The sequence below is a fragment of the Nyctibius grandis genome, chromosome 8, assembly GCF_013368605.1.
Source record: "Nyctibius grandis isolate bNycGra1 chromosome 8, bNycGra1.pri, whole genome shotgun sequence".
NCBI lineage: Eukaryota > Metazoa > Chordata > Aves > Nyctibiiformes > Nyctibiidae > Nyctibius > Nyctibius grandis.
In genome coordinates, this window is record NC_090665.1 from 37,084,013 (window position 1) to 37,351,358 (window position 267,346).

At 38.2% G+C, this 267,346-nt stretch overlaps 1 protein-coding gene across 2 annotated transcripts; it reads right to left on the minus strand.

Moving 5' to 3' along the window:
* Positions 1-67,007: 67,007 nt before the first annotated feature.
* Positions 67,008-188,420, minus strand: ST6GALNAC3 (ST6 N-acetylgalactosaminide alpha-2,6-sialyltransferase 3). 2 transcript variants are annotated; one of them, XM_068406893.1, is made up of 5 exons: positions 188,401-188,420; positions 182,439-182,631; positions 137,710-138,119; positions 68,830-68,937; positions 67,008-67,194 (listed from the first exon to the last, which is right to left on the minus strand). In XM_068406893.1, exons 1-5 carry the CDS (start codon positions 188,418-188,420, stop codon positions 67,008-67,010), a joined length of 918 nt encoding a protein of 305 aa, XP_068262994.1. The 2 variants fall into 2 exon arrangements, with proteins under 2 accessions (XP_068262994.1, XP_068262995.1); XM_068406894.1 differs by lacking the exon at positions 68,830-68,937.
* Between the last annotated feature and the right edge of the window lie 78,926 nt (positions 188,421-267,346).

Consider the following 267,346-nt stretch of genomic DNA (forward strand, 5'->3'; position numbering starts at 1 on the left):
CGTTAACTATATTTTTCCCAGCAGAAAATCCATCGTTCCCCCCCGCTAGCCGGGTTTCCTGGAGCTGGCAGCGTTCAGGCAATACTTTAAATTCACGTTAGTAAAAAAAAATCGACGCTCTCAACTCCTTGTGCGGCGCTAACACCACCCTCTCTTTCCCAAGCCCCCAAAACCAATTTCAAAACCTTTTGACAGAAGCTTTCTTCATTGTTTAAAGTAAACCTCACAGGCTTGCTCCTCATGCCGTCTTCATGGTTTCTGAAGACGAACATTTTCCCACTCTCCTTTCATAAGCAGCCTTCTAAAGTTTTTTTTTAAAAAATTTCTTTTTCTTTTTATGTGTTAATGGTGTAGGGTTGTGAAAACTTTGTTAACACACCCCAAATTACACAGATTTCTTGCTCTGTGAATTCCACGGTTATAAATGTGCCCCTTCAAAACATGCCATTTTAAGGTTGATTTCTTACGAAGTTATTAAACTGACAGCATAGCATTTAAAAAAAAAGTCTATCTATCTATTTCCTAATCATGAAGACATTCCTCCTGAAATTACTCATGGAAATAATAGTTCTAATATATGGCTTCACATCTAACCTATAGCTATATAACATTAAAGATTACATTAAGGAGAAAACGATCAGCAGGCTAACTCAACCATGGTCACAATAGCAGCTTTCTCAAGGCTGGAATTGTCATTGAAATCCATTTTTTATCTTTACTAATTCATTGGAGGACTAGCAGTGAAAGAAATGCCATCTCTAGCATTGGCACAGCATGCAGCATTTAGTGCCTTTTAAGAAAGTAAAAAAGAAACAAGAATGTATGGTACATCAGCGGATAGCACAGTAAACATGCTTTATCATTTCAAAGAAGAATGCTGTACTGCACGCATGCTTGCTATTTATTCAGTTTGTGGGTTTGGTTTCAACAGTACCAGTTGTTAAGACAAACGAAGCAATATAAGAAGAATCTTATCAGGTTTTGGCAATTCTTTATTATGTGGTTGCACTTGACATTCAAATTAGTGAAACAAAGGGCCAACTTGATGAATCATTGAAAGCAAATTATCTGTGGGTCTCCAAGGCTTCCTGCAAGAGACTACAACAGGCAGCTCATGAATTTTACAGTGCTGTTCCTCAACTATCAGCAAGCAGGTTGCTGGTGACTGACCTTTCTAAGCCTTTCTAATATATTTTGGCATGCCAAACTGAAGCATCTTTTTTATGATTTAGGCTCATGGCTGTATGTTAGACATCTGTTACACAGTATGTCTGACCAAATTCATTAAAATTACGGGTTTTGGTAGAATAGGCTAATTTAAAAATCTACTGATAAAGGAGACAAACTGAATTTTCTAATTTAATGCTGAGCTTGACTTGAATAATGTCCAGCTTTCTGCTCGTCAAATATTTAATCAGATTGCCATGATGGTCATAGACAGTATTTTTGGCAGTCAAATGCTCACTGAAACAAATACAGTAGTGTAATGTAAATCCTACGAAGGTTTTTATGTGTAAGCATGGGAACTTTAGAAATCATCTGGAAAACAGCCCAGCTATTTAATTTAATTTTAAATTCCTATGAATTAATAGTTCTAGCTATCTGGAGGTTTGGTTTTTAACACTATTGGAATCTGCATACTTGTAGATATGCATCTGTATACCCAATAGTTAGACTTGGAAAGAGGAGAAGAGCATAGGCTGAACTCATAAGCTTTTAAGCAACTTGGAAACAATACAGAGAACATCTTAAGGTCCATCTGACTTCCTGCTTCAACCAATTTATTTTCAATATGCAAGGCATACTAATCTGTCCATGCATTTCTATTCCTCCTTAGAACTAGGGGTAAAGATAGATTAAAACATAAACAGCTGCTTTCCCTAGCCCAGGAGAAAAAGTGGCAGAGCCATGGTTAGGTTTTTCAACAGTGTCTGACTGAGGAGAGCCTTTCATCTGCACGGAAGGGAGTGGGTTGTCCCCTCTTCCAATTTACCCTTCTCACTTTCACCTGTCCCGTAGCTACAGGCTGACAAAACAGTCACATGAAACAAATATCTTCTTGTGGCATCTTCGGGAGTACTTAAGACACAAATTAAAAATCCATGTAGAGTGAGAAATTCATGTAAGAAGTGGTGATGCAGATAGCGACAGACTTCTCAAAACTGACAATGGACTTGCACTGACAGAGCTCTTTCACTGATTCCTGAATAAAACTGCTCAAACAGCAATTTTCCCTGAGCTGTCTGGATGAATGAAATAACTATCTTTTTATAATGCATTTTAACCCAGGTTGTCTGAGAGATTTCCTTGTATAGATATAAAAAACCCTTTCAAACTATGGCTGATTTCTCATGAAGGTCATATAGAGACAACATAGCATAATCTACACCTTAATATAATGAACAATTATAAACATACTTTCCACGTTGTGGTTGGCCTGGAATGAGTACTCAAGTGGAGGAGCCTCTTACTCTCCATCTATGCCAGTGCATCTTAGCAAGTGGTAGCCAAAATATTCAGTGCAAGTTAGGATGAGGGCGATGGCTAATATTCCTGCTGATGACCCAGAGGTTGTTCACCAGGACGTTTTCCCTAAGCGCACTGGCTACTACCTGTGTGACTCCAGCAAACCCTGCTCTTGACCTGCTGTACCTCTCTCCTTTCCACCGTAACCGGAGGTAGGGTGTTTGTGCGTGCAGTCAGTACACAGAATGCCTCCAAACTGGAAGCTGCAGCTGCTCTTCAGCCCTATCACCTCCTCAGAATGAAAGCCCAGACAGTCTTAAATGTTTAATTATTTTGTGACTCATTGATCGCTGTGGGGCTCCTTTGCTGCAAAAAAAAAAGAGAATCTTTTACAGAACTGATTTAGATCTGTGCCCAGTTTTAAAGAGAGTAAGAAAATGAAGTTTTTGTTTATCTACTCCTCTTCACAAAAGAGTGAGAAGAAAAGAGATCTGGTGTGATATAAGTAGTTAAGCTCTAGGTGAGTTCTGCATGTTACTCTGAAGGAGTGCTGAAAGCGCTTAAATGCATTCCCATCACGCTATGTGTACGAAGATGTTTTTCAGAAAAATATCGGTGATAAAAGTGCTTAAAATAGATTGGAGGGGGAGGTTAATTGTATCAGGACCACTTTGATATCCTTATGCCTTTGAAATGAAGAATCTGAGTTACTAAGATTCTATATGTGGCTAAGCATGAGAAAATATTTGTTAAAAATATAAAAGTGACTCCTGTTAAAGTTGCATCATTTTGTCATTTCCATTATATTCTGTGGTCTGTGAAGCCTTGGATCTGTTTCCTCAAAAGTAAAATCCTGGCCCCACAGAAATTATCTCCTATACATCTTTTATCCCTCTTTTCTTGCTGGGGCAAGGAGCTCACTAGCAAGTATAGAGCTCCCACTTCTAGCTCTGCAGCGTCATGAGGTATGAGCTTAAACCATGATCACTAGTGTAGAACAGAATATTGCTTGTCCTGGGCCTCTAGCCAGTGACATTTGGGAGGATGGCTGGGAGTGCCACATTTCAGGGGGGAGAAGTAAGCATTTTTTGACTGACTAGGTAGAAAAATGAGACTAAAGGTGCTAAGGAGGTTGGAATATGATGAAAGTTTGTGTGGATTAATGGATAGAGAGGCAGTCAAAGATATATAGGAAATGAAATACATCACACTGATACCACCTCCATGTGTTGTTTTATTATTTATGCATACATGAAATTTTAACCTCTTTTTCCTGAGAGAAAGGGCTGCATTTTTGCATCGCAAACACAACCAATGGAAAACATTCAGCAGCCAGCAAAGTAATGAGCTTACACTATAGATTTTTCAAACTGCCTACTGATTCATGAAATGCTTTTCAAAACTGGAAATATGCACTGAGGATTGGTCAAAAAAGGTAGAAACAATATTATAATCAGTCAATACTGTCTCTCCTTTATGAAAGCAGCCTGCCTTTGAACTTCTGACAGAAGCAAACAGTGATAGACGCATTAAAACAATGAAATATTGCATGGAAATACAAGTGCAAATGAAAACAGAAGGGGGAAAATAGTGAGATAAGATCTGCTGAATCTGCTGGTTTTTTTCTGTTCTATTTCTTAGTTTTTTCCCCAATCTAGGAAGCATAAATAAAGGTATTGGATGTTTCAGAAACAATCTGTCTAGCTCAGCTGAACGGACTCATCTGCTTTAAGACCACATGTGGTTCATTCTGATCATTTTATGCGGGGGGAAGTTAAACAAGGCACGTCCTGGAATATACATCATACTCAAAATTCCATGTCTAAAGGCAGAAGCTTTGAAGGTTAAGAGAAGTTAGCACAGGAGGCTGCAGATGGAGGGTACCCAGTACCACTTGTGGAAGCCAACAGGCATGACCAGAAACTGTTCTTCATGCCTTTTGTTTTACTGTCCACCACCAAAAGAAGGAAGACATACCTAATCTCCAGAGCACAGATTTAACATGTGGACTAAAGCAACTGAGGACGTAATTACTCTAATTTGGTAAGAGATTGGATATATTTGAATATTCTGTATGTACCTTTGCTGTAATGTGAGAGATCTCAACAGGATCCCAAATGGCTCTGCTTTCAGTGTACGTGTGTCTGTTCTTTTGCAGAGAAAAACTACACTAACAGGAAGTCAAAGTGTTAACTGAAACAGAATTTCTAAACTTTTTAAAAAATTACCAAGCAAATATCAGACATGAAGCATTAGAGCAAAAAAAGGAAGCAAAGAAGGATAAGTGCTCATTATGGATTGGTTTGCAGTTCTTTATGTATTATTAGAGAGTCGATAGAAAACTCACCTGCTATTACTAACACAAACATCACTTATGATGACAGGCTGAACAACAGCTATGGCAACAAGGGGATCCATTACCATCAAACTGCAAAGGCACAATCACAGCATCAAGTCAAGTCCTCCAGTGGCCAAGCTATATATATCTTATTTTGGTAATACATACTGTTCTTATCTACAGCTTTATAGAAACCATCTTTGCTATTCACATAGTATATCACTATATAAGCATATATGCAAATTCAGAGCAATAAATCAGTTAATGTACAGTGTGAGAATAGCTGTCAGTGACTCCTGTCATAACTCAGCAATTTCATGCTCGTGTCCCGTGTGCTCCTGAAATTACGTAGTGGCCACCTTTGTTATGTACCAATTTCTTCCATTTACCCAGCATACTCCAGACACAGTTACTTAATGAAGTCCTGGGGATTTGAGCTCGCTGCTGAGAGGTCCTGAGCGCTCTCACATCACAGGAAAGAGGGTCTCTGCATTGAAGTGAGCTGCCTGTTAAAGATAGTGTTGATTCTAGCCATTTGCAGATTCAGATGGGGATAGATTTCTACTAGGAGATATCAGAGATCATGGGCCCAGGGTGCAGTCATTTTAAAGGTATGGAGATAGTGCCATGTTTATATAGCTCGCTTAGTTCATTGCAACTACATATGGAATCTGGACCTACAAGAAAGTACAGAATGGCTCTAAAATAATTTCCTGTGTCCAAATCTGGTACTGCAAACCACCCTAGACAACTCTGGGATGCAAGCAAGGATGGATAAGTGTTGTAGGAACTAGTGTGAAACAGTGGGAGAGTTTCTTCACTGCAATAGATACCTAACTGAATGCTTCAAACCAGCTGCTAAAACAGATGGATAGTCTTCCTTTGCGAAGTGCTGTGTCCTTGTTTAAACATTTCTGCCATATTAGTGATATTTGTCACTCTTAAACAAATACAGAAAACAAGTCTTCTCTGTTTCATACAGGATAGATACCTTGGGTGTCTACTGGCATCCTCAAATCACAGATTAGAGCAAATCCATGGCTATATACACTCATTTTTCTTTCATACACTTCAGGGCAGAGGACCAAGTTCAGCTCAGCTGCAGAGCTGGATCCAACATTTCCTGCAGCAGCTGTACCCTCCTTTCTTTGAACTGCTATTAGTACTTGTTATCACATTCGCTAGCCTTTGTCACCACCACCTGCTTTATGCTTTTGATTCAAGTGACAGAACTTTAAAAAATCCTGTACTTTTCCCAGTAATGGTAAATATTTTATTAAAGGTGATGATTATATATCTATTCTCTCCCATAAACTACAGTGCCAGAAACATACTGATTTGTGTTTTGCCACAGTAATTTTACTGCCTTCTGATTATTTCCTTGGTGGGAATTGCATTTGGCCTTTTGTTTTGCTGAATTTCTCCAGAGACCAAAGCATTCTAATCAAGCACTCATATTTATCTAATTGCTTTATTTGTCCTTTTTGTTTATGATTTATTTCAGTTTAGAAGAGCTTATTTTGATGCCTTCGTTCTCTGTAACAGTTTTTGTTTGTATGGTATCTAATTTTATTTGTTACCAAAAGCCCTCAGATTCTGTAAGGTTTGTTCAATTTTTTTTGTGATCAGTACTTGAAATGTGAAGCTAAGCTCTGTAGGGCATGTGCTGTTTCTGTCCTAAGTTCAAATAAATGAGGCCTTAGGCCATTTATGGTTTAGACCATAAATTCAGATGTCAAAGGAACAGGTGGTAACGTGACACAAGCTGTGCTTGCTCATTGTATCAGTTTCCTCTGCTCAGTCTCCTGCTGCTTCATCTCTGTCACAATCTCAAATCACTCTCCAACAATGGTTACTCCATTTTGGTGGGTTCAGTTTTTGTCCATTGATAAATGAGAGCTTCTCTGCTTCTGAGCACTATCGGTCTGGAAAATGTGGAGCTTGGAATCCAAAAGCGTGTCTATACTGGCATATTAACTCGGGCACAGAACCTCATTACTGTGACTAAAGCCTTCTGGGATGAAGCTGGCTCACATCGCCCAGCTTGGAGCCTGTGCAGGGGAGCTCAGGTCCATCTGCACATCAGCTCTGACTCACTAGCAGTCTGCTAGGTTGAAACACTGTGGGTTGTGGTTCAAGAACTTGCAAACAGTAAGGAAGAACAAAAGCTTACCAGAGAAGTGAAAACAATGGGCGTGATGCATTAGTATAAAATAATATAGTAGTTGTTCAGTGTTTGCTTAGTTACTGATTTGAGAGGGGTTTTTTTGTATATAATTTGATATCCCACTGGTGAGCAAGTGTGGACAGTGTCAGACTTTCTTCCTAAGTCAGAAGAGAAAGAATTATCTGTCAGTCTTGTTTGTGCAGCTGGCTCTATCATTTTAATCAAAGGAACTACTGATTTTGTCAATTTCTTTAGGATCCTAAAACAAATTTATCCTAAGCACTACTCATCTTCAAGCATTGTCTACACACTAACTAGTCCTCACAAAATCCATGTGGCTTCATCCCTATTTACAGAAGATAGTTATATAGTGAAGGTAAGGAACACTGCTCACAACTCCAGCTGTCACCTTATAGCTATGAATATTTAGTACCTTGGGTATTGAAGCCCACAAAGCCTAAAGTTGGGCCTTGAAAATTAGAAGCCTCTTTTGGAAGTCTGAACCTTCTTGTCTTCTCAAAACCAAGAGTTCTTATTTCTCACCATCACTTGAAGATTGCAGCAACAGCAACTTCTTCCATCTCAGTTAAAAATTTTCAGGCAGAATTGGGTGGAAAGTGACCTCATACAAACACTGGCTTGGAACATTATTTTACTCTCTGATTCTGCACATTTCTAGCTACCATAACTTACGAAACCTCATAATCTCTCCTGAATTACCATCAGCAGTTATCAAAAGCTGATGAGACACATTGGAGACTAATGGGTCATTGGAAAAAAATGTGTTTTCTTCGCTCTTGCCCAAAAGGCAAATTGGACTATGCACAGACTCATTTCATGAGAAACTGGGCCAGCCTCTATTAGCATATGTGCTAGACATATGGTCCAACTCTGGTTATCAGTTTCCTCTTCTCAGCTTCTGCAGGGGCTTTGCTCACCCCTTTTTGCTTTGCATCACCTCTCAGCCAGCAAGGCACAAGGACCTGTGAGAAACTATGCAGAGCTGAACCAGAAATTTCCAGGAGCCCATCATCACTGCAATACTTTCAAATTACTCTGTACTGATTGTCCCAACACATTACACCTGCAACTAACACCTGACACAAACCTTTTGAAATCCTCCCACCCTCATCTTCAATTAGAATCACCTGCACTAATTTTCTCTTTCGTTCTTTTCCTTCCTTCCTTCCTTCCTTTCTTCCTTCCTTTCTTTCTCTTCCTTCCTTTCTCTTCCTTCCTTGCTTGCTTGCTTCCTTCCTTTTCCTTTCTTTCTTGCTTTTCTTAGCTGTCTCTTGTCCAGTCATTGAGTAGCTGAACTGGGTCCTCCCTGGCTACTCTTTCCTACCACCTACTCCACCATGTACTTAGCCAATCCATGCAGAGCTCCAGGATGTAACTGGCTAATGATGGGTCTGCTTGGCAAGTCACTTTTCAACAGAGCACCGGGTGACTGCTAGCACAGCTACTTATCTGTAGCTATATTGTTACAGCATGTCTTTTTGATTAATTAGAAATGCAGCACTGTAAGTTTTAGTTTCACAGTCTGGGTATTATTAACTAACATGCAGAAGAAAGAGTGCCCTATTCACAACTTTACATATTTGAAGGTGAGAGAGGAAGGGGAAGGGATTAGAGTGGGGCAGAAAGAGTGTATACAGCAAATACAGATACAGTACAGGGTCGGAAGGACTTTAGGGGGTATGTCAGGGATAAACAAGGTCTTAGACCGTCACAGACAGTCAAGAAGTCAAAAGACATAGTAAGAAAAGTATTAAGTCTGATCTGCACAGTTTCACTCGCACAAATAGAAAGTAAGCTTTGGGGCCTAAAGGCCGCACTGGGCTGCTGACATTTCAAGCCAGCTAATGAGGATTTAGCAAAGGAAGTAGAAGACGGTACACAGAGAAAGCATAGTATGCAACGCTGCTCTCTGACCATACCAAATGTAAGGGAAATACAATTTCTAAATCTTTATAAAGAGGTGGTGTAAAGGGAAATAGTATCTCAGCCTCCTACTTGGAGCTCAAGATCCATGAAGAGGGAGACTATGTATTCAAATCTGGGTGATTAAAGTATATTCCTAAACCCAAACCTCAATATTTCTGTATAAGGATGTTACTTCTCAGCAGGCTGTGCTGTCTTGAAAATATAGCTCTAGATTTAAGCTGGATCTTCATCTTATCTTTCGTCTCACCCAAAGCTGCTTAGTCTTTGTGAACATGTGGGCTGACCTTTCACTTTTCTAGTCTATTGCTATTGAATTGTTCATATATCTTGTAATCATTAGACAAGGTTAGCCTTCACATTTCAAAAATGGAAGACATTTTTTTTTTTGCAAGCTGATGTTGGCTGGTTTTGCGTCTTTGTAACACTACATTATGCAAACCAGATGCTGACCAGCAGATACGCAGACTCCAGGGTGCTGATTGTGGCAACATTGAAACAGACTAAAACATATAGGAATATGGGTTACATATAGATCCATTTTATTCCTAAATGCAGGTATTAACAAATTGGCAAAGTTACTGGCCAATTGACTCAAAGTATAAGCATTAAAATAATTCATCCTGAACAATGCGTGGTTTTGTTTTACGTTTAGTACAGTAGATTCACCTGCACGAATTTGCTGTGCTTATTTAATATCCTCTTTAAGATGAAAAATGATGCCAGTCCTATAGTAATAGCATCTTTTGACGCTGAGAAAGCATTTCACTGGATTGAATGGCAGTAGTTTCTCTTTACTATGATGGAAGTTTTAAAATTTGCTGTAAATGTATTGCATCAGTTACACTGTTCTGAGCAAGGATGCATACTAATGTCACAATACTATCTCAATTTTGACTTTCGAGGGAGACTAGTCAAGGGTACCCACTTTCAATGCTATTTTTGCTAATGGAAGCAAACCAGTCTTTAAAAGACATGGGAGATTGGGTAGAGAGGCTAAAATATAATGCATTAGAGCTGAGAGCTTGTATTTGCAGAACTGCCCTTAAAATGGTGTCCCATTTTGTTATACATTAGTAATCCTTTGGAGACTCTAAAACAGAGTCCGCAGGGAGCTACAGTTCCTAAACAATTTCCCCAGATAGGCAGTGGATTAGGATTCAGCCAAAGATTTTGGAGCTGAAGTGATGATAGCTGTGAAACTGCTGTGATTCTCTTGCTACTCATTAAACTGAAAACTCACAAGTCTGAGTACCTTCACAGTGGCCTGCATGGGGTAGAGGGGAACTTCAAATGAAAAAAAAAACTTTACTCCAGGCTTGGATTGTCACATGATTTTGTGAAGGAAGAATTCTTTAGAAGCATTATGGACTGTTCTCCCATGCTGTGATCACTGTGGTGATGTAAGGAAGAAGTGTCTCCTCCCCTTGCAGTAAAGCATATCACCATGAAGAAAAAGGGAAAAGCCTTATGAATTTTCAAAAGGCTATACAATTTCTTTATTACTTTTCCTCAGTGTTCTGGAAGAGCCAGACAGAAGTTTGCCAGCAGTATAAGAATGAATAAGCTTTTGCCTCTACAAACTGAAAGTAAATACCTTCAGTCAAACCAGGCATCATGTGAGCAACTGTGGCACAAGCTCTTCCTCCATTTCCTGGCTTCCTGCTTCCCCCACGTTAAATGTCAGAACCCTCTTCTATGGTATTTTAGACTTTTCTTGTACTGCTTTCCTGCATTATGTTCACATTAATAATGCTGAGAGAACATCCTCCCACACTGGTGCTCTCCACTACACATCAACCCCTACTTGAGTCTTTCCCATCCCTAGTTTCTCATAATGTTCTCTCATGCACCAGATGAGCTTGGAGCTTCCTGCAGATAGGTGTTGGCAAACATCCTTCCACTGCCAGCTCACTTAGAGCTGTAATCTATAACCTCCACACCAGTCTCAATACTACAGATTTTGGAAGCTAGAATTAGTCCCTATGGCAACAGAGAAATCAGCAAAGTACAGTTGAAATGTTGAGAGGTACCTGATGAAACTAACTAAACAGCTGGTTCCAATTTATCACAGGCTTCTGCAATTAAGTGTAATCAGATCATCATTCCTAGTATGAAAAAGATTGCAGATAACACTGCATGGCCAAGGAAATACATTTCTTGGGTGGAACGTGATCCTTATGGTAGGACACAGGAGAATCAGAGAAAGTGACAGGGCATTTAATCGTCCCTGAAATCAGCAATGTCTAACTGCCACTAGTTCTTGGCAACCCTTGCCTTTCAGTAACATGATAAACTGAGGTATCTACAGAGAGAAAACCAGTCTAAAATCCTTAAATACTGATTTTCCATTCTCACACCAGGAAGAATGTTGCAACTGAAGGAACTTTTTGAAAATTCATTACTCTTCTTCTCCTCTTAAGTTATTTGTATTTATGGACTTGTAACAGGTTTAAATATATGGTGATGTAAATTAAACACACATGAATTCAAACATTTAGGAATAAAGCCCTCTAGTAGCAACAATTGAGATTTCACCAAGTGCTTAGAAGTTAAATACAAAATCAGTAAATAAAGTTTAACAAAGGTAAACTGAAAGGCAAAATGAACTCACTCTGATGAGTTAATGTAGTTCCCTTATGGAACGCTAGTTTCCCTACTATAATTAATTTTAAACACTAAACCAGTATGTCTGTTTTTGATAATTAGAAAAAAGCATTCATCCATGTCCTTGCAAATTATTAATATTTATCATAAGGAATATCCTGTAGACATTAAGAATCAAGGGAGACAGAATTTTCAGCAAATTCTTACACAGCTTTACTAGAACAATAATGGAGTTTTAAATACCTATGAGTCCAAACCAAAGAGACATATAGGGCTAAATCCTCAAGCCTCCTTCCTAGCATCTACCTCACAAATCACTCAGGCAAAACTTTCACTGAACCTCAAAGTCAAAGATTTCAGGACTGCAAGTGTGTGATCCTGCCAAGTATCCTACGTGCTCACTTCATTTGTGTTCCATTCCTGGGAGCCAAGAGTATCAAGTGTTCTAAAGGGGTGAGGCCATAATGATGTTATAAAAAGATTATGAAAGCCCCTGTCATTCTCTTCCATTTCAGGGATAACTTCAGTGATAAGGAAACTGCGTCATGGTACTTTTGAGTTACTTCTCTGACATTTCAGCAACACTGATTATCGGTAGTTCTATTCATGGATATTTTTAAGCCTCTCAGCACATTTGGACATAAAGCTTTGCACTTGTAGGAACTCAAACTCATCATCAGTAGCAATAAGAAGCTTCCCTTAAGTCAGCTGGAGTCAATGGGGGTTTTGCTAGCATAGAAGCTGCTGGATCAGGTGCATGTGATCTAGTTATATGTTGGCTTACCGGTTATGATAAACCTGAAAAGCAGAAACTGGAACCAAATATGAGGTATAGCATTTTGCAGTTTCAAAAACTTAGGTTCCATCTAACTTTCTTTTCCATTAAAAAAAACCCCAAACCCACATATCTCACTAACTTCTGAAATGAAATTTGACCAGAATGTTCTTTCCTTCAAAATAAACCCCAATCCAGATGCAGGAAACAGAGCATTTTCGTAGAATAACTGATTCTAACATACATGCTAACGTATGTGTGTATATATAGATATGTATACATATGTGAGAATACACATTCAAATTTCCTTAGTTGATAGGATAGCTCTTAAACTTTAGATAATTTATTTGAGTGAGGAAGCAGAAACTCACCCACAGTAGCAGCAAGGATTACAATAGCAATGATCAATAAAACCCATTGTCCCCTTCCAAAAGTATAGGCAAATGCCACTTTACATGTTCATGAATGAGCGGACAAGTGTCATCTCCACAGATTAGGAAAAGGGAGCTGAATATTGGTGGAAATATCAGGAAATCTTAGCAACCTTTTTGTGGCTAGTTCCTGCAACAGACTGAAGTAGCTGAGTTTTCAGAAGATACCCTGAGTTCTTCATTTTTCATTTTGCTGAAGCAGAGCAGCTCAGCTCTGTTTGTGATGGGGAGTGTGAAAGCACAAAGGAGCAGATGAGACAGAACTAGATAAGAAAAGGCAGAAGTGTATTCTTTGTCCTATCTCTACTGAATAACTGAAGGAGGCAGGAGCCACAGCAATGTCAGTAGAGGCAGATGTGCATTACTCCCTGCACAGAGTGATGATGCACCAACCTGCACTCCGACAATGCAAATTAACTTACTGCTGTTTCATGTACCAATGGAAAGACTTGAACTAGCAAGTTGGCTAACACGCTAAATATACCTGTAGGCTGAGAAAAGAAACTATTAGATTTAGACTAATCCAAAAGTATCAGAGGAATACAGGACAACCATCATGGTGTAAGACAAATGGAACAGTTAACGATGTGGTAAGGATGAACAGTTCTTGCCTCTGAAAGTGAAGAGTTTTAACTGGTTTGCGCTCTCTCGCTTGGATCTGACATTCCCAATTTTGTTCACCTTGCTGACCACCGAGAGAGCAGTGAAAAGACTTAGAGTGTGTGATTGTAGGGTGCTATTTTTTATGTCAGCATTCTTAATTATTGAGTTGGCTGTTTATGCTGCTGATGTGTAATGTTGTGAAGCAAATGAGCTGGTAAAGTATGAAGGGTATTCTATAACCTTTGCTGTACTTTCAATTACCTTACAGTAACTTAGAATTCAGAAAGGCTGCTCTGAGCAAAATCAAAATACAATAAGATAAACTCCATAAGGAACTGAAGCACTAGGGCTGTTGTTGAAGGAGGGCAAAACGGTCTAATTAATAGTTATTGCATCAAACTCACGCAGCAGTTGCAGTAATGACACTGGTGATACTGATGGCATTGAAGATGGAGTTTAGTTCAGAATGGAAATGAGCAGAGTATTCATCTTCAACTGCTTATTGCTGTAGGCAGTGGAAGGCCTTAGAGCTTCTTTGTTTTGTTTTTCTGTTGTTCAGCTGGTTCTCTTTGATAATGCAACTCCAAGTGATTAATACATGTATTTACACAAGACAGAGCACGTTCGTTTCACTGGAGCCCCATGGCTGACACTTGGCGATACTGAAGAATAGGCATTTATTGGTTTTTTATTCCTGCTGTTTGGTTTTTCAGTGACAGCTACATGTAGGTGGATAGCTATCTAAGGGGGTGTCCCAACTTCTTTATAATTTTTGTAAAACATTTCTCTCTCTTCTTTGGTTTGTGAAAGCTGTTGGCAGCAGGGAATGCCAACTCCTGCATCCTGAGATAACGTTTCATTCTCATCAGTATTTGGTTTCTGTTCAGACTCCTGTTGATATGTTTCCTTTCTTTCACTTTACTGATGTATCTGTTTGGCTTGTGTTATTGTTCAGAAATAAACACATCACAAAGTCTTCCAGTAACCAAGCTGATTTATGTAGGTAGATGAGGTCTTCATCAAATGTCAGGGTCAGTAAAGCTCCTACCCACTCTGATATTGATGCCCACTCTCTCACAAACACCATTTATTAATATGAAACGTCAAATCCCAGAACTGGAACAAAAACCATTGAATAGCACCAAAAGCCAAAAAGGGAATCCAGAGCTTGAAATATACCTCGGGAATTCATCACAATAACAGTAGCACTTTGGTTCTGAATGGGTCATGTCATATAACTAAGCTCAAGAGAGCTCTGTGATCAAAAGAAAAGAGCCAGAGTTACATATACTGGATAAAATCTTTTTTCCAGTACCATTGAATTTGATGGCAAAATTATTCCTGACTTCAGCAGAGAGAAAGATTTATTTCCTTGCCTCTGTCCAGAATTCACTCACCTGCCATGTAAACTTCAAGGTTGCAAGTGCAATCCCAAGTGGCACAGAGGTGCAACCAAGCATTCTAGGAGTTTACTCAGGTAAGCAACTCTCAAATACCCAGATGGACAAAAGTTTACCACACAAAGAGTGTGCCAGGCCTCCAGATACACTGTACAAAACAGTGATAGCACCTGTTTAGCCAGACACCTGCAGATTCTGCTAATTAAAGAATAGTCCTCCTATGAAGATCTGGTGCAACAGCTCTGAACCACACACTTTAGAAGAAGCTGTTAAGAAAATGGTATCCACTCTAAATACCTCCCTGGACTCAGGAATGGTCACTTGTGATAGAGACCAGCCTTTGGCTGTGTACCTTACTTTCTGCGTCTCTCAGCAACAGTAAAATGCTGGGTCACTTGGTGTTGAATCTTCTCCAGGTGAGTCTTACCTGTCACCTCAGGAGCAGAATTACTACTTGCTTTCTTTATGTTTTAATTTACTTTCACTAAAGATAACACTTCAAAGCAGCACTAATGTTCTGTAACCTCTTTATTGGTCCATCTTAACAACTGTTCATCCATTTACAAAGAAACTCTTTGTCTGTGCAAGAGGAAAAATGTAAATATAGGAAGTATTGTAGAGGCCTGGACGTGTTTCGAGGCTTTACCATTAATTTGTATGTTTAGGATTAGGAAAAACTGTAGGTTTCAGTCATTCTGAACTGTGAATTTGTACTATGCCTTAAACAAGTTATATAACTTGTTCTTGATGCTGCACATCATAAAAACTCCACTATCTTTTAGTCCAGGGTTGCTGATAGCACAGCTAACTGCTCCATTTCACCAGGTATACATGCCACAGAGACTGAAAATTCACCTTTGCCAGGACCCTCCTCTGCCATTCCCTGGCTTTTGTCATGTCCCTGGCTTTTGTCATGAAAAATTTTTCATGCATTTGCAAAGCTTGTCCAACCATTGGCATAGAACGAAAGCAGATATGATTGTTGCTGAGAACATAACACAGCAGTAGAAACAGAGACGCTGAAGCCTTTCATTTCCAAATAGCCATGATTTCCATGGTTGTCTTGGTTTGTAACCTCCAGTCCCAAATTACTGAGTACAGGAGAACCTCTACCCCAGCTTCTCAGCAAATGTCAATCCACATAAGGCCATCAACTCCAGAGCAGCTACCAAAACAAACCTTGGAGAGGATTCTGCTCTTTGCTTTCCCCAGAACAGCTTGTTTTTCATCAGCATTTGTGTCAGTACCTCATCTCACTGTATATAGTCTTACACTGATATGTTAGTATGTGGTCATTTGTTCATGATCTGAATTAGGAGTGTCTGGCAGGTGTTCAGTCTGGGTTCCTCCATTCCTTCTGAGCAAAAGTTATCAGCTTTGTTTTTCCACTAGATCTATATGATTCAGCTGAAATCAGACCTGGACCCAGGGAGTTTTGTTGTCTCTGATCACAGAATCAAATAACTAATGAACAGGGTAATATGGGTATAATATGTCCATGTGATATGGGAACAGCATTCAAACAAGGAGTCACAAACCTAGTTTGCTGGGAAATATCATTTACTAAGGGAAAACAAAACTAAGACTCAAGAGATTTCTGTTCAGTTCTTCAGCTCAACCAAACATTTAGTATCTGAGTGGGGACAAATCATCTCACCTGCCTTAAATAAATGGGAATGATATTTTGCTTGGTACAGGTTTTACAGAATAATAATACTTTATACTGACTAAGACAAAGTTTATGAAAGCCAAAGAAATATTTTATAGATAATGTTAGACCTTTAAAGATCTGTATTCTCCCTCAAGATCTGTGCAGAAGAGGTGCTGAAGTTTGGCTTCCTGCCCTGACATGCTATGACTGAAGTAACCTTCAAACTTTCCAAAGCTTCCTCTTGTGTGGGACTCAGCAGAGGGGAAATATTCTTGCCTTTTTAACAGAAAGCTTCATTACACTAATTTTGTTAATTGGTTACTAAATAGTTTACCCTAACCCTCCCTTTCAAGTTTACGTCTGCTCTCATTTATCACCATTTCTTAGTATTTTATACAGTATTTACTTTCTGTTATATGTTTAGAGGGTATCCAATGCACCTAAAGCTATTTTGCTGTACACACCCCTGCTTCAGTTTTTTTTACCTTTCTGTGAACTACAGAACATTTGTTTGCAGAATAAGCTTCATGGGCAAGTTGCTGCATTCAACAATATTTTTCCCCTCTCTTCTGCTACCACATGCGGCCAAAAGTAAAAGCAGCAAAGCCAAGGCTGCCAAGAAATTTGTGTTTCGTTTGGCATTGCTGGAGCAAGTGGTGATGTGGCAAGCAGTATGTGTGTTATTTACATATTAAGAGCATCCTTCAGAGTCAAAAACTGGCCGTTAGAAAGCAAGGATGAGTAAGAATGCACAAGTTATCCCGAAGTTAAATGCTTTCTGAAACTGCATCAGATTTAATAAGAAATGGCAGTCTCAGGCACCACACACATCTTTTTATACTGTCAAGCATAAATGCACAAGAATGTATAGTATATGATTAGCAAGTGGAACCACCAGATCTGCCAAGAAATTTGTGTACCTTGCCAAATAAATGCCAGTGAGGTTAGGCAGTACAGACACTGACTCTGGCCTTGGCACCTCTGAGCAGTAAACTTTTGGTCTGCTAATAAATGATAAAGCAAAATGGCATTTTGCTTTACCTACATATGGTCAGGAACAGCAATATCTCAGTCCTTGAAAAGAAGACTCACTCTTCTTTATACTTCTCCATTCTTCTTCCATATTTCCCTCCATTTTCAGAAAAATAATTTCATGTTCTTCTCACTATCAAGCTAGTAGTATGCTCCTCTGTTACCAGTCATGAGCGATACTCTGTGCACTGGAGTGCACAAACTGTTTTAATGAGCTTTGGCAGAACATCAGATTCATTCCCCCTCCCCCTGTCTAATTACAGTGTGCCATTTGTGTTATTCTGGTTCAGGATCTATCAGCAGATCTATTAGAAACACCTATTTCTAGGGATTTATAAATAAGCAATAATAATGAGGTTAAAAATGACTGAAGAACAGCATGCAGCTGCAATATTTTTGGATCCTTTTTATGCTGTTTACCCAGTTGGTTTAAAATGTTTTTGAGGTCTTACAGCCCTGTGTAAAGAGCAAAGTTTCCTGCAATTAACATATGCTGTAAATTAGTTCATTTTGGTACTTGAAGGTGTTTCATAAACTCTTGTAAAACAATTCAGTGACAAAATAATTTGCGAAGTTTCACCCATGGTTCAAAGCCCTCATCCTGCAAGGACAAATACACATATTTTACTTTCTGTAATTTAACAGACATGTTTGTATCTACAGAATAATTGATGTGCTTAGAGTCAAGGCTGGTGAAAGTCTTCAGTAGACCTAGATCTGCAGTAACAGGCTGAAGCTACGTTTGGCCCCTAAATACTTGTAAACTACTTTAAAATGAAGCATTTGAAAATTACTTTTAGTTTTACTCCTTTGCCAACCTTGGTTTTCCCAGGACTTGGACCCTGGCAGAAAGGTAAGGATATATATGAGTTTTGCACATGGACTAGCCGGGGACATAGATTGCTACAGTGGAAGGTATGCTATTCTGATGACTATGGACAGGACTTTGCCATCCTTTCCCAATTTTTTTGAGCCAAACACAAATTTTGCTTGAATAAAATCTGCATACAAGCTGATAAACATGGTGCTCAAGTTGCTTTTGAGTTTTCTTAAGTTTTATGGATTGAAATACATACACATACACATATATGTGTGTACAAAAAATTGCTGGTTTGATTTTCTAAGCTGTCAGTCATTCTCTAGTAACTGTTGACTGTAATCGAGGACAAAGTGAAAACTTAGCCTTCCTGCCTATAGAGATGGGTCCTAAAGTTTTTTAGAGTTAGAAAGCCATCAGCTTACACACTAATCAGATCTTACAGTATTTACTGTCTGCTTAGTAGGATTGATTTAGGGTCTACTCAAGAAATTTGGAAAATAAAGGTATCTATCCTCACAGTTGTTACCTTGCTTTAATACAGGAATGAGTACTCTCCTTTGCTTATTCCTGTAGCAGGACATATGTTCAACTTTCCTATAAATCACAGTCCCAACTTCACCTACTGACTAAGCAGTCAACTGCAGTGTCTTTTTTATTATCCCACTTCCTTGGCAATTCTGCAATCTGAGCCCCAATCTGGAGCTCCCATCAGGCCCCAGGAAGGAAACCCAGCTGTGAAGTATGACATCTAGCCTGGCTCCTTAGAAGCTAGTCACTAGTGATCTACAGAGTTCATGAGCTGTAGATCTGGAAAGAACAGGTCAAAGATAGCTGTGAGGACAGACAGAAAATTGTCCCTCCCCAATCAGCTCCTTCACCCAATTTCATGACCCAGCTAAATGTAAGTTAATGTTTTCACAAATAATTATTTTCTGTTTGGGATCTCCTTCCAGTGTGCTGAACAACATCAGGGTTGAGAATACGAAAAAAAAAGATAATAGCTAAAATGAATGGTGAAGACAGAGTGCTATAATAGGGACAGAGGCCTAAGCCTTGGGGAACAGTAAGACAGGAACAGGAAAAAGGGAACTTCTTAAACCCTGATGTATAGGATTCCCTGTGACCGTACTGAAACACTCTATGTTATGTGACTCCATGCTCCATCATTCCTGTGTAGCAGTCTGAGCATCTGAAAGACTCCATGGAAAGTGGCTCTATATCCCTTTACCCCTCCAATGCAGACCTCAGAGAGATCTCTGCACTAGCCCCCCATGTCACTGTACATGAAATAATTTTAATTTAAAAATAACAAGAACTCATGGGCTCTACATTTAGCCTTAGATTATTCTGACTTTGTAATATCCTAAGAATTAATTCTCACCTGCAAGCACCTGAAATTTCAGTCATATGTATGGCTGAACATATAAAACATGTAAGAGCTAATGCAGATCTACAATTCCCACTACCCACTCATGTCTGGCTTGACTGGGTGGTCTAAGTGTCATTGCAATGCAAAGAAAAATAAATACAAGAATTCATTCAAACATACCTATTATTTCCTTTCTGTTACACCAAGAGTATACAATAAAGACAGTAGTTTCTCTTCTTCTTTCTACATGGAGAATTATCAATACAGCAAAGTTGATAATCTGAAGAAGTGCTTTATAACAGGTCACAAATGCACAACAATCTTTATTATTGCAAGTCCACCTCACTCCATACGACTATTTAACATGCTTTTTGCTTTGTTGCTGTATTGCATTTTCCAGTCTCAGCTTTGTTCTCTGAACACTGAATGTCATGGCTCATGAGCTGACTTTGTCAGCCTTTGCCCACTATCTCCTGCTTTCATCTACATAGCTTTTTCTGGTTGCGTTATCATCTGTAACATGTTTCTCAAGAGCTAGTTTAAAAGTGGATGATGGGGTATTGTAGTCTTTGCTTCCCTTACCCAACACACATGGATCTTCCCACAAAACAATGAACAGGCAGTATCTGTCCTGTTTGCCAGTCTTCATTTTGCTTTTGTAAACCAAGAATGTAACACAAGAATGTTGGTAGTTTTCCCCTTGTATGCCTATTTATATTTCTACAGCTGAATAACTTCCATAAATCAAAAGATTCAAGGGGTATTTTCAAGGCTGACAAGTTCAAAATGTGGCTACTGTCCTACAAGTGAAGGCTAAAAAGCTGTAAAATCCCAATTTCTAGAAGTATTACATGTGTTAAGTTTGCAGACAATGGTATAATGTCTGCATGGTATAACACAAACATGGTAAGAAGTGCATAAAAAGCTCTATTATTAAATTATTCTAAATTAGAAGTAGAGGAGCTCCATTTACCTGCCATCTACCCATGACTGCATCAGTACCCGATGACATATACCTCTGCATCTTACTGTTTCACCTTTCTTGCTGCCTGTCTTTTCATGGATCCCCAGGGCAAGTAAAAACTTTACTCTCTAAACCACTCAGTCATGAACTTCTGTACCTACAGTCCCAACAAATTCCAGGTTTTATTAGCTAGGACTGCTATGTCCTGTTTTCTGCAGAACTGACTGACATTGTTTCATTAAAGGGACTACAGGTGCTAAAAGGTGATGTTTCAAAATAAAGTTGAGGATGACATTCAGAATCTGTTGGTTTTGTCAACCTTAATTTTTCAGTTTCATTACAATTATCAGTAGAAGCCACCTGCTGCTTCTTGTGGGGAAAGAAGTAGGACCCACAGTAGCCACATCCAATTAAAAATTTTTGTTGTATTTAAAAGTTATTTAATTTAATTCCATCTTCAAGTATTTCAACTCTCAATAATCTGAAGTAACATAAGACGTATTGGATATGTCATCGCTTTGTGACTGTCAATTAGGATTCCTATAGACCTGGGATTTGCTTCAAACCTTTATGACTTCAAGCATGACATTTACCTGGCACTCAATTTTCCTATTTAGAGAGCAATAACAGTGGCTTCATGGGAATGGTGTGTGGATAGACAAATTTAGTGGCTGTGGGACACTCCAGTGCTGTTGAGAGGCAGCCACAGAAGAATTCAGGTAAAATCTGCAATACTAATGGAGTGATCCAGTGAGGGTTATGGTAACAATATATGTAAACACTTCAAGCTGGCCAAACACTTCTGGATGACTAGTGCAAATTAATGACCAGCCTTGGTTCTCCATTTGGTTCTCTGATTTCTGTTTATTTGAGAAACAGAGTGCAAAAAATGCAAAGAGAGGTTCACAGTTTCCCTGTTTGATAGCTGGCTGTGGACTATTTCTTCATACTGCTTTAACTTGAATCCTATTATCCATGTCAACAAAATAGTGACAGCTAAAATGAGCTGCAGTGTGGTTTTGGAATATCTCTCTCCTGACCTTCGCTATATACAGGTAATATTTTCTAGGGCTTGGCTATAGTTCCTGAATATACATAGAAGGCTATATAGGTCCTGGATAAGCTCCTTTGTATTTGCAAGGTGGCAAAAATAATTAAGAAACTGGCCTCACGGAGTTTAACTCTGAATCTGAAAATTAAATGATACAAAAGACAATTTCATGAGTCATAAAGGCAAAGATTCTAGACAAAGAATGTTCATCATGGATCTAACTTTCATTACTACAATTTTTCATACTATGAACTGATTTTAAATAATAGGGATGCTCCCTGGTAATGCCCATTAGTCCTCTGGTGCATGCTAAAGAATGGATTCACAGAGCAGTAGATATTGAAGTTCAAGGATGCTTTCTGACACAAAAATGCAAGAAGCCCTCAGACTCCTGAAAGACATCAGAAACAATATAACCTTGCTGATAAAGAAAGGAAAATGCCAAGCAGCTTCCCAAACGTCTACTCCAAGAACGGAGGGCAGCAATAATGTTCTGGAAATGGAGGGAATTATATATAAATGAGCAGAGCTGGACAAAGATAAGAGCAACCGAATGTGCACTGAGGTAATTTTAGTTAAAGAAGAAACAGTGAATAAAAGAATATTTGAAGACATCAAGAAGAAAAAATACACTAACAAGAAATTAGACCAGGTAATAAATGATCAGGAGGATTACCTTACTAATGATTTAAAAAATGACTGAGCTGCCTGCACTGTGGGTTTGTTTTGTTTTAATTTCTTTGGTTTTTTTTTTTAAGTTTGGTCTGTAAAAAAAAGAGAAATAAGAAAAGGTGGTATGGACAGTTAAGTAGCAAAGAAAACTGTTCTCTCCATATGGCTGGCTCAGGAGCCCAAAGCTTTTACCACCCTTCCCTAGGGCAGACTCACCTGACCTGGAGGCAGGCAGGTTTCCCCAGATCTCTACCTTCACTTCAGGGAAAGTTTGCTGAACTCAAAAAGTTTCAACGAACTGTTGTTATCAATGAAATTTGACTTCATTGTATTTCTACAACAAACTACACTAACATTTGCAAGGGGGTCCTGAGCCTGGCTGGGGCATAAAATAAGGAGTTTATATCTAGTCAGACCTCTCTGACAGTTTGTATTGCTTTAATTCTGGGAGGTGGAAACTGCCACTGTGCATAGAGAAACATGAAGGTATGGAGCTAGACAAGGCCTTAGGAGGAGTTCTCCTTTCTCTGAGGCAGAATCAGGAATAGTCAGCCTATTTTCCTTTTCCCAAAATCCTCTGGGAAAACCTTGCAAAACTTCCAGAGGTAGCCTGCTCCCAACCTTCTGGTTATAAATCAAAAGGTTTTCCTAACATCAGAACAACACCATGTGTTTCAAACAGATGCATTTCTTCCTTTTTATTGTAAGTAGACACAGGGAAATAAAAACCCCATATCACTGTCCTCTTCATTACAACATTTCTCACAGGTGTTTACTACATTCAGCTGCCTTCTTTAGCAATCAATTTTACCAACCTTTTATTTCTGGACCTTGTCTTGTTCTTGCTGGCATTCTCTCAGCTTTCTCAGAATTGTCCACACGTTTAAGTGTGAGGCTGCAAATGGAGTACAGTGGTCCTGGAGAGCCCCAGCAGTACTAAAAATCATGACATAATTAGATCACACTCCTGTTCTACACTCTAGAATGAATGCTGACCAGCAAGGTGAGGAAGTTACCAAAGGAAAAAAGGAGTGTCCTGGTCACATGGGTGAAAAGATTAGATTAGATTCACTTAGATTAATGGGAATCATAGGAAGATGAGGGCCCCTCTTTTAGATGACTCCCACAATGGCGTTCATAGTAATGATCCTACTTTTTAGACTTCACTGAGAATTTCTCTGAACTCCATCCTTCTTTAGGAGATTTCCTATTTTCAAAATATCTTATTTATCTGGTTCTACAATTCATACTGTTAACAAGCATCCTGCACTAGTGGAACTAAAGCCTGCTGGAATTTCTACATACAGAATTATACATTTAGCTTGTGAAATATTCCACTTATTTGAGGGTGCAAATAGTACTTTCACTGGAAGACAACCAAGTTCATAATCATACCAGGTGAACTCACCAGCTTCAACTTGAAATAAAGAACATCCTACCAAATAAATGAAAAATGGAATTTTAAACCTATGCATTATACTCCTTTCCTTCCTTCATGAGTGATCCTGCCTTGTAAGTGAGATGGAGGTCAACTGGTGCACGCCATGTATTTTGATATCCATTATGTCTTTAATTATTGCACCCTAAGAGTGTCAGGTGCTTTGTAAACAAATATGGGGACAAGGCCTGAGGAACCCCCAGTCTGAAAAGGTTACAAGTATTAACATGATCCCTAGCAAAGCAGCCTGAGGTGCTAAGTAGAGAGATTGGCCACAGTTGATACAACACAACAGAGCCCATTTTCTGCCACAGTGATTTTCAGAAGAGAAAGAATGGACTGTACATGAGTATGCAAATATTTGGTATCACTGTCATTTTAGTCTGGGTAACAGGGTGCAGTCTGTGGGACCACTCTCACTGCGATTAAAAGATTTGCGAGTATTCCTTGCCTTCAAGATTTGGCCTTTTCTAAAAGAGGCAATGACTTAAGTAACCAATGCAGGACTTAAACGGAGGCTCAGAGAATGTATATAAAATGGTTAAACAAGAGAAAAGTACTACCCTTTTAAATAATGCACATTAATCCTTTTTTCTATGAAAGAAATCACTTCCCAGTATTTCCGCTGTTTCTACCACAATGTGTTGTTTAAAAAATACTGTCTGAATCTGTTTTTAAAACCTAAATCAGACTGAAAATGTGTATCTTTAAGTACTTTGCTGAACTGCAGTCCATATGTATTTATTCATTTTTTAAAAACTATCCTGTGATTTTTTTTTAAATAACCAGCTTCAGTCTTAGTTCTGTACAAGCTCACACAACTTACTGGTGGACATCCTCCTGAAAAACCTATACATAGACAAAGATTAGGTACATGTCTCTTTCTGGACTTCAACAACCACTGTTGATACAGAAAACAAGTGGAAACAAAACACAGATAAAGAACAGAAATTGTTTGTTTTGGCAGACAGATCTGCATTGCCTTATACATTATTATTAATATTCATATTGTTCCCTGGGGTAGTCATACAATGCATCAAGAAAAATTTAAAAGGCGTAACTTATCAGAGTCTTTTGATCTGTTTAAGAGATTTCATTAAGTTATACTAAATTGGCAATGTCAAAATCCAGAGACTGCTACCCGTCTCCGATGAAGTTATCAAAATCAGAGGAAAGAAAGCTGTGCTACAATTGTTAGGCAGGAAGCCTGGCCAGGTTTTCTGCCATACTTGCTGATGAAACAAAAGTTATAGCTTGTAGAGAACAACTGAATATTTTCATGTGTTATGCCAGTAATAGCTTTCCCTGTACAGAAGTGTCTCTTCCTTCCAGCTAACAGCAATGCTCACTACCTAAAATCTGACAAATGGACTGTGTTCAGCATTGGCTAATTGGAATCTCAGTAGTGTGGATGTGACTTTTGTCGCTTAAAACTATGACAGTTCATCTGTTCTCAATCGTAACTTAAATAGAAAGCACAGACTGTTCTTTTGTCATCCATTGCTATATAGTCACAAGTGCTTGCTGTCACAATTATCAATATACTCAAAACAATTATTGTGAAAATAGTTTCTATGCATTCTTGAAGAATTTGAGCTGATTCAAAAAAGCCTCTCAAACATGAAGATAAAATAGTACATTAAACCAGCTACTATAATATCATTCTTGAAGCCTATAAAAAAGATAAAATTGGACCCAATTTTGGAAAGTTTAGGATTTGGGATTGTCAGAAGTATGCAGTAATTTCATTTTATTTTTGTTTCTTAAAATAAATATCTTTCTGCAAAAGTACAAGTTGTGAGATATGGAGGAGCCACACTTAATTACTCCATTTAATACTATATTTACTCCTAAAATATGTGATAAATGTTGTCAATAACTGATTGTTTACATTGATTTTAGCCTAGGCTGAATGTTTACTCCCCTGACTGCTTTCAGATGGGAATGTATAATGGCAAATTAGCAGACAGCACACTCATCTGGATTATACCTGTTGCACATGACAAGGAATCCTCATTAACATTTGGGAAAAGCATATTCACAGTCTTTACAGACTAATAAACACTGAAAAAACACACAGTAAGGTTGATTCTGTTCTCACTATCATTTCAGTTAAGCAGCGTACTTAGATAGTACATCGTTTAAATAGGTAAGTAAGCAAAGCCTTTGAATTAAGGGCTCCATTTGAATGCCTGCAGTTTGTTCTTTACTTACAACAGACTTAAAGCAAGAAGATGTGGGAAACAGCTGTAGGAATCATACAGACAACATCTGGACTTCAGATAGTCTGATCAGTAATAAACTAATTATATGAGATCATGGGTATGTATGTTTTCAGGATCAGCATCTATTGGCTAACTCCATTGAAGTCTATAGAGTTGAAGGAACCAAAGTGAAAATGTGAACTGGTATTTTCTTCTTGTAGCTTAAATGGGTTTCTTTAGTAAATCTCAGATGTCAGCCTGTTAAATTTAGTTGTTTAGAAAATGAAAAAAACCCCTCCAACCGTTTTTTAAATATAATTTTTACAACCATTTTAAGTGTTCTACAAATTAGTTATAGCAAACTTCCTGAAACTTTGGAAGAAAAGATGGGATAAATGTGGCAAGAGACTCTTTACTATCTATTCAAACTGAGGTCCCACTCAGAGACCTTACAAATCTTTTCCATAAATACATTTTTATCCAATGCTGTGGCAAATCATTGCTGAATATATTAACAACTCCAGTAACCACTTACATATGTGAATTCTTCTCCATATGACTCATCACTATCAATATATCTCAAAAATGAAACACAGAATAAAAAAGACTGAGTTGATTTGTAATTCATAAGTCAGTCAGAAATAACTTTTTTAAAAGAGATTGTGAAACAGGAGAATTTGTCATCGTGTCAAACAAAAAGCCTTCACCTTGTTCTAAAAAGCATAAGTAAAATAAAAATAAAATTTTCATATTTTAAAGGAGTATCTTGGCAAGCGGTAACTGAATAAAATAACCTTATTTTACTAAGTCTTCACTGTTTCAAGGCAGTAATTTCCACTCCATGTTCAGCTTCCTCGGACTGCAGGAGTAGTCAGAAACAAATCAATCCAGGGATTTGACAAAAAGGGTACGACAGTATTTCCTCCAGTTTCTCTGAGCTGGCTTACAGTATTCTGAACTACTATTAGGTCTGAACGTGACCTAATACATGGCAAGGGAGATACCTTTTTATCATATGTCCTTACTGTCCTTGCACATCCAGATGAAATTAAGACTAAATACTCGATTCACTTCTAGAGTAGTCCAGCTTCCCTCAGCATCTCTCAAGAAGCCAAACCACTGGTGACAAAAAGGCCATGTGAGGCAAAGCACTATATCTAGGCTGTTTGTGAGTGTGTTTGAGTCATGTGCTGGAGGAGCATTCCAGAAGTAAGCTGGCAAAGCTGCTGAGGATTATCATAACCCTTGTGCATCTATGCTGATTAAATTCTGAAAGGCACTCATGTTTGCAGAAGGCTCAGTTCTGTATGTGTGTATGTATGTATGTACATACATAGGGATTCATTCCAGAGATCACTAGCATATAAAATATAAGTTTATATTAATTGTACACTCTCTTACAACATGCATACACATTTGCACCTGCTATGCCAGGATCTAAAATAAAGGTACGTGAAAGTACTGGGTGTGATTCTAATTTGCACTAAGGTAACTGTATCTGCTTTTGACCATGTTATGGGGCTGTAAATGGGGGGTAAATCTCAGCTAGGCAGGTCTTTTTAAAGACTCCTTTTCATTGCTCAACAGGTGTCCAAGACTTCCTGTAAATTAGAATCAGGCCCCACCAAAAAACAGGACAGTACATATTCAGATGACTAATAATCATGGTTGCAATACACGTCAACATCCATATGGAGATAAATTCGTGATGTAATTAAAACAGTTCAGAAACTCAGAAAGCAAAACACTGTATTTGCAGTTTGATTCACAGAAAGCCAGATTAAATAGTTATTTTTCTCATCTCATAGAAAACCTTATTTATATTTTTTGAAGAACTGTCTACATAAGCCTCTTTTTTGTATAGTTCATGAAAATAACAGAGGAGTAAGACCACTTATTAGCTGGAACTTGACAGCATGTACACATGTGGTCTCATTTGTATAATAATTCAATTTAACTTCTGTGGAACTACAGACATGAGCAAGCGGTTCATGTATTTAAAAGTTCATAAGATCAACCTGTGTCTGTTTTCCTCCTTCAGTATTTTTAAATTTGGCCCAGTGTAACCACATGTGAGTACTGGGCTGCATAAGTATAACTGAAGGGCTGATGCTCCTTCACATACTGGTTTATACTGTAAAATAATCTTTCCTAAGTTATAAAATTTCAAGAAAGAAAGACCGTAGGCATAATATTTTCATTACATTAAAAATCTAACAAAAAAGGAACAAATCCATTTTAAAAAGAAATAAGAATATATAAACACTCAGTTAAATGCCACTGTAGTGATTTGGCAAGGTAGTGGAAAAAACAGTGCTTCTGTTTGTATAAGTTACTATTCTGCAGCTAATTTTTGTTATTTTTGCTATTATTTTGCTATTTATTCTCTAGAATTTAGATTAGAAAATTTGCATTTTTATTCTTTTACATTGTCCTAAAGAAAATCAGATATATGTGTCTCCTGCAATGGACATATACACAATATACAGGACTTCCATTTTGCTTTTTTATTTAACTAATACTGTCACAGAACCTTTTTAGCTTTGGATGAAAAATCACATCTCAATGACTTTACAGAATGTCAAGAACTGTTAGGTTAATATAACAGGTTTTTAGCTGCTTGCTTTTATTCTCCTCTGTATAGCTCTCACTACCCCTATTTTCCTTCATTTGATCATAACACTAGTAATAAAACTTCACTTCACCTTAATAAAATGGAGTCAAAGCACCTCATTTCATATATTTCTCTTTTGTTTTAAATAGACACTGATTACTGATCTGAAAACATACCATCCTATGCTGTTGTACCTTTCTGCCTCATTTTTCCATTTATATCCATTGTTGACTGTGATGGAATTATACTAGCAAAACAATATGATCCCAGCCTTGAGAAGATGTCTTTCTGCTAGGTCAAACAATTTGCCATCATGAAAATTGCAAAAAGAAAATAAGTGCATCCACCAAACAGTCAAGAACACTGGCCTTTCTTCTCCATGCCTCGTGATAACAGATTGGCCTTGCCAACTTCCATCACAAAAACATTTTCATCTGTAGAAGATGTTATAATTCTTGTTTTGAGTGATTGTTTTTAGATGACACATAGCAATAAATATGAACTTTATTTTATTTAGTGACCAGTGCTTCTGAAAGACTGCAAGCCAACTAGAACAGCAGAATATGGAATACATAAAACTGCTATTAAAGAGGGTTAAGGCTGTGTCATAAACTATCTAAAATGTTATTATTATTTTGGGCTCAAGCTGCTATGTTGATGTACTCTTGGGAGAAAAGAAAAGGATACAATAGCAGGAGTGAAAGCACAGTCACAGTCAGAAAAAGTTACTGTAATGACGGCTTCGGGATGACTTCAATACAAACAAGAGCAGATCCACTGTGAGTTACGTAGTCTACACCAACAATACCATATAAAAGTCATTCAACTCCCAAGTCACAGGAGACTTTTTTTTCAACTAACAGTCTAGAAGACACAAGGATTGGCCTCATTTGCAAAGAATACAGTGTGAACAAGATCCATAATTCGGGAACTGAAAGTTAAACTACATTTGTTCTGTCATTTCTGTCTCCATTACTAATGATTTTACAGCTGGAATGAGGTTGATGGTGTTCATGCAGAACAGAAAGCAGAAACATCCTATTAAGTCCTCAGTAGGTACATAATTCAGTTGTATTAACAAGTACAACTTGTATTAACAAGTACAACTTGTTTTACATTTTTACCATTCAACTAACATAATGCCTATGTACACATACACTCCTCTCCCACTCCCAATAGCATGCTAAAGCACAGCCTTTTCAGGGTTACTTGGCTCTTAAAACCTTAAAAAAGTTGTTGGGCCACACCAGTGTCATAGAAGCGTGTTCCCAGACCACTGCTGTGTATCTTCATTTGCCCCCATGAAAGTAGGGTCATCTCTGCCTTTAAATACTGACTTCAACACTACCTGGTAGGAAAATATGCATTGTTTACCTCTTCCACAAAGTCGAGGAGAAGCCTTTTCCACAAACAGAAGCCTTCATACTTTCACAGAGTTTGGCCAGAATAGAGCCTACCCTAGATATTTTTTCTAGCACATTTTAAAGATCATGATATTCCAAATCCCCATTCAGGACTCAAACCCCAAAGTCACAGCACTCTGGTCCTCTCCTTAGGTAGCACTTTGCCTTCACATTTAGCTTGTGAATGGTCCTATTCTTTCAGTGAAATTTGACCTATGAACTGTACACTCGAGCCTTAAACAACAGGAACTTTTTAATTCATGTGTGAAAAAACAGTGCAAAAGCCTTGCCGTGCTCTTCAGATTATGCTACAAACTAATCCCCCAACCTCATAAGCCTACCTATCCCTTCTTATAGGTGTTACGAAAAGCCTAAAGAGCATGGGCAGATTTTTGGGCTGCACAGCCAGCCAAGAGGGGTTTCAGGGTGTGCAGCCTCTTCTTGCTAGCATTGGATACATCTGACTCTGTTGAGAGTTAAAGAAAACAAAGTAGGTAATTTCACACAGGTTCGGGAAAGTGCTATCCCTTTTTTAGAGCATTCATAGCCATTACCTGATGGATAACATGGGAAATTTGCTATTCTCAAAGGATATCAACAAGCCTTATACTTTTAACAGTTAGACAGCTTTCTGGGCTTTCAGCGAAAAGGAGGCACCATTCTGGGGCGGATATTTGGAGGAAAGCAGCCTCAAATTTTGATCTTTATGTAGAGTCAAATATGGCTGTACCCAGCTTTCTTGATCAGGAACCATATTCTCAGCTTGTTTTCTTTTCTGCTTTGCTCCAGCTTTTGATTTCTATTACATTCCCTGTCACTTGTGAGGATGTCTGACGGTGAAATGTAGCAAAAGAAAAGCCAGTATTCAAAGGCTGGGTTTTCCAGAATGGATTACACTTGTAAAAAATCCAAAGATATTGATCAGGTGACTGCAGATAATATTACACAATTAATGAACACAACAATGAAGGCCGCCTATACCATGTTATTTAATCTATATCTATTTTATGCAACCTTATAGCTCACAGGGAGAAAAAATGTCTCCTTTTCCTTAGCTAGCTTTGGTCATTAATGTAACTTAAAACAACCTCATGAGCTTTATTTAGTCACTTCATCAACCTGTGCAGTCCAAGCAGAGTGAAGGCGTTGCACTCAGAGTTCCCAGGTATACCCTGGTGAGGTAGCTACTATTTCTAGAAACCTCTCCAGTCCGCCAGAATACATAGCTGAACTCCTTGTCCACTGGACTTGGTAATGACCCTTCAGCAGCATTTGTGATTTAATCACCCTTTTCCGGAAATCTCCACTGGAAGGTGTCCGCTCATCCAGTTTACAGAAAATTTACATGGTAAATACAACTGACAAAGATTTTGTAAGACACTTGTGAAACCATTGTCTCTTTAATTTAACAGCATAAGAAATGTTCAGACTTGTGCTCAAAAATAATGTTCTATGCACTTCACTGTCGTCATTTTCTCACCACTGGCTGGGATAAAGCCCAATGGAGTAACCCATGGTCTTTCTGTGACCATGGAGCTTTTTCAGCCTATCTTGCTTAGTAGCCTTGGCTGGTCCTGCAGATAAATCAGATCCTACTGTGGCACCTCTGTTCTTCATCTCTCCAGACACCATTTCCTGGATCTTCTTTTTAGATGAGTCTCCAAATTAGTAATTTATCCAAATTTTCTGTTTGGCAAATTTCCATTGCACCAAACTCAAAATGCTTCCTTGCAATCTATCCCTATCAAACAACTTTGTCAGCTACCTTGTTCCCAACATCTTTCCACCTTAATAATATTCTTATTAAGCACTAACTAACATCAGCTACCTGTGTTAACAGAAAAATACACTAAAACCTATTTTAGCAATTGGTTTACTCATTCATACTGCCAAATAAAATATAGCAATTTTATACCTTCACTATATCTTTGAAACTACATAATTTTCCAACCAATCATAGATACAAGTTTCTCAGTTAATTTTGATGGGCATTGGCTCAAACATTGAAAGATCACTGAAAGAATCAATCAAACTACTAAACAGATGATTTCCGCACAATAGTGCTGTTGTAGCCATGATGGTTTGTGGGTACAAGAGAGAAGATGATGATACTTGTAACTACTGTAATGAAAAATGTAAACGGGAATTATTTCTAGCCTGTGTGAAATAGAAACTATATTTATTAACTAAGTTATATGGCTTGCAGAATGACTTACTATTTATATGCGAATAGTACATGTGGTTGAAATATCTGAAATTCACAATCTGATAATCTGCTGACTGTGAAACTGTTTTGGCTTGGACTGTGAATAAAGAATATGTGTCATTTTCCTTCCACCCAATGCCCCAAATTGCTGAAAACAGGGTAAAATTAATTAAATAAATAATTTTCTGATACCTATTTGCTTACATTAACACTAATCACATTGTAAATTTTTTTTCTTCCAGTTTACTAGCTGGTGGATTTTTTTTTCTCTGCTTTTGTATCTCCTTGAGTTTTGCAATCCAAGGATCCTGGAAAACGAAGCCTGTTCTGTAGCTGTAAAACTGACATTTACAGTAGAAATTTGCTACATCTACTTTGCTCAAAAAGAACTCCCCCACAAGAGAACAGAACATCTGAATGGCATCTTCAACACCTTGGCATATCTAGTATAACTGTAATCTAGTGCCAGACACTGAAAGAATTAATTACCCAGTACCTCAGTACTGAAAACATGATTATAACAAGCAGCTAAATGTCATGTACACAGACATGAAGTGGTAACAACATTCTACTTTGATAATGATGTAGATTTGAACTGCAATGTAGAAATCATGAGGGTTTTTCTTTGCCTTCCTCTGGGGAAAGTCTACCTCTATACAGAAAAAACAAGCTAAATTTTTTTTTGTGACCTCTTTTCTTTCTGGTTCTATTGTCAGTATAGGTTCTACAATATGGGAAGGAATTTGGATGAGAAAAATGTTTCTCTTTAAAAATACTTAAATAAAAATTTCTATTTTCTGTAAATCAAATACCTATATTATTTTTGTTATAACATATTTGGTAGAAGATATGAAATACTGCATATACTGATAAGAAATGCTGCAATTTTAGGTTAATCACTGAAAAAAATTATAGCTTGAAAATGAGGTTAAGAATGAAAATGTAGTATAAAAAAAACCTTGTGTGATATACATTTCAAATGCACTTTTAATCAACCCTTTATGGAGGAGTGTGAAATCTAAGTAATAAAAATGACATACTGCCTGTGAGAGTTTTAAGGTGACATGAGGTTATATCCTAAAAAAAGGCTGGATAACCTCACAGATAGGGTTATTGGGCATGGTGTATCAGCTTTCCCAGGGAATAGATTGGGGCTGACAATTGTTGGTACCAGCAATTTCCAAAACAGCTCCTCCATGCTTGTCAGCAACATAAACTAATGCAAATGTTAGTATAGGTGTCTCAAAACCATTTTTCAGTGTCACTATAAAAGGACTAATTGAGACCAGATAGCACACACAAACTATATAGATCATGAGTGTCTTATGAAAGGAAGAGGATTACTCATGATTATAGACAGAGCGATAATTGTAAGGGCTTTTACTTATTTTTAATAAAGCTTACATATCAAGTCCAAATGTAACATTTCAAATTAGCAAGTCCCTCTCACACAAATAAGAAGTAAACCCTAGCATACTTATTAACTTATCCAGAAATGTCAAGTAATGAATCAAGGGGCATTAAATAGATCATTTTATTACCATGACTGTAGCTAACACTAGGAGCTAGGTTTCTTTTACAACAAAGAAAAAGCCCAACAAATTTAACATGACAAAAGATAAATCAGAGCTCTTGAAAATCTATTAAGCAATAAGTGTTAATTTCCCTTAGTTAAATCTTTGCTCCATCACCTTGTTTTATATGAATCATTTCATAAAAATGAAAAAATGATGCTTTAGAAATATTAAAGTCACAGCTTTATGTCTTCCTGAATAGGTCAGGTTCTTAAACTTTCAGTAAAGGGTACCTAAACGCAGCTATCTTTGAAAAAGCTAAAAAAAGATGACACACACAGTGCAGTGGAGAGAATCTGTGAAAAATCAAGAATACAGACATCTCTCAAATAGATCTCATTGACTTTTAGAAACATTTTGAACAACAGCTGTAGCCACTGGGGTGCTGTAATGACATACCCCATTATAAAATGTAACACTAAGTAAATGTAGGAGTGGAAATTTAACAATTGGACATTTAATGGCTGCAATTATGGCAAAAGAATAATGAACCTATTAGACAGAAGAACTGGCAATTACTCTAAGGCTTATTGTAATACAGCTGTGAAAAAAGTAATACAGAAGCATGCTTAAAAATGGTTATTAAAGGGGGATAATGCATTCTGTTTACCTTGACAGAAACAATTTTTCTTCTGAAATGAAATGGAGCTTTTTGGCTATCAGACATGGGAGCTCAGATGTGATGGATCCCGCTACTTAAAGGTAATGTATTTTCAGATATGCTTTTCTAGGTATAAATGATGTCTACACTAAGACTATAACGGCTAGATTTATCAGCCAGCAAACAGACAGGGGAAGATGTTTAAGAACACACATAAATGAAAAATAAATAGCATGCAAAAATTTAAGGTATCTTCTAAGCAGTTTAAGTAGCTACTCTTCATGAATGGAAATGTTAAATGTTAGTTGTCTCCTATTGAGACAGATTAGGTGAGAGACCCATTAGGCATCTTACAAAATTCCCACGTCGGGATTCAGATATCATTTATCTGGCTTGCTTAATTTTCAGCTGTACACATCCCAGTGAGGGTATAAGTGAATGGAAAGAAGTAAAGTGTGGAACAGATGAAACAAGGAAGACTGTAGAAGAAAGCCTCAATTGTCCTGTATGGAAGCGTAATATTTGATTAAAGCAGTATATATTTTTTTAAATGTCAGTTTCCTTTAAATAGCCACAGTCAACAACTAAGGGTAGAAAGTCCATGAAAGTGTTAGTAAATGATACAGGATGTGTTGCTTGTCCACATAATTAGCAATCTGATTATCTATTCAGAGGATAGTCATATCAACCTTGCCCAGGTCAATGATTTAACTAGTGACTCTACGTTAAGCATTGTGGAAAGTTAAACGTTCCACACCAAGTCATGGCAGTGTTCCTAAAACACACGTCTCAAGCCCGACTGATAATAAATTTGTGTTTGTCAGCTTTCTACTTCATCCAGTGTTTCATAAGGGATTTATTAAATACACTGCAGCTCTCAGTCATACATTCCCACGAAAGAGCTCAAAACTTAAATAAGGATCTAAATTTGGACGGCAGTGAGTGCAACTAAAGAAAGGGCCTCAGGGGCCATATCTTATCATTTGGTGCAGACAGTTAGAAAGAAATGAAGACTTGCCCTTAAAAGGCAATGAAAATAGGATCAACTAATTGAGAAATAGTCTTAGAAGACACAAAACACAGTGCCTTATGAATGGCTTCATAAGGCCAGATACCAAAGTAATGAAAAAGTTATGCACTAGCAAAATTCTCATCAAGGGTTTTGCCCTAAGCTTGCTTACATCAGAGAAATTAATATGTACAAAAATGGGTTTACTCTTGGCTTAAACAGCACAACTAGCAATCTGTGTGTATTTGATTCAGGTTCTGGGACTGGCTTTGGCTGCTTTATACAGCTGTGGCTGCTCAAAGCAGCTGGAAAACTGCTATAAGGGGCCATAAAAATGTTCCAGTTTGCTCTAAATTATTCAATAGGTCATTTAGGCCCAAGGCCAGTACATGAACATGGGTATGGAAAAGTGGCTTAGAGCTATGGCTGTTAGTTTCCTGGTATGGGAATTAATTTTGAGAATGAAAGGGATGATGTTGAAATTTGACCTACTGACTTAAAAAGGTTTCTGTTTAAGAGCAACATGAAATGAAAATCAAGCTATTCATAATGTGTATCAAATATCCACCTCGCACTGTTGTACTTTTTTGTTACATACTTTGGCTACTCTATGGAATGAACTCATTAGTATACATATTCCTTGCACTTTCCTCTCAAAGTGTCAGTTCCTGAAAATAAATCCCCAGATCACTGTGAGGGCAGGAGGGCTATCGGTCTAAAAGAAACAGGCTTTTGAAGCTTAGCAGTGGGGACAAAATAGGCTACAGAGAGGCACATTACAGAGGCAGAAGCAGAGAAGACCACTAAAGGGTTCTGAGGTAGATAGAACCTTGTTTTACTTGTTCAGAATCAGAACTTCGTTACTTCTGAAATGCAGGCTGTTTATTTATTCTTAAAATATATAAATATATATATATATTTACAGATAACTTGTGAGTGCTATCCTGTGAAAATACAGTATAATAATTCCCCTGAAAAAGACACTCTTTTTACTTTAAAGTATACCCTGAAGTTAGTGACACTTACACCATCACTCCTTAAGCACACCTGCCAGACAAAATGTCGTGATACTATAAATGATGTCTCTTTTCCCACATATACTTCCTCCTTATTTCCCTCTTCTTTGCCCAAGACACTGCTGTAGAGGTTTTAGATCATACTTACACTAGCAGTGTATTGCATCAGCATGCAAATTATACTTACGTCTGTTGATGTGCAAGTGGCTGTTTTACCAGTGTCTAAACTATTGGACTTCTCTTTAGACTGCAAGGTATCAGAGGTGTCTCTGGCTGGAAAGATAGTGTTTTCACACATTCAACCCAAGCATGACTAGAGAATGTAACTTTAAAGGCATAGCCTGTTTGATTAGTGTTGAAGCATGCATCAGAAACTAGTAACAAACAGAAAATCCAAGGAGGCATGAAGGAAAGTGGAAAAAAAGATGCCATGAAAACCTGCCATTAAAGCAGGATGTCATCCTCAGTTGTCATCTGCTGAGAACATATTTGTTCACCAAGTAATAAATAAATATATCCTCAGGTTCTCTGCTTTGAAATGATGCTACAGAAAAGTGTATTACTACTATGATTAAGTTTAGGCTATCATTTGGTTTATGGCAAATAGATGGTATTAGTTAACTATCTCTGGAAGGAATGATTCACTGCAGAAGGAGAAGCAGTATTTTGAAGACCTTCCCTTCAAACTTCTCGGCTCCCCAGAGACGAAGCATATTACATGAGACTAGAGAAGAACAGAGACTGTATCTGAAGAAGCATTAACATGCAGTGCCATCTTTTAAATGTTTTAATTGCTGGTATTCAGCACTTGTATGAGTAAGACAGTCTGTTAATATCAAATTTCTTTCTTGTTAACTTTCTTGTTCCTCAGAAATTGCTGACGGGAGTTTGTGCTTTTTCTCTACAAGCTGTACATATTCATCTGGGTGCCCCTGTGCTCAGCTCCCTTCAGAGAGAAGGCCCTTGCTCTTAAACTTTCTGAAAGCTCTTACAATATGTGTACTTCTTGCAGCATGGTTATCTTTCAAATATTACAGAAAGTCAGTATTAAAATAATATAGGTACTATACAGAAGGATAAAGCCAGATTGGTTAATTTTGAATCTTCTTTAATGTGATGATATAATTGATTTCCTGAATTCTAAAAATCGCCGTTCACATAGTCAATACACTAGGACAGACAGTTGGGATAATGATTATCCTATAAAACTTCCCTTTTATATTTTCTTTTTTTTTTTTTTTGTTTAATTCTCATGCTACTTCAGAAGTTTTTAAATGAGTTGTAGGTTGTCCTGGTTCATTTAGCTCCATCTGTCTGCTTTAAATATGGTTTTATTATGCAGTAGACTGTCTACAAGTGTCTTCTTTCTACAGTAACCTTTTAAATTAAATATGTTAGCAGAGTATAAGAGCTTGCTAACCGATGATTTACCCTGTTTTCCAGAGACGTTCCTCTCAAAGAAAAATTCTCTTTTCACAAAAAATTGCAGAAATTCTGCTTACCATGTTGGGGTGCGTCAACTCTGTGCAGTGAAATACAGGACAGGTCTTCATATTGGTGGCAATTCAAGGCTGGTAGCAGCACTGTATAGATGTAGTACCTTGGATCTGGAAGCAGAATAGTGTTGATCAAGTGGCCCTGTGACCAAACGAAGAATCCCTGCTGTGATACTCAGGGGATGAGATGTTTTGGATCCACACTGCTTTGTGTACACCTGTGTAGGTGCTTCTAAGTTGTAAGACAGAAACTCTCCAATGTAAGATACATCTGTCAACGTGGCTAAAAATGTATCCAAAGGTGTATCTGTGAAGACTACAGTGCATAGTAAAGAAATGCTTTAAATGGGCTAAGTGGAATATCCACAGCATTCTTGCCATTAAATGCTCATCAAGATGAGTGGGAAACATCTGCTCAAATGGCTCTAACTGTGTGACAGACACTCTCAGGTCTGGTCCATAAGAAGTTAAACATTCCCTGACACCAGACTACGGCATCAAATTCCTAACTGGAATAACTTATAAACCCCTGAACTCTGACTATTTGGGGGAAATAAATATGAATAATTAGCTCACATATTTTTAATGATTGTCTGTTTTTTTGCAGACAGTAAAAGGTAACTATGCACTGTTACATTTCTTGAGAGTGCAACTAGGCTGTATTATTTATAAAACAAGGACATTACTTGCTTAGCTTTTGTAAGTCTTCTGTGCTTTAGAACTGGACTGGCACCTTCATAGTTAGCACCAAGATGTTGTTGTCTAAAACAAAAAAACAAATCATGCCTTCCAAAGACTCACAAACTTGAAGTACATCTGCAAACATCAGAAAATGTTTAGAAAGTTTGGGTAAACTCAAATTTCATGGGAATTGTTCATCTCTAATTTGTATGCATGAGTCATGTAATTGTCAGTGAGTGATGAAATAGGGAAGCAGGTGGTAATGTCTGCACACTGGGTTATGAGTGGAGTGTTCTGAGGCAGGATGTGTTTCAGTCTGTAGGAGAGTTACTGGAAAATGTGACAGACCGAGTTCCTTTGGTTACTGGACAAACAGAATAGATCTGAAAATGCAGTTTAACAGGCCAGGAAGATAAATGCTCTGGCTATGTTAGAAAGTCTGTTGTAAGAAAAGAAAGATGATTTCTCAGATGACAAATGTGAAAGTATTGCAGGCTCAAAAAATACAAAGCACTTTGAGGGCTCCTATTATAACTAGCTCATCCAAAGATAAGAGAATAAGGAAGATCAGAGAGATACATTTGCATTGAGGGGAAAAAAAAATGTCACACCCTTTTTATTCTGCTCAATGGCCTCGTTAAAAGAAAAAAAACCACTTTGTTAAAAAATTGGGATCCACTGTCTGTGTTCTTTTACTCTAGCACAGGCTGTCATATTGCATGACATTTTCATATTCCCATCGAGTTTATACTGTTTGCAGATCTTTCTAAGCAGCATCATACCACAAAAAGTAACGTACTAAATATCCAGTAATACAGCGTCCTTTGGACGAAAGACAAGAAAGGAAAGAAAACCAGGTATATATTCTTCCCAAATATTGTTTCAGAAGCTGTTAGACTACAGAAATATGTTGTACTTCAGGAATGTTTCTAACCACTAGTTTTTACGTGCTGCTATTTTGGCTGCTAAAAGAACAAAAAAAGCTGAGACCAATGAGGTGGAAGTTCAGCTTTTCCAGTTCAGCTCAGGATCAGTTCCGAAATTAACAGCAGCATGATAACTCGACATGGATACACAAGCGATGTAGCTGTAAATACTGGGAAACCACTGCACAGTATTTACAGTGTGAAATTCTCCACCTGTCATAAACTAAGTGATCCTGTAGGCTTGTTAACAGACATACCATGTTTCAGATTACAGTGGACAGAATTAAAGTTAATTGCTGGGTCACTAATGCAGACTAATGAAATTAAGTAGAAGCATTGCTAACTGCAAAAAGCATTCACAAGTACTCTGACATGGAAATCAGCATTTTTGACTTGTCCATTTTGAAAGATGATAGCTCTGTACAGAAAGCTAAAGGCAAATGTTTTGTCATTGGCTTGTTGCATTACAAGCTCCATTTAGGACTAAACCATCCGTACTGTGCCAGGAGATAGAAACCATGTAAACCACTAAAAACTTGAGAGTCATTGTGGGATCTCAACTGTATACATCTCTTCCTCGATGAAATAGAGTTTCCTAGTAGTAAAGCATTTGAATGGACTCTGGAAATAAACCTGCATGGGAAAGAAGTTAAATTCTCCAGTGGTTCGGCCTGAAAGCTGCAGTTTGTCTACCTGAACACTTAGCTTGAGGAGCTGTCTGAAAAGTGAAAGCCCTTTTATCGCAACTGGTAAGCAGAACTAGCTGGATAAAGAAAAGGCAGGAGGTATCTATTTGGACCAAGGGTTCTAAGCAGAATAAGAATCAAAGGTGAAGCACGATCTATCAAAGAGAATTTTCTTGTTTTCAGTGCTCTAAGCTTTTTGAGAGAAAATGTCCCTAGGATTAAGAAATGTTTTGCCAAGCATGGTTTTTGTCATTATTGCCAACCTATGAATGTACTGAAGTTGCCAGGCTCTCTGGTTCTGTCATGTCTTCCAGTGTATTATCAGATCAGTGAAAAGCAAATATAATTAAGTCCTGTTCTTTGCTTTATATGTTCTTATGTCTGTAAGTGAACAGGTTAACAAAGCCAATTCATATCCAACAAAGAACAGCCTAACAAATTCTAGCATTTGTGGAATGTCAAGTAAATTTGTGTGCTTACAGAATCCAGAGCGTGTTTCTAGACACTGTAATTCCTCCAGGCTTGGAAAATAAGTAGGATCAGAACAGCAATAGGCTCTAGGCAAACAGACAGAAAACCCACACTCCCATGGTGGTTATAAATCTCCAGTACCATACGTGCCAACCTAAGTAGCATTCTTCTGCCACCGTTTGCTTAATTTATGCATACGTTCATCTAAGAAATATAAGCCTGACCTACAAAATAATCTGGATGGAATAACAATTCACATAAACACCAATTTACTAATCACCAGTGTTCAATTGTCTGCTCTGATCCTTTATTTCTGATTTCTTCATGGATAGACTTTTCTGACCAACACACATAAGTAAAAGCTATTGCAACTGTGGCTGCAGGAAGAGCAGCACTTGGCAAGTAAAACATTCCTTGAGACAAGGTGGTTGTAAAATTGCATACAGGTCTATAGCTTTCTGCTTTTCACTGCTGTTTAGTTCTCTTTGGCTAAATTAATTTCTTAATGAGAATCAATTATGATACTTGTTGCTGGTTTATATTACATTTTGCAGATTTCCAGTTTTGTGCCACTGAGATGTAAAATTCCTGACCTTCAATACATTAAGCTAATGTACTCCCACATTAATGTAATCAGATGATTACAGCACTTCCCACCATCTACAGTTTACTTTTACAGCGATCGGTGCAGAAGCCATCACGTTTCAGTTGTGTTGTCCACTATAATAACCACTCCTTGCTGCGTAGTTTTTAGTTCCTTATTATAGTGCAGTCACACTTTCCACAAAAAAAGCTGGTGGCTATGAGAAAATTTAACCTGCTGAGTACAAAAGGAAAGTCAGCTTTTATGAAAAATGCAAATTTGACACATTAGGGAGAGGTGATATCTTTTGTTATATAAGCAAATACAGTAAGGACAAACAGACCAGCTTTGGGTGTGTAAGGCCTTCTTCAGGTGAGGGGTCTTTTCCCCCCTCAACAATTATAATAGCTGTTGTAATAATGTATGACTTTTTCTTGAAAACCTTGCCTTATCTGTATTCTTAGACCATCATAGCAACAATTTTTTTGCTAAATGCGTATACAAAACTGAAACCTTATGGATCTCAAAATTATTTCTATTTTTTCTTTATGTTGTAGTGTTTATGCACCTTTAAACCACAAACGGTCCCTGCATGGAGACATAAGCATGCAACACTGAAATTGCATCACAAATATTTGATACAGGAAATCAAGAAGTTTCCCTTGTTAGAACTAGCAGAAGGAATTAGGTTAGAATGCAATGATTACAAGAATTGGAAACTTCGTGATTTTCCAAAACTATGCATGAGGTCACATAGGAGAGGAAATTCTAAAGAGGGCTTGCTGCATGTCAGCAGCTTGTTCAGTAGTGTAGTAGAATCAAGGACTATCTCCAAGAGTCTTTAGGCATCTAGGCTTGATTTGGAAGCATGTACTTCCTCCAGTCATGGAGGTGACAGAGCAATACAAACAGGAAACGCACAATAAAGCTGCACACTTTGTAAAACTCATAAGCTTATCTTACAAGCTGGTTACATGATATATTCTCTTTGAAATTGTTATAGATAAACGTGTGCCAGCCAAAGTCCATCAATGTTATGAAATAATATTTAATGAACGCAGCAGAATCCCATAGCATAGGAATAACTACAGAACCATCAGGAATAATGAACATAATGAAAGAAATATACCTCTAATCACAGAACAAACTACAGACTGCATCATCAGATAAGAAAAAGAAGAGGGTGACTTAAATAGTTATTTGCAAATATCATTCTGTAAACAAATTTGAATATAAAAGCCACACAGAGTTTATTATTCTTCAAATTTGTATAAAGGATTTGTCACCTCTGAAATGATAATCCATTCAAAGTACAAAGGCAAATGTGCTGAAAGTGCCAGTTTGATTTACCAGAAATACCAGGAAATAGGGCAGAATACAGCTGAGCATAAATTCCTACAAAAGTTATCCTCAAGTGAGTGATCACCAGGGAGTAAAATGCTTGTGCCTCCACTTCATAGACACATCGAGGAATAACAGTGCACTTATCACTAATCAGTACCATTGCCACTGTACTCCAGAAAATTGTATTTATAGAGGTTTATTGCTTCCTTTATTTTATTGTCCCCAGATATAAGACGGACTTGAATCCAAAACGGCCCTCACCTTTCCCCAAGCATTAATAAAAAGACACAAAAAATCCCCAAAATCACTTGCCTCCCCATTCAGACAACAGTCTGAAAATAAAAATAAATTTATTTTCCTTTGTTTTCTAGTGTGTGGCATACCATATTCAGGCCAGTATCACATATTGAAAGATTAAATAGCTGATAGTGTGATCACCTGACAGAGTTGGCTCAAAGATAACAGTAAAGCCTGTATTTGCTACCCAGTTCAGGTTTCCCCCCTTTAGCTGTGTTCAAATTGAGCCTAAGAAAGGGAGGGTCTGAGATTGAACCTGCCCGTGTTAAACCTTCTTGCCAAAATGTAGGTTTCTTTATCATCTTGCTGCATTTGGCATCTCTCTGCCTGCCTGCATGGCTCCTCATTAAAGGGGAAAGTGAACTCACAGTAAGGAGGAGGGAGAAACAAACATCCCAAATGGGATGACAGCTTTCGAAATACTTTACAGATAGGGGAGAGGCAGCTCCCACAGCAGAGATGGGGTGAGAGTAACCCTGAAGCTCCGCTCTGAAAGTTAGCTGTATAGCCCCACCTTAGTGTCTATGTAAATAACAACCAGCGCAGACAGGTGAAAGGAATCTGGGTTTATCTCCTCCATTTTCTGAACTAAACACTAAGTTGTGCTTCAGTGGGAATCTGGGATAGGGAAGTTCCTCCCTCCTGTGTTACAGCACTGTAAACAGCCATTTTTGTTCTGTAAAAAATGGTAAACAAAACAGTAAAGATTTATCCTAAAAAATCTGAATCTAACTGTACTGCTATTCTTAAAGATAATTAGTAAAAACTTGGGAAAACAGAAAGGGCACATGTATGGTCCTGTGTCTGCTACGAAGTTTAGACATCCAGAATCCAGTAGTTTATAGAGGGTAGTTACATTTCAGTTAATGAGTCTCTTGACTCAACTGATGCATGTATGCTCCTTAGTGCCAGAAGTACACATACTCTGGACAGCGTAGTGTAACCTCCACTACAGACAGAAATGTTTTCAGTTGGTTATAGATACAGTAAGGGAAAAGAAACTGACTTTATTTATTTGGAAGCAACTGTCTCCTGTGCAAAAGAAGTATCAAGGAGAAGGTATGAACTTATGAGTGACACCGCAATAGAATGGAAAAATTGGCAGAGAAGTTGAAGGAATATAAAGAGGAAAGTAGGAGGCAAAGTACTACTAAATGAGTGATGTGGATGTTAATTTGAATACAGAAATGTTTATGTTTTTAGGGTAAGATGTGTTTAAAGGGATCTCGGAATTAATCAGAGGCTTATTCATGCAAAGCAGTGGTATGCATGGGGCCTAGTATCAGTAACTCTGCTCCTCACTGGCTTTTTTATAACGTTTCAGGAAGCCAATTAAAAAAACCACAATTATAAGCAATCTGGTTATGTCGTTGCATTTCCCGGATGGTAAGTCTGTAAAATGATGCTTGGACTTTTTATAATTGGGCCCACAGATGTCTCCTGGAGGAAATGAAATGTGTGTAGAAAAGATACATGGGTTTTTGTTTGGGTTCATTTGGAATGAAAAGGTACAGCCCTACTGCAAAGCACATTTGTGAAGCTGGGAAAAAAATGAATGTGGTTGTTGCCATCTGGCTCTTTCAAAATGATCCCTACAGAGATCTGTCTCTGTCTATTTATGCCATATCCATTGTCATCGTATCTGACCATCCTGTGAAACTGCACTCTGCGCAAGAAACATATAGGATGATACTCTGAAAATTATGGAGATGATTCTCAGTGAAAATCAGGATAGCAAGATTAATGAAGTACATAGCTTACACCAAATTAGAATCTGTCCTTATGAACGAATTGCTGGTTGTTAAAAGATTTTAGAAATACACTTGTCATGGCTGTTCTCAGTGTGCTCATCCTGCTTCAGAGACCAGGGATAAGGTAGAATGGCTTTTGGCTTTCCTCTTCTGATGAGCATTTCTATGTACGTACAAATGTAGTCTCTTTTACACTAGTATTCATGGACCCTCTCTAAGTGTATTCACACACAGATACATAATATGTTAGAAAAGCTTGTATATCCACCTATGACATTCTTTGTAAGAAGTAAGGCTAAGAGAACACTGAAGAGAGAACAATTAAAGATAAATAACTGTAAATTAAATACAACTATTATATAGCTAACAATGAGGGTAGGTAGGCAGTGTTCGTGATTTCATATCTAATATTCAGGGATACAAATAGAATATTGTGGTTCTCTGAAAGCTCTTCTATTTGTAGCTTTTGCCTGTGTATCTCCAGCTGCCATTCCCCTTTATACAGCTGCCTCTCCTTTTTTAAGGCAATAAACCCCCTGACAGGCGCTAGCAAGGCTCACTTTCTGATTAAAAGCATTGTGGGCATCCACTCAAGGAACAAGGACAATACATGTGATTTAGGCATCCATTCACACCATTCAAATGTTAATTATTCACAGTAAAAAGTCCATGACGAAGCCACAGGAAAATGCTTTAGCAATATATTAACAACAAAAGTACTAGCAAAAGATACTTACCTGATTTGTGGGAGGGAGCTGGTTTCAACAATTAAAAGGGGCCACATTCAGCCAATCAGTTTCTCCTTTCCTAATTTCATGTCCCACCCAAATGATAAAACTGTTCAAAATATTTGACCAGCCAAGGGGAAAAACCCCCATGAACTCCACTGAGTTTCTTGGTACAGCAGAAGAAATGCTCTGAACATCAAGTGTTTGTAAGTACTGTTCTATCAGTCTTTGTAAACTGTAGCACTAAGACTCTCAAAAAAACCCCAAACAGCCCAACCTCCAAAAAATCACCTGACGTAATCTTTAAAACTCAAAAAGGGTTGTGAACTTTTGTTCTTTCTTATCAAATCCTATTTAACCCTAGGCAGGGGGCACAGACTGTTGCATTACTCATGTACAGCATACTTCTCCAGATCCTACCCCCACAAAAAAGGGTCTCTCAGCTTTTAACTGTTTAATGGTTTCTGAAAGCTTTCAAAATGGTTTTCTGTCTAATATCACACATCTAGCATTACTGCTACTTAGGCATATAAAGACAGCATAAAAATTGCTAGGTGTTCAAATATGAAGGAGCATCTACAGCAATACAACACTGAATGGCTTAATTTGCTCCTATTTAACTCAACTGAGAGCAATTAGGGCTAGTTCAGTGCTGGTTGAAGTTCCACGACATGCCCTAACCCCCTGCTCACTGCTGGCCCAGCACCACTGCTACTTGTTTTGGCAAAACCCTGCTATGGAAATCCTTGCTAAGATACAGGAACTTGCATTAGGGAGAAAGACTGGTGGGAATGCAAACACCCTAACATAGTATTCTCACTGAGCCCTTCCTGGGCTTCACCTCACAGCAAACCACCTGATTTTGATGCACGACTTAGTGTAAAAGTATATGAAATTTAAATCAAAATCGTTCATAAGATTTTCTCCTAGTGGCAAAGCCACTCAACCTCATTTGAAGTAGGAGGTATTCCTCATTCATCCAACAGGATTTTCACCCTAACCACAGATGCCAATTTAAAAAAAGAAAACAACCTAGTTCAGGGAGTATGAAATAAGATAACAGTGATAGCTGATACAGCTGAACACCAGGTTAGTGTTAAAATCTTCACAGGACCTGCTCTTGGAAAGGCTGTGAAATGTGAATATTTATCTGCGCCTGAATACGTACTACATAGCAAGTCTCTAGTATATTCATTTTTCCTTCAGCATTTTGTTATGAGTAACTCCTCTAGAGAAGCCTAGTAGCTGATTCTTTGCCTACCTTTCAGCCACCTCTTAGAAGAGCTTCTTCTAATTTCCATTCTTTAGGGATCAGTTTTATATCTTCTCTTCTAATCACACCTAGCTCCTTTGCTGGTGGTTGATTTTTCTTTCACATTTTTTTCTTTGAGAGAAATGTCATTTTTCCAGCTACAACCTTTTGTTCCTTTTTTCTTCAAGTCACACAACTATCATTCTGCAGCTCCCTCTAAAAAACCTTCTATTTTATATAATTATTCATAGACCAAAATAACAGAGAATGTCTTTCTTACAGTAGTTTTCTAGGGTGTTTCTGGTAACAATATAATGGGAAAAGGCTTTGCACTATACTTCTCTTGTGTCCTAGTGGGGCATTACTTGTATGTAGATCTTGACATAACAAGAGCTGGACATTAATTTTCATGAATATTTGTTGTAAAAAGAGGACACATTTGAAATTATAATATTTAGATTCTATTAAGGTGCAGTCAACCAGCTTGCAGACAGCAGAACAGAAAGGCTCAGGAAGAAATTACCTAAGATCCCTGTAGGATTGAAGATTTAGGACCAGATCCTCTGTTTGGCTTCAATGGAGCAATGCTGATGTACTCCCACACACAATCTGGCCTTGTTCTCTGCGGTGCTATTGCACCCAATACTTTTTTTAACAGGTTTGCCTTTGTCTGAGTCAAACATTTTTTTTTTATATTCAAGCAACTTTTCTTTATTTAAGAAAAATTGTCTGTGTTTAAAAGGTCTACAATGCAACCAATGAACTCTGTGTCAGCCTCTTGGCTTGATAATTTCTGATTCAGTCTCCATGTGCAAACTCAAAGACCTTCAATATCCATTTCCTTTCTGATGCATCTCCCACATGTGCATAATATTCCCTGAAAACTCTTCCAGAGATGAATGTGCTGAAATTTCACTGTGCAGGAGTAAAATATCATATTATGTAATATCAAATTTTAGTCTCATATCAGAGATTTTCATCTGGAGATATTACAGCACCCAAAATGTAATATTCCAACTTTTGTATTCAAGTGTCAAGTATTTAACTGCCAAATAAATGCACTGTCAGCTGGACCCTTCGGGAACTCCAGTGATATCTGGAGCTCATCAGACAATTCTTAGAAATTTTTTTTCTCGGAATTTCTTGGGGAAGTATCTCAAAAGCTAGACTGCACCTTTATAAAAGCAGCAGTCCCCAAGTAAAACAGTGCTTGCATCCCACATGCCTAGATAAAACATCTTCACAGGTTTATTGTCCAATGTTCTGCTGTAACAGATATGAATGGCAGACAAACTCCAGAAATTAATAAGATCCTTTCATGCATGGGTCTACAGGGAGTCTTCATCAACATTAAAGTTGAACCTCTAAAGAGGTGGCTAAACATTTTGCATTGCACTCCTCCTAGCCGTTTACTTATGGTATTTTATTAGCATCGACACTGAGATATTACTTATGTAATAAGAGTTTATGACAGCACAAGTGCTTGTATAAGAGGACTGCACTTCATTAGAACATATTTTCTGACATCGTGTATTCTTCATTAACTTTTAAACACTTTACTAATTAGATTTCACTTTGTGAAATGGACACTAAGTAGGATGGCTTTTATCCTGGCTCCTACTCAGTGAAAAATTATGGGATTGTGAGCAGCAAATGTTAATTGAATATACAGCAGTAGCTGAGTTCTGCTACTGCCCTTCTCTTCCTGCTGCCCTTTTCAAGACTGAAGGCTGCCATTATTGTTTCATTCCTTTGACCTCTTATAAGGGCAGCACAGAAAGGTCAGGCTGCTCTTTTCTTTCCTCTCCTCCAGATCAGCCGGCAGTCCAGACCTCTCCAAATATCTTCCCATAGTATTCCATTACGCAATATCTCCCTGCACACCTTATTTCTATTCTTACGTCTGACTTATTGTTCTAGTACTAATACATCTAAAATTAGGCACCTCCATCTCTCCAGGCACCTAGATAACCTCTTAAAAAACAAAGGACTAACGCATGCCATATGATCAGATAGGAGCAAGAAAGACACCTAAAGCAAAATGTGATACAACCCTCCAACAGTTTCACCAAAATCCTCTTGCTGCCTCCTCTCAGCCCATCTATCTCTGTGACCAGAGGGGAAACAAGCAATCTGCCTCGCAACTGCTCCTGAAAGTTAGGAAGGATGTCCATAGGAACGGTGAGTCACTGCCTCTGCCTTCCCACTTATTTTTGTTGAACCCTAATGTCCCAATCTAATCAAAGCTTAGGTGATCACAGACACTCTGCTCATTTGCAAGTCTGGCTGGCTCTGCCTAGTAACTTTGGATTTCACTGGATAATTTAAAACTAATTTGACAGAAAAACAAAAGTCTCAAATATAGGCATGAATTTCATGAAGATCAGCAGCCAGCTAATAGGAGAGAGCCCCTGCTAGCACTTTGAATGAAGAAAAGGCAGGAGCGGTTTATATTGTCTCTCTTTTTTTCAGTTTGCGCAGAGGCTGGGAGGAAGCAGCAAACAGGTGAGTCAGTACACGTTTTAACTGGACCAGAAGTCTACACATAACTTTAAACCAGCCAAAGCATGTTTTCTTTTGACCACCAGACAGGGCAGAGGTTGGTAGAGAATATGGGAAGGAGCTCTCAAGCCAAGAAGGAAGTTCAGAAGTTACTGCAGTAGAAAGTGCATTTGGGGACATGAGAAAGGGATAGGGGTATTTTGGGAAAAGACAGAGGACATCATAGAGATATCACAGAGTATGAGGATTTGTAAGGGACTTGGGGAAATCTGGAGCTAAATCAATGGAGAAATGCAGACTATTAAGGACAAATCCATCACTAACCAGACTCCATTACTCCCAGAACTAGTAACAGCGCTATGGCTTATGTCCCTTCACCGGCTATAGGTACAGAAACCATATCAGACAGAGCTTCTTCTAAGGATTCAGTCAGATTATTTAGCTTTCTAGATCAAAGTCAACAGCTTCAAATGAATCTGGAAGACAATGGCATGAATGGCCTTATGGGGTAACAAGAAACTTCAGCTTTTATTGATATCAGTGAAATGAGATCAATAAATGCAGTCACATAACCTTCAAAAGCTCAGTCAAAGCTAGTTAATTCATTATAAATGAGTGTATCAGCACTTGCTCTGTTCAGGTGTCAACATTTTTAGGTTGAGATAATATACAGAATTTTTACTATGTTATCTTTCCAAATAGCCTGACTACAGTATTTGTGCTATTCCCTGAAAGTGTAGGGCTTACAAAGGACCCTTGCCCAGGCCTAATAAAGACATTTGTAAGACTGTGCATAGAAATCTCTGCATATGGAATCAGGCTGATCCTGGACAGCAATGGCAATGTCCTTATTAATTCAAACATTTTCTTATTAAGAGATTTTAGTACTCTCATTATCATTAATAGCATAAGAGCAATATCTTGTTAAGAGGAAATACAGTAGTGGAAGGAAGAATGCTCCAGAGACGAAGATTCCTACGAGGCTTAAAGATCCTTGGCACGGGATACAAATGAGAGTGACTTCTGTGTCTCAGAAAAGTTACCTTGCTTTGCCCACAGAAGAAACATGGCTGACTCTGAGTTCAATTAAATATTGCCCCTTGGCTTGATTCCTATAGCCAACGAGTTTGATGTTAACTATTTCTTACACATTACAAGTCATGAATGTACTGATTTTGCATAACTTGGATGTGGGTACCACTGCTTCGGAAAATCCAAAGCAAACATGTTATATGGATTTCTCAGGTATCTGAGTACGATTTGTGAACTTGCTCAATAGAAACAGATAAATCTGGAATAAAATTCAGGAAAAGTTATAGACTGCTTACTTGTTCATCTCCCAGTTCAACTGCATTTTCAGGCAAAATATTATTGAGTTAAATTATGCAAATAAATTTGGATCACCAAAGTAAGAAGATAAGCTTAATCTATCCTGAAACATCTTTTTGTTTCCATAAGTTTTAAACCTTTAATATTGGAAAAAAAAGTATATTCAGCAATTCATACTGGGGCCTGATGCCATCTAGTCTAGTGCCTGTTGTGCCCTTACTGGTAATGCTGCTATGAAATATGACTCTAGGCATACTCAAAGGTGTGGCATGGGAGGAATTAAACTGCTTCTTTCATATCTTTATAGCTAATGCATTTTATCTAGTTAGTATGTAGACTGATCAGAGGAAGAGAGTTCAAATACTTGGTGACTTATCACACTGGGGCCTTCAACTGTTTGAAATAGTAGATTATTTTCAGACAGTTGCTGCTGTTCAATTATGTATTTTTGGTTTGTGATGTATATAATCAGTCACCATACTCACAAATTCAAGATTTCCCAGTGGGAAAGTTTTAAAGATAGGACTTCTATTGTTTTCATGCCTTATCAAAATGGAGGTAAGCAACATATGTTTTCAGCAACAAATATCTTGGGAAATATACTAAGGGCTCAATCCTGCCATTCTCAGAAATTTTAGGATTTACTGCTACTGATAGAATGGTTAAGGCAGTATGCTAAGCCCAGATCTATTCTGCGTTTTAGATACAAAACTGTTTTGAGGGAAAAAACAGGGAGGCTATCAAATTCCAGACTGAAAGGGTAATACATGTGTCAAAAAATTTACTCAAAAGAATGAATGTTAGTTTCTTTGGTTTACACATTATCAACATTATCAACCATTTTTATGACCAAAACAGGAACCAAAACCTGTAACCAGTGCTAAAACTCTCTTCCCAAGAACTAAAAGAAGCTCCTCCCAGTCTGGAGGAACAGACAGTTTTGCAGCTGTCCTTTGCAGTATCTGCATATCCAAGCCTGTGACATAGCCCATCAGCACTAACTGCAGACACACAAAATGGTTGCAGCCTTCTCTGGGAAATAGCTGACCTTGGTGCCTGCACACACCTTCTTTTGCCCCTGACAAATCTTTCACATTTTATATGAAGTAAAAAGGAGACCATGTACAGGAAATGCACCTAGATTTACCCCATGCATTCCACCAGGAACTTAGGTTCTTTTGATATATTAAAAGCAGAAACACATTAAGTCAGTGACAGACTAAAACATAATTCTTGATATGGAGATGTACAGTGATGTAACATCACTGAGGCCCAGATAGTTTTGAAATGTGAGTGCAAATCATAGGCCTCTTAGCTCGCTAGATGCGGTCAAAACAGTATCTGAGATTTCAAGCCTTACAAAATTTAAGGGAGAGTAATACCAAAGTACAGATCCAAGCTTTGTCTGGTACATCCACCCATATTAATATTGTGGGGGAATACTCCCACAGGACAACGAACATGTCAAAGATAGGCCGGCTTTGCTTATGCATCGTTGCCCGGAAGACACAGATATCAACGTGGTTTTTACATTTCAAATCTTTGTTTTGTTTAACATCAAAGTTATTTCCAGAGCCCCTCTGTGAGAATCAAGACATCATTACTCTGGGTGCTGAACAGACAGTTGGTGTATAGCCTGATTCTGGCCTGAAGATTTTTCCCTTCCCAGACAAGATATATGTAGCCAACTTTGACAATAACATGTCACGCAATTCTTTTTGATTAGAAATGTGCTCAGAAAACAGTCCATTAAAACTGAATGAAAGGTCAAGTCGCCATTTGGGTAATTATGTTGTTTTCAAGAGTGATCAGAGAAAGCTATAGCAATATATTGTGGATTAGTATCTGCCACCATATGGCACTTCAAAATGACAAATAGAAACAATGCATATACTTCGTTAAAGAAGAAAATTGTAAGCAATTTTAAAAACTGTTTTATAAAATCAACCCTTGGTATTAAATACAGGAAATCTGTGGGATATTTTGTTGTGTGCATTGCATCTGCAGGTACAGAAATATCCAAGACCATCAAGTCCTGGGCAATTCTTTTTATACTTCTGATTATTTTATACTTTTTCATTTGTACTATCTAAGAAATCTGTATGCTATCTCTAGCCCTAAGGAAACATTTGAATTGCTTAAATACATGCTTAAAAGGTAAAGCTAAGATACCCAAGTACAAAGGTTGAGTACTTCGTCCTAATAAAATTAACAGAAAAAAAAATCCTAGAAATTTAAATGGGACAGTTTTCATATCGGTACTGCTGACACAAAAAAACCTCAAATTATTCCTCTTCCCCACTGCTTCCCCTTTCTGCAAATCACAAGATGGGCTTAAAAATCAAGAATACAAAAAGAAAAAAAGATATTTTTTTACCTCTTTCTCGCTTTCAAACTGCTGAAACATACACAGATCAGTTCTGAGGTTTTTTCCGCAAGATGAACTGCATTTTTTTTTCGTTTTGAAGAGCATTCTCATATGAACCAGGTCTTTAGAAAAAAAGTCACAAAATCTTGTGAAATATGACATTTTCAAGAGCTCAGAGCGATGTGCAACAGTGGGTGTTGGCAGGCCTGGACAGCACCCACCTGGAAACTTTGAGCTCCTGCTGCTGAGAGATGTTGAGCAGAGATGGCAGCACTTTAACACATGAGTTTGAAGAACAAGTTTTACAAGGGTGCCATGTCCCCAGCACCATCCTTCCCAGCTGTGCCCGGGCCAGGAATGCTCTCCCATGGCAACAGGGCAGCCCTTTGCCTGCAGCCACTCCACATGGAGCTCTGGGGTGGAAATGGCTGGCTACCACTCTCCAGAACAAGCCCTGCTGTCCCATGGGCCATAAATGCACCCATAGCAGATCCTGGGCACCACTCAGCACATGTTGGCTGCCAAAGCTGGGTCAGAGCTGCCGCTGCCCTCAACCACCACAGCCTCCATCTTGTCTGCCCTCCGCTGAGGGACCTGTCGTCCCCTTCAGAGCCGCTTCCTCCAATGAGAGGCTGGTGGCAGACAGCCAACCCTTTGCCTCTCTTGGAGAGTGGCACTCCTCTCCTCCAATGAAAGCCCACCTCTCTGTCAGGCGGGGAATGTCCCGCCCCAAAGCCGGCTGGCCAGGCGAGCTGAGGAGGCCGTCTCACGCCTCAGCCTTTTGGCGGGAATGCGCCTCCCTGCTGTTTTGATCAAAAACCTGCACGAGCAATCGCATGGAAATCGTGCAGTCTCTCTCCTACCTTATCATTCCAATTACATTCTCCTAATCTACAAAATTGAAAGGTAATGAGCAGTGTTTCCTTAAACCACATTAAATAATACTGTCAAAATGCAAATTTATTCATTAAGTATAAATGAGTGTGTTAAATATTCATGAATTGTTGCTTGCAGTATATAATTAATCCCATGGTCTGTGTGTCCAAAAGCATTTAGAAGATAAAGAGTTGAGAAAGCACTGCTGTAGAATGATAACATTTAAAGCATGTTTTTAAAAGCAAAGGTCGTCAGCCCTTTGGATCCTAAACTATTACCAGTGCTTATAATTCATTGTAATACCTCTTCAGCATGTACACGTGCTTTCATGATTCAAGGTTCGTATCCTCAGCCCTTGCTGTCTAATAATCTATTCAAGAAAGAAATACTTGAGAGCGGAAGGTGCTATTAAATTATCCCATTCAGTATCGATACACTCAAATTAATACGGTACTTTCCACATTTTAAAATTCCCAAGGATTGCAAAGCTGGCCTTGAAAAATGATGCAGTTCGACACCCTGTCCCTCCTTTTTCTGAAAAAAGTGCATTCTGACACTTACTTGAACTGTCATTAAGGCTGGTTGCCATTTCAAGTATGATGAAAGATTAAACAAAGGCTTCAGCACCAGAAAAAGACTAGCTTCTTTTTTTTTTCTGTGCTTTATACCCATTTGTGGATATGAAGAACAAACCCAAATCCTGTACTAAGCTTTTAAGTAGGTGCTCCCATTGATGCCAATGAGAAGTACAGCACACAAAGCACTGGGATGTTATGCCTAAATGTCCTTAGCTTATATATTCACTCTTTTCTCTGCCTTTCTTAAATTCCTGCTGCTTCCTTTCATGTAATCGAAACCGCTTTCAGAGACTCTGTATCAGTCTGCTTCATACTTTTTGGGGAAGAATCTTTGAGGGACTAATGAAAAGAACTGATTTTTTCAAGACAGCATGAAGAAATAACAAAAAATAAAATCATCACAGTGTTCATAGTAATTCCCTTCATCATCACTTGATGATCTCAAATTGCTTACTGTGTACAGCTTTCAGCTAGTTGTGCAAGTATAAACTCTGCAGTCTCCCCTTCCTTCCACAACACTTTTAGAAAAAAAGTACATGGCAGTGACTAGATCTATGATGTTTTAGTGTATGAGAGTTTTACCATGTCATTTTGTACATGTGTGTGAATTAACACAATACCAAAAGTGATTCACAATTCCAAGTAACTCAACCTGTTGTTCACAGCACAGGCCATAGATACTAGGTATTTAAGAAGAGCTGTGAGGCTGTGCTCTGTCAAATTTTTTTTGATGTTTTTCCTTGCAAAAATGTAACAAGTGGTATGTCATTTGCTTGCAGACGTGTTTTGTTCATTCAGAGCCAGCAAGAGTATCTCTGCATGGCATGGGTTTGTACTTTACCATGTGTACACATCCTGCAAAGTTAGGGGCTGGAGGAATTTCAGTTTCTGTACAATATCTTCAGGGGACACATTTGCATAGCTCTTTTCCTAGTTCTGTAGAACTAATACAGAGGACAAGGAAGCAATCAGACTTTTTGCTAGGTAACATCACCATACATCAAGTGTCTTTCATCAATCAAATCACTAAGATGATGAAGCAATGCAACTTGTAGTGCGTCAGGACAATGAACTGAACATCTTTTCTGAAGTGCTACCAAAAAAAGGCAATGTGAGATCAAAAGGATTTGATCAGCCTTATTTGAAGGCCTGACCAGTAGCGCTTGATGAACTATAGGCACTGTAAGAATAGGTTGAAGGCAAAGTCAGTCACAGAAAGCAGGATAATGTTTCACAGTATCTATTAAACAGGAAAAGTCATCAAACCCCACGGCCAGGCAGCTGCAATCCAAACACTGTTGACACTCAGTTTACAAGACATTTGTGATAAGTGCTTTTGTTGTAATTAAAAAGCTGTGCAAGTCTACACAGATGTGTTGTAACCAGTACCTTATCTTCTTTGTCAAGATGAGGACAGACCTCACCTGTCAAAGACAATTAATTTAGATAGCTCTCCTCTGGACAGGAGAAGAGTTAATTAGAAATTCTCTGCTAGAATGTTTTGCTTTTTCCAGTGAAAAATGCTAGTTGGTTGTCATTTAAATCTCCCATAGAAAGATGCAGATTTTGATCAATCTTCTGACAAAACAAGCCAGTTCTTAATCTGTTTCATTTTTTGACAGTTCCTCTGCTCACTTTACATACTGTCTCAGAACCTAGACTCTGTAGTTCCCAAATTCTGCCAACCCAGAGGAGAGATGGGAGATGCTAGCCCAGGGATTGGGCTGCCCACAGAGCTCTGGTTTCTCTGTGCAACAATAAAAAGAAGGGCCCAAGCAGATGTCTTAGAACAGCCTATATTTTCATTTGAAAACAGACAGCCTTCCCCATCTCCCACTCACCCTCACCCTCCTCTGGGCTCGCTCCAATGGGTCCATGTTCTTCTTATGTTGGGGGCCCCAGAGTAATTAAATTAATCAAGGATGTAAAAGTAGTAGATTTTCTATAAACCAATACTAAAGAGTCTGGGTAAAAAAGGAAAGGAATAAGAATTACCTATTTATAAATTCAGTTTAGCTGGTATTACTGACATTAGATGGGAAGAACTGCATAACTGAAACATTAAAATCAATGGTTATAAAATATTTTGGAAAGATCAAATAGAGGGAAGGGGAAGAAGAGTGCAACTCTACGGTAAAAAAAAGAGGTAGTCTGTTTTCAGGACACTGGCAGCTCAGAAGCAAATGATCTTGAAAGTAATGGATCAATACTCTAACAGATAAAACACTAGATGGGATAGTAGCTGCTGTCTGCAAATCACCAAATCATAGCAGTGAGCAGGATGACTGGATGCCTTTGCACCTTCTGTAATGTGTAGGAGCAAAAAAGCTGCTCCTTTCATCTGAGATTTCAGTCTGCCTGACATATATTTAAAGTTTCATGATGCTGGTACTAAAACCTCTGCAGAATTTTTGAACATTATATATGAACATTTCTTAAACCAAAAAAGGAAACTCTCCAAAAATGAGAATTTTATGTGAGATCTCATCTCATCTCACAAATAATGAAAAGAGATCAGAGGACTTGATAAGAGAACTAAATATTAGTGGTTATGGTGATAGCTTGGTTGCTCTATATGGGCATAGAGAAAATGAAGCCCAAACAGTAAGACGGATGGTGCAGTCTTTTTACCAAACTGAAAATTATTGTGAAGGAGAATCAGCTAGGAGAGAGAACTGATCAATAACTGGAAAATACAAATATTTTATTTAATAGCTGCAAAATTGGGAAAGCAAGCTGTATGTGTTTAAAAAATATCCAGCTCAAAGGGTTAATGAAAGCCTCTGCATATTTGTAAACCAATAAAATGAAGAAAGTTGATAACACTGAGTATAGAGTAGAAGTAAGGAATTACATAAATAATTCCTTCAATAAGTGTAGCCAAGTAGTAAGGAGAAATTTATGGCCAGAGAATTAAGGACAATATTTTTCAAATACATTAGAAATCCTGACAATGGTACCAGTTCTTTATCAGATTGAAGTGGAAGATTTGTTGAGAATAATGAAGAGAAGAAAGAAGTGTTCAATAAGTATTTGTGTTCAGTATTTAAGACAGACAATTGGTGCTGCTCTATGAGGGTGATGAACTATCAGACAACAAAAAATCCCAAAGAAAAACATTAAATGGAAGCTACTGAAGTAAGAAATATTTGCATAGGAAACTTCAGATAACTTGTATCCAAGAGCTGTTAAAAGAGCTGACAGAGGAATCTCTATTGTTATTACTGCTTTTTGCTAAGTCTTGGAACAATTGGGAAAGTTCCAGAAAGCTGGAAGAAAACTTATGTGGTGTTAATATTTAAGAAGGATAAACTTAATGACCTAGATAATTACAGTCCTGTCAGTCTGAAATTGATCTGGAGCAAAGTAATGGAATGGCTGACAAGGGACTCAATTACTAACTAATTAAAGAGGAGAAAGATGGTAAATGCCAATCTAACTGTAATATGGAAAGTAGATACCATCAAACACATTTGCTAGCTTTTTTTCCAATTGCGACTACAAGCAAAACACAACACTGTTGATACACTTTGATTCTGTATGACATTTGATGTGGTATTCATGACATTTGAGTTAAGAAACCATGATAATACAAAATTGACATGTCGCACATTAAATGAATTGAAAACTGGTTAACTGACATTTCAAAATGTGAATTTAAATGGGGAATGATCACAGAATAGGTATTCTGCTGGGATAGCTTCCTGGGCATACTCTAGTTAACATTTTTATCAACAATTTGGAAGAAAACCCAAAGGTTTGCAGAAAACTTGGTCATTAATGGAGAAGTCAGTAATAAGAAAAGATCACTGAGACTAGTCGACAAGGATTACTGGGTGATCTGGTGCAAACTAATAAAATGAGATCCAAATGTAAAGCCACAGGAACAAAAACTTCAGGGAGACAGGCTGGCTATTCTGTAAGGGTTTGAAAAGGTCTCAGGGGGATAATTCAATAATTAAACTATTTTTTTTTTTACCTGAGTATCTGGTTCTGTGACAAATAAATAAATTTGCATTCCCTTCCCGTGTCACTACTATTAAGTCTGAATGTACTTCAGGAGTAATACACAAACCCAACAGTCCTGCACGGAAGAAGGACAAAATGAATCCATATTAGATCATGCTATTAACAGGCATTCACTGCTCACGCTGTAATGGTTCTGAAGGGAACATTACGGTATATTCAGAGAGTATGTCTGGAACGTAACACACAAACTCTTAACAAGACCCTTGGCAGCATATCAAATTTGAAGGACCCTCAAAGCTGAGCATGTGAATGGCATTTCTTCCCTTTAGTTTTTGTCTTCCCACAGAAATTCTCCTTTTCCTCCCCCTCATTGCAGTGGCTGACAAAATAGCCCACTTTGTAAAGGAAACAAATTCCTGTGCTGTGAGTACCTGAGCACCAGAATCTGGCCCAAAATTAAATGGTAACCGTTGCTGCGTTACATATGCCAGTGCTGACAAACACATCTGGAATCTCCAGTCCTTTCACAAACCCAGTTAATCTGTGTGTGTTTAATTCAGCACATACAGACCAAGTTAAAATTTTCACATTGAAGCCTGTTGCTTTCTAATAATGTTCTTAGCTGGGCAATAAAGCAGGAAAATTAGAGGCTAGTTAGAGGCTAGAGGAGTTCTGGTTCCTTTCCTCTCTTAGCCCCATGGGGTCCATGCATGATGGAAGAGAAGTTATGTAGTTCCTCCTCATACTCTTACCAACATCACAGATGCAAGTAAAGGTTTGCACCTCTTCATGAGATGTGATCTCTCCCACAGTCCCACAGTCCCTCAGTCTTACACAGCTCTCTCAAGAACGTGTTGAATGTCCACTCCTAGGGGTTTCAGTGACTTGACTTCTGAGTGCTATGCTCTGACAGAGTGCTTGAAGGATGAACCCTTTATAGATAGGATCCAATGTACCTTTCCTACAAATCTCCATTTCTGTGTGCATGTGTGTGCACAACGTGTTTTAACACGCAGAAATAAACACAAGTTCTTGTAAGTGTAGGTTTTGTGGCTGAGTTTACCCAACATTACTGGATATGTTTAGGATAGATGCCTTAAATTGTCTTTAAAGTCAATTAAGAAATAATTTAGGCATAGTTCATGCTTGTGTGCAGCAGATTGTAATACTTTCTCAAACAGAGATCTTTGTTTCTTTGAGTTCAGTGAACTGTCAGGTATTATTATAGTGGCATATACATAAACAAGAATAAAAGTGTTTAGCACAAAATCATATATAAATTATGTCAGACAATTGGAAAATCATATACATTTATTCATATTTTAAAATAACCCAGGCACAATTCTGCAAGTACATAGAAGCACATTCTCCAAATGGGAGCAAAAACTAAGTAGCATATAGCAAGAAAACACATGGCAGAACATCTAAGATAAGTATAAATAGTATGAAAGTTTTCTAAGTCTACAGTGATATCTACTATGAATACACTTTTCAGCATTACAAAAAGGTAACCAAAGAATACATGTAATAAATAGCATAACATGGACTTTCTAAATAAGTTTATGTTAGCAGCATATAGTAGCAACTATCTAAGAACAGAAGAATGCTTGTGCACTGTATATACATGCACGTATGCACACATATACAGATACAACTAGAAGGCCACGAGAACAAAAATACCCTGGGAAACTGATGAAGGGAATTTTATGTGTGATGCAGTATATAAAAACAATGCATGCATTACCAAGCATCCAGCATGTTCATGATAAAAATCACATCCACAAGTGGAATCACAGTTGACTCTTCATCACACTAAGCACTTTCCATGCTGTACCCATACTGGATTACTCTGTTCTATACCACAGTCCTGACTTTTGGAGCACGTTTGGATGCTAATCTTAGAAGGAGTCAGGAGCCCTTGATTCCCATGATCTGACAGGAGGAATCAGAGCTCAGATTTGAAAGAAAAATACCTATGCAAAAAAAAAAACAAACAAAAAAACAAAAAAACCCCATGCAAAGCCCAAGGGGGGAAAAAAAACCAACAAAGGGCTTCTATTTAGCCAAAAGATGGGCTAACAGGAATTTCACTTTCTTGTGGGGCAGTCCAGTGTAGTGGCCTCACTTAAAAAGCTTTAGTTTGCATGATGGAGTGGTCCTGAGGATGTGAACTAGATTCCTTTTGGATGAAACTAAAGGATGTGCTCTAATCACTAGTGGCATTCAGTCTACGGGACCAAACTAGAGGCTGTGCATGGTGTGGAGATCAGGTCCTTAGCACCAACAGTTTCAGGCTACAGATCTGATCCAGCTGGGCTAATTCCTCACTAATGAATTAACACGAATCATCAAGTACTATAACCTATATTTACCATATAAGAGATTAATCTTATTTGTTCTTACTTGCCACTATCTGGGAAAAAAGCCTTTCCCTATAGACACTCTCTGAGATTGCAGATGTGTGTGCATGTCTCTGGTTATGAGGAGGGGGTAGATGAACAGCCAAAAGAGCAGTGAGCACACAGTATTTTTTTTCTCCAGTCATCCTCAGAAATACCATTTTCAGCAGCAACAATATGAAAAAACTACAGGCATCTTAGGCAATCTTCTACACGTGCAACTGCCATTGAAAAGATACTCCCATAAATGTCAAAAATTTGTGATCATTGCCCTGCCAACATCGTGACACTATCCATGTCAATAAAGTCATTCCCGATGTTACACTCAGATGTGAGATTTCCTTAGAACAGAACACAGAACTGTGACTGTGACTAGACTAGGTTCATAAAAGCAAATCTAACTATTTCTGATATTCCAGTGAAAAATGTCAAATTTAGTAAATATTTCCTGACTAGTTTCAACAATTTATTTGCTGCCAGCTGCTAATGGCACTTACAGAGCTCCAGCAAAGTGCTCTGGACAACGCATGATATGAGAGAAAGAAAAAGAACTACTTCCGCTGCTTAAACTAAGTTTACACACAACATACATTATTTATTATAGTGCGAGAATAAAATGTGTAACATGCTATCATGCATAATACATGATAAGTACATGCATTAGTTCAAGTTTACAGTCTCTTTATGGCCCATAAATCAGAACAGTAGTGGCAGATGCCGACAGCTGCATATCTTTAGGAATTCCCAGAAAGAGCAGCAAGCAATGCAAAAAAAGACATGACATCATCTGTTTAAGACCCCCATAAAATGGTGACTCTTTGTGAGTTAATCTTACAAGCAATAACAAAACCCAGTGATAACTTTCCCACCGCATTCAAAGAAACTGAGTTTGATGCCTGAGGTGAGACTGTGCCCCAAGCTAGATCATGCTGCTGGCCTGGGGGAGCGTCCCTGCTCTGACACCTATGACTCCTCACCCCCAAGTTAGCGTCACCACTCCCCTGGCCACACAGAAGGGGAGGACGGGGCAGACTTTGTGCAGCTCACAGGCTGCAGAAGTCAGCTGGAGAATGCACTTCATCCAATGAGGCTGGAAAGGGCCCAGAGCTGTGGCTGGGTGGGGAGCCTACGAAAGCTGGGGGAGCAAGCCCAGGGATGCCACACAGATTATCATGGCTTCCACAGAAGCCCTATCTTTCAATGTCGAGAGACCCTCTCTTTCTCCTTCAGCCCCTTTCTGGAGGGTTTGCCTAGGAGACTTCAATCCAGAACAGACACATGAGACTTCTGTAGATTATGCAATACAAGGTTTACAAAAATCTTGCTTTTCTCTGTGTCATTAGCTATACATCACTGCAATAGCCAGGAAAATATATATGAATCTGGTGGTTGGCTATTTACCATATCATTCTTCACTCCCCCATGATTAAGTCACATTCCTCTGCATCCTCTCAGGAAAGAAGGAACAGAATAAGACACATCTGCTGAAAATGAAACACTTTCTCCTCAAAAGAACTATGCCTAGTCAGGAAAAACAGGCCACTTTAACTAAATACATGACTCTGTTGTACGCAGTACATCACAATGCCCTCAGCTCCTGTGTGATCCTTTGGCACTAATACAGAGTTTCACTCTTGTGGGTATCCTAAGGTTTGTCATAAACAAACCCCAGAATTGCTTGAGCACAACTGAAGACATATACTATTTCTGAGATACATGCAGAAAAAAAAGGTCAGCAAAATATTAGCATCAGTATGTAAAATGCTTCTGATTTTCTACTTACTAAGGGCACCATCCAGTTACAATTCATGAGTGATTACTTATTTAATTCTTACTTACATGGACATGTCCTCTGGTTAAGCATCTGTGTTCTGCTGCCAGCAATCTTTGTGTGGGGTCCTACTTTTGTCCAGCCCACGAGCAGGTGAATAAAGATCATCTGCATCAGCCCTCCAAGTGTTGGATGGGCTTCCTACTATTAGCTATGCAACGCATTATGTGCACGTGGTACTTCTCAGACAAAACACTGCTTACCTTAGTACCCAGGAGTGCAAAGATTTTACTGGGATGGGTGCTGTATTCATGAACTTGCCAAAATTATTTCTGTTAGTTTTGAATTGAGTCCTCAGAGATTCCTAAATCAGTGAGTCTTCAGATAATTTAAGTTGTATCAGGCTGAATTCTTCATCCCTGGTGTTGTTTATGTAGAAATCTTTAACAACACATAATTTGGCTCTACTTTTTCCTGTAAATGGCTTGTTTTCCCACTGCTGGTAATTCCTACTGGAGAGAGTAGGACAATAGATCTACACAGGAGCTAAACGCATTTGAAGAAACAGAATACTTTGGAAAAGTATTTCCAGAAGAGATCACTGGGTCCTCCTCTCCTTTAGGGGCATTTTTTAGAAGTTGGAACACCATCTGCTCCTAAGTAGAACTCTCGCTCAGTCCCTTACTGATGTAACTGATACGAGCAGTCTGCAGATGGAGCCTCCCAGCCCAGATGGAAAGGGAATTTGGCAGGATACCTAGACTACTTTTTTCTTTCTGTGAAGAGGCCTTGGTATAAGCAGAGGGATGTGACCTGGGCATCTAGTGGGGATAAGAAGATTGGAATCATGTCTGCTGTGTCTGTTTGGAAAAACAAAAAACAGGTTTTTATGTTATTCAGTTAATTACCTGTGAACTAGTAATTAGCAAGTCAAAAAGATTTTTTTTCTAGGAAAATTTCTGCTCCTATTTAAAACTTCTTTTTCCTTGAAAAAAAAAGATCAGAAGGTAATGCAACATAAAAACCATAAAATGTATTAAAATTTAAATGTTCATTAAAACCAAGGCTACAGCAAGCCAAACAATAAATGCCTTTTTTTTTTCTTCAAAAAGTGTATTTTAGAAAACTAACTAAATTATAAAAGAAAACATTTGGTGACCACTTAGCTGACTGATGGCAAAAAGTTGCCAAATTATTTGTGAGTATTCCTCTATTAGCAGCAATGTGAAGATCTATTTTGAAAACCTCAGGTAAACTCCCTGCTTGTTTTATATACATGAGTAGTTGATTAAAATAGGACTGCTTGAATGAATAAGCAATTAGGTTCTGATTACATTCAGGTAAACTGTAGTAGGCTTTATTTTAAAGAATAAATAAATGATTTTCAGCTGATGTCTTAACTGCTCTCAGAAGGTGAATCATCAAGGTCTCTTACTACACAGCCAAGTACTGAGATTCTTTTTTCAGTACCACAGTGCTGATTTTTAACAGATTTCTGTGAAGTCATTTCTCTGTAGAATCAACTTTAACACAGCGGTCGCAGTTCCTTACTCATATAATAAAAATCATGCAAATATGTGTTTAGTTTATGCTAAAGACAGGCTCATTTAAATAAGGGAACTGATGTTCATTTACTCTCGTGTGAATGAAGCTTGCTGCAATGTTTCTAAAAGTGGATCTGCTCTTACTGCAAATCCAAGCAGAGAGCAACACTTTTACTTTGCTCTGTGACAACTGCACTCTAATGATCTCAATTTTGCTGTACATTTAGCTGTTTAGAGCTATATTTTTCTTAGCTAGCCTTTGCACGAGATATTGTTTCATACAGCACGCAAGCACTCTACAAAGAGCTTCAGTATGAAGCACATATTTCACAACAGATTTATGGTGATTTGTCAAGTCTTAATTATCTTAAAAACTTTATCAGGCTTAAAAACTGCCTTGCATGTGAACACAACTCAGGCAGAATCCTTATGCGGTGCTTGTTGGGGAGAAAGGCTATGCTTCGTGAGGACACTTCTCATGTAAACCTGTCCAGCCCAACTGCACTTCCATGTGCAGCATTTTCATAGTAACTTTCTATTAACCCAAAGACCTTCTAAATACAAGTTCAATTTGACCGATGTGCTCCTTTTCCACTGCTCTTCCCACAAGGGAGCTATAGGTTTTCCCAGGCTGCCCTGTACAATATGTGTGGAACACTGTCCCTAGTTCTGCATGTCCTGCATTCTTCAAATCCTGCATTACAATTTTTTTATTAGCTTTCCATCTTTCCAGCCATCCATCTGAACTGAAAAGATGCATATGCATATGGCGATAAATCTATCTCACTGTCTTCTGCTACTACAACTCTTCATCCATCCATGACCCTTTCCCCTCTTGATTTCATCTCATGCTATATTAGCCTACAATTGATTTTAAACTCCAGGGACAAGAAACAGCCACTTTAAATTATTTTTATATTATAACATTGCCTGTAGCCTTCAGACACTTTGGGCATCTCTTCTGCAAAGCATTACACAAATACATTGCAAATGAGAATATTCATCTCAAGAGCTTACAAGAAAGTCAGTCAAGATAGGGAGTATGAAAATATTATTGTTCTCCTTTTCCAAATGGAAAGGTGAGACATCAAGTCATGCAAGAAGTCTGAGACAGAGCCTGTATTTGAATATAGATGTTTATCCAGGATCATACGCATGGCCCCAGCCTTTGTCTGACAACCAGCGTAAACACATACAGCACTAAAGTAAGCAGTGAAATATGAGCTATATTAAAATTAAAATCAGAAAGCTGCATTTACAGTAGAAAATAGAAGGGGCAAGAGAGATGATACCCTGGCATCACCTATGAACAGGAACAAGAAAACAATGATCAGGAGAAGGAACACTGGTGAAGAGATTTCCTCCCCATCCTAAGAGTTGCAGCTGCTGATGAGAGAAAATATATGCTATGAACATATAAAATATAAATTTGTATATATAAATATACAATAGGAAAGAGTCAGTATACAAATACTTACATGTAAAAATAGCTGTTTACTTTCCCCTTTTCTTGATCTACAAAAGCATACAAAGTTTCCTGTTGGTTAATGTTTAAGTAGTGTGAGTAAACCCTGTGTGTCATGTTCCACATGTAATTCTTTCAAGTGTTCACAGTATTGGCTATTACAGTGTTGAATCTAACATTCCAGATGTTAAAATATTTGTAGGACACATTCTAAACTTAAAGCATTAATTTAAATACAGTTTAAATAAAACTCACATGTGTCATTGAATTACTGTCATATTACAAATTAGTCTGCTGCAGTTAAAAACATTCCATGAGAGTATGCTTGGAAATACATATTTCAACTAGAGATGAGTATATTTTTAAATTCTTGAACTGCCTTTTGATGTGCACTTAATAGTGCGAGGTGGTGAGTTCTTTCAACTCCATCTGCAGCAACGCAAGCTGAGAGAACTCAGTATTACAAATTATCCTCAGTAGGAAAGTGGATGCACAGACCAATTCACCATCAGATCCAGACATACTGTCACTTTCTTCAAATACCCAACACACAAGAATAAATGACAGATACCATTGTTTTTGTGTTAAGAATAAATGCTCTGTAGCATTCTTCATCAGGGAAGTGCTTTATGGACTTAAATTAATCCTCACAACTCCCTTGTGAGGTAGATAGATACTGTCCCCATTTTTTAAGATGGAGATACTGGAGATTTAAAATAAATTATGATGGCTGCATGGGAAATGCTGTCAAAATACTGGTATTTGGATGTTGGAGCAACTCAAAGGCACAACTGGAGTAAATGGAGATGTTCACGAGAAAACTTTACACTAACTAGCTTGAGCACTGACAGCAGGCTTGGTATAACAGCCAAAGGTTCATTATGGGCAGCAAAACACAGTTGTTGCTAAGTGCCACACTGCTGGAGCTAAACTGTGGGACAACAGCCTCAAAAAGTACAAAACACGTCATCCAAGATGGTGCAGCCTGACCAGGGTGGAAGGAAGCTGCGTTTCAGAAGTTATGAATTAATCAGGAGCCTTGAATAAATAACATCTTCTCATGTGAGAGTTGTGTGCAGTTCAAGAACCATGTTTAGCTCATCTCTAATTTTACCATATATGCAAGTGCTCACATATATCAATGTATTCAGGTGGGTTTTAAAATTTACTCACTCATAGACCTTGGAGGTCTATATTTTTCCACATATTTCTTTTGTGGAAAATGGCTACTAATACCACAAATGGAACTAGTGCTGCAGTACTGCAAATGAGCTACAAATACTAATTTTAATTAAGTAAGGTGATGGACAGGTTTTAAAGGACTACCATGTTCTCTGTGTGTGCCTGTATATACAGGAAATCTCATCTGTGTTTAACTACTGCTGCCTTGAAATAAAATCCAGTTAAAGTATAAAGTGCATCATGTGGAGTAAAACCCTAAGAAATAACAAACAATGTGTCTGCCTTCCACAGATTGATTAATTTTGCTTAACAGCTGAACCATCACCCTCTTTGTCTTCTGGTTTTTAGTTTAGTGTTACCTAGGCTGAGAAAGGCCAGCCAGATGTAAGCAAAATTATTGTAAACTGAGACATTTTTGTAATATGCTGTTAAGGGAGAGTTAAGAAAACCAGTATCAAGACACTGTCCAGTTGGGGTGTGTAAATATTATTGTGTGCTTCTTGGCCCATTTAGCAAATACTTTCTTTTCTGTGATAAACCTATGACCTCCATATGGAGCATTTTCATGCAGAAAGTATTCCTCACACTCATCTCTTCCTGGCTCGTAATAGTGGTAGGGAACTTTATGAAAGCCTTCTGACCTAGGGAAAAAAAAAGATACACTTAAGTATTATTTCCAAGAAAAACATTAATGTATACTGCACCTGAATTCACTGAAATCCTTTCCATGTGTCAGCACCTGAGCTCCTTTGCTAAATTGTATAAGGGCTTTCATAACAGCATGATTTGTATGAATTTTCCTATAGAAAATGATGCTATGTGTATCTCTCAAAATACACTGATCTTATCAGTCAGCAAGAAGCTGATGGGCTGGTTCTTATGAGTACTGCACATTTCGTTTAACCTGGGAGAACTCAGTCCATAAGGCTCCATATCCCTAAGCAAAGTCTTCTCATTGGATAGTCCCAGCTCTTGCAGCTGATTCTTGAACTGGCTGAATAAGGCAATTATAATAATAATATACATTATAAATAGGTAATGCAGTCAGAATTGCAGCTTTAAGGAAACCTATCCTTCTCTGCTGCCAACAGACTGAAATGCTATCATGCTGTTAATTGGTTTTACATCGGGGCTATGCAATGCCAGCTTGGCTGAACTCTGCGAGGACAACTTTAGTCCTGTAACCCCTCCTCTCAGGGCGTCTACTGTGTTTTCATAAACAAAAAACAACATATGTTCGTTCCATCTGGATGACTCACTCAATCAGTGAGATCTGCAAGTTCTAAAAAGTCAGTCTCTAATGTTAAGATACCCTAATTAAACAGCTGTGACTCAAATTCCGTTTTTTTTTTTTAGGGTCTGCCAGGAATGAGTCCCACTGTGGAGTAACACAGAATGTGGAGTGAGGGCACCCTGGAGTAACACAGAATGTGGAGTGAAGGTCTGCACAAAGACTTCACTCTAGGAGCTGAGGACCCACTGGACTGGTTACACGCAGGACTTGAACCAGCCTAGGTACAGAAGAATAGATTTGTACTAGTATCATACATTGTTTATGACATTTCCTGCTTTCCTGAATGAGGGATACTTTCATTTTATATTTTGCTACCATATACTGTAGATTAAAGCATTTAACTTGGACTTCTAAAAATTGTGTTTAGAGTTATACTTCTGAAAATAGGATTAATCCATTGTCACTGTAAGGCCATTAACAGTAGTTGATTGGAATTTATGTCAGTTTACTGTGATAAAGCTTACAGTACTTGCTTTATTATCTAATTAGAAACCCCCTACTACTCAAAACAAGCCATATATAACCTAGAAAGTTCAAGTAGGTTGCTCAATGGTGGTGAAATGTAATTTCAGGTAACTATCCTGGGCTAATCAGTTTCTTTCACTTCCAGGTGTATTTGGTATTCAGAGAACTAATATATTCATATTTCCTCTATAGATTTGTTTTAGCAGAAGAAGTAAGTACATTTTTTCAGAAGAGTATGAACATACTTTGTTTCCAGCTAATTCAGAAACTGCAAAAGATCTTTGATTAAAAATAGTTCCTTATGACATCTGATGTTAGATTTTGTAAATGTTTTTATTTTATCAACAGAAAATGCCATATCAGGACTAATATGCTGACAATAGTGTCACATCAATGCAAAACACTGGGAAATGACTGCCTGATCCATTTTTTGGATTTATGATATTAAAATCAGTTGTGAAATTTTGACAAGACATCAGAATTGTAGATGCATGAAAATAATTTCCTGTGATCTTACTTGCAGTAGGTGTCATTTATCATCCCATAGACGTGAATTCCATAGCAGGCATCCATAGCCAAAATTAAGGTAAACCAACCCGTACTGAGATATGAACCTGACTGGACTCTGTAAAAATACAACATACACAAAACAAATCCAATGAGAAATTATCAACAATTTATCAAAGAAATATAATCTATTACCTAGGACAAAAGGCATTAAGCAACTTGACAATCTGTCAAAACCATACAATTATTTTGAATTATTTATAGATATGCTCTCATTCTTGCCAGCTTGGGGCCTCAGGCTATTGTCCACAGAAAAAATACCATGTTAAATATCTGAAGTCAAACAATGCGTCTTCCATAAGACAGAAAATAAATTATTTTTACATCTGAAAGACAGCAATTAGAAGAGTGTGTAAAATGAGACAAAGTTCACCAAAAAGCAAAGTACTGGCAGAGTTTGTGCTGTGTGCGTGTGAGTATGCACCATCCTCTTCCACAAGCAAAATCTTCATCTGCAGTGTGCTATCCTCACCTTGAAAATTCACACAGTAATGAAACTTTTAAGGACATTTTGGTAGAAAACCATCTAATATAAGGCTTTGTAAAACAAAATTCTGTGCATATCCCTTTACATAAGTCTGTGTTACCACTCTTTAAGATAACATAGCAGAGAGAAAAACACAAAAGGTCAGTGCCCAGAGTGATAACCTTTGCTCAAATCACTAGTTGCATTAAATCAGTCCAGAGCTATTACCTGCATGACTAAGAACAAATGACATGTGTAAGGATTTGGCTCACACATTGGCTATGTGAGCAAATGTAGGCATTGTTAATTGCAGACCAAATCCTGTTCGCTCTACTCACACAAGTGTGACCAATGGGGGACTGGGAGTCAACAGAGCTTTCCATATAACCCAGGCAAGCAAGACATACTGCTTTAAAACCTCATAATTAATAACACAGCCCTCACTGCTTACAAACTGGTTGAAGTCCATCTTTGTGGAGGTGTTTTTTCAGTTTGACTGAAATCAATGAAAATAATTACCTTAAGACTATAAACAACTTGTCCTATTTCCAAAGAAAGATATCACAAAAGCCATAAAACCATCTTAATAGAGCCCCATCTTTGGCTGAGTTTGAGAGTTGGATGTGAGTGAGAGGAGGGGATAATTTAGCTTTATGCCACATCTTTTAGCTCTTAGCTTTTGGGTACAGCAGGGAGCAGTCTGTTCTCCATCATAAGTTAAAGTAGCCTGAGGTTTGCACACAATTAAGTTTTGCTGCAAAAGAAATCCCAAATAGGACTATGTGCGAATCAGATATCCCCATCAACAAAATCTTCTGAAAACATTTTCTTCCAGGGGTAGGAATAAATTTTTCATGTGGAAAAAAAAATATCATATAGCAACTTACCGAGCCTATAAAACCCAACTTCCCTGCGAGAGAGAAGAACCAACCTCAGGTGTTTCTTCCTGGTTCAGAGCAAGAACATACTATGGTCTCCTGCCTCCCAGGTAAATCTGCCAATCAGAGGCTTTTGGCTCAGATTCTATGTTACTTCCTTGCTCTTTCTTGTTGCAATTTGACTAAATAGCAATTAAGATGATGGGTGAAAAAGTAGTCGCACAACCTTTATGACATTTACCTGACAGACACAGGACTGAGATTCAAATTCCTTCTCTGATTAATATCTTTTATTATGGATAGTCGAAAAGCTCCAAGAGCTTTACATTCCTACAGAAACTCCAGTATACTCTAGTTTAAACAAATCTTATTTTGTTTTTAGTGAAAAACAATTACTTCAACTCCCAGAGAGTTTTATTGTACTCAAGAACACACCAAGTAGTTTGAACTACATCTTCTCTTCCTTGCCCACGTCTACCATCCTTCATGGGTTAGCTGGTGTGAACTTCCATCCCTACCTTTCCTGAAACATCCTTTTCCTTGCGGAAACTCCTAAGTATCTGTTTAGCTGCTTTTGTAAAGGACCATTCTGGAAACAATAAATAAAGGGTTAACTTAGCACTAAAGAATGACAAGTGGGAACAAAAGGCAGAGGGTCAAATACCCGTGTTTCATTAGGTGGACAGCAACTATAATTGTGCTTCTTTACTTGACAACTTACAGCCACAAAACTGCATATCTGTTTGTCCCGTTAGGATCATCATTTCTTCAAACAGAATGTTCTGCTACTGTCTAGCAAAGAGAATTCCCAATCTGATTCATGTTATTTCAGAGTAACATTCTGCCATGGTGAAAAGCTGCATTGCTTCTAACTTGCTTTCTGCTCTTGCGCCAGAAGAACACTAGCCTTGAGCTTTTAAAGGCATTTAGAATCATAATAACCATGTATAAGAACACTATGAAGATCAGAACCCTTCCAATAATGGAGGCTTATTGAAGACTACTATTGACAGTAGTATCTGAAATTTGCTATACTCAGGAGGAAAAAGGAATTTAAAAAAATAATTAATCAATATTTCTTGTCTTGACATGAGGTACACGACAGAATACAGATTATATACTTTAAAACAAAGCACTTAACATTCCTCACATTTTTTTCCTCTGAAGATACATAGGGATACAGGGGAATATACTTAAGCGGTAGGGATTCTGGATGATTTGGTAACATCTTAGAATTCAATCTGATACCATAAACATACTTTCAACATTTTAATGAAAGCAATATCAGAAACGTGAAAACAATTTTAGCTGTCTCTAAAAAGTCATAAATCTCTGAATACGTTTTAAAATATCATCCCATAAAACTGTAGTGCAAAGCAATGTCTCAGCCCTTGCTATTATGCTAACACAGTGCACTCGATTTCTTTCTCTACAGGAGAGTTTTACCTGTTGTTTTGGCCAGAGCTTTTTGAGACTCATTAGAAAGAGTTCCTCTTGTTACTGTAATTGCATTCAAATTTCAAATTTTACACACTGAAAAGAAAAGAATCCTCTGTTTATATGTAGCATAAGGCTATGTTACTGCACAAATCCGAGGGAAGGAGAACATTAATCTCAAAACAGGGAAAACAAGAGTTTGTTAAACATCATCTGTAGAACTACTGTAGGCAAATCTATTGTGATATATGTATGTGCTGCAAATCCAAAATTGTTCCCTATGGCTCACAGTGACTTTTTCTTATACTCTAAAATTAATGGGGCACCAGATCTAGGCAGGAAATTGTCTCAACAGCTCAGAAGAAAATAATGCACTATTTTTCAAAAAATGCATTTAAAAAGAAGATGGTTTTGCTTTCAAGACATGGTTTACAGCTGGATGCAGCAATAAAAAGACAATGCTCGCAAAAAGTTACTTTGTCTGTTTATCTTGAAAATGAAAGCTTATTTTGCATACTTTCTACATTATTAGGATTCTTACAGAAACGTTAGTTATTGGGATGTAATTCATTCTGCTAAACACCATCCAGCGTTTCAGAAAAGTACATAGGCATATGCTTAACATTAAATACACGAAAAGACCAATGGAAACAACTTAATTAAGATGCTTGCCTATCTTGCTCTCAGTGAAGGTTTAAGTGCTTAAAATGTCATTATTTCATCTCAGAATATAAAAGTAACTCCAAGATTAATAGTTATTTGCAAGTTTCAAACACAGAATTTGCATTTTTAGTAACGCTTTCCATAAACTCCAGTAGAAAGAACTGACTGTTGTTTCTCACAACACTTTAAAAAGGAGGCTTGCCTTCTATATTTTAGAAGGAAATGGTAAAAAAACACATTTAGGATTGATAGAATTGTAATGTGTGATACATAAAGCTTTAATTAAAAATTAATTAAAAATAAAAGCAATTAGACAGGGCTCTTTAGCCTTAGCTTTCCAATATTCTACAAAAAGCATAAGAAACTGATGTAAAGAAGAGGGAATAAAGAGTGCCCCATAAAAAAGCTAGCGACTGAAATTCATCTTCTTTGACATCTATAACTATGCTTTGATGTAGGCTAAATGAAGGAAAAAAATAGTTCCTTCTCTCATCAGGGAAAAATGGAAGAACATCAAATATTTTCTTAATGATCAAGGGCAGGTGAGTTCAAATCGGGTAAAAGTTTTGTTGTCACTTGAGTTCTAATTTACCATAGAATTCCAGGAAGTTCTTTTCTTTGTTCAGTTGCTCCAGGATTTTTTATGTGCACGATCAATTCTAGCTCTATGGTTCAATGGACTGTAATTTCCAGTGGGGACTTCAGTGGTAAAAAAATAAAAACGAAAAAAAAAAGTTTGTTAAGGCAGAGATGATCTGTAGACAAGCAATTTCATGTCAATCTCATTGCAGAAAAGAATTTAGAAGCTTATTTTTTAATTCTTTACTGGGAGAAATTAGAGAGCACAGAAGGTCAATTAAGTGTTAATTAAGATGAAAAACGAAGAAATTTAGGACTTCAAGAAGCTATTAAGTAATAGAGAGCTTGCCAAAAGCATTAACTAGACACTTTTCCTTTTTTTGCCTCATTTCAAAATATTGCAGTAAAATAAAATTCAACAATGACAGATTGAAATGACAAGATTCTTCAGGCCAATTAATTGACAAAAAAATTTGTCTTTTCATAAAGGCTGTTTATACACTCTAATCCTCAGATGACCCTCCTACCAAACTACTGAATCAGCAGCAGCTTTATTTGCAGCAGCTTGTCAGGCCCCTTGATTAAGAAATAAGTATAAATAAGTGTATTGGTCTAAACAAACTAAGAGAACTGTAATCCACAGAATGGCAGCTTCATAATGTGAGATGTCTTTCTGACATGCTAAAAGATTTGTAAAAATGATTCAAAATAAGTATTTTCAAGAACTGTTTCAAGATTAGCTTAGGCTGCGTTCAGGTAGACATGTCTCTGGTACTTGTATCCACAGCGCATCGAGATACCGTTAATGTTCTGGGAGAGGGTCAGTATACTCTGGTTTTGCCTGGCTCTCTGCCACTCGCCCTGTGTTGGCTTCATCTGTGACTGACCCTCAGGAATGAGGGGAGAAGGTACAAGTCCCCTCCCCACTCCCTTGTTAAAGACAACCTGCTCTTTTTCTCCCCAGGTTACTGTAGGTTTTTGCATTGCTGAATAATGATATGTTTCCTTAAAACTAAAAATATGGAAAATTTATCTACCAGCACAAACTGGTGATCCATTACATAACTCTATACTCACCAAATTAATGGTACCATTGTACTTATGTTGACTGAGATTTCTCTTTTTCTTCTGAGGAAGCATCACTGAATATAGCTGCTGAACAACTCTGCTTTGCCAAATTAAACACCCACATTCCCCAAGTCACAGGTTTGGTCTATGTCTTCCTCTTCATATCAAAAGCAGATTTGTAAATGACAGATTAGAACGAGCTGACAGATAAATGCCCCCACCTCTGAGAGAACAGCAAGGCTCATTTTCCTAGCACCTCTCCTTTAAGGAGCAGATACACTTCTCGTGCCAGAAAGCTGTTTTCTTAAGAGGAAAAAAGGAAGTACATTTGGTACAGGAGAAGGGTAAGGCTCTAAATGCTGAAAAGTATTGTCGCTAGCCTAGATTTAATTCTGTTTTCTGTAAGACTCGGTGCTTTGTGGCTAATAATTTCATTATATACTTTCTGTAGAAAAAAAACAGCACAAGAAGAGCAATGAAGACACAGGCACAGAGAAATGATTTCACCTGGTAAAAATGGTTGCTATTTCTGCGTTATAAAGATACCTGTTAGGCAGTTGTTTATCATAATTATTCATTCTTTTGTACGTGTGTGCACACACGCATGTGCTTGCTTTGCATTCCACAATGATGCAGGACATCTAATAATAAACACCCATGCCCCTCTAGCAGTGAGCAGACTGTCTCACACATTCAAAAGCCCACACGGTGCTTCAGGTCATTCTGAAAAGTGAAACATTTATATATGGGCAGATGTTTTATTATCCATCATGTATGGTTTTATGCAAAGCTTAAACAAGTGGAATGCATTATGAACAGCACAGACTACATTCCAGATTCAGATGGTGACTGTGCGCAGCAAGATGTATTTGGGAATGGAAAAGTGATGCACTCCTGCCAGCCCAGACTCTTGGTAGATCATCCTTACTGTGAATCCTGAAAATAAACTGCAGTCAGGTGACATACTGTCCAATTAATCTCCAGAAATATAAGTTTTCTATCTCTATTAATACTGCACCAATGGAACACAGAGGACAAGAGTCCATTTCAGTTGAATTTGCTACAAACCCACAGCAAAGGCTACTCTTAGATCACAAACTAGCCCATGAGAATCTCCCCTCACAATATGATTTTAAAAGAGATGTAACAATTAATAAATCCTACGTCAAAATGGCCTTGATAAAAAGATGGGAAGGACACTTCTGGATGATTACAAAAGGGAACAGAGAAATGATGGCTTTGTATTTAATTGCATCTAATTTTAAAAAATACAATTATTTGTCTTTCTATTTTCAATTTTTGGCAAGACAGGCAAAACCAATACTAGAAATAAGGAAGAATCTGTTACTGCCATTACTGAAATCCATGTGGCATCTGCTTGGGTATGTCATTTATGCATATAGTTCCAATCTTTGTGTTGCATACATATTTTTTTATTTCTTTCCTCTCTTTCTCTGCTCTATTCAATATACACATGGAAACCTGAAACAAAGGGAAAAAAAAAAACCAGCTTAAAGAAATTGACTTCTGCTGCCCAGGCTTCTGTAGTTTCCTTATTTCTGATTCCTTGACCTGACTTTGATGCATCTCAGCTTAGTCATGAACTCAGGCAACAAGAGAAGGAAGTTATTTCATCCAGGTAGAGAAGGCTCCTTCAGATACCTGTGCTGCTGAGCTCAGAGAAGGAGAATTCCTGTTTATCAAGAGTAATCATAGAGGTCCAACTTGCTGCAAAGCACACAGAAAAGAAACAAGACTCAGGAACTGTAATTGTAAACCTTGCCTTCTAGCCAAGACATATATATTTTGAGGTTTGAGACTCTTCTGGTCTATGCCAGCATAGCACTGGCTCAACAGTACAATTACTTGTGCTTGCAGTGGTTGAAGCAAATGGGAGGTAATGCCAAATCTGCTTTCCTTGGACAGTACTCATGCCTGCAAGTTAGTTGTGGCACCATGGTGTACTCCTATCCCGCCATTCTCCACTTTCCATTGGCCTATGCTAGGTCAAATGCTTCCTGCAGTCCCTGGTGGCAGTGACAAAGGGAGTGATGGCTGAAACCTTGACACAGACAGGTTTCACAACTTGTGCTGTGGGCATCTGTAGGGCAGTTTAAGTGCTCTTCTCTTCACCAGTAGCTACCATCCAGTTTGCTGAGCACTGGTTCAACATTTTCCCACAGCACGAAAGGGAGTAAAGAAGGATTTAGATTTTCATCCTTTGTAACCAAAAATGAATCAAACCTCAAAAGTGTGCCAAGTGGAAGAAAAAAAGACAGCAGTGACTTTTTTCTGCATCTACATTTAAATCAATACTTGCTGTCTTGGGTCTGCACATTTTCCTCCAGGGATGTAAACTAAACAGAGCTGCAGTTAATCCAGGATCCCTGAAGAGAATTAATTAAGCAGGCTTTCCCACCCTTTTCTTTTGGTATTAAAGGGCACTTACTACTTCTAGCTGCATATTTTAGTGAAATCTATTGTAGGTGAATACAGAAGAAATTTCTTGATTAGTTCTTACCTTGTCAAGACAAGACACTGAAGGGAGTTCATCTAACTCTGGCTGAAAACAGCTCAATAAAAACATTTTCTATTAGGGTGGGGTTTTTTTTTAATGTTTAAAGCAAAAAATATGGGACAACTTTCTAAAGGTGTACAGTGTATGTCTGTGACATCAGGATGTGGGCAGAGGCTTTGATAAAGGTATTTTGTTTTTTACTGCTATGGTGAAAATGAAAGAACAGCTAGCACGAGACTGTACCCTAACTTTGTTCATTTGAGTGGGGAGAACACCGGACCAGATACTGAGCTGATAGAAACCACACTGATGTACATCAGCTTATATCTTTTTAAATTTCCTACAATCTGCAGTCATTGTGTTAGTTCATTCACTACCTCTTTGCTGTTAACATGGAAGGGGAGGCAGTGGTACATTTTTCTCCCTACATTTCACATTTATCTGAGAACTTTGCTTTTCACCAGGACGGATGCTCATCCAACAAAAGCTTATGGAGGGCCAGCCATAATATTAGTGGGAAGTTTCATTTCTGAAAGGAAAATAGTCACTGAAAGAAGAAAACTCAAACCCCACAGATGAGGCCTTCATTGGTCCATATTCCTCTACCAACAACTTGTCTTTCCCCATCTATGGTATTCACAAGAGTGTTTCCACGTATTCTAAAACTAATTCCTAATTTGTTACTAAATTACTCACTGATTATTTACATTACAGTAGCACTGTGAATCCTCGCTGTGCAAGGCACTATACACACACATGACAGTCCTTGAGCCAAAGAGCTTAACTGTCAAATAGCCAAGAGAAACAGATTCTTTGGAGAACGTACGTATCCTTATCCCTAGTTCTCACATGGAGCTGATGCATACTGAGATTTTCTCCCTTACATTTAGGGCATGTATATAAGTAGTAGTTTAAGATACATGTGAAAGTCTCTCCACCAAGTATAACAGGTAGAATGGAATAAAATAAATGCAAGACCTTCTAGTACTGTTTCACAGAAAATTCCTACAATACTGCATTGTATTATAAAGCCTCATTCTCTGAAATTGAATCTGGAGCCACAGAGCTCTTCTCTACACTGCCTATTTGCACAAACCAAAAGTTCATTTTAGATTATGGAACATCAATATTTTTAGCAAAATGAAATCTTAAATCCAGACAAATTATTCTGATGTGGAAAAAAGGAGGTAAAAATAGAACTTGCGTGGGTCTGAATTTTAATTCAAATGCAAGAGGCCATAATGTAACCCATCAGTGAAGCTTTGAAGATGAACTGCTAATTAACACAGATGTTGCCTTCCCTTTTACTACTGTAACTTTCTCCAGATAGACTTTTCCTTAAAGTAAAAAAGGAACAAAATATTTCTCTTTTTTCTTTTTTTTTTTGACATACAATTTAATGAAACACACACACATATATAGGTATCATTTTACTGTTTAGTATCAATATTAGGGTCTTGCTTACTCTCTGTATTCCATCCAAATGTCTCTAGTCTTTCACTGCTTTCTTAATTAACTCACCTCTGTCCAACTATCTATAAGGAAGCAAATAATCCTAGCCTCTGAGCTATTGAAACTTCCCCTACCTTCTCCATTGCTCTGTTCACATAGTAGCTGGCTTTCTGATGGGCACCTCTCGCTGATGTACATTGTGGACAGAAGAGGTTAAGGTCTCATTAAAGCCCCACTTGAAATATAGCAATTTGTCGATCTGCTGGAGGGTAGGAAGGCCCTACAGAGGGATTTGGACAGGTTAGATAGATGGGCCGAGACCAGCGGCATGAGGTTCAACAAGAACAAGTGCCGGGTCTTACACTTCGGCCACAACAACCCCATGCAGCGCTACAGGCTGGGGGAAGAGTGGTTAGAAAGCGGCCCGGTGGAAAGAGACCTGGGGGTGCTGATCGACAGCCGGCTAAACATGAGCCAGCAGTGTGCCCAGGTGGCCAAGAAGGCCAATGGCATCCTGGCCTCTATTAGGAATAGTGTAGCCAGCCGGTCTAGGGAAGTGATCGTCCCTCTGTACTCGGCACTGGTGAGGCCGCATCTTGAGTACTGTGTTCAGTTCTGGGCCCCGCACTTCAAGAAAGATGTTGAGGCGTTGGAGCGAGTCCAGAGGAGGGCGACCAAGCTGGTGAAGGGTCTGGAGGGTCTGACCTATGAGGAACAGATGAGGGAGCTGTGGTTGTTTAGCCTGGAGAAGAGGAGGCTCCAAGGTGACCTTATTGAAGTCTACAACTACCTGAAGGGAGGTTGTAGTGAAGTGGGAGTTGGCCTCTTCTCCCGGGCAACTAGCGATAGGACAAGAGGGCACAGCCTCAAGCTTCGCCAGGGGAGGTTCAGGTTGGACATTAGGAAGAATTTCTTTACAGAAAGGGTTATTAGACATTGGAATGGGCTGCCCAGGGAGGTGGTGGAGTCACCATCTCTGGATGTGTTTAAGAAAAGACTGGACATGGCACTTAGTGCCATGGTCTAGTTGACAGGGTGGTGCAAGGGCAACGGTTGGACTCGATGATCCCTGAGGTCTCTTCCAACCTGGTTGATTCTGTGATTCTGTGATAGTGTCCCAAATCCTCAGGACATGCAAGATTAGCTTTTGTCTTTCCCCTTTTGTTCACCAAGAGCCACTACATTTATGCAGCAGGGTCTTCTGAAGGCCAGATGCCTGCAGCCACTGACAGAAATATTTACACTGAAGGCAGAACCTTGGTTGCAGACAGACATATTCAGCAGAACAGACAAAGAATGGTGCATTTTTTGTCTCAGATTGCAGCCTTTGGAAGAAAGTGCAATGCAGCAAACAATTCAGAAAAGCAGAAGACTGCCACAGAGAAGCTCATAGGAAGAGGAACTATGGATCAGAGTAGATTCCCTTCTAGCCCACTGCACAGTTCCTTCAACACTGGACAATTTCAGACTATTTTCTTCCCATATTCATTGAATAGACTGCAGGGTGATAATCGTACAAATCGAAGCTGGGAGAAAATTCTCCATACTTATTAGAATGGCAGTGAAATGTTGTAAAAGAGAATTTTTATGGCTTCCCTGCTATCAACTGACATAGCAAATTAGTTAATTTTCCAAGTCTTTCACAATCCAGCTTTTTGAGAATAGTAAACTCAAGAATTATTGGACTAATCATCTGGCCAGCTCACTGTCAGTGTAAGCTAATGCCTAGTTATCAAGTACGGTGAAGAATTCAGTTAGCTTCAGGGATTTGATATTTCCAGTGAACCAAAGTTATTAGAACACATTCATGCAGCAGGACAGTGGTCCTTTTCTTTATAAATAAATGCTCTGATTTCTCCTCCACATAGTATATTGCTCTTAGTGACATAATCTTTTCAGTGGTACCCAGTATCAGCTAGTTAAGACTTGGATGTGTTGCCAGTGAAGGTCTGCAGGCAAGCAGCTCTTTAGAAGGCCACATACCTGACAGCATACGTCAGAGGAGGCTGTTCCCGCTCCCTAGGCATCAAAGTTCAGGACATCACAGTTAACTGAATTCTTCTCTTTAAGATTTGCATAACAAACACTAAAACAAGCTAATTCATTATAACTAGAAACTACAGCCCACTTGTTACAATGAAGAAGACTCAAGACTACATTTTTTGGCACCAAACTGTAAAATTTAAAGCAGCCAAAAACCTGTTATATGGTTACGTTACAGAGTACCTCAGGTGACACTAGTAGCTACATTGCTGGAAGCAATACCGGATTAAAAATTAAGAGTTCAATCACACACAATACCAGAGATAGCGTCACAATTAGCTTTACAAAGTAACATTGTTCTTTATGAGGCTTTTTCTTTGCCTCTTCATGCTATTTTCCTGATAAGCCCTTGCCAACAACGACATTATACTAATTACAATTAGTTATATAAAGTGTGAGACAACTGAAATGATTTATTGATTTTTCCTCACAAAATAAACCTTATTTTGAATTCCAAGTATAGAGTAAGAAATATAAAGCAGAAGCCCCAGATGGCGTGTTTATTCCAGACATGTAAGATTGTGAATATACTTCTAGAGACACTCGATGCATTTAAAACTTTAATCTTACGGTAGTTGTTTGGAAAAATCAGTGCAGAGTAGGTTTTATGCAATTAAACTCCTTTTCCCCTGAGCAGACATTTAAGGTACAAAGCCAAGAGCTGAGCTGTTTTTAAAAAAAACTTAGAACTAAAAGGATCTTCCAACAATAGTTAAGGAAAAAAAAGTGTCCAGGGTGACAAATAGAAGTATGCACTTTTGTCATGAAATATTAATGTGGCACTGACTATGTTTGCATTTGATATAATCTATTATCTACATGCAATCTGAACAGATGAAAGAATGTGAAGCTGTGTTAAATATCTTTCTGTGTTAAATATCAATCTGTGGTAACTACCACTTCATAGCTAGGCATGGAAATAACAAAGGAATCTTTTTGCTTCAGTTCTTAGGGAACTCATTCTAAGCATTTCTACATGACCTTCCTTTGCCCTCCATCCTGCAACATCATGAATGCTCTTGAAATCATACTGAGAATTTGCTCATCCTGTGAATATCCCCAGTGTTCAAATGCATTTACATGAAGGATGTGCATGGACTGAGCAGAATACAGCACTTGTTCCTTCATGGGGACCCTCCTCACAAGTCTGTATCTTAAATTCCTCTGAAGTTCCAAAAAAATACCTAAACTTACTGAAAACTGAATAGCTGATCCAGTTTGATATTCTCACGTTCCTTTTTATTTATATCCCCCATCTCCAGATCTCCCACTCACTCAAGCACTTAGATATAAACTTTCCATAATAAAGATAATCAATATACACAAGTAAATAGGCTTACAAGCAATGGCTACACTCACAAACCAGCAGGTTTACTCCCTGATCTCTACAGTGCCTTTTGCCACTACACTAGCCGTTTTGTCCTCAGTCTTGACAAGAGAAGACATAGCACTTAGGCAAAATACATTTATTTCTTCTCTTTTTTCTGGTCTGCAAGTCAGCATTATCTGATTAGGTCTGCTTCCTACAACTAGTTCAGTCTCGCTTATCAAACACGCTGGAAAATATTTCCAATAATAAGCCACCAGAAATCTGCCTTCATATCTGGTGTCAGGTTACATATAACAGAAATTTTTCATTTTAGTTTTAAAGCATTGCTTCATTCAACAAGCTGACTGCTGGCTGACACACAATCTAACCTAAAGGCTATGGATCAGCAGGTAAATGCAGAAATTCTATTAGTTTTCAGACCTGAGGTTTACGCCTTTCATTTCAAATGAAATCAAAATCCTACACATGAATAGGTAAAGCACAGAGTAAAGATCCTTTCTTAAAACCATCCATTACCTATTACATGAGTGGAAGGAAGAAAGCAGTTTCTGCATCTTGAAGATACTGAATTTCTTGTGCTCAATGACTCTGGCAAGGATGGTAAATAGCAGACATAAAAGAGATCCATTTTGAGGAAAAATTAAAACCATGACAAACATTATATTAGGCAATGTGAAATCCTGCAAAGGTACAAAGACAGACATATTCAGATATGCTTGGCATTAACAAAACCTCTCCAAGCTTGTATAAATTGGACTTCCTTACCTAAATCTGAATTTAAAAGTCATAGACAAACTTGTCTATGCTTTAGAGGCTTCGGAAATGAGCATCCTCATTTAGCACCAGAGGAAGGAAGTAGTGCAAAAGTGCATATTACAAGGTATCCAGAATATTTATGAAAATATTTCTTTTTCCAAACTGAAAGAAAAAATATCAACAAAGAGAGATTTCATTCCTTTGTTCCTTCTATAGCTGTACGTACTTTTGATATGTAATCAGATTTCCTACCCAGCTGTACATATAAATACAAGAGATTTATGAATGATTGACAGCTGACTTCATTTTACCATTTGCTCTAAAGAGATATGTTCACTGGAAGTTCTTAGAACACGTGTGTCAGCATTTTGACACAGACTGAATCCCCAAATTAATATCAGTGAGTATAATTCACTTCTGGTGTGGTCAGGCAGAACTTCACTGAAGTCACTGGAACCACTTCTGCCAGAGTTGAATTTCTCTCTGAGACTGGTATATTGTCTGGTATACAGGCAGAGTACCTTTTGGAGATAAGGCCCCCTAATACGGGGCCCACCCTAAACCTGTGCGAAGAACACATCTAGATTCTAGCTTTGTGGCTTAGAGATTTCTCTATTATATACACCGTTCCTGTATAATTATGCCAGACACTGTTTTCCTTCAAAACGGTGGATGATGATTGTCTTAGAGCAAGAAAATCAATTGCGATTACCTAATCACAATTATGATCGCGCTAATAGTAGTTCTTTGCCGCATGTCTCGTTCTGTGCATTCAGTTAAGGAAATTGTTCCATGGTTTTGCTATTTATTCAGGAAAATTAGAAGAAAACCACAACTTTTTCTTCTTTGAAAAAATAGCTGTAATATTTGTCTTTGGAGTATGGCATTAAAGAGTAAAGCAGCTACTCAGCTTGTTGGGCTCCCCCTTTCTCATTATACAAGCCTACTCATATCTTTCATTTGAATTTTGTGTTTATTTGTATTTAATCTATATTTTCCTCTGGCAATAGTTTTGATAGCCTCTTGTTTCATTTTGCATTGATGCTATCTTATAGCTTGATGATTACAAGTGAGTTGGTATTCTTTATCATAGCTCTTAGCTATTTCAGTATTCAGTCCTAATGTATGGATTTCCCATACATTTTCTCCAAGAGAGGTAGAATTGTAGCTGTTACACAAAACTGAGAAGAAACAGAAGTCTACATGGTGTGAGAATTCACCTTACATGTTCAGTTGGATCAAGAATTATATGTTATCTGGCTTAGAGTAAAAGCAAACGGAAACCTCAAGATGCAATGTCCAGGACCAGCTCTCACTTAAGGTCAATAAGCCAATTAAATCACAGCTTACAAAGGAATGAAAAATATCCACAATCATTCTGTTTTAGCTCACAAAAGATGATAATAGAAATGCTGTGTGTTCTTGCCCTTCCAACAAGAATACACCAGCACCTCTGATTCTGATGAGAACTTTTGACAAGAAAACAGTGCTCTGTACTCTCCAGACAAAGGCTGACCTAAATGGTGCTTCAAAATTAACATTCTGTTGGCATATACTAGAATAAGGGCTGCAGAAAGCTAATATAAAATATAGTGTCTGAGCCAGCACCATTGCTTATGTAGTACTTTTCACCTCAAAAGGTTCTTGGTAGACTACTTACACACTGACAAAAGCAGCCACTTGTGAGGGAGTGTGGAAGGTGTTTAACAGCGTGGCAATGATAAAGGACAATTTAGGATGAGGAGAAGAACCATGTATCAAGTAGACTCCCCAACAGCATGGGAGATGCTTGTTCAATGCTGGCAAGAGAGGAATACTGATATGGAGCAGTTTCCTAATGCATTCTTGAATTACCTTGGAAATCGCTCATCTAAGTATTGACCAGATCTGATGACATTTAACTTGTTTTATCTGATGAGATCTGGTTGTATGGCTGCAAGTTTGTGATAAGAAGCCAGTGTTAGAAAGAAACTGCAGGTCTCAGAAAAGCAAAGCAAGAAAACCCACAACCCTAAACCATTCATATGGAAATTATTCAGTATAAACAGGTAATTTCTTCTTGAACTGCTCATGTAATAGTCTATATCCATCTATAGTCATGAAAATTACATGGATACACAGATTATTACCGTACGAAACAATGCAGACATCTTACATCTCCTCATAGGTTTACTAGCATTGCTCAGGGCTTTTCTATTTTAGAGTAATGTCATTATCCTTTATTTTTATGCTGTGTAGTATTGTCCTCCATTGTGCAGTATTCATTATTACACACTTTGTCATGCACTACCTCTGCAGATGTATATGATATGCCCAGATTAAGTTAACCGATTTACTGACACCATAGACATACATTGCACTTAGATCTATCACAGGTATTCCTTATGTTTACAAGACAAAGCAAATGAGTTATCTTCTCTATACTAGAGGATCACTCTTTGTAAATGTTGAATGATTTTAGCGGTAACATTACACCTTTGTTTTCCTTCAATTTGTTCCTAAGAGGATGTAAGAAATAAAAATTTACTGGTAGGAGGAAGGAATATAAATTAAACTATTTTATGAAGACCATTCCTTAAAATGACTCAGACAATAAATTTCAGCAATTGTTCAAGAGCAAAAGCTTTCGTAAGTACCTGAAAACAACAATACAGGTGGAGGAAGAAGATAGAACATCTTCAATTGAGATCATTCATGTTTTCCATTTACTTGTACAATCATAACCAGAGAACTGCTCTTCAAATAGGGAACCGTCACTTCTCCTCTCGGCCTTGAATGATGCTTTCCCCTTGTTTTACCTTTGCATTTGGATTCTTTAAGTGCATGCAAAGGATTAGTTTGAAATGATGCTTGTTTTCACATGCTGTGGAATGAGTTGCCCGTTTCTAACTTGCAAACTACAATGTAGACTAGACAGCCTCCATAACATTTAAATAGAGTTTATAGAGGCTGTAAGAAGCAGCTGGAGTGGAAGTGTTTTGCACAGAGCAGTGTTTGAAAAGATGCTAGATATTATCTCCCTCAGTCCCCAAATACCACAGTAAATGAACACATAAGACAAACCTCATTTCTCCCAGGAAAGTTTTAACTTGCTTTCCTAGAGATTTCTGGAATTTCCCTTTAAGAAGAGAGTCTGGGATGAGGCATACCAAATACAAGATTATTTCCTCTTGATAACTTATTTCACTAGTGCATAAATTGCATGAAATGCAATTCTGTAGTGCATGAATGTGTGAAAATTAACCATGGGAAAAGTGCATTTTACACTGCAACCCAGAACTGAAATATACTTTGCCAACATGTTCCCTTCTAAGCAGTTTAATACTGCAAGTAAATGAGAATCACACTTACACAAGGTATGCAAAGACAAATGCTACCCAATAAGCAGGAATGCTAAGATTTGGGTGGACAAAGCTGATCTATACAGCTCGGTTTATATCTATACTGAGCTTATGTACCATCCTCACTCATGCTCAGCAGCCTGTCAGACACCGCTTGAATCTAGCTGTGTGGTAGATGAAGTTACAGCCTGTCAGACACTGCCGGAGTCGAGCTGTGTGGTAGACAATGTTACTGCTCCAACTGTTTATCACCACCAAACAACTGGAGGTTACTGATCCCACAGTTCTGGCAGCACATGATACAGGTCATGTTTGCTTCCAGCAAAATAACCAGACTAGAACTCACGTACTTTGGAAGCACAAGAGCAAATAGCTGACTTTGCACCATGCAGTTAGGAATTGGCTGTATCTTAAAGCAGTCCAGCTAGGAATATGTATCCTGACTCTCCAGGAATGTGCATTCATGAGCCTTGATAGAGCAGCTTCCTAGAACTTTCTACTAATAGGAAACTGGGAAAATAAATGCATCTGAGGAGAGCAAACTATCTGATATTTTCATTACAGACAAGTAAAGAGCTTCAAAAAGACTTTGTGCCTATAGAGACAATTATTGGAACCACCTCTTTTTCAAGCCTGGATTGAAGCATGCCTAGTATCCACATACAAATATCATCATTGTGATGGTAATTGCTCCACTCCAGGAGCCTGAGTAACAGACATAGCTATGATTCAATATCATTCAGTTCACCTCTTTGTATCTGTTACCTGGCACGTTATTTACCTGAATAAACCCCCACAATTCAAATATTATACAGTGCAACAGAATGTTGCCAACTTGAGACAAGACCACTAGTAAAGCACTCCTCCCTAAGCAAATAATGGTGAGAACTTTTCAGTACTTTGCCTTAAGTGCTTAACTTTGCTCAAAAATAATCATGAGGAGAGGCAGAAAAGATATTTGACAGAGTGGTTAGGTGGAAGCTTACATTACTATGGATTTTCATTCAGTAGCAGCAGGTAGACGATGATCTGATACTCCCCTATTAGGAAAAACATATTACACAAATTATCATAAATACCAAAGTGGGATGTATGCTCAGTTTTTGCATGCAAATAAAAACCTTAATCCTGGCTTGAATGCATGGAGAACTTTTTAAAGTACAGAATTTCAAACAAGATTCAACCCCAGTAAATCCTCTTTCATTGTGCCTCACTGTGCAGACTGTTCTTTCACAGAACACAGGTTTGAAATATGGGGGAGTTGATTTCCCAGAGTGCCATCCTTCATTGTCTCAAATTCTCATAAAGGTTTGTTTTCTCAGCCAACCCTGCACATTCCTCCCACTAACGACTGCAACTGTACTACAAAACAGACATCAAAACGACTGCCATGCCCCAGAATCCAGGCTCCTCCAAACAAGAAATAGAGAAGAGCCAGATATTGTTCAACCCCATTTCCCAAAATGGTGCAGAATACCTGTCAATAAATTGACCTGATGTTCCTGGTGGTTTTGTATTTCTTGTTCTCCATCTTTTCCAAAATGTCCTTTCCAATAAAGTTTGAATAACGCTTCAAAAACTGAACTGCTCTGGAAAGGGAAAGCAATCAACTTTGAAGCCAAAGGAAAATAACCATTTTTCATTACAGAATTTATATATCATTCAGAAACAGTATCTTAATTTTAACCTATATGGCATCCACAAATGAGCTGCAGCCTCACCTGAAATAAACAAAATCTTGTTGAAAGAAAAAATGTGCCAATAGCCTTTTTCCAAGGTCTAACCAAAGACAGGAATTATTTAGAAGAAAAACAGTGCAAGTATTGTAAATATTGCAAATATTTCTTTGGTATGAAGCAGAAATTATTATATAGCTTTCCTGTGAGGAACTGTGAAACCCATTTCCTTTCCTGCAAAGCTAAGTAAAAATCTTCTGAAAGCCTATAACTATTACACTCCAAAATATGTATTAGGCACAGAGATAAACTCTCCTAAGAAAACAGTAAGGAAAAATCTAGTCAAAAGTTTCTAATCATGAAACTGTACATTACCCTTCTGTTTTCTTCTGGAATAAAAATGAGTATCACAGTGACTAAAAGGATGAAAACCAGCAATTAATTAATTAATTTGTAAGGGCAAAAAGAATAAAATCCCAGATGTATTCCCATGGGTTTGCTGGGCCATTTTTACACCTTCTGAGGCATCTGCCAAGAAAAGGTCGTTGAACTAATCCGTGCTTACACCTTGGCATCTCCATTGAAACATGTCATCTCTCCACTGTAGAGTTATTACTTGCTGCCTATGACACTAAGTCTCAGAAACAGGCTACACTTGATCCTGAATGGAGGTGTGACTGATGTGTCTTTCATAAGCGAAAGAAATCTATACACTGGGTGTCTCAGGAGACTAATGGTCCAACTTCCTTTGGAGTATTTCCTCTTCTGTCGGCTTTCTGAGCACTCCTTTTTTCCGATACACTAAGCACAGAGCAGAAAAGGAACCATCAACAAAAATTCAACATCAAACAATTAACTTTGTAGGACAAAACTCAAAGGAAAGTCCAATGTATTTGCTTATGTTCATCTACCCGAAAACCAGGGCTTAAACATTCACTACTAGCTGTGAATTCATCTTCTCTAACTGTGAAACAACAGCTTCCCTGGTTGGTCTCACAGGCTTTTCCCACACAAAGCCATCTCTTCATAAACTGGGAATCCTAAAATCTCACAGTGAATGCCTGGCAGAAAACAAACAAATGAAACAACACATCACAGAATAAAAGCAGCCATAAAAAAAACCCTCATGTATAAAAATTAGTTGTCAAATAGCTGACAACTCCTTTCTGTCTTCCTGTAGCTGTAATACCCAGGAAACCAACCCCTTCACATTTATCACTATTTACCAATACTACTCTCTCAGGTCTCAGAGCTTGGACCAGCTACAATTGCCACCCACTCCATACTCACGAAATCCATCTCCTTCTCATGCCATCTGTTCTTTGTCCTGGACTAATCATGATATATAGGGCAATATGATTGCTACCTGCTCTGAATACTGCTCCTAGCATCTTACCATAGGTTTCAAGCAGAATTACAACTGTGAGGCTATGTGTATCGTCTCTAAACCCTTGGTGTAAAACCACTGGAGCAGAGAGGCAAGTTTTAGGACTAGTACTATCTCTTGTGCTGTTGTCACTCCTTGTTCAGTGTCGGAAGAAAGATTCTCTCTGATTTCTTACCACTACTATTCTTCAAAGCTACATTTGGTGCAAACAAATCTACTTGATAATGGCCTTTGTTGGATAACACAGATCATGTTTTTGAAACTGGACTTCGAAAGGACTGTAAGATTTACCCCTGAAAATTAGGCTATTTAAAATTGGTCTATTGCGGAGTAAGGCTGGTTATCAGTGATAACACACGCATTTAGACTCTTAAAGAAACCTGACAGGTGCCAGACATAAGAAATTATCATTTTCCTCTGTGAGTCTGGCTCCATTACACACATGTTCAGATCACATTTTTTGTTAGTCAAAGCCCGGTTTAAAAAATAATTTTACAGGTTTTAAGAAGCCTGTAGTCATTTATTCAGAATTTTTCCTTTTTATTTCAGTCAGATATTAATAGAACAGCAAAGAAAAATGTTCCTGTGGTTTAAAGAAGGCATTTTTCTCTACATCTGCCTCTGCTTACACGTGAGGGGGAAAAGACTCTGATAATCTACAGTACAAGGAGGAAAGGTGACAAGGGAAAACTTATCTTTTAAAATGCTCTCCTGTTTTACTTCAGGTGAAACAGGGAGTTAATATGCTAAAGGCTGTTTTCTGTGTAGCCTGGAACACTAAAAAGAAGCAGCATGCTAAATATCCTATATAGAGCCTGCATCATAACACAGCAGGTTAGTTACTACAGGAAAATCTGTGACAACTTGAGACGGAGGGACAGGAATAAAAGTTTAACCAGTTTTGAAGTAAAAAGTTAAATAAATGTTTCTTACTATCTGCCCAATATTAAGAACACTAAATAATTAAAAAAACTACAGTGAAGGTAATATATGCAGCAAACCACACAAGACTTTACCCTTGCAAACAAAGTTCGGGAGCATTTTTGCTCACAGGAAAAAGCATCTTAGTTTTGAATTTGTATGATAAGTAAATATTCCCACTTCTCTGCTGGTTTGGAAGGAGAGGTTAATAGAGGTGAAACATTCAAACCAACATCTCTAACATACACTTTTTTCTGTGCAAGAAATTGTTGTTATTCCCACTTCATGATTTTATCAGCCTGGATGTAAGATGTGCAAAATGGAGAAAGGTTTACAAAATGTAAAAATGACTTTTAGAGCAAAATAGAATTATATATTTATGTTTCTGGTCAGAGAGTAAGCTAGGGTAGTCATTTCATTGAATAAACAAAAACCAAGTCATCACCTCTCTCTTTGCTGTGGTCAAAGTTGGGATTTTCAGATCTCATCCACTGAGACTTGGATCTTCAAAACCTATCCAGGCTGGTAAGATTCAGTCCAAGCAGTAAGTAGTAACATTTATGTGGATTCTATTTCTGTTCTGCTTGAGTTAACTGTCTGAAAGATTCATTACTTACATAATTCAAGGCTCTGAACAAATCTGAATTATCTTCCGTCGTTCATTTTCATAGGATAGAGTTAGTTTGTACACAAGTGCAATCTGAATTTTATCAGTGACTTAGGTTGGTTTGATATGCATGGGACAAAAAAACCCCTAAGGTACTTGAGTATGTTAGAACCTGATTTCCTTAATTCACTTCAAAACCAAATGTATAGAGTATTGCAGTTTAAAAAAATTTTGATGTTAACAGCACAAGTGATAAAATATGGGTCTAATCAAACTGACTCAGTATTGCATATTAAACTCTGCAGTACCAATTACTCATTGCTGTTTCTGGTGAGAAATGTTATATTCAAGGGTATAACTTAACCTGCAGCCATAAATAACACATATATTAAAAAGAACAGGTTGATAGCAGGGCTACTAAATGCTGTTCTTTTACTGCGTGATCTTAGCTTTGAATCCATTGGTAGTAGCAGTGGTACAGTAGTTACATGGTACAGTTTTATTTAAAAGCAATCAAGGTCCACAGACTCAGCAAAATCATAAAGTGGTTGTGCTTGTCAGAAAGCAACAACAATAAGCTTGGGCTTGATATGGGGCTGATCTTCCTTTAAAAAAAGGACTCACATGTTTTGTTTTGAACTTGCCATTTTGATTTGTCTGGGAATCTCTTCTTGGATTGCCTTAAAAAACCTTACGAGGGACAAAGAGAGACCTTTTGGGGATGCCTTGTCACATGAAAAGGCTTTATTTACTGCCCACCCAGTTTGCTAAATAAGCAACCTGTCATGCGTGTATTAATTCACTCAGGCTGAAGCTGAAATTCATTTAGAAGCTCGTATTTCAGCATTTTTCTTCTTGAATCAATTGAGCTTATTGTGTACAAACACAAAGCTATCTGTCATAGAAAGGGAAAACAACTGAAAAAAAAAAGAAGAAAAACCCCTGTCATGTGCTTTGGGTTGTTTTTCCCCCCCCCCTTTCAGTTCAAACAAGTGTCTGTTTTGTGCTGTGGAGATTGGTACAACACCTCATCCATTTCAAAAGAGAGACTGCTTTATGAACTCATGGAAAATGGTTATTTTATACAGCAACTTGCAGATATGATCCGCTGACAAGGAGCGCTCATTAAAAGAGCATCAGCTGGCTCAAGCCGTAGTCTTGGTTGTCACTGAAGTAAGTCAGACCCTTGGGGATTTTAACACCATTTGTTCAACAAACAGTCTCATTCTGTCCAGCTGTAAAAAAAAAAAAAATTCCAATTTAAAAATAAATCTTTGTTAATGGGCTGGAGGAAATGTACAGTATGGAAGGATTGAGAAGCTATCTATTATACAGGCATTCTGTTCACATCCAGGATGATTCTGCCTTGATAAACGAACAGTGACACTATTGGCAAACCTGGGATTTGAAGTAATGGTTCATTAATGCAACTGCACACTAAGTAATGTACTTGGATGTCAGCATTCTGCTGGGTTTTCTTCCTCATTGTAATGCTCTTTTTCCTCCTGGATATGCTTAAAAAATATCCTGGTACTCCTGTCAATATATTAGTTTGAAAAATGTCACCATGGGCCTGGAACTCTTGTGTGTATATGTAACTGTGCATTGACACATGCATTGGCTTGATGCATTCTAGTGATGTGAGTTCAGTCTCCTGTAGAGATCCAAATTATGATACAATTGCACTGAGCTTACAGACTTCTCTCATGCTGGGATGGAGATGGTGTGAGGAACTAAATTCACAAAACAGAGCAACGTGCTCATACTGCATGGTTTGAATAGCTCTTCCAGCTGCACGCAGTGCACATCTTGGTTTTCTTCGGAGGAGTGCGGAGATTAGATACGGCTGAGCTGGGGATGCGAAGTATTCAGTTCTTCCCCTTCACTAACACAATCCTTCTCTTTCTGATCTGAGCTTCCACCATTCCTTCCTTCCCTCTTCTTTTTTTTAATCATATTCAACAGTTCCCACATCTACCTGTCAGGGACCAAATGTCTAATACAACTGTTTGTATAGCCCATGGCTCTGTTCCAACAGGGCGAGTGCTCAAAAGTCCAGGCAAGAATATTTCAATGTGTCATTTAGGATCTATTTGAAAAAGACAATTGGATCGGTACTGTTGGTAAGGCAAGGTTTTAAAGTGCACATGGAGTAGAGCGGATTCAGTATCAAGGGGAATAACATCCAAAAGGGACAGACTTAGTAATTCCTTCCATCTGTTACCTATAGATGACAGAAAGTTGATTAAGCCATCTTTGTGCAATCAGGGGGGGAAAACACATTTTCAGCACAATTATGTAGCATCATGTTTAACTAGTATCATATTTGTCAGCAAGAATTGCTAGTCATGGGATGACTTATGTAAACTTATTGTTTGAAGAACTCAGAAAAGGTGTGTGTACGTGTTTCAAACATGTTTCATTAGATTTTAATTTGTAGACTGATGTGACTAGTGCAGAATAAAGCGACCTCATGCTTCCTGCCCCAGGCAATTCTTGGAAATTAGATATTTCAACTCAGTGGGATTCACATTGCAATGTATTTTAAATTACAAGAACTGAGTCTTTTACTTGCTGTTGTCCATCTGTGTTATACTCTTTGATTTACTCCTACACACAGAATGTATAGATTGCTTCTTATCTACATAGCTTAGTGCATCTTACACAGAAAAATCAGGAAGGAAATCTCAAAGGCAATTATGTTGGAATTAAACAGCTGCAAGGAATTGCCAAATGCGTTCTGGCCCGACCCAGTGGGAGTGTTTGAAATAGTTTGCGTTCATGTGAAAGCTCACCTCACACGGGCTTTTTGAAGGAAGACACAAGTTCCTGGTCAGGATTTTTTGAAATTTTACAGAATTGGTCAGTTTTCTGTAGTCCTATGAAGACATTGCTAACAGTCAGCAGAGTTCTCCTTTGCTAGCGCCTACTGATTGTAATCCTTTTCCCCTGCCCCCACAGGTAGGGAATGTGAACAAATATCCACTGCAGTTAACGTAATCACCTTAAATCCTTCAGAGGCAACCATCCTACTCCATTAACCCACTGGAAACTGGTTGTAACAGAGGCCAGAGTGTGGTTCAATTCCGAACCTGTCTCAATTGCCACAGTATTTCTTAGGGCGTCATTTACCAATGCATCTTCACACACAAATGAGGCCGAATGCACTGAACCAATGATGATTACCTCCTGTTCAAGCGGTAAAGCACATCAAGGAGCATGCCTAACTAATTCCACCACTGGACTAAGATCATTCTGTATATTTGACAGCAAGCACAGTCTTTCCTGTTTGCCCAGGGGAATCTCCACTTATCATTTTGGCTTTTGATGTGCAGCACCTACGGAACAAAAATACTTAGCAAGTTGCAAACATTAGGGGTGCACTTGAAAACTTCTTGTTCCAAGCCCAGATATCCGATATTGAACGTGCCTGTTGGCACATTCCAAGCAAGAGCAGTTTTAAAAACTAAACCTAACATCCTGTTATTGATCTGGTTTTGTCTGCTGTGCAAGGTGCAGCCTTTCCCCCTGAGGTACCTGTGCAGTTCATACGGCTGAAGGCCACTGAACTAGAGAACAAGCTGATTGATTTCCTATTTGTGCCCAACAGCACTTTAGTGGCATTAAATATTGTTTAATGGCACTGATTACATTTTAATGAAATTAACAAAAAAACCTCAACCCAAAATAACAAGAACCACCTCTCCCCTAACCGGTAGCACTGTTCTATCTCTGAAGCAAGCACGCTGTCTGGTTGCATTGGAGGGTCACATCTTGATTAAGCAGAGTGTCAAGAGTATTGATAGCATCTTTTCAGTATTCTGGGGAGCAGCCATCAATAAAACCCTAACAGAGTACAATGACTTCTACTCTCTTTTTATTAATCATGAAAATATATTTACAGTTGGAGCAGAAGTGCATTGTACAGAAGCATCAGTCCTCTCTGCTCACATCCACACTGCAATCCCCTTTCATTTTATAGGAATTGAAGTCTAAAATGGAAGTCAGTTCACATGAATCTTCCTGTTGCAAACAATTATTGTTACCAAAAGTCTTCAAGGAAAATCAAAACAAAGCTCAGAGGCAAATCAAAATGACAAGTTCAAAACAAAAGCACATTAAAGCTTAAAGAAAAAAAATAGATCTATTTCCTTTACCAACTCCAACTTAATAAAGAAGATTCCGACAAGCACAGTCCTGTTATATATACAGCTGCCTGAGTCCACATCCCTGGTTGTTTTATATGAAACGGTGTCAAGAAACTACCCTTTCAATAGTACTAAATGGGAGACACCACAAGTGTATTTACTTTAAAAATCAAATGCAGGTGAGCAGGACACCAGTTTAATTTCTTTTTTATGGTAAAATTCCTTGCTCATTTCTGGGCTGCAGATGTCGGTTTGTTTGCAGATTGTTTGACTTGTCCAGAGGATGCAGAATGTGGACAGAATCTCAAATTTTCAGATGAGAGCAGAGGAAAGAAGTTTTCTGCTGCAAATTAGCAGTATGTGGTGTGGGTCAGACAGGCAAGTTTGCCTGTTCATGAAAACCATGCAAATAAAAATCTTTTCCCTCACTATATGGAAAAAATCTTTCTGTCAAGAATTCATTGCGACCACTCACTGCCTGATCTCCGAGTTACTTGTTTTATCAATCCCAAGAGGTGCAAATCATCTCCTGGGATATGTCAAACTGGTCACATCCTGATAGGGTATGCATCTCCTCATGGAGATATTCAGCATCCCCCATGATTTGGCCCTTAACACACAAAGGCAAAAAAAGAAGAATAAAACTAAAATAAAATACTTGCATGGTTCATGTGCGTGAAACAAGGAATCCTCCTGAACACATACTGCAGAGGGTGAGCAGCTAGTGAAGTGGAGCTCCCTCCTAGAAAGGGAAAAATCGTTCTATTTCCTATGACAATCCCATTGCAAATATTTGCAAGGACTAAGCAAGCATACTTAATTGGCTACTCTTTTTGTAAGCAGAAGCCACAGAAGATGCTTATCTTCAAATCTGATTTCATACCTTAGGAAATTAAACATTCAGCAAGTCACTCTCTCTGTCAAATATGGAGACATTTGGCAAATGTAGGCCATAAAGGTAGAGATTAATTACTGGCTGTATGAATTGTTGCTGTTTTCCTCTGTCAATTACGTCATGGTTAATCATGGAGTGAACTCCTGAGAGATTTGTATCATTCCTCCCTACATGTTTCACAAATAAAAATTAAACAAATGTAACCAGAGGTCATTCTAAGCTCTCTCTATCCACTGGTAGGAAGAAGTTCTGGGAGCTGCAGCATATCTCTCCATGAAGATGAGTTTAAATGTTTTAATTTCACAAGATAATTTAAAACTAAGAGATCAATGCATGTCATGATTTATTTTATGAATTTGAATAATATTTATGCACATGTTTACTTCTGATAAAAGTTTTTCTGGTTACTGTTGTAGGCAATTCTTGCTCTTTTGGGCTCAGAATCATTTACATTGGGCTAAATGAGACTTGTCATAAATGGTCCAGAGCAAAGAGTGAAGTAAAAGAGAAGAACAGAATGAATATATATATTTTAGGTCAGTCTTCTCAGTCATAATTACTGAGCTAAGTATTTCTCCCTATGAGGCTACACTGGACTGGATTTCCACCAGAAGGATCAGCTGTATCAGATAAAAGCTAAAATTTCATAAAAAGGTAGAAATATTGTTTAGCACTTCAGAAAAGACAAGGATACCAGTTTGCTCCACAGGTTTTTTTTTTTAGAAAATGTGTTATTACAGTTGAATTCATTAAATAAACCTAGGCATCAACTTTAGCCAATATCTACACAGAATTTCCCACAGGAGACTAGATGAAAAGAATATTGTAAAAATGTCATTAAGGTACATGGATAGGTGAGGGAATGACATCTTCACAAATACTAATGTAGGACACTAGAAGCACAGTTTGAGGTAAGTTTGCGTTGGATCACAAGGACAGTCTAATCCAATTGCCGTATGAGTTAAGGAGTTTCCTTCCACCAACTTTGACACATAGGACTAAATCCACCATAAGCAGATAGAGAAAACTGTAATTAGCACAATGTCTATCAATACTCCTGAAAGGACTCTGCAAGAGCAAGCATTATTCTCACTTCTACCTTACAGATCCATAAATACCTTCACAGGAGTATTGTATTCCTTTCATCTGACACTAAGGAATAGTAGGTTAAAAAAACCTGCTCTGGATCCAGTGACAACTCTTGCCGACAGAACTGAAGAAAGACCTCAATAATTTTGATTTCAAATACAGGAAAGCCCTATGTACTACACTTCACTTTAAATATTGTTAAGACTGTGCATAAGAAAAAAACATATGAACAATTGCATCTAATTACATGACCAAAATTATCTTTAAATGGGGTAGTTGGTTATGGTTTGCACTTTGCACTACTCAGTGATATAGCATGGGTATAAGACAGCAGTCTTCACACAGTCCTGTGTGAGAACAAGCCATTTGTATAATTTGAATCATTTGAATTGACTAAGATAACAGCGTCTCAGTCTTACACTGGAAAGACTTGCAATGTGTGAGATAAGACATGCTGCTCAGATAAAGAATAAAAACTAGCAATTATTGAGGGGTTGTCACTTGAATTTGCTAGGCATAAAACTGATTAAGATCATCACCGTCTTTCTTTTCTGCATCGTAGAAGCTGGCTGGTGTAAGGTCTCTGTTGTTTCTTGCTTGCTGATCCAGGGATATTGTATTTCCAAACAGTTGTCAGAATAGAGGCCAGCAAATACATTTGCCTTCGTCTGGAAGGTGAATGTGCTGGAATATGTTAAACATCTAAGGCTGTTATAGAGGTAATGGCAGTTCTGCTGCGGAGGGGAAGAGGTTGTGGGAAAGAGTGGACTTTCTTTGTGTAAACATATAGAAGAAAGAGGCTCAATAAGTAACAAAATATTTGCTAAATTTAGACACAGATTTACTGTAATACACAAAAAACGTGTTTTGCTACCTATGTTTCAGTTCAGCTCCTTATCATCTGGCTAGCAAGCTCCACTGTCCTGTGTGGGATTCAACAAGATTACAGTTCTGGCACTTGTTTTCACTGAAGGGAACCGTGATCTGACATGAACCTCCTCTTCATACCTACTTTATGTGATTACAATTAGATCTAAACCTCCCTGCAGCTGTTTTAGAAATCCAAACCTTAACACAGGTGTTCAAAACTTATACATAATCTTTTGCTAATGACTGTAATTTTGCCTACATATAGATTGATAACCTCAATATATAGATACATACATTTTAAAGAACATAATTCATTCAATTCTTCACAAGAGTTACTGATAACTAAAAAAAATAATGGGTCATAGTGCATTTGGAGTAAAGAGGCTGTATTCCGGGCTGTGAGTGATATAATGAAACCCATCCACTCCTGTGAACTGCATATCCCCAATTTGGCATGGCAGGAAGAATGTGTCATTCAGGCTACAACCAAATGAAGACTGGAGTACTCCTGTGAGTGCTGTTATGATGGTAAAAATAATTAATTGCTTATTAACCTACAAAGGATTATCTTGAACCAATAAGATTCTGCTAGTTGGACTTGAGCCATTTGATTACTTACTACTTCTGTTTACAGGGAATTGGGGACTACCGCTACTTACTCTATCAGTCATTATGAGAAAATTACTTTTGCCAATCAAGTTGTTATGGTTACATGGTTTTACCTTTTTCTATTTCCTGATAGTATGAATTACTATAATATTGACACAAATAGAATGTATCTCTTTTTTTGTCTTATTTTAATAATTGGGTGGCTTTCAGGTTTAGCCATAGGGCTGTTAAAATTAACTGCACTATGACAATAGATGTCATGGAATGGCATGACAAGATCAAAAGCAAAACACGGTAATATCGGGTAATAAGGCTGAATTATTGTAGTGGTAAATTTGTATCATATACAATATGAAAGTGATACCTGGCTGGTTACATTCCTGACAGGCTTATGCATAACAAATCTTCAATCCATGGTGGAGAGACGTACACTTCTTATTTCTAATTCATTTCTAATTCCGAACTAGATCCATGAAATTATTTGAAAACTGTATCTGCAATAAGCTGATTGTTTCAGCACTTATACAGCAAAAAAAGGTGTATAAAAAAAAACAAACAACACAGAATTGACCATTTGATGGGATTGCAAGCTTACTCAGCCATCACTGGGATGCCTGAAAGGCCAGGCACTTAGCTTTCCTTGGTACAGATTACTTAGCTAGCTGTGACTCCTAGATCTCTATTTTTAAATAACGACCTGTATAAATCTCTGAAAATAAGAATTTACCACTTCTACATTACATACAACCATGTCTGCAAGATATTACTACCAGTGGAAATTCAAGTTTGTGGGAAACTGATGTAAGGTTTTTCTATGAAGAGTAAGAAAATTAACCCTGACACCTACATAATTCCACTTGTGCTCACCTCCATTTCTGATACAACACTACATCAAATTACATCATCATACTTCTCATACAACCATGGAATTGACAATATTAAAAAATCTAGCAAGGTACCTGTGTTTTAGCTAGAATTAATACTTGTGAAAAGGGAAAAGCTTGGGAAATGTTGCAGTAAGCAATGGCAGGTGAATTTGTCCCAAGGCTCATGAAAACTACATTACACACATTCATACACGGATTCTTATACCTTCAGTGAAGGTAAACACAAGTATTTTGCCATTTTTCAGATTGTTTTTGTATACTTGTGCTTATTACCATTGGGCTCACAACTCTCTCTCATTCTGAGCAGATGCACTGAAGTAGGTTTAACTACCTGCAGGTTTCAGATAAGAGTTGTTCCTTTTTCCAACTCAGGTTTGAATTCCCTCAATTCACGTAAAATTTTAGTCTGCAGTCATGGTAAAGACAAAGTGCAGGATGAAAGGAATAGCTGCCTGCAGAGTGATCCTCAGTAACTGCATACCACAGGATATGTCACCAGCTGGAATAGCATTCAGCATTCAGGTGTCATTCAGAAACGTGATTTTGAACAAAATGATAGTCAATAAAATTGCCATAACATTACAGTGGGGAGAAGGAGAAAATATGAAACACTCCAGAGCTGATCTATGCTGCAATATTAAGTGATTTACCAACATTTTGCAGTAGGTTTGTCTCGAGGAATACAAAAATAACTCAGCTTTGAAACATCCCAGTAGTTTTTTAGTAGGCGCAGAAGATCAACAGATAATTACAGTGTGTTTTGGTAATTACAGTGGATATGATTTATGGTATATTTTAATTACCACAGAGAGCCTAGCATGAAGGATGAACACTTAAAAGTCAAGATAAATATATGAATACATCGCCTATAAAAATAAATCCATTAAGTAACATGTACTTCACCGATACTTGCAAGAAACTACAAAGCTATAAGAATAGCCCTTTTCCATTTGTTATTTAAATGGCTGATGAGTTACAGGACCATCTCTCACTATTTGCCAGATTCAGTAAGACAAGTTATGTTCCCCACAATGAGCATATACCTTTAAGAACTCCAAAGGAAAGAAAAACACCTAGTGTTTCAGTTTAAATAGGTAACACCAAATGCTATTTTCTTAGCATTATTTCAGCCTTATGCTAATGAATTCCAACACCGTTGTAGGTAAGTCTCTCCTCAATTATGCAAACTTTGGTCTTTAGTATAGAGGTCATTATATGACACACAAAAATTGTACAGTAATGAGGTTATTCACATTCTGTTACAGTGCATAAGAATTGAAAACCAAAAGTGAAATTAACTTTCTTCCTGGTCTTTTTTGTCTTCATAGATTTAGGCTAATAACACAGTGTCACGGTATGACTGGGATATGAATATTTTAGAACACAGCATCATACCAATATCACAAAGCAAACATCATAGTGGGGAGTATTGCATTAACACCCCACTTCCGAGCTCTACGAGATGAATTGCATGTATAATACAGTGTGATGTTTACCAATTCATTACAGTGACCTGGCTTGCTACTTCCTCAGAGAACTGCAAAAATGAAAATGTCACACATATTTGCATTCAGGAGGTTACTGTGTATCACTGCCCAATTTTCATGCTGTCTAAACAAAAGTCTGTTTTCTGCTGTCAGTCTAATGGCTCAGCTGCTAACCCAATCTGAACTGCCTTTGGGAGGCATCAGGGGACGCTAGATACTGCTAGCTTGAGGCATGAAGATGGGGCACCCATTCCCTAAAGAAAGAGAAAAGCTACTGTCAGGACAGCCTGTATCCCACAGGATCTTCTGGAAGTTATTGGAATAGGCTGGAAGTGTGACTACAAGCAAGGAGAGGTGGCAGGGAATGGCTGGCGTGGGAAGCTGGAACTAGCTTGGGCATAGGGAAGGGGTTTGAATTGATGAGAACAGCATTTCAGATTAGGAAGTTGCCTTTGCTCAAGCTGATGCAGAATGCGTATTCAAGGACAAAAAACCATACTTGGTACATGAATGGATAAGGACATCCACATGCTGGTATCTCAGCTTAAACTCTCTCTGTTTCAACTCACTATTTTTTTGGATCTTTTTATATCTAAAAGAATAACTTTACAAAATGTCTGTATAACATACGGCCCTGGTGTCTTTAAAACCCATCTGACTCTAGCTACCAGAGTAGCTGGATTAAGACAAAAATCGGTTTGGGTTTTTTTCTCCCTAAATTTTCATTAAAAATCTGCTGAAATCTACAAAGCCAAGCAAAGATTGTCACTCTACTTCAGAGTGACATTCCAGTCTGGACAAGGCAAACTGCCCAGCACCCTAATTTTGTGGAATATGAACAGTGATGAACTTAGTTCCCAGAAGAAAGACAGGCCAGCTCGTATCCCACAAGGTGTCTTTCTGGGAGTGATGAAGATGTGCTGGAACAAAAAGATAGGGCTAGAACTTGATTTCCATTTCATGGGAATTTTTGACAGTCCAAAATTCAATTGCACTGCAAACTAATAAAGATAATTTTCAAAGCAGAACACTACAAGCTGTGTCATCAGCCATTTTTTATCCTTAATTTCCATTTAAAAATTAGTTTTGAATTTTCATTTATTATTTTTCCAGTAAAACAGCTGTAATCTCTGCTATGTACTATTTTGAGTGTACTACAAATATGACCTATAAGAATCATGCTATATTCAGAAAATGGATACAGCTGATTAATACTCAGTGTTCCTCTGCTTTTCTGAATGAAGGATACACCTGTGTAGCACAAAGCAGCGCAATGCAAAATATAGATATTCAACTTTAGCTAGAGGAGTGAAGTGCAAACAAGTTCCATGTCTCCTGTCTGCACAGTAATAAAACAGTGCAAGAAATGTCTATCCAAGTGGCCTGACCTTCTAAAGTAATGAATACCCAGCAGCCACCAGTGAAGTTGCTGTACCTCAGAATTCATTTAAACTAAAGCTATTTATTAAGGGGAAGATTTTCACAGGGAAAACTTGCAGTTATGGAACAGAAATGTCAGGTGTACCTTGGGAAATCTCATCACTGTCAAACTCTGGAGTGAACATCTAACTTTTAGTACCTAAGTGTGTAAATCTTAGTTATATTTTCACTGTGTTTTATACACAATGACTGACAAATGAAAAGTAATTATTAATTTGTGGTGACACTTCGTAGTAACACTTTTGGGCAATGCTGAAGTCAGAACTCCTAATCCAGCATTTATCCCCTCCCAAGTTCTCCCCCTTTTCCAGGAGATCTGTGGCCCTGCCAGTATATGCAAAAAACATCATGACATAATCCTGTTATATAAAGTGTTCTTTAAAAATTAGTTCTTTCAAAACAATCTCTTTTGTGACTTTCCATGGAGTCACAAGGGGAAGAATCCTATCATGTCTTAATGCACCTTCCAGAATTTCTCAGTTTTGGGGAGATAATAGATGTTCTCTGACTCCTTTGTGTGAAACGCCAGCATATTTAAGTTGAGATCCAGGGTCTGAGGCTGAAGCATTATTACAAAAGCAGCAAAGTAGCAACAAGTTCTAAATGCAATTTTCTGTGAGACAGAAGTACATTCTGTTCCACGTTTACATTCAATGGTCTTTACATGCTGAATGCAATACCATTATCACACCTATTTGAATTCTTTTTCTGTTATGGCACAAAAGAAATAATTCTTAATCACACAGCCAACTTAGACTTGCAAGTCGTTAGGAGACCAAAGTTTCCTTCTGAGCTGAAAGGGCTGCATCATGAGAGACGCGTCTATTGTTTAGCTGCAGGACAAATTCTGTACTCTACACACTGCAGATTGGCAGAGTGCCCAGCACTGGGCTGCCATGCTCATGCGATCGGTTCAATACAGCTTCAGCCTGAAAGAATTAATCTGGATCCAGAAAAAGAAACTCCTTATTAAGACTGTGCCACTGTTTAGCATCTTGCCAATGGTGCTGAATGTGCCATTAGTGAGCACTTGAGGTCTGGAGTAACAGGGTATGCATGAGGATACAAAATTAGTTGTCTCACTTGACTGCATTTTTTGCCTTTACTTGGCCCAGGCAGGTTAGAGTCGTCGTCTACCTGTTGTATTTGCAAGAAAGGATCCGTTTCCATTAAGAAATAGTGTGTCGGATCGGCAAGCCTGTTTACTCAAGTGCAGGTGCAGCTGAAATTTGGAAACGAGAGAATGCGTTGTAATTGCATCCAACACTGAGGGAGGGTCTTCCCCTCTGCCTGTGCTCCTCCTTCCAGGGTGGGAAGCAGCCAGTCATTCTCATTGCTTTCATCCCTGAGTTTTTTTGTGCAGGAGTCTGAGAAGGGATAGGGTCTCTGTTCTGCCCAGAGAAGCAAACATAGCTTCACTAGGACAAAATCCTGGTATAAACATGCTCTGCTGTAAAAAGTAACTGGAATCAATATGGCTTTCTGTACTTTCAAATACCAGCAGTACTGCATTGCACCATTTTCTCCAGGTGATCCAGCACAGGCCAGATGCTATTTCAATAGTACTAGAGGTAGAACTAAAGCTAATGGGCCATACTGGTATTGTGGAGGGAGGTGAAACAGTGGGGACAGGGAGGTCCCATAATGAGTGGCTTCAGAGCTTCTGGACCTAAATGACCCTTTCCCTGAATCCATGGGACTGGGACATGTAAAACTCATCTATTCAGAAATTAAGGTACCTTCCTCATCACAGAACTGAGATATATATTATCTGTTTAGTGACTTCTCGGCTGCCTTCCATCAAAGATACTTCCCATTCCCTTCCTGTACCTAGTGCTAAAGCTTCAACCTTATGTTTTGCTTAATGACTTTAATTACAGTTTTTGGATGAATGGGCTTAGTAGCTCCTGAGCCTAAAAAATTCTTAGTTCAAACTATGTCCCAAACTTTCCTAATCATTCACTTTGTCATTCAAATATGTATAACCATATATATGTTTATGTAATCTGAAACTTTTCTTCTGCAAATGACTGTGATGACATTTCCAGTATCTTCATTGCAATCAAAGAAGCTTTAATTTATTCCATCACACAAGAAGGGAAAGACTCTACGCTCCAAATGTACACCTTCTTTTTTCAAGATCATACTTGTGGGGCAATTTCACTACATGGTTATAATGTAGTGCAATCTTGAAACCTCTGAGATGAACTCTTTCCCATCAGTTCTGAATTCTACCCCACTAGTGGCATTAACATGCAAAAAATCTGCTGGAACATGCAATTTTTATCACAGCTATTAATGAAATGCAACATCATAAACAATAAAGTTTAATTAGTAACTAAAATGTCTATGGCAATTAAATAAGAAGGAAGTGTTCCAGAACACAGCAGGATGGATTATACTTTGAGTCATTTACATTGCAAATGGATTTTAAGGATGTTATTGATGGAAGTTTGGGGGAATTAAGATTTTTAGAAAATAAGACATTGACTCTATGACACTCAAATGCGTAACTTAGCTCACCATGAACTTGGTAACTGGAACTGCAAGTGGAACTAATGGGAGTAGCTAATAATATGAAGTGCACTGAAGAAACGTTTAAAAAAAAAGCTTGAGAGAATCTAGTGCAATGACATGACTCATTAGTGTCAGGCCAAAATAACACTTAAAATCAAAGAATACATGTTCAGTTACACAGTAAGGGAAAAATGTCAATGTATTTCATGCCTGAGTATTTGAAACTGAACATAGCTGCTTACTATATAGTCATAACTATCTGAAACACTGTAATCATTTAAGATTCAGAGCAAAGGTCCTATTTCAAGACAATTTGTGAATAACTTAAGTGGACAAGCGGAGGAACACTGTCTACTTGTTCAACTCACAGTTCATTCCACCTGAGTTATTCAACCTACAACAGCAAAGCTGGATAATTGTCAGGAGAAGGCTGGATAAGAACAAAAATAAAGAGGACAAGAGCCAGGTGGCTGTGACTTGAGGCCAAAATTTCTCCTCTGTGACAGGAAGGTAAAGAAAGCATTAGTGTTTGCTCTTTTGCAGAAAAAGTCAGTGAAAGCTAGATGGGGAAAGAATTATCGCTGGCTGATTCGCTAGGAAAGTGAGTTTTCAGTTTTGCACAGGCTGCCCTGAAAGCAAGCGAATCCTCCTGGGTTTGCAAGAGGACAGGTCACCTCCAAACCACGCTCGTCTTCATGCACCTCGCTACCCAGTCTGCATCAAGACTCAGTAACTCTGTGATCCCCCTGGGAATGGGCGCTCAAGCATGCTGAAACATTGCTGGTCCTAGTACAGTGACGGTGACCGCGCAAACTGCACCTGCGAGCCTCGCGGAGGCTATCAAGGTTTTGAGTTATCCACGAGGGTTTAGGAAGAGGCAATTTTGGGTTCTTCATCTGCAGGGTACAGGAATTTGAATTGTTCCCACTGACAGTAGCTATAATATAGGCAGTTGAAGATTCATTTTTATAATAGTAAAAACAGAAAAATAATTGGCTTTTGATTCTTTCATTTCACATGTTTCCATGAACTTGAAGTGTTTTACTTTTCAGACCAATCTAGTCTTTAAAACACTGTCTGCCATCTCTAATTGCCCTTGTGTTCAGGGCTCTTTTTTTCTGTTGTTTTCTCATGTCTCCTCCACTATCTCATGCTCAGCATATCAATTTTAGTGAAATTTAAGGGACAAAATTCCAAGCTTTGGTGCTATATTAGAATTTCAGTTGGTTGCATAAAGATCCCTGGCATTATCTGCTTTCTCCTTAAGGGAAGAGGTGGGTAAATAGAGCAAAGGGTATTTGTCAATAGCTTCACAAATAAAATCCCTTGACACTTCTGCTCCTACTCTCATCCCTCTTTGTTTGCATATTCACAAACATTCCAGCATCAAAAGACAGGATTTTCAAAAGCATTCAGGTGATTGTTTCCTTTGCTTCTAGTGTAACAGGAGGTAAAAGTGCCCCTTACCTAAAGGAAGACCTGATAAGCCTTTGCAGATAGTAAATCCCATCTCCAAGGTTTTTCTTCCCAAGAAGGTTTGCAGAATAAGCAGCTCATATCTTAGACACAGCAATGTCTGCTCTACAGGATAGATTGTCCCTGGAATAACTGCTCTCTCCCGTGAACCACAGAGAGGGTCGTTTCTGCTACACAGCCTTGGCAGGTGACAAACCTCTCTCTCTCTTGCTCCTCAGTATTACAAGGAGACACTGTCAGTAGCTTGCTTCTGTTCTGAGGCAAAGTGAACAGCCACATTTCCTTCTGAGAACTGCTTTGCACTCTTAACACATCTGTGCAACATGAAAACAATGCAAAGGCATAAAAACAGTGAAAGCAAAGAAACCAGATGTGTTATTCAAAGGCTTGAAGTTTTTGCTTTATGCTCTTCTAATAGCTCTGAAATGAAATGACACTAGATCTTTTTAACTGTGTGCAAACAATCTGATCTTGCAAGTGCTGGCTGCTCCCCTCCTGGTGCTGAGCGCTTCTCCTATTGCTTTAGAACTCCAGTGCTCAATGCACGTGCTTCGTACCTGCGGGACCAATCTCATCATTTATATTTTTACTATTGCAAGGTGAAAGAAAAAATGGAACTCTCAGAGTTTGTATTGTTAATGCGTGGAGTGGCCATGGAGCTGACTTTTGGAGCAAAGCTTAGCAACTAGAGGGCACATGCAAACATCTGCATACTAAGTGGCTGAGAGCTTGTTTTTCCTTGACCTCAAACTTCAGTCAAATGACGTGACATATGGAAATGACTCCTTCAGGACTGGCTCATTAGTGCTCTTAAGACCTCCAATTCACCTGCCATTTTAAATGCAAAAACTTCCACAAGTTTTGCAAATATTAAACAAAATAATGGTATGCGCACAAATGTATCTACGGGTATGTTTTCAGACAGCTTGGGAAAAAAGCACTCTGTGTTTGTTGACACAAAAAAAGCACTTTTTTTTCTCTGTGAATGTCAACTTGTTATGGGTGATGGTGAATTCTGACACCCAGAGACCATTACGTGCTTATTCATCCCTCTGTGGACAAGGAAAGACAGCAACATGAGAGATCTAAACCAGGAGACGTTCACATTGAGCAAAGGGTCTTGGATCTTTAAAATGAGCCAAATCTAAATCCCAACTCTGAAATACATTTACCTTTGAGATATTTGTTAACAGGTAGGCTCAGATCAGAGGGCTAGAGTTTGAGGTTTTTTGTTCCCTGATACCTGTGTTTCTTCCCTAGGCACAGCAACGTAACAAACAGGGAAGAAAGGCTGCCTTATAATGAGAGCACATGACACAGCATGGGGAGAGAGGATATTCACACAGCTTAATTGAGACACTTTTCCCCAGGCTTTCTACAGCCATTGAAGAGAGACAACTTCACAAGGCAACTCAGGGTCCCTAAGTAAGCCTCTATTTTTAATCACCTCCCTCCCTGATGACTCTAGAAAGGACTCCAATAGCTATGAAAAGAGGCTTTCTCTCCAATGAATACAGAAGGAGCAAGAAAGCCAAATCTCCTAATGTAGGTTTCTGAGTAGGAGTTTAAATCTCTTCAGTTCTGTTTTTGCTTATTCCACAAGACTCTGTGCCCGACAAAAAGGAGATGCCTCAGTTTTCTCACCTGCACAATGGGAGAGCTGGTGCCCCTTCCATCCACCGGCTCCAGGGCTGTTGAAGCCTGTAAAGTACTGCAGCTGTGCAATGGGAGTACAAAAGGCAGAACAGACAGGATGTGATGCTTCACGTCGCAGCACACTGAATTCCGTCCCTAACAGCAGATCTCCACAGATAATCTAACTAGAAGGAAGGCGGCACTACCAGTCCTTAACTGCTACGTACAGAGATTGGAATATGAAGGGAGGTGCTGATATAAACACTGTGCATTGTATTGAGAGGCTGTTTTCCCTGCAATAGTGCTATCCTGGATGTAACATAGCTATTTTAAAATGTTTTATGATTTTAAAGCATCATAAAGGCCAAAGTTTAATAACTGTGGCGTATAATTCCCTCTACCTTTAGATCTGCTTCTAGTGTTATTAACTTATCCACAGTCTAGACATAATAAGCAGCGCAGCAGTTGAAGCAATGCTCTGCCAAGCTGACAGGACCAGCTTCTCAAGGGACGTAAGGGTAATTCACCCTCCAACTTTATTGAATCCCCTCTGGACCAAAACCTGCTAGTTGAACAAAAGTTGCCACCACGTGTCGTATGCTACAGTGTACGAGAGATGTGAGATGTGGTGAACATTTGTAATCGAAAACACATAGTGAGCGCAAGAGGAAGCTAGCTGTATTTCAGAAAATGTATGGGATGGTTCCACATGTACAAATAGCAGTTTTCACCAACGTTATCCAGCTCCTAAGAATAAAAGGCTTGGTTTTGCTGCCACTGCAAGCAGATTCAGGCTCTCAATTGATTAGGGTAGCCACTTCTGATGTACATCCAAGGTATATCACTTGGATGACTGTAAGAGCAAAACATGGCCCAAGTCAACATGTCACTGTGGAGGAATCCACATTCTCACAGTATCAACACAATCAGTCCCTCAAATTCAATTAAAATAACAATTTATTCAATTAACTTGGTCTTTTTAACTAGCTCTGGATTTTCTCAACTGCGTCAATGAGGAGACTGACCTAAAACACACTCAAGCCAACAAAAAATTACCACTGGCTTCAATAATTTTAGATTAGCACCTGTTTAAATGAACTTGGACAGCCTTTTGCTCTAAGAATTGATCACAAATACTCAGTAATAAAAAGCCCTGCATTTTAAGTCATTAGGTAACAAAAGTGCTTTTTCACATAGGTCAGAGAAAATTGTGTTTGGCCCACAACACACATTCAAAATTAAAACTCTGTTCCTACAAAAACCCATACATGAAATATCAAAATTTACTTTCTGCAAACATTTATACCAGACGTGATTGCTTGACTGTTTACAGAGTTAATGTGAGAGTGTGAAGTAAATTAATTTAAAAATTAAAATGAATATTCATAGTTTTTCGTTCACATTCTTCATCCAGCTTTGTTTAATATAGAGGCCAAGGAAAAAATGTGAATGGAGGCAAGAACATAATGCCAGTCTCCTTTCTTTTGCCCCAGTCTTTTACACTTCCTGGGCATAGCCTGCTCCCCTCCAGTGCCGGCAGTCAGCAAACCTTCATTAGTAATAACATTTAGATCAAAAAAGAAGGAAAATAACTTCATTTTGCTCATCCCAAGACACAAATGTGGAAAAAAATGTGGTATTTCTCAGCTGTAGAAACACTGTACTGGGGATAACCTTCCTTCCTGTGCTTGAGTCTAACTTCAGAATTAGTATTAATGCCATGACACCATGCAACAGACATATGGAAGTGTTATTTGTTTCTCATTTACCAAACAGATAAGAATATGGAAATAGTTTCAGTCCATTTGTTTGATGAGCTTCCTAAGCCAGTAATAAACAAATCAATACAATTAGTTTTGGCTCATCATCATTAGAAACCTTCACTACTGGGATACAATTTAATTATACCTCTTGTTCCACAGTAAAGGAAAGCCTTTGAAAATGGACTACCTTGCCAACTATCGAACCAGGAGGGAGGAGTGAGGGGATACATCAGTGGTGGAGGAGTTATTATCTAAGCAGGGTGTACAACATATAAAGCACATCGTGCAATACAATTTCCCTGATTGCAAGTCTAAAATATTCCTACCATTAAGTGCTTATGAGCAACCCAATGTGAAATCCAGCTGTAAAATGACTGTGTATATGACATGCTTCATGTGAATGTTACAATTAATAAGGCATGCATCAATCACTCTTGGACTTGATTACAAACTGCACTAATCCTAATTGATTAATTAAGCTGCAAAGTTACATACAGTAACGTAGGTTAAAAAATCCTCACCATATGTGCGCTGATGTCCCAAAATACATTTTCATTGTGGAGATTAATGCTGTTACTTTGCTCTCGGCTGTGCATCTAGAGTCTAACAAGAAGTGCTGCACTAAACATGGATATCCTCAAAACTAGAAATTCTTCAGTGCAGGAATGCAGCTGGCTATAACAGAGGTAAAGCAAATAAACATCCACTTTCAAATCCACAGGCATACTTTTGGGAGGAAAGGGCTGAAATCTAAACCTGACTTTCCTGAAGAACTCCTGAACCACCATTCTGCTGTGGCAATGCCTGCTGCAAAACAGTCCTCACCTCAGGGGGGATAACAGAAAATCTTGAGTTTTAGGTGCCCTGAAGGCACACTTAAGAGTGGCAACTCTCCAACACCACCAATCAACGCCTCAAGACTTTAACTGGTATGTGCACACCATCTCTTTGCGCCACAGTTGCAGCCACTCTTCTCTAAACCGTGTCTGACAAGCTTGAAAGCTAAGATTACTCCAGAGAGGGGGCAGCCGGGGTAGAATGGTGCCAACCTGTGTAGGGAGAGGGGCCCAGATAAGCTGTAGCAGGAGATGAAAAAGCTACGCAGGAGAAGAAAGAAACCTCTAGCGATCTCCCCATCACATCACCTTATCAAAGGCTAGGTTTGCTAGGCTTTTATTTGCCATGGTTTTGGTCCTGCAGAGAAAATATCTTTGTGAAATCTAAGGTGACTTGATATATAAATAATTCAATTGGGATCACTCAAAAAACATTACATTCACTGCACATCCAGTGTAAAGCTCACTATTGTATTCATAACAATACACCTTCAGATGACACCTTTTAGATCGACTTGTAGGAACTTTTTACACAATCAATAAACGTTATCTTTAAATTAATTGCTTGGATGTTTAAAAGTGTATTTCTGCTCAGTACCCAGCACCAGGCACTGGTAATCAATGCATTCTATTGTGTAATTATAATCCTAATTTTCATCTTATTTCTGAATGACACTAAAAGGAATGAAAAATCATGTTTTTAAAATACAGGAACTGCTGCATGTGTGCTTTGAAAAACTGGGGTATATTTTAGGTTTCTATATGGAGACTTAAGATGCTAACTTCAGACAGCCTTTTTAGGTATCTTGCTGTAAACAGACACATAAAAATTACAGTAGGTTGTCTTAGCTGAAATTCAAGTGAGTGTCATAATGACAATACGAGCACTGTAAGCTACTGAGATGTAGTCCATCTAAGGCTCTGCTTTCAAAGTACATGAGGTTGCTTTTCACAGCTTCAGCTGGTCTCCAGTGTCATCAGAAAGGACCAATTCACCCTGGAAGGTAGGTATGAAAGGAAAATTACACAAAGCTTCCCCAGTAATGCCAAAGTGACACTGCCAATTCAGTATCTCAGCAGTACAGTCCCAGAGTGAGCATCTGAAGAGTTCCAGAAAACAACCGGATTTTCTAAAAGCCTCTTATACAGGCCTCTGTATTTTGCTTGGCAAAATCTGTGAAAAATAATATGGTCTGTTTCATGTTTGTTTATGGTTACTTTTGTCATCAGGATGTGATGCAGTAATGTATTTTTAACTGCATACATGTATGCATTTGCCCTTCCTAAGGTTTAACACTTTAGCTTCTCTTCCATCAGGTCCCTGGATCATAATCCAAAAGTAACGGTCTAGTATCACTTAAATTGTCATCTGAGTACAAAGCTATTAAACATAGCTGAGCTGATAAAAGGAAAGAAGCTACTACTGGTGAAATGTATTGGTGGCTGAGCTCCGTAACAAATTTATCAGTCTCTTCTGTAATGTATTATCACTAGTAACTGGTGTGGCAGAGTGGAGTGGGCACCATGTTGTTAGAGCTATTAAAAGCCCATTTTTTTCCAAGGAAGTTTGCACTGTTCGGACTGAAGTGTTCTGCTTTGCTGTATTGTCTTTGTAGCACCTTCCTCAACCACACAGGACATGACATTGGCTGCAAGCCAACTAAGCAAATGGTACAAGAGGCTACTGTTAAGATGAAAGGGATGTGAACTTGGGGGAGGGAATGCAAATTTTTTAGCATAGTCATGCCTGAAGAGCACGGGGAGTTGAACCTTTGGCACAGTTCAAGGACCTCTCAACAGGCCTGTGCCTGCCTCACTCATTGCCTCTGTTGAGAGTCCAGGCGAAAAGCCAGCAGGAATCTTAACTCAAATGACTCTACAACAAAAAAAAGAAAGTTAATCTTAATAAAAAAAAAATAATCTTAATAAAAAAGTTAATCTTCTTAAAAAAAGAAAGTTAATACAGGCTGTTACATTAAAAATATAGCAAGACCATTTTCCAGGATATCTTATCCTCTACAGTGCAGTAAACCATCCACATAAATATTGGAAAACTTGATCCAAACATCTTTTGCTTCGATGGCAAGGCCCTAAGGCTGTGAGATTTCACAATTTTATTGTAAGTTTCCACAATATCTACCATTCTTTCATCCCTGCTTTCTGGAATCAATTGACTAGATGGGAGGTGCCATTTTTGCTAAAACAGAAGAACTTCTCTAGCCATGATGATTTCCGAGAACAACTAGAAAACAAACTCTGAAAGCCCAAGAACAAGAACACAAATTAATAGAATTTCACATTTATCCTTCTGAAATCTCATCATTTTGGGAGGCTCAGCTCCAGCCTTGAACACCTGGGACTGATGGCTGTAAGACACTGACATCTCAAACAAGCTCCTGTTCCTAGTCCAGAATCTACATGGGACTCAGAGGAGAAGCTCCACAGTATGTGTCAATGCAGATGCGATGACGAGAACACATGCCATTTCCAAAGAGACATCTTGCAGTACGTGGTGTTTTTCCCAACAGTACTGTTTCACTGCACCAAAGAGACAAAGTTCAAAAAGCAAGAAAACCAACTGACTTTGGGACTTGAAGGTAAGACAGCTGACTGAAGCTGTGACCTTGCACACCAGTGAAAAAATGTAAGGCTTGTTACTACGTGTCTAGAAACCCTTTCTGAAAGAAAACACGAGTGCATTTATTTCAGTGGTCATTCATTCAAGAGAGTGCACACACATTGTGCTTTTATCTCAACATCTGATTGTATACATGCAAAACAATATTTGATTCTGTCATCAAGTAGGTAATTTTGTTGTTTTATTGTTTCTTTTAAAACAGATGATAGCTACAAACAGTGCAAAATCAGACTAAAAGCTTTGAATTGACAAAAGCTTACTTATGCATTTTGTATGGTGCATCACTATCTGACAGCTCTTCACAGATCGGGTCATTCAGATCCACAGTTACAATGTCCATTAGGATCTTGTGGTGAATTTTACTGTCTGGTTGTTCTAACAGTTCTAAGCAGATAAAGCAGTATGGCCAAATTCTCTGTTTCTAGAATTCAGTTATAATAACAGGCCCATAACTCCTACAGCAACCACTTAGCAATATTCAAATGCTGTAAAATACCATAGCTGTGAAATCTACCAGTCATAACTTTGAGACCCCTCAAAATTGCTCTGCTTTCCAAGATTTAGTTAAGCTTATCTGGGAAATTTATGCCAATGGGAATCACACATGTTCATCTGCAGACGCTAGTTCAAAGGACAAATCTGATGATTTCAGAATATATTCTTCCATTTTAATTGAACACAGAATGTTGAAAGCATGCTGTAAAACTCAGGCGTTTTCCAGTGTCATTATTTCCTCCAAAACTAGAGTGGTTTGAGTGGTTGATTGTTATGGAAATGAATGAAAAATGTCAAGAGATTCTGAATTTCAAGTGTTCTGCTCCTGATATCAGATCAGACTGTATTGTAATATATAATTAATGGTGTATCTGCCCAGTGTACTCAATTACACTGCTTTTATAAACTGAAATAAATATTTCTTGTATGTATACACCCAGATGGTTGACTTACATTAGCTGTATGACCTATAACTTTGAATATCTTTATATTCAGTTAAAATCTCAAGCATACTGTTCCATCACCATAGTTTCTTGAATTTAATGAGGTATTAATTCAGCAAGTCACTTAAAAAGCATTTGAGATGAGATAAAACAAACAGTAGGAATTTCGCCTAATCTAAAGATCCAGTAATAAGGGAAAGCTCTGGTTTTATAATCTTGCTTCAGAAGAGAGTGTCTTTCACATAATCACTCAAAATTTTAATTTCTCTGCACAGAATGAAATTCCAAATGGTTTTTGACAGTCATAACTCTTATGCAAACCTATTTCATTTTAGTAGCTGAACATCAATTCATACCATAATGAAAAGCAAATCTTCAAAGTTGTCTCTCTCTCTTCCCTAGCATTTAATACAAATCGATGACACAACATGACCACTATCATAACATCTCTCCTTGAAGATTATTTTTGTAGTTAGGTTCACATATTCTGTAGTTAGCTTCACAATGCTCAGATACTAAAATCACTTTGCTGTCTTTTTTCAATTTATCAAGATTCAGTCTCCCTCCAATTTTCAGTCAGTATGTAAGTTAAATAATACTGGTTGAACGTGGATTGATTTGAGGGTAATATATGTGAAATAGTATATATTGTATTTAAATTTAGTGATCTAATTTAAGCAGAGGAATTTTTGAGTATGTGTATCACAGATGGTACAGCAGTTTATCTTTCAGTAGGTCTCTTGTTATAAACTGTAAACTTCACTCAACCAGCTTAGTAAAACATTTTATATATATAAACTGACGCCTAATTGTGTGCTGACATTTGCAATAGTGCAACAATCCCACGGATCTTTCTATTTTATTTGGCAAAGTGCTCTTTACAATATCATTCACTCTCTTTCTCTCTTGAGATATATAAAGGTTTAACTGGAGCTCCAGGATACACTGCACATGGTCAGAGAATTCATCAACAGCCAGCCAACCTCTTTATTACTCCTTCATTCCCTGGGTTTATGAAAAGGGCCGTTAATTCAGTAGGCAGCACTCTTACCTCTGTCTTGTGCTGCTGGAGTGATGGCCCCGATTCCTCCCACACTTGCACTGTTCTAAGTCTGCAGTAATTCGACTGAAATCATCAGTAAAACTGGTCTTTGTGAGAGGAAAATGAAGCCCTTTATCTTTCAGAAAGTAAGTGTCCTTTCTTACTGTAAAGTAACTGCTTTTTCTGTATTGAAGCTGTTAAAAATGTCAGAGTGCATCTTGCAAGGCCAGAGACATTTTATTTTTATGACCAAATTCCTGTTTGAATAATTACAAGAGCCAGTTAAAAATACGTTTTCAACAAAAAGGGGCAACATTTTCATGAAAACATTTTCCTTCCCTGCTGCATTTTCCCCATGGTGTCAAATGCACATTTGTTCTTTCCTTTCATTCTTAAATGTCTATAGGCTATTTAGCAGCCATTGCATTTCATCCCAGAGGTGGCTGCATTTCACAGTGAATAAGAGACTCTTTTATAAATAGTAAAGTTAATTATTTCATCTTATTTCTTCATTTCCACCAAGATTAGCTGTTATAAATAAATACATTTACAGTCATCAAATACTACTGCTTAATTTCCCATTAGACTCATTCTCTACACTTCTTTTCCATAAAATCAGACTCAGCTTTTTTATACAAAGATGGCACATGATTTTTAGTTCCACTAGGATTATGTCTTTGGGTCAAAGCATAATTGCCTACAATAAATAGAAGCATAAGAGAGTAACTTGGAAATGGAGAGACAATATGCTGGACCTGTTTAAAAGACATCTGGTGCCCCAATTCACTGATAGCAATGCTGAAGGGCATTTGTTTTCCCCTGCTTTGTGAAAATTCGATTTCCTTTGAATGAAGGGGAAATAATATTTTTATCAATTAAAGGGAACGAAAAAAAGCAGAGAGATACCAAATTTTGTAGGAACCACGCAGAGCATCTCAGGCCTTGCATATGGTGTGCTACTGCTTTAAATAAAATACTGTTCGTCTTAATTTCTACAGACAGCAGCCAGATCTGCGGAGCCAAGCATGCATCTGCGAGAAGGCCAACGGAGAAACAATTCCGAATCTTTACATTTAGAGTTAGCCTTAGGCTCTAACTATTACTCTGTAGAGCAACTTGGCAGGGAAGGTATGCAATGTTTTGTAAGGTAAGAAAGGGTCTCCATTCCCCACCCTGGCACCAGATGGAAGTAATGAACTACAATTAAAGTAACGTTTGCTTCATTCACAGATGAACTGACAGACTAAAAACTATGGGGGATGTATGCTCAGTATTCTCTGGAAAGGAGGTGAAAACAGAGCTTTTAAAATCCTAATAGTTGTGTGCTAGGTAACCTCTGCATCCCTCTCACCAGCTCCAAATTCTCGTGAGTTGCTGCAGCTACCTGCCAGTCCCTAAAACACCACCAAGAAGCTCTTAATGTCAGCATCCTTGTAGTGGCTCCTGGACACACATCTTGCACTGACTGTGCTTTACACAATTGACTTTCTGATCCCTCAAGGTTATTCACATGAGGGGAGTAAATGCCTTTTCAATCATCTGTAGAGCAGCTGTGGACATCTGCAACAATGAAAGACAGCCTGCTAGAGCTGGATCCTCTCCATTGAACTATCCTGCCACTGTGGTAACACTTGAAGCTCCCAAAAGCATGGGAAGGTGATGGAGATTCAAGTATCCCCAACTACTGCAGGGCAGCTGCCATCCGTTGGGCTGCTTCAACTCAGCAATGGCTCTGCCTTGTGAGGGGGTGGGTGGTGGGGGGTTCTGGGCCCACGTGCAGAGAAAGCAGCAATGTCACGAGGGTTTACCGCAAGCCTTTCCTGAGGCCCCAGCCTGGCCAGTGGGCGCACTCCTGTTAACGGCATTAGCATTGGTGAGCAGCAGGAAACATTTGGAACAGTAACGTTCAGAGCTGAAATCGGATGACGACAGATGGGAAAGCTAGCTCACTCCTGGACGGCAGACGCCACAAACGGTTAGTCACAGAGACACAGGTCTGAACAGGCACTGTAAATACAGACCAGAATCAGCCTAAGGTATCTTACTCCCTTGCGAAGAGAGTTTCTTTTTTATCATTCCCTTCAGTGGGTTCACTGCTCTGCCCTTAGTCCCACAGCCCATGGGGGAACAGGTAACAATGTTAAATGTTAGGTAGAGTCACACGACAGTCTACAAACAAATCTATACCCAGCTACAGCTCTATAGGTCCCACAGGGCAAGATTACAAGGTCAGGAAAGAATGTGCTACAGAGAAAGCAAGCTCTGTCCACACTCGTGTTGCCAAAGTATCAACCTACTGGTGTACTAAAGTCTTAGAACGTGAGTTCCTAAACACACACCTCTAAGTGCTGAAACTTCAGTCTTCAGTCTACCTGTTAGAGAAAGAAAAGGCATTTCCTCAAACGAACGCAATTAGCTTTTTCCCCTTCTCTTAAAAAAGAAAATGCAAATTTAGGGGAAAATAGTCTGTGTCCAACCAATGCTCTAAAAACTGAGAAGACCAAATGTTATTGCACCAATGGGAGGAATGAAACTGCCAGCCATACTCACATACTTAAGTCACAGAATCACAGAATCAACCAGGTTGGAAGAGACCTCAGGGATCATCGAGTCCAACCGTTGCCCTGACACCACACTGTCAACTAGACCATGGCACAGTACTGTTGGCTTGAATGTCCCAGCTGAGTTTAGTTACTGCAGAACTAGAACAAAGCAATTTCAGCCATTTCTAAATTTTTATACTGGAAGGATTCCAGGTGACTTTGAACAGCAATCTCACTGCAGCGAGGTATGTCAAGACTTTTCTATATCCTAGTGAACTCTAATACATCTAGCATGTTTATAGGATCTCTGTATAACAACTAAAAGCTTCCCGATACTGTTCACTATAACCACTTCCATGGAAAAATACTTAACAGTTATTATTCCTACACTTGGAAAAGGCACTCCAGCTACCTGGCCAGACTTCTGTGTTTTTTTCAGTACCTCTCTTGCTCACTTTTCCATGTCATTTTCTTCCTCTGTCCCAGGATGGAATTTATTTTCAGACCCAGTTTTATGTTACCAGAAATAAGTAATTCTTAAGAACCAGGATGGCAACCAGACCGAAGAGAGTATGATACAGCAGACAAACTTTCTGCTGTACTAAGAACAGGAAAGATACCACCGCTGTCACATCTTTACCAAAATGTTGAACTAAGTACAACAGCATGCTAAATAACTGCCCATACATATTAGAAGATATAACACATAACCAGAAGATGCTTAACCATTATTTACCTAACCCTCCTTTGCTAATGAAGAGTTAAGTATCTAGGTCAGCATCTAGACTCTCTTTAGTCAACAGAGAAAGGGCAGAAATTTGCTTCACCTATCTTTAGACAACTCTTTCAGAAAAATACTTTTCAGAGATGCTTACTGAAAACTGCTGGAAGGGAGGTGAGGGAACTATCTAAACCAAATACCTATCCTCCACACTGCCAAAGCAACCCACTAAAAGTCTACCTGCATTAGGGATTTTACATCTCAACCGTATGTAATTTCAATAAAGTTCTCTGTATTTTACATTTAATATGTTAAGAATACAAATTGAGTCACTTAACTAAGTTTAGTGCAAGCTTTTGGTTTTCACTAGGTTGGCAGCTCTTGCCTGAAGTAGCAATCTCCTTTTACATTAGCATTCTGTGTTAAGAAGCTGCAACCTATGACATTAAGGGTCTAAAAGTTTTATGACGGTATTCTGTAGCACTAAAATCAAAGAATCCAAATCAATGTTACAGATCACAGAATGCATCATTGGGAGTTTCTCACCATTAAAAAAACATGTCTCATGATCTATGTTGTAAATACACACTCAATCAATTTTTAAAACATATATTGCTCTGAGTATGTAGTGATGGTAATGGGAACGGCAAGGATGCCACTGAGATATTCTTGCCCAAATGTCTCCCCTGAGTGAAAGATGTTTTATTGAACTGATATGTGAAACTATCAAGACAGTCGTTAAAAATACAGATACACACAGTTTGTTAGCTACAGTCAGACTCTTTTGTACAACTGACAACTAAAGTTATGGCCAGTAATAATGCTAAAAACTGATTCTGTAAGGCCAGTACTTCTATAATCCATAACAGTGAAGATCACATTATGAGATACAATTTATCTTCATATCAACTTTCACTCAGAGGCTTATAAATAAATATCCCTGTGATAGATAAGGTAATGGTCCAGCAGAATTCTAACGTTTTCCTCCAAATTTATTAAGATAACTATGAAAATCAAGCTATTGTATTAGCCTTGGTATTACATGGGTGATTACAGGTGTTTTTTTAGGAATCAGACAAGAAAGCAGAAAAGAAAACCAACCCATGAGCCAGTCTGAATGAAAGCAAACCACACCATTTTGAATTCTGCTGCCATGCACAGGAAGGCAAGAAATGAAAGCATCTGTCAAGAACAAGATGGGAAAGGCTGCTGACTGGGCTACTTAGCATCCAAAGGGCGTGAAACAAAAGTGAAACGGGGCTAAACTTTCTGCATGCCTCTGTAGCCCACTTGGTATTGCTCAGTGCCAGCTGATATGTCTTCTTAAACTGTAACACTGTAAGGTAATTTGGAGTTCAATTGTACTTTAAATAGAGAGGGCTCCCCTAGGAATTAGAAGAATCAATTACTGCATATTAGACACAGCAGATATAACTTTTGTGTGAGCCTTTAATTGGAAACCAATAGATTTGGTCCTCAGTAGAAAAGTATGTGCTTTGTAACTTTGACTTTAAACACTATTTTCTCAGAAGTTTTTCAGCTGAGATTCTCTGTATCACATTGCCTTCCTACCCACTCCTTTCAATTCGTTGCTTTTGCACATCAGAGACTGAGTTACGCTTTGGGGTCTTTCACTTTTAAAGCAATGAATGAACTGTATACATTGCTACTGCAGATTTCTTCAAGATTTTAAAAAATATTACTAAACAATAAACCTCTACTGTGGTTTATTATACCAGTCTTTTACCCCAGAGGCTTAAGGTCAAGTCTAGATTAGACAAACTGATGTAACCTGACAGTTTCATCAGTCCGTAGCAGTGCTGCATGTACATAGTAAAAGACCAGTTTACATTAGTTGGACCAGCAATCTTTGCTCAGAAGAGAATTCAAAGCCTGGGACAGCAGCACTACAGTGAACTGGGTTCACAACTTGCAGAACCTGAAAGGTTTTACCACGTTCTGGTGTATGACATTACTCAGTCACTTTTATGGGCACTCAAATTATTCAAGCTATTTACACATAAGCTAAAATTTTCAGAGAGTAAGAAGGATACAACTTGTCAAAGCAGATCAGGAATCTGATTCCAGTTTACAGGGACAGACAGTCATTATGGCTAATTGCATGCAAGATAAATTGTTGGCTGTAGCTGCAGAAGGCAGGTAATATTCATATCACAAAATTATCATACCTCTCAAAATACACTTTGTGATAGCCTGAAAAGGAATGAATGGGCAGAGAGACCAAGACATTAGAAACAATGTTTTCTGCTTAAAATATAGTATCTAGGTATTTAAATGCATCGTTCTGCTGTGATGTTGGAGTACATCCCTTTTAGAGATGGACAGCATACACTGCAAAACCTAACTTCAGTATATTCTCAGCATATCCTTCTTTTATTTACTACTACTAACATCTTATAATACTAAGATACCTGCAACACCAGCAATCGTGCACAACTTCATAATCATGTTTAGGAAAAACAGCACAAGAGATTTAGACAAATGTTACCAGAAAATCTCTGCTTCTTCAAATAATACAAACATCCTACAGTAGTGTTCCCAATTCTGCTTTCTAGATATTTCATGGGAATTCAAGATACTTCAGTAGAGAGAAAAAAAAAAAATCAAGATGCCTAAATCGCTCAGAGAACTGTTTCATTTTCAGATGTAATACAGGCTATTTGGTCAAGAAGGTGCTTTGGAAAATATTTTTCGCTATATGTGTGCCACGTCCATTGGTTATGAACAATAGCTACTGACGATCAAGAAATGTAAACAGGAATAAAACACTGGCAAAACTTAGCTGCCAGCTCTCAAACTTTCTAGCACTAATTGAAATATCTTCCTCACTTTGAAGAGAGAAATAGCTCCTGATGCAGCATCCCATGTAGCAATCCTATCTGTGAACAAAAGTGCAACACAGCGTCTGACCTCCGGATGCAGGTGGGGTATGTGCGTGTCGAAAACCAGATTGAAGATTTGCGGTTCAGACCAGGCTTGGATTTAAAGGGATTTGGTGGCAGCAAGGAGAGGGGAAGGAGGTGGTAATGCCTGGCCAAGACAGCTGTAACACTGTTCAATTCACAGTGCAGGTGAAGGGAAATCTGCAGCCCACAGCAAGCACGGCTTTTCCACCTTTCCTGAAATGAAAGTTTGCATCAGGTTCGGTTAACGCTATCTGGATGCCACTGCAAGGGCATCTAAGCGCACAGTTTACCATGGTAAGAAGAATAGCAGCATGTTGTGGACTATTTTCATCAGGTTTTCTTCAGCTAATTTCATTCTTCTCATGCTGTAAAATCACTCATAGCAGCTCAGAAATGCCTAATGAAAAGAGAAATAGTGTATCTGATTCCAGTCATGCTGTTCTAAGGGAATTAATCGGCGTCATCATTACCTTAAACACTTCCATTCAGAGTGGGTTTTATGATGAGCTCAAGAAAAGTAAATGCTGTTTCAATAGGTACCTCTATATATTAAGTGAAATAAATGAATGATAAAGTGCTGGTACTTTTTGGCTGTAATCCTGTTATTGCTTAGAGCCATTTCTAATGCAAATGAAGAATGATGTAGCAGAGCTATTTAGCAATTTTCTTTGATGGGTAGTGCTGACTGCTGGAAAGTGGCAGGAATGCAACCACTCAGATGTGGAAGGCTCCAACATGTGTTGTAAGATTCCTTCCCAAATCTAATGATCACCCCTCCCTCCTGTGCAGTGTGATCTTTAAACAAGGCTCAACTGAGCAATACAAGCCTATCTTTGCACAGAGGCCAAGACACAAGTGCTGGGTCTAGTCATACTGAATTTTAGGAAACATGCAATTCTAGTGAATTCACTTATGAAGGTCCACTTCAGCCTGTTTATAAAAATGCACTTGATATGGATTTGGTCATCACTTGGTCATCCAGGACTCCCTCCCAGGTAAGCACGAACTTAGGCAAGAATACACTCATGTGCTTTCTGAATGTCAGAGTAGTGCATCAGGGGCCATCTGAGAACCCTGACTGAAGGATATCTTCATAGCCCTGCCATAGACTTGCAGGATGATACCTGTGCACAACTTGACAAATTATGCCCTGCATGAGTTTTACAATCAGGAAAATGGGCAAATTAAAGCAGATTTAACATCCTGCAGTGCTTTAAGGTCTGTGGATAATATGCATTATGAAATGCTAAATATTATTAATGAAATCTAACTGGAGGAAGAACACTGACTTCAATCTTGGTAAGGAAGATGGGTTTGGGAACTGTCCCTCTGTCTAATAAAACATTACATAAGGCCAGTAGGAGGTTGTCATCAAGTAAGAGCATACACACAAAATGTGGTAGATTATACATCTACTGTAAATTCAAGCACAGAAAACTTCTTCTGAGACTGCAAACTATATGGACAATGTGAAATGGTGCATAAACGTCAGCTTTACAATAGAATAGCATGGGCTCTCTTCAGGATATATATAGGAAAAGAATGGGCCACAGCTAACCTTAATTTCTTGGGCTTCTTTGACGTTCGCATCTTATGAATGCAGGATGTGGCACTGACTGGAAACCGCAAGCTACCTAGATGCAACGCTGCTGGCTGCAGCCCAGATCCCAGACCTTCAGACCCAATAACACAACATCAGAAGCAGCAAAGTGTTACAAAGAGGTGGCGAGGAAGAAAGACCAGACCCCCACATCTGCACTAGCCACCCGCAAAACACGTAACAGCCATCCCGCTGACAATATCACAAAGCAGATGTAGTCCTTCGTAGAGCGTGCGGCTGGGGGCACTCAGAGACCCAAACGTACCTTTCCCAACCCTTAGCACACACTGCTACACACTTAGAGGGAGGCAAAGCTATTTATACTGCTGCATCATAGGGAAAACTGGCACATGGTATTCTGAAGTGAATAGAAACATCAATAAAACCACTTCTGCTAGGATAGCAGAAGGTCTGGAAAACTGGGTAGATCTTATTGAAGAAAATGACCAGGAAAAAAACCCTCAGAAAATTGTTTTACAGTCAAACTCACCAGGTTTGAAGGATGCTAACCAGCATTTTTGCAACAATATTTCACTATTTTTTTGCTCAGACTTTTCCACCTGAAGAATGACTTCGGAAATGGAGAAGCAGGACTTGCTGAGATCCATATGTTGTGGTGGTAAGAAATGTAACTCTGAGCTTTTTCCACAAGACTGGGCAGGGCAATCTGTCCTCAAAGGGCATATTTACAGGAAACCATCAAAGATAAATTTGTGGTTTCTACTTTCCTGATTGGAGCGGATGGTACTGTATGATTGCTATTCCATGTCCTCAGGTTTCCTGCTGTTTTCGGTACTTTGCACTTTAAACCATCTTACAACTGACTTTGGTCTTTTTTTTTTTATTTATTAAAAAACACTTCCATCCATTTAACTAGTTAATGCTTTCACAGCCCTTTGAAGCTGTAAAGCACTGCAAATTTAGAAACTGTTCTTAATAATCATTTGGACAAATGGATCCAGAAAATTGCATATTGATGGAAGGAGTTTATGTTCTTTGCAGTCAAATATTTCCTCACTTGTTTCATGCAAAATTGCTTGGCCAAACAGATTTTCCCAAGGCTCTCTCAATAATGAATGTAACTTTCTTTTGTTTCTGGCTCTTCTCCGAACCCATCAGGAAAGAGTAAAGCATAATGACGTAGGTCTGTTGTCTCCTGTAACCCTCTGGGACTGTTTTCTCTAATGTGACTGTTTGAAAATCAGCAGTTTTCTGCCAGGAAATAAACCAAGCTATTTTCCTTCCAAGTAACACTGAAAAAACCAGAGTGCCACAGAGCCTGCTCACTCATGCAACATTAATTTTTAAAAGAATCAATTTTGTAATCTTTCAATTATCGTTTATTGTAATGATAATAATCACTGAGAAATCAGAGTTTTTTTCCACTGCTAGTGCTGGTGGCTGTCATCAAAGCACTTTCAGCAATGCTGAAACACCTGGACTAATAAACCAGGCATTATTTATTTATACCTTAGTTTTACTTATTTAGAAACATATTAAACATCAATTCCCTTAGCAGTTGGTGATGTTACAAAAACTAAAAGCAAATAAATGATATCTGTAGCACATAAAGACCTAAAAGTCACTGCCAGTCTGGCTATCTTGTATTGCCATAATTGAAAAGTACTTACAAAAAGCCAAAACAAACCGCGTGGGCCTGGCTCACTGCTAACACTACGGAACACATGGAGTGGGTCTCTGTGTGAACACCTCTTGTGCTGGAAGCTCACAGAAAGGCTGTCCTAGCTCCAGTCGGGCAGCTGCAATACCAGATCCCTTTGCTTTTCACACTGAAATCATTGTGCTGGGCGTTTGGTACGCTTGAGTACAGACATGAAGCATTTGTGATAGCTCGTATATATACATATGTATAAACTGCTGTATAACAGCTCCAAGCCTTTATCAATGCTCGCATATACAGAGCTACGTACTCGTGTAACAGGGAACATGCACTGTTCATACAGCAGGTCATGCCAGAGCTTAGCATTTAACAGCATGAGCACAATGGGTTTATATTATGTTCACATTTTACAATAAAAAGTGTACAGAAAAATCACTTGATTTCTGATCAAAATCTGAGCTCCCTGCTGTTTTAATTCCTGTAACCAACAATCATCAATAAATAATCATGCACAGCTTCTACATCCCACTGTGATATTTTGTTTTTGTTTTAAGTACTGGACATACTGAGTCGGGATCTTGCAATTCCAGACCAGACTTTCAGGTGTTCTGCTCCAGGATTCAAGTGAAAGAGCAAGCGCAAGGGCAAGAGCAAGGGCACAGAGGGGAGAGTTGTTCTTCATCAGGTACCTTGCAGGTCTGTGAGCTGTTTTAAAAGAGATTGTGCCGAAAACAGGAGGTGTGTTTGACGCAATATGTTTCACAATAAAACCACAAAAGGCTGAAAGAGGAAAGCTATATAGATGACATAGTTACAAAAAACGAGGCAGGAAATCAAAGAAGAAAAAATGTGGAAAATATCAGTAAAATGATAGAAAAGGAAAAAAATATTTGAAGGAAAGCAAGAAACACGCCAAATGGAAACAAGTATCCCATTAAAGAGAAACACGAACAAGGAAGAGTACAGTGACAACATTACAGCCTGTGATTTTAGTTAGCTAATTCGAATTGAAAAGTCTGAGATGGGTGTAAGGAGAGGGCACAAAAGTTGAAATGCTTCAGGAATTGCTTGAGGCCAGGCCTCAGGTTGCACAGTCAACATATGCATGAGTATGTACTGAGCTCTCCTGACATCCAAAGAAAGACTCAGACAGTAACCAGGCTCTGAACACCACCATACAACCATGTACACTGTGGCTCATAAATTCAACCTACCATTTAGCTCACTGGAACAGAAAATTAAACCCTACCTTTGCAAAGACACAAAACCTGTTGCCTCCAAGGAGACAATCCTGTAGGTGGATGCACCAAATAACTCAGCTGGCCTCTGGCCTCACTCTCTTCTGTAGCACTCCCACCCCGGTAGCCTGGAGATGCCTCAGCCTTCCCATCGGCTATGGGCAAGAGCAGCAGGGAATGCAGCAGAAAGGTGGAAGTCCACAGTCCCTTTCCCTCGATGGGAAAGGCTTCTCCACCTCCTTGGCAGGGAGGCCAGGCTGCCATGGGCTTCTGGCAGTGGTGACACTGCCATCTGTATCTGTGGCTCTCCTCACCCCCTTCTATCACCATCTTTACCTCGCAGACAGGTCTAAAGTGTTCCCTGGGTATATAGGGAATAGGACACCGGGCAGTGGAGGAATGGCAAAAGGCCAAGTCATTCATTCATTGAATAAAGAAATCAAGACATTTGTTTCTGAAATGTAGGCAATTAACATAAACTAATTAAATATCACACTCTTACACCAAAGACATTTTCTGTTGCTGTAATTTGGTATAATACCTGGAAAAATCAATGCGATTATATTTTTAATGCCTAGTTCATAACTGCTTAATTAATATCTCTTAATTCTGTTCTAGAGTGAAATGGATTAGATGATATAATTCCCACTTCCATGAGTTTGGCATTTAAAGGTAACATTCAACCATGCCATTAAGTTTAGAAAATATGCAAAGTATTGAAAACTGGAAGAAAATCTTACTGCATCTTCAAAAATCAATGTAGTCTGATCTGGCAATACAAATATCAAAATGTCTTTATTATAATTAATATTCTTGCCATTAAGTTAGTTTGGAAGATCTATCTATGCATTCTTGAACTAAGCACTTTTAACTTTGAGCTCGCTATCCCAATACAAAATGAGAGGCTTCTCTGTCCATGTCAAAGCACTGTTTTTCTATTTCTTCTTGCATATTCCACCTCTGGATACAATAGAAAAGGAACTTGCTCACATGGCTGACAATACCATTCAGTAGTAGACAATGCTAGAACAAAATTGCCACAGATAATAACGCATACATTTAGCATTTCTCATTCACCTGAAGAGAGATGGTATTCTACTGACTGACTCAGTGTCAAGCTACCTTCATTCTTCTAACACGTCAAACCTGAAGGTCCTAAAATTATTTAAAAATTTTTGTTCAATGCAGCCATGTTGCAAGATTTGACTACCTCTGATAACTTAATTTCAGCAATGTTCTTTGTGAAGACTGTACGTACCATTTGATAAAGAAGAATTCGTAATCAATGGTTTTAAAATAGTCATATTTTGAAGCACACAGAGAGTGGGCACAAACTTTACTGAAGCATGCAAATTACAATTCTGTGCAAGATGTTCTCTTTACAGGAAGTGCAATAGTATTGTAAAATGTAATTAGATATAATCTTCCCTGTTTTCATTAGCTATTAATGTTATGTAAAGATAAACTAAAGCATTAAGAGTCTTTTCATGATCACATAATTGTTATTTTAATGGTTACGCTACAAGCAATAGAATACTATACATACTCTTACCTCTCATATTAGTGGGCAATTATTTTGAAACTTTCTATTATAATCTACCCCCAGAGACCAATGTATTAATGCCACCATTTTAGTATCATGATGACCATGGTTTTTAAATCAATATGATAGCCTCGGAGAAAAATGTAAAGCAATAACAAAGAAAATTATATTATATGCCAGTCTCAGTCCTGGTACACAGACAGAAGTTTAAGGGAAACGTGGAGCTGCTCTTGCTACTGCTATCCTGAAACTGGTCAAATAGATATGAAACCAGTGGTTATTATTTCAAAAACAGAGGAAAACTTTTAAGTGATCCAGAATTAAAAGCTTGGAAGTGAAACTGGAATAAGCCTTCCCTGAATATTTAATCCTCGAGTACCATCCTAAACCATACCCAGACATATTGCCTGAAAATCTCTATATCCCACTGATATACAATGAACTGGCCTTAGTTACTCATCCATTCATTGCCTTTCTCCTAATCAAGCAGAGCAGTATAGCTTGGCAGGAAGCCACTGGTGCTTAGCCAGTTCTGAGCACTACATAAAGCTTGAGGATATCCTGCGGATATCCTATATAAAGTTAAATGAAGTTTCATATCTGTGAAGCACTCCATGAGCCAGACCCAAAATACCTCTAGGAGTGAGAAGGCTCTAGGATGCCACTGCAGCTGCAAGTCCCTGGCAGGATTTGTACAGTGGAGTTGAAATCCAACTCTGTTGAACACTGTGCTTTCTTGGAAGAGGAGGTAAAGGCAATTTAAGACCATGAAATAAGCCCAGAGTTGCTAAGGACCACTGCTTTCTTCTACTCCAAATACAAAACACATTTCAACAGTGTCATCACTAATATAGCAGCACAGAGAGGGGGGAGGAGAAACCACTACGCTCCATCAAAGACACAATTTTCCCTTTATAAAAGAAAAAGCTACACATGACAAACACTAGTCACATTTCTTAATGGACTGGAGGAAGGTGTGGAGACAATGCTAAGAAGAATAGACACAGGATAGGAAAACAAATAATACTTGAACAAATTGAAAGTAAAAATCTTCTTTTAGAGGAATGTTGCTTTGCAAATACTGTTCAGATAATTTTCTTTCCCTACTATTTTCATTGACTGTAAAATGCCAAGAGACTACTGCTAATTTCATGTGGAAGGAAGTGCCAGAACATTGAAGCACATGATTTGGAAAAGACAGCACAGATTCACCAAGGGTGAATTCATGATTCTGAGATTCACCAAGGGCCAATCACGCTTGACAAACCTGGTTGCCTTCCACGCCAAAGTAACCTGCTTGTTTGATGTGGGGCAAGCGGCAGACATTGTCTACCTTGATTTCTCCAAGGCTTTCAATACGGTTTCCCACAGCCACCTCCTTGAGAAGCTGAGTCATTATGGTCTAGAGAAGCGGTCTGTGCAGTGGGTGGGGAACTGGCTGGCAGGCCGCACCCAGGGCGTGGTGATATATATCTCTTTTTCAAACTGGCAACCTGTCACAATTGGGGTCCCCCAGGGATATATATTGAGCACAATGTTGTTTAAAAATCTTCATAAGTGATCTGGATGATGGGATCAAGTGTACCCTGATGAATTTTGCCGATGATACCAAAGTAAGTGGGGAAATAGGCACTTCAGAAGGTAGAACCACCCTGCAGGAAGAGCTGGATAGGCTGGAAGAGTGGGCTAACAAGAACCTTATGAAGTTCAAAGTTCAACAAAGACAAATGTAAGGTCTTGCACCTGGGAAAACATAATCCGGAGTGCAGCACAGGCAGGGATCTACCCAGCTGTAGGGCAGCTCTGTGGAAAGGTACCTGGGGGTCCTGGTGTACAAGCAGCTCAATATGAGTGAACAGTGTGCTGCTGTGGCAAAGAACGAGAACAGGATGCTGGGTTGCATTAACAAGGGCATCACCAGAAGAAATAAAGAAGTCATTATCCCACTCTACTCAGCACTTGTCATGCCACACCTGGAATACTGTGTTCAGTTTTGGTCCCTGCTATACAAAAAAGATGTGGACAGGCTGGAGAGGGTCCAGAGAAGGACCACAAAGATGACCAAAGGACTGTGAAGCCTGCCATATGAGGAAATGCTGAGAGAACTGGGTTTGTTTAGCCTTTAGAAAAGAAAGCTTAGGGGAGACCTTATCACCGTGTTCCAGTATTTAAAGAGTGGCTACAAAGAAGATGGAGACTCCCTTTTTACAAGGAGTCACAGGGAAACGATGAGGTATAATGGGTACAAGTTACTCCTGGGGAGATTCCAATTGGACACAAGAGGACAATTTTTCACAATGAGAACAATCAGCCATTGGAATAATCTCCCTGGGGAAGTGACAGATTCTCCAACATTGGATACTTTTAAGATTCAGCTGGAGAAGGTGCTGGGCCATCTTATCTAGACCATGCTTTTGCCAAGAAAGATTGGACCAGATGATCCTTGAGGTCCCTTTCAACCTAGTATTCTATGATTCTATGATTACCGTATTTGGCTGAAAACAGGTTATAGGGCAGCAGAAATTGGTTCCATTTTGCAGTTCCAGACCATTCCAATCCAAAATTAGCACTGTAAGAGACTGAAATGCCTTCACAGTAAGCACACAACATTCAAAAAGCCCTATGGGCATGAATTTCTGCACAGCAATAGCTCCTGCTTTCCCCCCAGTGTCCTTTTCTCAGGGAACTCAAGTTGTAAAAAGGGGGTAAATATTCCTTGCCTCACAACAGCATTTTGAGGCTTAAGTGATATCTGCAATATTTTCGGAAATGCTCTCATGGAAAATGTTTGGGATGCTCTTCGGAGACAGGAGCACTAGCATCTCTAATGAATGTAGTTCAAGGAAAACTCTGAAACAACATATGGAGTGCAAACTGAACACAGAGCACATATTTCTGACATTTATCTTTGTTTTTATTGTTAAGATAAAAGTATACTGTTTGTTTCTTAGGATTTAATCTGCTATCTCTTTCCTTTTTCTCTGTCTTATTCTACACTAGTGACATCATCTGCAGCATTTTTAAAAGTTTTGTAGCAAATCCTGTGCTTTGAAAGTTTTAATGACTTATGTAGAGAATGTTATTAGCCAAAGAGTTCATGCCTCCTTTCTGTAACCGGTATGACTATAGCATAAAGGATATGCTTGGTGGAATGACTGACTTCTAAAAATAAAAACAAAGAAAAAGTCATCTCCAAAGATCAGGATGGGATAGTAACAGCAAACTTGCAAAGAACAAATATGGGCATTTAGAAACCTTTTCTTCTATTGCAGTTGCATGTTTACTGAATACTTATGCACTGGATAAGGTTGTGCAGGTTCCGAGATGAGTGGTGTCTCTGGTATGCAGTCCCAACTGTACTGAATGCTACTACAAACAAGAATTGATTACAAAATCTTGAAAACAGAATGGCTTCATCTTTGAACATCTGTGTCAAAAAGTATTTCCCTTCACATCCAAACTAAGCTACATGTTGATCAATATCCAAGAGATCAGACAAACTATTTGAGGACACTCCTCAAGATTCATAATAAATCCTCACAGTTGTAGCTATGTTTTTCCAAACTGTTATAGCTTCCAAAACCTGCTGAAAATGTGAATGCCTGAGAAAAATTGTACATGCTGCTCTTGTGCATGTTACTCACTAAACACATAGCTGCCTCACTGTTAAAAGCTCAGAGACTTTGGGTACCGCAGGAACTGTATAGGATGTAGTCAGTGATTGTTTTCTAAACACAGGTTGTAGCATATCCCAATAGCACATCAAGTTCTCTGAGAAGCATGGCTGTGAATCCCCAGTTACCTTCAAAGACGTGCTATAAATCCATGTGCAGACATATATATCTGTACAGTTTCACTGGTCTGAAATTGCAGCCTGAATTCTTTACATGGGCTACACGATAACAGACATATAAATAAAACAGTGTAGAACATCTGTTTTGTTTTTATATGGGTCAAATTCACATTGAAGTTGTGCATAAGCAAGCACCTAGTTAACACTGACTTCTATATCAATTTGATGAGACACAAAATGTCACCATTTTCCCCCAGTTTTCCTCCCACCTGTGTGCATGAGGTCTCACACAGGCTTGATTTCTTAGCAATTATATTTTTAGTGTGGTATTTGTTTACTAATCTTTCTACATTTTAAGGTAAAATACTCCGCCAACATTAGTTCAGGCTAAATTGTTTCTACTTTTAAACACATTGCCTCTTGCCTTTCTCTTCTCTGTGTTGCCTACTTGTTCAATGCTTTGAGAAGTCAAACTTCTCTAGACATCATTCAGCAAGATATTTGAAATTAGTTCTAATACACCTTTTCTTATGAAAGTCTTTTCTAGTAAGTTTTACTAGCTAGTGGGTGGACAGATGCACAGAAACCCTTCTCTATCTGAAGCAACAAATCACGGTAGTGTTTTACTCCGTACCTCCTAAAGTTGCTATCCTCACTATCCTCACTTGAGCAGCAACTCTCTAATACAATACCTCCCAGTGCATCTCACGCAGTTTGATTGCAGCACGTTCTCTTTTGCTAAACACTGTAAATACAACTCAGTGCACTTTAGGGAGCTTCCATTAGAAAACCCGCAGTTACCAGTAACCAACAAGTATCATACTGAAGTAATAGCAACATTGCATTTATTTTCAAATGTATTTAATATATCTTAGAAAAGTATTGCTGTGTGACGACTGGTGATAAGTATAGACTTCAATGGTAATCACTCTGTGTTTTTAAAGACAACTATTTCAGCTGGCAGCAAGGTTGAGTTAAAAAAAATAGATTAATTTCTTCATTTTTTAAAAAAAAATTAGATCTGTTCCTTTAAAATTTTAAGCTCCTTTAGGAAAATCAAGGTGTACTTTAAACACTGTGATCTGAAAAATCAAAAACATTCCACTATGGAAGACGATCCAGTGAAGCTTCTATGAATACAAAAGGCTTCGTTCCAACTCTGTGCCTCTGCTAATTTTTCCCTCCAATTCTTCTGCCTTTGCAACCATAAAATACCTTCACCAGCAGCAGCAATACTGGAACCACTGCGATCCACAGTGCTACCAGGATTGCTAGAATATGAATCGCTGACTTGCCTAATCCTTTCAGAAGTTCTATGTTCACGGGATGCGAGAAAAGCCAAGGCAGAGTCTCATCTACACGTGCAATCCCAGTGTTGCTCATGAGAGGTATCTGCAGAATATTTAAAGGACGGGATGGAAAAGGTGTGCCTGTAATTAGGACAATACCAAACACTGTATAAAAATTTAACATCCAGCTTGTCAGGAACAGAAAACAGATTCAGTGGCACTTAAGGAAGATGTGATGAATTAAAAGCAATAGATGTTGGATTAATTCAAAGAATACCTGAAAATGCACAATGATAAAGTAGATCCTGATTATATATTTCTTGACTTAAATCATTAGGTAAAAAGAAATAACTCCATGGCTAAAGTCAGCAACCACCACAGAATCAATAGGTCTCTAAGCCCACACCAATCTATATGCAGTCACAGTTTTATCACAAAATATTAGCTAATATTGATATTTTTAATAAAGTTTAACTTTATTATGTAATTAGGGTAATGTAGTAGGAGCTCTGTTTCTTAACAAAAGTGCTGGTGCTTTGTACAGCATTTACTGGCATGTTAATAAAAAAGAGACTACTTCTATTGAGTTCCATCTGCCTAATAGAGAAAAATGTTCATCTTAATTAGGAAAATCTTCATAAAGAAATATAAATGCATTTGCTAATGGGCTGCAGGGAATAAATCTAGGACGCTCAGGAACAACTGGTGTTTTACCAGGAAATGGAAGAGTGAATATAAACCCCAAAACAGTTGTTAGCCGTCCGGTGATTGACCACAAATAGCAATAGATGTTGAGGTTTTAAGTGTTTTTTAATGAAAAATCTATTTATTTCATTAAGGTTTCATGCTTTAGACCCTTGTTTTTTCAGGCAATAAAGCAGTCTTAGCTGACAATGAAACTATTTAAACCCTCTATGAATTAAGATGGACGAATCCATTAGCATTTTTGGAAGGAATTACTCTATAAAAAGAAAGAATGGAAGCACCAAGCAATGGTTCAAGAAAGATCCATCGTCAAGCACTTGAAAAATGGTCACTATATCAAACATATGTTTTGGGGTTTGCTGTGATGCTCATAAGCAGTTGAGAAATTTTTGCTGACTTAATTGGTGCAGCAGCAGACACTACATCATCATGATAAAGACTTTATCAAAATGTAAACTACAATACATTTTTGTCCTTAAAAATGTTTCAACAGGTATTATACATTTCCTCTGCCAGTCTGAATCAGTTTTTCCATCATTTTCTTCCAAGAGTTCTCCAATTTAAAGACGCTTATGTTCCCTAACTCTGCTCATTTTCCTTTCAAAATGAAATGAACTTTTATTCATCTTCCAGAATTTTTTTTTTTAGAAAAAGCATGTTAATACAAAGTACTGATGGGAATTATTTCCCAAGTCCCAAAATCTAATTCTCTGAGCCAGATTCAGTTCACAATGTTCACAACTTCCCAATTAAAAACTGCTTTCTGCAAATATTACCTAACACTAGCTAAGATTTTATATTTTTTCTGAATGGCCTTGATAGGGAAACTAATACATATATGTAAGCAAGTGGAAATAGCATTACTATAGTATTTAATTCAAGCCAACAACCAGAAATATAGCATAAAACTCTGACGTTCTGGCCACTGACAGCTTTACTACCTCAATTCACGGAGAATATCACCAAACAATAGAAGTTGAAGCTACTTGAGCCTCAGAGAATGTAATTTCATTTATTCATTTCAATGACGTTTTTACTAGACTGCAGCTCCATGTAGATTAGTCAGACACATAAAAACCACGTATTAGCTGGGGTGAAGCTGTGATGACTGCAGTTGTCTAACAGTGTCAATCCGAACTTTAGATTAATATAATTTGCGAGCTCTAAATGACAGAGATATAATATAGCCCTTGTATATCGCCAAAGTAATAAATAATTAGTGAGTAGAACTGAGTAAAATAGCAGATTGAGCACACCCCCAAATTCTGAATCTTGATGCAGATGTCAGTGATCAGAATGATCCATCTTTCTGCCTCGAATGATAAAACAGCTTTCTCACAACGTAATGCATAGCACCATCTGGCACAAACAGAGGCAACTAAGAACTTCTGGAAGAGAAGCACAAAAGCAATTTAGTTTCTTTGGAATTGTCCAGGGTATTAACAAAAGTCCTTCAGAAACAGCCACCTGACTGCAAACGTGGCTCAGTGAACCTGCCTCCTGTAGACACGCTTGTATAGCTAATAACCTCAATAAAACGTTGTTGAATTGAACTGAATTGTTTGGGTATGGGATGGGTGTTGTCAGAGTCAAGACAGTGTATGTGAAAAGTCAATTGCCTACCAAACTGGCTGGGTTTCAGAACATTATCTCATGTCTCTGAATGGGAATTTTGGGACCTCAGGATACATCTCCTTGGCAAAGCTCAGCAGGCTCCTTGCGGTAGTTATTTGTAAGAAGAGTGACTACAAACACCAAGTTAAGCTGTGCTTTGGGAGGTATCAGCACATGCATTACTGGCTGTTTGCTGGGGCTCAATGTCCTCCACGTGCAGTGGGACAGGAGTGGTCAGGTCACACCGTCAGCCTCGAAAATGGATGTGGAACTGTGCCATCAGAGGCACTACTCAGACGTACTGTGCTGAGTGATTAATCCGAGATGTTTGTAGTATAAACACAAATGGAGCCTGCAGTTTGGATGACATTAGACTGTTTCACTGATATTAGCACAGATTTATTTTATCATTGCTTTTTGAAAGTGACTTTTAAAGCAGACTGTTTTCTAAATGATCCTTAAAAGACACTCCTTTCTTCTTCATCACCTTCACCTAAGGCAATAACATCCAGTAGCATTGATCTATTTGCTGCTAGTTTTCATTAATTTTACCCTCCCTAAGGGTGGTGCAGCTTTGGTGCCAGCTAATTAAAACCCGTTTAGGACTGTTCAGTGCACTTTATCAGACCAGAATTAGCTCTGCTGCTTTAATGAAGACTACAGTTTTCTCCGTTATTACCAATTAAATGTTGTTACATCATATTGCATTATATTTGCATGGCAAAGATATAGATGGCTTTAGAACCACTTATCTGGATTGAGGTACATACAAAGATGCCACATTTAGTAATTACCTAATGTTTCTTTAAATCCTTTCACTTGACTCAATGCATATAATATACCAAAACATTAGTGAAGTACTAGAAGAAGCTGACAGCTTTATGCTCCCTCTAGGGAAGCACCAAGTAAAATGCGTTAATGAAAAATTGCGAATGTCTGGTAATGAATATTATTTATGTACAACAGTTATTCAAACTGGGTGAGCATTCACCACCTTGAACTCAAATGCTTCACTAATGAAGAATCTCAGAAAGAACATATGTCCTCCAGATTCATAACACCGCATGCAAGGTTAATTCTCCAGCATGGATAGCCCGTATCAGAAGGTATTTTGTACTGTTATAGAATTAAAAAATGCTTCATTGTGAAATAAACTTGTTTGTTGGACGCTATTTAGAGGCAATTCGTGTTTCTTCCATGAACCAATAATAAACCATTTGTCAATACCAAAGCTGTGGGTGTTGAACCTGCGCTCAGTGAAGTCAGGGATGAAGCTCCCACATCATTGGTGCAGGACCAGGGCTTTTCTGCAGTAGAGGAGTGACTGCAGCACATACCTGTTAGCTGCTTCTCATAACATCCTTTAAAACTTGAGCACCACTAGGATGAAACTAATGAAAAGTCCCACTAATTACCTAAAAAGATGGTACATCAAAGAGTAGAAATAGAAAGCTCATTAAAGGCTTGACAGACTAGAAATCTGTTGCAATTTTACTATGCATTAGTAGCATACGCTGTACATAAGGACAGTATTTTCAGATTAAACTGAAATAGATGTGGTTACAATCCACTCAGTACATTTTAAAATATGAGTTGAACTTGGTTTCTTTCCAGTATTTTTGCTGGGAACATGTTGAAACAGACCTCTGTTCAATCTAATATTGCAAGCAAGAGTTGATGTTTCTCTGTGGAACTGAAGGAATATTTGGCTGAGGAACCTGAGTCTGTCTCAGCATCATAGTAGTCTGGCACAATGCGCAAAACTATTTTCATCGGACACAAATCTCTTGTGCTCTCCCCTTTACTGCTTCCACAAATACCATATACCTCTAACAGCCTCATGACCCTCCCTAGAAACAGCAAAGTGGTCCTGTGAATTGAAGATGTTACAGAAAATTAAACAGTTTCCAAACTGAGGTCCCCTGATTAGTAGGGAACTGCAGGATGTTTTCTTGTGATACAGAAGGTGTTGGCTGGTGACATGTCGATTTTTTCCCTTGTTTCTGGCTGACAAGTGCACTAAATGATGTTAAAAACACCGCTTAGTATTTGATGTGGAAAAGTAGGACTAAAAATGAAAGTTGCAGTAGATACAAGGCTGTTACCCGATTGCCAGTGTGAGAAGCGGTGGGGTTTTTTTGCACAGTGTTAAGGGGACGCATGTGCAAATGCGATGAGATGTGGGTCATGAGGCAGGCTCTTCACAGTTTGCCCTGTTCACAATGTGAAACTTTTAGTTGTTGTAACGGATTAAGGAGGAAGAAATTGGGCCATTTTGACATTAGGCTGCTTGAGAACTTTGTTCATAAGCACTGGGGGAAGAGAAGTTTAATCTGCTGTTGACATGGAAAGAAGCATTTGTATTGTGTTAATTGTGCAATAATAAAACCTTGAGATGTGTTAACTTGCTGAAGAGGAATGGATTAAGCTGGAGATGAGGTTAATTTGACATTGGATGATGAAATTTTTTTATAAGATATACTAAGGTCTGTTGTCACAATAAGGATTTTGATAAAGTGTTGTAAAGTCACTGTGACCTGACTGTTAACATGGAAGCGTCATAAATATGAATAAATTTATGTTTAGCAATGCAATAAGGTACCCATGATCATATTTAGCTCAATTAACACGTAAACTGGATTACTTGAATTATTAAAGGGCATTTTTGAAGAATCGATCTTGTGTATTTTCTCTATTAGCCTCTGTTCATCAGCTTGCTCATTTAAGCTAAAGAAGCCATGACAACCTTGACAACTTTATGACATACAGGAGCTCCCTCAGACTCCAGAATTGCAACAGCAACATGTGCATATGGTGAACAAGCTGAGGGGCAAGTTCTTCCCTACATTTCAGTAGTTTTAAAAAAGGAAAAATCAACTCTAACCAAGTTTTGGCAGTTTGATAACAAAGCGAATCAAGGAAGTTTGAGAGAACAAGCACTTCTACTTAAAAAGCTAAGTCAAAAGTTCAGACTAAGTTAAACTGTTAGTGAATATCTGTATTTTTAATTTGGTCAGAATAGCTACAAGTCCTTCACAACTGCAAATTCATGATGTGAAAATTCAAAAATTAATACTAAGACACCACAGTGATCTGGAAACTCCTTCCTAGTTAGCTCCAGTGAGTATGTGTGACAGGTGCTCTTCCATGCCAAAACACAGATGTTCAGAATTTTTGAAGCTTGGTTACAAAATCCTTCAGTTTATGGTATTAATTCCATAAATCAAATTTCTGCTCTGAACATGTTACCCCAAAGAGTGGCCCTCACACTTTCATCTCCTTACAGCCCCCACTTGAGCAGCATAAACACACATTCCCAGGCATGGAAAACAGAATTCCAGCATAATTCTAGTAAAAACCTAAATCTATTACAGTATCACTGATAATCCTTTTTCACCAAGAAATAGAAATAATGCATAACCTTGAGGTTTGTGTTTGAAGAAAAGCTGCAGTGTATCTCAACAGAGAAGAAAATACAATATCAAGAGTTATCCTGAGGTTGTGCATTTGGAAATGTTGTTTGTATAGTATTATCCTCTACAAATAAAATGTCAATTTAATCAATCGTAAATTGAGCTGAAAACAACACATAGCTTTGAAAACGTTTCAGGAAGACATCCAATATTTTTGGGACTCAAGCCAACAGAAATGGAAAGAACAGAAGGTAGCGTAGGTAGGGTAAATGGGGCCTAGCTGCTGCCTCATCAAGTGCTTATAACAGTCAAAACCATATAACAAACCATTAAAAACATATCTGGGGACTCATTTAGTAGCTGGCATCTGGCATGGACTCCTATGTATCTTTCGTCAAACATTATAATTGTTCTTCACATTTAGGACTTACCGGTCTTTTCCTGTCTCCCTCTTAAATACTGCGTCACAGTAACTCATGCGCTTTTCTGTTGTCACATAGATTTTGGCAGTTGGGTAGCTGTCAACAGTTTTCTTCAGCATGTTGTACACAATGCCATTTCCATCCTTCCTCATGTTTCGAAAAGGTCCCCAGATCACGTAAAGAGTGTTGTTGGTTTCTTTGAAAAAGTACTCGGGATTCTTGAGTAGGAGAGGCACGCTTGTATGAGAGACCACTCTTATGGTTGTCCTCTTCCCAACATCCTCCTCATAGCCCTTTGTGGGAGCATTGTTCATCCTCCATATGCAGGAGGACTTGTCTATCTCGGCTCCCACCTTCTGGCCAGCCATCTGTCCCGAGTTTGAAACAATGGCACAGAGGTCACAGTCAAGTCGTAGAGGCTAGAAAGAGGAAAACAAAAATATATGCAAAGTCTTTCTCTGTAAAACACGAAAATCGAAAATTCAGTTAAAAGAAAGATGAGCACAGTCCAACAAATTGATAGCAATGTCTCTCCTTAAAGAAAACCCTACCACTATGGTAGAGCTGGTAGAAAACCCTACCACTACAAAGCTCTGAATGCAATCCTTTTTAGTGAAATAGGTGGCAGTTCCAGTCTTTTCCTTTGTTCTTCACCTTGCAAAGTCAACTAGAAAAATAATAATTCCTTTTTTTTCCTTTAAATGTTACTCTTTCCACTAGAAAACAATGAAAGAAAGAAGCAGCAGAAAACAATATTTAGGTCAACGCTTTTTGCTCTTTTAACAAGGTGTTGTCAGCAATAGGAAAAAAGTACAGAAAAAGGAATGCTGGAAATTTAACTAGACACTGACTGTGTTTATGTGTCTGAATGAATAGTCCCCAAATTTGCGATAGAAGTCAAACATGAGATGTAACTCTAAAAAAGCAATCTAGTAGCATGAAAATCCTGCAGTTGGAAAAGAGAGGTAGACAGAGGAATACATTGTTCTCTCCAGAGAATGGTTATGACCCATGAAAAATGAGAGGCAGATGGACTGGTGACATGTGAACTAGGAACTTAATCCTGGGCAAACTGAAGTCAAAGACAGTATTTTCTGAGCACGTTCTAGGGTACTATTTCTCCAGTATGAATTGAAAATACGAAGAGTGATCTGTCTAACAGAGATACAGGGACCTATCTGATGTTCTATTTGTCAGAGTATAAATAGTAAATGTCTTTTGGTTCTTTTGTACAAACAGACTAAATGGAAATAGCCTGTATTTAAGTTGGATTGTATGAAAAGTTTGGTTAGAAATCTAAATAAGATGAAAACTAGATCCATCAAAAAAACCTACAGAAGACAGTTCAGGCCACAGATCATCTACAATTTTTTTTGTATGGTCACAGAGTTGATCTTCTGTCATGCTCCCAGTTGGGAGCCAGTGACTTTAGTTTAATGTCTGTAAGGAGTAATTCCCTTTGTGTTCTTCAGACATTTAGCATAACAGGGTGCTTGGTGCTTTTTTGATCAGACTTGTGGTTATTTCCCTTCAAAAGCACACCTCATTTAGCTGATGCGGATGAATATCCTGGCTACATTTGACCACTATAACCTTAGGACATGGTGGCTGACAAAACATCAAATTTCTTCAATAATGGGTATAATATAAGGACAAGAGATAATCATCTGAAGAGAGCCAAATTATAACAGCTAAAATCTCATCTTTGGGTGACAAATATTGTACTGAACTAAGGTGCATCCAGCAAGACTTCTGCAATAAATCTCATAATTGCAAAGGTTTGATTTCTCTATTGTGATTGGTTTGATTTTTCTGTGTGAGTGGTTCTTGAAAACATTTTTTCCTCATTTCATCAGGAGTTAAAGATGCCTGACTGCATGCAAAGGCATTGGCGATGTTTCCTTTATAGAACACCATGTATTTTTTTATAGCTGTTGTAGTTTTAGAGAGCTGTCCTGCATAGCTCTCTGACAGCAGGGATGAAATCCCAGGAGATGCAGCTGAACACAACAGTCTTTCTGTTTACTGCTTAGTTACAGAAATCCTCTCTAAGATACATTATGAGGACACGGCTGGGTGACCTAAACAAATCCATAAGCATAACTCACATCCTAACATGAAGTGAATTGTTAAAGTCCCAGTAGATTAATTTATAGCTTTCAGGGTGAACTTTCAAACTAACAAATGCTGAAAATGAAACCGCCAGATAGGAAAAGCCCATTTGGTCATCTGGTCCCATTTCAATTTGTCTCAGCCTTGGTGTTGTTTTTTGTTGTGTTCCCCCCCACCCCCCAATATTCTTCCTTCTCCATTAAAATGGAGCTGCTCTCTTAAATTTGGAATTGTTTGATTTTCTGACCTTAGTTAGAAATGCATTGCACATTTTCTATTCACTGACTGTAACTGTTCTGCTCGAATAAACCCAGTACACTCACTCCTGCAATTGCATCCCCTGGTTTTCTAGCTCCTTTTTTTTGTGATTCATTTATCTTGTTCCAATTTATAGAGCACTTTCATAATATTGAATGGCTGCACTAGGTCAACATGTAATCTGCTCTTCTTCAATAGAGTCAGAGGCTTAACCCCTCTCAGTCCTATCTCAGCATAAACATTTTTTACAATGTAGAAAAATTTTACATATCCTAATATGCGTATTTCCCAACAGAGGTCCCCAAGAGAGTTAGGAGACTGACTGACACCCAGGACAGACATTCCACCGACTCCAGAATCATCCACTGACTTCAGTATCTTCTTGGATCATATCTTCTTCAACATATGAGAAAGCACACATCAATATTCATTCATTGAACCCCCATATGGAGACAGGCTAACAGCTTGCAGTGTTGGTTTATAATTGCCACAGACAAAAGGGGCAGTTTCAGCAGTCCACATACAACAGCTTGCTTATTTTCCTCACATAACATGACATTCCTGTTTGTTATTACACCCTAGCTCAGGTATGGCTGTCCCATCACTTTAAGACTCAAAAGCTGCTCAAGTGTAGCTCCTCTGCTATCACTTTTCCATTTAATTTGCTATATTGTTTGTATTAAGGATGAACAGAAGCAGAGAGACAATTCTTACACAGAGAAACTGGAATACAGAGGGATGAAAACTGGAGAATTAGAGAAAATGTGCTGCATTGGTGATCTGCTTTGCAATTAACAGTAACTGTTTACAGGTGTCCACATCACAAACACCAGGATACCAATTAAACACTAACTCAGCAGCAGCCTTCTCAGAGAAACCAAAAATGGCTCTGGCAGGCAGTCCAGGCTGCCCTCTCATCTGTAGAGATGGTCCAGCAGCAATGGGATTGATACAGATTGGCAGGACCATATAGAAACCCATGGTGTTACTGTTTATGCTCTTTGGACCGAGAACGTCAATTAAGGGTTTACCTGTACCTTTCACAAGACCTTCATTCACTTGCATTGTAGATATATGAACTAAAGAAAAAAAACATAGAGAACCATTCACCTTTTCTTCTCTTTTCATGTATTTAGACACATATTTCACCTCTACACACCACAGGGGCTGAGCTATTATTGCTTCTAGAAAATTATTTATTTTGTCACTGACCAGAAGGATGTAGAAGTCCTCAGCAGAGTAGCTGGGCATGATTCTGACAAATTGTCCCATCTTTTTCCTGAATGATACATTGTAACTGTTGAGGAGCACTTATATTTTAATCAGTAAAGAAAATGAAATGTCTGACCTTTCCATTTCCTGTGCAAGCTTACAGACAATAGAAAAGATAATTAAAACTGTGAATTAGAACTTGCAAAACAGTGCCGTTTCTCTAGCAAAGAGAAATAGCTGTGTAATAAAGGTCACATATCAAACAGTTCTAGTTATTAAATCTTTGCATTTAGCACTGAAGTGGCTTCACAGAATCAAAGGTCAAATCATTAAATAACAAAAACAGCCAGGATTAGAAAAGGTCACAAGCAAATCTAACTAGAAGTAGGTCACAAAACATGATTCTCTTCCACAGAGTATTTCGATATTTGGAAAATTGGTTTCTTTCCAATTTGAAACAACTCCCCCATAATTTCAAACGTCTCTACCAAGAGGGACTGAAATTCCAGCTACAGGACTGTTTATACGCGTGGGTTTCCCAATGCCACAGATCCTGGATCACCAAGTTTCCCAGATACAGACCTGTAGGTCTGCTGAAGTCCCAAGCGGGGGTGATCTCAGGCCAGGTCTCAACCTCTTGGACAAAACTTCAGCACAAGTCAGTGGAGTCAAACGAAACAATGTCTTGACAAACCAGTCATGTGCCAAGCTCCCGTCTTAGCAGAGACTGCCAGATTCACTCTTCAGTTGGAACAAATCTAGCTCAGGACCTATGCAGATGTAATTTACACTAATGAAAAGGTGAATTTCTCTTGTGACTTCTCAGCACTATAGGCTGGTGGTGCACTGGAGAGCTCACTCCAACCACCAACTCTGCTTCACTCTGTGAATCCCACAACTAATCATAAAGATAGTTAGGAAATTCAGATTAAACTTTCCCAATTGTTACTTTAACAATATGATTGTAATTTTGTAAATTGGACACAATGCCCATTCACTACATAATGAGGCAATTATTAGCAGCTCGCCACATATTAATTCGCTCCTTTAATGTTGAAACAAATGAGATCTTTTCTTATAATCATCCTATTTGAGTGAATTCTAACAAAGCCGATTGAACAAAGCTCCAGAGAGAGTTTATTTCAGTGCCATTTATTCTTCTACTCTTTTGGATGGTCTTTAGAGTTTTAGAGGATACAACATTTATAATGATGCCAACAGGGAATAGATTTTGCCTTTATTCTTCTCGATGTTCTTTTGAGGTCTTTGAAATGAAAGGTACGAGAGAGGCATTAACTGTGTGGCATTATTTTTATTGCTTTTCTCTACTTTAGAAGCAAAAAATGTATTTTAATTTTTCCTGTCTTTCAGTGATAATTAACCAAGCTGGTTTTAGCTACTCACTTTCTTCAGGCTTCTGACTGGGAGGAAAGACTTGCCAGGCTTCTCTGACAAAATTCAGCACAGTTAAAGAAAAGAAAGATAGTACTTGTGTGTTCACACAGCAAGAGCTATCAATTCAACACACCACTCAGAAGCACTGTATATAAACCACATTATATAACTAACATCAAGCAATACAAATAAAAATTATAAAAAACCACTAGTCTGATTACCCTGAGTTTGTGGTTGTGCCCCCTTCCCTCCTGTGGTAGTGTTGGTTTTTTTTAATCTTCAGCAGTTAATTTTGATCCTAGCCCCTCGCATCACAACCCAGCAAACACCTCTGTCTTCATAAAATTTAATGCTAAGGTTTCATAAATCTTTTAACATTTTGACATTATTTTGAAATAAGCCCCATGTCAACATGCATCCAATTTCCAAATAAACAGAATATGACCTGCCTCTTCATAAGACTGTTGCTGAGACTGAAGTGCCTGGGATATTTTATTTAGATGACTGTCACTGATATATATATATATGTGCTACCAGGAAGTTTTTATTTAAATTGAATGAAAGGAAATTGGAAAGGAATGCATAGGAGTCACATAATGGGACTAATCTTGCAGTAAGAGACTGAATAAATAACCATCACTGGAATTCTTTCTATATACACTGACCCAGTTGTTACAGAACTGCTATTCTTTGATTTGCAGCTCGTGTTACAGCTCCTTAAAAGGCCTGTATCAGCCCTTTGCTTGAACAGGTATCTTGGGGATGCCTGATGTTAGTGGCAAAGAGACAGAAAAGGGAAGGAAGCTCGGACTTCAGGCAGAGGTTGAAACTTGCATGTCAGAGTCTCCAGCACCATCTAAACTTTCCTTTGGCAAGTGTATTTTTCAATCATTTTAGTTTTCTTTCTCATAGGGAAAAAAAATGTAACCACAAACCCAAACTTTCTGAACACAAACCGCAGTGCAAAATGATTCAGTGTCATCTTTCTCACTCTCAAGACAGCTCCAGTTACTCCATGGCAGCTCGTACCTCTTTCAGGATATAGCAGAGCAAATGCTCACCAGAATGTTGTTGATTTTGCTGCTGCTATTGGGAACAATATAGGCAGCTTTGAAACAAGGCAAGAACCAAGTACATCTCATGATACTGAGAGATGAAAAATAAACACCTCAAATATATACGAGAAAACTCTTAGTAGCAACAGAGACAAGTATATGACCTATAAAGCAAAAAACAGAAAAACAGGTCTTTTTATGTATTTTCCTCTATTTTAATATAAAGCAAAAATTGAAAAGTCAAAGATAATACCCCTCTTGATAATCCCATAAAATAAAATTTGAGTAGAAACAGGTCCAGCTTGATCAAAATATTTTAAGTTTTTATTTCTAAAAAATAATATTTAAATAGTTTTCTAAAATGGAATTTAAATGCTCCTTCAACTGAACATTTTTCTGTATTATGAAAAGCTTAAAGCATGGTAGTTCACATTAACAGAACAGTCCCTTTCATTTTTTCCTTTCTTCCTCATTTCCAGATGAAACTTCATTGAAACTGACACTTTTTAAATAAGCCTACACCAGTATTTTCTTCTGGAATAATAAGCTACTGAGAGATTCCTGATAACTCTATTGGTAAAAAAGACTCAAAAATAGAAAGGTGGTGGAGAGTAAATAAAGAAACAGGAGAAATTGTTCTGTCTCTACATGGAGGGTCAATGAAGGAAGGAAGCTGCCAGATTCAGTGTTTAAAGTACAACAGAAAGACGCAGCAGAAGCACAGCACTGGAGGACTGATGGTCAACAGCCCTGCAGGACTTTGAGCACTGAGAGAGCGGCAGGTGAAGAAAGGTCTGCCCTAAGGCATTGCCTGAAGGGTGTGTGAGGAGCTGTTGTGCGGGTGCATTCTCGGACAGGAGAAGCTGCATTTTAGTTTTGAGTCTCAGGTGGCTGGTAAATTCTCCTCTCCCAATGTATGATGGCAGAAGGGATGTGCTCTTATTAACATGAATGAATACATCGCAAAAGGGGAAGGAAATAAATGGAAGCAGGATACCAAAACAGAAGAGAGGATAGAAAAAATTCCAGAGAAGAACTGAAACAGGCTATAAAAAAGTAGAATATAGTGTAGCATTTAAAAGAGAGACATGTAAGGGGAAAGAGGATTTGAGAAAAAGTAAAACACTCATATGTAGCCAGTAAGATAAGCCATGATGTTTGGGAATGAAATCTAGCAAAACAGAAGAACCAAAACACCTAAAGATATTTGTTAAGGTATAAGCCATTGTGAAGAAAGCTTTATCAGACATGTCAATCAAATCACTCAGCACTAGGCAGAGAGTATAGCTTTTTTTCTTCAGACTTCAACCACCCAAGCAGAAAACAGACGGAAACAGATATATTCACTCCAGCATGTAGTACTACAGCTCGCAGGTAACCAGAAACTCTGACATCTGTAAACATACAGATGTCTACAGTTCCAGATCCACATAATTAACACCCCTGAATTGGTGGAGAAGCAGGGAGGAGAAAAGCAGAATCTTCTTTGGCATATAAAATATCAGGATAATTATACAAATATGCACAAGAACGCATGTGGAAATGTTCATGTCAAACACAGTTGAGGATTGAATGCCTAATTGTTATGGGCGGGAGACAAACTCCATTGTGCACACCCTACACAGCAAGTTCACAAGGTAGGCACTAAAATAACACTCACTCTGAAAAACAGCCTATGAAAAATTAATTTCCCAGTTGCTCAAAAAGCAAAACCAAACTACCTTAGTTCTAGAGTACCCCTAACTTCATCCCTGTGGTTTAGCTGATGACCATAAATAACCAGAATGTTTGTGACACCCCATCTATCACTCATTTACAGATATAGAGCCTTGAAATATCATGGCTTTGTAATAGTTCAAAAGCCGGGAATTCTTCCAACCAAATGCTGTTTGCTGAATGCTGAATCCAGTAAGTCGTTTATCTTAACATCCACCACATTGCTCACTTGCCCTCATTAGCACGTGATTACTCTTGAATTTTCTGCACAAAAGTTACTGGAGAAACAGAATTTAAACCAGACGCTGTACATCAAACTTCATAAACAACTCCAAACACAACAAAATCAGCTGATCTTAACTATTGCACCCCTTTTGTCACTCTACTGCAAAACTGTATTTGCAACAGTATATCTGCTACCAGCAAAAAAAGTCATCACTTGATCCAGCAAGTTATTGGTATCATAATTTTTAGGTTTACTTTATCTTTTGCAATTCTCTCTTTATATTGCATTTCTTTTCTGTTTTTTGTATGTAGCAATAAGGAAGATAAAATTTGTTTCTTCTCTATACAGGCGTATTTGCTTGGCAAACAATACAAAACACAAGCAGGTAAAATGTCACAACTCAAGGAGACATAAAAGGGGGGAATGTACTGTAAACACATGGACTGAATAGCGAATGAATCACAGTACAAAAGAACAAAAATAATTTCTCACATCCAATACCGTGTATGACAGTAGAGCACAGGTAACATATAACACAAAATCTTTCCTTACAGAGTGGACTTTACAATGACATCCTTCAAAGCAACCAAGGCCAAAAGGACTCTCTCCACAAAAGATGGCTTTTCTTTGCAAATAATAATAAGTATCTGTGCAAAAAAATTACTGAGAATCCTTCACTATGAAGTTGCCTACTATAAGACTATGTCTAAGGAATTTGTCACATCTGCAAAACACTGGTTAGTCTGTAGCCACTGACTTTAATTTGTATTTATTATAAATATCCACAGATGGCGGTAAAGTATACAATATATACAGCAAATTTGTTCCAAGTTTGCTTTCTCTAATAACCTCCTATTATCAGCACTGACCATTAATCACGGGCCATTATTTAGGAATTTATTTGGCTGAACCACAGATGCAGGAATGCCTGTTAGGCCTCTAATCTAAATATATTTGAAAAAAATACACTCACAAATAAATTGTGGAACTTCTAACATGAAGTTCACATCTAGTTTCAGGTCAATTTATTTGGGATCTGATATGGGGAAATGATATCGAGGTAAGCAGCAAAAACTGTCCAAAAAACTACCTTGTATACCCTTTTTTTTTTCTCGTGAAAATCCACCTAACACGCTGGAAGTCTAACCTCTAATTTATTTCAGTTCCATGCTGTCTAGACCAATTATTTAATTTTGTCTCTCTTGGTGGTCTATCTATCAAATTATTTGTATGCATGGAAGGAAAGTGATAAGCTAAAATGCTAATTATCCATTTTTCTGAAATGAAAAAAAAAAAAAATCCATGCCAGGAATAACAATAAGTTTTATTACAATGGCATTAAAACTAGTAGCATTTTTCATTTGAAAAAAATAAGCCTTAAGAAGCTAAGTGCAGTGTTTTTAATTGCATCATACCTTATCTAAAAGAGAATACATACTTGCTTCTGGCCACATTCATTTCTTTTCCCCTCATTGGTATATTGGGAATATTTGTTGTCCCACTTCATGACTGTCAGCTTTACAAATGTTTAAAATCTTCTGTAAAAATGTCATTTCAGGTTAAAACTTTGCTTACAAGGTCCTAGTCCAAAAATTAAATTGTCTTAAATATCTTATTTTAAGATATTTAAATCATTTCAGCTGCAGAAACATACAAGTTTAAATCACTATTCAGATATCTGAACTTTCAAACACTATGGCACTGGGCACTAGGACAGAAACTTAAACTGGATTGGAGAGTTTTGCTTAAATAATTAGGAAGATTTATTTTAAGGTCTTTTAAGTCATTAATGGAAGCTGTTGAAGCATAGCTGCATATTTAAAAACCCTGAAGTTAAATGTTTGTTTCAAATGAAAAAATCTGTGTACATATACTCTCTTCTGGTTGCTTTTACATCACTGCCTCAGTGCCTATGTCCACTAACCAAATTTTAATCCGTGTAGATTTCATTGCAGGCACTAGTTGGTACAATGGACTAACATTACCCGCAATAACTTTGTAAGCACTCTCAAGTGGGAACTACTGGGTTAAATGATTTGTAAATAATTCAAAGATCACTCTGTATCAGTTCTCCTTCCTCATGGAGCTTGACAGTGCAACTTCTGCTATTACACACATCAGCCCAATTTCCCCCCCCCACATAAAAGCCTTTGCTAAAGAAAAGCCCCTGAGCACAGTAGCCTCTGCCAAATGTTACTGACATCAACAGGGCCTTGTGTAGGTCCATGTGTCATCACTACAGAGCTCCGAACAAGATCAAGGCCTGAGGAGGTGCTGAATAACACACACACACACACACAAATGATGTGGTAAGTTATGAGCTGAAGCATGCTAGAAGCAATTGCAAAACAAAATCTTATTAAAAAATGAAAATAATAAACCCTATCAATCTTTTCTCCACTATATAGTCTGGCCTGACAGTGATATAGTTGCAAGATATAGACAGCATTGCTTCCAAAATGGGTAGTTATAATCATATAGCCCTTCTACCTATAATTTAAATTTTTGAGAAATTAATTTTCAGGCCTTCACACATCTTAAGGAGAAAAATACCACTGTAATGTACCTATACGCTGGCTTTCTGGAAAAATCTATGGCACATTCATAGCCCCCATTACAGTCAAAAGCAAAACTCCCACTGACAGCATTGGAGGCATGACTTCACCTAATGTCTGAACTTGGAAACAGAAATTTGGATTCTCAGTTCATAAATGGAAAAGCTTTCTATCTGGAAACAGACTCTGCTGACTGGCAAGAGAAAGAGCAAGGAAACTTCTCATGTGACATGTCCAGCTTGGGGTGAGAACCTGTGCAGGGCTGGGCTCAACAAGACGTACTCTACTCTGAAGAAGAAATTCAGACATGGGACCATGAAATTAAATAGCTCAGGAAAAAATGTTCTGTGCAATTACAAAGATCATGGTGCTGTTCCTTTGCCTGGGCAGCAGCAGAGGCCTCTCAGGTACAATTCTGCTTCCACCTGTGAAAAGGATGCAGGGTATTTTCCTGATGTAAGCTATCTACTCACAAAATCAGATGACAGTCTTCCTTCTTTGTATGTGAGCATGCATACAGATGTTCTGTGCAATATGGACCTACCTGGTGACTACTGAAACAAACTATTGCCCCCTCGAGTCCTTCCCAGGATGGAGGCCTAGGAGACCTTGTTAGCTTCCTGCTCTTTCTGGCATCAAATGGTTTAAGCCAGATTCTACGTTTCAACCCTGCATGCGGGTGCACAAGGTTTGTGTAGGGTTGTTTTTTTTTTTTTTTATTTGTTGACTTTAATGAAGCTTGTGATTTCTTATGTTACTAAGGGCTGTAATGACAGCAGGATCTTTATTGTTTGACAACTTGAAAAACAATCTTAAAGGTCAACACCAACGCTCATCAGCTGCTCTGTAACTCCAAATGATACATCAATGACTAGCGCGATTCTCACAAAACAGGTTCTTTGGGACAGCAATAAGGAGGGAGACTTGGTGCCCTCTGATAGCGTCCACCTGCTGACCACTTTTGGCTTGCTAGCACCATGAATATGGTGAAATACGTGTCAACTGATGGCCTAGCAAAGGAAGAGATAATGGAAGACTGACAACTGCCTTCTACAGCAAACGGGTTGTGTCTCTCCTTTCCTTCTCTTTCCCGAACAATGCTGCTCCATGCTACAGGACCTGTTTCACCTCTAGCTACCAACAGCTCACCAACTGCACATTGGGAACTGGAGAGACTAAGTTCCACCTCGTCTGAGGGACTATAGTATGCAGCTAAGGAGAAAAAAAAAATCATGAAAGTCATCAACTAATTATAAAATTATCACCCAAAAGAAATATCCACACAGGTTACAGCTGATGTTGAGGTAAAAGCCCAGAGGACAGCAATGAACCTTGGCTTTCACAGAAACAGCATTTCTTCATTTCCATGAACTGCACCTATTGGAAAACTTTTCTATAGTTACTTTAGTTCTATGTTCTCTTGTCTGCTTAGTGTCTTAAAAAAACATATATATGCGTATTAAGAAAACTAAAAGCAGCAAGAGACGTATATACGGAGACTTTAGATGATATATTAATTTCCTTATAAGAAAATATTTACAAAGCAAATGTGAAAGCTTTGGCATCACCTCTGAGTCATACTACTGCAGAATTATAGATGCAGTATGAAGAAAAATGTGTGCGCATCTGTGTTCGGGTACCCCATCATATCTGGTCTCAGACATGCACAGTGTTCCTTATGTCTAAAAAGGACCAAGGGAGATGAACTGAGGAAGGAATACTGATGGGCTACATATGTCCTATAAAAAAAGATCCCTTTTTTTAGGGAATGCACCTTTGTAGCAGAGGGCGATTAAGCTTTGGAAAAGGTGCCCAGAAGATTCTGGAGTCTACATCCCTAGAGATTTCCAAAGCTTGACAAGACAGAGACCTGACCTAAGGATGTTAGTCTTATTTATAAACAATGTTGGACAAGATAGAGTCCAGAGGTTCTTTACAACTTTTTTTTCTTTTCAATAATTCTATAATTTTATCACTTTAAGAGCCAAGGGGAATTTGGATTAATTTAATGAAAAAGACAACACACATTTTTAATAGTAAGGACAATTCATCACTGAGGAAAAAAACCCCACAAAACAAAAAACAAAAACACAACAAAAGACTGAAAGTTGAATAATTAGTGAAAAACAAAACTACTCTTCTCTTTTCCTTGTCTTTTCTTGGTTCTTTCTTCTGCCTGTCACACATAAAATGACACATAAAATACAGCAGGAGACAGAAACATTCCTAAAATGAAAATGGGATGATAAGATTTGATCTGCATGTCATATCACAATCCTGCACAGAACCTACACCTAGTAAATCTTATTGCTGATAAAACATTATTAGGCACAGTTACAAGACTAGAATCCAAATTGACCTCAGATCATAACCCCAAGTGCACTCCGGCCAGCGTAGCACAGTGTATGGGCAGGCAACATAGTGCAATTTCCTTCCCGGCATATGTGAATTAGTTCCAGTACTGCTAAACTGGCTGTTTCAAACAGTTTAGGTTCATTACTTCATAGGATAGTTGTAGAAACTGTCAATTTTAGTTGAGTCCTCCTCATACATCTTCTTTCTAAGGCCTGTTAGCAACAAATACAAGATGATATACATCACGTCATGCCTGGAGACTGATGCTGTGATTTCATGTTACTGCTTTTAGCTCTGTTAACAGTGGTACCTCCACCAGTACTGGCACATGGCTGAGATCCAGAAGTGGTAGCTTTAATGGACTCTGGGGTTAGAAGAGGACTAAAATGAAAGAAGAAACCCCACTGATCCAGAATGAATAAATCTTTTCCAAAACAGAAGTCAAGACTGCTGTCATGTGCTAGTGACCACTGAGCAGTAACCTGTAGCTTCACAGGCTGGGACAGAGGGGAGGAGGAGAAGTAGTATGTTGCAAGAAATCAAACGCATGTTGCATTCTAGAAAAATGGGAAGAACTCCCATACAATCAGACCTGTAAAACTCCAACTATAATACAGTAGAGTTATAGTAGCTATGAAATTTAGGATGATGAAAATCAATTCTGAAAAACTATATCACAACTGAATACTGTACTTATCCCCTCCCCTTGGAACAACCCCACTATAACAGCAAAACCATTGCTAGTTCTGTCACAAGATCTTTGTAAAAATCCTGCAGACCCTGTTTTTCAAAAGAGCAATAATGAAAAAATAAAGTCCTGTGGTGCTTTTCCTCTATCAGTCCTGTTTATGAATTCATAGCACAGCATGAAGGTTATTAAAATCCCATATGTGAGAACCACACACAGCACAAGGAGATATGAATTGGCATTCCACAGAGATAATGCTATCTAATGAGCAAAACAAGTAGCATGGTTTCATTCTTATTCAGAGTACATTTGGAAAGGGCAAAGCATCTGGCTGCTGCTCATGGATAGCTGACCAGACACAAACCATTTCTTTTTCTTACCTGTTGATTAATAAGTTAAATGTAAAGAGCATGGCTGTTATCTTACTGAGCCTTGATATTCCCAGAACACCCTTTTACCCACAAACCATTCGACGTGGGTTGGATTAAATGCTATTTGGGCGACCTAGATACTAGAACTATTAAACACATTGCTGTTTACTTTCACATACATGCATTTCAAATCAAAATGTAATTAACTGTGGAGATAACCAATACACCTCACAAATTAATCCCAGAGTCCTGCCTATCCAATAATTTAATCATTTTCCAAAAGCATTCATTTATTTCCCATTTTATTGTTGAAATAAAACAGTTAATGCTCTGCTTTATTTTACTGCCAAAAATGTTTTGTTCGCAAGTAGCATAGAGCTCTTTCAAACACTATCAGCAGCTGGAAAAACTTCAAGAAAAAAACCAAACTGTTCTGGAAAAAAGGTTTATTAAAAAAACCCAAACTAACAAAGCATAGACATGCACAAAAAGTTTTCCCAGTTTTCAAATATTCTGAAACTTTTGTTAAAGAGAAAGTAACCTCTAGTCCATGATTCTAAAAACCTTGACAAGAGTTGAATTTAACGTCTCGTACTGTACTTAAGGAAAATGATCAAAGGTTTGCAAGACTGTTTCTCTGTCTTGCATGTATGATCAATCAGCCACCACAGTGAAACCACAGGTGTCTGATGGTAGTCATCACTAATGACAGAGATGGAAAGCACTCCAAAATAGGAAAGGCAGGATCTGCTGTGAAGCAACATGAGACTAAACCATCTTCTGGCAGGATTAAAATCCACGTGCTTGCTTGCTCGGTATTCTGCTATATTGCTGAGGAAGGGTTTCCTTCTCATCCATATCTCTATGATCACATACTGCTGCTCAGTCTCCCCCACTTGAACAATCACTGCTGAAATTCAGAACTGGCATGATGCTGTGAAGTTTGTGTTCACTTCTGAACTTTCTCTAATTTCAGGAGTGTTCAGACTCAAGATTCTCATTTATACCACATTATACACTCTTTCAGCTGCACCTTCCAACCTTGTCACTATGTGATAGGCCCCATCACAATATTACACCATCTGTTTCAGCTGTTGGATACTACTTACATGCTACAATCAACATCACTGTCAGAAATTATAATCTATATCAATATTTTATAGAGGGAAAGGAGGGAAGACAGTGAAAAGAAATTAAGTTTCATAACTAAAATGAAAAATCCTTTCCCTCTAATGACTCTTGCCTTCTAAACTGTCTTTCTTTATGCATGAGACAATTTGACTTGGGATTTGCTACCTGGCTAGGATTAGCTATGTACTTTGAAACAGGAGTCTCACAATGAGAAATACATAAAAAATAACAATAATTTTCTGTAGCATGTCATTCCAAATGAGGCAGCTATCTTTCCCATCACCCTCACAACAAAAGCTACAGTCAGATATTTAATACTGTTGCACAAACAAGAGCTTTTTGGCTTGTATTCAGCACGCAAACATGCAACTACTGGCTAAAAATTTCAGGGTCTTTGTTAGCAGCCAATTCCTCCTGCTTTTTTTTTTTTTTTCCCAAAGAATGAGGAATAACAGATGTCAGGCAAGAGCTGGATAAGATTTTGGTTTGCACTTGAGTGCCAAGATGATCTTTGTAGATGACTCCATGATCTCATAAGCATTGCCTCATCATCTCACAAATATTGATATATCTAATGCCAAATCTGAAAAGAAATTTAGGTGATCCTTAGGTGACAAATCCAAATTGGAAACCCTTATGATCTCCACTACTTATCACACATTCAGCCCTAGACTTGCAAGACGTCTTCGTTTTTAAACTGAAGTGTTTCTTCAGTAGCTGAAGTTCCACATGACACACAGGCTAGGATCTTCCTGTGGCACCAATCCGAAATCTCCATCCCACTGACATCTAGGAACGAGGATGTGTTGTTAAAAAAATGGAATCCAGCAGATGAGATCAGAGAAGGGCTGTCAGAGATCCTTTTGGATCTTATTTCTGCCTCTCTGCCACCAAATAAAAATTAAGCATTTGTCCTTAGTTTTTATTTCCTACCACATTACCAGCTAACTTGCAGAATAAACTTCCCTGTGATGCTGAGATATTTCATTTTCTTCAGAATCTTTAGCATTCATAAATGAAAAATCTTCTGATTGTGGTGAATATTTAAATTCATCTATTTGTTTTAAATGTCTTCTGTTATTACTTACTTTGAAGGGTTGGGTTGTTTTGCAGACTAGATTATGACTGTTCTGAACCTCTGATGTGGATACTGATCTGTATTTAGAGCACTTTCTGAAGAGTAACAGCTGACATACACGAACACAGGAGATCTGCTGATATTGGCGTTCAGGAACACAGTTACATAGGCATTTCCAAGTCTTATAGAAGCATTCAAGATGCAAAGAGGATTCCTTGCCACATCATCTGATGAATGAGACATCTAGTTTGACCTTGGTGTCAAAGGAAAACATGTTTATATCTGTAAATATGTCAACCTGAATTTCAGTCTTGCTGCATTTTTAATGTGGACATCAGAATTTCACTGCTCAACACAGAAACTTATGTACTTGCACATTTAGGACACGCTGCTTTATTTCATTATTTTTACTATTCCCACCTTATAACAGACTGTGTGTTTTTCTTACCATGAAGTATTCTGTGGTTTCTCCAGTGACAGCTCATTGGCTATGACACAGGGGAATTCAGAGCCAAAATCCTGGGGCTTTGCATTCTTACAAAGTAGTCAGGAACACAAAACTAAATCTTCAATTGTCTTGAAGGGAGAAACAAATAGGGGAAATAAATTACTCCTAATCCTGGCTGCAGCTAAAGCATGGTCCAGCTTCACCTGGAAATCAGAACAGCTCAACAGAAGCTTAATTTCTGCAGATTTCTGATTTAGTGAGGGCTGTCTGTAGAACTTGGCCTAGGTATATACATGCAATGCATTTATTCCATACAGATGCCAAGATTTTATTGCCTGAATGTGAAGTGAAAAGGCTGGTAACATTAAGTAATTTTTTTCCAGATTCGTGAAGGAATGATTTGTGGTTTTGAAAAGGCACAGCTACAGTGTAATTGCATTGTACAGTGACAGTCCCTGCACTTTAGAGGAGGTGGAAGGTTAAGTCACCTAGAACAGTGCAAACAACCCTTTTTAAAGAAGTAGATGAAGAAATATGTTCTTCAGGGTTGGGGAGATTTTTCTAAATGCAGTTACCTTCAGGTTTGAGATCGGCTCTGAGGATACTCTGTTTCTGCACAATACTTTTGGGTGATCCCACAACAAGTCATGTTAGTTTAAGGTTCTGATGCTGCAAAACACTTAGGGCCAGCTGTTATTTTTCTTACACTATTGGATTATTTTTGCTTCAATTACAAGCTCACAGAGTTTTGTTCTATGCTGAAAATAAAGAGCCCAGCCTTGTGTCTTTTTCACTGCCACTACCATTACAAAACATGAGAAAAATAACTCCATTTTACTTTTACCTTGGCTCCTCAAAAAAAGCCTTACTGCATCTCTATCAAATCAGAAGAAAAAAAAAAAAAAAACACAAATTAAAAAAAAAAATGAGGAGAAAAACTTACTTTTGTTCACCTGACCTTGGGAAATAAAAATTCACTGGAGCTTCCCTTCATCTTCCCACTTCATTTCTGTCAAGTCACAGAACAAAATAAATATCCAGCAAAAAAAAAAGTCTCCTATCAGTCTTCTGAATACTTTCAGGACAGAAATTGCTTAGAAGTGATGTGTCAGGGCACCTTGTCTGTTTCTTCCTCTCCCTTTCTCAGACTAAGGACAGTATTGAAAAAGCAAAAGCACTTATAAGTGCTGTTTGGGGCATAAAATCCCCTGCCATTCATCTCTCACTAGGACAAATTTTGAAAAGAAAAGCACTTAGAAGTCTCTTTTCGTCTCCATCTACATTATTCCTTTTCTCAGATGTGTTTTGAAATAAAAATAGAAATGAAATGCTATTTTCACTGTTTTGATGTTCAAATCAGGCATGTCTCCTCTAATTTCTTCCTTTTGCATTTGCTCTGTAACAAATATCAGTTTTAGTGTATACTTCATTCTGTTTCTGTCTCTTTTTAATCTCAACACACACCCCCAATTCAAATAATGAGATTGTGATGCTATAATCTTATTCTGAGCATGACCTTTCATTTCTATGGATTTCTATTCCAAAAAAGATACATCTGTTCTGCTGGCCAGATGACAGCAACGTAAACATTTATCTAATTTAATTGATGCCTTAAGTTTCTAAATTAGAGGAACCTTCACTGACAACGGCAGTCAACTCCTGAGCTACAAATGTGTGTTCAGTGGCAGCAAAGTCATCCATACAGTTTTTAATGACTAAAAAAGCAAACATACTCCCTAGACATACATAAGTGGTTTTGAAATTATCTTTTCACTCTATTCAGCAGCAATGACAGTAAACTCAGTCTGGGAGTTTGACTTCAGCACAGATTTGGATCAGCTGCTGAAAGAGCAGAAAAAGCTAAAAGAATAATCCATGCCCTAGGAAACTTAACCAGCAATGGAAGAACTGGGTTAGCATGCAGAAGAGAAGAGAAAATGGAGGAAATGTGAGAAAATGTGATAAATGTTTCCAAATATGTAAAACATGCTGCAAAGGATTCTCCACGTCTGTTCTACACAAGCAGGGTCGTAGCAAGAGAGATTTGGGTTAGACTTTAAGCAGCTTTCTAGCAAGTGATACACTGAAACAGTTATAAACAATCTTGCCAGGGGTACAATTACAAACTAGATAACTCCTGAGGTCCTTTCTTAAGGTGTGTGTGTGTACCTGTATGTGTATGAGCGTAACTCATGTACTAGTAAATGAACTTGCAATTTGACAAACCCTAATCCCCAGATAGAGAAATCAGTAAAGTGAGAACAAATCTAGTTCTCCATAATGTAGCAGCGGCAATAATAACAACTTCCAACTTTCTAAAAAGTCAAGAACATTTTGCTGAATATTAATGGTTGTTTTAAAACACTGTCGTGTGCTTCTGACTTTCAAGTTCAAGCTACAGAAAAATGAAACTGAAATGGAGGTATTCACTAGCCCATCACCTTTCTAAGATTTCTGCTGAAATCCTGCTTAAATGCAACAGAAGAGTTGCAGTCAACCTTTCTTTCCTTCAAATCTATTCAAACGCTACCAGAAGTATTCCTAGCAAACCCCTGCTTCTTGACAACAGTAGATATAAAGCTGTCTGAGTAAAAGCTGTATTTCTTCTTAGTTTATGATAGCTTTAGACTTGCTACCTTTTTTTTTTTTCAGTAGAAAGAATGGGAGTAATTGTGGAATGAAGTACCACTCCTCGTGAGTAAGGATGTCAAATTCTGTTCTATTGTAAGCTCTGTCAAATGATAAGCAATTAGACCCTGCTTTCAAGGTCGCTTAAATAAATAATATTTTGTATGAGTTACTTTTCAAAAACTGCCTAATGTACATACCGCAATCTGGAATAGTGATATGTCTACACTGACTGTGGTGTTAAATGCATATTTCAAGGACAAGAATTTCTATCTGTGCAAAAAAATGTTGTCTGTAAAGTCAATCTGAGGGTGTGCATTTTTGCATGTTTCTGATCAGCTCTTCACTGCTGCTTTTCCAAAATCTTTGCCATATTGTCAGCATCATCTTCATATATAGCTGCCAGTGGAAAATGGATCAGGTGCTACAAATTGCTCAAGGGCAATGAAGCCTTGAAGGAACCTTCTGCAGAAAGTTTCTGAACACAGAGCCTAAGCCTGCTGTGCTCTAAATTTCCTTGGTGGGATTCTCCCGTGAAGGCAAACATACGTTTGTTCACTGCAGAGGCAGCATACATCCTATGGTAAATAAATGCTAGTTTGTGGCTACTATGTTTGATAATTTATTCAAGAAAAACATAGTTATGAATGCTTGAAAAACATTGCTAAGTGACTGAGCCTACTGACCTACAAAACACAGATTAAATCTGCATTTCATGTGTTGCTTGGTTCCAAGCTCTTGCAAGTTTACATGCTAACCAAGTAACTGTTTTACTTGAAAAAAACAGATAATGGGGTTCCAATGGCAATAACCCTTGATAAAACATGTGTATGGTGTGTAATCTCTGATGCCCCCTGAATCAGTGACATTCAGTTTACCATCAAAGAAAACCCACCACTTGTGGAAATGCATACGTAGAGATTCTGCTGCAGTAGATTTCCACATCCATCACTACAGCTGAACTTGTCCAGTGAACGACAGACTGGCCTCAATACATGCAAATCAGTTTAAGTACTGAACAACCCTCTCTGACAGAGATCAGTCTGTCTACTCCATTTCCCATACAGGAAGCAAATAATACAGTCACATGGAGCTCACAGGAAACAGAACCACTTACACACAGCTACATAGTGGAAGGTCTTCGCTACAATAGGAAGAAAAGGTTACAAGGCAAAATAAAGACTACAAGCTTGGGAAAGAGAGATTGTAAAAGCTGGTGTGCTTTAATTACTGGCATTGGGATGTGAGAGCCAGATTCCTAAGATTTTTTTGTGTTGTCTTTGACTTTACTCTTGTAAGTATTAAATGTAATAGCACAACAAGGTCACTCTACTCAGCACAATGATGCTGAGATTTTCTCTAAGATGCAACCTTTGGACCACTATTCTATTTATTGACATTGTTTCAGTAGGATTACTCATATGGCCAGGAAGAGCTACATTCATACCACTGGTAAATAAAAAAAAAAAAAATCCCAACGTTGTACAAGTCTGCTAATGCACACAATTTCATCGCAGGTAAGAGGAACAGAGGACCTCATTCTCCTTTCACACTAGCATCAACCTGAAATCCTAGGTAAGCCATTTATGCCAACGGTGGAAATAAGAAACCTGCTCTGTGAACTGTAAACCACTATGGAGAGATCTAAACAAAGGAAGGTAAAGAGATTGCACAAGTTTCTGCTGAAAAACTGCTGTGCTGAGGAAAGATATTGCTTCTGGTTTATAATTGCACTTTTACTTTTGTCCTTGATGCTGAGCACAAAAAAATACCAATTCTGTTCCCCAAAAGCACGATACATGAGAAATAATAATGAATACAGATAACCTTTAAACCAAGACTGACTTGTTTAAAAGGCCTTTGTTATAATTAAGCAGTATTGTTAAAGGGGTATGTAAGAGTACAGATGAAAGGTAATTAGGAGAGTAATGAGACAACCCCTCTGAAGAAGCAATAAACAGCATGCAGTGGAAAATTTGAGTCTGTGGGTACATTTTCAAATTTAGGAGTCTGAACTTTGGCAGCCATTTCCGTTTCTTAACTTCTAAGTTGGTGGAGTGGCCATCAGGGCTACTTGTGATATCAAGTTATTTCTCAAAGAAATAAAAATTTTTCCAGTCTCAGAGCAAATGCATAACAAATGGCATATAACTCACACTCCTTTGGACACTAAGCCTGGTAGTATCACCTTAAGTAGCACTTCCTTCTGAATAGGCCTTCTACAATCAGTAGTATTATTCCTGGTGTGAGCTGTTGCTTATGTTCACCAGACCCCAGAATATTTCTGTTTGAGACAACATTCATTTTTACACAGTTCTGTTTGTGCTGTATAACATTTACACTCTCCTATGGGGAGACTCCATAGACAGATGCAGGAAGGAAGAAAAGGAAGAGAAGTTTAACAAGACAGAAGGTAGGCAGGGACAGCAGAGCCCATATGGAGCCAAAGTCTAAAAGACGTTAACAACATAAACCTTGTGGACCCCAGCCCAGGGGAGCAAATCTGAATTGACAACTTTTAATGGCACGACCAGGACTTAGGCCTATCTGGTATAAATACTTGACTGGGGTGGGTGAGAGTTAAGAAGGTGGAACCAGACTCTTCTCAGTGGGGCCCAGTGACAGGACAAGATACAATAAGAATAAACAGAAATACAGGAAATTCTGTTCAAACATATAAAAAAGCTTTTATATTGTTAGGGTGGTTGAACACCGGAACAGGTTGCCCAGAGATGCTGTGGAGTCTCCATCCATAGAAACAGCCAAACGCAACTGGACAAAGCAAGCAACCTGCTCTAGCTGACCCTGCTTTGCGGAAGGAGGTTGGCCTAGACGATCTCCAGAGTTTCCAAACCCAGAGGCAAATACCTTGATTAACCCCAACTGAGCTATGTTTACAGGAAAGATCAGTCACAAGAGCTTTTTTTTTTTAAAAAAAAAAAAAAGGAAGGCTGTGTGTAAAAAAACCTGCTTGAAATCCTCTCACTGTTCAGCAAAGAAAAAGGTGTAAAGCTGGACATATTTTTTCTGGATCTCAAAAAATGATTTGATACTTCTTCATCCAACAGATTGATTTCTAAAGCAGGAAAGTATGGCATTGAGAAAGACAGAAAACAGAGCACGTTATAAATCTTTCCACAGAGAAGAAAACAAGGATGTCTATAAAAGGAACATTTCAAGGTTTTAGTGTACAGAATGTGTAGTGCCATACGGGTACCTACTAGAACCACTTAAGCTTTCTTTATACCATTTGTTGCCACTACAAAGAAAATGAATCAGGGCATCTAACATAAGTCAAACATAAAAACAGAAAAGGATAGTAAAAATTTTCCGCTAAGGAGAAACAAATGAACTGCAACCTGCTATGCTAGCCAGTGGGCCTTTCTTAGACATAGTGGGGTAATTTCCAGTCTAACTCATAGTTTCTGTCAATGATTGGTAATATATATTTTATATATGCAAATAGCACATAGCTAAAAAAAAAAAAAAAAAGGCTTCATTACATATTACAGTTTCTGCTAAATGTATTTTATTGCTAGCTCTATGCAAACAATAAAAAGTAATAAGCTGTGTCTGCACAGAAAGTTGGAGAAGAAGATTCAAGTCCACAGGAGCTGATCTGAGTTGGCTGCTTTTAAATGCAAGACGATGGAGAGCTGAAATCATAGTTCTGGGACAAAATATCAGTAAGCTCTATGTAATCACTAGGCAACACTGGCAAAATATTATAGTGCCAAAACCCAAATAGTACCATCTTCTCTGTATCCACAGTGTAGATAATTACACTAAAACAATGAAGAAAGAGGGGTAACAGTTTATACAAATTGACTTCTATTATTTGTTCAGTTGTTTGTTTTTGGTTTTGGTTTTTTTTTAATTTTCAATTATGTATATGTATCAGCCCGTGTTCTGGGAGCTAACCCAGGAATCAAAATAGGTAAAGAGCACACTTATCCAGGTTCATTTTGACAGATTAAACCCATGTTTAACAAAGGGGTTCAGAAAGAATAGTATGGTGAATTGTGAGCTCCAGAGATGGAATAGTAGTAAAAAATCATATAGATTTAATTATAAAAGGAAGGAACAAACAGTACAGCACACAGAACTAGGAAAGGATTTGGAGGTGATGATAAATTATACTCTAAGCCACCTGTGCAGTATATTTTCAATTGATGTTACTTTCTGAAACCATCAGAGAGTAGGACCACATTAGAAATACTTTAGTAAGCATCCTCAGCTCTGGTATTTGCAAGAAGGAAGTTTACTCTGGATGAAAAATACAGCAGGAAAACAACAAAAATCACAGGTTCCTGTGGTAGAAGCAAGTTGTTGGGGTTTTTGTTTGGGTTTTTTTGTGGTTTGTTTGTTTGTTTGTTTTTTTTAAGGCAAGGAGAGAGAATTAATGGAATATCCTCATGTAGTACAAATGTCTCTTAGCTTCATTGCCTTCACTGTACACCCATTGACTGTCTCCCTTTAAAATTTTATCTGTTACAAATTGAAGGTAATTCAGCCAATACAAAATTTAGCATGTGCTTAAATGCTTTGGGATCCTTTCCAAAACACATGAAAAATCAATGCCTTTATCTGGTTTTGGATGAGGCCCCTGTTAAATATATCTGGTGCTAAGCGTGAGCTGAAGTATTTTGCTAAACGAGTATCAGAGAGAAAGACAGATGTCTCAGAGGTCATTCCTGTCTGTATATAAGCACTCAAATGCTACTAGTCTATCTGAGATACCAAGTTTTAGACAATTTAAGATGAAAGCAGTTGGACACTTCAAGAACAGCTTCTTGAAGAAGCCTAAATGTAACAGCAGAAGATATTACAAGTTCTGGATCAGTATTGCGCTTCGCATGTCATTTAGCTTGACCTGTCATCCTTATTTGTTATCATCTGATCACCTATGTTCTCCATGCTTCTGGTTTTAATTCACATGAACAGGGTGTTACAGGAAAATGTGACTCTACAATTCTTAACTATAAAAGTGAAAAATGTGTCACAAAATTCATATATGGAGCCTAAAATAAGAAAGGATCTGAAAAGCTTCTGTAATTTACATGTATTCCAAGACTGTCAGAGCCTGTACCAACCTAAGTCTTAAAAAAAAAAAAAGATTTCAAAGGACTTCACAATATGAGATAAAACAATAATTTTAGGCTATGCTATAAGGTAGTTCATTGCCAAATGATTTCCATACCGTTTCTAAAAGAAAGCTTTTTAAGAATGGAAAGCTTTGTAAAAGTCTGGTAAAATTCATATAAAAACTGCAATAAAAGAGTCAATATAATTTCAGAGTTAGCCATCCATTTTTGCTACTACTTTAGGTATTTTGTGACAGCGTTCACAGTCTTACAGATTTTTTTAATGCACCATTCTTGAATGCTAAACAATCAAAAGAAAAAGATACAACTAAAGACAATTCCAATGGAAAACTAAAATAAATATTAAGTACTAAGTGCAAGTAAAATATCACTGGCAGCTTATTTTCTGTCATAAAAGATTTTATACTATGCATCTTTTGTTCCATTAGTCTACTAAAATTAACTTCCTTAAAGGAGAAAAAAAAAAAATCCCTTAATTCCTGTGCATCAATGTTTAATTATAGCACACTTGACTCTAAGTCCAAGAACTACTGGGTCTGGAAAAAAATACAAATAGTTTTTTAAAGATGATGTCTGCATGGCTTGATGCATAATGTAGACACCTCCATTCATGATTTCTTGTACCCATGATGACAGCTTTTTATTTCAAGTAAAATCTTAGAAAAGGGAAGGAAAATAATTGAGTTATGAGTCTGTGGAGAGAGCAAGATGAAAAAAGGCCGAGTTTTTCAGGCTTTCTAATCCTGAACCTACCACCTGGGTTTGTATTTTGATACTATTAGTAATGCTGAAGATTACCTAACAACACCAGCTGCCCCTTTGGTATGAAGATAGACTTAGCATGCATAAGAATATAAGAATGTGGTTTTACAAGGAAACGACACTGCTTTAACTGTGCAAGCTCTTAGGGACAGACTGTGAAGGTGGACAGGTACGGGAGCAAAGGAGGTGCCTTTAGGAACGAGTGCTGGCAAAGATGGCTCTAACTCAGACATCCTTACATTCCAATATCCCCCACTTCCACCTCTTTGCTCTGACAGGTAGATAAAGGGGACCTGGTTTCCGATAACAGCAATTTAGACACCCAGGCACCTCACCTCAACCAGGAAGCATAGGGAACAAAGCCCTTGCTCAACCCTTGGCCATATTCGTATGCAAGTGAGGGCATATTTCAGAATAACAGCAGCCTACTTCAGGTAGACTACTTACAGTGCAATTGTAGAGGCACAGCTCAGGAGAGCAGCATCACTGCAATATTGAAATAATTTAGTTGCTTGCACAAGACAAAAAATCTGGATAAACCTTCTTTACTTTCCTGCCCATAGTTCTCCTGTCTCAGTCTCTCCATTTTTCCAATTTTATGTTTATTGTTCTTCACTGATATTCTGAAAAGTTCCAAATCAAACAAGCAGTTAATGCCAATTAGAAAGCTGCACTTTAGAACTAAAATATCTGGCAGACAATTTTATTTCATCCATTTCTCCATTTGGAAAAAATATTATCTTCTAAAATGAGGGCCATAGCTAAAGACCACTCACACTCAAGGGACAAGAGTCTTAGGAACACAATTCCCATTAAAAAGATGTTTTATCCACACCATCATCAATAAGCCATGAAGACTAAATGTAGAAGCAGAAGTTGAAATAATGTAACATAGCGTGTAAGAAAAGAGACTGCACTGAAGACATAACGAACTTCTTAAAAATAATTAAGCAAAGAAAACAAATTCATCACCACTGATGTAAAGCCTTCAAAGCTCTGACAGCCTGAAGTTTCCTGCTCTGCAGCATGATATCCAAGGCTCATTGCAAACCCTTGTTTATCCAACTAACTGCATTTCTCAGTAGTTCTACCTAATTAACAGTTTGGCAATGAAGGAGGCAACGGGGAGCATATATATGTAAATACACCAAAAATATGCTAGGGAACATTAAATGTGTAAAATCAAGCATTGAAAATTTAGGGAAGTGTCAGAATTAAGGTTCCTGTGCAGCCCTAATTGGGCAACCTTGTGTTCATACATTATGATACTATCTTTAATTACCTAACCACCTACTATTTTTTCCACTGGACCCCTGCCTGCACTGACTGACATAATGAGCAGCTACTCAATGCCTTTGTTTTCTGGTTATTAGCCAATGTGTCCCCATGCCTCATTTATTGAGCACTATTCACACCCTGCTCTGAGACTTATTAATTTCTGCCTGGGCTGTCGTACAGTACTTATATTCTAGTAGCTCCTCACTTCTCAAACACCATTCTAAAGAGAGACAGGAAAGGATTGTATTAGCCCTCCTCAGAAGAAGGGGTCTGAGAAACTAAGGTGGAAGTTATCAATTAAATTAAGAAGTTTACACTCACTGACACAGAACCTGGAGCAATTAGAAATCTTTGATAGTTTGTATATTCAAATCATTTTCATTGACTTGAGCTATCTCTATGAAAGATCAGTGCTTCATAAATCAGACCCAAGGGTCTCAAACTAAGCCGTCAGAATGTAAACAACACACAATTAGTAAAAACATGGCTTGATTAGATTGGAATCACACAGAAATTCTGTAACAGAGGCAAGAATAGAATCTAGCAGCTAGCATTAATGCTTAACCATGACAGCCTTGTCTCCTATTCCTGTAACATACCGACTCCTTCACACCTTCCCATTTCTTCGGCAAATGAGGCAGCAGTCCTAACAACCTTTATACATTTCCAGCTGGCACTGTGAACGGTAAAAGCTGGACAACGAATGAGGCTGAAGTTGTCCCACTATGCACAGCCATGAATACATCAAAGAAGTCTGAATCAAAAGTGGACAAGTGATTCCAATTATGGCATTTCCCAGTCCCTGAACCTTGACTTCGCAACCCTACTAGTATCATGTCAGCTTCAAAAGTACACAAGGGTACCAAAAACCCAAGAAATCTGCCCACATCATGAGAGTGACACCTATGTTGTCCATGGTAGGGCCAGAATCTTCCTATTCACCACACAGATTTCAGTCAGTTGAACTAACATAGTAATAGTGGCAGTAGCAGAATACCACCCTCTACATCAGTAGCCACACTATTTTTCTTTTTTAATTATAACATCATGATTGTTATTGGGAAAATATTTTTCCAACCAGCTCTAGTGAAAACAAAATATTTTCCCCTGCCCAACAAATATGTCATTAAGAAATAAAATATTCCTATTAAAGAAGCATAAAAAATTCCGAGTCTAACAGGCAGCCATATTCCAAAATTCATTAGGTAAACTAATTAAGAGGTATTTAACAAGACTATGGTCTAAATCGCTTTTTGTGTCCTTCACCCACCAGTTCTCCTTTCGGGAATACAAGTTATTCATTGGACATACAAGCCCATGGCCTCACAAACAGGGTGAAATAAAAATCTAGAGGACAGAACAGTGGCCTTGGACTCAGAAAGCCTGAGCTGTGGTCTGGCCTGCTACTGAAGCCTGCTTTGTGGTCTCAGGTAAATAACAACCTCAAAGTTTCACTTTCCCAATCTGCAAAATGGGATCAATACCTCATCTCAAAGAGAACTGCATGGACTTGTTATATTACTGTTGTTGAAAAAAAGCCTTCCTACCTCAAACCTCTCCACGTGTAAAACTATGTGTGAAAGCGAAGTATTTAGCATGGTCCATTTAGTTAGAGAGTTATCATGTATCCTACAAAAGCCCCATTTGCTCCCTGTGCATGGACATTAGCGGAGTTACGCCTCTGACCTTCCAGGCGTCACCCTGCAGGGACTGGAGAACAGACAAGCAGATCAGCTCCAGGGAAGCAGAGCGGGGGAATCCTGAGGCACTGGCATGCGTTCCATCAGTCAAATTTAAAACGAACTAAAATTTCTTTTTGCAAAACCCTCCTAACTTGATGTGGATTTAACTACTGGTCAACGCTAGACACATGATGCAAGTAAATGTAAGGATCCTGCAATGGAATGACGGATAAAGCCTTTCTCTGGTGCTCGTTCCCTGTGCACAGCAGGTGCTCAGATATTAGAACTGAAAATTTAAAACAGTAAAAACTAAAAACCTATATAAATATATGTTCTAGAGGAATGATTTCAACTGACTATTCAAAAGTATGAAGAGGTCATCTCACTGCTAGTAAAACATAATTAGCAGAGTGACATAGCTTTTACTTATTAGTTATATTTCTTTTGTACCAACACTACAGGAACTGCAGCAAAAAAAAATGTAATCAGCAAAAATCTTTTCTGTTGATAGGGGTTTTTTTTTCCTCCTATTAGCTCTGCAAAACATATTAATCCTGAAGTAATGGTATTTCCTTTCCATTTTGCATAGCAGTGTGTACAAATAAAAACGTTAACTGCCAGGACATAATTTTCAGTATGCTTGTCTTACTTCAGATGTGTGTTTTCCTTTTGGAGCACAGCTGTTCATATTTCCCAACATGAGCTTCAGTGCTGTAAATATCTTCTCTATTGAGGGCTACATTCCCAAAGTACTGCACAGGGGCCACGTGTACAAATTGTGTTAGTGATAATGTAAGCTGTGTGCATGCAAATCCATGCACAGCACTTAGAAAATGCAGACTATGGACCTTGACCCCAGCACTTTGCCACTGAACCAGAATTGCTCTATTTAATGCTGTGACTGTGACATAAATCAAGTTTTTCAAAAGGCTTTTATTCAGCTAAAAGAACTCGTTCAGGGATAAAATTTAAATAGATCATGCTGCAGAACTGCATTAATGAAGCAAATTACTCCCAGGAACTTGGAAAACAAAATAATTTGAAAACTGAAGGTAAGATTGTCTGGGGTTTATTGCCACATTTTTTTTTCAACAGTAGAAGTCTGTGTTGTGTTTATCTCAATTTCTTTACTTCTGGATTTCAAAACAAGTACTTTTCCTGTCAGCATAACACAGCTGGCAGCACTATTGCCTCTACGCTAGAAGGTCAGAGATGCACATCTCTGACTGAGACATGGGCTTGTATCCAACGCTGACACTGCAGCAGAGCATTTGGGGGATGTCGTTGCACAGTTAGAACTGCCTGCCTTCAGATGAGACATTAAATCAAGGTCATTTCTGCCCATCAGTGGGGACCACCTCGGTGAAAGGTAACAATCACATGTCAATTTTCACAACAGTAGGACTCAATGGTCTTAGCAATATTTGCTCCTAAGAAATAGTTTCTCATATTTGAGATTCTTTGGAAGTAATTGTTAAGCAAAATAATAGAAATCCATGGGACTACCCAAACCATGTCAACGATATTACCCTCCTTACTTTGCACAGCTTTCTCTGTTTAGGGGGAAGAGTAGCCTACTTCTAGGCATAACGAGAGTACTGAGTCCAAGTACACAATATGTTTTGTACAGATGTAGCATATACTTGTAAGTTTTTAAACACAGATTCATGAAGGCAAATTTGCAACAATAATTTTCAGATTAGGTTAGTATCATTCAAGGCAGTCTGCTGCTTTAGGAAGAGGAGAAAAATGCGAGAAACGTAAGAGTATGGGAAATAAAAGCTATTTCTGCATCATTTTCCTCTGAGCCCAGCAGTCAAGTTAATTCTAAGTCTGGTGACAAAAGTGGTCGTTGGTGGCCATCTACCCCCTCTGTGCCTCGGCTTTGTGACTACAGGGAGAGAATCTGATGAACAGACATGAGCATTTTTTAGCTTTCATAGGATCAATCTATATTGTAAGATCAAGAGCAGAAAGAGAGAATAGTACAACTACAGATAGATGTCAGGCTGTCACTCTGAAAGTGGCGAAATTTCACATCTTTTGATAAGAGCTAGAACAATACAGAGATAACCTAACAGGATGGCATGGAAGTGTGGTGTACTGCACTCGGGGAACTCGGGCAGTCACAGAAATCTCCCATTCTGATCAAGGTTTTCACCTATTCTTCATGGACTATAATCAAGCCAGAAGATTTCTGTTCTTTTTTTTTTTCTTTTCTCTCCCCTAAATCAGACGCTGTCTGAACCAAAGACGAGGTGGAATCACAAGCCTATAAAGAAACCTTTGGGTACAGCATGAGATTTGATAAAAAAAAATAATAGGAATCTGAATTGATTTGCAGGCAAGAAATTATAAAGCATGTTTTCCTTTCCCAAGGAAGTCCTCAAAAGGAAATTGAGAGGACTTGCATCATTTCAGGTATTGATAAAATAGGGCTCTTCCTTGTGTTAATTTGAGCAGTCCTGGGCAGGTCTCAAGGAAGGAAATATGTTGCTTTATTCATTCATGTGACAGGGGAAATAAGAATGAAACAATATCAGATAAAAAGCAAACTGGACTAAAGTTATCTTTGACCACAACTGAAAATGAGAAGCAAAACCTAATATATACATAGTAGATAGTGAAATAAAGTTAAACATACAAATAAAAATGCTGCTTCTATAAAAATAAGAAATATGCATATACTTAACATCCATCATGGGAAAAATTTCAGTGAAGTTACAATTAGATTTTGAGAGTAATTTCTGTAGCAACCGATTTCATTTCTATAACACTATAATGATTTCATCAGTAACAAATTCTCTAGGTAGTATCCCACTGGAAGGTTTAAGGATGGCACCATTAAATAGCATCCATAATTGTTACAATCAACTGCATATTACACAAAAGGGTGCATTTGTGGATAACTCTTAAATGTACTAATTTGCCAGATTAGCATTTTGCTGAAAGTAACACTCTGAGCCTTCAAGAACATATTACCTATGGACCAAAGCTCATGACAAGTCCATTTCCTGCTGCAAAATGAAACTGGGCATCCTTTCACAGTAGAATTTATATTACAGCCACAAATACTACTGATTACCATAAACAGTTTAGTTATGATAGGGCAAAACATGGGTTTTTAAACGCCACTGAGCATAGGGCTTTGTATAACAGCTGTTGATATACAGATGTTTCCTCACCTCGTTTCAGTCTCCTTCATTCTTAAACTATTGCGGGAAGCTGTGACCAGTGATTTGCAAAGGGTGACAGAATTTTGGCTGTGAACCTGACAAAACACCAAATCTATTTAACAGGAAGAGAGTCTTGCAGACACACACACAGTTCCACAAAGCACGAGAACCTGAGGTTTCATTTACAGTGATACTGGGACCAAACCTAATCAAACACATTTTCCTTCCCAAATCCTCTAGATCATTAAATAATAGACACTACCTCTGTGCAGAGCACTTTTGAAAGATTATTGTATCTCAAATACAAAAAAAGTAGTAAAAATCTAGGACATCCTTAGGTAGACAAATACTTCATTGCATCCAGAAATAACTAGTGGTTATATATAGAGATACTTATGTTGGAAAGAAACAAAAATGTTCTGTTGATGAATCCTCCAGCAATTTAAAAATTCAAACAGATTTTAAGATGTATTATGCAATAATATCTACTCACTCACATCTAATGTAGAAATGCCTGTTAGTGATATGTAGTTGTTAAAATTATATTTATGTTTATAAAGATCTTGCCAGACAAACTAGATTTTTCAAAGAAAAATGACACGCTTAGTGAGTGAAGGGAAATTACTAGAGGCCCTTTTGCATTTAGTAAAGACTGAAAAAAAAGACTGATTTTCAGGAATTCAGAATACAACTTCCTCAATAATTGGACAATTAATCTGAATGTACAAGAACTACAAATGTATATACAAATCAAGTGTTTTTCAACATAAAATGAACCACAAATTTTTTAACAGATCTGGCACATTCCATTATGAAAGCTGTTCCTCTAATGAACACATTTAAACTGCAAGAACGCTGCTGCAGACTGAATGGAAAAAATAATGGTCAAAAATCTAATTTCCAAGAATAACTCAAACCACTGTAAGATTTCTCACATGGAAAGAAACAAAAAAACCCCAAAACCAAACCAAAACCCAACTAAAAAAAATCACTTTGCCTTTTAGTTCTAAACCTTTTTTAATTACCCTCATACAACACATCATCTTTGTGATCTCTTCCTCGTTAAATCTGCCTTATCTTTACAAGCGATCTTCAGGAGAAAATAAATGGTATTTGCAGAAAGAGCAGAAAAGCATGAGGAAGGTAAAAAGCTGGGCATCATCTTGGGAAATAATGAAGTGATTCATCTCATGAAAAAATGTCCAAGACACTTTAGGAAAAATAAATCCCAGGTAAATTGGTATCTAGAAGCAGAGGTAACATGTTACATCACCTTCTCCCTCCCATTACAGTGGAATCCCATGCCAGGTTCTGGGAAACTGAGACAGTGAGAAGCGAGGAGGAGGTGGGCTTTCACTATGGACGAATTAGGAAAAATAAGGAAGAGTTTTGCTTGATAACATGGTGATAAAAGTGGGACTGCAAATGTCTGTATTCCCTGTGTCGTGGTTTAACCCCATCTGGCAACTAAGCACCAACAGCTTAAACACCACACTTCCCATCGCTGCCCCCAGGTGGGATGGGAGAGAGAATCAGAAGAGTAAAAGTGAGAAAACTCATGGGTTGAGATAAAGACAGTTTAATAGGTAAAGCAAAAGCCGCGTGCGCAAGCAGAGCAAAATAAGGAATTCATTCACCACTTCCCGTCAGTGGGTAGGTGTTCAGCCATCTCCAGGAAAGCAGGGCTCCATTACAGTTACATTTACATTAACAGTTACTTGGGAAGACAAACACCATCACTCTGAATGTTCCTCCCCCTTCCTTCTTCTTCCTCCAGCTTTATAGGCTGAGCATGACATCATATGGTATGGGATATCCCTTTGGCCTGCTGGGGTCAGCTGTCCTGGCTGGGTCCCCTCCCAAATTCTTGTGCACCCCCAGCCTACTTGCTGGTGGGTGGTGTGAGAAGCAGAAAAGGCCTTGACTCTGTGTAAGCGCTGCTCAGCAGTGACAAAAACATCTCTGCATTATCTACACTGTTTTCAGTACAAATCCAAAACATAACCCCATACTGGCTTCTATGAAGAAAATTAACTCTACCCCAGCCAAAACCAGCACGACTGAAAGAAAGAAGACAATGAGAAGTGGAAGTATATAAGATCTTTAAAGAAGCAGGAAATAAAGAGGTATAAACAGCTATAATATTTTCCATATCTCGGTCTGAGGAAAAACTGAAGTGGTGAACTATTAGTCCATCACATGATCTTCCAAGGCATGTCGGCAAAGGCCCATGAATTGTAAATATAAAAGCAAACAGGTTAAACCTGAGTTAATGCGGAGTATGGGTCAATCACGTACTATCAGGGAGGTGAGTGGCCAATTGGTTTTTTTCAGCTCTAGATTTTATTTTTTATATATGCAACTATTTAGCACACCCTGAAACTAGCAGAAAAATATATGCATTATTCATGCTATTCATGGTAGACATGTACTGTCATCTCAGTGAACAGGACTGGAAGTAATACCAGAGGAAATAGAGGCCTTAAAGGAAGGCACTAATCTCAGAAACCTCAGAGTGTCACTGTAATTTTTTTTTAAGGATTCTGTTATGATAATAGTTAGGTTTGCAGAAAACGATTTCTGCACTACTCAGATAAATGACCTCACAGAAGGCCATTTCTTTCCCAGGAAATGAAGAGTGGATAATACCCACCAGAATGGCAGCAAGCCATTTAAGAGCAAGTGGAGGGAGCTCCACAGTGTTGGTTCCTATGTGACTGTGACTATCAACAGCCTGAACATAACAAATGTTTCAGATTTCAGGACAGAATTTACCTCACATTGTGACCAGCAGAGATGGCAACTCATTTTACACAGGAAACAGTATCACCCTCATCCGTTGCTTGAAAACGACTTCTTATCTACAATTACCTATCAGTTTTGCCTTCTCATTTTCAGCTGCCACCAGCCTCCATACCTGCAAAAGTCCATTTCTCCTTGATTCTTGTGCTCAGCTCCAAAATAATTTATTAGGAGTTACACACACTTATCAAAGACAGACAGAATTCATGAAAAAAATTAATGACATTCTGTGAAAGTTGCTATGTATCATTATACAATATGTGCCAACACTGCTGTCACAGTACCTGGATTGCCTCGTCCTTTGTCAATCAGAGTAAAGCATTAGTGTAGTGCAAAGATGATTTTTGTTGTTGTTCTGACAATAAAGCTCTGACTGTAATACAATGGTAATAAGTGATAATATATCAGGGCTAGTAGATCCCCAATCATTCTATGAGAGTCAATCTGACTGCCCCCATTTTACTTTTTGAACTTCACCAGAAGTGACTTGATCTAGAAACATTACTTGCTCTTTAGAAACATGAATCCTTTACAAACATGATGAAACTGAAGCAGTGAACAGTACTTTGGTCCATGCCAGCAGAAGGACAGAAACCGAGGATAGTTTGTAAGAGTTCCAGCCTCTTCCCCTGCCTGTTCTCTTCTGAGTAACAGATCAATACTAATCATCGTCATTTGCGTTACAGTAATGTTATCAGCTCCATCAGTTGTCCCTGATATTGCTGATGACAAGGCGCATCCAACACTAAGGACCAACTGGAGCAGAAATGAGTGGACTCACATGAATGGGGGATTCCACAGGACACTTCCTCTACCTCCAAGGCACTCTCCTGTGGGACTCCCTGAAGGTCTGCCATTGAGAGAATTAATGAAGAAACACGATCTACAATGTGTTTGAGAAAATTTCATTTCTCTGGCTTCTAACTAGAGAGCCTGTTTAGCCTTGAAGACACTAAAAAGCGCCTGTATTCAGCCTTTGGGAGACACTGGCATGGCTACAAATAAACTTTTTAGGTACTGACTCAATGTGAGAGAGAAGTTATACTTGTAAAGACATTGGAAAGAAACTTAAAAATGTAAATGAGCTCTGAGCTGAGACACAATTTTGCCATAGGTTCTTCTGATTTGAAATCAGTTCCCAGTTGCTTTTCCAAAGCCTGTCACCTAAAGACTGGATCAACATAATCCATTCATTTTGGGGCTACATCTTGAATCTATTCAGGAACCAAACCTTATGCAGAATGCAGCACTAGCTGGCTTGTTAAGAACAGCCTCTCATCTCCTAAATCTCCAAGCTATGCCTGAGAAGCTGTCCTGAATAGTAGTATATTTTTGAAGAAGAGGTAATTGGATGATCTAGTGAAAGAAATTTTGGGTAGTGAAGGGCAAGCCAAACTGGAGAGGACAGGGGCTGATGAAAGAAATCAGCAATTTTGGACGACATGCACTGGATCTAAAAAGGAAGAGCTAAAAGGAAATAGTACAGACGTTACATGTCTTTTACATGCTAGAAATACGATGACATGAGAAACTATATCGTAAGCTAGAAAATGTTAATAAATCAGTTCCATAATATACCGCATGCCATCAAATATAGGGTTATTATTTTTACCTAAAGACCAAACTTTATCCTTCACCTTGGTGTTTAATTTCTACTGTAGTATATTTGCCAGTGCTGATCTAAGCTTTCAGTGCACTGCCCTGGAACTACTTTGGGGTGACTCCTATGCATGCAGTCAGGCATTTCATATGAGTCCAAAGGCATCTGAAGAAAAGCTTAGAAAAATACTTTTTCAACTTGAGGCAGAAGGGAGGGAGGGAGGGTGGCAGCATCACTGAGCTAGAACCAGGGAAATCAACCCAAACCAACTTGCACTTTGGCTCGTGTAAAATTAATACAAGGCCCTTGAGCACTCTTTGCAGCCTCCAACTGGAGCAACCAGGTTCTGCCCCCTGGAGAAATATTGATCCAAGACCTGTGTCATTTCCATCAATTTCAAAGCCAAAACTCTGCGTCCTAACTACAAGAGGCTCTTAAAGACAAACTAGAGAATCTGTAGTTCAAAAAATGATGTTATTACTTGTGGAAAAGAGGACTTAACTGGTATGAACAAGGTAAAGGCAGTAATGTGCACCCCCGGGGTTGGGATAAAAATGGAGGATGAATTGCTGTTATTAAGTGGACAATCCCAAAATCACTCCAGTAATTTCTCCACACTCATTTTGGGAATTTCATTTAACACCATATTTATTCATCTAATGGGCATGCCAACTGCTTTTCTGAGTGGCAGGAAACAAGAGATTACTGTAATCTCTGACGAACTGAATATGAAAAATATATCAAATGGGAAGAAGGAAAAATAAAGATGGAGGAAAGAAATACTGCAAATAACACAGAACTTCATTTTCTCCCCACCCCTCTCCAGACTGAATTGGTTTTCATTTTAGGGTGCAGCCCCATAGACACAGTTTACCATGAACTTTTCAACGTTGGTGGTAATATCAGTTATTGGTTTAGAGATAGTTAAAAAATTTACGATAAGTAGATGAAATTTACAGCTATATCCACAGAAAATGTAGCTCCTTGGTATAGATAGTGTAACTCTATCAAGTAGAGCTCTAAGATGCAAGCACTGCCAGCACAGTAATGCCAGTAAGGGGCATGAGGATTTTATGTGAAAGTCATACAGGCCCTCTTACAGACCAAATAATACGTATTTGGTAGTAGGGATTAATTTATTCAGCCAGACAAGAAAGACACTAGCCCAAGAAAAGCAATTATTACTGGTGCAATCTGCATCTATTCTAAGAGACTCTCTGAGCTCATTTCTCTCCATGCAGCAGTTACACCAGTCCACCTGTTCCAGCCCAGTCTGACAGCAGATAACACAGATTAACAGCTCAAAAATGCATTTAATCTTCACATTTTAATCTAACAAAAAACCTAAGAGAAAAAACTCACGTGGTAGAAACTTTCCACAAACTCAGAGAACAATAAAAAAGACAAAACTATGTATGCAATCCACAGAGCCCTGCAGCAGAACCTGAAGCTTCCAAATGCAGGCTATGACAGATGGCCATGGGAGCGAACTTGGAAAGCAAAGGCTTTCAAGGAAGATGGCTGTGGCTTTAAAACTTGCCAGTAATTGGCATGATTGTCAGTGCTAGGAGTCTGTCTCTTGAGCAAGTTCTAGCTGCTGTGTTTACATGCGCACCAGTGCACGTAGGTGTGTGTGTGGCTGGCACGCTGCTTCCCTGCAGAGAAGTATTAATAGCCGCGGGTCAGCTCAGTGCCGCGCATCTCTGCCACAATAGCTGCGCCGGGCAAGAGCTCAAAGAGCTAAAATCACTGATTGCCACAGCCAGCAAAAACCCGTTGTGTAGAAACAATTATATGAGCAAAATTCCATTTTCACTAGCTCTTTTTACTCTGTGGTGTATCTAAACATCAGTACAAAGTGTACCTTAGCAGTCATCACTGCATCCAAAATTAGCAACACTTTGCTGCAAAGGATACCTTGAATCTCTATGAGAAGTATACTCCAGGTATAAACTTGGCAGGGTGATACTGAGCTTCTTATGATGGAAGCATCTTAATTTTTAAACAGCAGTAGCGGGAGGATATTCAGTGAGTAAACGATAGAGCACTGCTCTCCCAACTGATGAAATGAAACACCAAGAAGACACCTTGCTTGCTATTAATGCAAACCAGCCCATCCTTCATTTAGCAACTATTCTTGACAAAAGCTGAAATCACATCATGGTAACAGAATTCAGTTCTCATCCAGGGTAAGAGCATGTTCAGGTTACAGCAAGTTCCTCCTTCTTCCTCTTGACCACAAGTCTCATCCTCATCTGCTCATTACACTAGCCAGCCCACCTTTCCTATCTGCCCCACCGGTTTGGTCTCATTCAAGAAGTTATTACACCAAATCTCTCTGCTCTTTTCTTTACCAGTTCAAAGAATACCCCATTCACTTTGTCTGGTCCATCTGCCATTTGACTAAAGCAAAATTTGCTGATAGGACTTTGTCTATCAAGCTGGCTAACTGCAAAACTTAAGGTCTGTCTCTGTTTTCCAAAAGGTCTAAAGTCAATTTTCTCAATGTCATGTCTCTCATTTGGAGAGGCATTGTTCACACTTCTCACATGGAAAACACAACTGGCACCTTCTCATAGGGAGTCTAACATTATCTAATACAAACCTCCCCTTCGCTAGCAGTAAAAACATTCTCAAGAAGGTAGGAGAAATGTCTGAAAAATACATATAACCAAGGTGCATGGCAAATCTATGACACCAGGCACCTTTTCTGGTACAGCCTGTAAGCTCCATTTGACAGATCAATCCAGCCCATGACTGTGCATCGTCGACATTTATTTCCACCAGCCCAGACTCTTTAGGGATTGACTTTCGATGGCACAGCTTACTGGCTGATAGCAATCTCTTCTCAAGTCCCTTAGTCTTTTTTTTAAAAAAAAAGCAGACCTACCACACAGGCAGCACTGCTTGACTCATCACATTCAGGCTCTGTGTGGAGCAGATTTAATTCCTTTGTATAGAATACTCGATATATTTATCCTGGCACTTGACTTTTTCCTCATGAGACACTATCAGAGTTGTGGCAGCTTTAAAAACCTAAGCTAATTCCATATATACAGAAGGAAAAAGGCTGAGCTGGCAGGATTTACTCTACTGAGGACACATCATCTGTGCTCCCTTCTCTCCTGTACGTTCATAACAGCCTGAGTGGTTTCGAGTGGACCTTGCAGCTTATTCTGATGGTTCTCTCTTCTCCCAGGCAAAAAAGGGGTTGGAAAGAGGAAGAAGACAGTGGGCCTCTGGTGATAATTTCTTTAGTGAAGTCTATTTCTGTCATATAAGATGTGCTCGTGGAGTTGCTCATTTGGTGGTTAAAATCTTCAGCAGGATTTTTATTTTCAAGTGTGTGCCTACAGCTCCCAGAGCCAGGAATGAGAGCTCTGGTATAGTTAACAAACACAGAGGGGTAGGGGGATGGGAACCAACAGCCCACCAATTTCTGTCAGAAGTGTGACAAGCAATATGATTGTCATTTAAAATGTTATGTAGCCAATTCTTCTGTAATATTTCCAAGAAAAGTTGTTCCTGAAAATTTATATGACAGAAGCAGAAAAATATGCAGAAGAATATACGGCATGTTTAGTTTTACTTCCATTATTATTACTATTATTATTATTACATGATTACTAAGGTTGAAATTATGTAACTGAACAACTGATATAAAATTTTCGTAGAAGGGATATAAATGATAAATGACTATGAAACAGATGACCTTTTCTTAACAAAATATCCTATGAATTCTTAAGCTGTAACAATGAGTAAGATCCCAAAGGAAAAGACAGGATGGAAGTCATGAACGTGTCAGAAATTAAATACTAAAGCAAATTTCTGTCACAGTGAGTTCCGGTTGATGAAGCTTTTTAGCGTTTTTAGGACCCAGTTCTTCCCAGCAAGAGTATGAAACAAACATCTCTGAAGTTAGTTCAACACACCATGCAAGTTCACAGTCTGGTACCTTCTCTTTTGACTTGAAGCCCAGTACTACTCTCCAAGTTTCTCTTCATAGTAAGTGTCATTCCGCATCTATCACTAACAGAAGCAAAACTTAAACCATCCCAGGCTGATCATTAGCTTTACTTATTTTTAGCATTACACATAAAAATTTCAGTCCTTTTTAAATTTTTTTCTTACTTTCATATCTGGAAAGAAACTAATATTAAAACATTCATCACATTCTTTGCTTTCTTTGTGCATTTTCAAATTTAGTTATTCGAGTTTTATAAGAACATGGGGTCTCATGATTGGTACGGGTCCTTCCTACGACTGCTCCTAACATGTTTAACAGCTATGCTGTTGCTATTGTTGAAATGGTATGTGCCTTATCTTACAGTCAGATAGCACATCGCACAGCCTGTATTTCTGCTGCTTATGTTAGTTTTCCTCTATACTTCAGATGATGTTGTTTTTAATGCAATTAATTAATTCTGTTAAAAAAAAAAAGAAAAAGGACTACACAAATATGTATAAGGTCTGTAGCCCCCTCCTATTTTTATTTATATCTGGGATATTTCATTTGTGGAAACCTCCACTCATTTCAGTTGAGTTCTACCACAGAACTTCTGGCAAAAAGAAAAAAAAAAAAAGAGACTAGACTTAGGCTGTATGTTCACACGTATATGTGGCTGTGTGTGCCACAAGTGGTAAGCAATTAATGCTTGTATACTAGTTTGTTCAGGTTACAGGACAAAATGCAAAATGGTATGTGATAATATGAACAAAATTTATTTCTTCGATGTCAACACAGTATTGATGGGGTTTTCAGTTACAATAAGATTTTAAAAAAAAATCTTAACCTCTGCAATGCATGTTCCTTTTATTCGGTGCTCATCACTATCCTATGAGATTTTTCAACGTTCATGGCACAAAGGCTCTTATCTCCCTCAGAATTCATTTTAGATTAAGCCATTAGATCTCACAGATGCAGTTTAATGTAGGGATTTTAGGTCATCTCAAAACTTACCCTTTTCCAAGAACAGTTTTAATCTTTGCATAGTACTTGAATATACTTCTTATAATTATGTTTCAAGTGTTATTGCAGCTATATTTCAGATTTTACATATGTAAGAAAATGCTATATTATTTTAATACTGGCGGTAGAGTAAAAATCTATTCAATATTCACCTTTCAAGAAGCACAATCAAATATCCAAGAACACTATTAGACTTGCCTAGCATAAAGTTTCAAACTGCTAATGGGTTTTAAATTGATGTCATAATGCTGCAATTTAAATACATAATGTTCATTAATTTTGCCAGAACTCTTCTCAGAGTAGGAATGGTACAAAAGGAGGAGGAAGGCTATATTTTCTATACCTGCTTCTTTTTATCTGCTTGCCTGTTTTTGATACACAGGAAGAATCATTACATCAGCTTAGGGCAGGGAGTGAAGTTTACTGAAGTGACAATAGGTTTCAATCAGGTAACCACTGTGGAGTTGTATCAAGGTAGTATTGTCTATGGAAAAATACCAGGAATAGGACAAAAGTAACTAACACATGATAGACATGACATTTCTTAAAGATGGATTTCATGGGACCTATCACCAAAAATCCATAGCTACAAAGTAGAGGAAATAAGGGACAGAAAGGTCATCTTGCCCATACACCTTCTTTTCACTGAAAGGTCAAAATTCATGTACTTGAGCAAGAGAGCAACACTGCAAATCAGGCAGCCATAGTCTCTCACAAATCTTAGGGATCCCTCTCAGATGTGGACATTGAAAAGGGAAGAGATCCCATTGTGGAGGACTACTAAGGGATCCCCTTCTCTTGAGGGGAAGGAGGGCCAGCAGTGAATGAAAATTTTCAGGTGAAGAATCAGCTATTTCAGAAATATCTCGAAAAGTAAAACTAAAATGTGTCTAGACATAATGGGCCAGTATAGTACAACACTTCACATCTATTTATATTTCAAATATAGTATGTTTACTGTAAATAAAGTCAGTTTTTTCAAAGCTGTTGCTATAGCTACAAATCAAGGAAACCATAGCAACAACCCTGTATTATGTACAGCCTTAATTAGGGATTAAGTTATGTCTCTCTCTGGATTTTGTATTAAATACTCCCACACAATCTAGTTATAGTAATCTTAAAATTTTTTTCAGACTTTTTAGTGATAAAAATTCCATAGTATTATACTGTTAAGTCAAATACTCAACACCCTTGAAATATCTTTACTGCATTATTTTGATCATACCTAATAATACACACATCACTGTTTTTTACTTGAGATAAACACAGATGTTCATATCACCTTATTTCCTGATATTCTTTAATACAAATCATTGATCACTTCAGCTTTAACCACTAGGTAATTGATTTTCCATCATCTCATAAGGTTTTTAAGTCTCACTCACTCAGTCTTACAGCAAAAGAAATCAGCTCCTTCTAACTTCAGCTTTTTTCCCTATGAATTAAAGTCTTGGGGTTTTTTTTCCTCAGAAAGTAAGTAGGCAAGGGAGGGACAGGAATGGTACAGTAGTAGTTCATCTAGATTTTCTAGCTTCCCTGTCATGTCAGATGACTGACTGGTTTGGTGGTAAATTACTCTAATTACTCTGTTTTGGTGACTTGTATATGTACTATTTAAGTAAACTGAGAAATTGGGATTAGAGAGCCCTGGCATGCTGCATGCAGCTAGGCCTCAGAGTGGAGCCTGAGAGGAACAGGTAAAGGAGAACAGAGAACAAAGGTGAAGAAAAGAAGGAGAAGGAGGTTGGAAGTGGCTAAGAAACAGGAGGAATTGCTATTGGACAGCAGGGGACACGTAGGATCCACTGTGGTGACAGTCTTCAAAGGACATCCTAGAAGACCGTGAACACATTCAACAGGTGTGCATAGATTCTCTCAACAAAACAGAAAAGAGAGTATCAAAATTAATGTCTTTAAAAGCCTTCTTCCCTATCTTCCCTTCCATTGCATAGTTTTCTGATAATTCATTATGGCATAGTTTCCCCATCTTTTGGTCCTTGGCCATTGATGAGATGGCGTGTGTTCCATTTTGCAAAAACCTTGGCCACATTTGTTTAGAGTATTAGCTGCACTCACAGACTAGACCTTCTGCTTATCTTACATACCATAGCAGCATAAAAAAATAGAAAATAATAGCTTAATTTATGAAATGAGCAGAAATTCAGTGTATTTGGCGCTTACAGAAATAAGTGATCAGTGGTTTTAGTCTCCATGAACAATTGAGAATTGCTGGCGATTGTAATGCAACTAGTATGCAAATGCATTTTTTATAAAGCAATCTGTGTTATAAAAATTGTAGTCTGAGAAAGCGATGAGTGTGAGTTAGGAACATGAGCCGTGTAAAAGCTTTTCACATGGGCAGCAAAATAATACTTCCCTCGCACAGGGAATAATTAAGTCAGAAGATAGTGCATTCACAATTAACAAGGCATGTTCATTACCACTTTAATTAGCAAATATTAATGTAATCTGCAAATCAAGGGGGAAAACAATTACAATACTAAGTTGAAGGAGTCCTTCATGACCTAAGTTAAATTGAGACAAATGTCTTACTAATCAGTACTGGTCACCAACTTTCAGGACATTCATTTCCATTTACTGTTAGAACTTCCAAGCGTGTTATCAAATTTAAGAATGAATCAAGGCTCCCACAAGCTACATCTAACCTCTGATGAAGGCAATGGCGAATAAAAATGGATTAGCATGCTCCTCTCCAGTTATCAGTTCAGACTGATAGTGATCAAGTGACCGTGGCAGCTCTATCTCATTCAGATTCCACACCTGCTGCTGTGGCAATAACCCAAGGAACATGCAGAACACACTGCCCTCTCATTTTTAGTGGGTTCCTGGTTCTTTTGCGTTATCCAGACATGCTGGATGGACCCTTAGCCCTTTTGAACGCAACAGCAGTCCCGATTTCACCGGGACTAGGATTCACACCCTGACTCAAACATATTTCCTTTCAGGTGCCTGTCCTTTTTCTGCTCTGGAGATAATGTACTTTAGCCTCCGATATACTTCATCTTACACGGACAACAATTAAAAGATACAGAAGTTTAAAAAAAGCTGCCTCCTAAAAACTATAACCCTCTCTCATTCTGACTTTCATATTTAACACTCTAAAGGTAAAATAATAACTAACTTGTCCAATACACTTATAGGACTGAATATCATGAAGTGGAAAAGTATTTTCATTTTCTATAAAAGCTGTTACGTGAATGAATTTCAGACATTAATATTTGCAATTTTATAAAGAAAAATAAGTAGCAGTAAGTGGAAGTCTGATAGTATTTCTCATGACTGACTGCTCTAACTGATCCAAAACAACTTTTAGAAAAAGTTCGTTTTTTTATATTAGCTTATTTTGTAAGTTTGCATCTGTTACAAATAGTACACAAACAGAGAGAGAGGGAAAGAGTCTGAGGAAAAAGCACCACCACTACCACCAAAACCCAACAATGTCGTTAGATATTTTGCCAACTAAGTTTAAAGCAGGAGTCCCTGTAAAGTGAAATTTTATCACACAAGTATTTTTATCACACAGCTAGTATTTTGCAAAGCAGATACAGGCCAAAGCATTTTAAAAAACAGACTGGAAATATATACCTGGCTTTCAAATAGCTACCAACTGTTAATATAATAGTTCCAGAAAAATCCAATAAACCTCTAGCTCTATAACTTTTCTACACTTTCGTTCATTTCACAAATCATTCCCTTTTCCTTTTCCATGCACATACAAATGCAAATAAACTACTTCTTCCTCAGGTATCCCAGGCAAAATTAAACATTTTTAGGTCTTTATTAAAAACACAAATAAGAAAATTTCTTTTTGAGTTAAAGGGAAAGAAGGCTTGAAATTAATCTGAAAAATTCTATTGCTTGTATAAATATCAGTTCTCACTGCAACCAAGCAGGATTTTGAGGCCAGCCCACTGCTCTCTCCAATGCAGATATGACAAAATTTTAAAAATTCAATGGTCATTTAAATGGTAGCACACTTTAAAAAGACACTTTGCTCGGAAACATTGCTTGCTTTAGTTTTTACACTGGTCAGGTTGGTAGAAAAACAGTTCTGTATATCAGAGAAAGAGAAGTCAACTGGTTTATTTTGCTGTGCTCTTGATACCAGGTCTTACCTCTTGTGTTTTCACGTTTATATATCCATAATGAGTTCTCAAAGGCTGCCTTTGGCCATTTGAAAATGGTATCCATTTGACACTGTTTTGTCCAAAGCAGTTTAGGATCAAAGGGAAAGTTACTTCATTTGTGAGACGAACGATGATCAGACAGAGGAATGCTGCAATGAAACTCACAGCAACAACAGACTTTCTCTGTAATGAAAAGAAGAAAGAAAATAAATTATTAAAATTAAGAATTGGTTTTAATAAAAAAAACATGTCTTCTACTGTAGGATGAAGGAAGAACACTTTAGAAAGCTTTATGTTAAATTATTTTTATGGTAGTCACCTCGCTGCAGGAGCGCAATGAGACAGGTGACTGGATCATTTTGTTTCAATAAATTTGCATTTCAGAGGTTTTGAGAGTTTTTTTTACAATTGGTTGGAAATGGATCAGTTTTGCTCAATGTATTTGGAATGACCATTTTTATGTAAACTTTCACACCGAAGTCTCCATTCAAAATCGTCAGTGCTCTAGACATGACAAACACACAAAGGGAAAATGCCATCTGCAGCTGTACCACACAGAGTTTATTGTGAAGAAGATGATCACTACAGATTGTATTTATTGTGCACTAATTTTAAATCATTCCTGTGCAACAGAACTAATACTCTAACCTTAAATATTTTAGAATAAATTGCCGGTGAAGTCAGCATGATATTCTGCTTTATTCCAGGTTCACAAATTTACAAAGCGAGGCATTATTATCTCAGACAAGATGACCTCCATTGTTAATAATGTAACAGATCTGAAGCCTGTACCTAATTAGCCTTTGCTTTCCACCTCTAACCTATCCAGTTGGTTGGACTGGTTAATGTAACTACAGAAAGATATCAACTTTTTCCCTGGGTAACTCCCCAGTTTGCAGAAGAAAAACTTATAAGAAATATGGTGTTTCCCTCATTTTTAGCTATTTTTTAAATACTGCAGTCAATTACTTCTAAACAAATTACTCAAGGATAAAACATTTTAGTTGATATATGTAAAGTTTCCAGCTATGATACTCTATCATAAAGGTTATTTTAAAATTTTCCCTGACGGAATGGAATAATGATCATTTACAGGTGTTTTTGCTGTACTTTAATTACATTCTAGCTTTACCTGTTTTGCCACAGTTTAATCACCCTACTGAAAGTAATTCTATCCCTCTAAACAGTCATATATACAGAAAATAGAGGGGAAAAATTGTTTACCTAAGGGTCTACATAAATATATAGTAACATTTCATGCTGGATGGTAGAATCTCATCTCCCCAATTCCTGTCTACGAATAACACCAACTAACAAGAACCAGCAGAATACACATTTAAGACCACTTTTGTACATGATGGCAATAAGATCGCAAGTGCTGCAAGGGCACTGGAGGGGTGAAAAGGGAGCTCTGATTGCAACCATATAAGATGAATCTGTTCTTTGCCTGGAGGTTCATTTGACAGTCTGCAGGAACTAAAGTTCAAAATGTTGAGCAGAAGAAACAACGATAGTTACACAGCAAACATACTGGGAAAGATGTAGACAAAGTTTTACTGAACATGAGTGCACGAGGCCTACGTGCCCATGCACAAGGCCTGTAGGCACCGCTGCCATGCTTCAGTTCAGTTTCTGGACACAGAAAACAGTAGGAATTGCAAAGAGCACACAGAAAATTTGAAGGGATATTACTGCATTCGCATACACAAGAGTTAACAAAATAGCATGTTATGGGGGTCAATTGCATGGCTCTATCTGTTTTCATGTATTAGGAGGCTTCAATTTATAAGATAAAAGCAACAAAAGACTGAGATGGAAAACTTGGGTGAATGAGGTCACTGTGAGGAGAAAAGGAAGAGGATGATGAAGAAGAAAAGTATCATGGCAATGTGATTCAGTGAGGAATCGTAGTCAGCTAATGTCTGTGCAGTATAAAATTAAACCCAGCAAATCTTCAGAGGGCAGCGCAGCAGCCGCAACCCAATCACGGCTTTCAGAATGGATGTAAGACACTGCACTTTTCATCAACTGCATTATAACAGGTTTACATTAAATTGCAATAAACTGGCTGGGGAGCACTTCTGTGTCATTTCTCTTTGTACCAGATGGAGTCAGAAATGTTTAGCTATATATCAGGGGCTTGAAAGTATTAAGAGGAGCCAAGATGTGCAGTGAGAGTCACAATTGTAAAGCAATGAGCAGGAGCATGGATTAGTTATATTATTTATTGCAAATCTGAATAAAAATATTGCAACCATTTAATGGGGAATCTATAGTCTCACGCCACTACATGGACATGCTTCAATGAAAGCATCCACAGAAGGAAGCAGCAATACTGCCCTGTGTGATGCCACTGCCTGATTTCCACATAGCCTATCTTCCTGGTTTGTTGAATACCTTTTTTTTAGTTTCCTTTATTTTGTGCAGATATGTTCTAAACTTGAAAATGTTGCAATCAACTTTAGAACAGCTCCCTGTGAGAAGCAGACAAAGAGCCTCTGCCCCAAAAAGAAATCAGACTGTGTAGCTAGATTTCTTGACTTGCATTAGGATGCCATCCAATTTTCATATTCCTTCTCTTTAAATATGATGTACTAAAGGAGGGAACATGCAATGAGAGAAAGGAATTTTTGAACCAGAAAGCAATCAATGCATCTGTTATAACTGTTTTGGAAAAAATTGTAGCCATATGCAAACACGATGCCTACTTACCAAATTGTACAAAGGAAGCTTGTGTTAAGGATTCAGTTCCCCAGTAATTTTTGTTAAAGCATTCTCCAAGGGAAAGACTATTATAAATTGGAATTTCAGTGGCTGTATAAATTTCACTGGAAAAATATTAAAAAACAACAAAGCAGCCACTTATTGTAATTTTAGCCTTCTTAAGCATCAAGTGAGGCAGATTGCTCAGTGGTCAAGAGTATTCTAAGGGGCACCTCTAAAGTAATTTGTTTCCCCTTAAGTTCCTCTCTCCTTTACCTGCTCAAGAAAAAAAAAAATACAGGTGCTCTTTGTCAGTAAGTGCTTCTTGTAAAACCACCCTTTCTGCAGATAAATGGATTTTGTTATCTTTCCTCTGATAAAATTTAGCATTGGAGACTCCAGGAACTCTACATGACATTAGGATATGACAGAGAAGTATGAAGCTATATACAGGGATGAATACCATACTCTAATTTGTCTCAAAATTTGTCTGCATGAACATTTTAAATACTTACACATCCTACCATTTGGGAGAGCTAAACCAACACTAATTAGCAAGTCTGAACAGAAACAAATCTTATTCCTTCTTAATTTTCTGTTGTCATGAATGCAAATAGTCTCTTAACGAAAGAAACATCCTTGGTATAGATCTCAATCAATATTTATATTTTTCTAGCTAATTTAATGTAGATATTTTTATGTTGCCAACATTTAAATAAAAAAATTTATATTCAGTTATAAACATTTTATACATATTCAGCAAGGACTAAACAATAAGCCACAATTTAAACAGTTTCTTAGCTGTATGACTTGCATGGTATATTAGCTTTTGTAATATTTTACTTCATTCACTATAGTACATGACTAGTCTAGACAACAGTTGCAAGAAGAAAATTACCATAGTTACGAATACAGGATCCTATAGCAGAAGAGTGATGGAGTTTAGTATTTGTTAATGACACTAAGTCTAAGTAGGTGCTCATTCAGGGTTTAAAAAAAAAAAAAAAAGATACACAAGTGGACACACTTCAGATCAGAGCACATGTAGTGCAGTACCTGGCACCCTGCTGGGCAGAAAGCACAACTAGAACTAAACAGTTTCTTCTCAACCCTTTTTACTCAGTTCTCATAATAATATAATACCAAGTCTCGGTTTCAGTTATTTCTCAGACACCAGGCTCTTTCTGTCTAGTGTGTACATCAAAATCAATAAGCAGTAGGCATGATTCATACTTCTAAGGCTTGAATTTATATTTACATTCTTAAAATAAGAATTGAAACAAAACCAGGAGTGTCATATTACTATGCTGGTTAGGATGTCATTAAAAACTTCATGGAAATAAAACAATAACAACAGTACTTTTATGAGGGGGTATATATATTTGGCAACATGGTTCCTAACACTCTTTATAACCTTCCTTTCATGTGTTTTTGGCCATTTGCCAGTGCCAGGGTGATTCATTAGCTTCAGTTTGGCAAGAACTTGGCAGTCTGAACAAGTTTTAGTCATCTTTCTTTCATAATCTGTTCAGAAGTGTGGAGATGACAAGACCATTTTTATAGGTCAATAACGCCTGATAGAATAACAAGACACAAATATTTTTTGTGCTGTATACAGTTGTCTAGCAGGGAGGAAGAAAGGAAATATTTTCAGTGTAAGAAGATAATTTCATAAGTTGTAAATTTTACTGAGGTATGTAGTAAGTATCTTTATTCTACTTTCTAGCTCAACAGCAACACCCTGACACTTAGAATGTCTTACATGACAGAGATGATCAAACCACATTACAAGCAGTCATAAATACCCATCCTAGTGAGATTAACAGTAAAAAACCATTTCACAGATACATAAACTGAGGCTGAAAGCAATTTCCCTAAGATCACAAAGAAATCGAGAAGCTAGTCCTAAACTTTTATTCTAGAACTATGTTGTTTCTCAGGTTTATTGTTTCTATTATAACTGCCTGCCCGAATTTGTTAAGTGCCAAAGTTTAATACATTATGGAAGACTCTAGTAAAGAACCCTTGGAACCAGTGAAGTTCCATGCCCCAAACAGTAATTGAACATAAACCTTTCCTCAGAAATTGACTTTTTTTTACAGTATTCATTTTTTCCTGTTATTTTCATGGATACATGATAACACTGCACTTTGAAGGACAAATCAAAGGTAGATACTTACACAAGGGCTTTGAGTCTCTTAGATGACACAATATGCAGTAATATTGTATTAGTTTCACAATCCCTACCTTTATGAACATACTGAATAACTCAGTCACTTTTTAAAATATCTCTGCACATTATACTACTTTTATTATAGGACTGATGCTGGGTTTCAGGTTTTTTACTCAAGTATAATACCAACTGAAACAATAATGGCTACACTTACTGAATCAGTTTCATTTTGTAGACCACTATATGTAACAACTAGTTTTATTTAATTTTCTCTTTTATAGTCTTGAGCATCCTCTTTGAATGCTGCTTTCTGTTACAACAGAGCATAAAATGAAATTCTTTCAGCACACTAGTTCAGCATACCTTGCTGATTTCACTGGTATTGGAAATAAATATGCCTTTCAGCTATTTCTTTTCTCCTGCACCTCCCTTTAACAGAGCTGCTGGAGGGATACTCAGGCAGGGGTCCTAGAAGTTTTCAAAGAGGGACCAGGGCTATATAGCAAAGATCCTTTTAGAAATAGACATGTGTCAAGCAACATTTGCATAAAATCGGTAGCTGAAGATTTACTTTGTTCTCCCCAGAACCAAAAGTTAACCCAAATGTGTTCAAGGCTCCACAGGAGATGGCTGTCAACGTTTCTCCCTCAGGAGAAGAGAAGAAAGCAGGTAAGGGGTTATATCAGAAGTGAGATCTGGTTTGGGTTCAAAAACCAGTAAAATTAAGATTAAAGCAAAATTTATTTCATTTCTAGAAAAGGGCACCTTTGCTAAACTGGAATGTAAGCAGCCAGAAAGCTGAGGAGTAAGAGCAGAAATAAAGTTCAGTGATGGAGAAGCAAGGCAAGAAATGCAACATATATAAAAATAGATAGAAGAGATACAATGAAAGAAACACATGACTTTTAGCCTTCTATATGGCCTGGAAAGTATTTCTTCTAAGAACGTACTCTGAATAAGGACTGTGTTCATAGCTTATGTTGTTTGAGAAGGCACGAATAGAAGACACATTACTTCTTGCATACCTCCTCTGTAGGAGCTCTGGCCTTTTTTATAGCTAAGGCAGCTGAAGACCTCTCAAGAACACAGCTCATTGTACCTCTTTTATTTTTGTCAGTTGTTGAAAACTTGTTACATAATTCAGTTTTCACCATGATTCACAGTGCAGTCCCATATGAACGGTGGTGTTATCTAGGTTCACAACAGCTCGACACAGTGTTTTTCACAGCAAAATAAAATTCAAACTTCTCCTTAATTAAAGCCAAAAATCTGCAGAGTGCTTAGGCTCACTGGGGTAAGACCTGCCAATGAACAACAACAGGAATCAACACTATCTTGTCCAAACAACTGATATAGCAGCAGCAGCAGTGGCCTATATTAAAAGCCTTCATTGCTTACATATAGGAGGATTATTGCTATTGACATTTAGTGTCAGGTAACTGCATAACTTTTATTACATACAACATTCCCATCAGAAATAGCACACATATTTGGGCAATAAAATGAAATTATGTAAGGTGAAGAACTTCAAAGTTTCAGGAAGTAACTGTTGAATTATTTTGAAGGTCTCACATATGCTATCATGCATAAGAAGTTACTACATTTGAAAAGTCCCAGTGATTCTGAGCCCTTCAAATTGCAAAGTGTTGCCAGATTTCAAGAATTAATCTGCATCACTATTACTTCTTGCCCTAAACTCAAAGCCTGATAAGAAGGAGCATTTTTTTGTCTGGAGATATTCTTATCCCTTAAAGTGATTTCAGGCTTTCCAGCACTTTGAGTTTTCCATGTCCTATAGTGATTGTTTCTCACACTCACTTCCTGCTTACCCGAAGCTGAATTTGTATTTCCTTCAGCAGTCTACTTCTGGCCTAGGGTTCCCTGTGCAAATAGCCTCTACTCCCAACAAGGCACAAAGACATCATTAGCACAGCTCCAATTTTCACAAACCACAAAGTCACAGTACCACCAAGGCAACTTCTGAGCAAGGCATGTCTTCTGCCAGTCTGCTACTTCATTTTATGCTGCAACTGAGAGCTGTCTAGTAGCTTAAGAGATCTAGCCCATTAAAATGCCCATGGCAGAGAAGCATACTTTAAATAAGGTTGTTGATTTTTCATTCTATAAGATCTGTTAAGAATATTTAATCTAAAACTGCTGCTACTGATTCATTGATGTCCTTCACTAGGGTGAACTTCATCAGTAGCTGTAGATGCATATTATATAAATACTGATGTAGTCTCTGCATGATAAAGTAGTATTAAAAAAAGAAAAAAGCCTCTGCAGTACAGCTCTCAAATGGTGCTTTTTTGTTTTTTACTCTGGATTATTGCCCAGCTCTTCTTATCAATAGCTTGGCAAGCTTTCAGACACACACACAGGCTGACGTACGCGTCCCTATAACAGAACTGCTGGTACAAGCATTTGTGATCTTTCAATCTGGCAGTTGGTTGTTACTACTTATTGAAGCACCACCTGATTGTAGCTCTTTTTCACCTGCTGATAAAAAGGTCAAAGAAAAAAACACCTATATGTGAGTATTAACTCTTACCCTGCCAGATATACCTTACATAGATGACCCCTCTCTCTCTCCTCCATAGAAATATATAAAGATTCATGATAAGCAACATCCTAAGAATGAATCCCTAATTGAGCAGTTTTCACAAGCATTCTGTGAGACACCCTATAACTACCAGCGTTTTCATGAAAAAATCTCTTTCAAAAAGCTGATTCTTTCAACCAGAAATAGACTCAAAAATGCATAAACCAGAAGAAAATCGACAACAAAAAGCTCCACAGATGCATCAGGAAAGATTCTTAGAAGAAATAAAATAACAGCAGACCTCTGGTCTGCAGATCTCTATATATGAAAAAAGATGTAGTTATTAAAAGCCTATTACAGTTCTTTGTTATTTTATATGAAATAGCAGAAATACTCAACTTCTTGTTTCAAAAACCCACAGAAAAGGGAATATGATGGCTTCTAAAGTGAAAGTGAGATAAATTCAATTTCTGCTCCTAGCAGTAAAATGTTCAGTGCGTTTGGTAGGCAGCAGGAGGAATGGATGTTAGTCACATACCGATATGTTTAGCAAATGCTACACTGGGATGTAACCTCCAGAAGTACTAACTTCTAGAGAAGAACAAAAAAAACAAACCACAAACTTAAACATGTGACAGCAGCCCAGGGCCAGAAAAAAATAAAGTAAATAAAACGTCGTAACAACCCCGTATTCTCAGGCTGCATGTCTGTGAAGAAAATGCCTTTTGCTGGAAACCTTCACTTGCCTACAGCTCACTTCTACCTGTTGGGTAAAGTTTATGCTACAGAGCAAAAACCGTATAACCAGAAATTCACACAGTGAAATGTAATTGCCTACCACCATCTGGGCAAGCCCAAACTTCCTCCATTAAATTTTCTTCCATAAAGATCCCTGACTGCCATGCTGGACTTGAAGCTAACAAAAATTGGCCCCATGCCTCACTTTCCTTCTAAAAGCCAGATAACGCTGGAAGACAAAAGAGATCTTGCCCAGTCTGTGACTTGGCAGATCTCTTGCTTTGGCTCTTCACAGCAGCTTCATCCCATACTGCTCTTTGGGAGGTCAGCACTTTTGGAAAGTTGCTCTGTATGCTCTCTCTGCCACCGTGTATGCAGCGCACATGCTATTCAGAAGCATGAAAAGGAAAACAGAAGCAGGTGGTCATTATTCCTTTCAGTCTCATGTTAGGCACCCTCAGACAGCCAGCACACCCTAAGACAATATAGATTAATCATTTGTCCCAGTGGCAGGGATGCAAACACTGTTTAGCATGGGGAGGCACATGGGCTCTTTCAAGGTCTGGCTGAATGGTTGGGCTCTGCTCTGAAAGATAACGTACAAGTCCTGAATATAAGGGTTAGAGAACTCTTTCAAAACCATTAGGCAAAGGTCCAAATTCAGAGAGCAGAAAGACAAGTTTTTTGTTTGTCTTCCCCAAAAAAAGGAGGACCACTCTGAATTAGAAAGAAGCTGTTCTTCAGCAGAGGTGATGCTCCTCAGCCAGCCTGCAGGAAGTCTTTTGTATGCCACTATTTCTGTGGCATACAACCCTTCAGGGCAGCAAACATTTAAGCAAATGGAGGCATGTGAAGAATGTGGTATTTGGTGGGATGGTCACATTAGGGTTCATTCTATCTGATGAGTTCATTTTCCAGTGCAAGAGCAACATGCCATCTGTGGGATATACACTGAATTTGTTTCTAGGGTGGGTTTTTTAGGGGGTTGGTTTTGGATGAAGGTATGCAGAACTCAGCAAGGCACTTTTTATAGTATACATTAACAATCATATTATTATCACAGCACTACAGCATAGAGCTTTCAATCTAGGATGCAGATCAACTGTGTTAAACACTGTACGCTCACAGCGCAGACCCAACAATTTCATGATCTAAATGAAAAATAGAAAGCAGGCCTGTGTTTCAAATCTCATTTGTAGAATGGGCTGAGCCCATTAAGTACAATTGTATTCTTTTTACATGTAGGAGTCTGTTCGTTATTCATCCTTGGTTAACATGAACAAGAGGTTATCAGAAGTTGCCACAAGGGAGACTCTCCAGATACCAAAGAATATGCAGCATTATAGTTACAGAACATAATGACTGCTCACATACTGCTCAACAAGTTTATAACATACCCCTCAGTTGACTAGGGAGCTCCTTAAATCAGAGCACTGAAACTCAATAAAAGCACTGATTAAGGTAGTGGCCTCAATTTCATTATGAGCTTTATTGATCGTGTCTTCTCTTTACAAAAACAAAACCAAAAACCAACACAGGTGTCCACAAAGCACTGAGCTTGCTGCAAGGCCTAGTGGGACACTGCGGAACAGACTCCTTGGATGTTCTGACAAATCCACAGTGGACAATCTTCGTTTTTTGGGCCGACCTCTCACTTCCACAAATTAGGAAAATAATTTTATGTGAACTAGTTTTCATCACAAGGAAGCAAAATACAATTTCACATTTACAATAAAATCCATGATCTGAGACCTATTTTGTGAATACACACAGTTGAATGGTATACCTGCAGTGGAATAGCACCCAAAAGCCACAATCAGGAGCCAATCTCCATTGTGCTAAAAGCTATAAATTCTTCGGATTCATTATTTCCGCAGAGCATCTCAATAGGAGCTAGACGAAATCACAAAAATTGATAGTTTTCCAAAAGAAATTCTTCCAAGCAGTAAAGTTAATCTCTCACTGATCTGTTATCCTGATAGAATAGTACAGGGACAGTAACATATATATCCTACCCAAACACACATTCTATCATCATATCACACTCCTTTCATGCTGGGTGAGCTAACTGAATTGAACTTGACCTTCAAAGCCCTTGGAATGCAACAAAATATCTCTGTTTTCTGACATTTATGGGTGGCTTTTCTGCATGGCTGCTTTTATTGCCTAGAAAATAATGGTGAAAGCTGTGTGTACAAACGTACTATAAACACTGACAAATCACATGAAAGGAAGACAGATTTATTCAGTGTAGATTACTCCAGAGCTAATCTAATCAAATCCAAGATTTACATTTTAAAGCAGATCAAAAATCATAGAGTTAGCATTTCAATAGAATAGATATATATTACAGTTTTATTTTAAACTGCAGGTGTAATTGAACTGATCTGGATTTTCTGTGCTTTTATTTTTGCTTAAAAAGGCTTTATGTGTTTCATATGAAAATGCATCATTGAACTTGCATGTGTACAAGGAAAACCCTATGGAAAATTCATACAGAAGATTATAAATCTCTGTCTAATAAAGCTTAGATAAAAATACATTTGGACATGAATCTATATTAAAAACTAGATGTGCTAAATGTAAAAAGGCAAATATATCCTATTTGTGGCTTTCTTAAACTTAAAAGAAACCACTCCTAGCCACTCTACCAGAGCTGATCCAGAACATTTTGACGGAAGAAATGTGAAACAAATGCACACCTCCCACAGTTTTCCATCCTTTAGTCCATGAAATATAGAGGGACTGTCAGATGTCAGGAATTATTCCAAACCCCTGTTCCCTTCATGCACATTTTACTTATTCACATGCAAGAAACAAACAAAAGTAATAAAAACCCCCAAAACATTCAAATTGAACTTAATTTTTATCTGGTTGTAAATGAAAATTACAGTGGCAACACTGCCTCATACAGTCTGTGGACTGTTCTCTAGAAGACAAGATAGGCTTATGATACAAAGGATACACCTCTGCTATGAGACAGGGACAGATGGCTCTTGTTCTGCTGCCTGACCTTGGGCCAGTCACTGCTACTCTGTTCCTCATTTTCATTGTCTGTAAAAATATCCTAACATCCACCACAGCATTTTGTTTTCAAAAAACAGCAAAGCTTGACTCAATTAGAAATAAGTATTTTCACCAAGTATTTTAGTCAAAGACATAATCTACCGTCTCAGTACTTGGTTCTACACCAGCATATCAAGCTACTTGCACTGAACAAAAACAACTGTTGAATCCTGTTTCTTCTTAATTTAAAGATATCTCTAGTTGATTTAAAGAAGAGCAAGAGAAAGCCAGAAACACAAATAAATTTGAAAAGGAACAGTAAAGAAAAAATCATTATAATATTTTATTTTAATTCCATCACAGTGCCTTTGCACATCACTTACTCAATTTGCAAACTCAGGATCCCTCAACTCCCACTTGAGTCAAGCCTGGCATCACCAAACCCAGCTCCTGAACACTCTTGTTGAGGTCTGTGGGACAGAATACTGCATGTTTGTAGCTTACAGCCATAAGGAAACTTCCTTAATTGCCAACTGTGCAAGCCTTGACCTGAATATGAAAAACAAGTTCTGATCTTCGGTTTTGCTGCCGATGCAGGAAGCAGGTTCTGCCCACAAGCTTTCTGTAGGATATAAATGTCTCCCACACACTAACAGCCCAGAGGCCATTTATTTACAATTCTCTTTAACACTACTGTGGTCTAAAACAGTAGAATAAGGCGACTCAGACCCTAATGAACTCATTGCAATATCCCAGAGGTTACAAAAGAGTGACTGTCTTTCCCCCAGGGAAGCTGCCAGAGGCACCAGTGAGATTAAATAACGTGTCCCAAGACCCTCTGGAAGTACTAGACAAAGCAGAGTTTTCCTGAAGTTCACTTGGAGCCAGAATCATAGTCAGTTATTTCTAGAAAAGCAGCATTATTTTTAATGTTGGAGTGTCTAGGATCTATGATATTCAAAAACACGTATAATGAATGCAGTAATGTTACTCTTACATTTACTGTTTTGGTTGTTTTCAATATTTTCCATTATTTTCCTCAAAGGTCTTCATTTTTAGGTAATAGTTATCAGTTTTTATCTCTAGCTTTACCCCAGTGCTGCTTAAACAGCAGTTACCAATTAAAGAATGAATCTGGACAGGACAGAGTACCCCACTGTCCTGTGGCCACATATGACTGACCACGTTTCATGGTGCTCATGTTCTCTGTCAGAATATTTGAGTTTGTAGTAGTTTGTACAGTCATTACAAGTTATGAGAGTTTATGATGTGTTCCAATCACTACAAGTCATAAAAATTATCCCAGTGCTCTGAAAAAAGCAGCACAAGATTGTCTCAGTGAACCTCTAAGTCTTTTAGCCATAAATCTCAACAAATAATGCTGTTTGTTTAATTTAACACTGCTATACAGATTAATGAGACAAGTTGTCCACTAGTGGGGGGGAACACAAAGATCTATCATAACTTATTTCATTTCCAGGTTTATCCATTGTAAGTGTTATATAATGTGACATTCACACATTACGGAATAAGTTAAAAGAACAAAATGCACATCACTAATCAGCTGATCATTTTTCATTCGATTTTAGATGCCAAAATTAATAATGTCTTTCCTTTTTCATTAGATCTCTTTTTTTATACTTTGTTTCATTAAATCAGAAACAGAGTATGTGAGCAATCACATTATTTCTCTGCAATGTCCTTGCTTCTGCACATGTAACTAACCTCACAGTGCTAGAAAATAGATTTAATTGGTTTAAACCCTAGGTCTGTTGGGACTCCAACAACTTTTTTGGCTAGAAGATCCAACTTCAGATGTTAATGTTCCAAGACATTTAGCTTAGAGAAGAGGAGACTGAGGGGTGACCTCATTAATGTTTTTAAATATGTGAAGGACAAGTGTCATGAGGATGGAGCCAGGCTCTTCTCAGTGACATCCCTTAACAGGACAAGGGGCAATGGGTGCAAGCTGGAACAAGGAGGTTCCGCATAAATATGAGGAAAAACTTCTTTACAGTGAGGGTAACTGAACACTGGAACAGGCTGCCCAGAGAGGTTGTGGAGTCTCCTTCTCTGGAGACATTCAAAACCCGCCTGGACACGTTCCTGTGTGATATGATCTAGGTAATCCTGCTCCGGCAGGGGGATTGGACTAGATGATCTTTCGAGGTCCCTTCCAATCCCTAACATTCTGTGATTCTGTGATTCTGTGACATTAAATCCTGATATTTTCAATTTCTTGTTCTTAGTTATTCAGCATTCACCATAAATGTCACCAGTCAAGTTTGAGCTGGTCTTACTCCATTTTCTCTTGTCTGCAAGTTTATTACCTCATTGAGTGCCACAACATCTGATTTTATAGCCTCTGACCATTCTTAGATACTCTAATCCTCCAAAAAGTCACACAGTAATCTCCATTTTGCTGTGCTGGATAGTGCCTCTGCTTCAGCAACTTCTTGCTAACCAAAGATACTGTTTTCAGATTCTCCTCTTTTATCGACCTTAGGGAATTGCCATCTTTAATTCTTTAATCCCATAGTTTTTCTGCAGTTATGCCCCAGCTTCCTGTTTAAGTCTTAAACCTTCCTACCAGTTTCTCCTTTCATAATTGTTTTTAAGAATCTTTTACTTAACTATTCTTCATTTATATATCCTCTGTCTAGCTGACTAATTTCATCCTAAATTCCCTCTCAGAATATCATCTTTCATCTCATATTAATTCTTCTTTTTATCATATGAAATATCCTTTCACTTTCTGGAAACAGTCACTTTCCCTCTGCAGACAAGGACACGCGCCCCTTTTTCCTGTAGTTGTTTGGCTTTCATTCTTCTGTTACAACCACACCTGTGGTTGCTGTAGTGGTCATGGGCTTCTGTATTTCAGCCCTTTTAATATTTTTGAGGCTTTGTTACTGAGATGCAGATGCTTTGATTGGTGCCCTATCAAGAAAAAGGTGCTGCCTTAAGAAAATGAAAGTACTGTTCCACTTGGGCCCCGTGAAGTGCCCTCTACAGGAAGAAGTACATGGTTAGAAGTATATAATGCTATAGGGAAAGAATGTGTTTTGGAGGATTACTGGGGGCATCACCTTTTCATAATGTATTTGCCTTGAAAGTATTTGCCTTGAAAGTATTAATCTAAATGAAAGGCCAGTAAACTAGAAGCAGTTTTCTAAACAACAGACTGCATTTAACATATCTAATTGCTCCTATACATTCTCAGAAACTTACCTTTGATATATCTCCTCTCAACCAGTGTTAGCAAGCTAATTGAAACAAATTCTTGTATCTTCCAATAAGCAGGTCTTCCATTCTTCTGACACATTAGCTTCTCAACCCCTGTTCTTCTGGCTTTCAGGTCATCTTCCTCGACTGTAGGTATTGCACTCACTCTTTCAAAAGGGATCTCACTAGTGTGCATGTTTCAGCTATAAAACTTCCCTGAACTAAGGTATTTCATGGTTCAATTTTATTTAGATTCTTGATCATTGTGTGAATGATCAGCATACCCATAATAAGTCCTATGTCATTTGTTTCTAGTTGATGAGCTGCCAGTATAGTAAGCACAGTGGCTGCTTGATTCCTTTGTTTTTCTAGGGTTTGTCTAATTGATAATATTTTCTTTTTCCCCTTTTTTTTTTTTCCCCACACTGCAGAATATCCCTGGAGTTTTCTGTAACTACAGCTTTGGTATTCACTGTAGGAGCCAAACAACCTCCAGAAACCTTTTCCAAAAATCTCAGGTCCCAGTAATGCCAGACAGGACACAAGAGGCTGCAGCAGCTAAAATAATAGGAGCTGCTGGGTTTAGGGTCAGGTTTTTGGAAAGCGTTCTCCTCTTTCTGACAGAGAAGTTACAGAAATGGGTCTTGAAAACAGCATCTATTTTTAAGTCTTTAGACACTACTTCAAAACCAGTTTGCAATGGCCAGCCTTAACTCACAGTACTTAGGAAGTATCTCAAGGAAACACACTGTTTCACTAAATGACTTAGCCTCTCAAATTTTGACCAAGAATGTACCAAGGAATGTCATATGTTGTCCACTGAAGGGTAAAAGTGTATAAAGCATTAGAGGATGAAGTAAACTACTAGGCTTACGCACATTTTATTTCATCCTTCCACCTTTTATTTTATTGGGCATCAGACCTGCCATCTCCTAAAAGCCTCATACTGTCACTTCAAAGAGACAGCAGCTGACACATCGCTTTAAAGTGAAAGGAAAAAGATTTTGTGAAATCATAAAACAGGATGATAAAATCAGTTTAAATAACAATAAGTACAGAAAGACATTTGCTGCTCATCTTTCACTTTTTTTTCTCTTCTTCTTGTTATTGGATGCTCACAGAAGTAGGGAAATAATGCAGCTTCCTCTTTTACCCCCAAAATATTTCCCTTTGGTGATCCAAAGACTACTGAAATCTACAGGAAAGCTCTGTATTGGTTAAGAATCTCAGAATTTTCTCTGTCTTCCCTGACCACAGGATAGATTGCCTACATGATATTTATACATAGAAAAATAATGGATAAATTACTGGACTATTTTACTGCACAGAGACCTAGGAGAAAGGAGAATTGGAGTGATTTTGACAAATCAGCTATACAGCCAAAAAAAAAAAATAAAGCAATTAAACAACCAGTCCTGGTACACAAGCTCAGTTAGAGAATCTCCTCTGCACCATGAAAGAACTAAAGACCTTAAAAGATACTCTTCATCATCTGCAGCAAAAGCATGCCGCAGTAGGCTACACTGCTAACTAGGGTGAAATGTTGTTATTCTATTATATAGGGGTAAATGGTTTGCTCTTGTTTTAACCACATTGTAAACCCAATACAAGTGCAAAAAAAGCTGCTCTTAAGAATCAACAAGGTCAATAAGCTGGACTAAAAGTCCATTAAAAACTGCATCAGAGGGAAAGAAAAGATACAATAATAGTCCACTAAGGTACAAATTCAAAAACAATCTTATCAAATTCCAAAGCAGTTCAAAATTTGTCAGTTACTCAAACTACCTAAGATTCAAACCAGGCAAGGTAATCACATCACTAAGAAAGTAAAATTTGATTATTTTAATTATGCTATTGTCTAGTAATGAATAAATTAGGTTTGATTCATTTTATTCTCTCCTCCTACGCAGCACAATTACAACAGTACTGGAATGAGATTTTTAAAAAATTACCATTTCATCAAAGGTTTTTAATACCCATCTATGATTTAATTTGATTGCCAAATTTGATCTATAATGATATTAATAGATAGAAAAATCCATAGTAGAGTCCATTATTGTTGAACTTTATCATCTTTTTAGAAAGTACAATAGTAAAGTTATCTATTAATTAGATTAATTTCAAGGAAATGTAAATCATCCTGACCCATGATACTTGCTTAGAAAGCTATTGTGAGAGAATAATTATTAGACAATAGTCCAGGAATATTATTCTAAGCAGATGCGAACCTTGAACTTACAGTTACTAGACTTAAATTCTAACTAAGAATACATCTTATGGAAACTCCAGCATCCTGGAGCACTGCAAGAAGGAGGAGAAGGAAAAAAAAACTAAGTAGATTGCTGTTGTTATATATAACCTGCGTTATTGCTTAACATGACCATGAATTAAAAGTGGATATAAGAAAAAAACTCTGAATTTTAGAACTTCAAGGTGTGAAGGACTGTGCCACTCAAATAATAGAGCCCCATATAAAGAACACATCTTACAAGTCATTTCATTTGTAACCTATTCTGCTGGCAAACTCTATGGCCTTGGGCAAGTATTTAACCCTAAGCAGTAACGGGAAGTAAATGCATACACCAAGGAAGAGAAATAAAACACTTAAGCATAGGTTTGCAGTTTTTACTCACCTTTCCATCATGTGAAATCAATTTCTACAGATTCTGTATTAGATCTGTCTCAAATATATATCCAATTCCTAGATCCTAGTTTTAAAAATGTAATTGCAAGGTCTCTATGGCAGCAATAGCATCCACAAAACAATGAATGGGAAGTAATAAAGACTAGAATATTGTATTCACATGTAAATTTTGAATAAAAATTAGTTACTGTGTTTTTTGATGAGCTATATGTCACATTGCACTATCTGTCTAGTAAATTGTAAAATGTTTTCAGTTGTGATGGATGGAGCTCTTATCTTTAAAACCTCTTTATAATATACCGAGAGGCAAGAAAATGTTCTGTTTCAAGAGCTGAAGAGAGGACAAAATTGTTTTTATGCCCACACAGACTCCCAGGAACACCCTGTAAGCACGGATGGATGGAAAGCACTATTCTGCTCTACAATTGCATTCCTGCATGTGATGATTCCTGTACTGTGTTTTATAACATCTAGGCTTTTAACACAGACACTGTGCAGAAGAAAAGCAGATCACCAGACTGAAAAAAAAACAGAATCATGCATCCCAAGACTTCAGTAAAGATCAAACTGAATGGATGAACATTTATAATATTGTGACTAAACAAGGAAAGGGTGGACAGAAGACAGACAAAGAACACTCTTCCCATCCCTTGAATCCCCAGTTAAACTCCTATATAGTGCAACTTATTGAGTAACAGAACATGATAAAAACCATTGCTTTAGCTATAATTTTATGACAGCTTATAGCACCGAGCAAGAACACTTTATATTGGGGAAATATAGCACGTTTCTGACAGACTATTTAGCAGATGCTAAATGTGCTGAATTCAAATGAAATGTGTGCACCAGAGGGTCAGTGGAAGAAGGACCTCGCCATATGGCCCTTGATCCTCAGTCAGAAGTATTTGGTGTGGCATTCAGTAAGGCCTGGAACTCTTTTATAACAAAGTTTCACGAATAAACTCCACCAAAAACACCACCCATACTTCTGCTGTCTCTCTGGGAAATCTAGTGAAGTGAAATTGATTTTCTTTTTTTATTAGCGAGGGTATTAAGCATGAGGCACCAAGAAATGAATGGAGAGCAAGCCACATAAAGAGACAGAAGCATCTGAAAATGTCTTTTATTTGTTGCACAGTTGCTTTTTGAGAAGAAATACCTGCATGGGTGGAAGATCAATCTCTGTGCAGACTCCGCTGGCAACACACACAGTGACTCTAGGAGACTACACACATCAAGAAATCTGCAGGTGCAGTAAGTGGCCACTACAGAAATCCGATCCTAAATTTGTCAAAAGGACAAGGACTTTTCTCCTAACTTCTAAGAGACGTCCTAGCTCACTAGAGACTGTTCCAGTAAAAGCCACATATTGCTGATAGCCCACTTAGACTGTTCAGTATAAATAAATTTTAAACTGAGGCTTGCAGATGAGGTTAAGAAACTCATTATCCACACCTCACGCTTTCCATCCTTTCCTTTTAAACTCACGTCCTCACTTCTTTTTCGTTGATTTTCTCCTGCTTTGATCATCCAGAGCTGACCATATGGATTTGTTCCCTAAGTCATCTTTCAACAGAAGCAGAAGTCATAGGAGAGCTGGAAAGCAGACCTAAAAGGTGTTGGATAGCAGCACATTGCTGCTGTAAAACAATGGATCCTTATTCTGATCTTGTTTCTTCCTGATGCACTGTTTTCCTGGCTGATCTTTTAGACCAGCCAGGTCTAAATAATAAAATTGTGATAAAAAATATTGTGTGATAAAAATATTGTAGGCATAGTGTTTCATTTTCTGGAGTAGAACAGTTTGGCACACTGTGACAAAGAGAACAAAAGAGTATACCTTCCCCCCCAAAAAAAAACCACACGCACACTTTAAGATGCACTTATGGTCCTGTGAGAGCAGAATTCATTCCTACAAGCAGAATTAAGAGGATACCTTATTCTTTAACATCTGAAGGATGCAGAAGTAAAAGAAAAATGAAACTTAAAGTGTATTTTATTCCAAACAAAAGGAGGATATTTAAACAGGAGAATCTCATGGGAAAGATTTCGTATCACTACAAACAGTGCATTTGTTCAGAATATAACGGCCATGATAATATTCCTAATGGAAATAAGACATCCTCTCAATTTTGATGTGGATTGTAAATTAGAGGAACAAGTGCCAGAGCTAAGATATCCGTGTATGCATGTGCACGTGCACGCACACGTACACTGCTCACCCTTTGCAATTGCTTAATTGTAATGTCAGATCAAAGATAGTCAGAGTACAGATGGATGATTTCTCATCTGCATCTAGCTGTGGACTTTGTTTGTCCTTGGGCCTAGTCAATAGCATGAAGCAATATTACACTCATTAGTCCCTGGAGGTTTCTGCAGTCTATGATCAAACAGAGATGAGTTTTCCATCTTCCCACTGCTTGTATATCATTTAGAATTACAAGATGTTCCATGAATAATAGAAATAATGAAACTATGTCCTCTAAGACACTCCCCCCAGGCCAGAAACAGCATACACTGTAGTTATTAACAAATTATACATGCATCGATTAGCTGGCAGCTGCCACCAAATAGAGTGTGCATTACAGCTCAGCTTTGCCTGCCTTTCCTTCACCTGGGACCTTACTTTGGATCCTCCTCTTCTAAATGGTCACTAATGTTCACAAAACTTTTAGGAATGTAAGTAGCTCTGATATGATCAGGAAATGCAGAGCTATTTGAAGAGGAGGACTGGACAGACAAATGAACAGGCAGATAAGCACCGATATTTCCAATACAACTTAAATATGACTGTTCTAGTTATTTCCTTACTGGTTCTTGCACATCAAAATTTTAAAATAAATAATAAGCAAAGACAGACTGAACAACTTTTAAAGTATGGATTTTTCTCATTTATCCACAAACTTGAGGACAAGAAAGAACATCAATGCTCTACCTGTTCTTCACAAGCATCTATGAGCATTTTTGGGCAGGCTTCAGTTCTTCAGAACAGTAAGACAGGATCCAACTTACTGAGTGTTGAATATTTTTTTTGTAGTACTTAAGTACACTGTAACAGCAAAGGCCCTTAGAGACTTATTTAGTAAAGTAGGCTGGAATACTCTAATTCTTGATCCATGCTGGCTTTAGTAAATTCTATAACAAATCCAGGGCCATGAAAGAATTCATGGTTGTAACCATACTGAGCAGCATAGCCAGAAAAACACTTTCAAGCAACTAAGATGGAATTTAATCCTTCCAAGACAAAAAGGATTTTTCTTGCACTGTTGCAGATAAACAGTGCATGTTACACAATTTTAATTCTATTTGTTGGAAGTATATAAGCATTAACTAGTTCACTGTTACATGGAAAGTAACATGTACAGGAAGTAAACATCTTTAATATATGAACTCACTGCTGAAAACATGTTAACGCTGTTTTATTGGATGGGGTTTTTTTGTTTGTTTTTGGAGTGGTTTTTTTGTTAATAACTTGAACGTGACTTATCTGTCCGCAATCCCTCGTTTCTGCCCCTAGTAACTTAAGTATGCATTTGCAAATGTCGACAAAATCAGAAAAAGTGCTAGGTTGCTTTATGTCAGAAGTAACTAAATTCCCAAGAGAAGAAACAGCAGCTCATCAGATCAGCACCAACACTTGAGGTCAGATAGGCACATCTCAGCTACTCAGCAGTTTGCTTGACATTTTGCTGGCTGACCAGACTATACACATAGCTCCAGACTTGACAGATCATTTGCCATCTTGCGTGCTGAGAGTACAGCAAGAGAGAGCAGGTGAGCAGGACTGTACAAGGAGGATAAAGGGCACGTTAGATCACCACTTATGGAGAAAAACCTGCTTACTCAAATATCACCAATCTTGTAACAAAATTTTAAAACTCTCTCAGTATCTCATCAGACACGATAAGCTGAAGTTAGAACTCTACGTGTCATTGTAATGCATACCTCAAATTTACTTCAGAAGATTCTTTAATGCAAAGCCGGAAAATGCAAATATCTGTTAAATCATGTAAGACAAATAGTTCCACAATCATACTGCACTGACAGAGCCTGATTTTCTCTTCACGCATACCAGCTAATGTGATGTATTACAATTCATGTCAATTGAACTATTCCTGATTTTCGTCAGTGTGAAAAGAATTCAGTTCAAGATTAAGCAACAATTAAGTTTTTAAAATCCCACGAACAAAATGACACGCTGAAAGATGCCTGTACTTGAGCTTCAGTAAGTCACTGATCTTTGTTGGACTGTGTTACCTTTTATATCCATGGTAAAAGTTACAGACTGAAAAACAGACAAAAATACATTGTTAGACATGCTATTCTGGCATCTCACTAGAGGTGAAGGGCAAAATGCATTGCATGAGGTTTGGATGCATGGGAGGCTTATACAAAAAGCCAGGGATGGGTTGGAGGTGAACAAAAGAAAAAAAAAATAGTCCTGAAATTTGGGGATATACAATGCATGTGGATAGAACTACACAGCGTCTATTCCCAGGGATGTGCTTAAATACATCCTCAAGGCAGCAATGTGATTACGATGAATTGGTGCATTGAAATGTTCTGAGAATGGAAGTTGATCCAGTTCAAACAAGTGAGAAATGAGGATGCTACAATGTTGAATATTTAATTAATGAAAAAAGAACAGAGAAGATTCACTAGAGAATCTAGTTTTGCATTCCCAGGCTTTGGTTAGTTGGTTTGAGAAACATTTCCATTGTTAAACTGAATTTAAAGAAAGGAAAATATATAGAGGCGTGCAAGAGTCTGTTATTGTTCAATGTTTTGGTTTAAGATTTTAACAATAGCATCTTGAAAAAGCTCATTTAATATGTAGGAAACAGTCTGCTCCCGATTGGTTTGGCATGTTCCAGAAATGCTGTCTGATTATACCTCAGCCCAGAAGACTAAGAAAGCTGTCTTAAAGGATTACAACCTACAGACTTATATTTCCGATTTGTACAACTGCTGGAGTGCATGGTTGAGTGAAAGCATTTTGTGAGGGTATCATACAGAACGTGCATCTCAAGTGTTTTACACACGTGAATTCAGCAAACCTGCCTTCCTGGTCAGCAGTAAATCAAAGACCCAAGCACCTTAGGAAGGAAAAGGGGAGACTAATATATTATATAACTTTTCTCTATTTTGTCCTGTGAACACGCTCTTCTGATAGTGCAGAGGACTGTTTGATAAAGCAATTTGATTGATAACAACTGTGCCATTCCTCTGAAGAGTCCACATGAGTATCACAGATGGTGAAATAACTTGCTGTAATTTTCTCAACAAAGAACACTGAATCAGGCTTTCAGCCTAGATAGGAGTCAATAATTTCCAATAAAATTCACTAACAGACTTTTTATTTTTTTCTTTTTTTTTTTGGAGGTAGAGATAGGATTTTATATTTGTACTTCTCAGGTTTCGATTATCCCAGCATCCATGTCTCTCCTGCCATGTTGGAATGTGTTCTACACTCAGCATGTTGAGTATTTCTGCCCTGGTGATTCTGAGTGCACATGTAGGCTAATGTCAGATTTTGACGGTGATAAAGAAGTGAAAATATGGGAAAGGAAAAAAAACAAGCATAAATAATACTGAACTACAAGTGACTTAACTGAGATGCCTGAAAGACTATAGAACTGAGGGTCCAGTCTAGTAATCGCTTTGTAATATCTACTGTAATATACTGTACTAGCTGGGTAATGCAGTATCATTGTGTCCTGCTACTCAGAGCCTAACTAGAATAACTGGACTCAATTACAGTTAGAGCGGATCCATGGGGTCCATATTTCACTATACCGAAGGATTATATAAGTTGAAAAAAATCAAGTATAGCATTTCTATGATCCAAGCTACTCAACTGCAGCTATCCCTTAACGTTTTAAAGAGTTTTTACCAAATACATGGACCACAGAATGCACAAGCACAGAGAAGAATGTCAATTTGCAGGTGCACTGTGGACTGTAGGGATGTACAGGAGTGTCCCTTAACATCTAACTAGAAACACTGACAATTATGGGCCTTCAAACTATGTACCACTCTGGACCTCAGCCAGCCTTCAGCAAACTGGAAAAATAAACCTTCTGCTTTAAGAAGATTTTATTCCTAGTTCTCTAATGAGCAGCCCTTCCTGTTTCATCAATGACATCTGACATAAGGCAAGGTTATATCAAGCCAGCCTTCTACTTCCAGTGACTCTTCACGTTTTCTAAAATGTCAACAGGTGAAATCACTGACTCAGGAAACAGCACACTGGGATACTAACATCTCACTGGACTTGGGTACTTACTGTGTTGAGGGAACACTATACCAACATGCATAGCTAGTCTGGGTTTCTTACTTGGGAGGTAAATAAGAAACATAACTCAGTCCTTATAACTCAAATGCTGTAGTAACCTTGCTCCCATGAATCTTATAGTTTCCCTAGATAGCACAAAACTTGGGAGCGCTGGAGTTTGCCTGCCAGTGTTCGTCTTGCAGGTGTATCCCTCTGCTGCCTCTTCAGGTTTCCCACAGGCTCCCTCTTCACACAGAACCCTAAAAGCATTTCCACTGGCAGAATTCTTGCAATATGCACAAAACTGACTGCTTGTCTGCAAACCTCCTTCCTCTGCCATTGCATCAGCGATCTGCCTGCAGAGCCTGCTTTAATTCCAGCTCTCATACCTTTCATTTACCGGCATTTAGTTCCGTTCTCAATGGCTTGCCTCTGGAGAGTGCTTTCCCTCGGGAAGGAATGCCGCAGCTTCATTGATTGGGCCGTGCTCTGTATATAGCAATTTCACAGGAGCAGACTATATTGCTTGGACTCAGTGGCACAATTGCCGTTGTTTTGTAACAGCTTTAAGGCTCTCAAAATGGTCTCATCAGCAACGTGATTATCTGTTTAAAAGGCTGCACTGCTCTTTGAGTGTTGTCATTCAGTAAGCCCACCTTCACTGAAGGGAATAGCATCCTTGTAGCAAGTCTAGATCATATTTTGGGTCTTGAAAAACAAACAATGCTTCAACTCAAATATCGAGCTCGAACTAAACTGCCAAAGCATCTTTTTAGCCCTTGCTGCTTTTGACTGTAGCTGATAAAATGCCAGCTACATATTTTTCCCAGTAATACAGCCTGTGAGTTTGCTTCTACTTTGGCAAGTTCAAAATAGTTTCTGCTATGACTAACTCCTGCACAGAACCCCATTCAAATTAAGATGACTAGCTTTCTTGACTATTTCCTATGCAAATCTTTTTCAATTTTATGAACCAAATTAAAAAAATGTGTTCTTTGGGTAAGTAATTGTCAATCTATAATTTTAAAATCCTTAAAGATTCTGTTCCCAGGAGTGGGAATATCCAATCTTTCACAGAAGCCTGGCTTTTAATTTCCTTCTGGCTGTCCTGCAGTTGTGTTTCAGACACATTTTTCATAACGCTGTTTCTGAACAGTCTGTTTTTTACTTGTGTGAAGTGAATCTACTCGTTACTTTAGGACTCTTGTGCAAAACACGTGTTTTTAAACTCCAACAGTACCCAGTCTCCCCAGCTTCTACCACTGAAAAATAACACTTTTTTTATTCTTTTTATAGTCAAATGGTGTTTTGCTGTGAAGTGCCTAGAATTTGTCCCTCAGCTTTGCTGTCGTTATCCCTCTTCAGATAGAACAGAAATCCTTCTCTCACCAAATGAAAGCCATTAGTCCTTCCTAGCTATAGCACTTGCAAAACTGAATCTTCCATGGCAGTTGCAGTCAGCTATAGCCTATAGGTAGATTTTTGGAAAGGTCAGATCTTCACCTTTAGCCTTTTCTGCCTGATGTTTTTTGTTTTCTGGTACATTGTGTTACAAGGGCTACTCTCCCTCATGCCAGGAAAGAAATATATTGAAGTTAGTACCCAAAATAACCAAACAGCAATAATAACTGTGCAAAGGAATGCGCAGAGGTAAATGGCTTCGTATTTCGACAGAAATTACACTTACCAACTTGACGTTACCTCAATGAGCAACACGCAGTGGGCCAATCCCAACATTTCTGTTGTTTCATTTACAGTAAATTTCAATGACAGAAAAAATTTTATTAACACTGGTAGAAAACTGGCCAGCTGTGCTCTGAACCCTTTCAGAAAAAGTTCAGAGCAATTTTAGAAAGTCATGAACAAAGAGTTAAACTTTGACCTCTTAACATTAAGAGGTATGGGATCAACTATACAAGCAAGTAACATCAACTGTTAACTGGATCATCAGCAGCACCTATCCATAATTGTATTCCCTGTATTAGATGTAGCTGTATGTAAACAGCAAAGTATAGCCTGGCTGGAGCAGCAACACAAGTGATCTGCAGCCTTGCCTCTCTGCCCAGCCATTTGTGCATGACCCAACCACAGAAACGCACACTCCTGAAGGATCCATCTGCCTCAGGTCCTGGCATGGCAGAACAGCCTCCTTCCTATGGAGCATGAATTAAAGGCAGACTGAAAGAATAGACTTTTATAGCGATGTACACATGAAAAGAGTGAATTGCAGATTTTAGCAAGCACTTTGTCCATTCGATGGAGCAGGCAGACCCTTGCTCAACACTGTGCAAGTACAGCCCCAGTATGCCTTAGGATGATCTTGGGGACCTTTCAGAAAGAACAACATTACAGCACCACTGACACATACCAGCATTCTGTTTCCTAGTTGCAGAGTGTTAAGTTTTGTCACATAGAATCACAGAATGGTTGGGGTTGGAAGGGACCTCTGGAGATCATCTAGTCCAACCCCTGCCAAAGCAGGTTCAGCTAGAACAGGTTGCACAGGGTTGCGTCCAGGCAGTTTTTTAATATCTCCAGAGAAGGAGACTCCACAACCTCCCTGGGCAGCCTGTTCTGCTGCTCTGTCACCCTCAAAGTAAAGGAGTTTTTCCTCATATTGAGATGGCACTTCCCATGTTTCAGTTTGTTCCCGTTGCCCCTTGTCCTGTCGCTGGGCACCACCGAGAAGAGTCTGGTCCCATCCTCTTGACACCTGTCCTTAAGGCATTTGTAAGCATTGATAAGATCCCCTCTCAGTCTTCTCTTCTCCAGGCTAAACAGACCCAACTCACTCAGCCTCTCTTCGTAAGAGAGATGCTCCAGTCCTCTAATCATTTTTGTAGCCCTCTGCTGGACTCTCTCCAGTAGTTTCTTATCTTTCTTGAACTGGGGGGCACAGAACTGGACACAGTACTCCAGGTGTGGCCTCACTAGGGCAGTGTAGAGGGGGAGGATAACCTCCCTTGACCTGTTGGCCAAACTCTTCCTAATGCACCCCAGGATACCATTGGCCTTCCTGGCCACAAGGGCACATTGTCGGCTCATGGTGAACTTGTTCACCAGAACTCCCAGCTCTTTCTCTGCAGAGCTGCTTTCCAGCAGGTCATCCCCCAGCCTGTACTAGTACATGAGGTTATTCCTCCCTAGGTGCAGGACCCTACACTTGCCTTTGTTGAACTTCATGAGGTTCCTCTCTGCCCAGCTCTCTGTCCAGACCTCAGTCTGGAAAGGCAAGAGACACCATTCAACAACTTCAATCTGGTTAATAAAGTTTTCTCTCATTATAGTTGAGTGGTTTTGTTTCTAAGAAAAAATATTTCTCATAAGAGTTAGCAACCATGCATGCAACTGTGCTGAGGAGGTAGTTAATGGACCACCTGTTCAAGCATTTCCCATCCCAAACAAAACAGTTTCAGTACACTCATAGCATGCCTGTTTAAGTTCTACACAGAAGCACAGGGCTTGCGCAGAGGCTTGTCCACATGGTGAGAGAAAAAAGACCTTACATCCCCCAAGAAGGGCACTGACTAGACTCAGACACTAGGGAAGGGATGTCTGGCTTCTACATTCCTATGAATGCCTGTCTCCTAATGCTACCTATGCAATGATCCTGTTTGTTATAGTGCTTTCTAAATCCTAGTCAACAGTTTTATTTCTGCAGTTGTAGAGTAAAGGGGTTCTTAAGAAATATACTTATTAAAAAGTCAGAAACTGTGTTACCAAAGTCTGTGTGCGTGAGTGGGGAAACATCACCCATCATGCAAGCTTAAGTTTTTCCCAGGTTATTCATTAGGAGCACAAAATAATTCTATTTCATATGCCTACATAGAAGGTCCAGACTTTGAGCCCAGTTCTCGTTGCTAACATTAATGGTTGACAGGTAGATGGAGATTATAATGGCTCTATTATAAAGGAAGCCCAGAAAGATACAGAGTTAAAGGTTTCACAGCTCGGCAGCTCTTGTCACTGCTTGATGTTTCGACTTTTGAATTCTTGTCTTTGCATCTTCCTTTTAACATTTTAATAGGACTTTCTAGCTGGACTACCTAATTAAAGTATCTGTATTATTTGCTGGATAAAAATCTATTAAAAGCGCTCCCTCTTTAAAACAAATAAAAATAAATGCAACAAATATGCAGTTCTACTCTTGCCCTATTGATTTCAAATCCCATAGGAGTTTCACTATTGTATTATCATGTACATGATAACTCAGGGTAGAAACTGTCCAGTGAAATGCACTGAGGTTCACCTTGGGACCTGACCCTGGTAGGGTTCCATCCTCCTGCATTTTCATTTTGCCTTCAAGTTGAGTATTTGTTTTTAAACTGCACCAAAGCGTGCATATGGCTCACAATAAAATTCTTGAGAGGAGTCCCACTAGTTTTAGGAACAACAGTGGAAAGAACACGAACAGAGCAGTGCGAAAAGAAATCTCAGCAAGGCTCTGCCCCATTGAAGTCTCTTCTGCATTCAACATTTGAATTTTCTACATTATTTATTGCCACCATCAAAAGTTTAATCCTTAAGGCATCATTCTGCATGTGGTTGCCTTATAAGCATATGAAACCCTAGGTAGCTTAATCCAATATAGTTATTATTAACCTCATCTCCAAATATGATGTGCATTTCATCTGAGGAACTGTCTGAGATCCAGAACTTTAGTGTGGAGACCAAGTTTCTTATATTCAAGCTCATTTTCAAGAGCTCTGTTAAATGAGCTTTCACTTGAAGACTATACTGTAGACAAGCACCATTTTGTAAACTGCAGGTAAGACCAAGAAAATATCTCCAAACTCAAACAATTACCTAATGGAATCATATTTTCAACCCACATTTCTGAATTTTTCTCTCCAGCTGACCAGACAAACATTCTGAACACTTCCCCGCACCCCACTAAAAACTCCAGGCAGATTAACCTATAATAGTGGCTAATTGTAAGGTACCTTGAGGTAACTTACTGCTTTCAGTGCATCAAACATGATAACTTAGGATGTGACAAATCTCACAAGAGAAAACTCTCTGCAAGCACCACTTCTATTATTCATTCCCTACTGTCACCCTGAGTGTTCTCAGAAGAGTTCTCCAAATGTCACCTTCCCACTAACTTTCACATAGCTGCATACATGGGCTAGAAATACTGTTTCAAGTATATCCCGGTGTAAATGTTCAGTTTCCACATACACAGAAAATGCATTAGTTTCTTCTAAAGAAAAAAAATAGGGAAAAGAAGAAAAAAAAAAAAAAACACCACCACATTGTGTCCACAAGGCCAGTACATCCTTCTACGTTATCCTCAAAACTAAAAGTAGAGAGAATGAAAAAAGTTATTTTTAACATCACTAGAACTCTAAAGAGCTTCCTCCAAGGGTCACTGAAGTACACAGGAAGGCATGGGTTGACTTCTTTCTGCAGCAGTCCTGACCTTGCATTCAGTCCATGGCTGCCTGCTCAGTTTGCCTGTATTAGTGATTCAGCTGTTATTTCTGGTATTTCCCTCCAACATTAATATCTGAGAAACAGCAACACTGTGTGCAAATATCTATATTCTTCTACATGAGGAAATATGTATACTCTTTGTTAATATTAGTTTTTATTTCTACTTGAAAAGTTTTAACCATCTAGCTGAGAAAAAGAAACAAGATAAAATAAGCAGTTGTCAAGTGGGATGCTATACACCAAGCAAGGGACTGTTTGGCTAAACTACAGGTAAGGACCACTGATAAATCAGCACAGATCAGAATTCACTGTTTGCCCAAAATGGGAAGAAAAAGCCTTGCATTTTGAACAAGTGAAAGCGAGTAACTACAATGTGTGAGTATCTTCTGTAAATATCCTCAGATCTCTTAGGTGGAAAGCGAGAAAGCATTTTAAGAATGAAAACACTGGTAACATCTCAGCTGAACCCATTTTAGGATCTAATCCAAAACTCAGTAAGTAAAGACATAGTAAGTTTCCATAGGGCATTAAGCTGTTGTTTCCATAAGCAATTACCAATAACATTGCTGCTAGTAAGTAAGGAGTGGCTGTGAAGCAGGCAGTACATATCCAGAAACTGCACTGCCAATATGTGCATTGAATTTTTTATTGTATAATACCCTTTGGGCATAAGGAGTTTTGAGACTCCCAACATTACAGGCATTTTAAGTGGACTTCTGGGTTTCTTGAGCTAGCCTATTGAACCAGTAGTCTGTCTTTCAGATCCTAGATCCCTTGAAGTCAAGGAGTTTATTCTGCTTGAGTAAAATGGTTCACTTCCTCCGGAGATTTATTTTCACCTTTATCTTCAGAGAAAAACTCAGGTTCTCTCAGTAGTTTCCACTGTCAAGATCTTTACTACATTTAAAAGTATTTATAATATCTGGCAAGGTAAAAAAATGCTTTCTGCAATCAAAGCCTTTATGAACATTTTTAATTCTGTTCCATTACAGTCTTAGTGAGAAAGATAGGTACATATTACAATCGTTATTTTGAAATGAGCGAAACTAATGCAGATAGGTTAAGTAATACAGGTAAAGGTGGACGTCTGGAGCACACCAGGTTCAGCTCACAAACCACAAGATCCATTACAGTTTATTAGTTTAACTGCTCTCAGCACAGCCTTAGCTACAAAACTGTCTTATTGTAAAAGTAATGCAAACACCACTGACTTCTCCTGCATACTTTCTCATTTAAAAAAAAAAATACTTTTTTCCTTAGAGCACAAAAGAAGCGTGCTTCCGAGGGTTTGCTTTTCATTAGAAATCAGGAGTAGTATCAACTTTTCTTCAAATTACCTTTGGAGGCCACATCTGGTTAGTTTAATTCTTCAAAGGTTGCCTTGCTCTGTCTCCTTGGCTCTTTTTTCCCTGTCATACATTGGCTCATTTTATGTCTGACAGTTCTTTTATTACCAGATTTCATTTTGAATCCGATTTCCCCCCTGTCTCATTACTTCTGTCTTGCTCTCTGTGTGTTCTCTTTTTCTTTTCCTGTCTGACAATTCTCTTATTAGTGGATTTGGTTTTGCTTTTGTTTCATGCTTTCTGGTTTTATTCTCTTGTGTCTTATTTTTGCTTTTTACTCATTTTCCTCCTGTCAAGGCCTCCTTTTCTTTCTGCCTGTTCTCTCAAAAGCTATATACTTAGCTTTTGTTTAAGGTTGCTGGATTTCAGGATGTTGTAGAGTTGGTTTATTGTTAGATATTGCCATGCAGAAAGAACCAGGTTTAAATCCTAGTTCCTTCAGCTGTTTGGTCCAAGGGCACAATCACTAATCTAAATATCAACCTATTTGTACAGCCATTAGCTCTGCTTCTCGACTGCTACAACATGCCCTAGATCTAAACTTACTGGGTTAAGAGGAAGGACAATGCTTTTAAACTCATTCCTTTCTCCCAGCATTCTCCATAAGTCATTAAGGTTCCCTCCAGGTAGTACAGAGAAAAGGTGACACACAAGCCATGCCTTCGCTCTGCTCTTTGCAGGTTCTCCTAACATGATCGCTACAGTAAATAAATACTCTCCTGAAGCACATTAAAAGGTACAACTGTCACTTGCAGTTCCTTGTGTCTCAGCTCCTCCCCAGGGAAACAGTTGTGTGTGCATATCGTGCAGTCTCGCTGTAAGACATTTTAGAGAGCAAATGAGAGCTTTTGTGTGCCTCATTTGGTAAAAGGTGGAAATGCTGCTATTAGTGAGCTTCATTCAGCTGGTCTCCTAATCCTTTCAAGAACTCACTGTACCACCAGGACTGCATGTGTCCTAGGGGCTAGCAAGTGCCCACTGAAGCAGAGTGGCCATTTCCAAGCAGTCAGGGGGGCCCTGAGTGAATGCCAGGGAGACATCACTTATTTGCCACCTGCATCACTAATTTGCTTCAGGTGCCAGAACTTGAGGCAAGACCAAGAAAGCACTACTGGGACAGGGGGCTGATCTGAAAGGAGATGTTTGGCCTACACTGATACTTGAGGATCCACTTATCAATGAGATATTTATAATATGGGAGTAGAAAACACAGCTGGGTGAGCTTGCTGCCATTGACTACACAGAGAAGGAGAATATTGTCTCACTACCCCTTCATATTGTTGTTCCGGTGTTTTTCAAATTAAAAGGAAAGTATTGCAATCATAAATTTTCTCCTCCATGCTTATGGTTGGAGGATTTCTGTTTCCAAAGGCACCAAGGAAAGGAGCTTTACTAGATTCCTGAGTGAGAGCTCAAACTGATTTATTATTTGTCAAGAGGCACATTAAATAAACTTGGCCTTTTTTTGCTGTCATCAGCTGTCTGAAAAATGAGCCACAAGCATTAGAGTTTCTTTTTGTGCCACAGCACTTACGTTAGAGAAAGCACAGTTGAAGCATCTTATGTTTGGAAGGAAGGTGTGATGTCATGGATGAGTATTACTTGCTGGGGCTGTTCCTCAGTTGGGGGCTGGTTCCTGTACAATGTCTCCTGTACGTGTTTACACTGGGGGTGAACAAAGTAGTAAATTGTCTTTGGTAATTAAAATTTGGTGAATCAAGAGGAGGATGAAGTGCCGTGTCATTTTTGTAGCCTATAAAGAAGATCTCTATAAAGTGACTCAGCATTGCTTTGAAGGTCATTACTGCCTAAGTGCAAGGAGCATATTATCATTCAGTTATTTTCAGAACACAGCCTCTTTATTGCCACCAAAGAAATTTTGAGGTCTTTTTTTGTTGACAGGTCACAGGACTTTCTCTCATTTTCCAGTTCTGTGGACTTAAAAATCAAAAGCACTACTCCATACAAACAGCCGTGCAGACTATCGAGAGAATGATTTCTGCTTAAGCTTCTGAAAACCAAAGAAAAAGTAAATAATGCATCATGCATTGTGGGCTAGGCATACTGGCACCCTGTTCCATTTGCTAATGAAAGCTAAGAAATCAAAATGGTATAATGCATACAATGCTACGGGGCAATGCAACATAAAATGTAAAGGCATGCAGCCATGCAGCATTATTTCCTGTATTTAAATCCTGTGGACATACTAAAAACTGCAGCTGTGTGAACAAGATACCAATCCTTCCTTGCTATGCATAAATTCTGTATTCTTGGACCAGTATCATGTTCATCAAACTGAGTCCAGGATGAGAAAAAGAAAGAAAATAAAGAAAATGCTCAGAAACATACTGTTCGTGGGACAGGTGTTTGTTTTTTTTTTTTCTTTAAACAGACACATCTGCATCAATTTCTCAGACTAAATGGTATTAATCACATTACCACAGTAAGTCCCACAGCAAAGATGATTCATCTGATCTGCTGATAAGGAAACCCTACTCTTCTCCACATCACTTAGTTTCCTGTCTTGTGATTTAAATAGAACTGGGACTAGATTGCACACCCTTGACACAGAAGTCCCACTAATATTTCAATAACTGTACCACTATGCATAAAAGCTCCTATTAGTGGTCTTTGAGTGCTGCTGAACCTGCCATAGCACTAAACTGCAGCAAACAGACTGGGATTAGAAATTTCAAAGCCATTTAGATGCCTTAAAGATGCAGTGTCTTAATCTGCCTTTGGGAATGATCTGCCCTCATAGCAAAAGCTAGCGTGTTAGCAATGTACTCTGATTCCCACAGGTTCTCCTGCAGCCTAGTTATAGCTACCATAAGCCCTGTTTCAATCTCCACTGTGTCTGCTGGTTTTAATCACAATAAGCACCCCATGCACCCTTCCAGGACAGCCAGAATCAGGTATTTGTAGACACATGCTGCTTTTAAACTGAAACTACATGGCAGAGCTTCCCTTTTTTCCAGCATCTCAAGAAATAGAGCAGTCAAAAGACAAATAATAGATTTCCTGAAGTCAGATCTGCACCCCATAGAAATTAGACTGATCTGCATTCAAATGCAAGACAAACTCTGTAGGCCAGGCCATAACTCTAGTCACAGAATCAATCAGGTTGGAAGAGACCTCTGGGATCATCGAGTCCAACCATTGCCCTGACACCACCATGTCAACTAGATCATGGCACTTCAGAATGGGGAGGCACAGATTCACTGGTAATATCTGTTGTGAATTTACACACACATATGCAAATAAAAAAAAAGTTAAAAAGCAAACTTGGCTGAAAGTTACCTTGAGGAATAAAAAAAACTAAGCATGAAATTAGGATACCATCAGAAAATGGAGAAGAAAATACATGCATGCAAAGGGGAGAAGGAAGGGATGCCCAGAGAGAAGGACAAACATTTCTTGGCCAATTGGTGGATGTGTCGTCATATTCACACTTGGCGTGGTTGCCCAAATACAAAGAAAACTCATGAGTCCTACCTAGCCCTGCCCTTTCTATGAAACCACCAGTTACAAAAACAGGTCTGTCACTACAACCTTTACTAGTATAGAAGGCACTTCATACTTGCATGAAACAAACAGGAACTGATTTGAGTCTGCACTGATCCATGAGATTCAGCTGATAGGCCGCTGTAGTGGTGAGCAGCATCCCATTATTTTTCCAGCATCTTCCTTCTCATTTGTTATTTTTAGCTTGCTGTTCTACAAAAAGAAGTCACAGATGACTATATCTTGCCTGTCCATTCACCACATTCAATAATCGTATTTCCTTACAAGTTTTGTGAAAATCTGCATCACAGAGTGTACTCAAAAGTTATCCACACTTGCACTTCCATACCAAGACACACAGACTAGCCAGCTACCTGGCGCTCCTGTAGCTCAGTATATAGTCTGTTGGTGTCTGTTCTGATTGTTCCCAGGATAGAGAGATTCATTAAGAGGGTTAGATAACAACAAGTCCATAAGACAAATGAGTCAATGTAAAGGTGTTTCAGTGTCTGCATAAGGTCACAAGTAAAGCGCTCAGACTTCTGTTAGCAGTGCAATAGCTGTTCAACATTGGCCACCATAAAGCAAGTTCCAGTGGCACCATGTGCATATAGCAGCCAAGTTCAGGACTTATCATGGCCCAGTGCAAAGCAGATGAGACTACTAGGGCTTTTACATAAATGCATTAGCTATAATCAGGAAACAAAATGTTTTCATGGAGAAAGTGTAAGATTCTTGCTTACAGCAACCCTAAGACATGACAGCAAATTCACAGAAGTCATATTTCTGATAATCCTTTTTGACAGAATTCATTAGCCAACTCAGGAGTCCTGCAGTTTATTTTGATTAGGATGAGAAATTTATGATAGAACTGAGTATCTCATGCAATTCTGTCTGCTAACAAAAAAGAAAAAAAAAAATATAGACTTGCCTTGAAAGCAACAGAAATTAAGGTAAAAGGAGGTATTTTCTTTACTCACACAGTGTCAAACTTCTTTCTAGCTGACATTCAACCCAGAAGGATTTTTTGGCTTTTCCTCTGGACTAGACTGCCAAGGATTTTGTGACCCCATTCGATGCTTTAAATACAGCCCTTTCACTGCTCTAGTACTCCTTCTACCTTCTCCTGTCCATATATCCAAGCCTTCATAAAATCATATGCAATAAAACCTTCTGCCCACATGCACCCTGTGCTTGCTCATGTTTGAAGTGGAAGCTGCTATCACTCTGCCATCTGTTCTGTAAAAGAGCATCTCCATTTCATACGGTTTTCCCAGATGAAGGGCAACTATTGTTTCCCCTTTGGTGGCAATAGTTTTAGTCCAATTCAGAACAATATCTAATAGCAAAAATACAGGGCAAAAATACTGCATTACAACCTAAAAAGAAAAAAAAATTTAAAGTAAGTTGCTTGGGGAACAACCCAAAAGACACTGAAGAAGCTAAGGAGAGACAGTAACATTACACTCAAAAGTGTGTGTCTGCCCTGTTTTAAACCCTATAAATGGAACCTTTCTGATGCTAAAGAAGAGCAACAGCAGGGAAATGTTTATGGTAAAAGGCCAGCTTAAAATATCTTTGGCTCAAAGTCCGTCCAAGGCCACCTGTCTTTGCCTTTTTTAAACATATATCTCCACACTTTGTTCATTTCTTTTCAACATGTATCTGGAAATGCAACCCAGTTGTAGTAATCTGGGAATAAATTTCATTTTAAGAAAGTGTTTCAATTTTGAGTGCCTGATCCTACACCTTTAGTCCTATATCAAACAATCAATTAAGAAGGCCTTTTTTTTTTTCCTGCAAAACAACTGCTCTCCAGTGCAGTGTTGTGGTGTTTCATGCCCACATGACCATTTTCTCTCTTGTTCAGGCCAATCCCTCTGTTTAGCATCAGTGGCTTTCCTCTCTGATCCATGAGCAGATATTACGGATTCCTTGCAGTGTGTGTTTGTATTCTTTGGTCCCTAGCTATAGACATTGGATTTTTTCTTTTTAAAATTTTCTTTGAAAAATTCTGATTTGCTGTCCATTTTTAAGGTTAGGCTTACAGAACATGCACACCTTACCTGTGCTTGATATAGCTTGTTAAATATTTTATTTTATTTGTGTTTTTATTAGCTGGATACAGCCCTCTGGGGCACTTCTATGAAGGATGCTTTTGAAATGTAAATGCAATTGATTTGATATTACAGCTTACATTGTTCTACTTGCACAGTGCCTTTGGGAATAAGAAAAAGGAGTTTCTTTTTTACTGATGAAAAGGTCCTATGGTAGGTATTTTCCTCTCTTCTACACACAAAAACAAAGAGCCTACTAGTTTCCAAAAAATTTGCAGTGTTCATATGGTCATGCCAACCACCTTCTAGTGCTTCTTCCATTTTCTGAACTGTTTTGTATAATAAAAACAATAAATCCGATACTCCCATTTAAGAGGCAAATTCAAATTTACACGTGATGCAGACACAGCACCACCTTTAATAGACTGAATAGTACAAACCTTACCATTCTTACCACATTTGCTAATGAAAAGTGCATAAAGCAGTACAGCTAAGTGGTCTGGAACACGCTGCTGTGTTTGCCATTGCAAGAGAAAAGGTGTAAGAGCAAAAGAAAAGTTTGCAAAACCCTATGATTACTTACTTGTGTTATGAGAATGATTTGACTACCTTTAAAAAGTAGTTAAATAAAATGGCCAGTTCCTTTCTGTAACACCACGTCCTTTAAGAATGTATTCCAGGAGACTATTCAAACATCTGGAAATGATGGGCTAGCACACTCCCATTTGAAACAGTGTGTTCCACTTCCCTCTGCCCCCAAGGGGGTGGAATGGACATAGCAAATATATTTCACTGTAGTTCTGCAAGTAAATTTTCTTCTGGTTTCAAAGGAAGCATATTTGTATGACTTCTACAACCAATCAAATCACAGCAACTTAGCAGAAATACTTTTGACTGTAATAAACAATGTAAACCATTTCAAAATAGTGATGTATTGTCTGGGGAGATATTAAAAGCAAAGCAAGTAACTAAGAAGCTATCTGCATTTCATGTGCACAGTACCAAAATACACCCACAAGAATAAAAGGCATTTGTGTAAAATTTAAGCAATATTAAGTGTGCAGTTTTCCAGTAAATGGTAAAGCTCAGAAGATGTAACTAATTAGAACAGAAGGCTGCAACACTTAGACTATTTCAGAAAGAACAGTTAAGGTACGTTGCCATATGGTTCTGAAAATTCATTTAATGCAATCCAAATAGAGGAACATGTGCATGTACCCCTATGAGTTGCCCAAGCATTAATACCGCTTTTTAACTCAGCCATTTAGCACAGGCACAACTATTACTGAGCTGCACAACTTTAGACAGCGAAGGTAAAATTAAATTGGGAAAAGATTACAAAAGCTGTGAAAACAGCATAAATCAAAACAAATTAAATATTCACCTATGTGTTATATGACATATGATGTTCCATTCTGCTGAAACAGATAGCAATGTATAGCAATAAACTTTATAACTTCGAAGGAGCAACAATATCTTTTCATAAACTCACACAGTGGTTAGGACAGCGTGGTCATGTAGCAGATCCTGAGGTAACGGACATAATCTATATGATATCTAAATTGCAAAGCTACATGTTCAAAATACAGAAAGAGCCACAGCTAAAAATCACTTATAGAAAGGCCCTCATGTTTGAAAGTATCAGGTGCCATCTGTTCCTATTCAAGTGTGCTCCTTGAAAAAAAAAAAATCAAGAAGAAAACTTTTGAGTTTAAGAAAGAAGCTGGCATGGCATGAATCTAAGAAAGAAGTAGAGTTAGAAGTTGAGAAGCTAACATTTAAGACCTTGACCAACAAAATTTGGCTGTCAGTCACTTCTGTGAAAACGTAAACTCTCTTTTGCTAATGAAGCAGCAGCATTGTTGAAAGTGAGTCTTGCCTTTAACTAGGATGTTGCACTATTGATATTGATCCAGAAATAACACCAAAAACCAGAACATTGGCTCTTCCTCTGTCAAACTTTCTCGAAGTCTGGACCTCATTTAAATTCTGAGACTTTGTTCACCACCTAACAAATAAACTGTTCATCCTACAACCCTGAAAAAAAAATTAATACGAGAATGAGTAGCTTGAAAACCTTGCTTTCCCTTCTCCTGCTGGAACAATTCTTACCTGCTGTGTCAAGATCTATCATTGTATAAACTCTTTGACTACTACTTCTTTTTACCATTGCACTTAGCATGTTTCGGGCATCAAATAATACGCAAAATAAACCCTTTTACTGAATCCAAAAGAATGTAAGACTATTTTTGCTATTGTTTAATGAATAAAACTGTCTCATATCCATAATCCCTGGCTCATCTCTAGGAGGCAGAATATAATCCCCTGGGAAGTTTCAGTAAAAATGGAACTGTGCTCCAGTTCTGCAACTGGTAATTGCCTGCCACGAGTTCTGCGCTGATGCAAGGACACCGTGCACAGGAATAGCTGTTTTCCTCGCATCATCGGGGATAGGATAATGGCCTTGTATTCGTACCTGTTCCAGTTCCTGAATCTTAATCACCTGGGGGCTGAAGACACTCCCTTAATTGTGTATATTTTACAACCAGTCAGTCCAAATTAATTACTAACTCTCCCAGTCCTCCAAAAGACATTTGAAAAGATTTTTAGACCTATACATTTTTAAAAAGGATTCTCCATTAATCTACATCTCTGCCATAGGTCTGTGTGCTGCTTTCTGTTCTCTTCAATATGAGTCTTGAAAACAAGGTACCTTTTCTGAATCCCAATGCCTAAATATATTCATTGACATTTAGTAATATGTTTTACTACCCTGGCCTTTGAGTATGTTGTATTGCAACTGCCTGGTCATCCCATAGTTTCCTCACAGGTCAATGACACTTCTAAGGAAGGAATAAGCAAAATGCTATTTGAGCTGATGGTATCACTCTCTTATTGCAACGCCTTTGAATTAAAGGTTGCAAATAACAGTAACAACACAAGGCAGCTCATTGCTTTTAGTGTCAGCTCCCTTCAGAAACTATCTTATTGCTACCGATGAGGCCACACTCACAACAAGGGGCTACAGAAAAAAGCTGCATTGCCATTGCTTTTAAGGAGACAATAGATTTTGCAAAAAGGTAATTCTGAAAATAATGTGATTGTAAACAAGATTTTCTGAAAGCTGCAGCACTTACTTTGAAGAAATCTATGTAAGGCAGAACACACAGGGAAACTGCAAAGAGCTTTAGCTTAAGAATCATTCCTTTATGTCACTTCCCTGATTGGTAACATTTAGCTAGTATGAAAAATAACTATTTAAAAACCCATACTGAAATGTGTAAGACAGATATTCAGATATTTTCATAATCCTCAACACTGAACATTCTTACTAGTAGAACTTTGCATCATTGAGCAGTCTTCCAAGAGAACAACACAAATATTATACATTAATTTATGATTTATTTATCTTTACCCCAACTGCTTTAGCGACTATATTCTTACAGCATGTTGAAATCCAGCCATATCTGTAACAGAGAAACTAGACATCCAGCACCCAAAACCAGCACACTTCGAGCGAAAGCAGATGGAAAAGGTGCCAGAACAAACATTATCTGAAAAAAAGGTGTCATAGAGATGCCAATTCTATAAAGGGAAAGATATATTTATAAAAAGGTCTCATCTTTCTCATCTCCTGTTTTATGGGAACAGATGCAATGAAAATACACCATGAGGGCACACATGTTAGAGCAAGGGACAGACTTCTTATTTCTAGGTAGGTAGTTTATATATATATATATATATATATAGTGATCAAAGCTTTCTTCCTTGAAATCAGCAGGAGAACTCCTATTGATTTCCATGGGGACTGCATTTTCCTTCCCATAGCTATGTTTCATTAGGGGAGACCTTAAGGAAGGGTGAATAAAAACTGCTTCTAAGAGGAAAATGCCTTTTTTGAAAATAATTATTAAAGGACCTTCTTTTTCCTTATACCCTTTTTTTTCCCCCTCCACAGAAGAAATCAAAATCTGTTTTTCATCTTCTCAGATCAGCATTGCCTGGTGTTACAACCATACCAAAGCTAACTGATTAGCTTTGATTTTTTGGTCAGCTACTTCCCGTTAAGGGTCTATACTCTTCATTATGACAAATACTCTAGACAAATTAGCTGGACATTGGTTACCTAAACACACGTCTACCACCATTTTACAAGCCTTAGCCTCTAGCTGACTTTCCAGGAAGGCTGCATCGTATCTACCACTTGAGTCTGCATGCTTTTGTTGTCCCAGAACACATGAAATGGCATTAGACACCTGAGTTGAAGAAACGGAATCCCAACGTTCAGTACAGACCTTCACAAAGCAGGAAATATTGTATCAGTCTAATAAGACCTATTCCAAACTCGGCACCTGGGTCAGGACAGATGAAGAGAAACCTCAGAGCTTTAGGTACTTTTGTATACAGTTTAATTCCAGTATTGTCTTAAAGGACAGATTCCCCAAAGACCATATCAAGCTTACAGATTTAAGAGTGGTATGTACTATAAATTCACTGTACACTTGGGCTTCCATACTAGTCGCTGCTATTTTGTAACAGTGAATGGTTATAATAATAGTATTTCATGTTATTTCACAGTTAGGGAAGATAGAATAATCATTTGGGAATCCACAGGGGGCCAGTGAAACCAAGTAAATGTTTTGCTATTCAAGTTGTGGTGTGAAAGCAAAATTTGTCATCAAAAGTGCTGGTATAGATTTTTCAAAATCTCTTTAAATACCTTTCCTACAAACTCTGTCATAATACATAATAATGTTTTCTCCTGACTCACAATCATGAAATTAATAATGGAATTACCTAATGATTTCTCAAAAATCTTTACGATGCTTAGTACATTCTTTCTACCTGATTTACCTTTGTGTTTTATAAGCAATTGATTGCAAGGAAATATTTAAAAATATGCATTACTTAAGAAAACAACTCTGATAAAAAGAAGAAATAATCAGTTTCTGCTGTCAGGAAAACACTGCAACAAGTTACAATAGTTTGACTGAAAGTTGAAGTGAAGTTTGGATGACAACATTCAGAGTTAGGCAGAAGAAAGCTGAGTGAATTAGAAAAGAAGGTAACACAAAATGTCTGGGAAGAAATCAGGGAGTTTCTTAATCTCCTGTTCAGAAGTAAGCTCAGCAGCTCCTTGAAATCTGAATGTGTATTTACACTAAACATCAAGTTGCAGTTTGTCGTGTGTGTTTTAGGATCAAAACACTCCAGCAAACCCTTCTAGAAGAGCATGTGTTAAATCATATTTCAAAATACTTCAAAACCTCTATTCTCTTGGACTAGGGAGACTCTGGTGCTTTGTACTACTAGTTTTCGTACAATTGATCTGCTTGCAGAGAAATCATTCATCTATCAGCATGGAAAACATAAATGTCAAAGCAGCTATAATATAGGTGCACCAATAAAGTCATCTGTTTTGCTTTTCTTTTTTCTTTTTTTTTTTTAAACCCAGCAAATAGAAAAAGGCTTTATTAACCTTCACTAGAATTAAACATGGATTTTTAAAACAAAAGATCACTGGATGACTCCTACCCAGCAGTCCTTCGGAGGGGACTATGAGCCTAAGTTGCATAACAGTAACCAGAAACTGCCAATGCCTTATATGATACTGCCAAGGCCAGAAAAACTTCCTTGCCTCAGTTTCTTAATGTGGAATCATAAGAAACAGTGTCATAACGCTGATGATCTGTGAGGTCAACTTACTCCCATGGCTAATACTGACAGTAAATTTAGCTATAAAGTAGTTCAAAAGGAATTACGTGTGTGAAGTAACACACGTACCCACACACATCCTGGGAGATCAGACAATCCACAAAGAAGCACAAGTCACTCACTTTCCTGTTTTCTAGCTGCTCCCAAGTGACTTTATTCAACTTGTTCAACCATCTCAAATTCATTTTTCTCTTCAGCTAGTTTGACTAGATTAAATGTTTTCCTCAAATGATCTACTCAGAATATAGTTTCTACTCTGGAATACCATACATCCAGTGCAACACATTATGGCTGTCTGCCATTGATACAGTATTGGGGACATTTTTTTTCTTTCATTGCCTCAAACTAACCATGACAAATACTAGTAGTAATAGTCTATGTTATGGTCCTCTTCATTTCTGACAAAGAAAACCAGTCCAAGTCACTGTAAGGCTAATCTTTCTTCACAGCTATCTCTCATCCCAACAAAGGCTGCATTAAACACCTTCCAAATGACAAAACAAACAGGTAAAGCAAAAACAGCAAAAAAAGAGAGACATGAAAAATATGAGTTCTTCCTTTAAAACATCAGGAACATGAATTTGAATTTTGTACCTAATGCCTACACATTGTGGCTTACAGAAACATTAAAAATGTATAAACAGAATTTGAAATAGCTTGAAGAGCCACAGAACAACACATCTGTTAACCAAATGGAATGTATCTAAAAAATTAAAGAGGTTGTGAAAATTATTTGTTTTATTCTTTTCCATTGCACACAATCATTATGTGTTCTTCTCCTCTAATTGAGTCCTCTAGTTATAAGAGTTTAAATAAACACAAGTGTCCAGCCATAAGGTCTGTTTCTATCAGTCTTTGATCAAGCCTAACTGCAATAAATTAGGAAGAGTCTTTAAGTGGTAATTAGTAGCATTATTACAAAAGAGCAACAAAATACTTGTAACTTATTTCTCTCAGAACAAAGCTACCAACAGTAGTAAGGAAGGACAATCTTAAACTGCTCTTGAAGACCCCACAGTATATAAGGGCATGAATTGACTTAGGTAAGTACCAGGATAAGAGAGGATACAACATGCTAAGACTCACACTAAAATAAACCATTTTTGAAGACTAAGGTGTTCTTCATGTAGCATTTCCCAACCTATTGTGAGGAGGAGAGAAGCACGGGCATGAGGTTAGCAAGAAAAGAGGATTGACTAAAGGTAACCACAAAGGGAATATAGGAGGAGGGGAATGTCTTCAGCATAAGTGGACTGCCTTTAATTTGCATTAATGACATGCATAACACTACTCTCCTGCCCCTCCCCACATCCCCCCCCAAAAAAAACCCACAATCAATCAAACCAAAACCCAACATACATTACAAACCTCATTTTATTGTCTGCACAGGCTCCCCTTTGAGATTGTCAATACACTGAAAGAATCCATAAGAAAATTAATGTGATAACAGCAAACCAATGAGAAAGGTGTATTTTTCTTCTGTGTCTTGTTCTGCTTCATTAGTCAGCAGGAGTAAAGTCTTGGAGTGTGCAACTGAGCAATTTGTCTGTTGTCTCAGAAACATACCAAACATATTTAATATGTTGGAAGAAAAAAACCCCACACCACCACACACACCTCTCTCCTTGACTTCCTATTATTAATTCGCATCTGAGAAGTCATGCAGTTTTCATGCATCTGTATCCAAAAGCCAACGAAAGAGAAAACTAGATGTCTATGTCCTTTTGTGATATAACCAAGTCGTCCCATTATTTAAAAAAAAAAACAAAACAAACAAACCAAAATTTAAAAATGAAGAATCAGGGCCATGGATCAAGGAAGAGATAACCAGTCTTTTCTACAGCACATTACCATTTCACAACTAAGGCTAAGAAAGTTGACAGCACTTCATAAAAGAGCAAATAATTAATTTCACCACCACCAGAAAAGCTCTTTCTAGAAAGAGACCTACTTTTACTTCTTCAATACCATTAAAATGTACAGCCAATCCTTATTCAGAGCTAAGGGCAATTTTTAAATTACCGGTTATGATGTTAATTCTTTGCTAACAAGATTTGTGATTTATATAGCAAGCACAGTTTAATGTAACTATAATTTGCCCTCCTGCTGCTAATTGATGACAAAGCACCACATACCTTTTTTAAACTTTAAAGAAAAATTAAACATCATTTTCCAGTGCATTATTGACCTTTACTGTACACAAATTTCTTGAAATGATAATGTTATGATGATCTACAATCCAGTTCTAGATTACCTTTAACTTCCAGACCCTGAATACCTCTGTTACACACCATCAACCAATTAATACAATATCTTTCTTTACAATGTGAATATTAGTGGAGGAAAGTGTAATAAAAGTAATAAAAAGTACAACCAGAATAATGTGGGTTTGAACATATTTTCCAACTTTGATACTTTATTATTTGCGATTTTGGAAAAAATGGCACTGCTACACAGGCTTATATAATAAATATAAACCCAGCCTTATCAAAAAAAAAAAAAAAAAGAAAAAGTCAATTTCCTTTTAGTTAGTTTCCAGAGATTTCCACTTCTCTTAAAGCACTGCTTTTTATTTTAGCCAGCAGAAATTCTGGTAAAGGTAGCCAGTGTTTGTTCCCTGACATTTCTGCTGAGAAGAAAAACAAGGATTTGCTCATCTCACTCTCTGAATCCAATCTTGGCTAATACTGCAGAATATTTCTGCAAATAATCACTGCAATGGTAGTACGTGGTCCCCTAGTCAGGGGGTCGTCTTTGACTCTTCCCTCTCAAGAAACCTTTTTAGTGTCTCAAACCTACTTCCTATATAACATTTCCAAAGCACATTCTTGTGTTGCATGCACATCAGTACAAACTAGTCTGGGTCCCTGTTATTTCAGTTTTGATGATTTTTCCTTCCTACAGCTGCTAAAAATTTAGTCATTTCAAATGCCCCCAAAACTGGGGTCATTAGGCTGCTGCCAAATTTATCTTCTAGTTTCCCCAAAGTTTTATTGCTTTGATTATTTCCATTGGATCCCCTTCCCCAAAAAAGAAGTTATTGTTACACCCTGCAGAACTCAACTTAATCCTCTCCTTGCAATGTTCACCTCAGCTTTTCTTTCAGAAACCCCACAGGCAGCTACCCCTGTCTGTCGTCACTTTCAGTTCATCTGGCCATCGCTTCATTCTCTTCAGGACTCCACACAGCTTTGAGGCCTACAAAGCCTTGTCTGATAGAAATGAAATAAAACATCTTCCTTCTCTTTCCAATATTCCCAATCTGCCTTTCCTTCCTCTGACTTTACACAGAGGTCAAATACTGAAAAAAATCATCCTCTAACATCCCCCTATGTAATTAAGTTAGGCCAGTTCTTCGCAGCTTTCCATTGTAGTAATATCATCTCAGCTACACTTGGCCTCGTTTGGCTCTTCTGCTTTCTGTCAGAGTTTCAGAGATTATCTTTATTCCCAGAAATTTTAACAAAAAAACACCCAAAACTGCAGTTTTCAACGTTGCATACAACAGCATTTGTACAAACCACAGTCTGTCCTTGCATGCATGCACAGGAATGCTCAAATCGTCATAGGACAGAGAGCAAAACTGACAGCATGTAACTCTTCTGACAACATGAACAAGCTATAGATCCAACCTGAAAATAATATCTTCAATATTAAATGCTTGCACAGAACTAAGTGATCCAGTCCAGGGAATATTCTTTAGTAGGCATGAACTGATTTTTTGCACTATCAAGCCAAAAAAAAAAAAAAAAAAAAGGAATAAACAGAGTAAATATATTACAGAGTTCTTCCTCTTCGGAAAATGTTTTTCATAGAAGCCCAACATTTGTATACCTGTGAAAAGAACTTTGCTAAGAAATTTGTATTGTGACTTTACAGTCTACATCCATTTTTTAATGGACATTTGTATATAAAATTTGCTGTTAAGCTCCCTGGAACTGCACTCCTTGCTCTTTATTTGACGACGAAGTTGAACAAGAGGTTCTTGTCCTTAATTAAGCTTCTTAAGGCTCTAGAGTAACACATAATCTTTACCACCACTTCAGCTCAGATGGATAAATCTTTAGCACAATGAAATTAGTAGAGAACCTCACCCTACAATCCAGGGTATAAAGATATTATCTTTAAAATATACTTTATGTAGTACACGTAGTGGGAGAAATCTAGAAAATTATGAATGACATTTACATGCTTGCAACTATGTGCAAATTTTGCGGCCACAATCAATTAAGCTTTTTAACTAAGACATCTTTACAAAACACAGGTACTTATTTAATAAAGTACAGTTAAAGCAAATGTCTTCAGTGAGAAAGAAGACAATCCTAGTTTGTTTCTAACACGCTATTGAAGACATTATTTAAAATTAGGGGGATACCTATCTAGGAGGGCACTAAGTCATGATACCCAGATCACTCATACAATTCAGAAGAGAGATTTTAAAAAACAGGCTCAGGCCTAGTAAGACTCCTAGAGTTAGTGACAAGCGTAATTCTATCACACAAGCTTATGTATATGCCCTAGGAAGCCACAGAGTTTAGACAACCTTGAATTAAGGGAAAGCGCCCTCTTATGATCAAAAAGAGGAACAATGAAATTGAATTTGCTTGATTAAAATAAATTTGATCTATTTCCAAAAGGAGAAAAATCTCACCTCTGATCAATTGAGATTCTTTGATGATACTGCCAAGATGAAAATCACAGCATAACTCAGCCTGTTCATTTTTAGCAAAAAAAGGAAAAGGAAAGGAAACACATCTCTGAGGTGAGCTCTAAGGCAAGAGCTTAAGTACAAGGACAGGGAATTATCTTTGGGAATTGCAACTTTAAAATTTGAAGAATGGCTAACGGTTACAAAGTAAGTGAACTTTTAGTGAAAACAGCATCTCTTCCTTTCCCATTTCTGCCCTTGACCACAAGTGGTAAAAGAACCTGTACAGACTCAGCCCAGCTTAGTGGGAAACAATGGGGAACAGGCAGCCAAGTAAGGTTTAGTATGGGAAGGCCAAGATACAGTGTCCTCTCCCAACCTGCTGCACTATGATCAGAGCCTCTGCACATGGAACGCGTACTTTGGACCATGTCCTCCAGCAAAAGCTGTCTATCTTCCATTGTATGTTGCAATTGTTATGAAAGATGTCTTGCCCTCGTTCAGCAGGGCACAAGGACCCTTGGAGAACAGCTTCTGTAATCTATAGGGTCACCTCGGCCTTCAGTCCAAGTAAGACCTGAAGCTGAAACCAGTGAGAGCTCTGGGTGGAGCACAGAGAAGGCACAGTGCCTTGGAATTACTGATGACAGGGCAGGGTACAGCCTACAGGCAGGATCCTCTGCTAGGGATCCTGGGACCCAGCCAAGTGAAGTGGACACAGACACTGCAACAGACTCCAACTTTACACTCAGGTGAAACGCTGGGGAAACCTTGGATCTTTCTGGAGATTAACCTACACACGACACGATCCAGCAGTTCTGTGGAATCAGGATCAATACTGTCAAGTGGGATATCAGTGTTAGATAACAGGTAGAAGCAGAAGAAGATTTGACTTTTAAAATACTCATTGGTCATAAATAAGTGAGCACTGCCAATTATATCAAACGCAGAAGGCAGATCATTTAAGAGCAGGTGCACAGGCTAACAGGTAGTAAAGCAGTTCAATACTGATAAGCTTCAACCAATATATCTTACGGCAAAAAAAAGAAGAAATTCTTGCAAAAATCTGTCCATAAACAGATGACAAAGAGGCAGGAATGTACCTCTGACATCCCTGAGCCAGTGATGGTGGTTGCTGGGGAACACAAGGGAGTTCTGCTGCTATTGGAACAGAGCGATGGGCTACATGGACCATTGGTCTAGCCGAGCAACATATTTATGTTCTTTTAAAAAATGCAAGCTGTTGAGACTGTTGTGTTCAGAGAAGAAAATGCTCAAGTACAGGCAAGAAGGGGAAATGGCTCAGTGTGCAGCTGCAATAATAAAGCTGAGTGTGAACAAAGACAGCCATCACTATCACCAATTTTGCAATTCAATCAAGTTTTTCATTCTAAAGTCTCCAAGGATTACACAAATGTTCATTAATGAGGTAACCAATCTCTTTCCAACTCATTTTCAGATGAGTTAACTAAAATAATAAAAAAAAAAAAGAGATAGATAATAAAAGCTAGTTTTCCAAGCTTGCAGTTTTACGATTATACTGCTACCCAATAGGAGGTTTTATGGCATATTCACATACAAGACAACATCCAGAGAGCTCTGCATTTAAAAAGTGCTTGATGAGATGGGATAATACACAAACAGACTGGAAAGAAGCTCAAGTGTTAGACTCCTTGGCTCCATCTCCTTTTATTCTCCTACAGTGAACTTGGTGACAGAAAGGAATTAGCTCCTTCAGACACCCGATATCAGAAGCTAAGAATACTGACTCTCCCTCCTGCACACACACAAAAAGAGCAAACAATGATCATGGCAATATACCTGAGCAGACAGACACGAAAAGAACTTCATTAAACTGGAAATCCTTCTGATCACAATGAAAAATTGTAGTGAAGCTAGATCGAGAAAACTAGAATAAGAGCAGCCACATTATCATCTGTAATGGACAACGGCTGCCGCAGGCTACAAACAGCATTTGGATTTTTCAGTACAAACTAGGAGGATCTATATAAAATTTTAGAAGCATTTTCAATCCACAATGTCCATCATATGCCAACAAAACATAATCATGAATTTGGAGAAAAATCAGATCAGTAGGTTGCCAATCTGCATGAAACGGCCAAGTCATGCTATTATGAAATCTTAAAAAGATGAACTAACATGAAACAGCTTAACAAAGGGATATAAAAATATAGGAAACAAACAAGAATACTTAGGAACTCTAAGACCTACAGATACATGCAAAGCTAGTAAGTAAGGCCACATCCAAACAGAGATGATGTATGGTACAGGCTTAGAGTCCATTCATCCAGTACCTCAGAACGTAAGAAAGCAAGCCAAAAGCAAATGCAGAAGTACAACACAGATGAGCTTAATATGAAGACGTGTGGAAATCGAGAAGAAAAATACGCAAGACAGTAAAGCAGTGTTTTGTATAACGGGTCACGTGCACTAGCTGTGGTAAAGGGAATAATCATGTTACAATTTCCAGTCAAGAAAATAATGCACCATATTGCAGTAGGGAGCGACGGGGATCAGTAGCTTTGAAGATAACATTTTGCATGTATAACATTAATGCAGTGCCCTGTTTGCAAAGCAAATACAGCACTAGGTATGGGGAGAGAGACACACATACACAAAGTCGAAACAATTAAATGCAATATGAACATTAGTCCATGTACTACACCACGTAATTTTCCTCAGAATTACACAAGAAAATAATGCAAAACTACTGTCAGACAAACTGAATTAAATAATCATGAAACTGAAGTACTGAGGTTATAATTATATACAAACCCACCAAAGAATAAATATACACATTGAAGTTTCAGAAAGTACACAATCACTGCCTTCAGTTAAAACAAGTGAATGGGTGCTCCTAGCAATGTGAAAACAAGCAAAGTTTTCCTATGAGATGCAGCAGACGCAAGATAAAGATGCAGCCTGAATATGTCTCTTTCAACTCGATACAGCCGTCAGAGGTAGCGTGAAGCTTATTACCAATCATCCCATCTTGAAGCACTATGTGAATGAAAAGGCAATCATACAACATGACGGCAGTGAGATGGGGCTTGAAGGATCATTCCTATAAAAGGGACAGTCAGTACCTTGTATGTGAAGGTCACTATCACCAGAGGAAAAATATACACCTGATTGAAAAGAAAAGTCTTGCAGTAGCATTTGCACGTGAAAAGTTTGGTTTCCTGTCCTTGAACCATTCTAGAGGAAAGAGACCATAAATCGCCAGAGAGCTGCTTTTTTTAAAAAACACAAACAAACAAGAAAAAAACCCTCCAAAAAAAACCCAAAAAACAAGTAGTGACAAGAAAAAAAGACTGAGATATACATAACTTCCCACCTAGTACAACTTTGCAACATCAAAATATGGCAGATCAACAGTAATATTAACTCTTCGGTTTGGCAGATTCAGCTGAAACAGTTTTATGCCCATATCCAGGGAGATACTAGAATGTATCAAAGAAATATGAAGAACAAAAGTTTACTCAGTCTTACATTCAGCATCTTTTCAGGATGATGCTCCTTCCCAATACAAGTTCTCAAGAACAGAAAGACCTTCCTTCCCTGCATACCAGAGCTATGAGTTAAGGGTACAAAGCACAATTCGACATGGTGGTAGCTGAATCTCAGTGAGAAATTATCACTGAGAAAATAAATTCTCTAAATATGAATTCACACAGCTTTTGTAATATGAACAATGGATACTACACAACCTCAGGCATGACAAAAGACACCTGAGCTCAGTGAACAGCGGTAACTCATATAATGGTGCCCAGTCTAAGCAGAAGGAATGACATTAGCACAGTGCAGGAAAAGCCCTCCAGAATGCTGGCTGAATGGTCAGACATTGTAAAATTACTTCATACTCAGTAAGCTGCAAATCCAAAACCAGAAGTTGAAAATTAGAACAAAAACATATATTTTTTACATTCCTTTGTTTAAAGGTATTATGTTGAATGTCAGCCCTTAAAGGAGAAGGCCAGCTTCAACTATCTTTGAAGACAGAGTCAGTCATTCAAGGTGAATTACAAAGCAGCAAAGCTATATTTGTTTAACCGACACTAACTTATTAGCAAACAAATTGCAGAGGACTGGGATATATTTCACAAAAAAAAAACCCAGCAAGTAAATTTATTCACGACAAACCAAATCATAACTAGGAACGCTGAAGAGGACAAAATATGCTCTTGAGACTTGATCAGCAGACCACAAAAGAAAATGGCAAAGTTTTCTAAAATCCTATTCTATCAAGAATTTCTTCTTGTGTGAAACAACAGGTTCAGACTTGCTTAAAAAAAAAATAATTAAACAACAAAAAAATGGGTCACTAGTAGTTCCCAACACAAATTAAACTGTGAAAGATTAACACATTCAAAATCAGACAGGTTTCCAACCATTAAAGCACCAATTTGTTTTGCCTTTCATTAACTTGCATTTATTATATAAATATATAGACAAATTTTAAAAGTGTAATTCAGACAAAATGAATTATGCATTTTTTCAGCACTGCCATTTCAGATGAAACGGAAGGGTAGGACAGGTTCCCAAGAGAGGGTGTTATAGTAGGACAGTATGGCTGCATTCATGGTGGGGTATAGGGATCCATCTCCAGACAGGGCTCAATGATGGGAAAGCATAAAACCTGACTAGCAAATGGTCTTGCCAATCCGTGCATCACCACTGTAGGCTATGGATCACAGGCGCCACCACATCTCTTTGCAGCGCAAGTCTCCAAGTGCAGTTCCATCCTCTGCTGTTGGCAGGAGTTAGTGATAATAGCTTGCTACTGCTAGAGGAACTCCTCTTTTGCTTGAATTACATAGATGGTGTTTTGGGTGCCAGAGGTCCCCCTCCAGTTCTGCTGACTCACATCGTGTCTTTAAGCAACTATGGTTCATTACTCATCAGTCTGCAGGGTTCTTCTGTTCACATCCCTGACTAACTATTAAAGCACACTAATATGGAAGATTTACAAGAAAATGGACTTTACTGCCTTGGATAAAAACAGTATTAATCATGTAAAGATTGGCTCTGTGCATTTGTAAATGTTGTGGGGAAACCAAGAAGTCTGGCTATGTCCCAAGAATGTGCTTATAGCACTAGAGTTATCTAGTTTAAAATATCATTTTCTAAGTACTAGATTAAATAAATACTGCAGCTCACAAGTGGAGGAATTTTAAGCCTTCTGCAAAGCTCTTTCATAATATTAAAACTTACATAATAAAAAATAATATGCAAGAAACCTTGAGTCTGTGGAAGGCTAAGTAAAGAAATTACCTTGCCGTACTTCCCAAACGTACCCAAATGAAACAGTTTAGACAGAAGAATGAGTTGAAGCAGAAGTAACTTCCAAGTCCTCCAGCTTCTGCATGTGGCCCAACTACAAGAGAGGACTAGGTTTGAGAGTTTTAACACAGCAGAAGCAGCAACTATCATGTTTCCTATCCCTTTAATACTATTACAGTGTTAGAAGATCCTCCTCCTTTTGAAGCAATTTGGTTCTCATTCATTCAAAATTGCTTCTGCAGTGCTGGAAGTAAGAAAAATCCAACTTCAGAAGAAATGAACCCAAGTCCAGCGAAGAAGCTTTCATGTGGTTTTATCTTTGAAAATATTAAATAGTTTTCTCAGCCGCTTTGGTTGCTAATTTAATCCCTCTGTTGGCAGATATTTTTGGTTAAGTTGCTGGAAGAGTTGTTCTGCTTTACAGTCAGGTGGAAAACAGTAAGTCTTTGAAGACATCTCAGTCTGGACAAAACACAGGCAAAATATTAACTTTGTCCTTGGAATCAAGATAAGGATTGGACATAGGGGGCTACTTGAGAGAGACTAATTCTAATGTCAGCTACCTGAACGCTGAGAGTCAGACTTGTAAAACATTAAATTCTTTTTACATAGCAAGGCACACATCTTAGATGGCCAGGGCAAAGCAGATCCTTTCTGACCTCTATGTCATACACAACTACGTTCAAGCTGAAAGACTTGAGTTATGTGTTTTAACTTAGGAGTGAAATACTTAGCCTACTGTAACTGCAGAAAAAAGCCAAAGCACCAATGTTACACAAAGCCTTTACAATGGCCAGGAACTAATGGGCACAAGGAAGCCCAGATAGTTCTAAAAGCCAAACCACATCTGTGCAGCACAAAGTTGAAACACCCCCAGAGCTCCTGCCAGGCTAAGCCAGAGGAAAAACCTGAATGATCACAAGCCTGCAAGGAAATCATTGCTGAGACATGCAAGGGAATCCTCTGCACCAGCTTCCTGGAGATTATGCTGACCTGACCTACTTATTATCCAGATGTCAGCTACAACCGGGTTTTGATGCTCACAAGGAACCCTGCTTTCACCAAAGTCGAAATATATAAAGGGAATGGGCAGAGTGCAGAAGAGGAATTCATTCCTGTCAGGCAATTAGCAGAAACCCTGACGCATGAAATATAATGTAATCATCATATTAATGCAGATTTCTGTGTAATAAAAGCTAGCCTTAATTTCCTTCAGGGTTCACTGAAGGAAAGAAACAGGCCAAGGAACCTTTAATTCCACACCTCCAGTACATACAGATTAAAGAGCATCTCCCAAAACCAGAGCAAGGCAGATAATTCAAGAAAAGCAGCCAATTTCTCCTTAAATACTCATGGTGATGCAAGTCCACCATCTCCCTAGGGCACTGTTCCAATGCTCCGTCCCTTGAGTGCAGTGAAAACTAACAAGAGTCACTAATGACATGTTTTCTACAAAGGCTAGATCTGTTCTTGATAATATTACTAGACTTATTAGCAGCATTTGTTACTGTTCAGTAGATCCTGCCGCATTGCTGACTAGCAGTGATCAGTTACATAGGGGTAGTTCTGTTCAGAATTGGCTGCAGTCTTGCTTTTAGTTGGTGAAAGTGAATTCATTCTTTTCATTCACTTTGCTGGGTTTGTGCATGTAGATCACTTCTCCCCACACTGATTTTAAGGCCTCGGGGCAGGACATATCTCTTTTATGACTTTTACCTGTTCTACATGAATTCATATGCATACCTGTAAGGTGCATCTGAGATGAACATATAAACACATTGTCTAGTAAACTACGCGAGTGCTAGCAAACTATGAGCAATCCAACTGAAAAGTAGCAGCTCTGATAAGTATCAGATACATATGAGACAGCTTTCCCAAAGTCGTGCCTCATTTAGTTTTCCATCTCGGCCACTAAATTGCCTCACTTCAACTTTCCCACTCTCAAATCCTCTAGCTCTTTCTCCTTCTCTCTCAGACTCAACCAAAAGGCCACCTACCTAACTCATGTAGTGTGCTTACAGCTTTATATTGCCTTTCACGTTTCTGCTGTATCAGTTATCATTCGATCTCCACAAGGATGAACAGTGCTGAAAGTACAAGTGCAAAGCAACTAAAATGAAAAAACGAGACCGAGAGAAAAGACACCAAAAAAAACAGAAAAAAAAGAAAAAAGGATGATATAACAGCCCCTGGTTTTATGTGAAACATGAGGTAGCTAAACTCAGCACTGTGATGTAAAATAGTACTGACATCTGCCCTTTCAGAATGTGTGGTCTAATCTCCGTTGGAATCCCTAGTGCTTAATCTGTCAGTCACCACACACAGATTTAGTATTTACTGCCAGGTATTAATTCTCAACTGTTTCAAGCATAAAAATCATCAGGATTGGACAACACAGCTAAGAAAACATGTTTTTTTATCAACTCTTTTCACAGAGATGTCCTACCTTGTTTTAATTAATAAAAAAGCAATCCTATTGACTAAAAATTTAATCTTACCCTAGGTATTTTGCCAGTGTGAGCACAGAAATCTCTCTGAACCAGACTCAAATGTGAGGCTAAGTTCTCGTTAAGAACAAAACGAAAATAAACCTCGCACAGTGGCAGATTAGAACCAAATCTCCTTTACTGTAAGTGGCAGAGGACTTTGGCAGGGAAATTTCTGGGAAGGTTTTTCACCTCCGGACCATACCATCTTCTCTAGTTAGAACAGCCTTGATGGTAAAAATCATCTGGGTTCCTTTAATTACTCTGGATGCAGATCATGAGTTATAACAAGAGAGCGTGCTCCTTAGCCACATCATGCAGCTGTCCATTCACCCCAAGCATTTGCAAAAACATAGTTGTTTCTCTTCCCTTCCTACTGTTCTTTTCCTCTTAGAGAGTGGAAGAGTAAGTAAAATAGACGGCTGTACAAAGGAAAAAGTAGGGAAAGATTATTCCCTTTAGGAAAGACAGGAAACAGTTAATCTGACAGAAATGTAAATTACCTCCAGTCTCCAGGTCCTACAAGTAAGATCTGTAAGTGTCATACAAATATTGGGACAGAGGCTCCAAGCATCAACTATATTGAGAATGTGATGCACTGAGCAGCTCACTGGCACCCGCTTGCAAGAACCCAAGGTGAAGAGCATAGCGCTTTGGTAAAAACACTGGCAGCCCATGATTGCACGATTGACAGTGAGAGAAATAAAATTCCAGGTCCGTCACTGTATTCGGATCTCTTAACTTCCAGGATGACTTACCTTAGTAATGTCCTAGACTATTCATCAGTATTTTGAATATGCTATATGGCCTACACCACACTGGCATTTCAGGACGAGAGTTTTGAAACTTCCACAAAGTAACTCATAAAAGTAACTTTATTTTATGGCTGCATCCCTCATTAGACAATTTAGCACCGATTGCCATTGGTCATCAAATTTCTTCCCCCTTCATTTGCATTGTCAAGGCACAGGCCACAAGGAATTACATCCCAGAATATGTCAGTTCCTTCATTGACAAAGGCAGTCCCATATATTTTATTCTACTAAAGTCAAATATCTTCTCTACTTTCTCATTTCAAAAAGTACAAACAGACAACAAGCATTTTCCAGCCAGCTCTTGGCAAAGCTCCTTTAAACACTACAAAGTCATTCTGCTTGTCAACTCATCTACCAAATACTTCTTTTTGAATTGGAATGACCCTCACTGCAGTAAATTTTTAAGTGTAAATACAGTCAACAGACTGCCTATATTTGTCAAACTAAGAGCTATATATTTATGAATTCTTCTATTCAATTAAGCAGAGTGCAAGACTAGGTGTTGATTTTATTTTTACTGGTGATAATGTCTCTGTCTGACGGAAGGCTAGAAGCTTAAATAAAAAGCCTCCTTGAAGTGAAGGTCAGTACACCAGATACTTAGGACTCAAGGTTTAATTCACCATATGAAGGTTAGTAAAGGAAACCATCAGAGACTACTTTGTACGATGTTAGTAATGCAGAAAGGCTTGCATACCAATTGCAGCAACAGATTTTTATAAAGCGTTGCTGAAACATTTAGAATGTCAATACAGGATCAATTTAACTGTCCAATGTCCAAACAATTGTAAAGAGCCACCCTGAGCAAGCCTGCTTGCTAATTGTGAGCTAACATAGAAGTTCAGCACTGGATCCAGGCAAACAGACCATTATTATCACTAGAAAAACAAGAGAGTGTGTTGTAATCTTGGTACCTACTGAGGAAATATTTTCCTCGTGCTAGACTGGTATTTAAAAACAAATGCATTTTAAAAAATTATAAAATATAAACAAAATTACTGTATAAGAACTACAAGCATGAGCTCAGTAAACATATGTAGAAAGTTTTCCTTCAAACACACTACACTTTCAAATCAAATTAAAAAGTTATGTGTTTAATTCTGCTCTGAAAATATTCCCAAATCATTATCAACAATGTGCAAGCCAGATTTTCACAAACTCAGGCTAGTGCTGTACATAACCAGTGGGCTTTTGCCTGGAGTAGCAAAGATAAATAACAATGCTGTGCTTCAAGATGTCCCAGGACTTAGTTACAAATTAAATAATACATCACCTTCTTCAAGGAGAAATCATGTAGCTAGAACTCCATGAAACGTTTGATCTAGCTACAGACTAACTGCAGACAGACATCTCCACAGCATTATTGTTATTGACAAAACTTCCACAACAGGGACACGACCCAATAAACCAGAAGGATCAATTATTTCTGCACTACATACTTTACCATCTCAGTTCTCCAAGCTCTTTAAGTATTTTCCTTAGAAGTAATTCAAAGCAATGGCAAAGAGTCCTTGGAAAAGTGTGTTTAACTTTATCAGACTTCTGGAGCCTTCTGTGAGCTAAGAACTGCTATTTATCAGCACAGCCTGTGTAGCACATGCTTACATTAAGTACCAGTTCCTTTTCTCAGCAATTCTCTATGAAAACACTTTTCTTTTGATGACATAGGATCATTTCAGCATCCTGGGAGAACAGCATCCCCTTCTCCCCCACATCCTTGCCCTTGCTTACGACCTCAGAAGGTGGCTCCAGCAGAAACAGCCCCAGCGCAGCGCATGCATCGAGTGGTAGGAACAATTGGTCACAGATTGTACTGCTTCAGACAGTCATTGCACCTGCATCTGTATGCGGACGCATTACCTCATTGAGAGCTCTTCGAAAGCAAAGCATGATAAAAACCCAGCAGTATGTCATTAAATACCTGTCTTCACAAATGTATCTGATCCTCCACATACAAAATGCTGACATTTTGCCCCAGAACATACTGGTTACTCCAAGCACTTCATGAGAAATACAAAGATATTCGAAAAAAATTTCATTTACAAATCCTTTCTTGCACAGTGGCCAATTCAGATCACAATCCTCTTAAACATTATCTTTTAACAGTGCACTAACTTTATGCCTTTTTTTAACCAATAAAATACAGAGGGCCTCTAGACACCATGTCTTCACTGGCTCTCCCAGAAGACAGTACAGTAGACAAAGTTTTCTGGTTTATTGGCAGTTGATCTGCAATTAATGTGAATTTGGTCAACGTACCAATGAAAGTAGAGCTGCTTGGACCAGACCACCTCCCACACTTCAGACCTGATCACTTGAACATCTACCCAGCACATGCAGTAAAATAACATAGTCGGAGAGACTGGAATCAGGAAGCAAGTTGAACAACACACACACAATGGATTCTTGCAGACACCCTTCTGGATGGTGTGAAACTGCAGCAACACTGCTTCTGATCTTTGTAAACCCCGGAGGGAGAATCCTTTACCAATGCATATTAATTAAAACCTGAGCTGATCCCTTCTTTAATAGAGGCATCAAATTTGCATTTCCTTAACCAGTAAGCCAAAGTGGGTATCTAGTGATGAAAGTGTTAGGTATTTGATACTCCTCAGAATTGCAAGCTTAGATCCTGTCTAGATCCTGTCTTAGATCCTAATCTAGTAAATATGCTCAACTTCTTGAAATTTACTACAAGAAAACTTTAAATAGAATTAAAAAAATAGAAAACGGAGGGGCACCAAGAAGGTAGTTATAGAAGGTAACAAAGTATGTTTGCCAAATTTTACCAAGCTTAAAACACCATTCTACTCACACTGATACATAAATGAACTAAATAATTGATCATCTTCCTAAAAATGCCCAAGAATTATATTGACTGGGCCATTTAAGGAGACAAAAAAAAAAAAGCCATCTTAGTTCTTACAATGAACATAAAGAAATAGTAATTACAGAACTACTGGATGGAAAACAATCACAGTATTTTAGTTAAAGCAGCTGAGACTAAGCAGTATAGTGTACTCATCTGTTGTCTGTCATAATGAAGGCAGTAATTTGTTTCAATACTGTTTAAGTATCTTAAATCATGTGGAATGAATGGTAAACTTCACAACGGCACTGCAAACATTTTAAAATTTATAATTTTGTTGGGAATCTGAGTTCAGAATTAGGGTGGCAACAACAGGGTGTGATTAAAGTGAGACACTTCACTTTCTAAATTCCCAGGAGGGGTTCAGGGGCAGGGGAGGGGATGCCATTTCCTTGGCAACTAGTCTATATGTATATTTGCAGTGTTTAATATGGACTAGATTACATAGTTACTACAAAGCAAATTTAATTATTCTTCTTTCAACTGAACAAATCTAGAAGACAAGAATTTCCAATCTCTAAGAAACATAAAAGGATGTTCAATAGGAAAGATCAAACAGCAAAAGTGCACAACCAGAGCAGAGCAGAGCACAACAGTCACCAGTGTCCAGGCTGCAAAAGTAATAATGAGAATAAATTCCATGTGTGTCGTCCTTTTTGATGAATGACTGCCACAAGCACAGTTCAATTTTTATTTGTTTGTTGTCCCTACAGTCATTATTGGTAGGATACATTTCACTTGGCATAGGTCTTGGAAACAGGCTGCATTTCAGGAGAGCAAACTCATTTAAAGGCATTTTTGTTGAAAAATACACCTTTTATAAGGGCCACACAAGATATTTACCAAGAAGCAAACTTTCAGAGAAAAAAAAAGTATATATAAAATATTGGCAAATCATCTTCATTTTTAGCTTGGCTAATATTTTACACGTATTCTGAAAGCCCAAAACCCTCTGCACTTGAGTGATCAGCTAGGCAGGACTGCTCATGTGATAACTTTCAAGCAGTTTTTAGACAGGATTTCCTGAGTGGCCATAAGACCTTCCATAAGATCAGCTGCAGAAGGTGTATGTTTTAATTGGATATATTTTAGCCTCTAGAAACATCTGCTGCTGACCAGGAACACACTTATGAATGCCCTTGATTTTATGATCACTAGGGGTCTCTAATGTCAGCAGTAGTACTGCGGCAGTCACTTGCCCTGCAGACACCCACGCACATGGTTAAGTCTTTGAATATGCACGCAAACACAATCTTCACAAAGAACACTAGTGGTTATTAGCTGAAATTAAAGGCTATGGCTAAAGGCAAAAAAAATCTCATACAGTTTACACTGAAGTCAACCATTACAAAAATAAAAAATATAAAAAAGTCTGCATAGTTTTCATCATTTCACCTGCACTGTTGGATTACAGGAATCAAGAAAAAGATTAGGAGAGAGAATATTTAAGTCACTGTGTTTTTTTAAGCACTTGAAACTATTACACATCTGTGGAAAAAAGTTACAGAAGGATAAAGCTGTTTAGGTTTTAAGTCAGAGACAGATCAAAGTTGGCCCTGGCTTGAAAGTCTATTTAAATCAGTTCTTGATACAATAAATTAAATTTTCAGATACAGAATGCAAAAGTCCAATAGAAAAATTGATGTACAAAACCAGATCTGATACAAGAAACATTCCCTGATTACTAGGCACCTAAATAGCTGTCAACTCTGCTAACAACTCTGTGTTAGAAGACATGTGCTCAAGACAGAACAAAACCACCATCATCAAGTTAAATCCAAGTTATAGGCCTGTATGAAATTAGTGTCTTGGCATTTCCCTTCCTTTCTTAAGACACACAGTTATTTAGTAGAAGGTGTTTGATAAGGAAATACTGAATAAATACTACAAACAAATTGTTGGTGAGAGCTTGTTCACATTTTAAAGTGAATTTAAATTTCAATGTGGGGTAGTGTTTTGTTTTCACCGATCAAGGTACTGCATTTTAGTGCACTATATTAATGGTGATAAATTTCATTAGACTGTGAAATTCAAAACCTCTCCTTATGCAAGACTCAATGAAAGAACATAAGCAGTATACCGCACCATTTGGAAAATATTCTCAGTAGTCCAAGAAAATTTGAAGTTTCCTATCACAACTGAAAAAAGAAAAACAAAACTAAACTATAACCATAAACTTTATTAAAAAGGTGTGCTGACAGAAAAATGCATTACTAATTTAAAAATAGTTCTCTGTAATCATAGGATTCATCAGTAAATATTTAGATGTACTTTTAAAATTTGCTAGCTTTTAAGAATATCAAATACTCAATCTAAATGTAGCCAGGTGAATGTTACAGACTTGCATAATATTAAGAAAATCTTTGGCATCATTTAAAGCTGCTGTATGGGCACACGGGCACATCAGTATGAAATCTATATTTTAAACATGGTCTATGTAGGGTTATTGTCCAGTTATTTATTACTGTTACCATGATATATGGTAGTATGATGATTGTCCCAGTCACAATGGAGTTGTGTCATACTGCTAAAGAAAAACATAATTTATAGTAACGACACATGTCTCATTTTTAGCAGCGATCTAGGACAAAGTCTTACTAGAGTGTAATTCTTGCAAAATACAACACTGTTGATGTCAAAATCTAATGCAAAAATTTCCAGTGATTTAAACTTAGTCTCAGATAGTATTGAGTAAAGACCTCTAAATCAACTGAACACTCCTCTTAAATAGCTATCATTTAAAGAACAAGATCAAAGAGGAGGAAAAAACTCAAGATTTATCAAAGGTAAATGGGCTTCAGATAGGTTCAATACTCTTTGTGCTAGAAAGATACCACCAAGTGGGAGATGTCGTGTATAAAAAGAGTTGTTATTTATAGTTGCTCTTTCTCTTAATTTAATGCTCAGCCTTCCAATGCAGAGTTGCCATTTTTCCTCTGAAAAGGAGGCACTGAACATGTGCCTTTAACAGTTCTGTTCCTTTGACATGCCCATGCCCACTGGTTAAATCCCGTACCGCCAAAACAACAGCTGACATCTCCACTGCTGGAACAATAGCTGCACATAAACAGCAATTTATTTATTCCGTATGTAGATCATCTAACTGTCTCTCAGGATAATTAGCAAAATTCAAGAGGCATTTTTAAAAATAAAGTCACAAAGACAGTAAATCTGAGCAAGACATCACTTGCTCACAATGATAGAGTAAATTACAGAATCACAGAATCACAGAATCAACCAGGTTGGAAGAGACCTCAGGGATCATCGAGTCCAACCGTTGCCCTGACACCACTATGTCAACTAGACCATGGCACTAAGTGCCATGTCCAGTCTTTTCTTAAACACATCCAGAGATGGTGACTCCACCACCTCCCTGGGCAGCCCATTCCAATGTCTAATAACCCTTTCTGAGAAGAAATGCTTCCTAATGTCCAACCTGAACCTCCCCTGGCGAAGCTTGAGGCTGTGTCCTCTTGTCCTGTCCCTAGTTGCCTGGGAGAAGAGGCCGACTCCCACTTCACTACAACCTCCCTTCAGGTAGTTGTAGACTGCAATAAGGTCACCTCTGAGCCTCCTCTTCTCCAGGCTAAAGAACCACAGCTCCCTCAGCCGTTCCTCATAGGTTATTAGATTAGTAGAAAATACAGTATTTCTGGCAGTAAATGGCAAAGCTCTTCAAAAGGACCATATAACCTCAACTTTCACTTCCTCATTCTTAAAACGTTTCTGTTTTCTGAGAGCAATGTGGAGAAGGTGGAACAGAAGTTACTAGGGAGGTGTATATAACCCATTAGAAATGGATTTGTCAGCCACATTTAAGCTTTTATCATTTACATATATGTAGATATGAAAAGTCAAGTTCTGTCTTAGGCTTCAAAACTTCTTGAAGCATTTCCTACTAGTTTGGTTTATCATCTTACCTGCCTCTTATTGCATATCAGTATGTAATAAAGTCATTCTGCTGATTCAAATGTAGTAGTAGTACAATTATACGAGAAGTCTACTAAATTAAAACAATCATTAAAAATAAAGGTAACTAAACCACTATAATTTATAGGTACACACTGAATACAGAGTAAGTTACTACTTGCAAAAAGCCAAACCAACCAACTAATCTATCAGTCAATAGTAATCAATCAGGTTTGCTCTCTATGGTTTTTGGTACTGTCAAAAGCATTTAGGAATAAATCCAGTGATGAAGCCAGAGGAAACCCTTCCAGCTTGTCTGCTTGTCTGTCTAGTGAACATATCTCAAGTAGTAGCAACCAGAAACTTGCACAGACAGTTTATTTTGAGTTAAAAAAGCACATAAAGCAATAGTCAAACAATGGACAGAGAAGGACAACAAACAGACAACACTCACTCCGATGATGTTCCTTTTACCTTATACTAGCTCATGATGAAAAGAACAGGTGTTTCTGGCTGCTGGTAGCAGCACATGGAGAACCAGAAGGCCCCTAAATAAAGCCTAATAGAGATGGAAATTATATTTTTTGTTTGTTTGCAACTTCATTTTTTCTTTAGATACTTTGTATCTAGTTCAAATATTTATGGGCTTTCACTTCATAAAACTGGAAGAAAGTTCTAAATGAGGACATTTCAAAAATAAAAAGATTCTTGTAAAATCTGTCTTTTTATGCGTACTTTTTAATGTCATATCTTCTCCTACCCCCGTTTCACCATCCCACGTCCATTTGGGAAAACACATACCAGCTCATGAGTTATTTCACTGTCATTAAATCTGTAGTTTTCAATGAAAAGTCAGCTTTCACCAAAAACATTCCCTAAAGGGAGCTACAATTGCAGGAGTTCTGGATATGCAGAGAAATCCTGCTCTTCCAATCTTTATCCATAAGCGAGGCAGGTTCCTCATTGGTGCCAGGGAATACAAAATGTTTCCCCTTATGACGCCTGGAGTAATACTTGAGGTCATGCCTCTGCTTGTGCCTCTTCCTCTCTTCACTGTTCTTACTTCAGCAAACCTCCCACTGGAGTCAATTAGAATTTTGCTTGAGTAAGCACTGCAGGGTATGGCCTGTTGGCATTAAATAAGTCATCATTTTTAATTGGCATTTTAAGTTCCATCAAACTACAGACTATACCTCACACTGCCTTAGTCAATGTTTGCACAGGGTAACAATTTGGATCATGTTAATATTCACAAGTGATCCAAGTATCCACTGTACAAATACTCAGGTTGGGTGAGTTATTTCAGGGCAAAAGACACGTAGATCTATTCTTCTTAAATTAGTATGTATTTTCAAAGTCATAAGACAGCTCAAAGTTATTTATTTTAGGGCATGCACATATTTCTTTTAGATCACTTGGTCCAGCGCCAGTAAGTACTGTGTATACCGAAGACCTTATTAAAGCTTGTTTTATCAGTAAATTCATCCTAAGCCTCTTTTTAATCGTAACATTATTCATCTTGAACAGGCTGTAACACCATGCTCACCACTTTTCATGATTACTCTAGCTGCTATCAAAACATCCCAAAATCTCTCATTGTTGTGATTTCTTGTTGGGACTTTCTCCCCAATATCACTCCTCCTCCTCCCTCAAAAGGGGCATTAAAACAAGCTTTTGGTTTGTTGCTTTAGCTGTATTATACACTCAGGATATCTATTCTTTGAAGCACTTTGAGACTGGAATTTGTAGGAACCTCAACAGATGTTGCAGAACATAACATCAGGGTTTGTTTTTTTTTTTTTAGGATCCTAAACCACTTAGCATAGTATCATTCTGGATATGTGAAGGACAAACTTCACACTGATGAATGGCCTATCTCACAATTCCTGTTCATACATGTGCTTCTGTTAGCTTCTATGAAATACATGTAGGACCCTAGTTACTCTAACCTTCAAAACCTGGCTTTTCCCCCAGTTTCTTCAAAGAAAGAAACAGAGACTTTACTGAGTCTTATGACACATATTTCAATCCAGAAAGAGGGTTTTTTTTTCCCTGTCCTGTTAACTCTTTTGCAAGCCTAAATCATACTTTCTTTTGTTTGGTTTGTTTTTTTGTTTTTTTGGTTTTTTTTTCTTTCCCAAAGGAAGTCCCCATTTCTTGGAGCACCAAACATCCCCATGCTCAATTCCTGGTGCATCTTCAGGATTGATGACAGCTAAAAGACAGAAAATACTGAGCTTATGTAAGATTAAGTCATGCTTGCAGAGAATGAGTAACTAGAAACTCAAAGGAAGACATGAGTTTATGTAAACTATGCTTATGTACCGGCAGAACAAAAAGTGAAGAGAAAACGCTAGAGCCAAATCAAGTGGATTGTTTCTGTAGCATCCTGGAGTTAAGCAAATTACAATCAGTCCCTCAGTAAAATTGAATTTGACACCTCTTTTCTATTGAGATTAGGAATTATCATACTTGCAAACCTGCACTGTGGAGCATCAGTGTCAACCTGTCTGGAACATTAATTTAGATTTTTCAGTACATAAAATGCCTACTCTTCTGTAGTCATTAGTGGCTGGCATAAACAGTCTGACAGTATTATAAATGAAGACCCCGGCGGTTTGCAACGCTAATCCAATATTTTGCCAGTAGCTCTAGTGCTCTCGGGAGGGGGAAAAAAACCCCACACCTCTTTAATCAGAATCCTTTTTTTTTTTTTTAATTCTCGTACTGACAGTTTGCAAGTCTTTTTGTGAAATCAACCTGATTTCTGTCGAAGAGCTAGAAAACGCAGAGTGAAGCTAAGAATTACAAACATTATGCACATGCTTAACGTTCTTAACATAAAAAAGGTGAGCTAATACAGATTAAAGGTGATTTCTTACAGATTAATCTAAAACTACTGAGGAAAAGAAAAATGTTTCTTTTGAAATGGGAACAGTCTGGGATCTCTCGTTCCCTCTAGTGGCCACTGGAGCTCAGACGCCAGATTCAAGTACGTATGTGAACGGCAGCCTTTCATTTGATATATGTAACTAGACCGAGCTCTGCCGTGATACCGCATTTTAAGTGGAACTCCCTGTAGAAATCAATGGCGAGTTCTGCTTAAAAACCGGTGGCGTGTTATGGCCTATAGTTGCCTAAGGAAGATTTCTTCCCAGCAGGGACAAAAATGAAGGTCATCCTCTAGGAAGAGGGAGCACTAGGGCTGGACTTAAAGTAGTTTAAAATTACATTAACATTTTGATTGTTTCTCATGTGTTGTGCTTGCCTGATACTCAGATCAGAAAAGATAAAGATTTAGGAAATGTGAAACAAGAGAGAACTGGTGCAATTCACGGTGAAAAGCAGGTAATGTAGAACAAACAGGAAAAGGCAAACTGCTTTTTAACAAGATCCACTTCTGTCTGACAGATCAAGAAGTTGGAAAACCTTCTGTCTCCCCCTCCTTAAAAAAAAAAAAAGTTTCGTGCTTATTGTTATGTTTTAAACGCCATTGAAAAGGGAAGAACACCAGTCTAGGTAAAGTGTAGAGCAGCAATGTGAATATAGCATCTAATTATTTGGGTTAAGAAAAGAAGATGGATAGATGCTACAGAAAATTCAATCCCAAACTCAATAATATCCAACAAGATGAAGGGAAAATTTGAGGAATGTAATATATGTAGAAAGGACTAATTCAAACTATTATTACTAGCTTCCAGGTTAACTACAAGCACTGACAGCAAAAACAACCAAAACGAAATCCTGGATTTTACAGTTCCTGTTCATGGTGGATTAATGATTAAAGATAAATAAAATGATCAGTTTACACTGTGCAAGGAGTGGCAACTATTGAAAGTATTAAGATGCTATTAAACTGACAGCAAATGATACAAAGTCTGTTCTGCTGTCCCCATTAGAACAAATAGAAGAATTGGATTTCTATGACTGGACCACACATAACCAATTAAGAAATTTGGGATAAGCTGGTTTATAAAGGAAACCTAAGACTGGACTCATCAGACTGGCAGTTTGATTAAGACCACGACAACAGGAAAACTGAAAATATACTTCTATTAAAGATCCAAAGATTATTTTGGAATTTAAAATGCCTCTTCTTGTCTTGTTCCACTGCAAAGTGCTAAAATATCAGTTAAAATATCATTCTTACTTCTGAGCATCACACGTCAAAAAATGGAAACGAAATGAAGAATCCAGAGAATGATCAGCAATGAGGATGATCAGACCAGAGATTTCAAAAAAATATGAGGAAATGCTAGGGTAAATACTTCGATTAATTCAAAGGAGAGATGAGAAGGTGATATGCTTCAAACGTATCAAAGGCTACTGTTCTTCATGCCTGTTGGACAGTACACGTAGTAAAGGGATTAAGTTTCAGCAAGACTGATAAGGACAACATTTTCAAACAGTAATGAAATACAGTAGTTTAGCCTGCAAAGGCTGCCTTATTGAAGGTGTTAAGAACTACACAATCATCCATCCAAAAGGACCAAAATAGCTGATCTTGCCTTAGGCAAGATCACAGAGGTGATCATTGAGGTCCTTTCCAGACCGTAAGTCTATGAACAGGGGAAGAACAAGAGCAGTCACTGAATCTGAAAGACACAAGATAAGAAGCAAAACAAGCGATTTAACAGCAAATACTCTCTAACACATTAGCTTACTAGGCCACAGAACTCATTACCAGGGAAAAATAGAGGTTGAATGTTAAATACCTTACTAAAAGCAATCATTCATTTTTATAGACACTGAAAAATTATCCACAAATTTCCAAGGACTGTGCAGCTATACCACTAGTACTGTGATTATTTATGGCTGCTTACATGGTAATTTTGCATACAAAGAACAGTTCACCTCCTTAGGTAATTGATGATGAGAACTGATACCCTCACACATTTCCTGTCCTAAAAGACAGGGGCACCAATCGGCATGCCCAGACATTAAGAGAAAAATAATGACTGTCTCAATACTCCATAAGAGGCCCAAAATAGTACTGCATTGCAAACTAATGCATTAACATCTGTTTTAACTATGGTTTGTACACTGCTTATTGAGTGTTCTCCCTTTAAAAACAGTGTAGGGAGGGAGGTAAGAAACTCATGGGAAAGCATTTGCATTTCTGAAGGAAGTGGAAGAACCTGCTCCCATAAAGCTCCAAAATGCCAGAACCAGATTTAACACATTTGTCTTCCCATAAAGCTAGCGTTCTCTCACCAACATTTAACATTTCTTACCATGGAAACCGATATCAGGGGGTGATGCCTAATGACCTACACTGCCTTTCATCTTCACATCATCATCCAGTTCGAAGGGTAACCAGGCTAGTGAGCATTCAAAAATCATCATACCTAAGTGACAACAGATGAGATGAACTCAGTAGGAAATGGAATTTCCACCTTTCACAAATGTATCACCATGCTTTATTAGTGCATTGCAAGTTCTTCAGCTACAGGCCAGATCTCCTGCCCTGTTTTGACTGTACCCAAGACAGTGCTCTCGGCTGAACATACTTCTTTAGCACGTAAAAAAAAAAAAATTAAAAAAAAAAAAAATCCCTCACAGAACAACCCTTCTGCTGTGATTGTCCGAGAGATTTTGGGTTTTCATTGTTTCTTTGTTTTCTTCCTACATCAGCCTAAAAGCAGATGCTTTTTTCCAGATACTAGAAATGCAATAATACTTCCCCAATACAAGGATTTACTTTGTCAGTAAACTAGAACTAGGTCATATTTCTGACTGACACTACTCAAATATTACACCTTACACAAGAGTGATCACCCACTATTTACGTAGCTGTTATCAAAATCCGTATAGTTATGCTGTTCATCCCTGATCACTGAGTTTGATTTAGTGGTTAAAAGTTGTAATATGAAGTAGTTATTTGTATTAATCATTGTGAAAGTATATATAGAAGGGAGTCACACACTTTTTAAGGTTCTGTCTCAGAACCTTAATAAATCATGATAGCTTTGAAAATGGCAAATTAAAATGTACATACATGTAAAAAAAGGCCCCAGTAAAGCCTAATATTTCTTTTAAAATTCCAAGAGCGCCCTCTTGTGTGACAACTGACAGACATTACGCTGTACGCAATGGTGGGGCACATATGATGTTTTAAAGTCTGCAACAACATAATTACATTCTGTCTCATCACCTTGTAACTTTGTCTATTTCTGACATGTAATTTTTTTTCTTCCAACCTCTTTCACTGGATTTTTATTCCCATGGACACATGAGCAGGCAAAGTCAAAGCCAAATCAGTGCAAAAATAATATATTCTGTATCTTGTCTCATAAACAGTTTCCTCCAGTGTTTCCCTACTCAGCTCTGTGGGGGTGATACTTCCTCCAGGCTGCAACACTGACACATACCAGACCCTAATAAAAATAATAAGAAAATGTCAGCCAACACTCTCAATCTGATAGGAGAAAGCCGAAAAAAATGTAACTAGAACCACAAGAGGTGAGTGAGCAGGGGACTCAGCTTGCTTTTCGGTGTCCATCTTCAAATCAGACAGTTTGCAATGGGAAACTTCCAGAAAATAATGGCCTATTTACACTAGAATGTCAGCAGGAAAGCATGATTTGGCACAAAGGAAGATGAAAACTGAAAGGCATCACAGACGCTTGCCTGGAAGTAACATATTGACTAATGCCACAGATTTCAAATTGACAGGTGCTCATTAAAAGCCACAAAGGCAAGCGGCCAGAGTGAAGCCAGATTTACTAGCGAAGATGCACATGTTGCCTGTTAAAGTTGCCGCAATTGCCAAAAGTAAAGCAGATTCAGAGCTACTGAGGAAGAGTAGGTAAAAGCAAATAGGGGGAGAGGCAGATGGAAAGACGTAAAGCAAAGGTAGAAAGATGAAAGAAGAAAAGGAGAGGAAAGGAGTTTACAAGTTGAATCCACATAGAACATGAAGCTCTCATCACCTGCGTTACTCATTCTTTTAATTTTGTGCTTGCCTTCCCCTAGCAATTAAAGTGAACGTCCTTGACAGTCTGTCTTCTGTAGCAGCACAGAACTGAAACTAGACAACAGCTTCAGCCCTTTATGGTCCCCATAGTATTTTAATTTGCTAAATTGGAGATTTATGGAAATTCTGACATTCATCTCTCAGTTAAAATGCTAGCGTGTTGCTTACAAACACAGACTTTTTCTCCTTTCAGCTAGAAGGTTGACAAGAAAGGCTTAGCTGCCTTCTAATCATTATCCTGCACAGGATGGGCTGTGAATTTTATGAGCTTTATCATCTTACTGCTTACATCTCTAAAAGCGTCTGGTCACAGACATGTTTTTGCTCTCTGTATTCTTTAAACAACAGTGGCAATAATTAGCAACTGTGAGCAGCCTGATTATCATATGAATGGAGAAACAATTGAAAATGCAGCAGAATTAGGACTCAAACATTTAAGTCTTCAAAATTACAGAATCTTTAGCAATAGATGTCATTCAAAAGTACACTTAAATACTATTAACAGTAGGCTCTAAATTGCACAAGACTTCAGGTTTTATTGAAGAGACTTCATAGCATTGATGAACTCTTTCCCTATGTAAACACATAATAAGGGGACCTCAAGTCAGGTTAATATGTTTCCAGCAGACTTATTTATTATTATTTATAAAAATGTAGGCTTTTTGTCTCTTACCTAGCTTTCTTTTTGTCTCTTCTGAGGTATCAGAAAGTAAATCTTCATGTGATTAGTTTCTGCATATATGTTGACCAAACAACACAAAAAACCTTGATGTGATTGAGAATCTACTGTTACTAGAAACATTACCATCCATTAAAAGTGAAAGAGGAGTGACAAACAATTGTTCCTTGTATCTTAAAAATTCTTAAGACACGTGAAACTAAGCTGTCCTTACTGAATGGCAACTACCTTTATTTCTGCCTTGTGCTTCAAGGGGCTTCTACAGGAGAGGGTTTTAAAAAAGGCAAAACTGTACATGAAACCAATATGAACATACTTCTAACTCTGCTTTTTATCCTCTATGGAGTTAAATAGGCTGTCATTCTGCAGAACACTGGTAAAGAAAGGCTAAAAGAAAATGGGAGTTCTGCGATTGTCAACATTCACCTTTGTAAAAAGGCAATGAACCAGACCAAGAAATAAAATTACTGCACAGACACCCTTTCCATGCAAGAGGCTAAACATGAAAATTAGATGGAAGACAACTGCAACTCAGCGTGGGCTCTTCTACATCAGAATGAACATGCAGAATAACCATCAGCTACAGCCACAGCGTACACGGACTGATCTAATGAAAAATAGTGCACAGCTTCCCAGAATATGTTGTGATATGGGCATGTCTGTCACCAGTGGGATTCCCAGAGAGAAAATACTACATGTAAACACCAAGATGCATTAAGAACCGTTTATAACAAAAGGTGTTATCTATTTTACAGTGTCTCCATATGCCAGACACACCCAGTGCTTTTTCAGAGTCCTACTTTAATAACTCGAAATTTCATTAAATCTTCCAATAACTGCTGGCCATAAGCCAAGGCACCAAGACATTCCTCTTATCCTGCAAAGGAACAAATCCTAAAAGGAGCATGCGTGCAATTGTTAACCCATTGATAGTCTTTTATCTGTACCCACATCCTCAGCATTGTAATTAAGCCAGAAGTGGGCTGGAATAAAAGTATTTACCTGCCTTTCTCTCATACACATATCCTTCCTCCTTTATTACACGGTTCTCTTCCAGACCATGGTAATACTTACATTTAGTGTTCCCCATGTGAACACTGAGAGGCAGATAACAGCATATGTAAATTATTTCTGTCAGAAACAGTGAAACTTCATTTTTTATTAGTGAATTTGTCATCTTGCTTTTTTCTACAAGCCAGAAATTCAATCCATTTACCAAACAGTAAATCATGTCCTCAGAACATTCAAATTTTATTTGCAGAGGTATTTAGTCACCTGACAGCCACAACAACATTTTAATATACCTCTGAAAATGGCTTCCTGCTTTTGCTTACAGCTAGAGACAAAAAAAAAGGGGGAGGGGAACACACTTTAAAAAAGGCAAAAAAAGAAACAAATGTAATGGTTTCCCACATATGGTAGTTTGTGACTGTTAGCTTCAGCTGCTGAGTATTCCCATTCCCCTCATAGCTTCAGCAGCAGAAAGAGGAGGGGGGGGGAAAAACAAACAAACAAACAAACAAACACACACCAAAACAAAAGGAAAAAACCCCACCTTTCATCACATAGCACTTCTGGAATGTCTTCAAATCCACAATAACATTCCTCCAGGACTTTGGGGACTGACAGACAGCATATTGCAAGCAGCATGCACCCTTTTTCCTCTAACATTTTTAAAGCCCAGCAGCACCACTGTCACCCGTTAACATCCCAATTGCCTCAAGAGCAATTTCCCTGGCCTCGAGTCTCCTGCAGCAGAAGGCACAGAGCTGTCACCTCTCTTGTAGGTTTGCTGCCTCAGCAAATTCAATTTACACTTTTATTTATTTCTAAGTGAAATTCAAGCTGGATCACTTCCCCAGGAAGGAAAATTGATGTTAAAAACCACCTGAATTTGACTCTCCTGACAATACTCTAAACAAGGAGTTAGAAATAATTTTCCTTTATAAAAAGGAGGGAATCTAAGGCTTTAGTAAACAGCAGCTTAGATCATCCCAGCAATCAATCCCAACCAGCAAAATCTAGGTCAGTAAAACTGAATGGAAGTCAGAAGGCCCCAAAGAATGAAACATTCAATTGCTAAGAATTATGGAAAAAGCTTAAGATCTGGTTAGGACAAAGGTCATATTAAAGCTGCCAAGTGGAAATACAAAGTTATCTGAAAATAACCTCCTTCCAAATCCTACAAGCAACAAACTACTTAGAGAGTTTGTCTTGAAACAACAAAAATGAGGCTTTGCAGGGAAAAAATAAATTAATAAATGCAGCCATCTTGGAGCTATAGGTAAATATTTATTGCAGTGATCACAAGACCTTCTCTGACATCATCTCAAGATTAATAGAATTAGATCCAGTATTTTACATAGTTATGACATTTCTACTAGGACAGAAAATACCTGCTGTTACAGACAGGTGTCCCTTGGCCTTACAAATGGCTAGAAGCAATATAAGACTTATGGAGTTAAGACACATTACAGTAAATGAAAGTAATATGCATTGCTTCATTTTCCTTCCTCCTGCAGCAGGAACATAAAACCTTCCAATGCTGTTTCACATAAAGGATTACAGATCGTTCTGTGGAACTGCTCTGAACAGTCTCTGCTCAACTTCTCTGGCCACAAAGCTCCAGCTGACCTACAAATCCACCTGGATATTGCATATGTCACACTGATCACACTTCAGAAATCAGAGCTGCCAAGAGGACTGCTAACGGAACATCAGCTACTAGAACTTTGTTAGTGTTCTGAGTACCTTTAAGGATTCCCTGTCCTGGAAGGTGAACTGAATGAGGTATTGAAAATCCCAATTATTTAGTAGTGTCCTGACTGGTCCCTACAGTCCTTTAACAATTCTTAAGCACAATATGGAAACAATGCCACAGCCACCACTTCCCCCCCCACCCCTCGCCTTAAACTTACAAGTTACAGTTAATTGCTTATGTGTGCTTTTTTGGGCGGGGCAGGGGGGGCAACACCCGCCTATGGCTGTCTTTAAGTTTTTCTGGTGAAAAAAACTATACCTCAAAAAGCACCCCCTCCAACAGGACCCAAGAAAAGCTCTGAACCCCAAGCACAATATGTACAAAGGCTCCTGGACTGTCAACATGGAGTTTGCTCTGCTTACCACATGAAAGCAAAACAATAAAGCCTGTTGTGGTCCTTGTGTTTCTTTACAGTACAAAACAGAATCCTGCTGACCATTCCTCATCAGAAGGCCTATGACACCTCCACAGCTCCTCCAAAAGGGATCTGCATTGCAAGGACATGTTAAAGGGCAGCTTTTCTTGAACACTCATTTTATGTGGCATGGAGCAAAGCTTTGGAGTAGGCAAGAAGAAAGAAATCTAGGTCACACCTTGCAATGAAAAGTTTAGACATTTAAGGGATAGAAAGACTTTGATGTGTTCCATACTATTTTAAACCATGCCATTCTACATGGACTCCTGTGAAAAAGATCTCCAGCCTGCTCACAAACAAGATGGAAAGAAGCTATTACTTCGCACTGATCTTGTGTTATTCTCTCAAAACTTCTCAGACATTTATTGGGGGTTTGGTTTTTTGAGGGTTTTTTTTATGTTGCTTTTGTGGGTTTGGTTTGGATTTTTTTTCCCCAGCGTTGTCTTCCAGTAAGGACAGAAGATAAAAATTTTGAGACCAAGAAAGGTCAAGTCCCTTGACGCCATCCACGGAGATGGGAATGGAGGATGCTTCTCCTTGGTCTAGAGCTATATTTTAATAAACCTAAACTTGCCATGGCCTTAAAATAAATGCACTACTCTACAGTGTTGTTGAACTGGAATGGAGAACATTTGTTGTGGACAAGGGAGCTTCAAAAAGTATATAGACAGATCTGGTCAGTTAGCTACAGCCCTTCTGCATTATTTCAAAGACACTTGCATCATCCTTGTCTCTGGACTGTATTTCTCAACAACAAGACTCTTCTGCCAGGGATGTGATTCAATACTAGTAGGTATAGTACTAAAGACTAATTTCACAGCAGGACAGTTTAACTTTCCTTATATGCCCATTGATGTCTATGTGCTGCCTGGAAAGCTTAAGATTTTGGAATGCTTAGAAAAAGATCAGAAAGTCAGACTTTAAGGGGTGAAAAAATAGAAATATATTTTCTAGACAACAGAAGGCTATGAACCACTGCTCACAAGCAACAAATATTGGTGTTTATCTCTTTATTTATTATGTCCAGCACTGAAGCATCTAAACCATTAGATACCACAATTTCATCTTCCCAACCAAAATGGGACTTGAAGAGACAGCTCGCAGATTGCAGACACTGCTTGCAAAAGTGCTCAGAGTAGTACCTTTTAAAGCATTCACTAATATTTAAATGTAATATACTGCCTTTGCAGTGCTCTACTATTTACTACAAGGTCTTCTTAACGCAGGCACACATGTGAATAGTTTAAGATCATCATTATCAAAAATACTAATATTTAAAAATAAATTAAAAAAATAGCAATAGAAAAATTACTTAAGGAATGCTCTTATATGTTTACAAAATGCTGGCTGGTTGATTCTCATGGTAAAAGAGAATATTATTCTTTAAACAGTATTTTAATTTTTTAAAAAGCAAGAAGAGTGAATACAAGCACATTGGCTCACAGTTGGGAAAACAACCTGAATAAGGATTAAAATGCAGGAATTCCCATCTCCCATCCTAATACTCAGGTAACCAGAACAGGGGTTACTAACACAGCAACAAACAAACTTCATGTCTCTAATGGCCCACATTTGTGGCTTTAAAGAACAACAGCCTCTTTAAACATAACAGATCTACATAACATCTAGAGATGTTATGCAGATAAGTGCCATATTTAATCGTACAGAATGCTACTGTTTTCCACACTCAAAGTTTCCAAACTACTGTCTTTTACTGAAAGAGGAGCTTCACTTCGTGTAACAGCAGTCTTCTCTAGATTGCACTGAGAGACTATGCTGAATATCTTCCTTCCCCAGGTAGCCGGGGAAATAGTATTTGGAGTGGTATGGAGAGGCTAAGGAGGGATCATTTTTCATTGTCCCTTTCAAGAAAATACATAGGGGACATGAAGGGAAGTTAGAGGTGTTTTCTGTGCATACGGCTTATTTAAGCTGTGGCACTCCTTGCCACAGTACAGAATAAAACTGTGGGTTCGTAAGAAGACTGCGCAAGTCCATGAAAGAAGTATTTTAAGGGTTATGGAGTAAATAGAAACCACTGCTGGCTCAGGAGGCCTCCCATACCAATAGAGCTGGGAGAGAGCAGGGGAAGCATTGTCTGATGCTTGCTCTGGTTTTTTACTTCTGCCAAGTAGGCCTTTGGTCTCACCTTTCACATCCAGTCTTCTATGTGCGTTAGTATAATTTATATCCTTATTATTACAATGATATCCAGAAGTCCTGAGGATTGGAGCGTCATGCTGGATTAGCACAGGACTGGAACTGCTTATGACGTGAAAGGGATCGATACCTTGCTGGTAGTCCTAAAGTACCTGCACAGAAGTGGGAACGAGAGGGCTCAGATCTCCACATCTCACTGCTTGGAGCACCCCACACAGCAGCTACAAAATGCTTCATCATATCTACAAGTACCTATTTAAACTATCTCCTTCCAAATAAACACCACTTCAGGTAAGATACTTGAAAAGCAACTCAGAGGCCTTGGGTCCTTATAAAATAACACACAGACTCCTATGACCTAATTCTCACTGATATCGAAGAACAGAAATCAGGCACCAAGTATGCTTCTTATTGTGTGCCCAAATGCTTAAACTGCTTTTCAAAAACGAGACTGAGTCCCAGGAATCCTGCAAGAATTTTTTAAATCCCGAGCATGACAAGCTTTTGAAATGCTACCCTTTGGGCCAACGTGATGCCATCTCCAGTATTTATGCCTAGCTTATCAGTCATGGCAGGGACCCGGCTTCACAGCTTGAAAATCTGTGCAGAGAGAAACATCTGGCAGCAATCTGGATGTGGCTCCTCTTCAGCTGCCTGATTAACAGCACACACTGGGTTTGGATGGCCACTATCTCAGACACCTCCTTATGCCTCTAACCAGGCTCCCTGGGGGAGGACAGTAGCAAACCACAAAAAACATATCCATAGAGCAGTCTCTGGAACCAATTACTCTTTTCGGTCAATATTCTTTATTTGCAAGATTCGGGGCCTGGACTGACAGCCCTCCACTTCCGACAGCAACAGATGCGTGACTGGCAGAAGCAGGTTCACAAAGAAGAAAAAACCCCAAATCTGTTCCCCCTGCTCTCCCTGCAACTCCTTTACCATTATACTGTCTGGAATGGGATGGGATCCAAGACCTTTCACATGATGGATACAACCATGCTCCTGTGTGGTCTATACCATCAGGAATCAAAGAGCCTTTTCTCCAAGTCATCACCAATCTGGTTAATTCTTGCATTGTAAAAAAGCAGGATTCACAGGGGGGTTTTGAGGGGGTTAGTTGCGGTGTGGGGTTTTTTACTTGTTTGTCTGTTTTTGATAGAAACATGGTGAGTGATAAACAAACCAGATCCAGGGAAAAGAGCAAGGCGGTGGAAAAATCAAATTGAAAGTGAGAACAGCTGCAAGAGAGATAAGTTTGTAGCTAATAGGAATCTTACTGGAACATACATCAGTACCACACAGTCATAAAAAAGGGAGAAAGAAAGGCAGGAGCATAAAACAAGGATCAGAGGCTTCTGAGATGGATGCAAAGAAATCAATCTAACACACACGGCTGAATCTAACCCACAAGCCTAAATCTAACCCAAATCATCCCAAATAATGGCAATGCATTGAGACGAATGGTGCACACACAGTAGTGTGGACACTGCCGGTAACACAAGGTGACAAATCTCCTAATATATTAAGCACAAATATTTTTTCATGCAATATCAGACATGCATGACTTCTTATCCCATTGATTTCATTCTCTTTCCTGCTAGCAAAAGGATTAAGTGAAGATCTAGTCCAGTCAATGAGCTTCTTTCCATTGACTTTTGTGAGCTCTGGCTCAAGCCCATACTTGTCACGGCCAACGCACGGTTTACAATGTTTGTCTTGTCACTGTCCAAAGAGAAAATTATTTCAGTGTTTTGCATATCCATTTGCTGAATCAGAGAGAAAAGCAGATTTTGCTCACAGCAGTAGAAAATAGCTGGGAGAGAAGAGACAGAATTAATTTTTGAACCTTAACAAGCCAAATTACTGGTCTATTCAGTCAGTAATTGACATGTTGGAATATAATAAGGGGTCCTAAACACTCTGAATGCGCTCAAGTCACCTACACACCCTTTACGTTCCAGCGGGAGGGGCAGAGGCAAGGCAGTTAGGACAGAACAAGACAACCTTGCACATGCATAACCAGACTTGGTATTAGACTCAATCTTTAAGTCTGGCCATATTGTTTTAGTATACCAGGAGTGGAACAGGATGTCATGGATTAATTTGAATACTGACTAACACAAACAACAACAGCTCTAATAATTTCCCGTGTGCTTACAGAGCCACAAAGACAGCAGGCATCATAGTGCAGCTAAACTAGAATTCAGAGATCTGTGCAAGAGAATTTCTCCTCTATGCTTGAGCTAACTCATTAATTTAGAAGAGGAATCCAGTCTTTTACAATGGTACTGTACCCAAAGTACTTCTCTGTATGTAGATTTCAGGACATCACGGTCTAGAGTCATTAGTTTAACAAAGAGTGCAGAAAATTTGTACTAGCAACACTGTACAGCAACTGCTTACTTGTGGAAAATGCAAAAAAAGAAGGGAAATTAAAAGGAAACCAAAACCTACCAAAGAAGCTCCTACAAACACACACAGTGATTAGTTGATGCAATTATGAGGGGCGTTTGGTTTTTTTGGTTTTGGAGGTTTTTAAGAGACCACAGGATGGCGGCAAAAATCTCTATAATACCTCCTTATTCAACTTAAATTTATGGATTGTAAACCACTTTTTTAGCACCAAATGGTGTTCAGAAATGGATTCACCTTGCCCACCTGTGCTTTATATTCCAACATAACCTACCAATACAAGCATCTTCACTTTCATCTGGTTGACTGTGAAGGAGTGAGCAACCTTCTGCTCTTCCATACTTTTTCTCAGTAATGATAATGGTACAACACATGATGCTTCTGACACTGTCACTGTCTGCTGCCTCCTTCTTCCAATGCACAGTTAAAGAGAAAATGTTTTTCATGTTTACTCTTATTTCTTCTGTCATGCACACAGTATAGCATCTTATACTTCCAATTTTGTATGCTCTCTCCAGATACAGTCCTTGAGAAAAATATTTTGACATTTGTTTATGTTTCCATACTACAACTCTGAATGAGTTTTCATCATATTTTGTTTTTTTTTTTTTTAAAAAAATACCAAACAAAAAACAACCAACCAGGGGGACAATCCACATGCAGCTGCACATTCTGAAGGTTCTTTCAGCTAAGCTTTCCAATTGCATTAATTATTTATGTGTGATGCACCATCATTTTGCAGAACAACAATCAAAACAGAAGTGTGATTTTTTTTCCTATTTTACAGGCTGCTTTAAAATATCCATACTTGGCTCTGTAGTCCCTTATCCTTGCCTCAGTCAAAGCCTTTCAGTGGGTTTTATGATGTCCACAAAAACACTTTTTGCATCCACAGTATCCCTAAAAGCTCTATTTCAGACGCCAGGCCCACACACAAAATCCCATTCACGGAGCATTAATCAGACCCAGTTAGCCTCCACAGTGAGATAGGGCACACTGGCACGGTGATGAGACCAACTGGCTGAGAACCAAAATAGATTGAGGGTCAGCCAAGGAAAGTAAAAATTGAACATGTTAATTCATGAGACTGCTGGAAAAGGAAATGAAAACCCATGACTGCTAGAAAGGAACAAGGACCTTGGCCCGAAGCGGTCACCAGGCAGCTCCCAGTCCCATTTTCTCCTTTTGTTTCTGACTGTCTATAGGTGGTTGCTCTGCTCCAGGTTCTTGTTTCCTTCACCAGTGTAACTCTGCCAGACAAACTAGCTCTTTCAGATATTCACAGCCCAGCTACCAGTAATACTAGCAATGAACAACGAAGATTAGCTTTAATGTAGGAATATGCCCTATTTATTCTACCTAAAGATTGCTCCAGCCACCAAAGCAGAACTGTTCTCTTTGCTGACAGGCATACATGTATAAGAAACAGAAAAGGAAACGATCCTCAGAGAAGGGTAACAACCCACCTTCAAATCACAGTTTTAAAAAATATCAAGCACCCATCTTAGGCTGGAATATAAGGCAGGATAACTTTCAAAATGTCATTGTGCCACATGCATTCTCTTCCTAGATGGATGGTTCTTAGGAAGTAGGTTTTACAGTCATTTTTTCCACATGCAATGTTGAATTCATTGCTACTGCCTAAGAAAACAACACTATAGTATATGGGACAAATCCCCACAAACTGCTTTTACCAGTAAGTGTGAACTACAGAAAGCACTGTACACTACAGACTGACTGTAATGTTTTAAAAGTCATCTATGATGACTTCTAAGGAGCTGTGCATGAACAAACAATTTTCTGATGTTTCAGTAACTAATAAACACTGCTCAAACAATTTACAAATTGTCAGCAACACCAAGCTCTACTAACAATGCATTTATTTCAAGAGACAGAACATAGCTTACTAAACTGGTTTACATACGTTCAATAAATCATTTATAATGAACTGTGAAACCCTTAGAAAAAATAGATAGAATAAATTAAGTTCATTTGGTAAATGCAGCTATTGACTAGCTATTTGATAAAGCACTCATAAGAGAGCGTATGAAGCATCTGTCTATAGCATGACATGCTTACTAAACTATTCGCCACTGAAATAGGCAATCTTTAATAAAAAAACACTAAATTTAATTCTAAAGATTATTGACCTGCTGTAGTAGTTAAATATATAATTCATAACACATTTAATGAAACATTTATTCAGAGTTATGCAGCCTTCAAAACAAACACATTTTCACAGCTGTTGAAATAGCGCCAGTCTTGTATGCAGTAACTACTTCATGAATTATGATGAATGTATTATCAGTGTATAGGCTGTCCTGAGTTCAGACAGAAAACATTAGAAAGGACATGCATTTGGATATCTAGCAGAACTGAACAGCAGGGGCAGAGAAACATGACGTGAGCACCACGCCTTTGGGGACTTCCAGAGTAAAATCCCAGCTTCCTTCGGTCCTGCAAGGATCCTCTAAAACATGGGGCTGGTTCTTACATGTCTTTGAACTTTTGCAACTACCTTAAGACTTGCTAGTTTCACTTGCAGATTTTCAAAGCTTACCTTCTGTTTCTACAAGTATTTATGCCTTAGCAGTGAGCAGTGTTTTGGACTCAGTGTGAGAAAGGGAGTTAGTGCAGTACCTTTAAATAGGACACATATTACAGTTAGAAGGTCAAGATCCCAGCACTTTCAAGCAGCTTAAAAAGGCAACCAGTAAAACCACTTGCCTCCATCAAGTAAGGCAGAATTAAACACCTTTTTCCTGTTTTGTAAAACTATGATTTGCAGGTAATAATTTGATTCTTTTAATGTCATTTGTGTCCTGAAATAAAAGATGCAGGTGCAACCATTGCTACATTTCCTGACTACTGACTACCACCCACCTTGGCCTTGGGACATAGCTTTGTCACTACATCTGATTTCAATTAAGCTATGTTTTTTTTTTCTTGGAAGTGCTGTGCAGAACATTAGCTTGTTACTTTGCAGCTCAATAACAGCAGGAGCTCTGCAGAATTCAATTCTGTTCATTCTTACTCCAGTGAACCCTTGCTGATGTTAATGAAGTTGTGACACTTTACCCAGAAATCTGGTTATTGGCAGCAGATAAAATATGAAAAGCAACAAAGTTTATCTTCTACATTTTTAAGGAGCTCTGTGCTGCATCATTTATACCATGGAAATGTGTTCTGGCTTATGGAAGCATCCAAGCCTGTTTGCAATGCCTCTGTAGGGTGACTCAGTGCTGCTCAAAATACCTGCCATATTCATTTCTCTGTCCCAGCACCATTCTCTCCCTATTCTTTTCCTATTCAAAAAATTTTTTCACTCTCTCTTCTGGAGAATGCAGTTTACTTCAAAAGCAACACAACAACATAAAACGGCTTCAAACTCCTGTATGGCTAGTAAAATGGTCAAGGCAAACCAAATTCCCTACACCAGGACCACCAGTAGTCTCATTACTGAAACTAAAGGGTCCTTCATATATCTGCCCTGGAAGGTCATTGCTATAGTATGACAATCCTGATGATTCAACAATTTTGAATAAGAGTTACCTGAGCAGCAATTTTTTATACTTTTTTTTTTTTAACTTATAAAACTGCTCTGTTATGATACTCCTGTAAAAAGCAGTGCTTAAGGAAGAAGATCCTTTCTTCTGGGCAGTATAGGTCAAGCTTCACAGAAAGCAGAATAATTAATCCTGTTTGAGTGCAGCTAGAGCTGACCTCGCACAAGTTTCATAGAAATACGCAAAAGCCTAAACAAGAAAAATTCAAATTAACAGAAACGACCAAGAGTTCAAATTCTTGTGGCTGATCAGAAGTTTCTGTTGTTGTTAAATCATTGGCAGTGAAAAAATACCTTGACCCATTAGAAAAAAAAGTAAATATCTGCAATATTCTATTTTCCTAGATTTTAAATTTAACTAGATGGCTCAGAAAGCAGCAGATTAATCAAAAAGACCCTTCTGAGGTACTCTCCTTGACAGCCAAGTTAGACTTGCACTTAGTACAACCACTTGGCAAAATACACCAAACTTGTTTTGCTTAGATAAAAACCAAACAAGAGACAATAAACTGGATTTAAGACAGGACATCATTCCAACTTATGTCCAGTCTCTGCTTATTATTTTGTCACTTCTTTTTTTTTAGTGATTACCCCTTAAAAGACCAGAGGGTGCTGAAAGAGACAATGGTATTGCCTAATCTAGCTGGGTGTAAGTTAATAAAGAAACAGAACTCTTTCAGTTGTCCTTTGGTTTATATCCTTTACTAAAAGGAGGTATTAAAAGATTCTGGAGAGAGGAAAAACAGTATCAAAATCTCTGGCTATAGCTCCAGAGGAGAGAACCCAACAGGGAGTTTTGCCTTAAGCCAGAGCAGAAATAATTCTGATCCACTAAGCACATGAACAGCAACTAAACCAACAAACTGACAGAAAGGACTGTTTATTTACAGCTTCTGTAAGTTGGAACAAAAACCTTTCAGCTGAAAAAGCTGGAATATTTTGTTGCTTTTGAATATAGAAGTCTGAACTGCTGAAAATGAAGCTTTATTCTAGTGATGCGTAGTAATCCACTTACAGCCTCCAATCAAACTCAGAAAATGTTAAAAATATTGTGTCCATATCAGACAGTGTCTAAGAAAGAAAGTTTAGGAACTGGGAAAAGTATTGAAAAGCTGGAAACTACATCCAGAAAGACAAAGGATATGAGATACAAAGTCAGTAGTTACATTTGCCCTTACCCTCTGTCCACCAGAACATGGGCATGCATGCAAACACACACATTCAAGGCCAGTCTTGCAAACAGCCATCTATTTAAAATTGTGCATCTATTTAAAATTGTGCATATTTGCCACTGATAGTGGGCCTGAAATAATATTCCCTGTAATAAAAATCAGTTCTAGGACTGCAAGATGCTTGCAATAAACTCTAGAACTTGTGTGTTTGTTTTTCCATCTTTGTACCAAAGCACAAATATGTAATTCGCTTCAGGAGTCAGAGGATCCAAAGCATATGACATCCACCTTTTACACAGTTTGGCTGAGAACCTGGACTAAGTTTAGCCTTGAATCCAAAAAGATGAAACATGGCAGCATATTGGACATAGGATAGTCATTTGAACCTTTCCAGATGACAAAAACGTACTGCCAGCACTGAAGTAAAACCACACTGAAGTAAAGAATTGTGACCATAATGTCAGAATGAATTCACTTTACAGGCACCAGTGGATTGACCTTTGTTTCCTACAAACACTCTAGAATAACTTTACCAGTAAGTGTTTTAGCAAACAGTTGATTTTAAGCTGTTGGGAACAAGTGGCAAGTAAAAAAAAAAAATATATAAAAAAAAAAAAAAAATATATATATATAGTTTGACAATACATTTGTATCATAATCCTCAAGAAAAATCTAAGATGAGAACAAAGCAAAGCACTTCTCTAACTCCTCTGAGAAACCTGTAAAACTAGGTTTGGGCGTATCTAGCAGATGTTGTCCATGAACAACATTGTTTTTAATGGAATGGCAGAATGTACAATGTTGTGAAATGCGAATGGCACAGTCTTACCATGCACAGTTTGGGTGAGCAGAACTCAAAGTTTACTGTGCCTCCACTACAACCCTTGAGAAACAAGGAAAGGTGTGGATTGACAGCTGGAATAAATCACTCCTGTTCGTCATACTCAGCTCTATTAAAGGCATATGTATCAAACATTCCCTTACTTAACACCAAAAAAAACCCATGGAATTTTCATATCAGTAGTAAGCTATAAACCTCATTCCAGGTATTCTCTCTTATATAATTACATAAAGCTTACTTTCTTGGTGAAGAAGTTAACAACCCTGAATATAGGTTTTAAATAAGGCCTTTGGGAAAAACAGGGCAAGATGAGTCAGTGAACTGCAGAAAGAAGAGATGAAAAGAGATGGACCAAGTTTGCACTCACTCTGTCACAAATCATCAAATTACTAGAGGCTTATCAGTTTAGCTAGATTTTCCTGTCTAGTTGAGCCAGGCAGAAAAAGAAGAGTTACACTCCACCACTTCAGAAAATTCTCAACTGAGTACAGTATCCATGAACAAATTAAATTTAGGCTCTAGGACAAAAACACCTGCCACATTAAAGTTTGCTGCCAAATACAATCCTTCAAGCTTTCTTAAGAGTATTGCAAACTGTAATTCCCTTCAAGAGAAGCCTGCACTTAATTGCAGAAACCTTAACAAAGGACCAAGAACACTACATTCAGGATAACCAGTCAGTAATTTATTCATGCCCTGAGCCAATTGATAAAGGGTTCCTCTACTCCATGACTGAAGGGCTGCCATTTCCAGCTCTTCAATCTACCCTTCTACATGTAAAATAATTAAACTTTCAATGTTTAACAATTTAACATTTTCCAATGTTACCTTCTGAAAGTAACACTATGCCACCTCAGCAAGATTAAAGAGACAACCAAAAATGCTTGGCCTGCCCATAGGTAAGGATGATTCTGTTAACACAGAATCTATTAGACACATTTCAATAAACCTGCTACATATGGTATACTACAATTAACATTATGAATAGCAGCAGCAGCATTATAGAAATCATAAAATCACAGAATAATTAAGACTGGGAGACCTCAAGAGATCACCTTGTTAAACCTTCTGCCTGAAGTAGGTCTAATTTCAAAGTCACATCAGGTTGTTCAGAGCCTTGCCTTGTTGAGTTTTGAATATTTCCATGGCTGTATATGCCAGGCCCCTGTGCCAGTATTTTTCAAGTTTCGGTCTAAATTTTTTCTCCTTATATTTAGTTGGAATTTCCCTTCTTGCAACTTGTGGTTACTGATTTCTTTCCACTATGCTCCTCTGAGAAAAGCCTGTCTCCATCTTCTCTAACCCTTCTGGAGGTAGAAGACTGTTAGTAGCTACTCCCTAGGTCTTCACTTTTCCAGGCTAAGCAAGCCCAGCTTCCTCAGACACTCCTCATAAGATTTCTCTTTTCTAACAACTAGGACATTAGTGGGTGGTTATCTGCCTCCCACTATACTTTGCAAAGGAGAAACCTCAGATTTTGGAATTTTTCACTTTCAATTTTAGTTCCTGTAAAAAGAAAGCACACACACATCAACTTCCCCTACACATAGACATGTTTGCTATTTGTTCTAGTGGATGAGGACAGGGAACAAACTTGCCTAGCAGTTGATACAACAAATCATTTCCATCTGCTTTGTCACACTTCAGAATTACTCTTGGCCTGTGGCAGGAAAAGAACAGGGGTAAGTCCTGATCTCTGCTGGGTCCCTACATTTACCAGGGAAGAGACAATCTTTAAAAAAACATATAGTTAAAGACCTCTCTTTTGAAGAGGCATAAATTAAGCCAGATGACAGGTTGTCATTACAAGAAATGCCTTCAGGCACCTCAGCTATTCAGCCAGCCCAGGTGCAATCCACTGTTGGCTTTCAGAGAGGCAGCAGTACCCCCATGGTCCTGCTCCCATGGCAAAAGAGCACTACTGCACACAGATCCCTTAGCATGCACACAGCTTGGGAGGCAATCATTTGGCGTCATGCAACCAGCCCTCCCATGGCTGGCTTTCATGGAACGATGTTTCTCTCAGTAGAATGAGAAACAAAAAAAAAAATTTGTTTGGATCCTTTTTTTGTCAACCAACACACATTAAAAAAAACCCAAAAATCTGGTGTTATAACACAGAAAGGAGAAGCCAACTTCTCCTTCTCACAAGGAAAAGAGATCAGAAACACGTGGTGATGCAGCCTATTGCGTTATGCATATATTGCCATAAAATCCCCACCTGTGGCATGAATTACCAACAGTCTAAGGTACAAATTAACTCCAAGAAAACATTCAAAGTGCAGTCACTCTTGCAGTTCTGCAGTAAATCTTACTCTACTTACCCACACTTGTTTAGTGTTTCAGTAGCAACAATTAAATTAAACCAGAAAAAAGCCCAGACTGCCATGCTGTTCTTTCTTTCTAATGGTAGACTTCTTCCAGAGGGGACCCAGCTGGGACAGCTGACCCCAACTGACTAAAGGGATATCCCATACCGTATGACATCATGCTCAGCATATAAAGCTGGGGGAAG

Bases quoted from the DNA above. Each gene is read 5' to 3' on its own strand.
- ST6GALNAC3 (XM_068406893.1), bottom strand. From the start codon at position 188,420: ATGAGCTGTGTTCTTGAGAG. The intron at 182,632-188,400 runs GTCTTCAGCTGC...TTCATTACAGAG, and splicing joins ATGAGCTGTGTTCTTGAGAG to AAAGTCTGTTGTTGCTGTGA. The intron at 138,120-182,438 runs GTAAGACCTGGT...TCCTCTTTCTAG, and splicing joins TAAACGTGAAAACACAAGAG to CCTCTACGACTTGACTGTGA.